Source organism: Pelodiscus sinensis, chromosome 3 (genome assembly GCF_052426305.1).
Source record: "Pelodiscus sinensis isolate ZL-2025 chromosome 3, ASM5242630v1, whole genome shotgun sequence".
In the NCBI taxonomy this organism is placed as follows: domain Eukaryota; kingdom Metazoa; phylum Chordata; order Testudines; family Trionychidae; genus Pelodiscus; species Pelodiscus sinensis.
The window spans coordinates 146,569,080-146,795,436 of NC_143054.1; the positions used below are offsets into that span (position 1 = coordinate 146,569,080).

Genomic DNA, 226,357 nt, shown 5'->3' on the forward strand with positions numbered 1-226,357 from the left:
CTTCCAAAGTTTCACTTGTATTGGCTTTTGCTAACTATATTGTTTGTTTTGTTCTGGCATTTCATATATATATATATATATATATATATATATATATATATATACACACACACACTCTTAAAAATAATCCCTGCTTGTCATAGTTGGTAGTCAACAGAGGACTTTAGAGAGAGAGAGAGTTTAAAAACAACAACACTATCCTGTAGTTAAGTATCAGAGGGGTAGCTGTGTTAGTCTGAATCTGCAAACGTGACAAGGAGTCCTGTGGCACCTTATAGACTAACAGATATTTTAGAGCATAAGCTTTCCTGGGCAAAGATCCACTTTGCTTATCATGTACTTGGAAGTAAACCTTTAGTGGTAACAAGAAGAAAGTGTTTGTTGTCTCCAAAGTTACTCTTTAAACACTCTGCAAGCAAACATGCTTAATTATGAGCATGTGAGTTATTCCTGTTTACTCAGGTCCTGACCTTACAATGCCTTCAACTACTTATGTCTTAGCTTCAATAACAAACACTTGTTAGCTATCCCAAGTGTAAGCAAATAGCTAGTGAACACTAGAAGGCTGAAAGTGAATTTGTTCAAGTGAACAACTGTAGATTGCATAGGCTTCAGGAAATATTCTAAAATAAATTTGAATTCAGATGAGGGTTTTTTTTCTTTTGGTGTGTTTCAGGTTTAGCATAACACAGTGGTAAAATGTAACTTAATGTCTGCATCTGACAAGATGCCATCCATTGAGCAGTATGTTGTGGCCTGTACCATTTTGTTGCCTTGAGAAATGGTCAACAAATTAGCATATCTTATCCTCTTGCCTGAAAAGAGCATTCAAACTCCACCCTTTCCACAGAGAGGTGAGAAATAAATCACATTAAAGGAGTTGAGCAATAGCATAATTTTCTCTTTTGAGAACAGAGTAGGTTATAATTATTTGCAACAAAACTGCTAGTTTCAGACTGTATGGTCTAGTTTGCAGGATTTTACAAAACTTCCATCATGGTTGTAAGACGAGACTTTTTTAAAATGTTCTTTAAACAATCATTTGAATTACTCTTGATTTCATAATTACTTTGGTTCTGAAACTCAAATGAATGTACAAATATAACTTCTGCAAACTTGCAAGTCTTTAAGTACAATATTATTTTATAGATATTCTTCTAAATAACTTTGAAGAAGTGAGCTGTGCCCACAAAAACTCATGATACCATCTATGTTTTGTTAGTCTATAAAGTGCTACCAGACCATTTGTGTGTTTTCCTAATAGACCTAGCTGTAATATATGAAATCTTAGTGTCCCAGTGGACTATTTTAAATTCTTCACTACCAGTATTACTTTTAGTGCATAGGTTTTAAGTAGGACAAGACCAAACTCGCATTTGTGAAAAATGCATCACAGATCATGAAATCTGGTCTCTTGTGTGGTCCTATGCTGTACAGACTTCATGGGGGAGGGGAGACTAGCATTTCTCAAACTGGGGGGTTCTAACCCAAAAGGAAGTTTTTATAGGGGTCATAAGCTGTGGGGCAGCACAACTTCATAAGTGACTAATCGACCCCACCCAGTCAGAGGGTTAGGGCTTCTTGTAGGGAGCTTCATGGGTGGGGCTGACTAATCACCTGTGAAGCTGTGTTGCCAAGCAGCTTAGAGGGAAAACAGGTCACAAGGTTATTTTATGGGGGTCACAGCATTGCCAGCCTTACATTTTGCACTGCCTTCAGAGCTGGGTGGCCAGAAAGCAGTGGCTGTTGGCTGGGCATCAGTGTTCCGTGTTAAGTTATGTTAGTGCAGCCATTCAGATGCCCTCTAGCTGATTAGCAAAGCAGCCACAGTTAGGTTTTTTGTTTCTGCAGGTGGTGTACATTCACACATGCTTTAGTACACAATTATTCTGTATACTAAATCATTTGCGCAAGAGGGCCAGTATAGACAGCACAGTACTGTTTTGTGCAAAAAAGCCCAGATGGCTAAAATGGCGATCGGGGCTTTTTTGCGCAAAAGTGCATCTAGATTGGCACGGACGCTTTTCCAGGAAAAAATGCTTTTGTGGAAAAGCGTCCATGCCAATCTAGATGCTCTTTTCCGAAAATGCTTTTAATGGAAAACTTTTTTGTTAAAAGCATTTCCGGAAAATCATGCCAGTGTAGACGTAGCCAAAAGGTAATAACAAAATGTTTAAGTACATCAGAAGCAGGAAGCCTGCAAAACAACCAGTGGGGCCCCCCTGGACAATCTAGATACAAAAGTCATTGTAGAGAAACTAAATGAATTCTTTGCTTCAGTCTTCACGGCTGAGGATATTGCGGAGGTTCCCAAATCTGAGCCATCCTTTGTAGGTGACAAATCTGAGGAATTGTCACAGATTGAAGTGTCATTAGAGGAGGTTTTGGAATTAATTGATAAACTTAACAGTAACAAGACACCAGGACCAGATGGCATTCACCCAAGAGTTCTGAAAGAACTCAAATGTGAAATTGTGGAACTATTTACTATGGTTTATAGTCTATCCTTTAAATCAGCTTCTGTACCCAATGACTGAAAGATAGCTAATATAATGCCAATGTATAAAAAGGGCTCTAGAGGCAATCCCGGCAATTACAGGTAGGTAAGTTTAACATCCGTACCGGGTAAATTAGTTGAAACAATAGTAAACAATAAAATTGTTAGACACATAGAAGAACATTATGGCTATGTCTAGACTGCATCCCTTTTCCGTAAAAGGGATGCAAATTAGACACATCGCAATTGCAAATGAAGCGGGGATTTAAATCCCCCTCCCGCTTCATTTGCATAAACATGGCTGCCGCTTTTTTCCGGCTCGGAGCTTTGCCGGAAAAAAGCGCCAGTCTAGACGGGGATCTTTCGGAAAATAAAGCCTTTTCCAAAAGATCCCTTATTCCTTTAAGAGGAATCTTTAAGGGATCTTTCGGAAAAGGCTTTATTTTCCGAAAGATCCCCATCTAGACTGGCGCTTTTTTCCGGCAAAGCTCTGAGACGGAAGAGTGGCAGCCATGTTTATGCAAATGAAGCAGGGGGGGGATTTAAATCCCCACTTCATTTGCAATTGCGATGTGTCTAATTTGCATCCCTTTTACGGAAAAGGGATGCAGTCTAGATACAGCCAACTTGTTGGGCAAAAGTCAATGTCGTTTCTGCAAAGGGAAATCATGCCTTATTAATCTATTAGAGATCTCTAAAGGGGTCAACAAACATGTGGACACGGGGGATCCTATACATATAGTGTACTTAGATTTCCAGAAAGCCTTTGACAAGGTCTCTCACCAAAAGCTCTTAGGTAAATTAAGTTGTCATGGGATAAGAGGGAAGATCCTTTCATGGACTGAGAACTGGTTAAACAGGAAACAAAGGGTAGGAATAAATGGTGAATTTTCAGAATGGAGAGGGGTAACTAGTGGTGTTCCCCAGGGTCCTAGGACCTATTCAACATATTCATAAATAATCTGGAGAAAGGGGTAAATAGTGAGGTGGCAAAGTTTGCAGACAGTACTAAACTGCTCATAGTAGTTAAGACCAAAGCAGACTGTGAAGGACTTAAAAAGATTTCACCAAACTAAGTGATTGGGCAACAAAATGGCAAATGAAATGTAATGTGGATAAATGTAAAATAATGCACATTGGGGAAAAAATAGCCCCAACTATACATACGATATGATGAAGGCTAATTTAGCTACAACTAATCAGGAAAGAGATCTTGGAGTCATCGTGGATAGTTCTCTGACGATGTCCACGCAGTGTGCAGCAGCAGTCAAAAAAGCAAACAGGATGTTAGGAGGCATTTAAAAAGGGATAGTCGGTCTTATTTTCTATCTTATTGCCCTTATATAAATGCATAGTATGCCCACATCTTGAATACTGCGTAGAGATGTGGTCTCCTCATTTCAAAAAAGATATACTGGCATTAGAAAAAGTTCAGAGAAGGGCAACTAAAATGATTAGAGGTTTGGAACAGGTCCCATATGAAGAGAGATTAAAGAAACTAGGACTTTTCAGTTTGGAAAAGAGGAGACTAAGGGGAGATATGATAGAAGTCTATAAAATCATGAGTGGTGTGGAGAAAGTGAATAAGGAAAAGTTATTTACTTGTTCCCATAATATAAGAACTAGGGGTTATCAAATGAAACTAAGGGGCAGCAGGTTTAAAACAAACAAAAGGAAGTTCTTCACACAGCGCACAGTCAACCTGTGGAACTCCTTGCCTGAGGAGGTTGTGAAGGCTAGGACTATAACAGGGTTTAAAAGAGAACTAGATAAATTCATGGAGATTAAGTCCATTAATGGCTATTAGCCAGTATAGGTAAGGAATGGTGTCCCTAGCCTCTGTCAGAGGGTGGAGATGGATGGCAGGGAAAGATCGCTTGATCATTACCTGTTCAGTTTACTCCCTCTGGGACATCTGGCTTGGCCACTATCAGCAGACAGGGTAATGGGCTGGATGGACCTTTAGTCTGACTCAGTATGGGTGTTTTTATGTGCACTTGCTGCAGTGCTAGAGCAATTGCTCAACGGTAACCCCTTCAGGTAACGGGGTAGTCAGTCTGCTCAATAGGGTGCCAGAGGCAGGAGCCTGGTTGCTTGCCTACCATTGAGAGACTGGCAATCTCCAGCCAAAGAAAGAGTCTGGTGCAGTCCTTAGTGGTGGAACAACAACCCTGTTTTCCCACAACCAGTAGTAGTTACTGGCATAGAGCATATTTGATCTTGGTCAAAATAACAGTAGTAGGGCTAAGGCAGTTGGATTCTTCAGACATACACACACACACCTGTCAATGACTTCTTGTTCATATGCTACACACATGACAGGTCAAGAAGGGAAAAGAGAAAAGACCTCCCTCCTGAGCATCTACGACAGTGACTTGTTATCCTGAGTTCCCTTTCTATGGTGGCTCCTGTTCCTGTGACATCTTCCTACCTTGCCTTGCATCCCCAAGAACATAGTGGCATGACCCCCTCTTTATTGTATTGGCCAAGTTTTGTTATTTATATTTTGGGTTCTGGCTCCATACCATTATTTTGTTTGTCACAATCAGATTTTGTGTTTTGTTCTCTATTCCAAGGTGTCCTATTAATTAGGTTTGGCATTGTTAGATAAAGCTGTTGGACCAAACACTCTGTTGTGTCCTTCATACTTGACTGATAATTGGTGATAGAGACATGGTATGGGTGACGAGCCAGAGAGCCAAATCTTGGGCCCTTCTGATCCAGAGGCCCTAGCGTAGCATTGATTAAAATCAAGTCCATGCCTATGTGACCAAGTGAGGATTGTATTCATTCTGCATGTGACGTCTACTGTTCTGTAGTAACCATGTGGGACTGCATAGGTTCCTGGATGGGGATGGAGATTTCAGGTGTGAATCTCACTGAGGGAAGGCTGCCAAGCTCAGTGTGTACAGAATGGGTGAGGCTTGCTGTAATCTGAGCCTGAGAGGGAGGTGCAGCCAGATGACACCTTTTGCCTGGGAAGCTGGACAAAGCGGGAGGTGGGGCTGCCTGCAATGCTGGGACCAGTTGCTGAGTGTGTGAGTTTTCCTAAGCCAGCTGAGACTACAGGGAGGGGGCCCAGAGCACTAGCTCTGCTCTCCCTCCTCCCCCAAAATGGATTGTACTGACTGCCTCTGGTTCCTGTGCTGACGCGCCTGTTCTGTGCTGTATCCCTGAAAACCGGGGGTGGGCAAAATATGGCCTGAGGACTGGATCCGGCCCATGGGTCAGCCATCAGAACCCTCAGGCACATAGATGCCATGGTTGAAAGTGCAGTCTCTGTGGCTGTCTACTCTGCAGGGAGAAAGGAGCTTCATGAGCTCCTCACAATCCTTAGCTCCTATAGGCTGGAAACAACCAGCCAATAAGAGCTGAGACATTAGCCAGGAGGATGGGGACAACACAAGCCTCTTCCCCTTTGTGTATCTGAGAGCTGCAGGCCAGGAGCTGGCTTAGGTAACCACCTCCCAGTCACAGCCTGCCTCTAGGACCCCTGCCCCTCTTGCATCATAGAATGATAGAACTGGAAGAGACCTCAGAAGGCCATCAAGTCCAGCCCCCTGCTCTAGGCAGGACCAATCCCAAAAAAATCAACCCACCCAGGGCCTTGTCAAGCCGAGACTTAAACATCTCTAGGGATGGAGACTCCACTACTTCCCTAGGTAACCCATTCCAGTACTTCACTACCCTCCTAGTGAAATAACTGGGACCTCTCCCACCACAACTTGAGATCACTGCTCCTTGTTCTGCCATCTGTCACTACTGAGAATAGCCTCTCTCCATCCTCTTTGGAACCTCCCTTCAGGAAATTGAAGGCTGCTATCAAATCCCCCCTCGCTCTTCACTTCTGCAGACTAAACAGACCAAGTCCCTCGGCCTCTCCTCATAGGTCATATGCTCCAGCCCCCTAATAATTTTGGTTGCCCTCCGCTGGACCCTCTCCAAAGCGTCTACATCCTTTTTGTAGTGAGGGGCCCAGAACTGGACACAATACTCCAGATGTGGCCTCACCAAAGCCGAATAAATGGGAATAATGAAATATCTGGATGTGCTGGCAATGCAACTCTTAATGCAACCTAATATGCCATTAGCCTTCTTGGCTACAAGGGCACACTGTTGACTCATATCCAGCTTCTCATCCACTGTAACCCTCAGGTCCTTTTCTGCAGAACTACTACTTAACTGGTTGGTCCCCAGCTTGTAACTATGCTTGGGATTCTTCCATCCCAAGTGCAGGACTCTACCCTGGTCCTTGTTGAACCTCGTCAGATTTCTTGTGGCCCAATCCTCTAATTTGTCTAAGTCACTCTGGACCCTATCTCTACCCTTAAGCGTATCTACCTCTCCTCCTAGCTTAGTGTCATCCGCAAACTTGCTGAGGGTGCAATCCATCCTCTCATCCAAGTCATTAATAAAGATATTAAACAAAACCGGTCCTAGAACCAAACCTTGGGGCACTCCGCTAGAAACTGACCGCCATCCTGACATCAAGCCGTTGATCACTACCCGCAGGGCCCGGCCTTCTAGCCATCTTTCTATCCATCTTACTGTCCATTTATCCAATCCACATTCACTTAACATGCTTGCAAGTATATTGTGGGAAACCGTATCAAAAGCCTTGCTAAAGTCAAGGAATATAACATCCACTGACTTTCCCATGTCCACCGAGCCAGTTACCTTATCATAGAAGCTAATCAGATTGGCCAGGCACGACTTGCCCTTTGTGAATCCATGCTGACGATTCCTAATCACTTTTCTCTCTTGCAAGTGCCTGAAAATGGATTCCTTAAGGATCCCTTCCATGATGTTTCCGGGAACCAAGGTAAGACTGACCGGCCTATAGTTCCCTGAATCGTCCTTCTTCCTTTTTTTGAAGATGGGCACTACATTTGCCTTTTTCCAATCATCCGGGATTTCTCCCGATCTCCACGACTTTTCAAAGATAATGGCTAAAGGCTCCTCAATGACATTTGCTAACTCCCTCAGTACCCTCGGATGCATTAAGTCCGGACCCATGGATTTGTGTACGTTTAGCTTTTCTAAATAGTTCCTAACCTGTTCTTTACCCACCACGGGCTGTCCATCTTCATCCCATCTTGCGTCACTTAGCACAGAAATCCAGGAGCTGACCTTGTCCGTGAATACAGAGGCAAAAAAGCATTGAGTATTTCAGCTTTCCCCACATCATTTGTCACTAGGTTACCTCCTTCATCCATTAGGGGCTGCACACCCTCTCTGATCACCTTCTTGTTAACATGCCTGTAGAAACCTTTCTTGTTATCCTTCACATCCTTTGCCAGTCGCAATTCTATTTGCGCTTTCGCCTTCCTGATAGCCCCCCGGCATTCTTGAGCTATACATTTAAAGCCCTCCCTGATCATTTGTCCAAGTTTCCACTTTTTGTATGCTTCCTTTTTGTGCTTAAGTTCACCAAGGATTTCCCCTGTAAGCCAATCCGGTCTCCTACCATGTTTGCCTCTCTTGCTACGCATCGGGATGGTTTCTTTCTGTGCCTTCAATGAGGCTTCTTTAAAATACTGCCAGCTGTCCTGGACTCCTTTCCCCTTCATGTTAGCATCCCAGGGGATTCTGCCCATCAGATCTCTGAGGGAGTCAAAATCTGCTTTTTTGAAGTCCAAGGTGTGTATTTTACTACTCTCTTTTCTTCCTTTGGTCAGGATCCTGAAATCTACCATCTCATGATCACTGCTTCCCAGGTTGTCACCCACCTCCACTTCCCCTATTAGTTCTTCCCTGTTTGTGAGCAGAAGGTCAAGCTTTGCACGGCCCCTGGTCAGATCCTTTAGCACTTGTGTCAAGAAGGTATCCCCAACATTCTCCAAAAACTTCCTGGATTGCCTGTGTACTGCCATATTGGTTTCCCAACAGATGTCAGGGTGATTAAAGTCCCCCACGAGAACCAGAGCCTGTGATCTGGAAGCTTCGCTCAGTTGTCCAAAGAAAGCCCCATCTACCTCATCCACCTGATGCAGTGGCCTGTAGCAGACACCAACCACAACATCACTGCTGTTGTTTGCTCCTTTAAACTTAACCCATAGACTCTCAATAGGTTTTTCTCCCTCTTTATACTGGAGTTCCGAGCAATCGTAGTGATCTCTTACATATAGTGCAACTCCTCCTCCTTTTCTCCCCTGCCTGTTGTTCCTGAACAGTCTATACCCTTCCATGACAGTGCTCCAGTCATGCAAGTCATCCCACCAAGTCTCTGTTATCCCAATTAAATCATATTTCTTGGACTGGGCCAGGGCCTCCAGTTCTTCCTGTTTGTTACCCAGGCTTCTCTCATTAGTATATAAACACTTCAGGTAACCAGTTGATCATCCTATTTTCTCCATTCGAAACAGGGGTCCTCCTTTCTTGCTCCTTCCTCTCTGCATTTCTTCCCGGTATCTGACTTTCCCACTCCCCTCAGGGTTTTGGTCACCGTCCCCCGACGAACCTAGTTTAAAGCCCTCCTCACTAGGTTTGCAAGCCTGCCCGCAAAGATGTTCCTTCCTCTCTTCGTTAGGTGGATCCCATCTCTTCCGAACAATCCTTGTGCCCGGAACAGAGTCCCATGGTCGAAGAAACCAAAGCCCTCTCTGCGACACCACCTGCGCAACCACGCATTTACATCCTCAATTCGACGATCCCTGCCCAGTCCTTTCCCTTCAACAGGGAGGATGGACGAAAACACCGCTTGCACTCCAAATTCTTGGATCCTTTTTCCCCAGCGCTACATAATCCGCAGTAACACGCTCAAGGTCATTCTTGGTCGTATCATTAGTTCCCACGTGGAGAAGCAGGAAGGGGTAGCAATCCGAAGGTTTGATCAGCTTGTTAAGCCTCTCAGTCACATCCTGAATACGAGATCCCAGTAAGCAGCACACCTCTTTAGATTCCAGGTCCAGACGGAAGAGGGATGGCTCAGTCCCTCTTAGGAGGAAGTCCCCGACCACCACCATCGTTTTTCTTTTGGGGTTGGTGGCCATGGAACCCCCATCCCTAGGACTATGCATCCCATGCCTTCCAGTAGATGGTGTTCCCTTCCAGTTTCTTCCATGTGAGGTCACTTCCAAAGCATTCAGCACTGCAGAGCCTGTGGCGAGAGCTTGAAAGCGATTACTTACCTCTATAGCATTGGGGGATTCCCATGGTAGCCTTTTTTCCCTTCTAGAAGTTACATGCTGCCAGTTCTCTTCTTGGTCATGTACTGCCCTCTCTGGCTCCTCTGCCTACTGTGCTTGAAGGATTAAACACTGCCTTCTATCAAGGAAGTCTTCATCCTCTCTGATCGAGCATAGGGTCGACACTTGGGCCTCCAGTCCTCTAATTTTTTCTTCCAAAATGTCGACCAGCTTGCACTTCGTGCAGATGAAATCCATTCCTTCTTCCTGGAGGAAGACAAACATGGCACTCGCTGTGCAGGTAACAACAGCAGACCCATCACCATCCATCGCTGCTGTCCTGGAGAAGGGATTTAAAAAGAAAGGCAAGAGAACCTCGCCCCCTTCCCAACTCCCTCTCTAAACTCCCTGTTAGCACTCACCTGTTTGCAAGCTCCTTGGTCACTTGCCCACTGCATCCCAACTCCCTCTCCAGGTCACCATCCAAACCCTCTGCATCCCCTTGCCCCAGATCACAACTCCCTCCCAGACCCCTGTACTCCTTCCTACAATCTTCCCCTGCCCCCAAACATCCTCCCAGACCCTGCACCCTAATCCCCTGCCCCAGGTCATACCCAAACCCTCTGCAGTCTGCACCCCCTTTTCCCCTTCTCCCAGGTAACAGTTCCATCCCTGGCTACATCTAGACAACAGGCTTTTTTGGAAGAGATCTTGTAAAAAAACTTCTTCCAAAAGAGAGCATCCACGCTGTAAAAGTGGATCAAAAAAGCCATCTGCTTTTAAAAAAGAGAGTGTCCAGACTGAATGGACTCTCTCGCATGCAAACTTTGATTGCTATGGATGGAGTGGCCACCAGGGCACCTGTGCTTTTTCCTCTTTCCTCTTCTTTCAACAGATCTCCCTCTTCCTCGTCCACACGCACCTTTTTCTGAAAGACCTCTTTCACAAAAAGGCTTCTTCCTTGTAGAATGAGGATTACCAATGCTGGAAGAACCCCTCTGTTCTTCCACAAGAAAAATCAAAAGAACACAATTGCTCGAGTTTTGTTGGAAAAATGGCTGTTTTTCTGACACAACTCCTGGGATGCGTCTAGATTGGCAAGATTTTGTGCAAAAGCGCCTGCTTTTGTGCAAAAACTTGCCAGCTGTCTACACTGGCTGCTTGAATTTGTGCAAGAGCACTGACTTTGTAATGTACAAAATCAGAGCTTCTTGTGCAAATACTTTGACGCTCCTGCTCAGGGATAAGCCCTCTTGCGCAAGAGGGCCAGTGTAGACAGGCACCTTAATTTTTTGAGCAAGAAAGCCCAATGGCTAAAATGGCCATTGGAGCTTTCTTGCGCAAAAGCGTGTCTATACTGGGCACAGATGCTTTTGCGCAAAAAGTGCTTTTGCACAAAAGCATCAAGCACTTTTTGTGCAAAAGCATCCGTGCCCATCTAGATGCTCTTTTGCGGAAATACTTTTAACGGAAGAACTTTTCCGTTAAAAGTATTTCCCCAAAATCATGCCAGTCTAGATGCAGCCCTGTAGTTTGCACCTCTTCCTAGAGCTTCAGGCCAAAATCCTCTCCTGCACCCTCCTGTCTAGTGCAGGAGCTAGTTCCATCCTTGGGGTGGCCTGTGTTGGCAGTGCAGCCACTTCCCGGATGGGGAAAGGACTCAAACCCAGAAGCCTGCCTTCCCCCAGTAAATGCCCTATCCCACAAGCCATGCCGGAACCCTCCTGATCTCCAGCAGGTCCTTTATGCTACCTGCTGCTTCCCGAGGGGGCAGGAATCAAACCCCCATGCTGTGCTCCTTAGGCAAATGTCCTATCCCCTAAGCCACACCAGAACTTCCCTGAACTTACACCCCAAACCCCTGACCCAGGTCACAATCCCCTCCTTCACCCAAACTCCCTCTCAGACCTTACACCATCTCCTGCACCCCGGTCCCTTACCCCATGCAACCTTCTGCACCCAACCTCCACCCTAGATCCCACATATCTTCCACAGAAAAGTGTAGCCCTTGACCACTTTCCAAAATCTTGGAGCGTCCCTCCTCTCCTCCCCCCCAAAAAACTACCTACCCTGCTGTAAACTAATAAGCCTTCTGCTCTACATGCTGGCTGAGTCGCATCTGGCTGCGAATGGGAGTGCAGGGCCTGGCAATTCCCCACACCTTCGTGACAGCCTAACACTAGATCAGGTGTTTACAGTTCTGCTAGTACGTGAGTGCACTCTGACAATAGAATCAATCAATGGTGCAATTTTCTACTGCTCTCTAGTCTGGACACTGGATACTTTTTATACATAAGTATCATAGGGGTGGTCATGTTAGGCTGTATGTGCAAAAACAGGTTGTTCTGTGGCACCTTAAAGATCAAACTACACTAAAAGACTAACTGAGGCTATGTCTACACTACCAGGTTATTTCAAAGTAAATTATTTTGAAATAACTACCCAGTGTAGACATGCCCAGATTTTTATTAGGGCTGTCAAGTGATTAAAAAACTGAATTGCGATTAATTGCGTGTGTCTCCCCCTCGAAACGCCGCCTCAGCGTTTCAATGGGGCAGCGCTGCATGGAGCCCGGGATCAGCTGGAGTCCCCATCTGACCCTGGGCTCCATGCAGAGTCACCTCTTGGAAGCGCTGTGGCGGTGTTTCCAAGGGGCAGCGCATTAGGAGCCTGGGATCAGCGGGGCATTCCAGCTGATCCCCACCTCTGCTTGTGCTGCCCCTTTGAAGCACTGGAGTGGCATTGAGAGGGGCAGCACAGCATTAACACCTGTGCTTAATGCGTTAATTTTTTTAACGCGTTAATCCTATCCTGCGTTAATCACAGACATTAACGCAGGTCAATTGACAGCCCTAATTTTTATACATGGGTACAAGCATGTTACACATCACTTCAGATGTATCAGGTTGCCACCTTCTGACATACCTAGATACCACCTAGCAACGCATTGCTTTCTATCATGCTGTCATCCTAGACTCTATCCTGAACCTAGATCCATTATATCTGGGGAGTGTGTTGGTGTCAAGATGTCTCCTAACCAGGTGTTCCATTAACGTCCCTCTGGAATGTGTTTATGGCCTGTGCTTAGTACCTCCTATTTAGGAGTGTGTCTGTAATATCAGCCCTGTTCTTGCCAAACTGTGTGAGCAGGGCCTGTCTCTTGCTCAAAGCTCAATTATATTAGCAGTCTTGATATATAAGACTGCGCCCACAAAAGCTCATGTTACCATCTACATGTTTTGTTAGTCTTTAAGGTGCTACTAGACTATTTGTTGTTTAAGTTTAAACATTAAGGCTGTGTCTACACTGGCATGAATTTCTGGAAGTGCTTAAAACGGAATACTATTCCATTTTCAGTTTTTCCGGAAAAGGAACATCTACATTGGCAGGCTGCTTTTCCGGAAAAGCCCTTTTTCTGGAAAAGCATCTGTGGCCAATGTAGATGCGCTTTTCCGGAAAAGAGCCCCGATCGCCATTTTCGTGATCAGGACATTTTTCCGGAAAAGACTACTGGGCTGTCTACACTGGCCCTTTTCTGGAACAGTGTTCTGGAATAAGGACTTATGCCTGAGCGGGAGCAGAATAGTTTTTCCAGAATAGCGGCTGATTTTGTACAGTAGAGCGTCGTTGCTTTTCTGGAAATTCAAGGGCCAGTGTAGACAGCTCGCAGCTTATTCCGGAAAAGCGGCTGATTTTCTGGAATAAGTGGCCCAGTGTAGACACAGCCTAAGAGTTAGGGCCACAAAACTGGTAATTCAGCTTTTTCGTCTCCTAACTTAAAGCAAGGTCAGGATTTGGTTGTGCCAGGAGAATCAGAAGCCCTAGGAAAAGCCTCACCTCAGTCCCTGAAAAATCATGGAGGGAATCCTCAACGAATCCATCATTTAGCCCTTGGAAGAGAGGAAAGTGATTAGGAATAAGTCAATCAATGTTGACAAGGGCAAGTCATGCCTGCCCAACCTGATTGCCTTCTATGACAAGGTAACTGGCTCTGTGGATACGGGGAAGGCAGTGGACATGATATACCTTGACTCTAGCAAAACTTGTGATGCAGACTCTCTCAGTATTCTTACCAGCAAGTAAAGGACGAATGAATTGGATAAATGGACTCTAAGGTGGATAGAAAGCGGTCTAGATTGTTGGGCTCATTGGGTAGTAATCAACAGCTCAATGTCTGGTTGGTGGTCGGTATCAAGCAGAGTGCCCCAAAGGTCGGTCCTGGGGCTGAAGTTGTTCAACATCTTTATTAATGACCAGGATGAGGGGATAGAATACACCCTCAGCAAGTTTTCAGATGAGACAGAGCTGGGGGAGAGAGACACATGTTGGAGGGTAGGGCTAGGGTCCAGAGTGACCTAGACAAATTGGAGGATTGGGCCAAAAGAAATCTGAAGAGGTTCAACACGGACAAGTGTAGAGTCCTTTACTTGGGGTGGAAAAATCCCAAGCATTCTTACAGACTGGGGACTAAGTGGCTAAGTAGCAGTTCTGCAGAAAAGGACCTGGGGATTACAGTGGATGAGAAGCTGGATATGAGTCAACAGTGTGCCCTTGTAACCAAGAAGGGCAATAGCATGTTAGGGTGCATTAGGAGGAGCATTGCCAGCAGATCTAGAGAAGTGATTATTCCCCTTTATTCAGCTCTGGTGAGGCCACATCTGGAATATTGTGTCCAGTTCCACCCCCCTATCCCCCCCCCCCCATTCCAGAAAGGATGTGGACACATTGGAGAAACTCCAGCAGAGGACAACAAAAATGATTAGGGGCTGGAGCACTTGATTTACAAGGAGAGGTTGAGGGATTTGGGCTTATTTAGTCTACAGAAGAGTGGGGGGGGGGGGGGATTTGATAGCAGCCTTCAACTTACTGAACGGAGGTTCCAAAGAGGATGGAGAAAGGCTGTTCACAGTAGTGACGGATGGCAGAACAAGGAGCAATGGGCTCAAGTTACAGTGGGGAATGTCTAGGTTGGATATTAGGAAAAACTGTTTCACTGGGGGGGGTGAAGCACTGGGATGGGTTACCTAGGGAGGGGGTGGAATCTCCATCTCTAGAGGTTTTTAAGTCTTGGCTTTACAAAGCTCTGGCTGGGTTGATTTAGTTGTGGTTGGTCCTGCCTTGGGCAGGAGGCTGGACTCAGTGACTCCTGAGGTGTCTCCCAGCCCTGTGATTCTATGAAAAAGACAGGGTTTTTTTTCCTTAAAGAGCTAAGGGAGGGGCTACCATTCAGAGTAACATGATATAAGAGTGGCCTCTGGGGGGCAGCAAGCCCACGGGGGAGAGCACTCCTGCAGAGTGTCCAGGGCGGGGGGCAGCCACATTATGGAGGGAGTGGCCAGCAGGGCTTGAACTCTGCCGTCTTTCCTACCTGCACATGGATAAGTCTCCCCCTGCTCGAAACCCCCCCCCCCCCCCCCCAGCCCTTGGGCACAGCCCCAGAGGGGTGGGAAGAGAACAGGCCCCTGGTGACTGGGAGGGGTTGGAAGTGGTGAGAACAGGCCCCTGGCAACTGTTCATATGGAAATGAATGACAGGAGTGGGATCACGTGAACTGGAGGAATCTGCAGGGGGAAAGATCAGGCCCCTGGAAGCTACAGCAAGCTCGGGGTGGGGGAGAAAAACAGGTGGCTGGGGCTCTTTTGCTATGACTATTTACAGTAGCTGGATTTGAACTGGTGATGTATCAATCCTTGTGCAGTGTTTTCTTCACTTGTGGCAGTGCTGTCTTTCTAAGTTGCTGGGGGTGCTTGATCCCACCCCTATTCCACCCCATTCTGCCCCCTTCCTTGAGTATGACCTGCCCTTGCTCCTCCCTTTCCCCACCAATGCCTCCTGAACACCATTGAACAGATGGGAGCTGATGGGGGAGAAGCTGATGGGGGTGGGAGGGAAGCTGCCACTAAGCATGCTTTTTTCTGTGAGCGCTTCAGTACATCCAGAGTTGGCTCCTATGATTAGTTGCTCTCATAGTGGCTTACATAGGTGATGAGTATCATCATCTCCATGTCACAAGTGAGGAAATGAGGAGAGACAGAGTTGAAATGACTCTCAATAACCCAGTGGCAAAGCCAGGAATAGAATTCAGCTCTCCTGAGTCCCAGTCCAGTCGTCTATTCCTGAAGTCATACTGCCAAAGATTCTGTCATTTCCAACGTTGTTCTGAGCCATTCAGTCATTTTTTACAGGCAATCTTTGATCAAGAAGATCTTCTGGCAGTGTGAACATGGACTATTACGATCTCAAGTAACCCTTTCCACTCCTGCCAATATCTTTTTTAGTTTATTATTCCTGTAACTTACCTGAAAACCTGTCTCTGTTCTTAAATTTTTGCAAGTCAGTTTTTTCCTGATGTTGGTGAGTAGTCTTTTGCAGCACCATGAGACTAGCTATACTGAGGCTACGTCTACACAGCATCCCTCTTCTGCAAAAGCCTATGCAAGTGAAGCACAGATTTGCATAATTAATTATGGGCCGTTTTTGCGCAATACCCCCCTCTTGCACATGAGCTGTTCTTCCTGAAAAAATGAGGAAGAACGGCTCTTGTGCAAGAGGGGGTTTTTGTGCAAAAATGGCTCCTAATTATGCAAATGAAGCATGGCAATATGCTAATCTGCTTCATTGTATAGGCTTTTGCGGAAAAGTGAAGTTGTGTAGATGTAGCCTGAGTCAGACTACGGCTTTGTCTATACTGCCGGCTTTCGCTGGCAGAGTATGCAAATGAAGTGCTGATTAGCATATTGTCACACTTCATTTGCATAATCTATTTGAGGCTTTTTTTGCACGAAAACAAGCAGTGTGGATGTTTCCTTTTTGCACAAAAAACCCTTTTTGCGCAAGATCCTTATGGCTCTCCAGAAGGGATCTTGTGCAAAAAGACGGTTTTGCGCAAAAAGGAAACATCCACACTGCTTGTTTTTGCACAAAACCAGCTCAAATAGATTATGCAAATGAAGCACGACAATATGCTAATCAGTGCTTCATTTGCATACTCTGCCAGCAAAAGCCGTCAGTGTAGACATAGCCTACAGGTCCAGCCCAGTATTCTCCCTTCTGCCAGTGGCTAGTGTCTGTCAGGGATGATTTAGATGGAGCTTTGTCCCGCATGGGACTGGACTTGATGACCTCCTGAGGTCCCTTCCAGTTCTAGTGTTCTATTATACTTAGGTATACAAGCCAGTCTTCTCAGGTTGCAGGGGGAAACAAGTCAACAATCCAGATCATTCCTGTCCATGAAGGAGTGCAAAAGGGCCCTGAGAAGATAGTGTTCCCCTTTACAGGTTTTCTGTTAGCTATTGCTGCTTATTAATACAACCCAGAATGTGGGTTTTTTTGTTTGTTTGTTTTTTGCAACAGTGTCACACTCATTCGTATATACCTTGTGGGCCTCTGTGGTCCCTAGATCCTTTTTCTGTGTAATCCTTACTTACCAGCTTCTCCATTAGTCACCATTTTGAGGGAAGTAGAGAGGTAGAATCTAAATATGTCTGCTATTAAAACATAGCGCTGCTTACACAGAGGAAGCTAGGCTTGGATGGTTTAAACTTTAGGGGTAGGGTACCTAAAGCCCGGGGACTGGATGTGACCCCCCAGCTTGCCTGGATCCATCTCCTGAGACTCCACCGTGAGTTGGGGGCCATAACAGGGAGGTTTGTTGTGCTTCTTACTTGTGTATGGCCATCAAATGATTTTCCTGTGCGTCAGCAGCCCCCAACACAAAAAAAGTTCCGCACCCCTGAAACTACAAGTGAACTTTGTAAACTACAGTAAAACTCCATTGGTCCGGCATCCAATGCTCTGGCACTCCTGATGGTCTGGCACCATCGGGAATCCATAAGTGCTCCAGGCAGCCAGACACTTGGAGCTGCTCTGCACTCGGCTTCCCCGATTCAGCTGCTGCTGAAACTGACCAGCAGCTGAATCGGGGAAGCCGGGGGCAGAGCAGCTGGGGTGCTGCCGGGTTGGTCCCGTAGCGCTGCCCCTCGGGCACCTCACCCCAGACCCCTCATAGCCCCCCCTTCCAATAATCTGGCACCCCCTGGGTCCTAAAGGTGCCGGATTATCGGAAGTTTACTGTACTACAATGTTCAGTGTAAGGTTCAAGAGCAAAGGGATGATCTTGTGATTACCTGCAGAATCCACTGAGTGGCCTTTCATTTGATGTCTCAGGTAGACAGAATCACTTTTTAAAAGAAGTCTGATTTTTGTATCTGTTTCTTACATATTTGGTCCTAGGTTCTGTAAAATATCTTCACTCCAGAGAAGCTGAGATAAGAAACATACCACGCAACAGGTTTTTTTTAATCTTTGTTCCACCATCCCATTGTTTCCTCAACAAAGAACTAGTTTTGAATGGCTATCCTTCATTGTTTGTTAAAATGTCAGTGTGTGTCAGGCTTAAATTTGCCAGTTGATCTGTGCAGGCAGACTGTTCTGAAAGATCAACTGAAGGATCAGGGCCAAGGAGTGTGTGCTACTTAGGGGAAAGTTCTGGCTGTGCACATGCAAACTTCGTGCACACTTTTTCTATTTTCTTAACAAAATTTTCAGTTGGAAAGTTTATTTGCAGTTCTGCCTTTTGCCCACCAGAGGGTGGTGTGGTGCTGAACAGAGCAGCCACTCCTGGCTAGCACTGGCTACATTTAAGAAAGAGGAAGAGCCTGGCAGTGCCTCCTTCACCGCTCCTGTCAAGCCAGGGCAGGTGAGGTGGAGAGACAGATGGCATGGTGCACAGGAGGTGGCTGGAGGGATCATGCACTGGGGTACATAAGGGCTAGGGTGGGAGGATAGGCAGAGGCTGAATGGGAGTGGAGGTACAGGGCCACAGGGGAGAAAGGGGGGGTCACTGAGTGGGGACAGATACTTGGGAATGGGGGCAGAGAACTACCTAGGGGTTCAGGGCAATGGGGGAGAAGCTGCAGGGCTGGTGGGAGTGAATGTCCAAATGGGGATGGAGTGACACTTGGACAGAGGGGAGGGGCAGTCAGGGACATCCTTAGTATTGACGGGGCCCTATGCAGTACTATTACACTGGTACCCCTATGCCCAATGGCAGCACAGGGGGGGATATTTTTAGAGATGCTTTTTTATTATCTTCAGGAACACACTAATGATATTTTAAACTGAGGCACTATAGACTAACACAGTACATTCAGAAAAGTATATACACGTAGGGTTGGCCTATTAAATGGCTTCATTACCACTTGAATAGCTCTCTCAGGATCAGTGTTCTGCTATCAGCTCCTGCAATTTTTTCTTTCACTTTTAAGATCATCTCCAGAGGAAGCAGAGTTGCAGAACAGGGTTAGGAAGAGGCAGGTGAATGGATGCTAAGACCCAGTGGTTCCCCACATTTTGGGTGCCTTGTGCAGCTGCATACTCTGTGTATGGGTAAGAACAGCCCTAGGTCAGAGACACGTGTCAGGGCAGATATGCATGACTGGATGGAAGAGGGTAGGGGGCCACCAGGGACCACACAGAGGAAGCTCCCTAACAATACCTTCCTGTTTTCCCTTCCCTCTCTTGTTCTGTACTTTTTAAAATTCTTACCTATATACACAACAACCCTCCAAGGCCACACCCAGACTCCTTCCCAGCAATTACTGCCTCTCCCTCAACTTCTCCAGAAGTTATAACTCCTCCCCCTCTACCCCAGCCTCAAGAAATATGGTTCTGTATTCTAGTTTAAATGAATTATTCAGAATTCTGTACTAGTGTACCTAGGAAGAAATCTGTCAAAAAACATTTCCTGAATTTTTGTTGTTGTCTGTATTGTTAGACTTACAGATATTTTGAAATCAGTTTCAATTACTTTGGTAACTTGTGTGATTATACTGTTGCTGACAAATAAAATGTGCAGAATTTTTAATATTATGGTGCAGAATTTCCCCGGGGTAATATTCTCAGGTAATCCCAACTGATAAAGCAGCCCATTCCTTTGCCCTTAAAAAAGCAAAATATCCTATTAGGAAATTTTTTTTAAAGATGTAAAACAAAAGAACTTATCTTTGGTTAATGGTCTTATTTGTATTCAAATCTCATTGCTCTGGTTTAAATCAGCTTGGGACTTTTTTACTTAAGATAATTCCTTATTTGCACTCAAGAATTTGATCTGTTCTCATCTTACAAAAGATAAAGACAAGACTACTAAAATAAGGAAGTCTGAATGAAGATTTTAATGCTATCAGCGATGCAAATGTATTGTCTGTTAGGGAAGATTCTTTCAATGTCCTGGGGTGAAACAAAAATGCACTATCCATAATCTGCTTTGCATGTGTGCAGAGACTATATGAAAGCCATGTGAAGACACCAGTCACCATTCTGTCAGGAATCCCCATTTCACTATGGGTATGTCTACACTAGCCCCCTAGTTCGAACTAGGGAGGCTAATGAGGGCGACCGAAATTGCTAATGAAGCACGGGATTTAAATATCCCATGCTTGATTAGCATATTCTCGGACAGTTGCCATTTTAAAAACTGACTAGCCTTACGTAACTGCCCATGTCTATATGCGGCAGAGAAGCGGGATTCCAAGATAAACCCCTTAGTTTGAATTAACTGTTACTTCTCGTGGAATGAGGTTTAATACTTAATTCGAACTAAGGGGTTTATCTCGGAATCCTGCTTCTCTGCCACATGTAGACGCGAGCAGTTACATAAGGCTAGTCAGTTTCTAAAATGGCAACTGGCCAGGAATGTGCTAATCAAGAGCGGGATATTTAAATTCCATGCTTCATTAGCAATTTCGGTCTAGGGGGCTATTGTAGCCGTACCCTATCTTTTTAGGAAAAACAGTTGAGATTGTGTATCAAAGATAAAAATGCAAAACCAAAACTGTATTTGTAAGCTAAAAACACTGGAAAGTGATTTTTTTGTTTGTGCGTGGTTGGTTTATTTTTTGAGGCACCCTTTCCCCCAAGATCCTTTCCTGAGCAATGTGATCCGGGGGATTGCTGAGGTAGGGGGAGGGGAGAGTGTCACCAGCAGCAGCTGTCAGTCCTGCCCCACACTCATTGCAGTGGTTGGAAAGGGAATGACTCAGTCCCCCAGTTGAAAGTGCTCTGCACTCCAAGTAGTAGCATTGGAGAATGAAGAGAGCTGAGGTGAACTAATCTGCCAGGGAGATGGCTGAGCAGAGCAGGCTGGTGCTGGGTTGCTGCCGCTGGTGGGTGTGGGGGGCAGGCCAGACCTGTGCTACCAGCTGCAGGCCCTCTGGTAATCCGCTGCCAACGGGAATCTCTTTATTGATGTTATTGGGAGTTGGATTAGGCCTATGGCCTCTGAAGTCAATGAAGATACTCCTGTGGACTGGGAAGGGAGTTGGATCAGTCCTGCACTAATTGCTGGTTTAAAAGGATGCAATTCCCTGGCTGTGCACATAGTCACAGATGCTGAAAAAAACTTTTATATACTCTCTGGTCAATAATGATTATTCATTAATGAGTCTGGATTCAGCTCAGCTTCCATCTTTCCTTCCACTCACATCAGGTTCCTTCCTGCCCTTGCCACACTGCCCCTCTCACACTGAGATCTGCACCTTTAAGTACAGATGGTTGTTTGATAGCAACTGAGTAGTCTTTTAGGCAGTTGTACACATCACTTTCTACATTTTGCATACAGAATTAGCTAGTCTGCAACCCATTAACTGGGTCCTGTCACCCTTACTTCCAAACATCTCCCCAGAAGTGCTCCTGTCCCCTTTACTGAATTTCTTCCTTCAGCAAGCACCCCCAAATCTATTTTCCTGATATCCTCACTCCTTACTATTACAAACACTTGTTACACTGCTGAGTTAGAAGAAAGTGGGGAAGTAAAGGTAAGAGGATCCCATGGGACTGTCACCTGATGTGCTGAGACACCACTGTGCCTGCTTCCCCTGATAGCCCAGGCACCCTGTAACCCTTCTTGTTGTTCTTAGCTCTCCAGCCTGCTTCAACTGAGACACAGGCACAGGGCTGCAGCCACAGATGTGAGACCTTTTCCCAGCACTCAAGTACACAGCTCCTCTGGGAGGCGAACCCTAGATAAATCTATCTTATCCATTATAGGCTATGTCTACACTGCCGGGTTCTTGTGCAAGAACAGCCGTTCTTCCGCAGAGCATCCACACTGCCCACCTGCTCTTGCGCAAGAAGATTTACAGTACGGCGTGGTAAGAGAGGGCTTCGTGTGCAAGAGCTATGCTCTTTTTGAACAGGTGTAAGCTCTCTTGCGCAAGAGGGCTGTGTGGACGCGTCACGTTAAAGGCTGCAGGAGAATCTGATGGAGAGGCGGGGCCATCGACCTTGGACCATGTAAGGTGTCCCTTATCAATTCCCTGCCTCCCCCGTTCCACCCAGGTGACTTTTGGTGTGTTGGACTCTCTACCAAGAGACTCTTGGGCTATGCCTACACTTGTGACGTCTTGCGCAAGTATGGTCGTTGTTGCGCAAGAATCCGCAGAGCGTCCACACTGCCTGCCCGCTCTTGCACAAGAAAATTTACAGTACGGCGTGGTAAGAGAGGGCTTCTTGCGCAACAGCTACGCTCTTTTTTAACAGGTGTAAGCCCTCTTGCACAGGAGCTCTTGCGCAAGAGGGCAGTGTGGACGCTCTGCAGGGATTTCTTACGCAAGAAGGCCCTATGGCTAAAATGGCCATCAGAGCTTTCTTGTGCAAGAGAGCGTCCACACTGCCATGGATGCTCTTGCTCAAAAGCACAGCTCCCACATGGCAGTGTGTACATTTTCTTGCGCAAGACTTCTTGCAGAAGAACCCTTGTGCAAGATGTTCTTGCACAAGAAGCCGCCAGTGTAGACATAGCCTTGGGGTATTGGACTTTTGGGGACTTCAGGTGATTCTGGACAGGGGTGGGTCTTTGCTCATGGTTTGATCTATGAATCCTAGTTGTGGTGTTTTCCCAATTTAATGCTGATGTCATGTTATTAAAGATTTGTTGCTATACCGAGGCTCTGTGCTTGCAAGAGGGGAAGAATTGCCTTTTTGAGGTGCCCAGAGGTGTGTGTAAGATTTCCCAGGTCACTGGGTCGGGGCTCAAGCCAGTGTTGCATTACATTGTTGGGAGGGGACCCCTAGGTACTGAACCCAGCCCTTGCTGCTATTAACTCAGCCTAGCAGAAGGGTTACACTTAGACTGGGTTTATTACTAAGCAAAAGTGATTGTAGTAAGTATAAAAAGGTAGGCTACGTCTACACTGGCCCCTTTTCCGGAAGGGGCATGTAAATTTCAGCAGTCGTCGTAGGGAAATCCGCGGGGGATTTAAATATCCCCCGCGGCATTTAAATAAAAATGTCCGCCGCTTTTTTCCGGCTTTTAAAAAAGCCGGAAAAGAGCGTCTAGACTGGCCCCGATCCTCCGGAAAAAGTGCCCTTTTCCGGAGGCTCTTATTCTTACTTCAAAGTTATAAAACTTCAAAGTAAGAATAAGAGCCTCCGGAAAAGGGCACTTTTTCCGGAGGATCGGGGCCAGTCTAGACGCTCTTTTCCGGCTTTTTTAAAAGCCGGAAAAAAGCGGCGGACATTTTTATTTAAATGCCGCGGGGGATATTTAAATCCCCCGCGGATTTCCCTACGACGACTGCTGAAATTTACATGCCCCTTCCGGAAAAGGGGCCAGTGTAGACGTAGCCCTGGAGTATTACATCCAGTTCTGGGCCCCCAATTACAGAAAGATGTGGATGCATTGGAGAAAGTCCATCAGAAGACAACAAAGATAATTAGGGGGCTGGAGCACATGATTTACAAAGAGAGGCTGAGTGATTTGGGCTTGTTTAGTCTATAGAAGAGTGAGGAGGGATTTGATAGCAGCCTTCAACCACCTGAACTGGGGATTCCAAAGAGGATGGAGAGAGGTTGTTCTCAGTAGTGACAGATGACAGAATGAGGAGCAATGGTCTCAGGTTGCAGTGGGGGAGGTCTAGGTTGGATATTAGGAAAAACTATTTCCCTAGGAGGGTGGTGAAGCACTGGGATGGGTTACCTAGGGAGGTGGTAGAATCTCCATCCCTAGAGGTTTTTAAGTCCTAGTTCGACAAAGATCTGGCTGGGATGGGTTTGTTGGGGTTGGCCCTGCTTTTAGCAGGGGGATGGGCTCTATGAGCTCCTGATGTCTCTTCTAACCCTAGGATTCTAGGGTTGCATGTCTCTGTACTGTTCTTCATGGGCTGGTCTACACATTCCCAGGAAGTTTCAACTCTTTCACAGTTCATTGTCTCTTGCTGATGAGCTATCAGCACTGTAGCTTCTTTCATTATTGTACTGGAAATGTCTGCAGTCGGTGCAACCTAATGCAAGTACAGCTACATAGGTCAATATTCCTAATTTAGCCTATACAAATAATACATTTATACAAATGAAATAATTAGTAAATTGTAATTTTTCATAAATTGGAAAATGTTACATAAACCATCTTGCATCAAGCATATCTGAATTGTGACATTCATATCATAAGCCTGTTTTCACAAAACATATGGGATTTCCTGTTGCAGTCCAATAAGCCTCCATAACGGATCTTCCTGACACAGTCACTCCCTGCCACATAAACATTTCTGTTGTCGTTACTTCCCTACTTTCCTCCAACACAGTGGTTCTCAAACTGTGGGTTGGGACCCCCAAATGGGCTGCAACCTGGTTTTTATGGTGTTGCCAGAGCTGGTTTAGACTTCCCAGGGCTAAAGTTGAAGTCCGAGCCTGCCTGTCTAGGGCAGAAACTGATGCCTTCAGGCTTCAGCCCTGGATGGGAGGAGGCTTGGTTACAGGTCCCCTACCTGGGACTGAAGCCCTTTGGGGTTTGGCTCTGGCCTCACTCTCTAAGGGTATGTCTACACTAGCCCCATAGTTCAAACTAGGGTGGCTAATGTAGGCATTCAAACTTGCAAATGAAGCCCAGGATTTAAATATCCCAGGCTTCATTTGCATGTTCCCGGTGCCATTTTAAAATCCCCTTAGTTCGAACTAAGGGGATTTAAAAATGGCGACTGCCCAGGAACGTGCAAATGAAGCCCGGGATATTTAAATCCTGGGCTTCATTTGCAAGTTCAAATGCCTACATTAGCCACCCTAGTTTGAACGAGGGGGCTAGTGTAGACATATCCTAGGGTAATGGGTCTCAGGCTTTGGCATTTGGGCGTAGGAGGCTTTGTTCCCCACTTTTGTGGTTGTGTAGTGATTTCTGTTGCCAGAAGGGCGTTCTGGTATAACGAAGTTTGAGAGCCCCTGCTCTGCCTCCATTCGTGCAGTTTCTGAAGTGTACCTTATTCTGCCTATCTCTGAGGTGTCAGCATGGGGGTGTCAAACCTGTGTAGTAGGGCAGTGTCCCTAGGTCCTGGTGTCCAGGAGTAGGGCTCAGTTACCACTGTGGAGGAGGAACCCCTTGCCACATCTCAGCTCATGGGGGTTGGGGAAGGGACTCAGAACTTCCTCACAATTTAGCTCGTGTGAGGAGGCAGGGAGGACCAGTCAGATCATCACAGATGGCTTGAGAGCCCCTGGAGGTGGTTACACATATGGGGGCCAGGCAGGGAGTGGGCCTCAGGGACCTTCCCAATCCCACCTCACATAGGGGAAATGGGACAAAGGAATCCCCCATGAATAGTGATCCCTCCAGAAACTGGCTCGCATGGTGGAACGGGATGAGGGTTACACCCCTGTAGATGAACTGGAATGGCAGATCATGACACAAATAGAAAGGAAATGTGGGACTGACGAGTACCCTGACACTGTTCTCCCGTAGGCATCCATCATTCAGCCTCACATCCCTCATCCCATCCCTGTGTAAGACCTGGGCCGGAGTAAAGATCTGCAAATCACTGTGGAAATGGTATGAAGGCTTCTAAATACACTAAGGTGCTTTTGAAAACTAAAGTCTGGAAAAAAGATACAAGTGGACGTATAGCAGAAGGACAAGAAAGTGGGGATTTTTTTTCCCACAGCTGACTTCAGTTTGCGCACATTGGTCTTTTTTTTTTTTTTTTGCACAACAGAAGAGTGAGGAATGGGAGGACTTAAAATGGAATAGTTCCCACAAGCATTAACGATGCTAGTGCAGAATCAACATACACCTGGGTGACTTATAGTGGGATTGCCCTCTACACGTAAATACTGACAACTCAATTCCTTGGTAAGAATTGATGAACATGAGGGTTTTGTAAAATAATAATTAAATACTAATATTAAATAATGATTACATAATTAAATAATAATTTAATAATCATTAAATTCACTTCAGATTGGGGACCAGAAATGACATTTAGATATAAGTTTATAGATGGGAAATTATGAAAAGTCCTACACTTTGCCCTAATATGTCAGTCAGGGTATGTCTACACTACCCCGCTAGTTCGAACTAGCGGGGTAATGTAGGCATACCGCACTTGCTAATGAAGCCCGGGATTTGAATTTCCCGGGCTTCATTAGCATAAGCGGGGAGCCGCCATTTTTAAATCCCCGCTGCTTCGAACCTCGTTTCACGAGGAGTAACGGTAGTTCGGAATAGGCACCCTAGTCCGAACTACCTAGTTCGAGCCCCGTGTAGCCGCGCTACACGGGGTTCCACGGGGCTCGAACTAGGTAGTTCGGACTAGGGTGCCTATTCCGAACTACCGTTACTCCTCGTGAAACGAGGAGTACCGGTAGTTCGGAATAGGCACCCTAGTCCGAACTACCTAGTTCGAGCCCCGTGTAGCCGCGCTACACGGGGTTCGAAGCAGCGGGGATTTAAAAATGGCGGCTCCCCGCTTATGCTAATGAAGCCCGGGAAATTCAAATCCCGGGCTTCATTAGCAAGTGCGGTATGCCTACATTACCCTCCTAGTTCGAACTAGGAGGGTAGTGTAGACATACCCTCAGAGAAATTATTCCAATGACTTAGAATTTCTGAATTAATGAAGATTTTGTCTTAAAGGGATCAATGTGTTAGATGAATTTAATGTGACTGTTACATATGTGGTGCTAGAGCTTTCTTGAATTACTGCACTAATGTTATTGTTTGAGAAAAACATTTGCTGATTACAGATTCCTGGAATGTGGAAATTAGTTGGTGAGTCTGGTTGTTCTATTCCAATTATGTTATAAAACATTAAACAAAACATTATTTAAGAAAGCTCTTGCAATAATACAGATTCTTAACATGACCATTCAACCCCTATAGGTTTGAAGCTAACATGGCCTCTCATGGATTAGTTTCTTGGCATGGATGGAGAATGCATGCAAGCTCATCACTGAAGATTTTAAATAATTCATTTGAGATATTCCTGCTGAAGTCGGATCTAGGGATGTAAGCAACTTATCAGATACTCAGCTAGTCATCTCCTGCCCTTTGCTGCCTCTATCAGAGAGAGGCAGCAAGGGGGGGAGGGGAAGGGAGCAGGAGCCAGTTCCCCCCCAGCACCATCTCCAGAAGGGAGGCAGAGGTGTACAGGTTTATAGCAGGGCTGCCCTGTACATGCTGTAATTCCCAGCTCGCACCTGGTCCCCCCACTAGCTCTTAATACATTTAAAAGGCAGAGTAGCAGCAGGGTTGGCTCCCAGAGCCGGGAGCTCACCACACTGCAGCTCTGCAGTTTTTCCCCCCTTATTGACTGTTGATGGAAATTACATCAACTAGTCAATTAATTGATTAAACACCATTTAACATCCTAGTCAGAACCTAAAAATATCAATCTTTTGAAACATTTCAATTTTGCATTTGTTTTTAAGTTCCACATTTTGCAAAAGTTGGAGGACAGAAGGATGGTATTGTGGTTGTGACAGTGAAATAGAGCTAAAGAGATGTATGTCACATTCTTGGCTTTGTCATGGACTTTGAGTGACCCTGGGCAAGGCCTTTTACTGGAAGTTGTAGGAGCAGAGACACTCTAGGACCTTTAGGTGCTCCTACAAACAGTAAGGAGAGAAGAACATTGGCCTAGTGATTAAGACATCAGCCTAAAACTTGGGAGACAAGGATTTCTGGCCCTGCCCCTCTACATACTTGTGTGTTGGTTTAGGCAAGTCAGTTAGCAGCTTTATATCTCAGTTTACATTTGTTAAATGAGGATAATAGTACTTCCCTTAGGAACTATATGAGTACCTGTAACAGGGCTAGGCCCTAAGTCCGAAAGAGCCATAGAGTAGTCCTCCAAGTGGCTAGAGTGGCTAGGAAGAAACCAGCCAATCAGAGACTAGGAGGGACTACATGAGAAGCTGCAGGACTAGTGGCAACTCAATTGCAGCCCAGACCTGAAAGGGAGAAGGTCAGGGGTGGCTGGCTGACAGAATCAAGAACAGTTCAGAGTGGAGACCTGTTTAGAACGTTGTCTTCAGGAGGAGAAGCCCTGGAGGTACCACTATCGAAGGCTACGTCTACATTGGCATGATCTTGTGCAAATACTCTTTAACGCAAGAACTCTTGCGTTAAAGTATTTGCACAAGAGAGCGTCTACACTGGCATGTGCCTTTGCGCAAGAGATGTGCTTTTGCACAAGAGCATCCGTGCCAGTGTAGATGCTCTCTTGTGCAAGAAAGCTCCGATGGCCATTTTAACAATTGGGCTTTCCTGTGCAAGAAAATCTACACTGGCATCTTGCGCAAGAACAGTTGCTCAAGAGGGCTTATTCCTGAGTGGGAGCATCATAGTTCTCAAGAAGCAAGAAGCACTGATTTCACACATTAGAACATCAGTGTTCTTGCGCAAGAACTCGCAGCCAGTGTAGACAGGCAGCATGTTTTTGTGCGAAAGCAGCCGCTTTGGCACAAGATCGCACAATGTAGACACAGCCATAATGAATGGGGAAACAGACTAAGAAAATGGACTACAGGAGGTACTTGGATGGGCCCCTGGTAAAGTATATACCTCGGAAGGGGGTTATGATGGCACATAAGGCTGTGTAACTTGGCCAGAGGGCTGAGTAGCTGCAAGGTTTTGGAAAGACAGAGAGTGCAGGCACACATGCTCAATCAAACGGGGGTGCTCACTTGAGATATCAGCCTCGTTGCAGTACCCTAGAAAATATATATCTTTTTTGAGATGAGGCAACCACATTGGTACATGATATTCAAGCAGGGCTGAACTCGAAATAAGCTACATCAGTTGTATAGCTTATTTTGAAACTGGGAGCATCTACACAGCACTTATTTCAAAATAGAGCACTCTGCCTCCAGCTTCCCTTACTCTTCGTACAATGAGGGTTAAAGGTCCCCAGTAAGAAGTCTTCCAGCTTGACCGTATTTTGAAATAACTACCTGCTGTGTAGATGCAAACTAAGTTATTCTGAAATAATGTTGCTGTACCCTCACTGATTAAAATTGTTCTTCTGTCTCCCTAGGTCTCCAGTTTACCTCCCTCTGTTGAAGCTTGGAGAAAAAGAGCTGGCTAACTACCGAACACTTGTAACCCAACAAATACGTTAAGGAAACAATCCAAAATGGACTGTGAAATTGTTTATTAGTAATATAAGGAATTAATTTGTTTATAAACTGGAGTCTGAAGAAATGGGTAAACAAATCCTACTTAGGGTCCCATAACTCAGTCATCGTTTTATATCACTCAACACAAGTTTTTGCACTCTAAAGTCTCTGTAGAAATCCCTTGTAAATTTGAAAGCCTTTTTTGCTTGATAGAACTTACAATTTATAGCTATATAGAACTATGTGTAATGCTGAACAATGTAATTGTATAGTTCCTGAGATTAGGCCTATATACAACCGGTTATTATATTATTAGCACTACATCTTAGTCCTGGTTATAATAAATTATTTTGCCTACAAATATTTTAACATGATTAAGCAAAACAAAAGCAACTCAAACCCTCCCTGACATACACATGCTTGCTATTTTAAATAGAAATAAAAGAGAAAAGTATGACACTATGTTACCCTGTTCTGGCAGGAGCTTCTTGTGCTCTGGATATTTTACTACAGAAACAACAGAGTACTGATATCCCTGTGAAAATATTTGTAGTCAGGTAGTAGACATTAGTAGCTCTGCCCAGCCCGTATACATTCTGAGAGAGAGCAAGAAAATCTTTTGACTGTGAATCCTGAGTGAAGCCATTAATGGATTAGAAGGCAGAATTTCTAAATTTTAAAGCACAAGATGCAGTAAAGAAATGTCATCTGAAAGCAGCAATTACAAGTAAAGGGATATCTAGCCAGAGCCTCTGTAAATGGTCCTCACATGTGGCAGTTTTTCCATCCTATACAAGTGAAACCAAAGCTGTTTTTTCTGACTTGGAGTTTAGCTAAAGCCTTTTATGGATTGCACTTTCAGAAAACTTTCTCATCAGCATAATCAAACAGCATAGACCTCCTCAGAAAGCACATAATCTCTAGACAGTGGCAGGCAGCGAGAAGAAAAACTAACAGGTCTATTATCAGAGGGGTAGCCGTGTTAAAGTGGCGAGGAATCCTGTGGCACCTTATAGTTAACTAACCTTCAGTTAGTCTATAAGGTGCCACAGGACTCCTCGCTGCTTCAACAGGTCTATGGCATTTCTGCAAAGCTTGGACAGGAACCAATTGGGGAGTGGATGGTAGGGCAACATATGGCTATGACGAGATGCTCAATTATTCTGTTAGGGAGAGGAAACTTTAAGGAGAGCGAGATGTTGAGATTTGAGTTAATTGTTTGGACAAGAAATAGTTTGGAGAGAAACTATCATTAATATTGACCTAGCAGAATTTGGGGACTATCATGAAGATAAGACTTTTGGGGGATTAAGTGAAATTTTTTGCTTGAAACAATGCTTGCTGAAGGCAATGTCTTTCTGTAACCAGATAAAGAATTAGCTATACCATGCATCAATATAAGCTGCACAGTTTTCTCAGGTTTTATTGACATCAAGTGCATTTCTGGCCTTTGCCCCTTTGAGGACTTTGATTACCCCAGCCACGACACCCTTTTCATTCCTTCCTTTGCCACCCGGCCCAAGAACAAATGGTCTGATGTGCAGAATAATGGCACAAACTTTCCTTGATGCAAGCCTATTGATGGGGAGCAAAGGGGGCAACTGCCATGGGGCTCTGATTCAAAGGGGCCCTGGGCCCTTTAAATCATGGCCAGAGCCCCCTGTGCCAAGCTGCAGAGCCCCAGGCAGGGCAGTCCAGTCAGCACTGCAGGGGGAGGAAGGGCAGTGCAGTCTGGGTGCTGCTGAGGGCCCTTCCACCTAAGGTCCTACCCTTTCTGGGAGCACGGCGCTGGGCTCCCCCACTTCATCCAGGAGCTCCGTGAGTCTGTCGGCACCCCTGCCATGACCAAGCTTAGAAAAGCATACACATTTTAATGAATAAATGGTGCATACCTCTTGCAACTTATCTACTATAAAGTGTTAACTAATACTACTACTGCAAGTTATTGAATTCCAAGTCCATCACATATTGATTATTGCAAACTGAATTCTTTATAAAATACAGATTTTTCTATATTTGAAATACTAACCTTATGACAGTTTTAAAAAACAGATTAATATGATTAGAAATTACATTTAATTGGTAAATTACAAACAGTTGCAAGTCAGCCATTTATATTTTATTTTTAAAATACAGCTTTTGGTGCAAACTGCATCTCTGATCTCTACTTTCATTTTATTCAGGCATAGAATCATAGACTTGGAAGAGACCTCAGGAGCTCATAGAGTCCATCCCCCTACTAACTCATTCCAACCAGGGCTTTGTCAAACTGGAACTTGAAAACCTCTAAGGATGGAGATTCCACCACCTCTCTAGGTAACTCATTCCAGTGCTTCACCACCCTCCTAGGGAAATAGTTTTTCCAAATAGGTTGCTAGGAATTATTAGGAAAGGGATAGAAAATAAGACACAGAATATCTTACTGCCCCTGTATAAAACTATGGTACGCCCACATCTTGAATACTGTGTACAGATGTGGTCTCCTCACCTCAAAAAAGATATTTTGGCCTTGGAAAGGGTTCAGAAAAGGGCAACCAAAATGATTAGAGGTTTGGAACAGGTCCCATATGAAGAGAGGTTAAAGAGACTGGGACTTTTCAGTTTAGAAAAGAGGAGACTGAGGGGGGATATGATAGAGGTATATAAAATCATGAGTGTTGTGGAGAGGGCGAATAAAGAAAAGTTATTTATTAATTCCCATAATAAAAGAACTAGAGGGCACTAAATGAATTTAATGGGTAGCAGGTTTAAAACTAATAAAAGAAAGTTCTTCTTCACACAGCGTGTAGTCAACCTGTGGAACTCCTTGCCAGAGGAGGCTGTGAAGACTAGGACTATAACAGAGTTTAAAGAGAAGCTAGATAATTTCATGGATGTTAGGTCCATAAAAGCTATTAGCCAGGGGATAGAAATGGTGTCCCTGGCCTCTGTTTGTCAGAGGCTGGAGAAGGATGGGAGGAGACAAATCGCTTGATCGTTGTCTTCGGTCCACCCTCTCTGGCACCTAGTGCTGGCCACTGTCGGCAGACAGGCTACTGGGCTCGATGGACCTTTGATCTGACCCAGTACGGCCATTCTTATGTTCTTATGTAATATCCAACCTAGACCTCCCCCATTACTACTTGAGCCCATTGCTCCTTGTTCAGCCATCCATCGCTACTGAGAACAGCCTCTCTCCATTCTCTTTGGAATCCCCAGTTCAGATGGTTGAAGGCTGCTATGAAATCCCTTCTCACTCTTCTCTTCGGTTGAATAAATAAGTCCAAACCCCTCAGCCTCTCTTTATAAGTCAAGTGCTCCAGCCCCCTAATCGTTTGTTGTCCTTCGCTGGACTTTCTCCAATGCATCCACATCTTTCTGTAATTGGGGGCCCAGAATTGGATGCAGTACAGCAGATGTGGCTTCACCAGAGCTGAATAAAGAGAAATAATCACTTCCCTAGATCTGCTGGCAATGCTCCTCCTAATGCACCCTAATATGCCATTAGCCTTCTTGGTTACAAGGGCACACTTGACTCAAATCCAGCTTCTCATCCACTGTAATCCCCAGGTCCTTTTCTGCTGAACTGCTGTTTATCTAGTCGATCCCTGGCCTGTAACAATTCTTGGGATTCTTCTGTCCCAAGTGCAGAACTCTACACTTCTCCTTGTTGAACCGTATCAGATTTCTTTTGGCCCAATCCTCCAATTTTTCCAGGTCACTCTGAACCCTATCCCCTCATCTAGGTCATTAATAAAGATGTTGAGCAAAACAGGCCCCAGAACCAAGCTATAGGGCACTCAGCTTGATTCCATCCTCCAACCAGACATTGAGCCGTTGATTCCAACAATCTTGCCAGTGATCCTGACAATCTAGCCAACTTTCTATCCACTTTACGGTCCATTTATCCAATCCATACTCCCTTAACTTACTGGCAAGAATACTGTGATAGACTGTATCAAAAGTTTTGCTAAAGTCATGGAGTATCACATCCACCAAATTCCCCATGTCCACAGAGCCAGTTACCTTCTCATAGAAGCTAATCAGGTTGGTCAGGCATGACTTGCCCTTTGTGAATCCATGTTGACTATTCCTGATTACTTTCCCCTCTTCCAAGTGCTTCAAAATGGATTCTTTGAGGATCCCCCCCTCTATGATTTTTCTGGGGAATGAGGTGAGGCCGACTGGTCTGTAGTTCCCTGGATTGTCCTTTTCCCTTTTTTAAAGATGGGCACCACATTTTCCTTTGTCCAATCAATGGGGAGCTCCCCGAATCACCATGAGTTTTCAAACATAATGGCCAATGGCTCTAATGACATCAGCCAACTCCCTTAGTATCCTCAGATGCATTAAATCTGGACCCATGGATTTGTGTATGTCCAGTTTTTCTAAATAGTTTTTAACCTGTTTTCTCCACTGAGGGCTGTACACCTCCTTCCCATACTGCATTGCCTAGTGCAGTAGTCTGGAAGCTGACCTTATCTGTGAAGACAGGGGCAAAAAAAGCATTGAATAATTTCAGTTTTTCCCACATTATCTGTCACTAGGTTACCTTCCTCATCCAGTAAGGGCCCCACATCCTCTCTGATCACCCTCTTATTGCTAACATGCCTGTAGAAACCTTTCTTGTTACCCTTCACATCTCTTGCTAGCTGCAATTCCAATTGTGCTTTCCCCCTCCTGATTACACCCCTGCATGCTTGAGCAATATACACACACACACATGCACACTCTTTCCTAATCATCTGTCCCAGTTTCCACTTCTTCTAAACTTCCTTTTTGTGTTTAAGCTCACCAAAGATTTCACTGTTAAGCCAATCTGATCGCCTACCATATTTGCTTTTCTTACTGCGCATTGGGATGGTTTCTTCCTGTGCCTTCAATAAGGCTTCTTTAAAACACTGCCAGCTCTCCTGGACTCTTTTTCCCTTCCTGTTAGCATCCCAGGGAATCCTGCCCATCAGTTCTCTGAGGGAGTCCAAGTTTGCTTTTCTGAAAAGTCCAGGGTGTGTGTTTTGCTGTTCTCCTTTCTTCCTTTGGTCAGGATCCTGAACTCAACCATCCCATGATCATTGCTGCCCAAGTTGCCACCCACATCTACTTCTCCTAATTTCTCCCTGTTTGTGAGCAGCATGTCACACTGAACATGGTCTCTGGTTGGTTTCTTCAGCAGTTGTACCAAGAACATTCTCCAAAACTTGTCTGTGTACTGCTGAATTGGTCTCCCAACAAATGTCAAGGTGATTAAAGTCCCCATGAGAACCAGGGCCTGTGATCTGGAAGCTTCTGTTAGCTGTCTGAAGAAAGTCTCGTCTACCTCATCCACCTGATCTGGTGGTTTATAGCAGACACCAACCATGACATCACTCTTGTTGCTCCTGTCTCTAAACTTAATCCAAAGACTCTCAACAGGCTTCTCTTCTGTTTATACTGGAGCTCTGAGCAAACAGTGCAACTCCTCCTCCTTTTCTCCCTTGTGCTTCCTGAACAGGTTATCCCCTTCTAGGACAGTGCTCTGATGCTGTGCGTCATCCCACCTAGTCTCTGTTATTCCCATCAAATCATAGTTCTTTGACTGGGCCAGCTTCCTGCTTGTTTCCCAGGCTTCGTGTGTTCATGTACAGACTCCTTAAATAATTAGTTGATTGTCCTACTTTCAGTAGGGGAATCAGGGGTCCTCCTTTGTTGCACTTTCCTCCACATAAGTGGGTGTCAGGGCTGTTTCCCACTCTCGCACTCCAGGTACAGAAGGTGAGGGCCTGCAAAGCTCAAAAAGAAAAGAAAAAAAACTTTGCCTCTACAGACAGTGGTTACAAAAATCACAATACACAGATTTTGGTGAATTGCTGCCACCATCAAGTGATTTTTATTCCTAAAAAACAGAGGGGTTTTTCCAGTGTCGGTATTCCTCATTTTACGAGGAATAACTCCTTTTTGCGAAAGAGTTATTTCGCAAAAATGTGTGAGTGGACAGGCAAAAGGGGTTTTTTTGTGAAAGAAGAGGGAAGAGGAAAAAGCACAGGTCCTGGTGGCCATTCTGTGCATAGCACTCGCAGGCAGTCTGGATGCGGATGCTCTCTTTCGCAAAAGCGCATTGCTTTTTCGGTGCACTTTTGCAGTATGGATGCTGTCTTGCGCAAAAAGTTTTTGCGGAAGATCTCTTCTTGCGCAAGAAGCCTCCAATCTAAACATAGCCTAGTAGCTGACCTCTCGGTTTGAGGCATGCAGAGACACTCAGACAGGCCTTTCAGGACACAAGAATCAAATCACCTTACAACACATAAGATAAACTTGATAAAGCATACTTGGTTGCTAGATGTTAGAGAACAACTAAGGAAAACAAATTAAAACACAGAGAAAAGTCTCTGGGCACAGTGCTAGATGGTAAATGGGGAGGGGAGGCATAGATTCACACAGAGCAGTTCAGACTAAACCACACAATAAAGAAAAATTACCCCGAATGCAACTTTTCCCTTTATTTACTTCAAGTTTTCTCTTTGTTCAGTCCACTCCCATGCCCCAAATTCCTTGGAGACATGGTAGTCCAGTCTGGGTTTAAATCATTCTGTGTCTCAACTCCCAGTTTTTCTCTCCCACACGAAGAAAGCAGGCAAAGAATCTATATCCAATTCAAATTTCATCCCTCTATCTCAATTGGTTCTCCCTGCCAACACCTTTGCTAGCTACCTGAGTTTAACCCCTTACTCACCGGGTGCTGGTCAGCACTCCTTCTGTCCATTGCAGTGGGATATTAGGAAGAAACACACCAGAGCTTAGATCTCTGTCCCCTGACAAACCCAGTTTAAAGCTTGGTTTGCAAGCCTGCTTGTGAAGTTGTTCTTCCCTTTCTTTGCATATGTGCCATTTTTCTAACTCCAACATTTAGGAAAGCAAGGCAAAGCTGCTTTTCTCTTTTTAGATTACACAGGCCTCTATTCCCTCTTCCTATTGTGAAAATATGAAAAAGTCTCATTGTGTACTTTGGAAACTGCTGGGTTTGGGTTTTGCTCAGTATTGCTCGGCAGTACTGGATAAAAATATTTTGATATTGTTGCTCATGGTCAGTGAGAAGTATGTGCTCTAGAAATAGTTCTGCTGTTCTGCTTTGCATCTAGTTTAATTGCTTTTGCTACCATAACCACATTGAATATTGTATTTCACAGCCATCATGAGGAAGAGTGCCAGAATTTGGCCCATTATTTATAGCAGAGCTCTTTTGATTACTTATTAAAATTAATTTCCTATAAGATATGGAGGGTGCTTCTAGTAGTTTTTTAGATCAGTGGGCTTCAGCAACTTCTTTACCAGCCCCCTCAAAGTAAAGTATGTTTTACTGCCAGTACTTGTGAGTCTTCTTTAGCTTATTTAATCTGTTCAAAGTATCCCTGAGTCTGCTTCCATATGGCCTGTTCTAAAGACTCATGTGGGGCTCAGAGGTAGATCTCCCAGGCATGAGACCAGTAGCTGGCTGGGACCCCAGTGCTAAGTAGGGGGAGCGGGAGCTGATAGCCTAATGGGGTATTGTGAGGCTGCCTGTGGGGCTGAATGAGGGGTTGGTGGCAGGGCCAAGTGGGAGGCCAATAGTAGAGCTACCAGGCTGCAGCCAGCCTAGGCAGCAGTGGCATAGAGATGGGATGCCCAATACCATGCACTCCTACTTCCCATGCATATGATAGGACTTGATTCTCTATTGCTTTGCCCCGTGTGTAGTTATATCTGAGCAAAGTGAGGGAAGTATGTATAAAATGCTTCCCAAAAAGAATGCCAGGGGTTTACTTCTACGTTGTGCAGATCTAAATGATGAGATGAGGTGCAGGACAACAGAGATTCAGGTAAGCTGGGTGAAATCCTGGCCACATGGAAACCAGGAATTTTTCCATTGACTTCCCTGAGGTCATGGCCCGCCCACTCTTTTTTGCCTTTAGCAAATATGGCAGTCCATATCCAGATTTCTCATTCTTTTCACCTTTATTCGCATTCTAAGTGTTTCAGTAAAAAAAAAAAAAAAAGTATTATCTTGCGTTTATGTTCAACAACTACAAAACATCCTTTAAATTCATTTGGCCTCTCTTGTAACTGAAGTTCTTCCAGTAAAAGTGAGGCAGATTTTACCAAAGTTCAGTGATTGTTTCAATAACTGTAGGCTATTCTTCTAAATAATTCATTTCCCCTGGTTATGTGATGAGTTGTGATGATTATGATGGGTACAGTTGATCAAAGTTTTTCCATTGATTTTTTTAAATGAAAAATCAGGTTTTCAAAAAACAGAAAGCTTTTATGGTAAGTATTTTCTTTCCTAGAAAAAGGTTCTTTTAAAAAAAAAAAAAAAAATTTACTTAGGAAAACAAACTTTTCAGCAGAAAAGCAAAAAATTGTTTGGCTTTCACAGTATTTTGCTAAAAAAATTAATTTTCATTGGTGTATACGAAGGATCTTAAAATGCAATTATCTGGCTAATTGTATAGTTGATACACTTTGTATCATCTATATATGCTTGAGCAGCCCCTGTTCACAGCCTGCCCTGGCCGCCATGAACAGGGGTTGCTTGGCGGCAACAGCCACTGTTCGTGGAGGGGGGGCAGCTCCCCACTGGGAACCTTGCAGACAAGAGCTGCTTTGCAGCTGCATCCCTTTTCCCCCCTGCTGCCTCTGATAGAGATGGGGGGGGAGGGAAGATGGTGCTGGGGGGAACCAGCTTTTAAGCCGGCTCCCCCCAGCACTGGGTCCTGTCCCCACCTTCCTGCTCACAGTTTACCGTTGTTGGAAAAAGCCCTTCGTTATTTCAACTTTCTGTCAAAATAACACAATTGCAGTGTGGACAGAACTATTCTTTTTCCAGAATAACAGCCATTATTCTGGAAAAACTCTGCAGTATAGACGTACCCTGACGGGCAGGGGGAGGGGGGGTGTCTTTTCCAACCCAAATCTTCTATGACAGGGAAATTCCCTGGTAGTTGCATATTGCCATAGCAGCTGCATTTGAAAAACACTGGTAATCTCTCAGACCAGAGCAGTCTGCTCAGATATCTAGTCCCTCAAAATACACATCCTTCAAAGCTGTAATTGTTTTGATCACTTAAATGAAACAAGGTACTGACTCCTGTTTGTTATGGTGAAAATTAACTCAGGGCAACTTGAGGGCATTGCCTTTGGCTGCTGTGTCACCTGTTTTACATGTGGCTGACTCCATCTGTAGCTGGATACACATCACTCCCTGAACCACGGTGTCCACTGCAGAAACTCCATTCTCCCCCCTTTTAGGGGAATCAGCCATCTATCTGAAATCTCTGCCCTTGCCTCCATAGCCAACTACAGCCCCAATTTCCAGTCCCTTGCCTCAGGGACAAAGTGCAGGCTATTGGCCACACTCCAATGTGGCATGGTGCATTGCAAGGGGGAAACCTAAGCCTGGGGGTCCTGATCCAGGAACTCCATTGTAGTAGCCATATTCTGCCCTCCTTCACTCCTCTTGACTACCAGTGTTCCATGGGCCACTTCCCCACTTTATAAGCTCCCATATCAAGGCCTCAGCCTGGCAGGTATCAAGCTGGAGCTTCCTCTCACTGCTCCCCTGAGCCTGCTCATCACTGCTCTATTTAAAGAGCATCTCCCTTGCTTGCCAGGACATGACATAGTTCTCCTCAGCCCAGCAGCCTTTTATAGGTTCAAGCCTGGCCCTGATTGGCTAAGTTTATGCAGGCTCTCCCTTGCCTGCTTTTAACCCTTTCCCTGATGGAGTGGGGCTGCCACCCCAATACAAAGTATATTTGTTGAATAAATTAAGACAACATATATGCCTAATGGCAAAGGTTAATAATTTCATAATCAGGCACCATCAAGATAACATGACTGCATTTTTTAAAAACCAGTGGTCCTGTGGCACTTTAGAGACTGACCAAAATATATAGACTCATGAGCTTTCATGGGTAAAACCCACGTCATCAGATGAATTGGGGTGGAAATAACAGAAGCCAAGAGATATATTTAACAGCAGAAGTACAGAAGCCACACAACACACCTCAGACACACTCACCCAGGAACTTACAGCTTCAACAAATCCCATTGCCAACTCTGTCCACATAGCTCTACAAGCAACACCATCACAGGACCTAACCATATATGCCACAACATCAGGGGCTCATACAACTGCACATCCAGTCTAAGATTATATGTCATTAAGTGCCAGCAATGCTCCTCTGCCATTGACCAAACCACAAGGTCTCTACAACAAAGGACAAATAGACACAAATCAGGCATCAGAAATGGGAACACGTTACAGTCGCTCTCTGAGTTACGGACAAGTTACGGACCAAACAGTTGGCCATAACTCAATCCTCCAAGATTTGTAACTCGGACCCCATTGAGTTACACTCGACCACGCTGCTTGTAAGTGCGGGTCACGTTCGTAACTCGGGGACCGCCTTTATGACCGCTCCATGGGAGCTTTGGTCGTAAGTGCGAATGGTCGTAACTCGACCGTTCGCAACTTGGGAAGAGGCTGCATGTCAAAGCTGTGGCCGTGTCCTGTGGGTCTTGTGCTACTGGCGGATAATATTATCCTCAGAGACATGGTTTACAAGAGACAGGGTCCTCAGTTTACTGAGCCATACTCATCACAGGCTAGTTCATGATTTGGGTGTACCCCTGTGATAGTTCTGCTCTTCCCTCTTCGGGCAGTCTCTAAGTTAGCAGGAGGAAGGTTTGGGGGGAACCCAGGCCTGCCCACTACTCAGGGTTCCAGCTCAGGGACACTAAGGCTATGTCTACACTGCAGCATTATTTCAGAATAATGTCAGTTACTCCAAAATAACATAACGTGCATCTACACAGCAAAATAAATTCAAAATAACAGGCTTCTTACTCTGACTCCTATAACCTTCATTGTACAAGGAGTAAGGGAAGTCAGAGGAAGAGTGCTCTACTTTGAAATAACTGCTATGAAGACAGCACAGAAAGTAGAAATAAGCTATTTAGACTTATGCTACGCAATTAGTGTAGCTCAAGTTGCATAGCTCATTTCGAGTTTAGCCCTGCTGTGTAGATGTGCCCTAAGGTAGTAGCAACAGTCATGGTTGTTTTTCCTTTTGAAGTGAGAGCTTTTTCCCTGGGCCACTTCCCCAAACAACTCCTCGAAGCATCTCCCTCTGGTACCTGCTAACCACCCCTCAGCTCACACACAGCCTCGTCTTATTCTACCCTTTCTCCTTCCAGTCCATCACTCTTTGTCTTTCCCCTCTCCTTAACTGGGGGAAGTCTTTTAAAGCAGCCTCACTGCCTTTAATTGGCTGCAGGTATTGATTTGCCTGAGGAAGCAAGCTAATTAACTAGTCCCAGGGGTCTGCAGGGCCCATAGGGAGGTCTGGATGGAAGACGTTCTGGGGCCTGAGGCCCTGGCGCCCAACACACAGAGGCACGAGATGTGCAGTTTCTTGGAGGACATTCGTGGCTCCAAGAACAAAGTGGATCTCGCCCTTCAGCACTGGGGAGATTTCCATCTCGTCCTCCAGACCCGTAAGGGCCATTTTGGGGGAGAATAAAGGGATTGGGTGGCGGGGGGCTGCAGACTACCAGTGGTCCCATGCCTTCCATGATGCCCAGCTCACCTTTGGGTACGGTCACTGTTTGCTGCGGGGCCCAATGGGTGCTGCCAGCACTCCTGCCAGCAAGGATCTTCCCCAGCCCTCTCGATGCTGCCGATCATCCTTGCCACTCTAAAGACCCAGGGCTGCAGGCTGGGTCTCTGCAGGTGTCAGGTTCTCTCCTTCCCTTGGGAAGGGAGTTCTCTGTCATCTTCCTGCAGGAGACCCTCACCGCTCGGGCCGCTGAAGCTATCTGGTGCCTGGAATGGGGGGACAGAGTCTGCGTCAGCCACTTGTCAACCCGTCAAGCTGGGGTGGTGACCCTGTTCTCCCCGAACCTACAGCCCGAGATGATGGGGACTGCCGAGGTTGTGCAGGGTCACCTGCTGCACCTCCGGGTTTGGGTGGAGGGGCTGACATTAAATCTTATTAACATCTACGCCCCGACGTCTGGCCTGGTGAGGCTCCGCTTCTACCGGCAGGCGTCTGCTTTCCTCGGCTCTCTGGATCCTCACAAGTGACTGGTTCTGGGTGGGGATTTCAACTGCACCCTCAAGGAACGGGACCAGACAGGGTCCAAGCAGCGCCAGGTCACCACGGACGTCTTCAGGGAGATATAGTAGACCAACACTCCCTGGTGGACGTCTGGTGCGACAACCACCTGGATGAAAACACGGCATTTGCCTTTGTCTGGGTGGAGGGTCAAGGGTCATTTCACTCCCGGTCGGACCGCCTTTATCTCTCCCGTCGTCATCTTTCTCAGACCCACTCCTCCAGCATTTGGCCAGCCCCATTCTCAGACCACCACTTGGTGGCCATGACGGCCTCTCTTTTCTCAGAGAGGCCAGGGCTGGTCTACTGGCATTTCTACAACAACCTGCTGGAGGACGTGGGCTTTGTGGCATCCTTCTGGGAGTTCATGGGCAGTGGTGCGCCTTTCCCTCAGCACAGCAGTAGTGGGATGTGGGGAAGGTGCACACGTGGCTCTTTGGTCGCGACTATACGCAGGGGGTCAGCTGGCGGCGGGATGTGGTGGTAGAGCAGTTGGAACAGGAGGTTTTAGAGCTAGAGAGGCAGCTGGCCACCAGCCCCAGAGATCCATTCCTATGTGGAACGTAGCAGGAAAAGTGGGAGGAACTCTGGGCCCTCAACAACCTTCAGGCCTGGGGTGCCTTTGTTCATTCTTGCATCCATCTCCTTTGGGAGATGGATCGCTGCTCCCACTTCTTTTACATCTTGGAGAAAAATAGGTGGGCTAAAAAGCACGTCATCTGCCTTCTGGCAGAGGATGGCACCCCCCCTCACGGATCCGGTGGAGATGCTCAAGAAGGCTTGAGCCTTCTACACCTCCCTTTTCTCCCCAGATCCAGCCGATGATAGCAGATTTCTCTGGAATGAGCTCCCGATGATCAGCACGGACGACTGGGACTGGCTAAAGCTGCCTCTTTCTCTGGTCAAGTTCTCGGAAGCCCTCCTTCTCATGCCCACCAAGAAGTCCCCAGGCATGGATGGGCTGACCATGGAGTTCTGCCATGTCTTCTGGGACGTCAGCTCAGACCTTACCAGCATCTGGGTCGAGTCCTTAGAGAGCAGGGTTCTCCCTGTATTGTGCAGCTTGCCTTGCTGCCTAAGAAAGGGGACCTCCACAGTCTGAGGATTTGGCGTCCCATCTCGCTCCTCAGCACGGACTATAAAATCATCACCAAAGCCATCTCCCTGAGACTGAGGTCTGTGCTGGCAGATGTGGTCCATCCAGACCAAACCTGTGTCATCCCGTGTTGCACCATCTTTGATAACCTTTATCTGGTGCAGATCTCTTAGAGCTAGGGTGTAGGGATGGTCTGTCATTTGCCTTCCTGTCCTTGGATCAGGAGAAGGCATCGACCGGATGTACAGTGGTACCTCCTGGGCACTCTGCAGGGCTTCAGCTTCTGGCCCTGCTTTGTGGGGTTTCTCCAGGTGCTGTACGCCTTCGCAGAGTGTTTGGTCAAGCTCAACTGGACCCTGACTGCACGGGTCAGCTTTGGGCGGGGAGTATGTCAGGGGCATCCGCTGTCAGGCCATTGAGCCCTTCCTCCATCTTCTTTGCAAGAGGTTGATGGGGTTGGTGCTCTGTGAGCCAGAGATGCAGCTGGTCCTGACAGCATATGCTGATGATGTGCTCCTCGTGGGCCAAGACCCTGGAGACCTGGCACAGATGGTGCCCTGCCAAGCTATTTACTTGGCGATCTCCTCTGTCCGGGTCAACTGGGTTAAGAGGTCTGGCCTGGTGGTCAGGGTCGGATGGCAGGCTGCCTCCCTCCCACCCGTGCTTCCGGCCACCTGATGGAGTGCAGGTCCACTGCTCTATCTTGGCATTTTCCTTTCTGACACGCATCCCTCCCTGCCGGAGAACTGGCAAGGGTGGCTAAGCGGTTGTAGAGATGGACAGGACTGCTCTGGTGCCTCTCCCTACATGGGAGGGCACTGGTGCTGAACCAACTGGTCCTATCTATGGTCTGGGGCACTGTCTCAACACCTTGGTCCTGACCCCGGGTTTCCTGGCCCACATACAGCAGCACTCCCATGGGTTTCTGCAGGGGTTCTCCATCTTCCCTTGGAGGAGGGAGGACAGAGATTGATGTGTTTGCACATGGGGGTTCCTGTCCTCTACCTTCAGGCCTTCCAGAGGCTTCTATATGATGCAGGTAGTCCTGCATTGAGCACACTGGCTCATGATTCCAAGGGCTCCTGTGTGACTGGCAGCTCCTTTCCTTGAGAGGTCTTCCATGAGACCTCTCCGAGCTGCTGACCTTCTACCAGGACTGTCTTCACACCTGGAAGCTACTTATGGTGACCAGGTCATTGGGAGCCACCGTGGGAGCAGACCTCCTTGCAGAGCCCCTGCTATACAACCCCCATATTTGTGTGCAGGTGGTGGAGTCCCCTTCGGTGCACCAGAGGTTGACCCTGGCAGAAGTCACCAGGATTGGAGACCTCCTGGATTACAACCTGGGAGACTGGCTGGATCCTCTAGCACTCGCCCAGCACATGGGGCTCTCCACCCTTTGTGCTCCCCAGCATGTACTTCAGGAGGTGAGGGACACTTTGTCACCTCCTGCTCGGGTTTATCTCCACAGGTTTCTGTGAGAGGGTGCACAATTCACCCCTGGTCCTCCTGATCTGTTCATAGACTCCCAGCCCCGCATGCCTTTCCAACCTTGTTCCCATCATCACCTGAGCCAGCAGCATGTGTTGCAGCCAGTCCCCTTTCAAACTGCACCAAAGAGTGATCTGTACATGCTCGTGCTTCACACTCTTCACTTCCCCACCCTCGTCTCCTGCCCAGATACCAAGTGGTGGGACCTCTTACCACCAACAGAGGGTGGGGAGCCCCGTGGGGCTAGTCTTTACTCCACCTTAGTTCTATGGCCCACCGGGAACATTGGCTGGAGAATCTCCATGGCACGGGTGTGTACTTGGCATGGTTCACCCCTGTTCCTGACACTTGCCCCGTCTGTGGTGTGAGGGAGACCCTGGCGCATGTTTACCTCAAGGGCCCCAGGTTACAGCCCTGTTTTTGGGTCCTCCAGAACCTCCTGTTGAGGTTCTGGCTGCACTTCTCCTTTCACCTATTAATTTATTCACACCCCTTCCATGGCCCCACAATGTCATGGCACCTCCTCGTCAACCTTCTCCTGGCTATGGCCAAGATGGCCATTTAAAAGACCAGGGAGCAAAGGTTGGCTAAGGGAGGGGTCTCTGGCTGTAGGGCCTATTTCTGCTCCTGTATCTGTTCGCACATCTGGACAGAGTTCCACTGGGCGGCGGCTGCTGGCTCTCTCAAGGCCTTCAAGGGGCTGTTTTATTAAACTTTCCAAAAACATCACCTTCTGGCAGAGAATAAGCTCGGGAAAATTCAAAGGATCTTTTCACAAAGTTTTAAGAAAGTAGAAAGGGTATTTTGGTGTGACTGTCTATGCAACTTCCTTTAAACATGAACGCTCTAAATACTTTAAAACATACATTTAATTAGTTGCTTTGGAGACCTAATGTGTGTCTCACTTCGAGACAAAAGTCTCTTGCAGAGATGACTTCAAGGTAGGAGAAGACAAACATATGTTGCCTCTCAGTGCTACTCTATTTTCAATTCAGAGCCAAGACAACACTGTATTTTCAGAAGTAATCTAGATGGAACATAGCTCTTCCTATGTGCTTGTCCCTGAGCATTTTGCTAGCCTTAAAACTGCTGCTTGTAAGAGGCAGTATGCAATCTAGACAGTACACTCAAAAAAGGCACCTCAGAAATAGCTAATGTGCAATATGGATTTTTTTTAATGATAGATGCATTATATACAGTGACATGGCTAACATTACAGAGTGTATCGTGCATTTAGGACAGATAAGTGCCATATTATCCATTATGGAACAGAAGTTCAATATAAAACATTTAACAACACTGATTTTAGTCAGACACTGTGCTGTGGAAACCATAGCAGGTGTCTGACTAGAGCAAATTCCTAGAGCTGATTAGGAATTTGACAATGTTTTTAAACTGGAAAATGCCAATTCATCAAAACAGTTCATTAGTATTCTGGGATTTCCAGTTGGCATATTCATTAGAGCAGAGCCTTGACCCTGATTCACATGCCAAGTGGGAATCATAATCACTAGCCTAGACAATGCGTCACTTTCTCCAGTCCAATGTTTATTCAAAGTGGAACAATTCCAATGGGAGAGAGACCAACCACATTTCAAAAAAACCAGCTGCCCGGAGGATTAGACACTTATCTGGGATGTGGGAGATGCAGGACCAAATCCTTGCTGTGCCTGGTTTGGAGCAGAGACTTGAACCCAGGTTTCCCTCTGCTCACACAAATGCTCTAACAACCACAGCATCGGACGTTCTAGGGCATGGCTGGCCTCATTTATCAAAAGGTTTCAGTTTCTTCTCAATGCTAACTCATGGTAATAGTTAAGGGATTGGAAAATCATTTCATGCCCACCTCTCTACCTGTGGCATCAGACTGTGCTGAAAATCTTATGAGATTATTTACAGCCTTCCTAAATAAATCACAATGAGTAAACAAGTAGAAAACATTTTTAGAGTAAGCTCATTAAGGAGTCTTCTTCATAATGCCATAAAATGTCTTAACAGCTTTGCAAATTCAGTGTTTAAAACATCAATGAATTAACTTCTAGAGAGTAGTAGATCAATTTACTCTGTTAACAGCTGTAACATTGCTGAGATTGGACTTTTATTTAAAGATCTTTGTTCCTTTTCAACATTTTATGCTCACTTTTTGCTCTAAATGTTAGAAGCAAATTTTTATACCAGCACATTTTAAAATACAAAACACTTTGCAGTTCACTGAGCAATTCTTGAGTAAGCTACTTGTCCTCTTCAGTTCAAAACCCATGGTCCCCAAGTAAGAGAAACCAAAGTTTCTAATATTGCAAATACCCCACTCAAGACTGAGCCAGTACACTTTAAGTTTGAATATACTGACATCAATTTCCCTAAGCAACCATCCCAACTAATTCGGAAGATATCAGAGCTGGAGGAAATAATCTTGCAATAACTGCAACTTACATGGCCAAAAAAATTACATTTTCAAATGAATCTGGAGACAACTTTTTAAGAAGAGCAAGGAATGGAATGTATGAATGTTGACTGTTTAAACACAAAACTGTATAGATGACAATTGAAAATTTGAATTTGAAAAGACACATCATTTTTATTAGATTACATAAAACCTAATTTCAAAATGTGCACAGTAAAAACAACCTAAGGGATTTTTGATGCAGGTTAACCATGGAGTTTGTTTTACTGCCAACATTAAGTTCTGTCTGCTTTACTGATTACAAGTTCTAAATGTGTGAAAGCCATATACAGCACCAAATAACTTATAAGTGGGTCAACACCAAACCACCTCTGTTCCTTTAAAGAGCTAGCTCAAGAGGGTGACATTGAATTTTCATCATCCGCAATTCCGTGTAGCCGCAGTAGCAGCATCTGAAAGACTGTTGTTTGACCATAAACTACCGACTTTTGTTCTTCTTGGAATTTCCCTGTAGTAACAGAAAAACAATACACAGAACATAATTAATATCAAAATAATGTGTACCAGTCAAACAGGAGCACGAGATGCCTCAATCACTGCCTATACAGAGGGAAAAAAACATTACAAAAGAAAAAAACATAGCGGAAAAGCCATTACATTTCAAAGGGAAAGAAGAAAGTTTCTGTATTTAAAATGTAGTGTCTATTCTATACATTCCCATTAGATTTGTTATAACTAGAGGAAGAAAGGAGGACAACTTTCACTGTCACCAAAACCACAAATTTTAGTCTTATTAAAAGTTAGAAGAAAGGCACTGGAGTTGTGTCCATGTTTTCAGGATTATACCTTCATATATACTAACACTACCTCAAAAATTACTACAAAACATGCTTTTACAAAATCTACACAGTAGGTCTAGATAGATACGACAGTAATTCTTTTCACATACAAGAAATTAAATATTAAAGAAACATTGTCTGTAAGATTAATTCAAAAATATTCAAAGCCAGCAATCTGAAAAACTGGTGTTCTGTATACAGGGAGAAGATTTCACAATTATTCACATTTTATCTGAAAGTAAATTACGATTTCAAATGCAAGTTACTCCCCTTGCATAGTCACGTAAATTCTTAGAGATTGTGTCCTGTAGGTGCTCCACTTTTTCAGCTGTTGCGCCCTTGCACTCATAGCCAGAGATTTACAGTATCAGTGCCCAGTTGGTCCCCACATATCTTGTGCTGCCTCAGGCAGTTAACCAATGCTGTGCAGCCCAACCTACTTCCCTTCCTTCTCTGCTACAGAGTGCGTACAGAACAGAAGTTGGAAACAGAGGGGGAGAGGGAAAGTACTGGGGTACCCATGAGGACACACGTCTCAAAGTATGTCCATTACTGCACTTGTGCCTCTGGGTGACTGCAGAACAGTGCTCTCTGAAGGAAGGAGGGGGCTTCGGAGTTGAAGTTGTAATGGATAAAGACACTATGGGAGCCCACAGGAAAAATGCATGTTGTATCAATGCAGAGTATTGTTTAAAAGTGTGTGGTGAATCCAGTTTGTGGTCTGCAAATTTCCATCAGGATGTTGAGAAAGGCTACTGATGTAGAGAGACTCCCAGTAGAATGCATGCGGATCCCTGCAGGGGGTTGTTGCTCAGTGGAGATAGCAAAGTTAGAACAGACGGATAGCCATTTGAACAGGCACTGTTTAGAAATAGCTAAATCAGTTTAGAAATCAGTGGTGGAAAGAAATAGTTCTGGAGACTTGCGAGAGCCCTGGACATCCAGAGTGTGTAACTCTGTTAGTGGCTTTGGGAAAAATGTGGGTAAACAGTGTTTGAGATGAAAGGAAGAGAGCAATTCAAGTACTAATTTAGGATATGATCTGACACACCTTACTTTTTTTAAAAGTGGACCAGGGCAGGTCAGCCATAAGAGCTGCTAGTTCTCCCACTGTATGGCTGATATAATGGCCACTAGAAATGCAACCTTCATAGACGGGTGTAATATGGAACTTCTAGTTAATGGCTTGAAGAGAGATCCAGTGAGGGCATGGAGGGCTAGATTTGAAGTCTGATGGTGGAGCTGGTCTTTGCACATCTACATAGGAGTTTGAGAGGCCCTTTAAAAAGGGTTTGGCGATGGACAGGTGAAAATAGAGAATTCATTGATTTTATGATGAGAAGCCGTAATAGCTGGCAGGTAGATGTGGACTGAAGGTATAGAAAGCCTAGTTACAGTTCAAGTAAGTAGTCTAGAATGAGTGGGAGAGCGGCTGGCACAGTCTGTTTCTGTTGGCACCATGATTACAAGTGTTTCCGTGTGTGCGTGCGTGCGGGGTAGCATCCCTTCAGGCGTTTAACAAGATGCTCTGTACTTCTGTGGAATGTGTCATTGCGGATCTCAAAAGCTATGATGTAGCCATGATTTGAGTTGAAATTTGTGAGGATCTGGATGAATGATGCAGCCTACAGGCTGCAATAGGATTTGAGGCAGAGGTGGATCCCGTGCAGTAGACAGACTGCCGTGGAAGAAGCTATGGATAACAGGTTTGTTGGGTCATGTGGGTGCTGATAGGATCATGCTAGCTGAGGGATGGGCAAGAAACAGCCCACCAAGCCTTTTAATCCAGCCACCCACCCTGGCAGCATGGAGCAGCACTGCTCAGAAAGCTAGCACAGGAGTGGGCAAAGGGGCCTCCACGGGCTGAATCTGGTCTGTCAAGCAGGTTGATCTGGCCCACGGCCACCCTGCTGCTCCCCCGCCCCCAGGCCAATCGAGACCTGGGGACAGGGGAGTGCACGAAGTCTCCCTCGCCAGGGAACTAGAGGGAACCACATGCCCCTGGCAGGGGGAGCATACGAAATACTCTCAGGGCCTGGGGATGAGGGAGCATGTGAAGTCTCTTGCTACCTGCCCCACCCTGCCAGGAGGAAACTGCGTGCCCCTGGCGGCTGGAGGAGCCAGAGACTATGTCCACTCCCCTGCCCCTTCCCAGCAGCTAGGAGGCACAGCGAGGCCAGGGGAGGCAAGGCGCTGCACCTCCCAAACTAAGGGGAAAGCCTCCTTTCAGCCCCTCTCCTGATGCTGCTGAGTCCATCCATCCTTCCTCTTTTGGTGTGGGGGAGGCGAGGGGGTGTGCACTCCCTGGTTGGCCTGGGGGCGGAGGGAGCGCGGTGGGGTGTGGAGACTTCCCAGGGGCACGCAGTGCTTAGAGGAAACCGCAAGCTGTTCAGGCTGACAGCCAGCTGTTCTCTAGGCAGTAGGCACCCCTATCAGTGCAGAGGAGAAAGACCTCACACGCTCCTCTACCCCCAGGCCAATCAGGATCTGAGGATGGAGGACCACTCAAAGTTTCCTGGGCCCAGCCCTTTTACCTAAGGTGCCTTCTGAGGCAGCCCGTGACCACTTCAGAAATTTATAAAGTGGCCCCCTTTCCAAAAAAAATTATTGCCCACCACTGGGCTAGCTGCTCTCTGTGGCTCTCTGTGCTCCAGGGGGGAGCCTTCACTGCCCCCATTCCTAGCAAAATCTCTCAGTTCCTATTAGCTGGAAACCTGCCAATAGGAACTGAGAGATTTTGCTGGGCCCGGGGGGCAGTACAGTACAATTTCTCAGCTCCCACTGGCCAATTTCCAGCCAAGGACCTGAGACATTTTTCTGGGGGGTGAGGGTAATAGATGAAGTCTACACCTCCCTCGTAGAGCACAGAGGCATATGAAACAGACAGTCGGAGACTGCTGGCAGGCAGGAAAGCCTGCTTGAGAGTGCTGCTGGCCAGAAGCTGCTAGGTAAGCACCTCCTGAACAGAGCCTGCCTCTGGCACCTCATACCATCCCACATCCAACTCCCTCCAACACCCTACACCCTATCTTATACTCTTCCCCGAGGACAGAATCCTCTCCTGCACCCATATCCACTCCTGGACTTTGCACCCCAATCTCCTGACCCAGACCACAGCCCTCTCCTTCAGATGCCACCCCCTACCCTGATATCCCTTCTGCACCCAGCCTTCATCCCAGACCCCACAGCCTCTGCACAGAAAAGTGTGGCCCTTGACCACTTTCCAAAATCTTGGAGTGGCCACTTATCAAAAATTATTGCCCGCCTCTGCTCTAGCCCTTTCCTGTTTTATATTGTAGAGTACTTGCGGTATGATTGGGGGGGGGAGGGGAAGGAGAAGAGTCATATAGTAAGAGGGTTTTCCACCTGATGAGGAAGGCATCACTCAGAGTGATGGCTTGAGTCCTGCCGTGAAGCAGAATTGGGGCATTTGGAGGTTTTTGAAGTTGCCGAGGTGCCCTCCACAATTAGGAAATATCTGGAATGACATGTTTTCAACTCCCATTTGTTTTCTTGATAGAGCTCCCACTCAGAGCATCTGCCTCGTTGTTCTGGCAGCCAGGTCAGTACATAGCTATCACATGGACATTGTGTTTGATTCATCATTGCCAGAGATGGATGGCTTCAATGCATAGGGAATGTGATCTGCATAAACAGACAGTGGGGAGCACAAACACACTTGTGACAGTGTCTGTGAGAATCTGTATTGTTTTGTTTCAGATCAATGGCAGGAAGTGTGAGCAGACACTGCAAACCACATAAAGTTCCAGTACACTCATAGAATTCTAGGGCTGCAAGAGACCTCAGGAGGTCATCGAGTCCAACCCCCTGCCCAAAGCAGGACCAACCCTAACTAATCAACCCAGCCAAGGCTTTGTCAAGCCGAGACTTAAAAACCTCTAGGGATGGAGATTCCACCCCCTCCCTAGGTAACCCATCCCAGTGCTTCACCACCCTCCTAGGGAAATAGTTTTACCTAATATCCAACCTAGACCTCCCCCACTGCAACTTGAGACCATTGCTCCTTGTTCTGCCATCCGTCACTACTGTGAACAGCCTCTCTCCATCCTCTTTGGAACCTCCCTTCAGGAAGTTGAAGGCTGCTATCAAATCCCCCCCTCACTCTTCTCTTCTGCAGACTAAACAAGCCCAAATCCTTCAGTCTCGGCTCGTTAGGGATGTTAAGACTAGTTGATTGTCCAATAAGTATTTTCTTATTGAATACTCTTTTGACTAGTCAACATCCTCCCCCCCCCCCCCCCGCTGCCTCTATGAGATAGAGGCAGTAATGGGGGGAGGGGTACTTCAAAGTGGCAGCGCAATTCAAAGGTGCAACCGTGAAGCCCAGGGTCAGCTGGGGACTCTTGTGCATTTCAAAGCAGGCATGCTGTGTGCAGCCCGGCATCAGCGGGATTTCCCACTGGCCCTGGGCTGCACGCGGAGTTCCACATTCTTCCTTTGAAATGTACAAGTGCCCCAGAAAGAGCTCTTGTACATTTCAAAAGAGGAATATGGAAGTGCTTATCGACTAGTCGATGGACGTTCTGTCGACTAATCAATTAACCACATTTTAACATCCTTACTCCTTGTAGGTCATGTGCTCCAATCCTCTAATCATTTTGGTTGCCCTCCACTGGACCCTCTTCAATACAGCCACATCCTTTCTGTAGTGGGGGGCCCAGAATTGGACACAATACTCCAGATGTGGCCTCACCAGAGCCGAATAAAGGGGAATAATCACTTCTCTAGATCTGCTGGCAATGCTCCTCCTAATGCACCCTAATATGCCATTAGCCTTCTTGGCTACAAGGGCACACTGTTGACTCATATCCAGCTTCTCATTCACTGTAATCCCCAGGTCCTTTTCTGTAGAACTGCTACTTAGCCTGTCGGTCCTCAGCCTGTAACAATGCTTGGGATTATTCCGTCCCAAGTGCAGGACTCTACACTTGTCCTTGTTGAGCCTCACCACTTTTCTTTTGGCCCAAACTTCCAATTCGGTTAGGTCACTCTGGACCCTATCCCTGCCCTCTAACGTATCCACCTCTCCTTCTAGCTTAGTGTCATCCGCAAACTTGCTTAGGGTGTAATCCATCCCCTCATCCAGATCTGTTGGGGGTTGTAAAAATCAATAGGTTTGGAATGGACTTTTGCATTAGTGGCCAGGGTCAGCCACAGCATTTCCCTTATACATGCTTTTTCCTTTTGTTTTGTAGTTCAGTTGAGACCAGCATTATCTTTGATATATAAACTTGCTCTCTCTCTCTCTCTATTCTGTAGCCTAGTAAACTAGATAAGTATGGAGTTGTTCTACTTTGTTGTTCTCTTGCTTATCCTCATTGGCTCTGCATAACATCTTCAGGGTTGAATTCTTTGTAATCTCTGTAACCTGCTAGTTTGTAGCATAGGAATGTGTTAATCAGAAATTTCGTAAATAGTAATAAGGGGTGAGCATAATTGTATTCATTATTTGCTTATTAATATTCAATTTTATGGGAGTTAACATTACTAAATAAGCTTTAGGAAAAGTAGTGATAGACATGTGAATTAACATACTAAAATAAGTAAAAGGGTGTGATTAACACCAGGTTGTGGCCGCTCGGACATTGTGTTGAATGTTTGAGGTAAATATGTGTAGGCAATAAAGCTGTCCCTTTTACCCCATTCACTCCTGGGTTGTCTGTTTCCTCTCTAACACTATCCCTGCCCTCCAACATATCTACTTCTCCCCCTAGCTTAGTGTTATCCGCAAACTTGCTGAAGGTGCAATCTATCCCCTTATCCAGGTCATTAATAAAGATACTTTGGAGGCAGCCAAGTTAGTCTGTACAGGATAAACTTAAAACACAACCAAGTCTATAAAGTGCTACCAGACTAACAAAACATGTAGATGGTAGGTATCACGAGCTTTTGTGGGCACAGACCACTTCTTCATCTAAAAGCTCATGATACCACCTACATGTTGTTAGTCTATAAAGCGCTACCAGACTATTTGTTGTTTAAGTTTATTAATAAAGATATTGAACAAAACTGGCCTTAGAACTGATCTTTGGGGCACTCTGCTAGAAATCAAACACCAACTGGACGTCAAGCCATTGATCATAACCCGTTGGGCCCAACAATCTAGCCAGCTTTCTATCTACCTTGTAGTCCATTTATCCAATCCATACTTCCTCAACTTGCTGTTAAGAATATTGTGGGAAAGCGTATCAAAAGCTTTGCTAAGTCAAGGTATATCACATCCACTGACTTTTAGATAAAGGAAATGCAGTGGATGACACAAAGTTGGGAGGTATTGCCAATTCAGAAAAGGATCGGGATCTCATACAGGAAGATCTGGATGATCTTGTAAATTGGAGTGATAGCAATAGGATGAAATTTAATAGTGAGAAGTGTAAGGTTATGCATTTAGGGATTAATAACAAGAATTTTAGTTATAAGCTGGGGACACATCAGTTGGAAGAAATGGAGGAGGAGAAGGACCTCGGAGTCCTGGTTGATCATAGGATGACTATGAACCGCCATTGTGACATGGTTGTGAAAAAGGCTAATACGGTCTTGGGATGTATTAGGCGAGGAATTTCCAGTAGGGATAAGGAGGTGTTAGTACCATTATACAAGGCATTGGTGAGACCCCATTTGGAATACTGTGTGCAGTTCTGGTCTCCCATGTTTAAGAAGGATGAATTTAAACTGGAACAGGTACAAAGAAGGGCCGAGGAATGGAAAACCTGTCTTATGAAAGGAGACTCAGGGAGCTTGACTTGTTTACCTTAACCAAAAGAAGGCGGAGAGGGGACATGATTGCACTCTTTAAATATATTAGAGGGATAAATGCCAGGGAGGGAGAGGAATTATTTAAGCTTAATACCAATGTGGACACAAGAACAAATGGATATAAGCTGGCTAGTAGGAAGTTTAGACTTGAGATTAGACGAAGATTTCTAACCATTAGAGGAGTGAGATTCTGGAACGGCCTTCCAAGGGAAGTAGTGGGGGCAAAAGATCTATCTGGCTTCAAGATTGAACTAGCTGGGTTTATGAAGGGGATGGTTTGACGAGATAACATGATCTTGGTAACCAATTGACCATTCATTATCAGTGGTAAATAGGTCAATGGACGGATGATAGGAGTTACTATAGAGAACTTTCTGGGTGTCTGGCTGATGAGTCTTGCCCACATGCTCAGGGTTTAGCTGATCGCCATATTTGGGGTCAGGAAGGAATTTTCCTCCAGGGTAGATTGGCAGAGGCCCTGGAAGTTTTTCGCCTTCCTCTGTAGCATGGGGTACAGATCACAGCTGGAGGATTCTCTGCATCCATGGGGTCTTCAAAGTATTTGAAGGCTTCAATATCTGAGATATAGGTGAAAGGATTATTCTAGGAGGGGGTCGGTGAGATTCTGTGGCCTGCACTGTGCAGGGGGTCAGACTAGATGATCATAATGGTCCCTTCTGACCTTAAAGTCTATGGCTGTGTCTACACTGGCATGAATTTCCGGAAATGCTTAAAACGGAATACTATTCCATTTTCAATTTTTCCGGAAAAGGAGTGTCTATATTGGCAGGCTGCTTTTCCGGAAAAGCCCTTTTTCTGGAAAAGCGTCTGTGGCCAATGTAGACGCGCTTTTCCGGAAAAGAGCCCCGATCGCCATTTTCGTGATTGGGGCTTTTTTCCGGAAAAGACTACTGGGCTGTCTACACTGGCCCTTTTTCGGAACAGTGTTCTGGAATAAGGACTTATGCCCGAGCGGGAGCAGAATAGTTTTTCCGGAATAGCGGCTGATTTTGTACAGTAGAGCATCGTTGCTTTTCTGGAAATTCAAGGGCCAGTGTAGACAGCTCGCAGCTTATTCCGGAAAAGCGGCTGATTTTCCGGAATAAGTGGCCCAGTGTAGACACAGCCTATGAGTCTATGAGACTTTCCCATATCCACAGAGCCAGTTACCTCATTATAGAAGCTAATCAGACTGGTCAGGCACAACTTGCCCTTCATGAATCCATGTTGACTATTCCTGATCATTTTCCTCTCTTCCAAGTGCTTCAAAATGGATTCCTTGAGGATCCTTTCTGTGATTTTTCTGGGGACTGAGGTTCGGCTGACTGGTCTGTAGTTCCCTGGATTGTCCTTCCCCCCCCCCCCCTTTTTTTTTTTTTTTTAAAGGATGGGCACTACATTAGCCTTTTTCCAATCATCTGGGACTTCTCCTAATCTCCATGAGTTTTCAACGCTAAAGGCTCTTCAATGACATTTGCTAACTCCCTCAGTACCCTCAGATACATTAAATACAGACCCAGAGATTTGTGGAGGAAGAACGGTCAGGGCTTGTCCAGGATATGAACCCAGAATCTCTTGCATCCTAAGCGAGGATCATAGCCCTAGACCAACAAGCCAGACGTGGAGTCCAGCAAGCCAGTAGATTTATATCAAGGTGGAACTCCACTGTAGACCAGCAAGCCTGCATGGAACGTGTCTGTAGGTATGTCCCCAGCTTAAGAGGGATGGATCTGTAGTAATGGTAAGGATAGGCAGATTTTGTATGAAGGGCATGCCAGATGATATCTGGTTGGTCCACCATTACAAGGATTACTTGACTGCACTGGATATGGTGAGGAGTCAGTACATTTCTCATAGGCACAATTTGCTCAGTGTCTGTGGCCAAGCTTGAAGAGAGCACAAGTAAAACGCTGGATGAAAAGAGTGGCCTAAAAGCTATAGGTGACAAAAAGTGGCCTAGAAACTATATACACACACATCTTGGCAGAAACCTGCAGAGTTAGGATATTTGGAAGTAAGGGAGATGGAGTAACCTGCTTTGATGATTTCCAATACCTATCTGTCCTTGATGATGGAATGCCAGATGGGATAAAATGGGATTAAGCGATCACCAAAACGTTGCCATTGGGTGATGGTGCCAGCATTGAGAATGATGGGGTTCTTGAGCCTTCGACCAAGACTTCAAATCTGCTGTTTGGAGGTTGAGGACTGGGAAGCAGTAGTTAAGGAGACAGATTCCCTTCTCCTGGGGTTTTTCTGTCTGTGGCTCTGCCAGTTGTAAAACACTTTACATAAGAACGGCCATACTGAGTCAGACCAACGGTCCATCCAGCCCAGTATCCTATCTGCTGACAGTGTCCAATAGCAGATGCCCCAGAAGGAGGGAACACAACAGATAATCCTCACATGTTCCCTCCCCTGTCACGCACCTCCAGAGAAACAGAGGCTAGGGACACCATTCCCTCTTTTTTGAATCCTGTTAAAGTTCTAGCTGTCACTGCATCCTCTGACAAGGAGTTCCACAGGTTGACTGTGCACTGAGTGAAGAAAAATTCCCTTAGCATATAACAGTCACTATCACTGTCATGATCAAGTGGTTAATATATCCCTACTGCTCTATTCTTACTATTGGAGCATGGAATTACTATTACTAATGTTCTATGGAACATTTTGGCTCATTTAAGATTTTTACTTCATTTGACTCTATATTTTCTTTCACTTACAGTGCCACTCCCCCACCAGCATGATCTGTTCTATCCTTCCAATATATTTTGTACCCTGATATGACTGGGTCCCATTCATTCCACCAAGTTTCCATGATGCCTATTATATCAATAGCCTCCTTTAAAACTTAGCATTTTATTATTTAGACTTCTAGCATTTGTGAATAAGCACTTTAAAAAATTGTCACTATTTATCTGTCTGCCATTTCCTGATGTGTTAGACTTTATTTGATTGTGCCTCATCTGATCTGACCCATACTTCTATCCCCTCCTCCTGACTAGAACATAGAGAATCTCTATTAATAGACCCTCCTCTAAGAGATGCCTCAGTCTGATCCATGTGGTCCTCCGCACCTGTCAGCTTTTTACCCAGCCCTTAGTTTAAAAACGGCTCTACAACCTTTTTAATGTTAAGTGCCAGCACTTTTCCTGAGTTTAAGAGGGTATTCAGAATCACAGCTGAGTTTGATAAGTGGTCTGTATGTTGTTTTGAGGTGTATGACAACCTAGGGATTGTAAAGTAGTCTGAGAGTTTTTCCAGTGTGTGTAATGACTTGTCTGGTCTTCTCTGCAAAGAGCTTGGCATCTTCAAATGTCAAGTCCTCCTCAGCAGACAGGCTTTGGAAAGCCAGACAGGTGAAACCAGGAAACTCTCCTCTCAACCACCTCACTGTAGAATCAGCAGAGTTGAGCATGGCTTGAAGCACTGGTCTAGTAATGAGGTTACCCTCAATAATGATGGCATTGTACTGTTCTCATTTGTCTTCAGGAATAAAGTTTGTAAACTAAGACAGGTTTGCATAGATATTAGGACTGTATTTCGCCAGTAGGACCACATCATTGAAGATTCTCAATTTAATGTTGCAGTTGAGTATGCTTTGCAACTATTCTTTGTCATATGGGGTATACCTGTAGTACTGTTTCTTTCCTCTTTCATTTATTGCCTCGATAAGCAAGGAATTTGGCATTGGATGTAAGAATAGAAATTCAGTGCCTTTGGTTGGTACATAATATTTCTTATTGGGTCTTTTACAGGAATGTGGAATCATAGCTGGGGTTTGCCAGAGTAATCTGGCAGGGTCCATAATTGCCTCAGTAATGGGAAGGCGATTTTGGATGAAGTGGAGGTAGTATGTCCTCTCTCTTATGGCACAATTCCTGGACCTCTTCCAGAGAAGCTGCCACTCTCTTGAAGAGTTCCTGAAACTGCTTGAAATTCTCTATCATGGTGAAGGTGGAAGTATAATTGCTACACCTGGGGAGGAACAGGAAAGATAAGTGACAGTTACATCCAAGAATTCCTCCTGTCTGGAGGCACCAGTGGGTGCTTGTAAGGGAAGCAACTGCAGGCAGAGTGTTGGGGGCATGGTTGCCAGAATGGCCATTGTGACTGGAATGGCACAGGAAGCATCCATGATTGGCTGAACCAGGGTTAGGTTGCAAAGTTTCTGGAAAAGCCAGTGGCTAGTGATGCCTGCATGGCAGGATTAATGACAGGAGAAGACTGCTGAGGCAAGCCTATCATGTCCTCTTCTCTCTCATCCTCCCTACTATAGTGGTATATTGACAACCGTGGAGAGCCGGGCTGTGCAAAAGCCCTGTGTATGGAGGCACCATCAGGACTGAGGCAGGGAGACAGGTATTGGGGACAGATAAGTCTCTGTGGTGCAAGAGTTGATGTGATGTGGCTGAGCTTGGTACTGGTGCGACAGAACAGCATGGTACAGTGTGCTGCAACGTGCGCATGGGCATCTGGCTGGAGTTCATAGTGCCAACAGTAGGTGGCAGCAGGAGTGCAGATATGCTCAGTGCCAAGGGTTTACTGGCTATTTTAGATGCTGAGGCACAGGGTTTCACTTTCTTAGCTCTTGTGACAGACTCACTCTATGCTTTTCAGTATCATGGTACCGGAGGGACCTGGTGCATCAGCTGTTGTTTATACAGCAGTTGCTGTGGGTACTGGGAGTGTTTGGCCAGTATCAGTGTGCTTTTTCTTAGAGGACTCCAAGATTAGGGATATAATCTCTTGCCTCTGCTGCCTTCCTGGCAGTTTGGTCAGGCTACTTTGCCCTTAGAGGTACCTTTGTCTGATACGGCCATAGGCAATTTCTGGCCAGGAGGGGTTTATACCGCTGGCTCAGACACTGGGAAAAAAGATTTCTCCATGAGGAGAAGTTGCAGATGTGAATCTCTTGCTTTTCTAATGTGTGCTCTGAAGTTGTGACAGTGTTTTGTGTTTTGGCACTTTTGTTGTACAAGTCCCTCAAAGAGACACTTGATGCACTGCAAGTGGCTGTCAGAGGGGTATTGAATAGCTGGTAGGTGTTTAAAGCTGGGGGAGGGAAGCATGCCCAGAAGGAGAGTACTCTCAGTTGTGTGGAGAGAGATTCGGTTGTGCAGCTGCTGCAGTTTTGGGATAAATGAGACAATCCTTATAAGGAAAGATGGTTGCGGGTTTTTTTGGGAGACCAGGAAAGGGACACTATTTCAATGAGGACTACTAACTACAGGTAAACAAGGGGGAGGGGGGCAAGAAGAATAGAAGTAGCTGCAAGGTGCTACTGAATACTTCAACTGGGGCAAAGGGCAATAGAGAAGGAAGTGTGTGTGGGGGGGAGGCTGTACAGTGTCAATTAATCACCTGAGACAGCATGATACATGGTGTACAGCCCAATTGGGCACTGCCACCTTAAATCTCTGGCTATGAGCTCAGGAGCACACCACCACCTAAAGTGGAGCATCCACTATGACATCACTCTAAGATGACCCCTTAGTTCTCAAGATAACGTTCCAGGAGTTCCACAAATATCGTAAGTGGTCTCCGTTAATTCTATACTTTAAATGCTAAAATTAACTGGCTGATATAGCCAAAGGCAAGGTCTCCACAGCACCAATGATGCATCTCTGGGATCAATCACCAACTGCTCTGTGTAGCAAGATGAAGGCTTAAAACATAAGCCCATGCAGCAAAGACCTGGTCTGAGGCCTGAGGTCTAGCTAACAATGGACAAAACATGGCTAACAAAGCAAAGCTAAACTATGAGCAAGACGCAGGCCCCAGCTCACAGAACCTGGCATAAACAGGGCTGAGTGTGCAAAACACTAACTGGTGCTAGGTATTGACTGCAGAGCAATAATTGGTACTGGTCATAAGTTGAAATCACATGGTACCACCAGATCATTAAAAAAGACCTTGGTGTACACTCCCCACAGATACAGACCCAAGTTCAAGAAGGGGTCTAAAATGACAGCATGATGGATAGAGATGATCTAATCAAACCACGAGGTACAGAGTAATGGGTGGTATCTAAGTAGCATCAGAGGGTGGTAACTTGACAACGTCAGCGGTTAGGTGTGACTTGTTTGTACCTGTATATATAAAGTGGTGTCTTGGAGGGACAGTCTTCGGATGACCTAGGGGGCAGTGGAAATTTCCCACTGATTGAGTCATTCCATTGCTACGGGGTACACATACATAATGGTTCAGTAGAGTCTACTGACAACTTCACTTAGCAATAAGCCTGGCTTGGCACCTTCAATCCTTATCTGGTTTGTGGTCTTTGGGGGGGCTCTCTTGGGGTCTGCTGTGGAGACTAAGTGTACAAGTCAACATGGCACACATCACTGAGTACACATTCAAACCACCTTCTGGTTATCATCATCATCATCATCATCAATGATGTGGATGCCATAGGACACCTCGGCAGTAAATCCCGACCACTCCCTGAATAACTACACTCTGAATAGGGAATGTATTTTTTAATCTGCATTGCTAAAAAAAACAAAGTGGGTCAGGAGGAGATTAATTCCACTGATAAATAAGTAAAGACTTCTTGCATTGCTATACTAACTGACTTCCATCTAACACTACGTTTGCATGGAGTTTTAGTGACTGAAAGAAAACATTCCGAGAACTTTATATGGAAATGCAAGAAACTGTCTTCTGAGTTTCATTTGGAAGAAATATAATGTGTGAAATGAATGCCATACAAGAGCAGCTAACTTTCCTGCTGGATCATTGGAATGAGAGAAAGAAAAGAAGCTTTGAACACAATATATTGAAGTGATCATAAAGAATATCCACCAAAGAATACTGAGTGCAGGGTTGGCCAACTAGTTAGACATAGACACTAAGAGCCAAAAGAGCTGTGGATAGTAGTGCAAAGAGCCACACATCCCTCCCTCAGAGCCAGGCACCCCCAGTCCCTCCCCACTCTAACCCAATGCTCTCCCCCTCCCCCAGAGCCAGGTACCTCCAGCCCCCACACTCTTACCCCAATGCCAATGCCCTCCCCCTTCCCCAGAACCAGGCAACCCCAGGCCCCTCTCATTCTAACCCAATTCCTGTCTCACTGGAGCTGCAACAGCCACAGCCACAGCCACACACTTCTCCCTCTAGGCACTGGGGCATGTGCACAAACAGGCATTCGGCTCCGAACGAGCTGCAACCCTAAGAGCCACATTTCTGTGAGCAAAGAGCTGCATGTGGCTCAAGAGCCACAGGTTGGCCACCCCTGACTTAGGGTACTTCTAGACTACATGCCTCTGTCAACAGAGGCATGTAGATTAGGCTACCCGGCCTAGGAAAATGAAGCGGCAATTTAAATTTAAATGGCTGCCACACTGAGCCGATCAGCTGTTTGTCGGCTCAGCGCGGTAGTCTGGACGCTCCGCAGTCGACATCAAAGGCATTTGTCGACCTCCCAGGTAAACCTCATCCCAGGAGGCATACCTGGGAGGTCGACAAATGCCTTTGATGTCGACTGCGGAGCGTCCAGACTACCGCGCTGAGCCAACAAACAGCTGATCAGCTCAGCGCAGCAGCCGTTTAAATTTAAATGAAGTGGCGATTATTTAAATCGCCATTTCATTTTCCTATGCCGGATAGCCTAATCTACCCTGACGTACCCTGAGTGTATGACTCTTCAAGCTCCTTCACCTTCCTGACCATCCCTCTTCATGCATTTTCTAGCAGTATGCTTTATTTTTAGGTAGCTGAAAAAATAGCACTGCTCTTATAACAAGCTCCATTTGAAAGTCTCATCTGGTATGGGGAGGATACAAGTTCTCTATAGTTAGAGTCAGGGAAAGACATAGACATAGGACATGATCACTGGTCATTTCCAGATTCCAAGTTAGGTTCCAAAACTCTCACTTACCTGGACCAGTAAGGATGGGGCTTGAGGTTTTCATGCCAATTGGCTGAGAATAAAAACGAGCTAGTAAGTTTGCACTCTACTTGCCACTGTTTGGAGCACTGCAGTTTGCAAAAACCCAAGACCATGCCCAAAGTAAATACAGTGTTTGGTAACCTACCTTACTCATTTTCAGTGTATCAATTTCTTCCCTTTGTTTAGATAAGGTTTCATTCATGCTGCACAGATGGTCACTCATCATGCTTAGCTGATCTTCATAGCTTCTTTTGGTAGTTGTCAATTCATCCTATGAAGTGAAAGAACATTTGTCCAATAGCACAGTAGTGCACAGGCAGACATGCAATTATGCAAAAGTGTTAGACTGCTGAAGAGCCCACATTTGGTCAATTTCATTATGGAAAAAAGCAAGTATACGAAAATTTAAAAGGCAGAAAGTCTCGGTAGCTTTCTTGTATCTTTAAAACTTCATCCCCTCTGCTCCCCCACTATAACCTCCCAAAATTATTTATTTTAATACACTATTTTATAGAACACTGCCTAATTAAGGGATTAATAACATGGGACAAAAAAACCCACTGAGTTTTCAGTCCAGGTGATATTGATTTATTTACCAAGTTCCATTTGACTTTCAGAGTTATATGTTTATAAATAACTGTACCAGGCAGTGTGCTTTAAAAAAGCCCCAAACAACATAATTAGATGATTGTGAATGATTAGTCAGACTTTTTTTGGTGAGATATAAGGATCTTTACATACGTACTAAGAGTGCACTGTTTTAGAAGGAATTCAGTTTTATGTCTATTTCCCACCGCTACCAGAAAAATTGTTAAGTTTCATCTTACAACAAAGATCTTGAAAAAATACCATGCATAGAAATCCCAATAAGCTTAATGGAGGTTTGGGTCCTCCCTAAGTTAGTGCTGGCTTGAACTCACTAAATACAGACACTAGTCACAAAGTAAAACCTCTCTAAAGTTTCTGAATCATAAAATACTACAACTGGAAAGCATCTTGAGAGGTCATTGAGTCCAGTCCCCTGCCCCCATTGCAAGACCAAGAACCATCTACCATCTTTGACAGGTGTCTGTCTAATCTGCTCTTAAATATCTCCAGTGATGGAGATTCTACCATCCCCCAGGCAATTTATTCCAGTTTTTAAACCACCCTGACAGTTAGGAAGTTTTTCCTAATGTCCAACCTAAACCTCCCTTCCTTCAATTTAAGCCCAATGCTTCTTGTCCCATCATTAGAGGTTAAGGAGAACAATTTTTCTCCCTCCTTCTTGTTATACCCTTTCAGATACTTGCAAACAGCTATCATGTTTCCCCTCAGTCTTCCCTTTTCTAAACTAAACAAGCCCAGTTCTTTCAGCCTTCCCTCATGGGTCATGTTCTCTAGACATTTATTCTGAAATAACTACGTGAGCATCTACACAGCAATAATGTTATTTCAAAATAATTTTGAAATAACGGGCGGCTTATTTTGGCATTGGTAAACCTCATTCTATGAGGAATAATGCCTCCTCTGAAATAACTCTTTGGAAATAGGGGCTGTGTAGATAGGGCGGCTGCAGTTATTTTGAAATAAGGGGCCTCCAGCCCTTCCCATGGTGCCCTACTGGCCGCTCTGTCCACACACGGCCAAACTCTGTAGTCCTCCCTTCCCCTGGAGCCCTTAAAGCTGTAGCCTCAGGGGAAAGGGCTTGTGGCAGACAGGAGGCCCTGACAGCACTGAGCCAAACAGCAGCTGCCACTGCCTTGATTTTTTGAAAAATGAGCCAATCTGCTGCTCCCAGCTTGTCTTCCACTGCTCCCAAGGAGTAGTCAGGCAGCTCTCAGGAGCCTGCCAGGACCCAAAAAAGGCATGCACCTTCCTGGTCTGGTGCAGAGACCCTGGACCTCACTGAGGTCTGGAGTAAGGAAGCAAACCCCCAGGATCTCTGCACCAGATGCAGGAACACAGATGTCTATGCCCAGATGGTCAAGAACCTGTTCACCAAAGGATGCAGCTGCACCCAGAAGCAGGTGCGGATGAAAGTCAAAGAGCTCTGCCAGGCTATCACTCCAGGGCAGAAGCCCACACCTGCCCCTATTATGATGACCTGGACTGCATCCTGGGGGGCAGGGAACTCCCTTCACTTCCCTCCCTCTCCTGGTAGTGGATGTGGAACTTTAGATGCCTGTCGTCATCCTCCCGGGGGACAGAGACAAGGAGGAGGAGGAAGAGGAGGAGAAAAAGACGGATGAGACCAGCACAACACCCTCCCCCTGATCCTTAAGCTGGTCCCCCACACTCTGGACATGCCCCAGGCACTGCCCGAAGCTGGGGAATCCACATTAGGTGAGTGTCATCACATTCCCTACACACACAGGGCGCAGGAGGCGGGAGGCTGGGGCATGCTCCTTGCTCGGCCTTTGTGGCCTGGGGATCGTGCAGTAACCTGTGCGCATGCAGTGACAGTGCAGGGCGCACAGCCCTAGCAGGCTGCACCAGAGGACCCTTGTGCTATTGGCCACAGGGTGTCCGGAGAGGCCTGCCATGCTCATGATAGCAGGGAGGGGGGACACCCTTCTTCGACAAGCCACCACAGGGAGACATGGACACTCCTCCCCTTCTCCCCAGCAGTCCCGCAGATGGCACACAGGCATTCCCACAATCTCAGGGCAGCATCCGCTCCTGGGGACAGTGTGATGAGGTGCAGAAGTATCTGCCGCTCTCACACACCTCCCCCACCACCACCAACCTGTCCCCAGCAGCAGGGATACAAATCCTCTCCCTGCGGGACGCCAACACTACCAGACCTGGTGTGTGCATGCCAGTGAGATTCTGGTCTGGAAGGCATCTTCCCATGTCTGCTTGTCCCCACGACTGGGGGGGGGGGGGGGGGAAGGGGGAGGAGGAGGGTAGTGAGGCTCCCTGCTTCTCTGGGACATCTGAGCCTCTGCAAGTAAGGGCCCACTGGCTAGAGTGCACATGGCCTTGCTCCAGGCACATCGCCTTCATCTGAGCCAGGAACTGTCGCTCTTGGAGGAGGGCAGGGCTTCAGGCACAGTGTCCCCTGGGTTGACTGTCTGTCTCTCTTTATTCTCCACAGCCGGACCAGCTGCAAGAGAGGCGCAGTTGACACCACCCGGAGCAGCTTCCTGAACCCAATTCTACTTGTTTGTTCTGCAATTCTACCTGCATGCCATGACAAATTTTCACATTTAGCACATCAAACTGCTTAGCTAACATTTCACTTGCCTGTAATCTACTGATGCTTTGAGTAGCTAATTTCATTTCCTCCACCAGTGATTCCTTAGACCTTTCAGCTAATGATAATCTTTTGGCAAGTGCCCGGCACTATGAAAAGAGAAAAAAAGTTAGTTCCAGCAGAGCATTGTACACAGCAAATTATTTGAGACAGGGTTTTTCAAAATCTGAATGGGCTTTTCAAAATGCAGTTTTTGGTTTAGAGAAAGTGTGTTACAGAAATAAGTTTTTATACAGAATTTCACAGGCTAAGACAGTGGTTTACCATTATAAAACAAAAATCTAAACTTTCAGGCTTCATTTATTGTACAGAAGAGCACCATACATTTTTAGACTCCACTGCTAGAAAATAATAGCTGAGATCAGAAGTATCTTTATATTTCCTTTAAACAAAATGAAAAAAATCCCAAAAATGAGATCTCAAGATGCCTTGCACATGCATGTACTGTTTAAATTTCAGTGCAGAAGAATGGTTATTTTACATTGTCTCATTATTTGCCATGCCAACAACAGTTGAGCACATTAAGGCTGACAAAGCAATCTAACAAATATGAACCATGTTCTACATATGTTTCTGGCAACACTGATCATCCTAATGAGGAGCATTTATCTGATTCTGAAATTAAACAAATACTTGATAACAGTTCTCAGCTTGCAAAGTAGTAAAGCAAGCCACACTGTACAACATTCTTCAATTTCTACGTGAGAGGTGGGTTACAGCGCTTCATGATCAAATTGCTAAATTTGAAATAATTGTAGTTTCCCATGTTAATTCAGAACAGTGGAACTACATGGAGGGCTAGCATCCTTAAAATAGAAATATTGTGTTAATTCTATAAGTAGGAACAGAGCCCGAAACATAAGGCTGTGTACCAGAGACCTGGTATAAGGCCTGGACTAAAGTCATAGTCAAAACTTGCTAAAATAAAGCGAAGTCAAGTTACAAGGAAGAGGCAGGCTCTGTTCACAAAATCTGGCAGATCAGGGCTAGTCTATCAGAAACACATATACTTAAGAGGGACAAGTCATGAAAATTCATTCCAGGATAGTACCAGCACACTCCCCAGAGATAAGAATATACTGACCCATTCTCAGGAACAGGTTAGAATGACAACATGATCGATAAGGATGTTCTGATTGAATAAACAGGTATAAGGTAATGGGCAGCACCCAGATACCTCAGAGGATGGCATCTAGATGCACCAGGAATAACACAACTTGTTTGTATCTGTGTATAAAAATGCATCTCAGGAAAAGCTATCTTTGTTTGATAGAGATGTCAAACGTGTAGTCTACTATATGATAAACCTAGGCTTATCGGTTAATTGGTTAATCTTGTTGACTCCTTCCTCCCCCTCCCCCCTTGCTGCCTCTATATCAGAGGCAACAAGGGAGGGAGGAGCAGGAGCTGATGCTGGGGGGGAGCCAGCTTAAAAGCTGCCCCCTCCCCTGGCGCTGCTGCCTCTATTAGAGGCAGTGGAGGGAGGGGAAACCAGGGGAGTGCCTGTGGCCATGGTGGGCCTGAGGCCATGGTGGGCCTGAGCTCTCTGTGGACAGACGCTTCTACACCTCCCATGGAGCAGCTTCTTTCTGGGACCAGCCTGGTCCCTGGCAGACTCGCCTGCCCCTTCCCCTCTCCTGGGAGCAGCCTCTGTCCATGTGGAGCTCGGACCACCGCAGATGGGGGCTGCTGCCACACCACGCTGCCGCTCTGTATCAGAGGCAGCAGCACGGGGCAGCAGGCAGCCAGTCTGCAAGGGGAGCTGGTTTTTCAACTGGCTCTCCTTGTTAACTGGCTCCCACCTGGCACTCTGTGTATGACAAGGAGGAGGAGGCTTGTGAGAGCAGGACCCAGAGGAGCTAGAGTGGTTATAGCAGGACATGGATAGGGCTGTGGAGCAGCTGCCAGAGTGCCTGGCACTAGGTTGGGGAGTGGGACCCAGAGGGGATAGGGGGAGAGCAGCTGGATCCCAGGCTCAGGTAGGAACCTTATTCCCAGCCTGGGATCCAGCTGCTCTCCCCCTCTTGCCCAAGTCTCAATAGCTCCCCTTACCTCACCATGCATTAAGCCAACAACTAAGTGAATTCTATAGTCTTGCAGCTAAAGCCAGCAGCAAAATAGATTTATAACAATAACCAACCTATATGTAGGCCAAAACAATGTGCTTTCTTTTTACCAAACACAACCGATTAACAAGCGAGGTTGAATATGCAATTATTTAAAATTTAGAAATTGATGCAACACAGAAAGTACAGGCTTTTGTAAATGTGACCTCAAAACCAAGGAATTAATTAACAAATTATCTGATAGACCTATGGTGTTTTGGGAGGTGCCTGTAGTTCATAACATTGATCTACAAGAAGTTTAGAAAGGACTTAGTGTTTTCAGTACAGGAAATCGACTGGATGCTCACCTCAGCATGAAAATGTACTGACTTGCTGTCGGACAGCTGTAGGAGAGATGTAAGTTCTACTATCCTTGTCATGTAGTAATTTTTTATCAACTCTTCACGGGACTTGGCATCTGGAACCTGAAGAGCGAGAGCACATGTGATCAAACAATTAAAAAGATTGTGTCTTTGCTAGAACTAAAGCCATAACTTACAATTTCTGTTTAGAAAAAATAAGTTGTTTATTTAAAAAGTTGTAGGTCATCCAAATGGGATAAACTCTTTATAAAGAATGTAAAATTTGATTGAGCTTGGTGCTTCTGAAAGCAGACATGCTTATCAAATAAAAGCAGTCTTAGCAGTGTTGCACAATATCTAATAACTTGAGTCTACTGAAAAACAATGATAAAACTCAAGATTATATTTTATGTAGAGTTGAACAAAGAACAGAATATAAAATAGAGTCACAATTTAAATTAAAGAATTTATGGTAAGGATGCAAATCTGAGGACAACCAACAGTCCCCTTCTAACCATCTTCAATTCGCTAGCAAAGAAAGCAATGACATTAGTAACTGGTGGACATTAGGAGCCATATTTTCGGAACAGTATGTACATTTTCAGATGTTTTTAGTCAAACATCTGATTTTAAATGTTTATAAAAGTGTCACATTTTCCATAGAGAAGTTCAAGGCAACTTTCACATGCCTGAATTCAAGTTTTGAGGTTCACACTTGACAGCGAGACATAAGAACAGCCATAATGGATCAAACTAAAGGTCCATTTAGACAAGTATACAATACCAGGTGCCCCAGAGGGAATGAATAGAACAGGTAAATCAAGTGATCCCTGTCCTGTCATCCATTCCCAGCCTCTGACAGACAGAAGCTAGGGACACCATTTCTACCCACGCTGGCTAATAAGTTTTAATGACTTATTTTAAATAATTTGTATATTGCTAAGTCACATGGCTTATCATATCTTTTATAAAGAAGCTCTTAGTGCACTTAAACCCCAGTCTCATCTTGCAAAACCTTTTAGAGTAACCTTAATGTCAACATAGCTGCTCTCTGCAGGATCTCAGAGGAAAACACTGCATCTTGGAACAATGTTCATGCTGTAATAAAAATGCTATTTCTTTATAACCACTACAACATAACAATTGGTGTGATTGCTAGTCATGTTGTATTTGGTCTAAACCTGTTTAAATAAAGAATAGTATATTTTAGGACACTTAAAATGCATACTAAAGGGCTGCGTCTAGACTGGCAAGTTTTTCCGAAAACTTGCCAGCTGTCTACACTGGCCGCTTGAAATTGCGCAAAAACACTGATGATCTAATGTAAGATTGTCAGTGTTCTTGCGCAAATACTATGATGCTCCCGTTCGGGGAAAAAGCCCTCTTGCGCAAATGTATTTGCGCAAGAGGGCCAGTGTAGACAGCTAAAAACTGTTTTGCGCAAAAAAGCCCCAATGGCGAAAATGGCGAATGGGGCTTTCTTGCGCAAAACCGCATCTAGATTGGCACAGACGCTTTTCCGCAAAAAGTGCTTTTGCGCAAAAGCATCTGTGCCAATCTAGACGCTCTTCTCCGCAAATACTTTTAACGGAAAAACTTTCCGTTAAAAGCATTTGTGGAAAATCATGCCAGTCTAGACACAGCCAAGCAGTAAAGAAGAGTTTATCCAGGTAAACTTTCCACAGGCTACAACTAAAAGACAAATGAAATAGGAAAAGGAAGGAGATAGAGTCTTAAATTATGCAATTTTTGCTGCTTTAACCCTCCTTTTATTATCAATCTGAGGTTTATAATCCAGCTCATGTCACTGAAGTACAAATACAGAGCTACATTTTCTAAAGCTACAGAGAATTTGATACATTTAAGAGAGCTTTAGGAATGTATAATCTGTTTAATTGGTTAAACATTATGTTTAACTGACCAACTAAATTTAAGGGGACACCCTCGGGGAGGAGGATTCCAGCCACGAACTGAGGCTGGGCTGGAGTGGCCCCCATCAACTGCAGGGGCTACTCCATACTCCAGAGCAGCCTCTTCCTGCAGGATGCCTGTGCCCACTGTGAACAGGGGTTGCTGCAGCAGGTGGGGAACTGCTCCTGTCCCTATCAGTTAACTCTTAACCTTAGCTAATGATTATCACCCATTAAGGGTGATGCTTACTGGTTAAGTGGTTAACCTTTCACATCCCTAGAGAGTTCAGCTCACATCTTGTTAAATTCCATCTGAACAAGTCTGTTGAATAAAATATATGAGCCAGAGCTACAAGCTATTTTCACAGTTAGATCAAACTGGAGACAGAAGTATGGATTACTAATTAGTAGGAAACCATGAGTTTCTGATATTCTTCGGGAAAAGTTATTTTGCAAGAATTCATTCTTACCCCCAATCCAATTGTACTAAATTACTCCAGAGGTCTCCAAATAACTGATGCAGTAAGTTGATCACGCACAAGTTTTAGCACTGTCAAATACATATTACATTTAATAAAGACTTATACTGGTATGTATCAGAATAATCATAAAATACCTCTTTGTTTTCAGTAGTCATGGTCAACATTCCAATCTAGAACAAGGGAGAAAATAAAATGAAGTCAGAACAATAGAACAGTCTATTCCAATTAGATAACTCTGACACCTAGTTATTAAAAAAGCAGTCAGATGATTAAAACTCTTCATTCAAAGTAAACTGATATAGGTTACCAGGCTTTGCACATACATGAGCTACTAGTGAGAATGCAACAGTAAACTGCAATTTTAAGTAAAGTTTGCTAATTAAATTAGACCACATTACTAAATGTACGGTGTTTACTAATATTTGACAGCGAGAATTTAAAAAGTTACTCATAGAATCATAAAGCTGCAAGAGACCTCAGGAAGTAATCAAATCTAGCCCCCTGACAAAGGCAGGACCAATCCCAACTAAATCAACCCAGCCAGGGCTTTGTCAAGCTGAGACTTAAAAACCCGCAGGGATGGAGATTCCACCACCTCCCTAGGTAACCCATTCCAGTGCTTCACCACCCTCCTAGTGAAATACTGTAGTTTTTTTCTAATATCCAACCTAGACCTCCCCCACAGTAATTTGAGACCTTTGCTCCTTGTTCTGCCTTCCATCATACTGAGAACAGCCTCTCTCCATCCTCTTTGGAACCTCCCTTCAGGAAGCTGAAGGCTGCTATCAAATCCCCCCTCACTCTTCTCTTCTGCAGACTAAACATTGACCAAACAATATTACTAAGAAGTTGCTATTTCCAAGTGTAAAAGATCTTTCCTCTGGCACACTGAGAAATAAAAATCTGAGGGGGAAAAAAAAAATCTCACTTACCCCATTCATTCTATTAACAGGCTCCCTGGAAGTCTTTTCTATGGCTTCTTCCTTTTCTTGTTCGGCTGTATTCAGCAGAAGAGAATTTCCTGGGGTAGGTTCGATCAACTGTCCACTAAACGAGCTCCTTAGTTTCTGGTCTTCTAACTTAATTTTGGCTAGCTGGGCCTCAAGCATCCAATGTTCCTTTTCTTGCTCCAGTTTTGCAATTTTCTCCAGACTTCGCTGAACCTTAAGAAAGAAAAGTTAAAGTTTCAACTGTAGAATCAAGTGTTGGAAATTAAAGGTAGAATTACTCAGAGACATATGGTCTAAGTAGGTGAAGAAGATAAGACAATTTAGCAGGTTAATGCCTCCAGTCCCAAAGTTCTAAGTTTAATATGCTTAGGTCACAAGTAAAAGAAGTTTAATCATTTCCATTTGTCCCTAGTGGATATCTGCTCATATTGCCAATTTTGCTATCTTCTATTAAGGCGGATCTAGGCTGATAAGTTAGATATCAGAACAGTTGTAGGTCAAGATTAGAAAAACTGTGTGTAGATCTTTGAACAGCAGCATGCCATTCCATAGCTTTAAGATTTAAGAACTGATACGTGGTACAAAATAAATGCAATATGCACAATTAAATTTATGCAGTTCAATCCCTCACAAACACCACAGAAACATATTTAATTCATGAAAATTTTACACACATTTCATTTACACTCCTCTTTCCTAGTACACTTTAAACAAGATTTTTTCCATTTATTACAAACTCATTAATAACCATTGATTTCTCTGCCCTGATCAGGAAGTTAGCCTCTGTTTTAGCCTGGCCCCAGTTTATCAAAACTAGCTGCTAATCTAATTCCTGAAGTTTGACATATACTAAGCATACGGATCTCAAAATAAACTGCAACTCCAAAGCTTATACAGCCTCTACAATACTTTGTAATTCATTTTTAACTCCTAGTGACTATTTAAGATTACTTGGAAGTTAAAGTATGCATTCTGATAATCAAATAGCAGATACATTTTTATACTAAAAATCCCTTCAATTAAATATAGTCCTGCATAATCCTACCTATTGAGTGCAGGAATACAATAAGAATGGCAATGCCACATCTAGTGCATCATAAAACTTGAGAATAAGAGCTAAACACACATTTGTGAAATGGAGGACATGGATAATTCAACAGTAAAGTTATGAGAAATAGTGCTTAGTCCAAGCGATCATTTCTTTAAAAAACAGGCAGAAAACAATAAACAAATTGAACAGTAAATGCTAAATAATGCATATCAGACTGCATACATTTTGCATTCCTTGCTAAATTAAGTATTCTGTAAAAATAATCTTTACAATGGAAAATTAGCATATTGCTGTTGTTGAAAATAGCCTATACTAGAGCATTATTATGGGAAAGCAAAACTCAGTTATTTCAGGATATTATTGTTTGCTTATAATACAGAAAGCTAGTTTTTACTGTAAAGGGAACAAATGGGAAATCTACAGTCTAATTTGAAGTCCCAAATTGAAGGGGGCCTTTTGTTTTATAAATTAACAACCCCTTTGATAATTTTTTGCATTAAAAATGAAGTATATCATTGTGAGGAATGACATTCATCCTGAATCACAGTATTGTACAACCCTTTATTTGCTTTGTCAAATGGGTTTGAACATTTAGTGGTGTGCTGATAACATTCTAGTTAAACATGTAAATTCACGTCACCCATAATTAGGTTGTTTTATCAGTTCTTCCTTCTTAGAAGTGCCTCAGGGTATGTCTAGACTGCAGGCTTTTTTTTTTTTTTTAAGTGGCCTTTTTTTGGAAAAAAAAATTCCCCTGCGTCTAGACTGCCGCCATGTTCTGGTGACAGTAAATCAAAAACACAGCAGTTTTGTCAACTGTGGTAAACCTCGTTTTACGAAGAATAACGCCTTTTTTGACAGAGATCTGTCGAAAATAGGTGTGTGTGGATGCCGGGGAGCCAGTTCTGCTGAAAAACAAAACAAAAAAAAAAGAGCCTCCAGGAAGAAGCCCTGGTGGACAGTCCATCTACATGCTTGGCACTTCTATTGTTCCTGTCTGCAGTCTCTTAAAGGCACAGGCTCCCAAACAGGCATTGCTGTCAGGAAGCCAGCCACAGCACCCATGCCAGTCGTGCTAGCCATGTCCTAGGTTCAAGGCCTCCCCTGGCCCTTCTCGGTAGAGTGAAGAGGACCCATCCAGGGGCACCAAAAGGCAGGCACCAGCCGGGTCAGGGCCTGAAATAAAAAAAATCACCTGGAGCTCTGGTCTCAGGAGGAACCCCTGCAGGCCCTGCAGTTGTGCCGCAGGAACGCAAACATATATAAGCACATGGCCCAGGGACTGGCCAAGAAAGGGCATCACCCCCACACCATGGACCAAGTGAGGGCCAAGGTAAAAGAACTGCGGCAGGGGTATGCAAAGGCCCAAGACCAGCGCTCCTGCTCTGGAGCAGCCTCACACAGCTGCTCATATTATGCAGACCTGGAGCAGATTCCGGGTAGTGGGGAAGCCCAGACTCTGCTGCGTCTTGTGGAGTTGTGGTTACCCCTCCATATTGCGGACCAACCCCTGAGGGAGGACAAGCAAGAAGGTGGGACAGGAGAGGTACACCAGGAGGAGGTAGAGACAGCAGCCACCCTAGGAGACCAGGAGCCAGTCCTCCAGACCCTAGAAGCCTCCCAGGCGTTCTCGGACATCGGGGAGGGAACATCAGGTCACTGCTTTGAGGGGTCACCACACACGGGAGGGTTGGCAGTGAGGGGGCCATCTCTTCCCATTGCCACTGTGGGGCCCCTGTGATGCTCAGACTGCTGCCCAGCTCACACACGGTGTCATATGTGTAACCTCTGAGTCTCCTGTCCGAAGGAGAGCCCCTGACAGCGACAGCATGCCCTCGGGGACAGTGGGTGCACACATACATGATTGTCTCTTCCTCTTCTCCTCCACAGCTGGACCCCCCATGCAAGGGAGTAGCACCACACCCACCCCACCACCATCCCGGATACGTGGCACCCGCAGGCACTGGCGTGTCTACACAGACCTGCTGAAAGAGCACGTAGTGGCCCTGCAGGACCTCAACAGGACGCTTCAGCAGAGGACAGAGGGAGAGGCCGATTGGCGCAACAGGCTGCTGGATAAGCTCGTCCAGCAGCGCATTTCAATCTGTGCCACTATGCAGGAGGACATAGCCTGGCCTGCCCCTGTCACAGGCACCATTCCTCCTGCATGCCAGGACCCTGCCCCCCCAAGACTCCTTTCCCCCCCGTCACCCCGTTCTCCCCCAGCCCTCACAGACCCAACAGCTGCCCCATCACCCTCCTGTCCAGCACACAACTGTTTCTCACTCCACCCGATCCCAAGGCCATGATGGTGCCAGGAAGCAAGGTGGCAGGACCCTGAGGATCAGGAAAGCAGCAGCCCTACTTGAGCCCTCCTCCCCACTCCAGGTTTTCAGACCCCCTCCCCCCTCCAGATTTTCAGCCCCCCTATGATCCCAGTAAAAGAACATTTCAGTTATTTAACAAAATATTTATGAGTGAAAGATTTAGCTTGTATATAAACATGTGAACAGTAACAAGAGATATTTTTTTAAAAACAGTTAGCACATTTTCCTTACAGATACTGTTTCTAATAACAAAAACAATTTCTGTTTACAAAGAAAACTGGGTGTTTATATATTTGTTATGGAAAGAGGGTCAGGGTGAAGGTTGTGAAGGGAAAGGTAGGGTGGACCAGACCAAACCCCCCATGGGGGAGGTCCTGGGGAAAGTCAGTGGGCTCCTTCAGAGAATCTCACACTCAGGGCCTCCCGGATGCGAAGATTGAACTGGTGAGCCTGGCGGATGGCAACTGTCTGGAGCTGCTCGAATTGCCTCCCCTCACCATCAGCATCAGTCCCCCACACCGGAAGGAAGGCCTTCCCTTTTCTCTCCACAAGGTTATGGAGCACACAACATGCAGCCACTACCTCGGGGATGTTGCGTTCGTCCATCTCCAGCCATGTGAGGAGGCAATAAAACCTGCCTTTCAAGCGGCCGAATGTGCATTCCACCTGCATGCGAGCCTGGCTAAGACATGTGTTAAACAGCTCCTTGCTCGCATCCAGGTGGTCGGTATAGGCTTCATAAGCCATGGCATCAGTGCGTCGGCCACAATGCACACCGGCATCCGCATGTCCCCAAGCGCAAGATCCCACTGTAGGAAAAATGTTCCTGCCTACCACGTGCGGTACAGGTACGAGTTGCAGAAGATGCGGGCATCATGTGCCCACTCTGACCACCTGACACAAATGTCCATAAACTGTCCCCAGTGGTCGACCAGCGCCTGTAGCACCATATAAAAGTAGCCCTTGTGATTAATAAATTGGGCTGCTCGATGAGGCGGTGCGTGGATTGGGATGTGTGTCCCATCGAGGGCTCCTCCGCAGTTATGGAAGCCAAGCCCAGCAAAGCCAGCAACGACGGGTATCCAGGTCTCCCAGACGGAAGAGCCTCTTCAGCAGCTCCAAATTGATGGCCCTCGTCACCTGCAGAAAGAGACATAGACAGACAGAATCCAGAGATTTAGACATGGTACCTAAGACCTTGGGAGGAGAACCCTCCCATCCCTCCACCCACCCCAGCATTCCCCTTGTCAGGATGCCCCCCTCCCCTACATCAGTCCATGGTTGGCCGAAGAGCTGCCTCCCACTGCCACTCCATCCCCCACTCTCTCCTTGCCATTGATTAGCAGTCCCCCTTTTTCAGCCCCCCACTCAGCAGGGCCTGTCCCCCAAAAGTGACTTACCTCCATCAAAACAGCCCCGACGGTAGACCTCCCCGTGCCAAACTGGTGTCCCACAGAGCAGTAGCTGTCGGAGGTGGCCAGCTTCCAGAGGGCAATAATGACCCGCTTCTGCAGGGGGATGGCGGGCCGCAGGTGGGTGTCCTGGCGCTGTAGAGCATGGGCGAGTCAGGCACATAGCTCCTGCAATGTGGGCTTCCGCATCTGCAAGTTGCGGAGCCACTGCTCGTTGTCCCAGAGCTCCATGACGAGCCAGTTCCACCAGTCCGAACTCGTTTCATGCTCCAAAACCGCCTGTCCCGAAAAATTTCGGAGGCAAAGGCCTTGCTTCTGCATCCCAGACAAATGTTTCGTAGCTCTGGTCCGGGTCCATATGGGGCAGGAGCATCATGACGGTGTCATGAAACTGCAGCAGAAGCTGCAGCATGGCTGTGTGGGGCCATCGCCTGCCCAGGGGCAGCTCTGGCTCCATGGCCCAAAAAAACCCGACAACAAAAAAAAGCAGAAAAACCAACCAAAAAGCAAACTGCTGTGGTGTCCCAGAAAGGAGGGCAACTAGAGCAAGCACTGCAGCAGCTATGCTGTCCCTCTAGGAGGTAGGCAAGCCAGAAGCAGCAGCAGAGCAACAGCTGTCCGGGTGGACCCTTTAAGCACGCGTCTCTGCAAAGGGCATGCAGCAGCACCAGGAAGTAAATGCTGCCCCCATTCCCTGTCAGAAGCGGTTCCGAGTGCCTTTGCTTTTTGAAAGAGCGTCCACGCAGTCTGGACGCTCTGTTTCGAAAAAGCAGATCACTTTTTCAATCCGCGTAATGCAATCTAGACGCGTTTTTTCGAAAGAAGCTTTTTTGAAAGAATCTTTCGAAAAAGCTTTTCGAAAAAAAGCACGAAGTCTAGACGTAGCCTCAGTTTAGTGACTGGGCACAGTTTTTATCTTTATAGATTGTGGTAGGCTCAAATCAAATAAATTTCCCTTCTCCATCCCAAATCTATATTCCACACTTCGCTTCACTAAGAGGGTATGATTAATTTTGCTATTACAGAAACATAACTAGACATTCAAATGAAGATGGCTCAAGACAAGTTCTCCCTAACAACACATTTTATAGATCAGCTTGCAATTTGGAATGGTAAACTAAGTATAATCCATCAGTGTTCACAGATACCAACTTGAAATTCTAGAGCTTTATAACTTTCACTACCTTGGAGTTACTCTCTTTGACCTTTGGACAGAACACTTTTTTCTAATAAAAACAATGTGCATTCACACACATTTTTCAAAATATACATAAGAATACCTGTTGTGCAAGACTCTCTCTATTTTCTGCCGAACTCAGAAGAATTCTGCGATTGGCCAAAGCCTCTTCATAAGGCACTGAATCTGAACAGGACTGTAAAGAAAGAGAGAGCAAAGTTTTTACAGTAAATCAGGCTCTGTATTTCCCATGTTCTTCTCCCTGCCTCCGCACTGTCCTTGCTAAAGTAAGGTGAAGAGTTCTGCTTTGCATGTTTAAAATTCCTTTAATTTAGTTTCCTATCTGCTAATGCCTTGCTTGGAGATTTCGCTGGCATGTAAGATGAATTAGTACAGTGCATATGCCACTTAGGACATTCTTGATTAGAAAGTTTGCTTAAGGAGGATATCCTCTAAATGGTCAATTTAAGCTTCTGGGGGAGATTTAGTGGTGCTTAAATCTTTTCGTTTAGCTGGGCTCACTATTTGCAAAACATGTTTTCATCCTCATTTAAAAATGTTGTATTTCCACTTTATTTTGATTGTCATTTTTTCACTTTACCAGATTTCTAGTTGTCTTGTTGCTGACCCCTCTGGTAAAAATGGGCAAACAGTAAGATTGGACCCTGGGCTCAACCTAGCAGGCTCTACCTCTAGAGTCCCTCAGGAAACAGCATTAAGTAGAACCTTAGAGTTATGAACCCCCAAGGAAAAGAGGCGGTTTCTAACTGAAATGTTTGTAACTCTGAACTAAACATTACGGTTGCGCTCTTTCAAAAGTTTACAATGAAACATTAAGAGATCTGAAACTTTACTATGCAGAAGAAAAATGCTTTTCCCTTTCCGCCCCCCACAAGACATTTACATTTAACACAATACTGTATTGTATTTGCTTTTTTATTGGGGACAGGAGGGAGTCAGTTTCTGCTTGATTGTGTACTTGATTGGTTCCATGTGAAGTGTGTGAATGGTCACTTTGTAACTCTGGTGTTTGTAACTCTGAGCTACTATTTAAACGATTCTGATAACCATTAATCGACAGGATAACAAGTTTTGTGGATAAGGGGGAAGCAGTAGATGCGACATACCTAGACTTTAGTGAAGCATTTGAAATCGTTTCACATGACCTTCTTATCAATAAACTAGGGAAATACAACCTGGATGGGGCTACTATAAGGTAGGTGCATAACTGGATGGATAACCAGTTTCAGATAGTAATAGTAGTACAGGCAGTCCCCGGGTTACATACAAGATAGGGACTGTAGGTTTGTTCTTAAGTTGAATCTGTATGTAAGTCGGAACTGGCGTCCAGATTCAGCCACTGCTGAAACTGACCGCCAGTTCTGACTTACATACAGATTCAACTTAAGAACCCCAAGTCAGCTGCTGCTGAAACTGATCAGCCGCTGATTCCAGGAAGCCCGAGGCAGAGCAACTCTGCCTGGGGCTTCCTGTAGTCAGCGCTGGTCAGTTTCAGCAACGGCTGACTTGGGGACGGCTGGGGCAGAGCAGCTGGGGTGATGCTGGGTTGCTCCAGTAGCGCGGCTCCTTGGTGCTACTGGACCAACCCAGCAGCACCCCAGCTGCTCTGCCCCACGCGTCCTGATTCAGCCGCTGCTGAAACTGACCAGCAGCAGCTGAATCAGGACGCCTGGGGCAGAGGGCTGGGGTGCTGCCGGGTTGGTCCAGTAGTGCCCAGAGCGGCGCTGCGGGACCAACCGGCAGCGCCCCAGCTGCTCTGCTCCAGGGTCCACAACAAAAGCCTGGTCTGCTGGGGGGGGCACACTAGCTGCCCCCCTCCCCCCCAGCAGACCAGGGACACGGGGAGCAAAGCCGCAGTGGCGGGGTGCCTCGCCTCTGAGGCTTTGCTCTGGTGCGGGACCCGCTTTGCTCCTGGTGTCCCTGGTCTGCTGGAGACGGTCCCCAGCAGACCAGGGGCACCGCGAGCAAAGCCGCAGCCGTGGCGGGGTCCCGCGCTTCTGAGGCTTTGCTCTGGCAAAGCCTCAGAAGCGCGGGAATCCGCCGCTGCTGCGGGTTTGCTCGCGGTGCCCCTGGTCTGCTGGGGACCGTCTCCAGCAGACCAGGGGCACCCCGAGCAAACCCGCCGGGGCTGCTGCTTTGCTCCCGATGCCCCTGGTCTGCTGGAGACGGTCCCCAGCAGACCAGGGGCACCGGGAGCAGCTTTTCTTGCCCCGGAGGTCCAGGTGGCTAACCGCTGCCTGTGAGCTCCGGGGCGAGAAAGCCCTGTTCGTAAGTGCGGATCCGACATAAGTCAGATCCGCGTAAGTCGGGGACTGCCTGTACTAATCACAGTCATGTTGGAAGGGCATAACAAGTGAAGTTCCTCGGGTCAGTTTTGGGACCAGTTCTGTTCAATAACTTCATTGATGATTTAGACGATGGCATAGAGAGTATGCTGGTAAAGCTTGCAGATAATACCAAGTGGGGAAGGATTGCAAGTGCTTTGGAGGACAGAATTCAAAATGATCTGGACAAACTCAAGAAATGATCTGAGAGACAGGATGAAGGGTAGTAAGGACAAATGCAAAGCACTCCACTTAGGAAGGAACAATCAATTTCACACAGAATGGGAAGTGACCGTCTAGGAAGGAGTACTGCAGAAAGGGATCTAAGGGTTATAGTGGACTACAAGCTAAATATGAGTCAGTGTGACACTGTTGGGGGAAAAAACAAACAAGATTCTGGCATGCATTAACAGGAGTATTGTGAGACACACGAGAAGTAATTTTTCCACTCTACTCAAATTGAGGCCTAATTATCACAGTGTGTCCAGTTTTGGGTACCATGTTTCAAGAAAGATGTCAAAATGGGGAGAAATTGGAGAAGGTACAGAGAAGAGCAACAAAAATAATTAAAGATCTTTTTTTTAAAAAAAAGCCACATGACCTATGATGGAAAACTAAAACAATTGGGCTTGTTTAGTTTGGAAAAGAGAAGACTGAAAGGGGACATGATAACAGTTTTCAAGTACCTAAAAGGGTGTTACAAAGAGGAGGGAGAACAACTGTTCTCCTTGACCTCTGATGATAGGACAAGAAGCAATGAGCTTAAATTGCAGCAAGGGAGGTTTAGGTTGGACATTAGGCAAAACTTCCTAAACATCAGGGTGGTTAAACACTGGAGTAAATTGCCTAGGGAAGTTGTGGAATCTTAAGTTAAATAAACATCCATTAGGGATAATCTAGATCATGCTTGGTCCTGCCATGAGGGCAGGACTTGATGACCTCTCGAGGTCCCTTCCAGGTTTAGTATTATATGAATTCTTATTTCATGGGAGAGAAAAGTCTATTCCATACTGTATCTTGAATTAAGAGGATTCTGTTGTCTAAGGTAATTGAATTATATACTAACTATCCTTTGCTTTGTCTATTGAATGTAAATGTTAACTGAACACACACCTTCTTTAAAGATTTCATGTAGGCAACTGCTTTCTTCTTGTACTGGAGCATACATTCAGCTGATAGAGGGCTGATGAACTGTGCTCCTTCCTTAGGTCCATAGCTCAATGCAGCCACGAAGTGGTCTAAGTTGTTACTAAAGAATGAGGCAATCTAGATAGGTCAAAAAAGATTTTTATTTTAAATAGAAAAAAGTGGCAGAAACAACAAAAGAGCTACTTCAGAAGAGAAAGAAGTGTCAGTGGAACCGAAGTTCATAGCAAGACTGCAAGTACAAATTTATTAGAGGTTTTACACAGCCATGAACTAAACAAAGATCATTCCCAATTGTACCTGCTCTTCTATTAAACAAGTAACTTTGGCAGTAATGCAATGCATCACAACAATAGTGAACTAATATGCAAATAGATCTGGAGACCTTAAAACAAATCTTCGCATATTTTGTGATATCCTGAAAGAGTTGTATATTAGTTTAATCTTTGAGAAAAAGACAGCGCTTAAAGGTTAATTTAGATTGACACCACTAGATTTTGGCTAAAAAAAAAAAAAATTACCTTGCCTGCTCCATTTGTTAAAGCCACTACTGAGGACAAGATGCAGTCATTTGTTGTTATAAGTTTCTGTGTGGCTGTTGGAAGCTCATGTTCTAAGGCAGCTTTCTGACTATAGTGCTTGGAAATTTCTAAATGAAAATAAATTACATTGTGTTAATTATCTACGTACTACATTATATTCTTTCCTATACCCAACCCTTAATTGCTGTCAACTAAAAGCTAGTGGATGCTGGGCACTTCTGAAAATCTGACACTAAATGAACTGATCAAGGTTGCAGCAGCTGTGTAGATGCAACTCTATTGTGTAATTGTTTTCCATAGCATAGACTTATTGCAGCTTTTATAGTCCCTCACAAGCAACAAAAAGAGGGACTATAAAAGCTACGGTAAGTCTATGCTATGGAAAAAAATTACACACTAGAGGTGTATCTACACAGCAACCTAAAGTCAAAATAAGAAGCAATTTGCACTATTCTATTTTGAAATAGCTTATTTTGAAATTTGGCGCATCTACATGGTGCCAAATTTCAAAACAACACCCTATTTTGAGACATCAAATGTGGAATAAGGGTTACAGGAATGCCAAAACAGCGCGCCCGTTATTTCAAAAAATATTTCAAAATTCCGGGCAGCTTGTTCCGCAGATAGCACAGTGGAGACGTACCCTAGAAAAGATTTTATCTGGTTTAGACACCAGGCTACTTTTTATAAACTACGATATGAAAGAAGAAGAAACCCAAAACATCTAAGCAGCTTTTCACCTTCCCATGCAACAATTTATCCTCTTTTTGTGGTTGTTTTCATTCAACAAGGAATCTTCATGTTAGCCTCTTTCAATAACATTTCCGGTGCTTCCAAGTAAATCTATAGTGACTGTCATTGCTTTAATGACAATTTGTCCATTTTGTAAGGGTATATTGAAAACAAAAATGAAACTAAGATTAAACTAATCATCTCCAGAACAACTAACTTTTAAAAACAAACTGCAGTATGTAGTAATAAACTGCAGTAACATTACTAGCAAAGCGAACAATGGAAATACCTCATTGACAACTAAAGAATACTGATATTTATACAGTTAATTACAATTATCAATATAAAAAGAAGTCAACTAAATTTACCTTTCTTTCCACCAAAAATTCTCAGTAGTCTTGGTTTTAGAAAGAGCTCCAACATGTTTCATATTTTGTAAAGGTATTTTAAAATATTTGTAATTAATCCTCTCCCTATTAGTAACCAACTAGCATTAATAAAAAGTCAAATACAATACAATTTGTTTGTACTATATAGCAATGTCTGCTATACATAATTAAATTATACTTGGAGAAAAAGTTAGAGTTACAGTATCAAAGATGAACAGTTCAATTTTTCTCATTTATTATACATACTAGCCAATTAGCCCATCATAAGACGTGATTTTCAGGTCTCTCCTCAACATCAGTCTTCTCTCCTGAGCCGTCTGTCTGTCTGTCTCTCTCTCTGTCTCTTCTCCTCCCCCTCCTGCCTCTCACTCGGGGCACCACGGAGCCCAAATGGCCGTTTGGGCGCTGCATTCCCTGTGCTGCATGAGGGGTCGCTTGTGCCACTTGCTCCCATGCAGCGGCCTGGCTCAGCAGCGCAGAAGTCTGCTGAGCGCCATGGCGGGAGACGAAGGGCGGTGACGTTCACAGTCAGAGGGCAGGGCCTGGAGCCGCTGTCACGCCGCACGTCACCGCCCCACCCCCCTTCGCCTCCCGCAGTGGTGCTCGGCTGACTTCTGTGCTGCTCAGCCGGGCCACCGCAGGGGAGCAAGCGACTGTTTGGGCCCCGCACTCCCCATGCAGCACGGGCTGCCCAGAGGGAACAGCCAGCATTTCAGCATTACAGACTCACAGACACTAGGCTACTATTATAGGCTGTGTCCAGACTCAGGGGGTTTTTCGGAAAAAGTAGCCTTTTTTCAAAAAAACTTCACCTGCGTCTAGACTACAGCCGCGTTCTTTCGAAATTAAATCGAAAGAACGCGGCTTTTCTTTCGACGGTGGTAAACCTCATTTCACGAGGAAGAACGCCTTTTTTCGAAAGTGCTCTTTCGAAAAAAGGCGTTCTTGAATGCCAACAGGGCTTTTCAGAAAGAGAGCATCCAGACTCACTCACTGCTTTCTTTCGAAAAAGCGGCTTGCTTTTTCGAAAGTTCCGCTTGCAGTCTAGATGCTCTTTTTCGAAAGAGGCTTTTTCTAAAGTATCTTTTGAAAAAGCCTCTTTCGAAAGAGGCTTGCAGTCTAGACATAGCCATACATATTCTAGTTCAGAGAAAATCCTCAGCCCCACCCTACAATAAGAAAATACAACTATAAAACAGCTGAGATTTTCAAATCAGCTGTGATGTTTATGAATGTGGGCATATACATGTACGTTTGCTTATATGAAGTGCATTTCAGTGACCTTCCATGCTACAGGTTAGTTTCATTTGAGAAAGCAGAACACTAACACAGAAGAATCCTACTCTCTGAAGCAACCAGCGAAGTATTATTGTTTATTTTAATACTGTCTAAGCACAAGAATGAAGGCAACAGCCAGACTAGCGGAAGTACCACAAAAGGCATTCACAAACCTGCAAACTAAAGTTATGTTGGGTGTCTAATTTTAGGTCTTTCAGACTTTAACACAACCCTTTACAAACTAAATTACTCGATGTAGAGGTAGTAAGTCTTACTTTCAAAACCAAGCATCCAACACAATTAAGATATAGTCCATTTTAAATTGCTTACCCTTTATTTAGTCTCACCTTTCATAACATCATGAAATCCATGAAGACATGCAGCAATATGTGTGAATAGTGAACTGTAATTTGTCCGAAGCAGCCCTTCTGGTTTTATACCTAAAAGCCATTAAGCAAGTTGACAATGATCATTTAAGAAAAAAAAAAAAAAAAAAAAAACGAACCACCAAACCCTGAAAGTACTCTGGTTTCTGAATGCTGGAAATATTTGCAGGTTTTATCTTTAGCACCACAGAAGCAAGTCTTTCGTTAACTGAACTAAACCCATAATTATTAAAATCTTCCTTAAGAAATGAATTTTGCTAACATAACCAAGTCAAAAAAAAAAAAAAAAAAAAAAAAAAAAAAGCAGCAGACATGTAGCACTTTAAAGACTAACAAGATAAGCAAATGAGACTTCTATGCTTTTTCCCAATTTTGCTCAGACACTATAATTACACTAGAATATTTTGATTTGGAAAAAAAAAATCAATTAAATATGTAGTGTGAAACAATTGTTGCAATAACCATTATCTTAGAGAGAGAGAGAGATCTCCCTCTCCCCCCCTGCACCCTCCTCTCCTTGTGGGTGGGCCGGAGTTATGTGCCCTCCCCCTCACACGGGTTTCCTCCCCCTCCACAGGACACAAACACTGGTGCTCCAATTTCGGGGGGGGGGGGAGAAGCAGCATGAGGCTGGAGCACCAAACAGGCAACAGCCCAAGTGCCTGCCCGAAGACTGCCGCCACCCCTTGGTGTGGCCCCGGCCCTCCTCTGGTGGCAGAGAGTCTGGGGTGCGGCCAGGGGGAGGGAAGCCCTGAAAGCTGGGGAGGCAAGAGACCGAGGCCTTGGGGCTGGGGTGGCCCTCTGGCATCCCAGCAACCAGAGCAGAGCCCCAAGAGGCTGGTGCGGCCCTGGTCCTACCCAGTGCCTGGGGGGAGGGAGGGAAAGCTAGGCCTGCCTACCCCCAGAAACAGGAGGGTTAGCGAGCACAGAAAGCAAGGGGTACACCCCTTAGCGATCATTTCCACTCCATTCCTCATTTGGACACTTCATTTACTATGCTAGTATACATTTTAGTATACAGGCAGTCCCCGGGTTACGTACAAGATAGGGACTGTAGGTTTGTTCTTAAGTTGAATCTGTATGTAAGTCGGAACTGGCCAGTTCTGACTTACATACAGAATCAACTTAAGAACCCCAGGCGTCCCCAAGTCAGCTGCTGCTGAAACTGATCAGCAGCTGATTCCAGGAAGCCCGGGGCAGAGCAACTCTGCCTGGGGCTTCCTGTAGTCAGCGCTGGTCAGTTTCAGCAGAAGCTGACTTGGGGACGCCTGGGGCAGAGCAGCTGGGGTGCTACTGGACCAACCCAGCAGCACCCCATCTGCTCTGCCCCAGACGTCCTGATTCAGCCGCTGCTGAAACTGACCAGCAGCGGCTGAATCAGGACCTGGGGCAGAGCAGCTGGGGTGCTGCCGGGTTGGTCCAGTAGTGCCCACGGGCGCTGCAGGACCAATCGGCAGCGCCCCAGCTGCTCTGCCCCAGAGTCCAAAACAAAAGCCTGGTCTGCTGGGGGGGGGGGGAGCACACTAGCTGCGTCCCCTCCCCCCAGCAGACCAGGGACACGGGGAGCAGAGCCGCAGCGAGGCGCGGGACCCCCCCGCGGCTGCGGCTTCAGTCCGGGTGCCTGTGGTCTGCTGGGGACCGTCCCCAGCAGACCACAGGCACCGGGTCTCATGCGGCAGCAGCGGGGGTTCCCGCGCTTCTGAGGCTTTGCTCTGGCAAAGCCTCAGAAGCGCAGGAACCCGCCCGCTGCTGCCGCTTGGGTCCCGGTGCCTGTGGTCTGCTGGGGACGGTCCCCAGCAGACCACAGGCACCGGCACCCAAGTGGCAGCAGCAGCGGTTCCCGCGCTTCCGAGGCTTTGCTCTGGCAAAGCCTCAGAAGCGCGGGAACCCGCCCGGTGCCCCTGGTCTGCTGGAGACCGTCTCCAGCAGACCAGGGGCACCGGAGCAGCTTACGAACGGGGCTTTCTCGCCCCGACTTCCGGGACGAGAAAGCTCCGTTCGTAAGTGCGGATCCGACGTAAGTCGGATCCGCGTAAGTCGGGGACTGCCTGTACACCGCATTTCAAGAAAAATGTGGGAAAATTGGAGAGGGTCCAGAGAAGAGCAACAAGAATGATTAAAGGTCTAGAGAACATGACCTATGAGGGAAGGCTGAAAGAATTGGGTTTGTTTAGTTTAGAAAAGAGAAGATTGAAGGGGGACATGATAGTTTTCAGATATCTAGAAGGGTGTCATAAGGAAGAGGGAGAAAACTTGTTCATCTTGGCCTCTGAGGATAGAACAAGAAGCCATGGGCTTAACCTGCAGCAAGGGAGGTTTAGATTGGACATTAGGAAAAAGTTCCTAACTGTCAGGGTAGTTAAACACTGGAATAAATTGGCCAGGGAGGTTATGGAATCCCCATCTCTGGAGATATTTAAGAGCAGGTTAGATAAATGTCTATCAGGGATGGTCTCTCTCGAGGTCCCTTCCAGTCCTAGTATTCTATGATTTTCGTATTATTTTATAGCACTGAATTGACATTTAAGTGATTTTTGTGTGTTTCTCTTACGTACGACTGTAGTTAGAAAGATAGCTTTTACTGAACAACTCAAACTTAAGAGCTGACTTATCCAACCCTGTTCAAACGGGAAAATTCTATACACCAGAATTTCTGATCTTTAAAAGTCTGGTTGGTGAAGGGCCAGGAAGCTCCCTACCTGGCTTCCTGGAAGTGGTAACATGGCACTGCTGCTCCTTGGTGGAGAACAACCACAGGGCCCAATGGGTAGTGAGCAATGGCTTGATGTCTGGCTGGTGGTCGGTTTCAACCAGAGTGCCCCAAAGATGGGTTCTTGGGCCGGTTTTGTTCAACATCTTTATTAATGATATGGATGAGGGGATGGATTGCACCCTCAGCAAGTTTGCAGATCACACTAAGTTAGGGGGAGAGGGATAGGATTCAGAGTGACCTAGAGAAATTGGAGATTTGGGCCAAAAGAAATCTGATGAGGTTCAACAAGGACAAGTGCAGAGTGCTGCACTTGGGACAGAATAATCCCAAGCATTGTTACAGGCTAGGAACCAACTGGCTAAGTAGCAGTTCAGCAGAAAAGGACTTGGGGATTACAGTGGATGAGAAGCTGGATATGAGTCAACAGTGTGCCCTTGTAGCCAAGAAGGCTAATGGCATATTAGGTTGCATTGGGAGGAGCATTGCCAGAGAATTATTATTTCCCTTTATTTGGCACTGGTGAGGCCACATCCGGAGTACTGTATACAGTTCTGGGCTCCCCACTACAGAAAGGATGTTGACGCATTGGAGAGAGTCCAGCAGAGGACAACCAAAATGATTAGGCGGCTGGAGCACATACGAGAAGAGGCTGAGGAATTTGGGCTTGTTAAGTCTGCAGAAGAGAAGAGTGAGGGGGGGATTTGATAGCAGCCTTCAACTTCCTGAAGGGAGGTTCCAAAGAGGATGGAGAGAGGCTGTTCTCAGTATGACAGATGGCAGAACAAGGAGCAATGGTCTCAAGTTGCAGTGAGGGAGGGGACTAGGTTGGATATAAGGAAAAACTATTTCCCTAGGAGGGTGATGAAGCACTGGAATGGGTTACTTAGGGAGGTGGTGGAATCTCCATCCCTAGAGGTTTTTAAATCCTGGCTTGACAAAGCCCTGGCTGGGTTGATTAGTTAGGGTTGGTCCTACTTTGGGCAGGGGGGTGGACTTGATGACCTCCTGAGATCTCTGCCAGCCCTAGGATTCTATGATTCTAGGGGCTCTGTGCCCTGTACCAAGCACTGGGTCCAGAGCAACCATTGGCTCATCAAGTTAGCAAACGTGGGTGGAAGACAATAGTAGAATCACATTTTAGGAATAATGAAGGATATTTGCAGAAGCCATATTTGTTTTTATAAGTGCAATATTGCGGTTTTGGGAGAGTTGTTCTTTGGGAGGAAAATTCTGATACTTGAAAAAGGCCCACGGAGAAGGTTGACTGCTAATCAGAGTTGGAAGAAGTGAACAAAAAGATAAGGGATTATAAATGTTCACTTCTAGTGTCTCATAATTGAGACTTAAGGCAAATGGAGTTAAGGTAATAATGATCTTTTAAAAGACCTAGGAATTGAGAATGGTAAGAATTTTAAAGCAGATCTTTGCAGTTTGGGTTATATACCACCATTGATAGGCTTGCCATGTTCAGTGAAAAGTCAGCAAGCCAGATTTCCATTCTGCATATCTTACTATTATTTATTCTTTTATTTCTCCATATTTCAATTTTAATGGATCATTGGTTGTCAGTACCTCTGTATCCACTGGCTACACAGTCACCTGTCCCTTGCTATGTTGTGGTTTTAATTCATGATCGCTTATTAACATCCTGTTTTAAATTATTTTTTACTGGACTTGGATGTGAACTGGCTGTGCATAGTTACTAGGAAAGGGCAGATAGAAATGCCTGTACAAATGTAGTCATTCATTTCACAATTTATTTGAGAGAATTAAACTGATGTTTAACTGACTGCTTGTATATCACTTACATACTACTATAATTAAAAAGGTAAGTTTGAGCTGTACAGCGAAAGCGGAGTTATCTGACCCTGTACCAACTGAAAAGCTCTAAAACTGGCATTTCTGATCTTCAATCAAAGTCCAGTTTACAGGCAGGGAATCTACTGGTCCCACATGGCTCCCTGGAAATACACACGTCCCTGCTGTTCCTAAGCATGTAGGCTCCAAGCACTGCCCCCGACTTGTAGCTCCTGTTGGCTGATAAAAAGTTATCAAACTTGGGTGGAAGACAGTAGTGGAACTGTCTATGGACAGAGGCAGAGCTACCTAGCTGTATGTGTCTAGGAGCAGCAGTGACTTATTGCTGCTTTCAGGGAGCCACTGGACTCAGATCCAGAACCCCAAAATTCCTCCTATACCCTTCCCCCTCTACCTCATGCTTCCTTCTGCACCCAACCCTCCCCCGCAGCCTGCAAGCTCTGATCTCCACCTAAATCTCAGCCCATACCCTCACCTTCCATCCCAGAGCCCTCATCCCCAGTCACCCTATTGTCTTAGCCTCAATCCCTCTCTGGCAGCCTGAATCAACCCTGCAGCCTGCACTCCCAGCCGAGAGCTCAGTACCCTCTCCCAGATCCCATCCCCATGCCTCAAACCAGAAACCCCTCATGCATCTCGAATTGCTAGTTAACAAAAATATTTAACTAACTGGAACCACTGTTCCTGCAATATGCTGGATAGCAAAGCTTTTTCTGTATTTTGTTGAGGGGAAAGAAAGGCAAACAGTTTGTTTTTTGGTGGTAAGGAAGCATAGAAAGTTCTGACCTAATAATTAAAGACGGAATGCTCTCATACTGGCTTAAAAAGTCTACAGAAGATATGAAGGCATAAATTATATTTATACTACCAAAGTTCATAGATCTTTTCCTTTTTTTAAAAAAAATCAGCATTTAACACCTTTAGGTTAGCCAGTGTATTATGATGTTCTGTGAAGGTCTATTTTGTGTTTCATATTTGCATATCGTCGGTTCAAAACCAGGAAGTATGGCATCCTTCTTATGTCAATAGATTGGAGCCAAAACGGACACTTACTTGGTAAGACAAGAAGACTAGTGTATATGTGTAACTTCTCAAACGCTGCTGTCATCTTCTTCATATCATTGTGGAGCTTCTGATTCTTGGCTCTTAAAGCAGCTGTGCAAAGAGAAGATTCGCACTCTTCTTCCAAACTAGGAATATATACATTTATTTTTAAAGAATTAAGTATCTTGCCAAACAACTGCATAATTTCCAAAATTGATCTGATAAACACCTTTGCTGCTGGTTAAATTCTGAGTTAGATAAGCAGTGAGAGAAGAGGGGCTGCAAATTTTATTTCTCCCTCTATATATAACATTTTTTTTTTTTCCTGTGGGATGACAGAGTGGCCTCCCTGAGGCCCTGGCCCCACCAACTCCCAGCCTGGCCCACCTCTTCCCTTCCCAGCAGCCAAGGGAAGAGCCATAGCTGTGAGGCTTTGGCCCAGCCCTCCCTGGTGTCAGGAGGGGTGGCAAGGCAGTGAAAGAGACTGAGCCTGGCGTGGCCTTGGCTCAGCCCCCCTTACTGGAAGCCGGCCTTCCCCATCCCCCCAAGAGCCCAGGCTGGGCCTTCCCCAGCATCCAGGAGAGGAGGTGGGGAGAGCCAGGGCTAGGGTGGCCTCAGTAACAGGCCCTCCCCAGTTGAGAGGGGGGTTTGCAAGCATAGCGCACATAGGGCACAGCCCCCCAAACCTTTATAACATAAAGAGTCATAGTGGGTCAGATCAATGGTCCACCAAACCTAGTGCCTGTCTTCCTACTGTGGCAAATGCCACAGTCTTCAGAGGAAATTAATTTAAGAGGGCAATTAAGTGATCTAGTCCCTCTCATCCAGTGCCAGCTTCTAGGAATCAAAGGTTTAGGGACACAGAGCCTGGGATTGTGTCCCTGATCATCTTGGCCAACAACCATTGATGGATCTATCCTCCATGAACTTACCTAATTCTTTTTTTGAATCCAGTTATACTTTTGACCTCACGAACATCCTCTGGCAAAAAGTTCCACTAGTTGACTGTGTTGCGTGGAGAAGTACTTCTTTTTTGGGTGGGGCTTTAAACCTACTGCCTATCAATTTCTTTCGGTGACCCTTAGTTCTTGTGTTATGTGAAGGGATAAACATGACCCTGTTCATTTTTTCCATACCATTCATTATTTTATCACTCTCTATTATATCCTGCTCTTCACCGACTCTTTAAGCTGACCAGTCCTGGCCTTTTTAAAAATCTCTCTTCATATGAAATCTGTTCCATACCCTAAATCGTTTCTGTTCCCCTTCTCTACATCTTTTCTAACTCCAATATATTTTTTGTGATGGGGTGATCGGGACTGCAGGCATAAGCAAGTCATGAATTTACACAGTATCATTATATTTTCTGATAGCGTTCCTAATGGTCCCTAACATTGTTAGTTTTGAAGGGAGGAGATTACTGCTGCTGCACATTGAGCTGATGTTTTCTGAGAGCTACCTATAATGATTGCAAGATTTCTTTCCTGAGTGTTTTATATACATGGTTGTGTTTTCCAATGTGCATTACTTTGCATTTATCAACACTGAATTTCATCTGCCATACTGTCATCTCCCTTTATTACTCTTTATAGTTAGCATTGGACTTATCTAGAGAAATGTTGTATCATCTCCAAATTTCACCACCACAGTTTCCAGGTATTAATTATTAATATGTTGAATAGCACAGTTCCCCATACAGATCCTTGGTGAACCCCACTATTTCTCTCTCTCCATTATAAAAAGTGACCATTTATTTCTACCCCTTGTTTCTTATAGTCACTGATCCACAAGAGGACCTTCACTCTTATAATAGGATTGCATACTTTTATCAAGAGCTGTTGGTATGAGACCTTATCAAAATGCTTTCTGAAAGTCCCAGTACCAGATATCAACTGGATCATTCTTGTCCCCATGCTTTCTGACATCCTCAAAGAATCCCAATAGATTGATGAGGCATAACTTCCCTTTACAAAGGTTGTATTGACTCTTTCCCAGCAGATGGATCAACTAGGAGTACATAGCTTATTCATAACCTAGATGTTTTTCCACTTCCAATACAGGTGCTTCATTTTCTTTGCAGTTAACAACTATTTATTATTTGTAATATCCTAGCATTTATTAACCTCAGGCATGGACCAGGATCCCACTGAGCTAGGCAATATGCAAACAGAATTGACACTGTCCTGCCCCGAAGAGCTTATAATCTAAGTATAAAACAAGAGACAACAGATGGGAGAATACATTTTCACATTTTTTCCTTGTGTTCTTGAGAAGGAACAAGTTACAGAACTATCAGTGTGAAGAAGACTGTCCTATCAAGCTGAAGATAATCCATCTTTCCATTCCTCTACCCTACAAAGTGATCAAGATTATTTTGGGAGGCAGGGGGTAGGACAGCAAGACCTCCTTCTTTCTACACCTCCCAGCCCAGATCCCAATTTTAAGTATTATTTTGAAGGCACAATTTATCTCCTTTCCAACCCACCCAATGGAGCAAGATATAAGATCTGCATAAGAAAAAACAGAGAAAGAGGACAACCAACCAAGGGGACAGGTGTGTAGCCTTTTTTTTACAGGTGCTAGTTAGAAAATGCCATAAGCATTTCATGACAAATGTCCGAGCATAGTGTAGACCCAGATAGGCTATTATTTCAGTAAACAACCTTACTGTGATTCCACAGTTGTAAAATTTCATGGATTTACTACAAAAAAAAAAAAAAAATCACAATATGTGTTATTTTTCTCAAACTCACAGCTGCTGCAATCACTAGCTTTCTTTTTTTAAATGAAAGTTTCTTGGCCTCATGGTTACAGGAAAATCCTTTCAAGTATGCTGCCTACTGCCTCAAAAGCCAGAAAGCACAGAATCTTCCCTCACTTTTTAAAGAAAACCATGCTTTTTAAACCAATTGCATAGTGTTTTGGTGTGGATTGATGATTTCTGAGTAATTGAAATTGGTAATATAAGATAGAACTCAGCAGATTTCAAAAGGAAAATACCTTTTTAACTGATAAGGAAGAATCTTCTTGAGAAAACAGGTGTAGGAAGTTAAATGTTCAGAGAAGGCCTTCAATTTCACAGTTGTTTCCTAAAGAAAAGATAACTGGACTTTAAGAGATTTTCCCAGTAATTGATTTTTCATTAGAAAAAAAAAATCTACCCGTAATCAAAAAATATTACCAGCACAGTCACAGTATCTTCTGTAATACTCTCGAACAAATGAAGCATTCCTTCCTCCAGAGGGCGTACATAGGATGCATTTTCATGGAGATACTGTGAGAACTGAATACAAAGAGGTTTAAGTGGCACTTGTTAGTGCAGATTACAAACTGCTCAAAGCTGATAGTTGAATATCACAGTAATACAGCACCTTTCATTTTGAAAGATCCCAAAGTGCTTCACAAAAGGCATACACTCCTACTGATGTACAGCCATCTCTGAAAGGCAGGATACCCTGCACTATTTTGTGGAGGAAAATGATACTGGAAGCAAATTCTGGTCAGGGATACTGGGACAAAACAGAAAAGGGGGATGGAATTTTTAGTGGCTATACACATCTGTCAGAACCTCTACCTACCTAAAGCTCACCCATAAAAAAACCTAATGAGCTACCTTAAAAAGAAAAGCTTCATTAAGAAACCTTTAAAAAAGTTTCAGGGGGTAGCCGAGTTAGTCTGTACAGAAAAAAAACAACAACAAATGGTCTGGTAGCACTTTAAAGACTAACAAAACATGTAGACGGTATCATAAGCTTTCGTGTGCACAGCCTACTTCCTCAGACGACCAGAGTTTGAGTTTGGGGCCTAAACTGAGGCAAAAATTGAAAGATATAAGTGCTAGACTAAGGGGATGTCTCTGAGGAGAGAGATAGCTAAGGACTCTGTCTGCAACAGAGGGCAGTAAGAGAGGAACTGAGGGGGAGTGGGAGGGGAAGGGCCACGTGTGAGGCAGCTGTCCAACCGCCAATGGCTTGAACCGTCTCCTGCACATCAGCAGCCCGATGGTAAACTGCTAGGGGAAAAGCTCCGAACTGCAGCTGTGGGGATGACCTGTCACCAACAGCGGAGCACTCACAGGGACATCACCCAAAGAACTTCAGTCATCTCTGGCCCTTCCCCCACTATGGGTTGGAGCACCAGGAGTGAGGTGTTTGTGTTGAGGAGGGTCACATCAGTGATAGTTAGGGGTTTCCGGAGGGGTTTTATTTTGCTTCTCACTTGTGTGGTCCCCAACTGATTTTTCTATAGGTCAGTGGTCCCTAATCCAGAAAGGTTCCTCGCTCCTGCCATAAATCAAGACAATGTTGAAACCTTATGTGTTGGACATAATATTTTACTTTAATTAAAAATGAAGTGTGGCCAACAAGCCCCCACTGGGGCCCAGCCCCCATCTGGCTGCAGCATCATAACACACCTGTACTGCTGCACACACCAACCATGAATCCATCGTACACCTTAACACCTTGACCTGAGGCCCTTGTACCCCCACATCCCCAGACTCCAGCACCCGCATATCCCCAGTCCTCGGCCATAACACGTCTGCACTCCCCACACACCCCATCCTTGTGCCTTGAGTCCATCATACACCCAATCTCGTGCCCTGAACCCCTCATATGCCCAAACCCAGACTCTTGCACCCCCACATCACCAGCCCCCTACCATAAGATTGACAGAAGACAGCCTGACTGTGTGCATGAAGATGGATTTGACCAGTTATGATGTAAACTGCAAAGGAATGCGTGAATAGATGCAGCAGAAGTCCCCTTAAATAAAGTCTATGAGTCCTATGTTCCATTTGTGCTATTATTAATCATTATGTCAATTATCAAAAATATTATGTTGTATATTGTCATTCATTCAAATGGGCATTCTTATAGGGCTCTTTGTTGACCACTTGGTCTGAATTTTGATGTAGTTTGGTTTGAAAAGGTTGCCAACTCCTGATCTAGTCCTGATCTTCAATGTGTTAGAATAGGTGTGACTGGAATGTCAACAATTCTTGGGATGCAAAAGACCAAATATACACAGCTTAGACACACTCAGCTATGTTAAATCTGCAGTGCTACAAGGATTTCTAAAAAAGAAGAACTTGTCACTTAAGTCAGTAGATATGGCACTGAACATAGAAAGGGACCAGATCAGCTATGTAAGATTTTGCTGTTACTATGCAGAATACAACTGCATTTTGGAAGTTACATAGAGAAATGCAAGTAAATCATGTCTGTTTTTTTAACTCACTCACTGTTTCACTCCTGAAAAGAAGCAATTGCTAAAAGGCTAATTCTTGTAGCTCTAAGTACAGAGCTATTTAAGTAATACTAATAGCAACAACAGTACTAGCGATCTTGCAAATAGAGAAGTGGATAACTTTTAGCTTAGCATTCAAGTTTATTTGAAACTTACTACAAGGCTAAAGAATGGAAAAACCTCCCACAGTTTGGATTACAGTTGGCAAAAGTAAACTGGGTTCTCCAATCATTTAAGTGCTATTCTGGACTCTGAAATTCTAGGTCCTACATTTAAGAGCAGTGAGAGATCTGGGTTACAACAAAGTGTGGGTAGACATCTTTTCTGAGGCTTGTCCCAGAGAAAGAAACAGACAATCACGTGGAATACAGTAATTCCTCATTTAATACGTGCCCCGCTTAACACGTTTTCACGATAGCACAATTTTTTTTTTTTGAGGGAACGTTTTTTGAATTACACAACCATCCCTGGAATAACACGATTTCCCCAGCAAGCCTGTTGCTGGTGGCTGCGCAGGGCTTCCCCCATCCCCCTGCAAAGCGGTGGAGGGTTCGCCGCTCACCGCGATGTTCCCCGCTGACTCCACCCCTTGCCGGACGCCTTGCCCCCTTCTCCTCCGCCCCCACTTGCAGGCCGGCGGCTGGGTTTTCCCAGCCCTCCCGTTGCTGGTGGCTGCGCAGGGCTTCCCCTGCCTCCCTGCATAGTGGCAGAGGGTTCGCCGCTCGCCGCACCATTTCCCGGCAACCCCCCTTGCGAGACACAGTGCAGGTCCCAGCAGACCCATCACAGGGGCATACGCTCAACCCAATTCCTCTCCCCTCTCTTCCCCTTCCCTTCCCCAGAGCCAAACACCTCCCCTCCCTGCTGTAACCCAGTCCCCTTTCCCCCCCAACCTTATGTCCCGGTCCCAATAGACAACACTGCTTGAAACGCAACCCCCACCTTTTCCATTATTTTCAATGGGAAAATTCACCCCGCATAAGACATTTTCACTTAACACGATCATTTTCTGAAACATTTCTATAGTGTTAAATGAGGAATTATTGTACGCTCAACAATTCTGGACAATGTATTATGCTCTAGAAAAAGATTTCATTATAGGTAGTAGTAGCTTTTTCTGTATAACCCTTTCCATACCCTCTTCCATTTAAGATAGTTCAAAGCACTGCAGGGACATAAAGCTTTACAATTACTCTAGAATATGAGGATGCTTAAAAGAGACAGATAGCCCAAGATCAGACAGTAAGATAATGAAGGACTTGGGAAAGAGACCAAAAAGAGTTCATTTTATGCAAACCATAACATTGCCACTTCTAATATTTAAAAAATCTATTTCCTTTTAGTAATAGAAATGTAGCTGTTTTAGTCTGGTCTATCTGAAACAAAAAACAAGACTATGTAGCACTTTAAAGACTAACAAGATGGTTTAATTAGGTGATGGCCCACGAAAGCTCATCACCTAATAAACCATCTTGTAAGTCTTTAAAGTGCTACATAGTCCTGTGTTTTGTATTTCCTTTTAGTTTCCTATTACAGAGATGTAACAGTATACAATTAACTAGGCCTCTCTCTGTCTTCACATGTGACTTATCTTCATGCTACTCAAAATATTCTTATGACAGCTATTAAAAGGAAAGGGCAGTTCTCAGGTAATGTAATACAGGGCATCCCCGCTATAAGCTGCCCCAGTATACGTTGGTTTCACACTCAAGTGATTGACACTTGTGGGAACTGATGCGCTATAAGCCCTCCATTCCCCACTCTTAAGTCATGCAAAAACAACCCCCAAAACCCGATTTGCGCAAATAGCCACAGGAAAAAAAATTCCCCATTTTAAGTTGTTTTACTATAAGGCCAAGTTTTTTGGAACATATCTTAGACTTATGGCGAGGATGGCCTATACTTAGATGTCTGAAGGTAATCCACTGGCTCATTTAATAAGTGCAGTTTAGACTTCTGTGCTTTTAGCAGAGCCTTATTTTGATTATTGTATTGCTCATAGAATAAAAGGCACAGGGAAGGAGAAACAGGATTCTCTACAGCCATTCCCTCTCCCATATCCAAAGGATTCCTGTCCCAGCAGTGACCCTCTGAAGAAGACAGACTTCTCCAGAAATTGTTAATGCTGGTCCAATAAAGATATAATAAGGTGTTTCTCATGAAAGGGATTAGAGAAGATGTGCTATGAACAGGAACAGGCCAAAGTACAACGTAATCAAGCTTCTGTACAATATTAACTGAAAAATCAAATTTACCTTCTGGTTTAATGGCGATATAGTATCAATGGCAGAATCTATGGGAAAAATCTGGACTCTCTGCTCCATGTAAGTATGAAAGTTCAGAAGAGCTGTCACAAGATCCTGAACGAAAACCAAAGCCTGACCAGCAATGTCTCGCAACTTCAGCTTTAACACAAAGATTTACAATTGGCATATTGCAGTTACAACAAATATAATTTTAAAATTGAGACCTTGAATCAACACTGCTTATAATTAGATGCAATAAGAACAGTTATTGTCTACAACGCCTATCATGTTTGACCCCTTACTGTGATTTAGATCTTTCTGCCTAAAGGCCAGGACAGCAGGATTGTATCCAGAGATTAGCTGTACATGGTTTGGCATGTGTAAAGGGTTAGAACTATGCTTTAAAATGCTGCTCTTAACATGTTTTATGGTGGGACAACAAAACCATCTGAAATTGCAAAATGCCATTCTATGAAAGATAAAAGGACCAAGTTTACAAAGGAGTTTAGATGCTCAACTGTATTTAAAAAAAAAAAAAAAAAAAAAAAAGCTTTAGTGAGAGTTCAGTACCTAAAGATGTAGATGGGCACTGAGTGGGATTTAATAGAGCACCTATGAGTCAGGAACCTAACCTGCAATTCAAAACTTGCTTAGGTGCTTTACTAATTTATCTATACCTTTTAGAGGCCAAAATAGTTCCTGGAACAGATTCACAAAGGTACCTTCTTAACCAACCCATGCCTATTACTACAAATTTGCACACAGTAACACTAGAATATCTTCCCATAATATGTTCCTTTTCATGTAACCTAGTAGCCTGGTGGTGCTTTGCTATAAATATGTCTTGTTATCCTACTTTTCCTCATTATCAACTACCCCATGCTAAGGATGTTAAATATCGACTGACTAATTCAATAGTTGATGCATTTTTTGCATTGACTATTTGATTAGTCAATAGAGTGATTCCGCCTTTGAAGTGTAACAACAGCCCTAGGGTGAAAGCACCACGTGGAGCCCGGGATCAGCTGAGGTCTCCAGCTGACACCGGGCTCCACACATCGCTGCCACTTTGAAACACCCCATACAGCCTAGGGATACCCCAGCTGGCCCCAGGCTGCACATGGCATTTCAAAGCGGCAGCAACGCATGTAGCCTGGGGTCTGGCCCATCCCCATGCCTCAAACCAGAAACCCCTCATGCATCTCGAATTGCTAGTTAACAAAAATATTTAACTAACTGGCACCACTGTTCCTGCAATATGCTGGATAGCAAAGCTTTTTCCTGTATTTTGTTGAGGGGAGAGAAAGGAAAAGTTTGTTTTTTGGTGGTAAGGAAGCACAGAAAGTTCTTTTGCATTTGCTTATCGGATAGTCAACTGGTCCTTCACATCCCTACTCCATGCTTTTTTCTTATTCAATAATGTCTCACCAAAGTTTATGGTTAAAATCTTCACTGCTTAAGTCTCCCCAGATATAGTATCTTACACATTTCTTTTTACTATGCATTTCTCTAACTTACCCCAAATACTCCATTCTCTGCCTCCTATTTTGGTGTCTGTGTATTTCAACCAATGCAGTTACAGTAGAACCTCATTAATCCAAGCAAAACCACAGATTTTTAAGACTGTAGACTAGTGAGCAACCAGTATGTATCTACTTCTGTACCACAGACAAGAACAGAGATTGATTGAAGCTATATTCCCATAGGCCGAAAAGGATGGCCACTTCAAGTACTGGTTTAGTCAGGTGCTACCACTCAGCAGTTATCTGAACTAAACTATCTCCATCATAAAACAGGCCAGTAAGTCATTTATTCACTGCCAACTTGGCTACGGCAACAGAGTCCATTCTCTTCAGGGATGCTCCTGAAGAACAAAGGGCAGTCATGATAATCTTTCTAAAAAGGAATCCTTGGCATGCAATCTTTGGCAATCAGGAACCTTCATTCTGCATCTAGTGATTGCTTTTCCCTTCCATGATGCTAGCAGAGCCACAAATCAGTGTCAGACTACATCCTCAATAAAGCACCAGCTAGATAGAACAAGAGCAGCATAAGCACTGGCAAACTGCACTTGATCTGATCCAAAACTGTACTGACACACAGGGGTGGGATCTCTGGGTAACATAGCACTCCTCAACTGAGCTGGCACATAGGCCAGCAGCGGAACCTGGATGACCTATGCTTTTATAAAACACACAGGATTTGAGAGGGGAACTGCATTGATGTATTATAAGAAAAGCAATAAGTAGACATAGCTTTCTAACTTATTGTCCAGTGTCAAGATCAATAAACTATTTACATTTTTGTCTTAAACATTCATAATACATTTATTTAAAAAAACAGACTTACAGGCATGTAAGGTTATTACTTACCTGACATCTTCTATTGTGTAATGGTACATTCAGAGCATTATATGGACTAGATCCTACAAGCCAAAAATTGACAATTATACATACATTACAAATAACTGAGTCATTTTTACGTTAAATTATTATGACAGTAACAAAATTTGCTAAATTTAATGTTTAGTTTGTCACTGAGTTTAAAATAAATTTTACATATTTGACACAGAAATGAAGCAGATACTAGACAGTATACACCATGTATACCACTAGTATAGCCCTAACCACACCTCTAGCCCTGCCCCTTCTACTAGGCCCTGGGAGACGGGGCAGCGCGCCACACATGCATACTCCCCATTTCCAACCACGGGGGTGGGGAGGAAGAGGAAGGCAGCGCTCATCGCAGCCTCCCCAGCCCCGGTGGAAGGCATACCACCCTGAGTGGCCTGGCCAAACCCAGTCCAGCCTCTTGAGAACCGGGAGAGGCAGGGCATGCTGCGCCATGCGGTCCAACCTGGGCTCTCCAGCCCCAGAGTACCAGAGGAGGGCATGCCATGCGCTCCAAAGCACTGGGAGGGCGGGTGCTGGGGGCACCAACACTCCTCCGCCAGAACACCTACAGTAGGTGTTCTGGGAGCAGAGTATGGGCGGGGCTATGCCTGGCGGTTTGGAAAGGCAGAACCTTCCCCCACCCTACATACCCGAAGCCCATGCGTATATACCTGAACAAAAACTCATTTGATTTTAGAAGTAATCACAATGACTGTACACATATTAGCACCATTATTGTGACACATAGCCGTAATGTCACTTCCATTCTAAAATCTGTGTTTTTTTAAAAAAACATAAAAACCAAACATTTGGAGCTAAAATTCACAAGAAATAGTAAAAGACTCAAAAAATTTATCAAGCAAGAGGTGGAGTCAGGGGAAGCAGAATAGAAAGAATATTCTACCACTAAAGAGTTTTCAGACTTTTTTAAAAAATATTTTCTGATAATTCTAGATGGCCTTTTATTAAAGCAACAGATTTGGTATGTAAAGCAATGTATTCCTTAATACTCTACATCTGACAATTTTTGTGTTTGTAAATCAAGAGAAAACTAAAATGGGCATAAACAAGTTAAATCATTTTTAATGAAATTTTTCATAGTAGTACATGGTCTCAGAGTGGTAGCTGTGCTAGTCTGTATATGCAAAAACCACGAGTTCTGTGGCACCTTAAAGACTAACAGATTTATCAGGACAGATTTATCAGATTAAAGCTTTCATGGGTAAAACCCAATTCATCATACGAATTGGAGTGCAAGTTACAGAAGCAGGGTTATATATAAAAAGAAGTTTCTTGTGTTAATAAAGCTAATCAAGAAAAAATGGTTATTTACCTTCGTAACTGTTGTTCTTCGAGACGTGTTGCTCATGTCCAATTCCATGTAGGTGTGTGCGTGCTGCATGTGCACCTCATCGGAAGATTTTCCCTTAGCAGCATCCATTGGGCCAGCAGGAAGCCCCCTGGAGTTGCACCGATATATCAGCTAATATATACCCCTGCTGGCCCTCCAACCTCCTCGGTTCCTTCTTACCGGATTACTCTGAAGAAGGGGAGCCGGGCAGGATTTGGAATGGATACGAGCAACACATCTTGAGTGATTGCTCATATCCATGTCATGTAGGTCACTCCAAAGCAGAAACCCCAAGAGGCGGGGTCAGAGTTCTAGCCTTCAACTGAGTGGAGGACAGCCCTACCCAGGGCTGCATCCTCCCTAGCCTGGTGGGCCAGCACATAGTGATTGGCAAAAGTGTGGACTGAAGACCATGTGGCAGTCCTGCAGATGTCCAGGATCAGGACCTGAGCCACAAAGGCCGTAGAGGAGTTCTGGGACCTAACGGTCTGGGCCATAGAGGAGGTCTAGGGCCGTGAGGGGAAGAGATGGCACTCCGGCCAGCCCATAAAACTCCCTGGTACAGGACGTAATCCACGAGGAGATGCTCTGCGCAGAGACCAGCTGCCCCTTCAGCCTCTCCGCAATTGGTACAAAGAGCTGTGGGGTCTTACGAAAGGGCTTTGTCCTTTCAAATAAAGGACTAGAGCTCTCCTAACATCTACAGTGTGTCATGACTGTTTCTTATCTGAAGCATGGAGCCAGAGGTAGAAAACTGGGAGAAACATGAAAGTGTTTCTTGTGTTTCATGTGTCTCATATTGAGACACATGAAAGTGAGACACCACCTTTGGAAGAAAGTCAGGGTGGGGGCATAACATGACTTTATCCTTGAAGAAAACTGCATACAGGGGGTCCGAAGTGGGGGCTCTCAGTTTGGACACACACCTGGCAGACGTGATAGACACCAAGAAAGACACCTTCCAAGAAAGGTGCAGCAGTGAGCATGTTGCCAGGGGCTCAAAGGGAGGCCCCATGAGTTTGGAAAGGACCAGGTTGAGGTCCCACTGATGGATGGGCTGACAGACATGTGGATAAAATCTGCCCAACCCTTTCAAAAACCTGTTTACCATGAGATCCGCAAAGAGGGTCTTGCCCTGGAAGCCCAGGTGAAAAGCGGAGAGGGCTGCCAGGTGTATCCTCACTGAGGAAGAGGATAACCCCTGTAATCTAAGCTCCAGGAAACAGTTCAAAACCAGCAGGATCTGGGCATCCATGGATGATACCTTCTTCTGGATAGCCCTGATAGAGAAGTGCCTCCACTTGGCCAGGTAAGTGGTCCTAGTGGAAGGTTTCCTGCTTCCCAGCAGGACCTCCCACACACTGTCTGAGCACTGCAGCTCTGTCACGGTCAGCCACAAGATGCCATTAGATGCAGGATCGCAGGTTTGGGTGACAGAGCCTGCCAAAGTCCTAGTTAATGAAGTCTGGGTCCAGTGGGAGGGCGATCAAGTAGCTTGCAGGACAGGCTCCGAAGGGACGTGTACCAGTGCTGCCTGGGCCACACTGGTGCAATGAGAATCAGGGATGCCCTGAACTCCTGAATCCACAGGAGCACCGTGTGAATCAGCAGGCAAGGCAAGAATATGTAAAGTAGACCCTCAGGCCAGGGAACGATGAGTGCATCTCCCAGGGAGCCTGCCCCAACCCCATGAGGGAGCAGAACCTCGGGCACTTCCTATTCTGCCAGGTGGCAAACAGGTACAGAAGGGGAAACCCCTTCCACCTATGGAAAATCTGGAGGACCGTGTCCCCTCAGAGACCACTTGTGGCTGAGGAAGGACCTGTTCAGCTGATCTGCCAAAGAGTTCTGGGACCCTGGAAGATAAGAGGAAATTGGATGAATATCCGCCCCGATGTATAGCTCCCAGAGCTGACGGGCTTCCTGATACAGGGGAGGGAAGTGGGCTCCTCCCTGCCTGGTGATCTAGGAGACTGCTGACGTATTGTCAGAAAGAATGAGAATCGTTCTGCCCAAGCCAAGGGAGAAAGGCCACACAGGTGAGGCAAACTGCCCTCAGCTCCCTGACACTGATATGCAGGGAGAGTTTGTCCCTTGACCTTGAGACCACACATCTCTAAGTTGAGCTCCCCAACCAGTTTATGTCCGTCGCCAACTGAAGGGTCGGCAGAGACCTGGAAAATGGGGCTCCAGCATGGACCACCTCCTCCTGGGTCCACCAGTCCAGAGAGCACAGGATGTTGGGTGGAAGCGTCACGACTGTCCCAAGACTAGAGGAACAGGTTGTGAGCCCAAGTGAGCCACATCTGTAGTGGGTGTATGCAAAGCCTGGCATGTTGAATGACGTAGATTCATGTGGCCATCAGTTCCAGGATGCACATGCAAGACCTGGCCATGGTCATCAGGAACACCTGTATGCCCTGGACAGTTGCTTTGATCACCAGGAAACAGGACCTGGTAAGAGAAGTGTGACGGGGCAGCACCGCCATGCACTCAAGCCCAGGGAATTCACCTGGCCCAGGTGGCTGAGAGGGCCCCACCCCCACAGCCTTGCTAGGCAAGTTCCCAGTACAGCCCAGGTAGAAAGGGCTGCAGAACTGCTCAGCTGGGGCTGACCTCCAAAGGAGAAGGAGCTAGTGCAAAACCTCCCGAGCCACAGCCACTGTAGCCCGAGAGAGGCGCGGCAGGCCGGCTGATCTTGCCGCTGCCAGGCCCAGGCCAGGCCCGACTCCAATGTTGGAGCCACCGTACAGCCTCCCTGAACACAGGCGCTGCACCTGCCGCTGCTGCACCGGACACCGGGTGGGGACCACCGCCAGCCGGGGGTAGGGGGAAGGAAGTGACCCATGGCGGGGAGCTGGAAAAGCCCCAGCGGACTCGGCGAGTTTCTGGAAAGACTCCCTGTCGAGCCAGTGGTGGGAGCCACCTGCCACTGATAGGGCCCTGGGTTGGCGCCCGGTGGAGAGGGAGGACCTGGGCCCCCCTACCCAGACCCTCGTCGAGTGGGGGATCATGTAAAGGACTAGGCCGCAGAGCCTATGTATAAAGGACTTGGCCAGTGGGCCATATTTCCCCTAAGATAGGGACAGTCTAATTTGGAGACCAGACCAGGGAGGCCTAAAGTATGCCCCAGACCTGGGCGGCACACCCCGGAATGGGGGCCACCCCTCGACAGAAGGCTATAGCCAACAGAGTCCAGCTGAGCACCCACAAAAATCTATAACCTGGGTGGTGACTAGGGTCAACTTAGCCACATTCAGGAGCAGCCCCAGCGCCCAAAAAAGTTCTTGTACTAGAGCAATGTGGGCCAGCATCTTGTCCAAAGAAGAGCCTTGGAGAAGCCAGTTGTCCGAGTAAGGGAACACCTGGACAACCTACTCTCTCAGGGCTGTGGCAACGACAGCCATGCACTTTGTGAACACTTGTGGGGACGCAGAAAGGCCAAAAGGGAGGGCCATAAACTGACAGTGATCTTATTCCACCGTAAAGTGGAGGAACCATCTCTGGTGTGGTGCAATAGAAATGTGTAAGTTGGCATCTTTGAAATCAAGGGCAGTGTACCAGTCTCCAGGACTCCTGGTTCTTATGACAGACGCCAGAGTCACCATCTTGAATTTGGCTTTGGCGATGAAGGTGTTGAGTTCCTGCCCTTACGGTTAGGAGCTGCTGAATCTCTTCCTGGAGGAGATGCTTGCGAGAGGCATCTCTGAAGAGGGATGGGCCAGAGGGGTGGGAGGGAGGGATTAAAAGGAAGAGGACGATGTATCCCCTTCCTACCATTTCCAGAACCCAATGTTCTGAGGTAATAGATTCCCAGACTCAGCAGAAAGGGAATAGGTAGTCCGTGAATGGAAGAGGTGAGACTGGTAAGCAGTCCTCAGGCGTACCCTCAAAACCTTGGTGAGGCCGTGAGGGCTTATTGGATGGGCCCTGACCCAGGTCTGGGGCCAGTCAGGACCGGTATCTGCCATTCCTCCCATTACTATTTCTCCTTCTACAGCAGGAGAAGTCAGGGCAGGTGCCCTGTTGAGAGGGCCTATGCGCATTCCTGCCTGACAGGGAACAGCATTGGGTATGGATCCCCAGGGACTTTAAGGTGACCCGGGTATCCTTGAGACCAAGCAGGCAATGGTCGATCTGCTCTGAAAAAAAAGGATAGACCCTCAAACAGGAAGTACTGAATAGTGGTCTGAAGCTCACGGGGTGCTCCAGACACCTGCAGTCAAAAGCTGCGACACAAAGCCAGCCCCGTGGCCTTAGTGAAGGTACCTTCCGGGCCACTGCGTCCTAAGTGGCTCAGAAGGTGGCCCAAGAGATCACCCTGCCTTCTTCCACGAGGGCTCCAAACTCAGACCAAGAGTCCCTAGGAACCAGCTCAGTGCATTTGTCCATGGCCGCCTAACTGTTATATGCATAGCAGCTTAGCAAAACCTGCTGGTTCGCTATGCAAAGTTGGAGGCCCCTGGATGCACAGGCCTTTGTGGTCAAGAGGTCCATTTTCTTGGCATCCCTGCTCTTACGGGTAGCGCCAGGCTGGCCCTGCCTCTCCCTCTGGTTCACCATCTGAACAACCAGGAATCCTGGAAGCAGGTGGGATTTGTTCCCCTCATGTGACACGAAGTAACGCCACTTGACTTTTTTCTGTTGGCAGGATAAACGGTGGGATTTGCCAGAGTGTCTTTGTAATTTTGGTCACAGTCTTATTGATTGGTAAGGCCACTCTGGTAGGGGTGTCGGGTTGCAGGATGTTGACAGTAGGGTCTGAATCTTTTGACACCCTCTGTCTGTACTCCCAGCCTGAGCCAGGTGGCGAAGGAGTTCCTGATGGGACCTTGAGTCCATGGATGGCACTGAAGGAAGAAAGCCACCAAGTACCTCATCTGGTGAGGAGGACGAGGACCCTTCCATGCCCCACTGCCTCCGGATCATGGGCTTGCAAGGGGGCCTGTGAGGCCGCAGAAGAGGCCACGGCAGAGGGCTGAGTGATGGGGGAGGAGCCTTGTTTCTGACGGGGATCTGGAAAAGTCTGGCCTGGGGGAAGACACGGGCCCAACGCTGGAGAGTGGGTTAGTAGGGTTGCCGAAGGAAGAGCCCTTGGCCCTGAGAAAACTAACTCCAGTCTTGAGGGGCCCACACCCTGGCTCTGGTGGTAGACCCAGGGGGTCCAGAAAGGCTAATGAATTGGGGCCTGCATTTGTGGTGGCCATAGCTGCTATAACATCAGTACTGGTGTAGGCTGAGGCCATTGCTGCTGCTGGTGATGCATCGAGGTGCTGCAGTGCCACGAATAACGGCGAGAATATGACCGATGCCTGGATCGAGACCTGGAACCCCCGGATGACCAGATCGATTTCACCTCGGAGTCTGTCAAATACTCCAATGTCAACCATGGTGCTGCAGTGGCAGTCGCAGCTGGTGACCTCCCGGTTGGAGTGTTCATTGACTCCATTTCCCCCAGTGCCAAGGAGGGGGGGGGGGCATGGCCGGTGGCAGTGTGCCTGATGGAGAATGGCCGGCAGTCGCAGGACCTGATGCTGTAGTCGGTGCCAACCAAGGGCCTTGTGCCAGTGCCAACTTCAGGATTGGTGCTGGTGCATGAGAGGAGGTGGGTCCTGCAGCTGGAGCTGAGGCTAGGAAGCAGTGACCCAGGACCAGGGCCAAAGCTGCTGGTACCAGGGCAGGGCGGTGAAGCTCTCTTGCTTCCAGAGCCGGGGCGCTAGATGCCGATACCGTGGGGTGGTGCTGTCTGTACCCACGCTCCTTGGCTGGATCTGGTATTGAGGCCAGGGAAGAGGTCAGCATGATCAAGTCTCTTGCTGCCTCAAAGGTATCTGGAGTGGAGGTCTCCAGGAAGACCCCTGCCGGGCTGGTGTCTCGGCACAGACTAGAGTGCCACGTGCCCCACTTGAGCGTGCACAGAGGGCACGTGCCTCAAGAGAGAGACCGGCCCCTGCCAGGGACTGTGACCGATGCGGAGGAGGAACATGAGTGGCTGTGGCCACTTGCTTGGTGCGTGGCTTGAAGGCCACTTCAAGGCACTTAAGGCAGGCTGCATGAGGGTTTCTGCAGGGCATAAGCTTCTGGCACTTCTCCCAGGGCTTGAAGCCTTGGGGCCCGGGGAAGGCCCCACGGGATGCACCAGGGATGGAAAGTAAGCCCCTCGCCTGGGTCCTTAACACAAAGTATAACACTTAATAGCTACTAAAAACCTAGATACGAACAATCAACTGTAAAACTTTAACTACTAGAACAAGGAGAGAGAACTGGTAAGAGGCACTTTCAAAGCATGTTCCAAAGAACAGTCACAAGCAGTAAGAAGGAACTGAGGGGGCGGAGGACCAGCAGAGGTATAATTAGTTAATATACCAGCACCACTCCAGGGGGCTTTCCTGCTGGCCCAACAAGAACTGCCAAGGGAAAGTCTTTTGATGACACGTGCGTGCAGCACGCACACACTTACATAGAATGGACATGAGCAATTACTCAAAGAAGGAGGATCCTTCTTCTACAAAAGAATTTCAAAACCAGTTACAAAGGGAGACATCTTAACTGGAATTCATTTGCAAATTCAAGACTACCAACTTAATGACTGAATAAGGATCTCAACTGGTTAATACATTACAAAGGCAATTCCCCCTTGATTAGCTTAATTTACACAAGCAACCTCTTCCTTATATATAACGCTGCTTCTATAACTTCCACTCCAATTCATCTGATGAAGTGGGTTTTACCCACAAAAGCTTATGTCCTAATAAATCTGTTAGTTTTAAGGTGCCAGAGGACCTGTCTTTGTTTTTATGGTAGTACATGCTATTCTAGATAAGATGATCACTAAATTGCAAGTGTGCCTCAATCTGGTTTGGGTTCACTTCTTCAGGAATAATAGTATTTTAAGCTAGAAAACATCTTACATTTTAGACAGATTTGGCCATGTACTAGCATTTTAAATCTACATTCATTTTAGGTTAGTTGACGAGATCCATACTTTTAGGTTAATTGGAAAGAATAATGTGTTTCAAATCAACTTACACACTTTTTAATATCATTTATACTTGACAAACTTGTTCATTTTTTGCTGATGATAAATAGGAGGAACTGTCATGCAGGGTATTTAGGTCACATTTGTTTGTTTTGAAGAGCAAGAATTGAATCTAAAATTACTGCACTCCTAATCTCATGAAAAGAGAGAAATAATCTAAGCTCCCCTTGGAGGCTTACTGTCACATTTAGGCAGCCCAACCAGCAAAAATCTCTCAGAACACAGAAAAAAAGAACATGCATGTGTTGGAGAACTGCATGACAAACGTATCTCTCATCCAAACATTAAAAGACAGCAACAACTGATTTCAGCTTAGACAACACTGACATAGGAAAGCAAGGACAGAACTGTTTTTGAAGAGCAATGAGATGGTGAAAAAGCAATAAAGGGGGCAGAAAAGTAAATATTGCCTCAAAAAAAAAATGTGTGAGGTTCTGGAAAAATATTTCCCTAAAATCAGGCTAAAAAGGCCAAAAACTTTGAAATATTTTGCGGGAAATTATTTTTTGTAAAATATTTCTTTACAGAAACACCAAAATGTCCCTGCTGAGGGAATGCTTCGGTATTTCCAAAGCAAACTATGTTCCCTGACAAGTTCAGGGGATCCTGGAAGCAAGGACTCCCATCTTCAAGTACCCCACTCAACAGTGGCAGCTCAAACACAGCTGTAGGGGAGCCAGGTCACCATTCCTCAGCAAATCTTCCACAAGGTTGGCCCAGAGCCCGAGAGCCTGGATTCTAAATATCCTGACTTCACAAGTTGCCAAGCTAACTTTACTAAATCCATTACTTGTTCCATCATGGATGATAGTTCAAAAGGCAGGCAAAAGTCCTTCAATGCATTTCCGTTACTGCTGCTGCTTCTCCTTCTTAGTCTTTTCAACCACATCAAAATCTGCTGCCTACTCAAGGCAGGGTCTCCTGCTGCCTTCTCAAGTAGTACTTTGTGAATTAGGCCATATGTGACCTTGGGTGGGATGACAATCTTCAAAAACATTGTAGGACAATTCTGACTTCTGATTGCTTGGGCTCTGTCACTTCTGCTGGGAAGCCTAGCAAAAGCATGCCAACTGCCCTTTAGCATGAAGCTACAGGAGAGATGCAGAAGCTAAGCAAAGCACTTTCTGAACCTCACCCTGTCCTTTTTCTTTTTGGTCACTGCAGCAGCTGGGCAGAAGGGAAGAGAATGGGCAAGCCAACTCAGATCAAATTCCATGTAAAAATTCCAAAATATTTTTTCTGTAGAGAGACAGGCTAAATATCTGGACATGAAGGGATAAAAGGTCTAGTTGTGAAGCCATCTTAAAAGGAAAAAGGCTCTGCCACAAACTGAGGTCTGCTTCCTACTATTTGCTCCACTGGAGGCAGAAAAGTTTGGGTAGTTTCAAGAGAGTAATGTAATCCTAAAGCTGTCCTGTCCAGGTTCAGTTGGCATAACTGTTTCCACCCTCATGTGGGCAAGGAAGAAACCCACTCCTGGAAATGCTAGAGACTCTGAGGAATCTTATTTGCAATAAGCAGAATTCAGTTTACAACTACATTTACAACTGCTGCTTCTGTAAAAAATAACAAATAGTCTTGCTATTAAACTAACAAAACATGAAGATGGTATCATGAGCTTTCGTGGGCACAACCCACTTCTTCAGATGACAGGAGTGTTGGAAGTCCAGATCCAAGAATAAATAAGGGAAGGAGGAGGAGGGGAGAGGGAGAAAGGGGGGGGGGAGGGGAAAGGGAAGGAAGAAAAAAAAATGACAGTGAGTAGACAAGCTTCAGAGGGGTAGCCGAGTTAATCTGTAACAGGAAAAACTTAAACAAATAGTCTAGTAGCATCTTAAAGACTAAATAGTTACAAGAGGCTGATAAGCACCATTAGTTTGTACCATTAGTCCTGTTACAAACTAATTCGGCTACCCCTCTGAAGCTTTTGTTACTTCTGTGTATTTCACTTATTCTGTTATTAAGGACTGGCATGTTAGTTTTGGAAAAGAGGTTGCTTAGCATGATCGTTGTGAGTGATGGATGCTGAGAAACTGCCCACTACCACTGCATTGAGCTGCTATGTGGGATCCTTGAGCCAGGACATTTGAGAAACTTGGCACTGACATTTTTTTCCAGGTAGTACTCCTCCCATCTAAGAAATAACCCATGTTAACAACTGTATTCTCCTTGCCAGAGAGAATCCTCTTAGATAATTTACCAACGCGTTCCCATAGACAACAGAATTATCCAACAGAATTAGCCTGTCTTTTTCTATTATTCTGCTCAAATTAAGTATCAGAGGGATAGCCGTGTTAGTCTGAATCTGCAAAAGTGACGAGGAGTCCTGTGGCACCTTACAGACTAACTGAAGCGTAGGAGCATAAGCTTTCGTGGGCAAAGACCCACTTCGTCAGATGCATGTAGTGGAAATTTCCAGCATGAGGTTGATAGATTTCCACTCCATACGGCTAAACGCAGTGCCTTGCATGGTGTCAAGTATCAGAGGGATAGCCATGTTAGTCTGAATCTGCAAAAGCGACGAGGAGTCCTGTGGCACCTTCAGACTAACACGGCTATCCCTCTGATACTTGACACCATGCAAGGCACTGCATTTAGCCGTATGGAGTGGAAATCTATCAACCTCATGCTGGAAATTTCCACTACATGCATCTGACGAAGTGGGTCTTTGCCCACGAAAGCTTATGCTCCTACGCTTCAGTTAGTCTATAAGGTGCCACAGGACTCCTTGTCGCTTTTGTTCAAATTAAGTTGATCAGATGGTAGGTTACAGGAGAATTTAAGACACCGTCTATAGCAGGAGTCAGCAACCTTTTCAAACCAAAGAGCTAAACTACATCAAAATTCAGACCAAGTGGTCAACAAAGAGACCTATAAGAATGCCCATTTGCATGACCGAAAATATGCATCTTAATATTACTGGTAATTGACAGAATGATTAATAATAGCATAAATGAAACATCGTACTCAAGGACTTTAAGAACAGCCATACTGGGTTAGACCAAAGGTCCATCCAGTCCAGTACCCTGTCTGCCAACAGTGGCCAATGCCAGGTGCCCCAGAGGGAGTGAATTGAATCAAGCCATCTCTCTCCTGCCATCCATCTCCACCCTCTGACAAACAGGCTGGGGACACCATTCTTTACCCATACTGGCTAATAGCCATTTATGGACTTAACCTTCATGAATTTATCTAGTTCTCTTTTAAACCCTGTTATAGTCCTAGCCTTCACAGCCTCTTCAGGCAAGGAGTTCCACAGGTTGACTGTGCACTTTATTTAATGAGACTTCTGCTGCTGCATGTTTTTGCACATTTTTTTGAAGTTTACACCATAACTGGTCAAATCCAACTTCACGCACACATTCAGGCTGTCTTCTGTCAATCTTATGGCAAGGGGCTGGGTATGTGGGGGTGCAGGGTTGGGATGTATGAGGGACTTAGAGCAGGGATTTGGGGTATATAGTGGTGCAGGAGTGCTGTGGCAAAGGACTGGAGATGTGGGGGTGCAGGAGGTTAAGGTATATGACAAGCTCAGGGCTGGTGCATGGGGGATGCTGTAGTCAGATGGGGGCTGGACCCCAATTGGGGACTTGTTGGCCTGGCTTTATTTTTAAATAAAGTAAAATATGATGTCTAACACAAAAGGTTTTAACATTGTCTTTATTTATGGAAGGAATGGGGAATAGAAAAATCAGTGGGGGACCACACAAGTGGGAAGCAAAAAAAACTACCCTTCCAAAACTCCCCAACCCTCACTGATGTGGCCCCATCTGAGACACCTCACTTCTCTGGCACTCCAGCCCCATGGGGGGAGGGAGAGAGGAGGACTGAGATTCAAGGCCTCAGGCCAGATTAACTCCTGTGGGCCACCCTTAGGCTCTGGGGTGGAGCAAAAAATGGGGGATCCAGTGTGCGGAACAGGGCTGCTAGTGAGTGGCATAAGGATGGGGGTGCAGAATCTGAGTGGGAGGTAGGGTACAGGAGCAAGCTAGGGTAAGTGTCTGGCTGCGGGGGAGGAGGCAGGAGCAAGCTGGGGATGTGTCAGGAGCAAGGGGGCAGGAACAGGCTGTGGGTGGGTGTCTGGCCAAAGGAGAGGGGGCAGGAGCAGCTCCGCAAGTACCCGCTGGTCACCTGGCATGAGTATCTCTTGAGCAGTATTTGCAGGCAGTGCTGGAAGAAGCACATCTACCACTCCTTTAGGAAATCCAGCGGCTCCTCGTCCTCAAAGACCATTTTAGCCGCCCTGCCCCCCCCCAGTGCTCAATGTGCATCACCACCATATCCTGTGCAGCCAAGTACACTTTCTCTGGTGATCACCAGGCAGAGGGAGGCCATGTAGCTCCCGTGTCCCACCTCCCTGGAGCACGGGGGAAGGTAAGGTGGATAAGGAAGCACGTGAGTTGCTGTGGGGAGAGGAGGGGAGGAGCAGCACATGCTTCCCTGCAAGCTGGATCCAGCACAGAACCTTCGGGCTTCCTTCCTCCACCCAAAAGAAGCTGGTACTGGCTCCAATCTTGAGAGGGGCATGATGCTGGATTGCCAGTGCGGGCTCTCCGTTGCGGGGGGGTGGCAGCCTTGAGTGACAGGAGGCTGAGCTCGAGCCACAAGCCATATATGGCTCACATTGCCAACCCATGCTCTACAGAGTTTTAAGTTGTATTTATCATGCAACTAGTGACATATATATTTAAAGACCACTGTGCTAGAACAGAAGTGTTAACTAATCATTACATTGATGAGCATCATTAATGCGCCACTATAAATAGCTATAACGAGAGACAGTTCAGCTGCCTGTGTTTTTTGTGCCTAATATCTGTTAGTTTACAAGGGGAGGGGGTCACTTTTACTTTCTACACATGAATGTTCAAATTAAGACTGAATATTACGGGGGAAAATATCAATGAAATACCTACTTGTGTCATTGAAAGGTACTTTTTCATTGATTATGGATAAAGAGTCATCCAATCGTCTACCCAAATCTTCATGAAGGTTCTTTAACTGCTGCTGGCTGGATAGGAAAACCAAGATAGCATTTACAAACCTTGTTTAAGTAAATCAATAACATCTCAATTATACTATAACCTGCAGTCAGCAAATACTGACCACATTTTTGTTAAACAGTTGCTGTGGGGAGAGAGGGGGAAGGAGAGGGGGGAAGGGAGAGGGAGAGAGAGAGAGAGAGCGCAATACGAGTAAGGAGATACAGGAGAAGGCAGAGTAGGACTTTGACATTTATAGCCATTAGAATTTTCAAGCTGTTTATTTTCCTCTCCCAATACAATGAGAAGCACAAAGAAAGCCAAAGGGCTGAATACCACATTGCTTTCTAAGGGTCAATTCATTGTCAAAGAAATCTTTAAAATTATTTTTAAGCTATTCATTACATACACCTTTATAAAAGCAAGGCAGTAAGGATCAGAGTTTATCTTGTAGATACTATACAGTAAAAGACTCTCAGACATTGCACACACCCGACACCAATAACTTACTTCAGTTAAATTATTTTCATGCGTTAATTGCAACTATGAGTTACAACATTTTCAGGTAAGTGTCTCTTCTAAGATTACAATACCCTACTAAAATAACACTTCCACAAATTTTCACAAGTATGTAACAGTCTTGCCTACAAAAGAATACCAAACCTAAAGAGCTTGGCCTAACAGGATTTTAACATGTACAAAAGCTGCTGCCTTGTCAGATACTAATGGGAGATAAAGAGATCTCCACGAGAACACAGTAGCTGATCAACATGTAGAGATGAGATCAAATTTATTTCCTTTTGCTAGATAAAATGAAAGTGGCCTTGATACTACTGTTGAATGTACTACTGTTAGGAATTTACCAGAATGAGTTTATATGGCTGCATAAGATTGCTCTGCATACCTAAAGCCGTCATTCTCCGGTTAGTTTATTTTAAGAAAAATAAACATATTTTAATCATATAAGAACTTACCATTCTTCTGCTCGAAATCTACATTCCTTGGCCTCTCTTGCTAGTGTCTGAGACTTGATCTTTATGCAAAAAGAACAGAACCCTACAACGTAAGTACTAATTCATGCAAAAATGTTTTATTTCCAAAACTTTGTAGGCATTTTACTAAGTACAATAGTAAAACTTACTTCTAATTTGGTTTTATCATTCTGCAGTTTTTCTATGGTATCGATGTATTTCCGGGTTAAATCATCCACCACTGCTTGATGCTGGGCAGCGTCTGTTTCCAAAACCTGAAGTCTATTTGTCAGCTCAGCTTCCAAACGTTTGTGCTGCTCATCTGCTTCAAAGAACTACAAATGAGAGAAAGAATTGTCTCATTTGAAATGCTCCTTTTAATCCAATACCATAATTATGTCTATTCATATGGATACCATAGATTCCTACTAGTGAAGGCAAACTTTTACAAGCTATCGGTTCCCATCTGCTTTATTTTATGCAGTTATTTAGTATGCTCACCAACATAGTATCAGATTGCCTCATGAGGAGTACTATAAATCTTGGAGCAAAATGCAGGACAATGTAGCACTTTAAAGACTATCAAGATGGTTTATTAGATGATGAGCTTTCGTGGGCCAGACCCACTTCTTCAGATCAAATAGTGGAAGAAAATAGTCACAACCATATATACCAAAGGATACAATTTAAAAAAATGAACACATATGAAAAGGACAAATCACATTTCAGAACAGAAGGGGGATGCGGGGGGGGGGGGGGAGGAGGAAGGAAGGTAAATGTCTGTGAATTGACGATATTAGAGGTGGGGATCAAGAACACATATTCCTGCGCATCCAGAAATATAATCTATGCTATCATGTGCCGAAAGTGTCCGTCTGCTATGTACATTGGACAAACATCTCAGACACTTCGCCAAAGGATTAATGCCCACAAAACAGATATCAGACAAGATCACAAAGAAAAAACAGTTTCTTGCCATTTTAACCAGAAAGGACACTCTCTCAATGACTTAACCACCTGCATTCTGCTACAAAGACCTTTTACATCTGCACTTGAAAGGGAATCCTCTGAACTGTCATTCATGTTAAAATTCACTCTCCAAAGAGGATTGAACAAATACTTGAACTATCTTACACATTATCAAGATAGCTTTCCCAATTATCACCTCTAATACCATTAACTCACAAACATCCCACTCTCCCCACCTCTAATATCGTCAATTCACAGACACTTACCTTCCTTCCTCCTCCACCCCCCCTGCATCCCGCTGTGTTCATTTTTTTTAATTGTATCCTTTGGTATATATGGTTGTGACTATTTTCTTCCACTATTTGATCTGAGGAAGTGGGTATGGCCCACGAAAGCTCATCATCTAATAAACCATCTTGTTAGTCTTTAAAGTGCTACATTGTCCTGCATTTTGCTTCAGCTACCCCAGACTAACACGGCTACATTTCTATCACTATAAATCTTGGAACACTGTCATATTGTAACTAGGGATGTTAAAAGTCATTTAATAAGGTAACCGTGTAACTCCTAAAAATCTTATCAATTACACATGCTGCAGGCTCTGCTGTATAAAGCTTAAATAAGTTTCATACTGCAGTCTTCAGCGAAGCCACCCTGGGAGAGGGGCAGAGTTTAACAAATAACATTAACTGATAACATTAAGCGACAAGCACCAGCTTATGCATTAACTGGTTAATCGGCTAAACTCCTAACATCCCTAACTGTAACACTATTAAGAATGCAGCAGCTTCAAATACTCATGGAGGAATTCTATACCAAAAAAAATAAAATAAAAAATAAAAAATTAAAATTCTGCAAAATTCTCCATTTATCAAACTAACACTACATAATCACACCAGTTTCAATTATTTTGGTAATTTATTTAAAAATACCAAAAACCGGCTCTCGTCTACTGCCCCCATCCGCTGGGGGACCCAAGCTCCCCACAGATAGGGGCTGTTCTGGCATCCCACAGAGCAGCCCCCGTCCACAAGGAGTGTGATTTTTAAACCGGCTCCCCTCACAGACCAGCTCTGATACAGAGGCAGCAGCGTGGGGTGGAAGAAAGCTCCCTGGGAGTGGAGCTATCAGTGCACTGGCTGCTGGCTCCACACCTGGGAGGTGTATTTTAATAACCATGTAACTGCTAAAAAACTGTTGCGGCTACATGATTACTAAGAAAAATATCTAACCTCCCTATTAAAAATGTCAATTTAATCCACCTATTTGCACAAGCCACTTCTGAAATTTGAGTTAGCACATAGACAGGTTTAGGATGCTCTGCTCCTCTTTTTCTCCATTGCACTTCACACATAGCCAGCTTTCTAACCTATGTACAAACATTATTTGAGAATTACTCACTTGTATATGTAATCGTTCATTCTCCTCTATCTTCTTTTGAAGATCTTCATCAAAAACACTCTTCTGCTCTTGAGTCAACTGAGATGAAGATTCTCCATTTTTCTGATTAAAAAAATATTTCCATTTATCGAATGAAGTTTTACAGGATACCAATTCCCAATATCAGAGGGGTAGCTGTATTACTCTGTATCCACAAAAACAACAAGGGGTCCTGTGGCACCTTAAAAGAACAACAGATTTATTTGGGCATAAGCTTTCATGGGGAAAAAACCCACTTCAGCAGATGCAACTGACAAAGTGGATTTTTCTGTCCACAAACATAAGAACAGCCACACTGGGTCAGACCAATGGTCCATCCAGCCCGGTATCCCGTCTGGGGCCAATACCAGCCCCAAAGGAAGGGAATACAATAGGTCAGGGCTACTCAACACATGGCCCGTGGGCCACATGGGACCTGTTTGTTTGCGGCCCGCAGTGCAGTTTAAGTTTACGCAGGACTTAACACATGGCCCACGGGTGGGATCCTTTGAACATGGCCTCCACAGGGAACACACTGCACAATGGTGGGTCATCTCCTAGGCAGGGTGAGCAATGAAAGACACAAACGGACAGGCTGGCTGGAACAGATGGGTACAGGGTGTTGGCGTTTCTAGCCCCCCAAGAGAAGGTGCTAAGAGCGTCGGGGCACTGTGGGAAGTGCTGGCTGCTTAGCCTTGTGGGCAGAGCCTGAGAGGTGCTGACTGGCTCACAACGGCTACATTTGGGGCCGACGCCACAGTTTAAGGCTTAACCTTTGTATTCATGTCCGCCGGTATGAAAGAAGCTATTTGCTTTTATACTTGCATATACATGCAACCAAACTTAAGTTGCAGCCCTCGGCATGTGCTGGGAGTATCATCATGGCCCCCTGGGCTTCCAAAGTTGAGTAGCCGTGCAACAGGTAATCCTCACGTGATCCCTCCTGTTACCCACCTCCAGAGAAACAGAGGCTAGAGACATCATTCCTACCCATCCTAGCTAATAGCAATTGGTGGACCTAACCTCCATGAATCTATCTAGCTCTTTTGTGAACTCTGTTAAAGTTCTAGCCTTCACCACATCCTCTGGCAAGGAGTTCCACAGGTTGACTGTGCACTGAGTGAAGAAAAACTTCCGTTTGTTTTAAATCTACTGCCTATTCATTTCATTTGGTGACCCGTAGTTCTTATATTGTGGGAATAAGTAAATAACTTTTCCATATTCGCTTTTTCCATACCAGTCATGATTTTATAGACCTCTATCATATCTCCTTTTAGTCCCCTCTTTTCTAAGCTGAAAAGTCCAAGTCTTTTTAATATCCCTTCATATGGCACCCATTCCAAACCCCTAATCATTTTTCTTCCCCTTTTCTGAACTTTTTCCAATGACAATATACCATTCTTGAGATGAAGAGAGCACATCTGTACACAGTATTAAAGATGTGGGCATACCAGCTGTGTCTAGACTACACCTCTCTGTTGACAGAGAGATGTAGATTAGGTACATCGGAATTGCTAATGAAGCAGGGATTTAAATATCCCGTGCTTCATTAGCATAAACATGGCTGCCGCTTTTTTTTTTAAACAGAGCTTTTTTGAAAAACAGCAGTCTAGACGCGGATCGATCAAAAATAAATCCTTTTTCGACAGATCCTGTAAACCTTGATTTTCATCCGTCTGTCGACAGAGGGATGCAATCTAGATGTAGACACCATGGTTTTATATAGAAGCAATAAGATATTTTCTGTCTTATTCTCTATCCCTTTTTAAAAGATTCCTAACATTCTATTTGCTTTTTTGACTGATGCTGCACACTGAGTGGATTTTTTCTGAGAACTATCCACAATGACTCCAAGATCTCTCTCCTGAGTAGTTGTAGCCAAATCAGTTACGGTTAACTTTTTCAATTTGTTCCAAAACCACCTTTAATGACACCTGAATCTGGGACAATTCTTCAGAGTTCTCACCTAAAAAGAATGTCTCAGGTTTGGGAATCTCCCCAATATCCTCAGCCGTGAAGACTGAAGCAAATAATTCATTTATCTTCTCCACAATGACTATCACCTGTGAATGCTCCTTTAGCATCTCCATCATCCAAGAGCCCCTCTGGTTGTTTAGCTGGCTTCCTGTTTCTGATGTACTTAAAAAACATTTTGCTGTTACTTTTTGAGTTTTTGGCTAGCTGTTCTTCAAATGCCTTTTTGGCTTTTCTTATTACATTTTTACACTAAATTTGACAAAATTTATGCTCCTTTCTATTTTCCTCAATAGGATTTGACATCCACTTTCTAAAAAGATGTCTTTATCTGTCACTGCCTTTTTTACTTAGTTGTTAAAGCCATGGTGGCACTTCTTTGGTTCTCTTACTGTGTTTTTTTTAATTTGGGGCATACATTTAAGTTGGGCCTCTATTATGGTGTGTCTGAAAAGTGTCCATGCAGCTTGCAGAGATTTTACTTTTGTCACTGTACCTTTTAATTCCTGTTTAATTAACTTCCTCATTTTTGTATAGTTCCCCTTTCTAAAATTAAATGCTACAGTGTTGGGCTGCTAAGGTGTTTTTCCCACCACAGGTATGTTAAATTTTATTACATTAGGGTCACTATTTCCAAGTGGTCCAGTTATAATTACCTCTTGAACCAGATCCTGCGCTTAGGACTAAATCAAGAATTTCCTCTCCCGTTGTGGGCTCCAGAACCAGCTGCTTCATGAAGCAGTCATTTAAGGTATCAAGAAAATTTTATCGCTGCATCCCATCCTGAGGTGATGTGTACCCAGTCAATATGGGAATAGCTGAAATCTCCCAGTTGAAATCCCCCACTTTTACTGAGTTTATTTTGATAGTCTCTCTAATCTGCTGTAGCATTTCATAGTCTCTATCATTGTCCTGATCAGGTGGTCGATAATATATCCCTACTGCTCTATTCTTATTATTGAAGCATGAAACTACTGCCCATAGAGATTCTATGGAACATTTTAGCTCATTTAAGATCTTTACTTCATTTGATTCTACATTTTCTTTCACGTATATTGTCACTCCCCCACGAGCATGACCTGTTCTATCCTTCCAATATATGTTGTACCCTGGTATGACTGTGTCCTATTGATTGTCCTCATTCTACCAAGTTTCCGTGATGCCTATTATATCAATATCCTCCTTAAAACTAGGCACTCTAGTTCACCCATTTTATTATTTAGACTTCTAGCATTTGTGTATAAGCACTTTAAAAATTTATCACTGTTTATCTGTCTGCCATTTCCTGATATGTTAGACACTTTTTCATTTGATTGTGTGTGTGTCTTATCTGATCTGACCCATATTTCTATCCTCTCCTCCTGACTAGAACATAGAGTCTCGTTGATAGACCCTCTTCTCAGAGATGTCTCTGACCGATCCATGTGCTCCTCTACACCCATTGGCTTTACCCCAGTCCTTAGTTTAGAAACTGCCCTACAACCATTTTAATATTAAGTTCCAAGTCTGGTTCCATTTTGGTTTAGGTGGAGCCCATCCTTCCTGTATAGATCCTGACTTGTCATGACATTTAAAAAGTGATATTGGGTGTAAAAGGTTGGACACCACTGCTGTATAGGCTCCCTCTATCCCAAGTTTCCCCAGTTCCTAATAAATCTAAACCCCTCCTCTGTACACAACTGTCTCACCCACACATTGAAACTCTGAAACTCTGCCTACCTACTTGGCCCTGAACATGGAACTGGAAGCAATTCAGAGAATGCTACCATTGAAATCCAGGACCTCTATCTGTTTCCTCGCAGGCTAAATTTGGCCTTCATAACCTCTCTCCTACCCTTCCCTATGTCATTGGTACTTACATGTACCACATGTATGCCGGCTCCTCCGCAGTACTACACATAAGTCTATCTAGATGTCTCCAGAGATCCGCAACTTTCACACCAGGCAGGCAAGTCACCATACAGTTCTCCCGATCATCACAAACTCATCTGTCTATGTTTCTAATTATCGAATCCCCCATCACTAACCTGCTTTTCCCTAATGACTGGAGTTATCTCCCCTAGAGATATATCCTCAGTGCGAGAGGATACTGTAACACCCTCTGGGAGGAGGGTCCCAACTACGGGCGCATTTCCCTCTGCTCCAGTTGACTGTTCTTCCCTGAGCCTTTCATTCTCCTTAACACCTATTCAAACAGAAGTTCAAAGACTGCATCAGATCTCAACTTAAACTGCCACAATGGCATTCAAACATTACACTATTAGTACTGGTTAGAAAATGCCAAACAAATTAGTCATTGCTCTAAAAATCCAGTCACAACATTTGTAAAACTATATACACTTAATCAGAGAATGTTTCAGGTAATAGTTTCTTAACACTAAATGTGTGCTCTAGTCATTCCAAGAAGCAATTAAGGTAAAGTGACTCTTGACACAGAAGCTAACCCGAACAGTGATAGTAGCTGTACTATTAGGTGACAGTGATGACACAAGTAAGTGCTATCTAGGTTACCAGAAAGTGTCAGTGACAATGAACTTAGAAAGGAAGATTTCAATACAATATAATTAGTCAAAGTGGCTTTAAAGAGAAAAGGGATGCAACTTAACTGAACAATAATTGAGTGTCAACATTCCTGTTGAACAGAAGGGAAACATGGAAGGCAACATAAATGGCAACGCCTGAGAGGCTACTAAAGCCAAACTGCAACCCTTTACAATTCGGAAGTCTAAACTGATTAAAGCATAAATAGTAGCTGGCAATAAGGAAAATGAAAAGGGCCAAAATGAATTTTAAGGAGCAAATAAACTATGCAAAAATTGATTCTTTAAGGGTATCAGAAGCACAAAGCTTATCAAAGAAAGAGAAGACTTATCTGGTGTTGCTTGAGTCATTCCGGGCAGGAGGGCTGGTGGCATGGGGGACGCAGAAATCAGGGCTGGGGATTGAGGAGGGGCTCATGGCAAGAGATTGGGGTTCAGGAGTCACGGCAGAAGGTTGGGAGAAGGAGGGGGAGCTTAGGGGAGTTGGTGCAGGTGGCTGCTAGCATCTCCCCAAAGGCCAGCCCAAGACAACAGGGGCCGTGCACCCTGGCCACCAGCTTGTCTCCGTGGCCAGCCTGGGCTGGGGAGGGGAGTGCAACCTATTTGCCAACTTCTCCCCAGGGCGGGCCTGGGGAAGACAGGCCAGCCCAAGCTGGACACGCTGGACAGCTCTGGAGGTTCGAGGGTGGGGGTGGAAGAGGCCACAGCAGTGGGGCTTCCCACTGCCCCAACCCAGTCTGGCACTGTGGCTGAGCGCTGGGGAAAGATAGGGTTTGGGGCAGGAGAGCCACTTCCCTGGGCTTGTAGCTGGCAAAATGGCAAACCCCAGTCCCAGCTGCCATTCTCTTCCTTGTGCAGCTGCACCCTTGTGGTCACTCTGCACTAACGGTGTCCCCCCTACACTCACTGGCCCCAGTGATCAAGACAGAGCATAAATGTCCTCCAACCTTGCCCCCCCCCCTTCTCCTTCCAGGTACATTCCATTGTCTACCACAACCAAATATTACCTTGCTTTAAGTTAGGATAAGAAAGGACTACCAAATTTGGTAACTCTTACTGTTTAGAAGGGGTTCTTGAACGAATGGGCTCACAGCCAGCTTGAACAAATGGACTCACAAACAGACATACCTGGACACACGGACACACACACACACACACACACACACACACACACACACACACAAACTCTAAGCCCATTACTACACTGAGATAATGATTTGGCCTTATGGTTGATATCTGGTCACCCACTCTTGCAAAGTTGAAGGTCTGTGTCTTCACTGCAGGGAAGATTTCAGTGTACGCCGAAGTAATGCATCCCCATTACGGAGCCTATCATCAGCATTGAGAGCGATGCACTATGGGTAGCTCTCCCACAGTGCCTGAGCCACTTTGCACTTCGGGTTATGCTCCCGATGCACACTGGAAGCAGAACTGTGCAGCAGATGGTTATGGGTTCATGTTGTCAGCATCCCATAATGTTCTCATATAGTCCTTCCCTGCTCCCTATTTGCTTGAAATCAACAGGAAACAATCTTTTTGCACCTTTTTGGCCTTTGCTTGCGCAGTTGCTGTAGCAGCATGAGCACGGACCCCATTTTGCATCAGACCATTGTGACATCGATGTCTGACTTGGTGTGCCTAATGGCGCAGTATTTTGAGAGCGTACGCATGTCACTGCTCCAGGAAGAGGACAAATCTCTGGATCACATGGACTCGCAATTCATGCAAGCCCTTGCCCTGATGCAAATGCAGCTGCCATGTCAATCCTGTGGATACAGTGCAATGCCAGTTCTGGTACCATGAGACAAGCACAGACTGGTGGGACTACATAGTGATGCAGATATGGGACAATCAGCAGTGGCTGCAAAATTTCTGAATGCACAAATCCACTTTTGTGAATGCTTTCCCCTGTACTGAAGTGCAAGAATACTGAATGAAACAATCTCTGACCATGGAGAAGCATGTGGCAATAGCCCTATGGAAGCTTGCAACGCCAGACAGCTATCAGTCAGGTGGGAATCCATTTGGAGTGGAGAAATCTATAGTGCAGGCTGTTGTTATACAAGTAGTCAAAGTGATCAATAGTCTACTATGGAGAGCTGTTCAGAAATCATGCTTTTTTATTTAGGGAATACAGCCCGGGGGGAAGGGAGGGAGTTCATCGTGGGAACCTAAAGGGGATGGGGGCGCTGAGAAATGCAAGAAGGGACAGACTTTTGCCTCCCAAGATCCTGGAGGTTAAGTTTGCCTTTGAATTCTATAAAAAATAGAACAGAATGAAAAGGCCAGGAACAGAATGAAAAGTTTGAAGAACATGTGCTTGTTGACCTCCTCAAAGAATTCTAGTAGATTGGTGAGGCATGATTGCCCTTTACAAAAAACATTGACTTTTCCTCCAGCAAATTATATTCATTATGTGACTGCCAATTCTGTTCTTTACTATAGTTTCAACTAATTTGCCAGTATTGATGTTGGTCTTACCAGTCTGTGATTACCAGGATCACCTTTAGAGTGCTTTTGAAAGATTGACATCATATTAGCTATCATGAAGTCATTTGGTACAGAAGCTGATTTAAAGGTTAGGTTACAAACCACAGTTAATAGTTCTGCAATTTCACATTTGAGTTCTTTCAGAACTCTTGGGTGAATGCCATCTGGTCCCGGTGATCTGTTGCTGTTTAGTTAATCAGTTTGTTCCAAAATCTCCTCTAATGACACCTCAATTTAAGACAATTCCTCAGATTTGTCACCAAAAAAGAATGACTCACATTTGGGAATCTCCCTAGCATCCTCAGCCATGAAGACCAATGCAAAGCATTAATTTAGTTCCTCTTCAATGATCTTATCGAGTGTTCCTTTAGCACCAACCCGTCGATTGCGATTGACTGGTTGATCGTGAGGCCTCGACCAGTCGATCGCGAGGCGTTCAGGCACCCCCACCCCCTATTTTCCCCCCCCCCACCTCCCCCACCTATCTCTAGTGTAGCGCTGGCTTACCGCGGGGTGGACGGAAGTCCTATCTGAAGCCCGCGTCACTTCTGGGGGTTCCAGAAGTGTGCGGGCTGCTCCTCTTCCACAGCTCTGTTGCATGCTGGGGGAGGGGGCATTGGCCCTGGAGGAGGAGTGCGGTGGCTTCCCTGTACCGCCAGCGCCAGAGGGGTGAGTTGAGCGCAGGGGTTTCCCTGCGCTGCGGGAGTGGGGGTTGGCCTTGGGGTCGGCCGTGTCATGGGAGGAGGGTTTGGCCCCTGGGCAGGCACCCACGGGGGTTAGCCGTGCTGTGGGAAGGGAGGGGAAGAGCGGGGGTTGGCCAGGCCGGGCTGAGCCGTGCCATGGGAGGGGGGTTTGACCTCAGGGCAGGCGCCCGCGGGGCTTGGCCATGCTGCAGGAGGGGGTTGGCCGGGCTGTGCCGCGGGGGGGGGGGGGGGGGGGAGGAGGGGGGTGTTGCCCCCAGGGCAAACTCCCGCGAGGGTTTGGGCCGCCGCGGGTGGGGGGGGGGGGGGTTGGCCCCAGAGCAGGCACGCACGGGGTTTCCCTGTGCCGCAGAGGGGGCGGGGGGGGGGGGGGGGGGAGTCAGGCCCAGAGGAGACATGTACTGGCCTTCCTCTGGGGGGGGGGGGGGGAATCCTGGGAGGAGGCAGATGCAGGGGACTCTTTGCTGCCACTGGCACCCCGCCCCCTGTCCGCACTCCCCGCTCCCGTCCCCAGCTACAGAGCTCTGTCCCCACTCCCGTCCCCAGCTACAGAGCTCTGTCCCCATTCCCGTCCCCACTCCCTGAACTCTATCCCCACTGGCGCACTGTCCTCTGCTGCAGAACCCTGTCCTCTGCCCTCCCAGCACCCTGTTCCCTCTCCCCTGCCCCCAGCCGCAGAACTCTGTCCCAACAAAATGTATAATTATAAATGCTTCATTTTAGATTTAAATAGCATGAATAAAAAACAGACCATTTATTTCATAACTATAAACACATGATTTTAATTTTATATATCGCATAATTTAAAAATAAACTGTTTATCAGAGTGTGTAAGTAAGGACTGGGGATAGCAAGTGATGGACAGGAGGAAAATAGAGAGGGCGGGGCTTCAAGGAAGGGGCGGGGCGGTAGATCTTCACCTGTTCTTAGATTTAGAAAGTGATCTTTGGTGTAAAAAGGTTGGAGACCACTGCTTTAGCATCTCAGTCATTCAGTGGCCCCACTGGTTGTTTAGCAGCGTTCCTGCTTCTGATTACTTAAAATTTTTACTATTAACCAAACATTAAAAAAGTATCTGGTCTTCAAATTCCTTTTTGGTCCTCATAATTATATTTTTACACTTTATTTGACAGAGTTAATGCTTTCTATTTTCCTCGCTAGGATTTAACTTCTCCTTTTTAAATGATGACTTTATCTCCTACTGTTTCTTTTACTTGGTTAAGCCAAGCCACTGTGGCACTTTTTTGGTTCTCTGTAAGGACACTGATGCGTCTTTATCATCCATAATGTGTCCTAAGTGATTTCTCTGCATGCGTTTTCACCACTGAGAAGAAACTTTTCCCAGATCTGCTCTTTTCTTATAAAGATCAGCTGCCCTCAAATTCAAGTTTAAGAGGCAGCAACAGTGCAGCAAACTAATAATTTTGAAAGCAATAATCCAACAGGCACTGAATGTATACATCCAAGAGTTCAAAAGGCCCTTAAGGATGAAATTAGTATTCTGCTATTAAAAAACAGCCACTGTTCCAGAGAACTGGAGGATAGCAAATGTTCAACCTATATTTTTAAAAGTCTCTTGGAGTACTCTTGATGAACTTGAGATCAGTAAAGCCTTAGAACTGTACCTGGCCAATCGGCTGAAGTTATAATTAAAAGCAGAACAGAATGCCTTTAGGTTTATGGTATGATAGGTCTGGGCAGTACAGTTTTAGCAAAGAAAATCATGTCTCAAACGTTAGAATTCATTGAAGGTGCCCAAAAAGAAATGAAGGAAGGAAAATTAGCTGACAGTATATTTAGATTTATTATAGCCTAAATTTATTATAGTCTACTAAATAGTATATAAATTAAATAAACTTGTATGTTTGCTGTGCAGATTTACAGGTAATCAAACATTGAACTGCTGGGTTAAGCACCTGGAAACAGAGTTTGCTGAGGTGCTAAACCAGCTTTTGACATCAACTGCCTTTTCTGCAAGTGCAAAGATAATATTTTTTCACTTCAGTTTATTTAACTAGTTCAGTTCAAATGACTAGTTTGGTCAGCGTTAAGAAATCAACTGAAAGTTGAAAAAGCAGGAAAACTTATTTTCCTCTTTTAATCTATGAATAGAGCTGTTTGTGAGAGGATGAGATCTACTAGCTGTACAATTTTGAAAGACATGGTGACCAGAAACAACCACTGCAATTCGTTACAGATATTTCCTTTTAAATAAAGGTTAATTTTAATTACAAAGCATGTTTTTAAAAAGCAATCTTATGTTTTCTGCATTTATGTAGTTTTATTCACTATAAAAATTAAAATGCTGGTTTTGTGCATTTCTAATTACAGTAAAACTCCAATTGTCCGGCATCCAGTGGTCTGGCACCAATTGGAACCCAGAAGTGCTCCGGCCAGCTGGACAACTGGAGCTGCTCTGCCCCCGGCTTCCCCATGTCTGCCGCTGGTCAGTTTCAGCAGCGGTGGACTTGGGGACGCCTGGGGCAGAGCACCCCAGCTGCTCTGCCCCCAGCTTCCCCAAGTCTGCTGCTGCTGAAACTGACCAGCAGCTAACTTGGGGAAGCCGGGGGAGAGCAGCTGGGGTGCTGCCAGTTTGGTCCCACAGCACTGCCCTCTCCCACGCTGCGCAGTTCCCCGCCGACCTCCCCCACCCCAGGCCCCTCGTAGTCCCCCTTCCAGTACTCCAGCATATCTGATAATCCGGCACCCCCTCGGTCCTAAAGGTGCCGAATCATCGGAAGTTTACTGTATATGGAAATTCAGATTCAAACTGACTTGGGACTTAAGTCAAAGCCTAACAAGAATCATCTAGTAAATAAGAAATACATCACAGTTTTTTAAAAATGTAAAAGTTAACACTGAATAAATGCAAGCTAAAATATACTGTGCATAATCATTTAAGAAATGACATGGCTAGTAAAAAGAAGCCCCAAATTTAGTGAAAAGGATGTATGGGGGGCCACAGCAACCTACAGCACACGTGCCATAAGTAGCATGCAAGCATGGGCAGTCGGTAACATAGGCAAGGGAAGGCAAGGCCTTCCCAAATTACCTACATGACTGACTGCCTAAGACTGGGGGCACCGCTGGGACGGCTGGGGCTGTAGCACAGCAGCCTAGCTTTACCTGCCCACTGCTGCAGGACAGCCCAGTTTTCCCTCCTGCTGGGGAGGCATCAGGGCTCTGTGTGGCAGAGTGGCTTCCCCACTGGCCACCAGGGAGGGATGGGGGCCACAGCTCGGCAGCCCAGGGCCAAGGAGAGTTGGGCCAGGGAGCTACCAAGGAGAACTGGGCCGGGGCCACAGCACAGCAGCCGGGGCTCTCTATGTGGCCCAGAAGGATTGGGCTGGAAGTAGGGGTGGCCTCAGCAGAAGGGATGGAGCTGGGGCTTGACTTCCTCAGCTGGCCTTTCACCTGACACCCATACCAATTTTGAGCAGCACACAGGGAGCTCAGCCACCACACCTTTTTAGCCCACACTGCTGCTTAAGTCATCCACTTTACCCAGCAGCTGGTTAGACTGCACCATGCCCAGCAGTAGTGGAAGGAGACAGGGCTGTGGCTGAGGCAGCAGCTCCTCAGTGGCACCTCCGGCCTCCAGGGACAGCCCAGGACTGGACAGCCGCGGCAGCAGCTCCTCCAGGGCTGGTGCAGGACTGCATCAACTGAAGATACCACCTTAGAAATTCGTGATATCCATACGGAATTATCAATTACTGATAAAAGTTTTGGAAAGGGTATTTACCTCATAATTCAGGAATGAACTTATTCTGTACTACAGATCAGTCAGATTTATCCTGCAGGAGGAAGACACATTTACCTATTTCAGGGTGCTTATACTTTCCTCTGAAGCATCTAGTATCGGCCAATGTCAAGGACAGGTTACTGGACCAGATGGACTCAAGTTTGATCGAATATAAAATCCCTATATTCCTACTTATCAATCATAGGAAACCATGGTCCACAGTTTACAGATTTGCACAGAATCACAGAGTAAGAAGGGACCAGTTTTGCAAGCTGTATGCATGAGCACACTGGCACAAGTCTGTAGAAGGAGGAGAAGTGAGACAGAGAAGAAAAAAAAATAGGTATTTGGCTTCAGACCTCAACCATTTTTTAAGAGAATTATGTGTTCTGTGATACAATAGATTATAATATCAAGGTGTAATTCTTTGAGGAAGACAGTGACTGCTTATAGAAGATAACCAGGTTAGTGCCAGATTTTTCTTCAACATAAGGCCAACTGTATTCCATAACATTAGTACAAATTGACAGACAAAAGTCTGTTCGCTTATACAGGTAGACATTAGGTTTGTAATATATACATAGTAAACACAGGGCATTCGTTACTGCTTGTATTACAATATATGTTCATTTTTTTAAAATTAAGTGTCTTTATTATTAGATACTATCAAATGATGAATCAATACTCTACCAAATCTATTACTGCTATAAAGTTTCCATACAAAAATATGCACGGTGATTAGGGATGTAATGGCCACTTAAAGAGAATAGGTTAAGCGATTAAAATGTATATAGTTTAACAGATTAACCGTGGTCCAGATAGTCATCCCACAGCAGGCTGAGATGCTCCAGCTGGGCAGGGATCCTGCTACGCCATGGGTAGCAGAGCTGCTCCAGCCAGTCAGAGTAGGATGGCGGCTGTGCCCCCCCTGCCAGTTAACCAGTTACCAGATAAGCACACCGGTAAGGCTTATGCTTACCAGGTAACTGGTTAACTTTACATATCCCTAATGGGGATAGAAAGATTTTTAAAAAAGAGTTAAAGGTATTGTTTTACGTTTCTCACTGCATAGTCATTTCAAGATAACGAGCATTATTTCGAAATAACAATGCAAGCGTCTACACAGCCATTCTGTTATTTCAAAATAATTTCGAAATAATGGATGGCTTATTCCAAAATCTGTAAAACTCATTCTACAAGGAATAACAGCTATTCTGAAACAGCTATTTTGAAATAAGGTGTGGGGAGACGTTTCAGCAGGGCCATTCTAAGTTATTCCTCCCCAGTGCCTCCTGGGGCTTTAAATTGAGATAGTACGTCTAAGTTAGGGAAGCCTGCCTCAGACTAATTTTGAGGCTTCCCTGCAGTGTAGACAAGCTCTTTCAGAATAGGCTATTTTGGAATAGCTTATTTCAAAATAAGCGTGCAGTATAGACATACCCTAAGATGCCGATGGTAATACGATCAGTTATGGAAAGCCAGGATATTATTCTTTAAGTAAATTGTTTTCATGTGAAACCTACCTTGCTCTTCTTGCCCTTGGCTTCACTTAAGACAAGTTCATCCTGAAGCAGTTCCACCCTCTTAGCAAGCTGCTGATTTCGAAATGTCAGACTATCCATTTCTTGTTGCAGTTTTCTCAACGATTGGTCCTTCATCTTCAGTTGCTCCTATATTAGCACAGAAGTTTAATCAGTCCACTGCAATTTCAGCACAGTCTTTATAAAAATGTGATTTTAATATTCACAAAAAGAAGTCCAAAGGAATGACAGTAATTATACAAATTCAACACAAATTGCTTTGTTTTGTAGACAACCTAAAAAAGGAAGGCACGTAAGTCTACACAAAGTATGCTGCAAGTATGCACACGCAGATGGACACTTCCTGATGACTATCATAAATGCCCTCTTTTACCATCAGATCAACTAAATAGAAGACTTTTTAACGTGTACCTTCAGAGAAGCAGAATGTGCTTGCTCATCCACAACACCTTTTTTCAGTACCTGATTCTGAGCTCGAAGCTGAAAACAAAAAGGTGCAAATTAATCAATCGATCCAAGAATCAAACATACAAAGTGTTCATTAACAACCTCCAAACGTATGTACTTTCATTTGGGAAAATAGGAAATACGTGGATCTGTAAGCAGGCCATATTAGTTCTGTTACAAATATACTATTGTAAAAATATTGAAAAAAGTATAATACTAGCATAACCTAATTCTATTGTTTAACATTTTGGAAAACAATTCTCATCTTCTATGAACTTCACTCTCAACCGAGCTGTTCTTAAAACAACAAATATACATCTTAAGGTGACAGGACAACATTAAAGTGTGGTTATGGTCTGAAGAGCAACTATGCAAAAATATCGCCTTTTTACTAAAGGAACCTACTCCCAGTATGTACTTCTTTTCAGAAAAAAAATAAATTTGCTTTTTTTTTAAAAAACAACTTTGCATTTTTGTTCACAATACAGAACCAACACAGCTAGTCATCAGGATTCTGTGCCACTTCACGTTTCCACAGAACTGTTAACTGTGTTCTGATTACAAAGTCTGTGATACAGGAATAAGCCAGAGAGAGCGCAGATTGACCTAACATCTCAAGATGGGTTTGTAGACCACTCAAAAAATCTTCCCCATTCTTTTTTAACATTATGAGCTTGGCTAGTTTGAGTTGGAAATCACTGTCATAACCTACACACTTTACATAGGTGAAACAAACTTACATCGACACAGGGCTAGCACACTCTATAAACAAGGCCTTGTCCATACTACAGGGTTTTGCCATTGACAAAACAACAGAGGTGAACACACTATAAATCTCCTTCCAGGAACACAGAATTCTCCTGCTTTGCTGGCAAAGCTTTATTGACAAAACGTCAGTGGAGACACTGTGCTTGATCATGCCACTTTAAATGGCCTTTAGGAAACGTCCTACAATGCCCATCCTCATCACTTTGATCAAGGGTTCAAACTGTACTATTCTGCATCAAGATACACATGCATCTGCCCTTCCCCCTTAAAAAACAAACAAAAAAAACCCGAGAAATTTTTGAAATTCCACTTCCTGTTTGCTCAGCATGGGCAGCTCACGTGACATCTTCCCAGCTGATGAGAGCACAACACGTACTCTCCTACTTGGAGCACATAGGAACTGTTGGATCTGCTAGCACTGTGGGGAGAGGGGCATGTGTAGTTGACAAGATTACATGATTGACCCAATAGCCTCATCTTATCAGTTAGTCGACTATACATCGACATCCCTAGTTAATGCATATCAAGGTTTCAAGGAATCCGCCTAAGAGATATTTAGGAAACTTTCCTGGAAGTACTTGCCAACTCTCTGTGGAAAGTTCCTTGATGAAAGCAGCTTTGTTCCTTCTCCCATTATAAAAGCGACGAGGAGTCCTGTGGCACCTTATAGACTAACTGAAGTGTAGGAGCATAAGCTTTCTGGGCAAAGACCCACTTCGTCAGATGCAGGTGGGTCTTTGCCCACGAAAGCTTATGCCCCACTTCAGTTAGTCTATAAGGTGCCACAGGACTCCTCGTCGCTTTTGCAGATTCAGACTAACACGGCTACCCCTCTGATACTCTCCCATTATAGGAGACTTTCCCCCACCAATCCACAATCACTTGTGCAGGGACCAAAGCAACACACAGGTGAGCAGCATAGGTACCAGGTTTAAAGCCAAACACAGGCAGAAGATGCACCCTTGCACACCCTCAGGAGTGAGATACTGGTTTCACCAACCCTCTCTGTGGACAATAGTGGCAGATCTTAAAATACTGTCCCAGTCACCTGAACTGATCCTCTTTAAAAAAAAAAAAAAAAAAAACTGATCCTTGGGTAGATGGACCTCTGATCTGACCCAATATGGCTGGTCTTATGTTCTTCCCCCTTCCCATGGGCCAAACACACCACATTTAGAGTGTTCACTGAGCTGTGTGCTTGCCAAGGGACAGTGAGAAGCTAATTTGCATTTAAAAGAGGTGCATCTTACTATAATGATTCAATGCTGTGCATGCACTAACAATCCTGCTTCTGCTTCATGTGCTTCTGCTGAGGTGGCCTTGAGGGAAATGCTCTACACATTGGCACAGTACCCCCTCCATATAAGGAAGCAACCAAGGAGGACCCGTTTTGAGAGATGCTCCACTTCTCAAAGACCAAAAAGCAAGAATGCAGAGTGCAGACAAAGACTTTAAATATAAAAAATAGAACAGAATAGAATTCTCCACATTCCTTCAAACTTCTTAGGCCATTTCAGTGCCTTATTCATTCCATCCTTTCACACAGTTTCCAAAATGATAGCTGGACTTACATGCAGCTATTTAGAACGCACACTGCCCTTAACTGTTATCTTCCTTCTCACCAAGTCTTGTGTGTGTGTGTGTTGTTAATTGGTATTTAGTTTAAAAAAAACAAAAAACACTCTCTGAAACAAACCTCCAGCTTTTATTTGTCTCTTATACTCAGTGGCTGCCGTTGAAATTCATACACATTGGCAATTTGATAATTTTGCATGGTCAGGAATCATCAACATTTTAATACAATGCAGCAAGTTAAAAGCATGTCTGAATTCTGTATCGAAAGACACATTACCGATGCTTGTTGTCAAAATAGTGCCTCAAAAGACACTCAGATTCCAAAGTCCCCTGTTGTGCCCCTCTAACAATCGTGGAATCTGACTGCTTAAAATCAGCCACCAGATTATTTGCATTCCAGCTGTAGCATCTCTATCCAAGGCAAGCCAGGATGTCAGAGCAGCCCCTGCTTGTGGGGTGCCCTGGTGCTAGGGTATCCTGGCTGATGTAACCCTTGCCTGCGGCAGCAGGAGAAAAGGGACTCTCAAGCCTAGGTGAAGTGACACCCCTCTTTCCCCTCACTCCCAGCCCTGCCCTTAATCAGTCAACTGGTTAAACCTATTAAAAGGGATTTTACATCCCTACTTCACAAGCCAATGAGATTGAGTGGTACATTGCACCTCCCAGGATCCCCATGGACATTTCAACTCTCCCTACTGGAATCTTCTGATCTGGAAAGAAAGCTGCTGCTTGCAACATTCTGTACTGACCAGTGTTCCCAAAAATGCATGCATCATGCACCTTCCTGGACCACCCCATGGTGAATTCACAGGGGTTACAATTTCCACCCCACCATCGACCTCAGCCTGGATCAGTCCACATGAGAGATCCACTTCCTTGACACTACAGTACAATTAAATGATGGGCAAATTTCCACCACCTTATACCGGAAACCGGCCGAACACTACACTTACCTTTATGCCTCCAGCTTCCATCCCAGACACATTTCCCAATCTATTGTATACAGCCAAGCCCTAAAATACAATCGGATTTGCTCCATTCCCACAGACAGAGACAAACACCTACAGGATCTATATAGAGCATTCTTAAAACTGAAATACCCACCAGGAGAAGTGAAAAAAGATTGACAGAGCCAAAAGAGTACCCAGACATGAACTACTTCAAGACAGACCCAAAAGAGAAAAACAACAGAATTCCACTTATCACCTACAGCCCACAACTCAAACCCCTCCAACACATTACCAACAATCTACAACCTATCCTGAGAAATGACCCCTCACTTTCAGAGGCCTTAGGAGAAAGGCCAGTCCTCGCCGACAGACAACCCCCGAACCTCAAACAAATTCTTTCCAGTAACCAAGCAACACACCTCCATCATAATTAGGGCTCGCCACGCGGCAGCGAGCCCTGCTCGCCAGCTTCGCAGTTTCATGCAGTTCTGCGCTCTGTGCATGTGCAGATTGTTCTGCGCATGCGCAGATCGCTCTGCGCCGGCTCTTCCAGGTTGTAATCTACTCACCACAGGCGAGTAGTTTACATTATTTGTCGAGCCCTGATCTTAATCATCCAGAAATCCACCCCTGAAATCAGCCTTGGTGCCAACCCTGTCCACACATCTACACTAGCAATTTCATCACTGGACCCAACCACATCAGCAACCAGATCAGAGGCTTGTTTAATTGCATATCCACTAATGTGACCTATGCCATCAAATGCCAACAACGCCCCAAACTGGACAGTCTCTATGAGACAGAATTAATGGACACAAATTAGATATCCTAAAAGGCAATACACAAAAACCTGTTGGAGAACACTTTAATCTGCCTGGACACTCATTAATGGATCTCCAAGTCATAAGCCAAATACACAGAGAAGGATTGGAACTTAACTTCATTTACAAGTTTAATTCTTATGCAAATGGTATGAACAGGGACATCAACTGGCTCCCACACTACCTTCCACATCCTAATGACTTAAACAAACAATGGGGGTGCTAATTGTTCTTATCAGCCTGTTTTAACTATTTGAACCATCTACTCACTGTCTCTCTCGCTCTTTTTTCCCCCCTCTCCCTTTCCTTTTTATCCCCCCCCCACACCTTTTCCTTCCTCCTCCCCACGCCCCACCACTTTTCCCTTATTTATTCTTGGATCTGGACTTCTAATACTCCAGTCATCTGAAGAAATGGGTTGCGCCCACAAAAGCCCATGACACCATCTACACGTTTTGTTAGTCTTTAAGGTGCTACTAGTCTATTTGCTGAATTTTAAGTTTTTCTTGTTACAGACTAACTCAGCCACCTCTCTGATGCTTTTTATCATAGAGAAGTATCTTTCTCTATTAACATCCTTTGTTGCAAGATAGTCCAGGGCCAAAACTGAAAATTATGTGTCATCTATTGCTCTGCCATAGTTAGAAAATCCTACTGCCATAAAGCCATTCACTATTGCACACATACCGCCAAAAGTCTCAGTCCTTTTTAGTAGCACACTGAGATAGCTTACCCACAGTGCACTGCTGTCTCTGTTGATGCTAAAGAACCAACTGTGGATGCACTCCAACAGAATGAGTATTGTGCAAACATGCACAAGAGATATAATTATACTGTTTTTTGATTATTGGTGTAGAACTCTGTATGTAGAAAAGGTCCAAATTGCCCCTGGACAAGGGATGTGTACTTGGCTCTTCCACATCCTAAGCGAATGTCCTAATTATCACAGTAAAATTATAATGAATTGTCACTATGAATGACAGTGAATAGTCACTGGACCTGAGAAGGTTAGAAAAGTTATAAGAACAGTACCTCTTCCTTCTCCTCTTGACATTTTGTGAATGGCATCTAAGTCTCAAAGAAAAAAAGGCAAAAAACTATTCAACACACGTCAAATTTTCAAGTATTTTCTGTTAAATAGTTTATTTGCTAAAATATGCAGTATTAGCCCAAAAAGAAAAAAACCTTTTTTCTTTTTGGGCTAATAGTTTACTCTAGTCACAATTAGGGATGTTAAATATTGATTAATTAGCTAACTGAATAGTCAATGGGATTTCCATCGACTATTCGATTAGTTGATAAGGTCTAGGAAGCCTTCCACCTTTGAAACATACAAGATTGAAATGCCCAGCAGGCTCCACGTGGGCGCTTCTGCTTTGAAATGTACAAGAGCCCCAACAGGGCAATGATATCTAATGGAGTTCCTTCTGGCTATTAAGAACAGTAGAGGTGAAAAGGTGAAAAGAGGTAATAGAAGATAGCCACATGAGGATCAATGGGGGAAAAAACCTACACCACCACCTCCACTGCCACCACCAAGGGTGGGATGAAGATGGTGAACACCTTTCACTGCCAACCAGAGCAGAATGGATGCAATCCATCCAACGAGGGATAAGTATAGGTGACAAACACACTTTCATCAAATAAATACCTATGACAGGTGAATGGATGGGGAGCAGGAAAGCAAAGAGTGCTACAACCAGTTTTGTTGCCAGTGAACCAGCAGCCTGGGCTTAGCACTACTAGTCCCTTTTGTTCCAGAAGGCTCCCTAGCTTGCAAAATTGTAGAAACCAAGAGAAAACAGGACTGGTGCCTACCAATCTTTTCCTCTCTTTCAAAGGATGCACTCACACGTGCATGCTAAGCGAGAAACTCCACAACACAGCAATGAACGTTTCAATCTCCGACTCTCCCCTGTGCTCCAAAGAGCCAGGCGTAACCTGGGCCAGGCTGGAGCACGAGGCACAGCTTCAGTCGCGAGAGGCGTGACACGATACCACGGAGCTGTCACACCGCACTTTCCGATCAGCAGCGCTGCACAAGAGCAGGGGGAAGCAACCAGCGCGCCCCGACACAGAATGCCGGGGGAGTCGTGAGCACCTTCGGCGGCCTGTTCGCCGGGGAGCCTCAAGGAGCTCAGCCAGCCCTGGGAGGCGGCAGAGGCGGTACCGGGCAGGTGGGGAGGCAAACGGACACGCCGCGGAGCGGTGCGGGAGGTGGCAGGACGGGCAGGGAGCGCGTGTCATCGCCAGGCTCTCGCGCCAGGCGCACCGCTGCGGGACTCCCGCTACCGCCGTGCGCGGGGCAGCGGGAGGAGGAATAAAAGGTCTCACAATCGACGGGCAAGTGGCCGGGGAAGCAGCCTCGGCCTCCCCACTCGCCCCTAGTATCGGGATCGGCACCGATCTCGGGAGAATATCGCGACAGGGCAAGTCTCCTCATCCCGGTGTCCACGCTCGTACCTTCGAATACTCCTGGGCCAGTTTCTGGTACTTCCCCTGCAGCTCCGCACCAGCCGCCGCCATCGCCTCGGGAGCCTCCACAAGCCCTGGCGGGAAACCCGCTGCCTGAGCCACGGCGGCTCAAGCTCACACCCCGTCCCTACCGACCGACTTCCGTGTTCAGACGCTAAACGCGCTGACGTCACCAGCAATGTCACGCTAGGCTCCGGAGTGGCACCACCATCTTGACGCAAAATCCAAGATGGCGAAGCGAGCGGTGCTGCCCTCGCCAAGGCCATAACGGAGAAGCCGGAATGTGGATCACATGACACGGGAAGGGGTGAGCGTGCCGTTGTTGCTACGGTAACAGACTCATTCGTGTTACTGGGATACGGGGCCCGGCTGGGGCCAATAGAGCCGCGCACGTTGAGAGAGTTCGTGGGGGGTCGGTATGCTCCGCGGGAGCCAGGTGCCATTGATAAAGCTGGTGGGGGGCGGTCACCGGGGACAGGCAAGGCCTGGGCAACGAACGGGCCAGCGGCGCGGCTCCTCAGTGCTGCGTGCTCAGGCCCCCGGCGCGGCCGCCGAAAGAGGGGTGAGTCGCCCGGTGGCTAAGAGGCCGGCGGGGAGTAACTGGGCCTCGGCGCTGCCCGGATCCGCCCCGGGGTGCAGGAGGCGGCGCGGAGCCCGCTAGCTAGGCCCGTATGGAAAATGTCCCGAGCCAGGATGGGCAGCCGGGCTCGTTCTCTCCTCTGCGTGCATGGCCGGGGCTGGAGACAAGAGTTTCTGGCTCTGCGCAGCCGGCCCTCGCCTGTGGCGAGCATTAAAAGCGGCCCGTTTGCCTGCAGAGAGCCAGCCCTTCCTTGCCTCGTCTGCATGGAGTGGGCAAGCAGGAACACCTGTTGGAAAAATCAAGCATTCGTTTTCACCGTGCTCAGGGATAAGCCCTAGCTGTAACGAATCAGTGGGGAGGATGCATATGAAACCGTCAGCACCATATCCTAAGTTCGTTATGTTTAATTACAAAAAAAGCTGTGTGTCCCGTTCAGTCTCTAATAAAATTAATGTATTATGTAAAGCCTTAGTCAAAAATTTGTGGCAAGGCAATAAAAATGCAGGGGAGGAACCACCTAAATTAAAACAGGTATTTTGTCCTATATATTGTAAAATCCATGTTTAGATTAACACACTAGGAGGAGCCTGTTACTTAAGCTTGGCAACTTGGTTTTCAGAGTCAGAGAACAAAATATACAAGCCTTTAAGTGGATGGTTCAACCAGTTCCACTATAGCAGAGGTGAGGAACCTTTTTTGGGACAGAGCCTGCAGACCCACAGAAAAATCAGTCTTGGGCCACGCACAAGTGACAAGCAACAAAACAAAAACAACAAAAAACCTTCACCGATGTGGCCCCTGACTGAGAAGGAGAAAGATACTCCCCACATTCTCCTCCCATACCAGAGCGTAGGGGGGCCCAGTACATTTTAGCTGTGTCTACATTGGCAAGATTTTGTGCAAAAGCAGTCACTTTTGTGCAAAATCTTGCCTCCTGTTTACACTGGCCACGAGTTTTTGCACAAGTACACTGATGTTGTATTGTACAAAATCAGTGCTTCTTGCACAAATACTCTGATGCTCCCACTCAGGGATAAGTCCTCTTATCAACATCAATTTCTTGCCCAAGAAAGCCCAATGGCTAAAATGACCATCGGAGCTTTCTTGCGCAAGAGAGTGTCTACGCTGGCATGGATGCTTTTGCGCAAAAGCAAATCTTTTGTGCAAAGGCACATGCCGGTATAGATGCTCTCTTGTGCAAATACTTTTAACGGAAAAACTCTTCTGTTAAAAGTATTTGTGCAAAATCATGCCAGTGTAGACGCAGCCTTTGTGTGCATCTGGGGAGGTGGCAAGGGATAGAGCGCCAACATGGACTTCTCAGTACTGAGCGGGGAGCTCTAACCCTGGGGGATGGATCCAGCCAAGATGGTGGCTGCGTTCAGCCCTGGAGCCTTAGGTTCCCCACCCCTGCACTATAGCAATAGCAGCCATTTACAGAAATCATGGGTAAATTAATTTATTCTACACTCAGGTCTCCAGATTTCAAACAAAGTGGCTATGTCTACATTGGCATGATCTTGCGCAAATACTCTTTAACGCAAGAACTCTTGCGTTAAAGTATTTGCGCAAGAGAATGTTTACACTGGCATGTGCCTTTGCACAAGAGATGTGCTTTTGCGCAACAGCATCCGTGCCAGTGTAGATGCTCTCTTGCACGAGAAAGCTCCGATGGCCATTTTAACCATCGGGCTTTCTTGCGCAAGAAATTTATGTTGCCTGTTTACACTGGCCTCTTGCTCAAGAACAGTTGCGTAAAAGGGCTTATTCCTGAGCGGGAGCATCATAGTTCTTGCACAAGAAGCACTGATTTCACACATTAGAACGTCAGTGTTCTTGCGCAAGAACTCCCCGCCAGTGCAGACAGGCAGCATGTTTTTGCACAAGAGTGGCAGCTTTTGTGCAAAATCATGCCAATGTAGACATAGCCAGTAGGTAATGCAAGTTAGTAGTTATGGAAAACTACTTGCTGGTTGTCTGTGCTTTCATAAAGCTAGATGTAGGTTTCAGTACTACTTTCCACAAGCAACCTGCTATCTATGATGTCAGTTGCATATATGTGGAAGTTTTCCCATAATCTCTATCTATTGGGACAGGCTGTTGTGGCTGTATCTATCCAAAAAGGCCAATTGCAGACAGCTGAACAAGCCCAGGCCTGAAGGGATAATGGAAGCAGCTATTGGCCTTATTAGCCAGAGGGATATATAAGGCAGCTAGAGGGGAAATGAAAGGAGAGGAGCCAGGGTGTGGCTGAGTGTATGCCCAAGCCAGAAAAAGAGGCTGGCTGAGTTAGTTGCTGGAAAACCAAAGCTCTGTAACTAGAAGGTGGTGGGAAATTAGCACTGACAATAAAAGTCACAGATGACTGCACCAGAAAGGATCTCCAGTTAGTTTGTGACCCAAGAAAGGGTCCCAATGCAAGGGGCCTGAGCGAGGACCTTGCCATAATGTATCTATCTATAAAAAAAATTCCCGGTGGATAACAGAGTGATGTCATCACATGGACAAGGGAGATCCATAGGTTACAATGCACTTAGATTTCCAGAAAGTCTTTAAGAAGGTCCCTCACCAAAGGCTCTTAAGTTGGTGATAGACTGTGTTAGCCAAACGGGCTCGTTTCCCCTTGGAGCTAGTCAATTACCCCAAGGAGGCATGGAAGACAAAAGGATAAACGCCAAGCCCTTTATTTGTCGGTCAGCTGATCGGGTGCTCCCCTCGACTTATGCCAGAGGGAGAGGCACACCAAATTAAGCATACAGCACATTTTTATACCACGAAGTAAATGGCTTAGTTTTGCACTACAAGCAGTCTGATTACACAACCAGGATACATCTGCCTAGCTTCCTCTTATTGCGCACTTTGAGCACATGCAGCAAGCAGCAATGTGACTCGACCTTTTAACCTAATAATCCTTGACAGTATTTTATGGCTTCCCACCAAGTAGAAATGTGCAAGCCAAACTATATATTTTTATCTTGCGAAAGCGGCTGCAGGGAAAATGGGAGAGCAGGATTGTCTGTGAGCTAGGGGTCCTAAGGAAGTTCAGTCTCTCCATACCTCCCCGGCCTTTTTCCCTTTGAGGCCCCCTATTCTTCTAACAACTGATAACTGGCTAAAAGAAAAGAAAGAAAGGGTCAGTTTGCAGAATGGAGAGAGATAATTAGTGGTGTCCTGCAAGGACCTCTACCAGTGTTCCCTCTAGAACCTGACTGGGCAGGGCTGATTAATCACCTGTGATTATATAATTCCTTACAAAAAGGGAAATAAGAACAACCCAAGAAACTACAGGCCAGTCAGTTTAACTTCTGTGCCAGGAAAGATAATGGAACAAGTAATTAAGAAATTCATCTGCAAACACCTGGAAGATAAGGTAATAGGTAACAGCCGGCATGAATTTGTAAAGAACAAATCACGTCAAATCAATCTGATAGCTTTCTTGGATAGGATAATGAGTCTTGTGGATAATGGAGAAGCGGTGGATGTAGTATACTACGTCTACACTGGTGTGATCTTGTGCAAAAACTCTTTAGCGCAAGAGTTCTTGCATTAAAGTAGTTGCACAAGAGAGCGTCTACACTGGCATGTGCTTTTGCACAACAGCATCCGTGCCAGTGTAGACGCTCTCTTGCGCAAGAAGTGGTTTTTTTCGGAAGAAGAGGCTTCCAGAAAATAGCACAGGTGCCCTTCCAAAGTAACCAGGTCTCTATAGTTCCTGTCTCTTGGCCCGTCTTAAAGTTGCAGGAACTCTGGACAAGACTTGTGGCAAGAAGCTGGCCTGAGAGTAGCACCTCACTATGCGGCTCTCCCTGCCACAGGCCTTGCCACCCATGGCAGAGCCTCAAGCCCACCCTCCCTCACACACACAACCCCCCTGGCCCTCGCAGGGAGCAGCCCCAGAAGTCCCAGGACCCACCTAGGGGGACCAAGAGGCGCGCAACCTCCTGGTCTGGAGTGGAGATCCTGTCCCTCCTCGAACTGTGGGGTGAGGAGGACACCTTGCAGGATCTCCGCTCCAAGCGCCGAAACGCAGAAATATTCAAGCACATGGCTGAGTCCCTGGCGGAGCGTGGACACCCACCCCAGGCCTTGGAACACGTCCCAGGTAAGGTGAAAGAGCTCCGTCAGGGATATGTCCAGGCCAGAGAGCGCAGCTTGCACTCAGGGGCAGGACTCCACACCAGCCCCTATTATCAGGAGCTGCACCAAATCCTGGGCGATGGGGAAACATCTTCCCCACCCATCATCATTGACTCTGGCCTCGAGACCCCCGTCATCACCCAGCCAGAGGTCACAGAGGAGGGGAGCCGGTAAGATAGGAAGTCTCCCAGGCCTCATCAGATACTGGGAAGGGATCTTCAAGTGAGTGCTCTCAGTTTATGACACTCACAGGGGAGGAGGGGAGGCAGGCACACAGAGGGAAGGGTGTGAGTGTCACTCAGGCTGCACATCGTGCTGCCGTCCGTGCACATAGAATCACGTGCAGCGTTAGTCTGTGGTACACGGATGCAGCAGGCAGCCCCTGAGCTTGGGTGGGAGCCTGCTGCCAGGCTCAGGAGAGGCCACACACGTCCAGCCGGGGTGGGGTGGGGTGTTTGGGAAGTGAGTAGCACAGTCCCCATGGCACCTCAGGGCCCCTGTAAGGCATGACCCATTATGCAGGCCACACATGAACTTGTTCGCGGGACATCCCCCTTCTTTGTCCTGAGGACTGTTGGTTGCTGCTCACAGAGGACAGTGTCTGCATGGATGACTGACCACCTCTCCCTCTTCGTGTTCTCCACAGCCAGGGCTGAGGGGCGAGCTACACCACCCATGATAACTGCCACAGCCCAGGGGACCCAAAGGCGCACCAGGGTCCAGGAAGACCTGATGCAGCAGCATGTCAGCGTCCTGCGCAACATGCAACAGACCATGGTGCAGAAGGTCCGTGAGGATGCTGAGTGGCAGAACTGCGCATGAAGCCAGCTCATGCAGCGGTGTGATACCATGTCACGCATGATGGTGCAACCACTTGCTGTCACTCCTCCTGGCTTCCATCCTCCTGCCCACCCTGCTATACCCATTCCCCCTCTGCCTGCCTCTCGTGCAATGCCTCTGCTCCCTCTCCAGGTGATCATAGAATCTTAGAGCTGCTATCTATCTGATAGAGGCAGCAAGGGTGGGGGAGCAACTAGTCAACTATCCTGTCAACTATACAATAAGCTATACAATAAGTCCAAACTTCTCCCAGAGGTATACCCCAAGTTCATTTACTACCAGAGAAACTTGGGGCAGGGAGAGAAAACAAACTGCAATCTTGGGTAGCTGACCTTTCAGTCTTAGGCATGCATACACAGACCTCCTATTACCTTCCAGGACACAAGGATCAAATCATCACTTTAAAAAGGTGATTTTATTAACAAAACAAAAAGATATACTTGATAAAACATACTTGTCTGCTAGGTGTTTTAAAGCAACTGAGAAAAGAACAATTTAAAAACATACAAATTCCATCCCTGGGATACAGTTTATAGTAAAGTGTATGGCGAGGCACATGGACTTTGCTCAGAGGAGTTTAACTAAACAAAACGAAGAAAATAATCTGATGGTGTCTAAATAGACATTTCATTCCCTATCTACTCATATATCCGTCCTTCAAAGTTCAGTCCATTTCCATGCTCAGTATTCTTTGTAGGCATGGTAGTTCTGCCTTGTTCAGTTCATCTTGTTCCCCCAGCTCCCAGCTTAAAACTCACACGAAGGAAAAGCAAGCAGGCTTTCTTCTTTGGGTGATGTCCCCGTGGGCACTCCACTGTTGATGACAAGTCATTCCCTGAGCCGCAGTTTGGAGCTTTTCTTAGCAGTTATCAGTCGGACCGTGCATGCATTGAAGGCAGCCATTTTGTCCATGCAACCTGGTTCCCCCACTCAGTTCCTCGTTAACCACCCTTGTTCACAGACAGAGCTCCTTTCTCGCCTCAGGCGTTCACTCACTTCAAACAGTTGTGACTGTTACTATTTCAGTTTGTTTGTTACTGTTTCTACTTAGAAGTATTTTTTCCTGTCTACGAAAAAAAAAAAAAAAGAAGAAAGAAGAACCACCAAATTGCTACAGTGCCCGGTTCTCAGGGCTTTAAGAAGTGCAGTCAGTGTAATGACTCCATGCCGGCATCTGACAGGCACGATGTCTCACAACAAGGGCTAAAAAGGACCAGGAGCTTCGGCTCCACATGATTTTTTTTTGGGGGGGAGGCAAGCTCTGCAGCCCTCAGAGGAGCCTCAGCCCTTTTTGACCAAACACGGATCAGTGTCTCCCTCACCTCACTAATATCGCAAGGCAAGCGTCTCCCCGACGAGGTCACTGCCCCTCAACCGCTCCCAGTGAGGACATGCCAGGCACCACATACATTTTGGTGCTGAGGGCTCTAGTAAGTGCAGCTACAATGGCACCCCGACCTCACTAAGAACTGATGTCTCATCGTCCGCGCCAGAGAGATCACGCTAGCAAACCTCAGTACTGCTGCAAGCGATATTGCAGTGCCCAGCACCAGAAAGAAGCGGAGAACCACCCTCAAAATGGCCTCACAAGTCTTCAGCACAGCCTGCTGATGTGCCGACATCAGCGTGAATGCCTCCCCCGCTGGACTCTGCAGCACAGACACAGTTTCCTAACAACACTGGCCAAGCTGAGGGCAGTCACGCATTATCAGCTGATGCTGAGAAAAATCAGCCTTTGCAGCAGCTCTCCCGCTCCAGCTCCTGGCTACGTTAAGTCTCCGTTGTTACAAGGAATCACAGGAGTAGCTGACTATATGATCAGAGAAGCACTTTCTCCTCACAACACTCCTCTCTTATTACATCTCGTCATTGTCATCATTACCAAGAGGCACCATACCACCCACAGTGGTACCCTGATTGGCATTTTCCGCCCCATTACATTTCCCATTACATGCTCCAATAGGCCCCATGGGAGTATTGGAGACCCCACAGAAGCCACTCTATAGGCCCATCTCCATCACCAAAGAGGCTTCTATCAGCCTCCCCATCCCACACCGTTCTGAATACCGCAGAATCAGAAGACAAAGAGGAGGGTCAAATCCTCGATAAGCACTGTGACACTCAAGCCCTGGAGCCTTCCTCGGGGAACAGTTTTCCTTATCTTCCAGTGAAGCAATAATACCCAAAGAAACCCATTACACTGATGACCTGAAACAATTTCAGGTGTTTTTTAAAAGAGTGGCCACTACTCAAGAAGTTCACCTCCAGGAGGTGAAGGAGAAACAGAACTATCTCCTAAAGAATATCCATTCCTCCTCTCAGGGAAGATCAATTGACGAAGCAATAATGGAAGTATCAGACGTTATTTGGTAGACACCTGCCTTCACCCAGTCAATTTGCAAAAAGACTGACAGGAAATATTTCGTCCCTCCTAAGGACTTGATCTTTCTATTGTCCCACCCCCAGCCAAACTCTTTGGTGGTGGATGCAGCGAATCAAAGCTTGAAAGCTCCTCAATTCAGGTCAGCAACCAATGACAAAGAATATAAAAAACTAAACCTATTTGGCAAAAAAGTATATTCCTTGACCACCTACAGCTCAGAATTGCGAACTACTGTGCGTTGCTATTCAACCATGACTTAGATAATTACTCCAAGCTTGCCAAATTGATGGAGCATCTGCCCGACTCTCAGAGGCCCATCCTCCAGGCAATAATTTATGAGGGGCACACCATCGCCCACACAGTACTACTATCAGCTATAGACATAGCCGACATAGTGGCAAGAGCCATGGCACAGCAGTGGTGATGAGGAGAGCCTCCTGGCTGCACGCAGCAGATATGCCCAGGGAGTTTCAAACAAAGGTGGAGAATCTCCCTTTTAATAAAAACTATTTGCTGCTAACACAGATGAGGTCCTGCATAACAGTAAAAACTCTCGCACCACTCTTCACATCCTCGGCATGTACACGCCTCCTTATCAGCGAAAGAGATATACTCTATACAAGAGGAGCAAAGACATACTACAACTGAAGGCAGCACAGACCATATAACTACAATAAACTCAGGCAGCAGCCTCAGAGGAAGTGACCAACCCAATCGCGCCCTTCCAGCTCACAGTCCTCCAAACAGCAAATTTGAAAATTTGGTCAAGGTTCTGCCTGACTGCCGCAACCATCCAGTGATAATAAGCAAGAAGCACTTGTTTGCCCACAGATTATGTCACTTTTTCCACCATTGGGATGTTGTAACATTGGCCCAGTGGATACTAGAAATCATCCATACGGGTTACACTATCCCCTTCACTTTGCATCCCCCCACAACTCCCCTTTCCTCATCCCTCTTCAGGGATCCCTCTCATGAGATCCTGCTCAAGCAGAAAATCGATTGGCTCCTCCAACTAGGAGCAATAGAGAAGGTCCCCGAGCCATACTGGGGAAGAGGGTTTTATTTGACTTATTTCCTCATCCAACGTGTACAGGGGGATGGAGACTGATTTTGGATCTCCAGAAGCTAAACAAATTCCTACGCAAACAGTGCTTCAAAATGGTCTCACACCCTTCAGTTATTTTTGCACTGGACAAAAGGAACTGGTTTGCAGCCCTGAACCTGCAAGATTCATACTTCTATGTCACAATACATCCATCCCACAGGTGTTACTTTCACTTCATCGTGGGGGAGCACCATTTTCAATATGCAGTCCTTCATTTCAGCCTATCCTCTGCCCCTTGAGTCTATTCCAAGGTCCTCACGGTAATAACAGCCTATCTTCGTCAACGGGGAGTCATCATTTTCCCATACCTTGATGACTGCCTCATGAAAAGCCACTCATGGGCAGAGACTTCCGATTTGGTCTAAAAAACTAGGCAGCTATTCGATTGCCTAGGTCTCCTTATAAACAAACAGAAGTCAACTCCAGATCCTTTTCAAGACATCAAATTCATTGGTGCTCGCCTCGACTCTATATTGACTGGAGTTTACCGACCCCATCAATGATTCACTGGGCAACAACTCTCTCCACTAACCCCTCTACTACTGTTCATACCTGCTTCTAACTGCTAGCCCACATGACCGCTACAACATATGTAGTCCAATATGCGTGCCTTCATTTCCGTGCAATGCAGCATTGGCTAGCCTCGGTTTATATACCATCTCAACATCCCATCCAGAAACCAGTCACTGTCTCCAAGCATGTACTGGACTCACTCCAATGGTGGACTTCCCCCTGCAACCACCTCATGGGGGTTCCATTTCTTCAATCTGAACCATCAGTACAAATCACCACTGATGCATCATTGATAGGCTGGGACACACACCTTCACCACCACACAGTGCAGGGCAAATGGTTACCACACAAGGTATGTGCACTTTGCACATTCTGACAGGCAACACAACCCCCATGTTCTATATAAACAGGCAGTGTGGCGATCATTCCCAATCACTATGTGCAGAGGCCATCCATCTCAGAAACTGGTGTATCCATCTCAGAATTACCCTGAAGACATCATACCTACCTGGAATCAACAACGTCACAGCAGACGCTCTGAGTCACAATTTTCACACAGACCACGAGTGGGAGCTGCACCCAACGGTGGCAGAATCCATCTTCCACAAATGAGGCTACCCCGTAATAGATCTCTTTGCAACCACGAACAATACCAAGTGTTGCCAATTTTGCTCTTGAGCAGGACTGGGGTGAGGGGTCCACGGGCGATGCATTCCTAATTGCCTGGACCAAACCACTCTATTACGCCTTTCCCCCAGTACCACTGATCCCCAGGATCCTGTGGAAGGTTCAGTGGGACATGGTTCAAGTCATCCTGATAGCCCTGTCTTGGCTCAGACAGGCCTGGTTCCCATGTCTCCAGCGAATGTCTGTAGAACCTCCTTACCAACTCCCACGTCGGCATGATCTCCTTTCTCAGAATGGGGGCAAATTGCTTCATCCTCAATCTCACACTCTCCACCTTTACACCTGTCTCCTCTCTGGTTCTACAGGGCTGAATCCTACTGTTTGTAACAAGTAAGAACCATCCTCCTCCACAGCAGAAGGCCATCTACCTGAAACACTTATCTGCACAAATGGAAATGCTTTACATCCTGGGGTCAACAGCTGGGTGTCCTTCTGTCAGCCGACGGTCAGGGCAGTGAGTGGTGTGTGTGTGTGTGTGTACTATACACCAGAGACTTCAACTGCTGAGACCGGGGTCCCTTGCAGTGGGCAACCTGGAAGAGGTTGATGGGCGCCCCAATAAGTGTACAGGAAGAGCTTATTACACTTCAGATTTTAGCTGCTAGAATCTGTGATTCCTTTGCAGCGGGTAGCCTCGGGGAGGCTGAGAAGTGCCCCAACGGATTTTGCCACCTGGGTGTGACACAAATCCAAACGCCCAAGCTCTCCCTGTATCTGTCCCTAATGACCGGCTAAAGTTCTTTTTAAATTGTGCCTGGTTCTGTTACAGCAACTGAAGGAGTCAGGTTAAAACTTAAACATTTACAGGTTTATTGAGGAAGCTTATAAATCATATGGTTGCAATGGCTATTGTTCTATTTCTTAACTGCTGACAAATATATATATGTAGAAAAAAATGGTTACAAAGAAGATAAAGATAGGAAATAGAAAATAATGGTACCAAATGACAGCTTAATCTTTAAAGAGCTCTATTCTATGCATGCACTATAACAAAAGGACACATAGAGGTACAATTTTTACCCCCTTCTGCATCACTCGATCCCAGCGTGTCAGGCCAGGATCGGTCCCTCAATTCCTCAGAAAGATGAAAATACGAGGTGGGCGTCCCCGTGGAACCTCAGGAGGTCAAACACCTAACCCGACCAGCAGGTAGAGGGCAGATTGACACTCAAAAGTGAGTGCGCTGCTGTACCCACTTATATACCCGTTGGGTCACGTATTTTCTCTTTCTTATCTGTAATGCCAAATGGTGCTGGTCTGTCTTTTGTGAGACCAGCTCTTACAAGGGAGTTGTGAACTTAATTTACACTTGTAAGAGAGAGTTGAGAGGATTAAATTGGAAGTACTGGACATTCTTTTTCTCAGTGGGAAATTCCTCTTCCAGGGACTGTGTGTGTTCGAATCAACATGGGTGCCAGCCGGGCACTTCTTGCAGCCTCGAGCTCAGTTTATTTCCTTAATCGTTACTCAGAGTCAGAGAAACTCGCATATCCTGGTCTCGCATCAAAGCAGATCAAAGCTTAATGGCTATGCTGATTTTCTTATTGTTCCTTCTTTGCCCTGTATACAGACATCTCAGAGGGCAAGCAAGATTGTTTGAGATGGGGGGGGGGGGCTGTCTGGCCACATCTTCCTCATAAAGCGCCTCTCCACTTGATCCTCGAGTATATGTACTACCTAAAGAACAGCGGCATATCCATCTCATCTGTCAAAGTGGACTTGGTGGCGATTACGGCCTTCCATGAGGAAATCGAAGGGTCATCTGCTTTTGCCTATCGGGTCACCAGGAGATTCCTCAAAGGCCTTCACAATCTGTATCCCCCTCACAGGATACCAGTCCCTGTTTGGGACCTAAACTTAGTCCTAGACAGTCTCATGAGACCTCCCTTTGATCCAACGGCCCCTTGTCCACTTCAGCTCCTGACTATGAAGGTGTTTTTAATGGCCATTACCTCTGCGAGATGAGTTAGTGAGATAGGGGCCCTGATGGTGGACCCACCATACACCATATTTGACAAGGACAGAGTTACTTTAAGACCTCACCCATCATTTACGCCTAAGGTCAGCACCTTTTTTCATCTCAACGAGCCCATAGTCTTGCCTACATTCCTCCCATAGAGATGTGATGCTCCACACCTTGGACGTTCAATGGGCCCTAGCCTTTTATATTGACAGAACACAGGTGAGCCACGCTTCTTCGTGTCTGTTGCCTACTACTCGAAGGGCACTCCTATTTTTTCACAGCGAATTTTCAAGCTAATATCAGCCTGCATACTACATTGCTATTCTCTTCGCAATAAGCATTTGCCTGCCCTGCCTAAAGCACACTCTACGCATGCTGTGGCAACACCCATGGCTTTCCTAAGTAGTATCCCTCTGAAAGACACATTCAGGGTGATCATGTGGTCATCGGACCATACTTTGGCCAAACATTATGCTATCATGCCTCAAAGAGCAGCTGACACTGACACATCAGTGGCTACAGCGTTATTATCCTCTGCCACAAAGTAGTAACTCCGAGTCCCACCATCCTAATGGAGTGCTGCTGTATAGTCACCAACAGTGGAGCACCCATGGGGACATCACCCAAAGAAGAAAAGGAAGTTACTCACCCTGTGCAGTAATGACTGTTCTTCAAGGTGCATGTCCCCGTAGGTGCTCCACTACCCTCCCTTCCTCCCCTCTGCTTGGAGTCTTTGTGACTCGGGTGTAGTCGAGGAACAGAGTGGGGGAGCCAGGTCACATGGGCATGGCGGCAAACTGTTAATAGTGCAAGCGCCCTTCAACACATGTGTGGCCTGGCTCATAACAGCTAAGAAAAGCTCCAAACTGCAGCTAAGAAAAACTCCTCCCAGTCCTGATCCCCCCTCCCAGTCCTGACAGCCCCTTGCCAGTTCAGACAGCCCTCTCCCCCTACCCACCCTCGTTTATGTTTAATAAAGAAAGAGTTGTTTTGCTGTAAAACCAAATGGATGTGTTTATTGGGAGATATGGGTTGGAGCAAGGAAAGGGGATGAATGGGGAAAGGGAGAGAGAAGGAAGGCTGAAGCCCCTGTTGTGGAGGCCCTGGGGAGAATTACTGTGGTTCCTGAGAGAACCTCTCCCTCAGGGCCTCCCAGATGCGTACCCTGGCCTGATGGGCCTGGCGGGTTCCAGCTGTCGAGGGCTGCTCATAGCCCCAGCCCTCAGAGGTGGCCTTCTGCCACCCACTCTGGGAGGAAAGCCTCCCCTTGCAGGCCACCATTACCTCAGGGATATTGTGCTCCCCAACATCCAGGCGAGTGAGGAGGCAGGAGAACCATCCTTTTGGATGCCCAGAGGCGCACTCCACCTGGAGTTGGGCTCTGTTCAGGTGAGCATTAAGAATTTCCCTGCTTCGATCCAGTTGGCTGGTGTAGGGGCACATTAGCCAGCTCATGAATGGGTATGCCGCGCCTCCCATTATGCACATTGGCATAGTCTGGTTACCCACCAGAAACTCCTGGGTCAGGGGTGGAGGGAAGGTGCCTGCCTCCAGCTGGGCACACAAGCTGGAGTTCCTGAAAATGCGGGCATCGTGAGCCCCGCCCAATGACCTCATGTAGATATTTGTGAAGTGGCCCCGGTGATCCACCAGGGCCTACAGGACTACAGAGAAGTAGCCCTTGTGGTTCACGAACTGGACCGCTTGATGTTACGGGGCTCGTATGGGGATGTGAGTGCTGGCAATTGCTCCCATGCAGTTGGGGAACCCCAGCACAGCAAAGTCGCCCATGATGGTGTCCAGGTTGTGTATCCGGACAACTCTGCGCAATAGCAGGGAGCTGATGGCCCGGATGACCTGCAGAAGGAGAGAAAGAAACACACAAAACAGAGAATGAGAGAGGGGTTGTGTGCTCCCAGTGGGACATGGCTGCCCTTCCTCCTGGGACTCCCACCCTGAAGGAGCCCCCCCACCCGTCCGTGAGCCTGTGTGCCCGCCTCCCCTTAGACCAGGCCATTGTGAAGGCGAGAAGGCACCAGGCCTTTTCCCCCACCCTCAGTTTACCGCATACAGTCCCCAATCCGCCTGTCCTGAGTGTCCCCCTTATGCAACACCCTCCCTCATGCAGGGGCTGCAGCCCATGATCTCCTTACCTGAATCAGGATGGCCCTGACGGTGGACTTCTCCACAACAACAGCCATAGCTGTTGGGAGTGGCCAGCTTCTGCAGAACGATGGCGACCCGCTTCTGGAGAAGGATAGCGGGCCGCAGGTGGGTGTCGTGTCATTGGAGGGCAGGGGCGAGCCAAGCACAGATCTCCTGGAAGGTGGCCTTCTGCATGTAGAAGTTTTACACCCATTGCTGGTCGTTCCACCGCTCCAGGACCAGCCAGTTCCACTTGTCCGAGCTGGTCTCCAGCCTCCAGAATCTTCTGGATATGGTGGGCTGAGGCAGCCAAAGTGCAGCACCCGCAGCCAGACAGACGCTGATAAGGAGGATCTCGGGGTCTGGGTCCAGCTCCAGCTGGAACAGGACCGCTGCTTGAAGCAGGCACTGCAGGGAGAGCAGCGTGGCCCTGGGGGTCCGTCGCATGCTCAGGGGCAGCTCCGGCTCCATAGCACATAGGGCAGAGTAGGCAAAAGCTGTATTGTATTTTATATATGATTGTTTTTTCACCTTCGCTAATTAGGCCATATAAGGAATACTCTTGTCAGCTAACAGATAACAACTGATACTGCAGCTCAACAAGCATTATTGACACTGGTATATAGTGTAACTTGTGATTGAGAGTCTCAACGTCTCTGTTGGCTTACTAGGTTAAAATAAAATTGACATTGATTTCATATTACTTCTTAGAATACTTTATTCTGATATTTTAAAGAGACGGCAGAGCTTTAACTTCATTTGTGGGATTTAATAAATTACATACTGGTAGAAAATTAGAAAACAGAAAAATATTGTTTGCAAGAGAAAAAAAACATCTTTAAGTTCTGGCACTCCTGACATTTATTTCAATGGAATCCATGATCCAACCCTAAAAACTCAGAAGGTCATCAGACTTTTAATTATAACATTTAAATCAACTCACCAACACCAGATTCTACAAGCTTCTCTCCTCTGATCCCACTAAAGAATACCAAAAAAACTCATAAAACAACTGCTCATGAAGCTCCCTAATACTGCTCAGGACTGAATTTACACAAACACCCCTCTAATCCCCAAACAGGAGTTTTCTGTCTGCTATCCAAGATACACAAACCTGGAGGTCCCGGACGACCCACCATCTCAAGCATTGGCATACTTACAACAGGATTATCTGGCTATATTGACTCTCTCCTCAGATCCTATGCTGCCAGCACACCTCGCTATCTTTGAGACACCACCGACTTCCTGAGGAAACTACAGAACATCAATAATCTTCCTGAAAACACCATCCTGGCTACCATGAATGTAGAAGTTCTTTACACCAACATTCCACATCAAGACAGATTACAGGCTATCAGGAACACCATCCCTGATGACACCACTGCACACCTAATCACAGAACTCTATCCTCACTGTGGGGGGTTCAGGGTGCGATCACTGCCTCCCAGCTCGAGAGGGGGGTTCGGCGGACCCCTGTGCCCCCTTCGGTTTGTCTCACCGCCGGGCCCCTCCCTGGAAGGAGGGGGGGTCTGCGGACCCCATAATTGTTACCCGTCCCTGTGGGGGGGGCTCACGCTCCTTAGCCCGACCCCCTTTCCCGGGGGTGCAGAGCTCGGTTCAATCGTCTGCCTACGCCGGCGTTGCTTGGAGCTGGATGCTCCTCTGGTGGAGGGAGGGGGACCCGCTCCCACCCTCTCTCCGGGTCCCAGCCCAGGACCCTAAGTGTCAGGGCTTGCGAGCACCCCAACGCGGTAGACGGGGGTCACTCCGCCTGTAACCCGTCTACCCACGGGCGCCAGAAGGCTTCCACCCCGGGCTGCTTCCTCCCTTCACCCCACCCCCTCGGACGATCCGTCCACTGGCCCGGCTTACCGTGCCTCAGTTGGTGGGGTCGGGTGTTGGTCCGTGCCGAACCCGGGAGCCAATTGTCCGCCCCATCTTCTCACCCGACCAAGCTATCTTGGTAATGGGTAAGATAGTTTGAGTATTTGTTCATTCCTTCCCGGAGAGTGTCGAATTTTAACGTTCGACACTCTCCGGGAAGGAATGAACAAATACTCAAATACTCAAACTATCTTACCCATTACCAAGATAGCTTACCCAATTATCACCTCTAATACCATTAGCTCAAAGACATCCCACTCTCCCCACCTCTAATATCATCAATTCACAGACACTTTCCTACCTTCCTTCCTCCCTTCCCCCCCCCCCGCATGCCCCTCCTGTTCTGAAATGTGATTTGTCCTTTTCATATCTGTTCATTTTTTTAAATTGTATCCTTTGGTATATATGGTTGTGACTATTTTCTTCCACTATTTGATCTGAGGAAGTGGGTCTGGCCCACAAAAGCTCATCATCTAATAAACCATCTTGTTAGTCTTTAAAGTGCTACATTGTCCTGCATTTTGCTTCAGCTACCCCAGACTAACACGGCTACATTTCTATCACCTTTCTCTCAGGCTGTCTTAGTAAGAATTAACTTGTGGAGAAAAAGCAGGTGCAACAGGGTTTGGGAAAGCTGGAGGGGGGAAGAGGCAACAAGGGGTGTGGAGATGATCGGTTCGGGCACTCATTTCTTTAATGACCCTCCTGGCTACAGTAATGACATGCTGTACTCTTTAGCTGGGGAGGGCATGAGGATACTCTTCCTCTCTTCCGTGCTCCACCCCGTGCTCTTCCCCCCCTTTCTCTATAGGTCTGTAACCGTAAAGCTATATGTTTTGATTCAGCATTTTCCTTCTTCTGCTCTAAGCAAGCTGCACAATGATTTGTAACTACTACCAATTCAGAAAGGGGCTTGGCTTGCTAGCCAATGCAAATTGTCTTTAGCTGTTGCTGAACCTTTGGCAAAAGTCTCTGTACAAAAGCGGCCCCTACTGCCTCTTTGGCATTATCAGCTGGTTGGGTGATCCCTGAATGTTGCTCAAATACCTTGTTAGGTTATCTAAATAATCGGCAGGGAGTTCGCCTTTGTCTTGCTTACAGCCACTGATTTTTGTCTAATCAGTTTTCTTCGGGCAAACCTCTGAAATGGCGTCTAACAGACGGCCTTTAGCATCAGTCAGGGGTTGCCCGTTTCCAGGGTTGGCATTTGGCCAGTTAGCCTGAGCTGTGAGCCACTTTTGGGCTTCAGGTGGCAATATGACTCGTAAGAGCTGGTTAACGTCAGCCCATGAAGGATCATAACACTGAAATACTATCTCGAGTTCCTCTTTAAATTTTCTAGGTTCTTCCTTGAACTTTGGAAATCCTTTAGCTAAATTTTTAAGGTGCCCTGGTGTCCGGAATCAACCCCTCCCGGTTTGCTGACTACTAGGCAGTGCTGGTGAAGAAGAACTCTCTCCAGAAAGATTAATCTGTGGGGGTGAAGCCTGTGCTGATGAGTTTGATGCTACAGCCAGCTACTCAGGAGACACAGCTTGCCAAGGGGAAGAGAAAGTTGGAGGGGGATGGAACGGCGGCGGCGGCCTTGGAGCAATGCTAAAAAAATCCACTACATCTTCGTCTGTCTCTTCCTCGCTCTCAGCCTTAATTAACTGGGGATACAAAGGAGCCGAGGGAGCTAAGGAGGTGGATTGGATGGGAAGACATCTAGATGCCTTACATTTTAATTTCAAATCTTGTACTTGTGTTTTTAGTTTTTCCTGACAGTCCCTTAGACTCCACATTCGGGACTCATGGAGTCTCTTTGTGGCTTCCTCCTACCAATAGACAAATGGTCTCCACTGCACATCCAGGATTTTTGGTGAACTAAGGGTTTCTCTGAGGTATAGAATCTTATCATAATCAAAGGTACCCTGCTGTGGAAACTGTTTAGATGGATTACCACTTGTGAAAAGATTCTAATCTTTCACGTACTTGCAGGTGTTTGGATTGTAATGCACGTGCATATAATGTGCAGGGGTGCCTTTCAGAGGCGAGGAACATGTTTAGACTGACCTCCCCCTATCTTAGTACTTAAGAATTAGACCTTAGCAGCAGTTCATGAAATAAGGAGAGTCGTCACTCTCTCATATACCTGCTCAGTCTCGAGGTTGGGCTGACTTCCCTTGCTTTCAGAACTCCCTCGTAGGAGAGCTTTGGGGCGGATAGAATCAGCTTACTTCTCAGAGACCTGGGCAGCGGCATTCATACTCATTACATTTACACTCAGCATGCTTTTCACACAGACATTTTCTCTAACATTTAGATGCATCATTCTCTATGGACCTCGTCCATATTTGGGGCGGCAAACAACACGTTTCCCCCCAGAACCACAACAGTTCCCAGCACTGCATAAACCTAGGTGCCTTATGTCCGGACGCAATACAATTTCCTCTTGTACCCGGGGTGGCACCACTAATACCACAGCAGTTCCCAGCACTGCATAAACATAAGCCTACTTGGGGGTAACAAAACAACCTCCCTGTAACCAATTTGCGTCTGACTTTGTTGCAGATTCAAGACGTTCGGATGGCGTGAGCTCAACGAGGTAGACGGCGCGACGGGCAGTCCTCCCTCTGACCCCCTCAGAGATTTCAAAAGGTCTCTTACCTCTCGCAAGGCGCCTTGGGTTAGCAGGGGAGACGGCCCGCAGCAGCTGCCGCTGCCCTCACCCGGGCGTTGCCATCCGAGTCACGGCACCAAATTGTGGAAGAAAACAAGCCTTCACTCTGCATTGTGTTTAAGCAACAAGTAGCCAGAGGCAGTTTATTCGAGCAATATTGCAAGGGAAGACATCTATAAGCGGATCTTCAAATACAAAACAATTAAAAGCCAATATACATACCTTTCTGTTACATATAACATTAAACAATTAAATCCCTGTCCATTCAGTTCCTATCGGACACTGTCTTATCTCAAGGTTCTCACTGAGGTAAGCATTCTACTCTTATCAATGTGAGAGAGACAGAAAGGCGAACACAGCGTCTCTTCTGGCTCTCGCGTTAGCAGGAGTCAGAGTGACCCAGACTCTTGCTCTGCTAATGACAAACCCTGAAATGGCCACCCAAATCCCCTTTCCCTTAGTTCTGCTGCCACACTACTATTGAGGATCTGTTGGACCTCATCTGTGCATTCTGCTTCTAGTGAGTGAGCCATTGAGGAGCTAGGCCTGAAGGTTCAGGGTGTGGAGATGGGGATGCTGTAGGCGACCACGACATTGAGTGAGGAGATGTGGGAGCTGTGGGAGATGCCATGGGCGATTGGCTGACATTTGCAGTAGGGAGGCATACCAAGTTTGTCTCAGCCAGTGTGGCACTATCAGTATGACATTGGTGTTGTCTAAGCGCACCTTTGTGACTACTTGATGGACAAGCAGTGGGGGGGGGGGGGGGGGGGGGGGGGGGGGGGGGGGGGGGGGGGGGGGGGAGAAGCGTGTAGTCTTATTCTCTATCTCTTTTTTTAATGACTCCTAACATTCAATTTGCTTTTTTGACTGCTGCTGCTGTACACTGAGTGGATATTTTCAGAGAACTATCCACACTGACTCCAAGATCTCTCTCTTGAGTAGTTGTAGCCAAATTAGTCCCCATCATATTGTATGTATAGTTGGGATTATGTTTTCCAATGTGCATTATTTTACATTTCTCAACATTAAATTTCATTTGCTATTTTGTTGCCCAATCACTTAGTTTGGTGAGATCTTTCTAAAGCTCATCATAGTCTGTTTTGGTTTTAAGTATGTTGAGCAGTTTGGTATCATCTGCAAATTTTGCCACCTCACTATTTACCCTTTCTCTAGATCATTTATGAATAGGTTGAATAGGATGGGTCCTCGGACTGACCCTTGGGGGATCCCACTAGTTAACTCTCTCCACGTGGAAAATTTATCATTTATTCCTACCCTTGTTTCCTGTCTTTTAACCAGTTATCAATCCACGAAAGGACCTTCCCTCTTTTCTCATTACAACTTACTTTACTTAAGAGCCTTTGGTGAGGGACCTTGTCAAAGGCTTTCTGGAAATCTAAGTATACTATATCTACTGGATCCCCCTTATGCTCATATTGGTTGACCCCCTCAAAGAACTCTAGCTGATTATGTTCATCCGTGTGTCTGACAATTTTATTCTTTACTATAGTTTCAACTAATTTGCCCAATATTAACATTAGACTTACCGGTCGGTAATTGCCAGGAGTTGCAAACCACAGTTAATAGTTCTGCAATTTCCCATTTGAGTTCTTTCACTTGTGGGTGAATGCCGGTGACTTGTTACTGTTAAATGTATCAATTTGTTCCAAAACCTCTTCTAATGATATGTCACTCTGGGACAATTCCTCAGATTTGTTACCTAAAAAGAATGGCTCAGGTTTGGGAATCTCCCCAATATCCACAGCTGTGAAGACTGAAGCAAAGAATTCATTTAGCTTCTCCTGCTATGACTTTATCATCTTTGAGGGCTCCTTTAGCATCTCAATTGTCCAAGGGCCCCACTGGTTGTTTAGCCGGCTTCCTGCTTCTGATGTATTAAAAAAAACTTTTTAGTAAGAAACCAAAGACTAAAGGAGTAAACTCGTGCTGGTGGCTGGTGAGGAAAGAAGAAAAGGAGTGAATTACTGCATATTATCTTACACAGTTTCCCGTGGAAAGTAGGGTATGCGAGAGTTTGAACATCATCATATTGAAAGAAAAATTAGATAAAGCTGTAAAAGTAACCAAAAAAATCACAAACCCAGAGGGGGATGTAATTCAGTGCAGGTTTTCTGTGAGCCATGGTTTTATTAAGCAATAATGTCTTCTTCAACGGATGATACTCAGTTATTTCATAACTGTGCGGATCATTTGATTAAGATTAAGTACAAATTTGAAACAAATACCATTTGCTTTTGTAGATAAGATACACCACATGAGCAAGGCATAGCAGGGTAAGGAATGAAGTGCTACTCAAACATTCCAGTGACCACAAACTATTCTGAAATTCCAAAATTTAGAGATGAAATTCTGGCCTGAAAGTCAAATAGCAATAGCCTCATCAAATTCAATGGGGCCAAGATTTTACCCCAAGAGTGAATTCTTACATTTTATGAATATCGGGGGAAAATAGAGGATGTGTGGTTCAAGATGTTGTGGTGTTAAGTCATGGCATCTCTATCTATAGTTCACAGAGTGGTCCAATTATCAAGGAAGAGTTAGTCTGCCGATGTTTTGATGTATTGACAGGGTTCACTTGTGGCACAACTTATTTTCATAAAAGAGTGGCTTTCATAACTAGAAACCTAGATTGAATTACACGTTTTTGTATGTGCCAGTTCTGCGAGGCAGTGACTTGAATGGGAGTCAGTGTCACTCAGCCTCTCATGAGAACAGGCCCTTGATCTTTCTGTGGAAAAATAGATACTACTGGGCTGCTTCCGTTTCTTAATGCTGTTTATCTGTATATAAGCTTCTTCATCACATACTTGAACTGTAGAAAACGATTAGTCAGAAATGTTATAAAAAAGTTTATTCTGCAATGTTTCATCATATTGCATTGCATCTCTTTGGTAAAAATAAACTTTATAAACATTTTAATTAACAGAGGTTAGCATACAAAAAACTAAACATCTAAATTGTCTTTAAAATGTGTAAAGGACGGAACAGAGTTTGGTCATCTATTGGCAGAGTTATTCTAAATAAACCCAAGACCTACAACTCCAGTTACTTTGATCAGGAAAACATTCTTACAATTTCATTTCTGAATAAATTATAGTTACAATGATGGCAACATAATACTTTAAATTATACACTTTTTAATTTCTTCAAACTAGAAGAAATGTACATTTATAATACAGTATCGGTAATGGCATTGGCAGTTATATGTGAAGACTGTGCTTTAAAATAATGTCAGGTGCAATGTTTAAAATACTCTTTCAATAAATATTTTGACTACACCATTGCTTTAACCATTTTTGTTAAACTTCCGTTTATACAGTTGCATATGCTATGATTTTCACTGAACCAATAATTTAGTACTGGAATATGAAACACTGATATTGTTACAGTCATCACATCAGTATTTAACAGGTCTTATACACTTCTTCATTTTAATTAAGAATTGCAAGTGACGTTAACACTTTTTCTACCCTTTTAATAGCTGCTATAATATAGTTAAACTGACTGTTTGGTATAACTCTTTACATAATGTCACTGAAAAAGCAGTTTAAACACTCTTCAATGCATACTATATACAACATAGTCTCCCCCTCAGACCGCAAGGTGTATAAATGAAAGGTTATGAAACTATCTAATTGAACAGTTAGGGTGACATTCACATGCCCTACAGCTGGAGATGTTGAGATCTGAGAAGCAAGAGATTGCAGGAGGGCCCTATAGCCCTTCTGTCTGCTGGAACAGAGCAATAAAATTAATACTGGAACACAGGTGAGACAAGTGAGGACAGATCCATTCGCCTTTAACCTTCAGGGCAGTACCACACAGACTGTAGAAACGGGTGCAAACCGGTAATATAGTGTCCTGTGCCTGCTACCACTTGCCCAGAAAGGAGGATTCCCATCCCCTATTATCTCCCAGTTTGTTCATTTAGGCTTTATGTAAAAGGTATAAATAGCACTCCTAGCTTTTTGTTAATTACAGAATGATTTTATTGCACTGGGTTTTCATCTGGAGACTAAAATACATAAACTGATCTCCCACTTCTGACACCCTCACTCATGCTAAGTAGCATAACTGATTCCAGTGTAAAAGTGGAAGTCGGGCCCCTACTTAGCATGGAGTCTTTTTATTTTCTGAAAAAAAATATTTTGTTAGGAAATGAAGAATAAGATTTGAACAGATTAACATTCTTAACAGCAAGAAGATGGGTATGAATACAATTTCCTGCATGTGAATATTTAGGGTAAGAGTGGGCAATAATTTTTGATAGGTGGCTACTTCAAGAATTTGGTATGTGGTCAAGGACCGCACTTTTCCATGATATTAATGGAAGTATGGGGTGTGGGATGGAGGTTGGGTGCAGAAGGAGCTTGGGGCAAGGGTTTGAAGTGCAGAAGAGGGTGTGGATCTGGGAGGGAACTGGGTGAACGAGGTGGTTGTGATTTGGAGCAGGGACTGTGGTGCAGGAGAGAGTTCAGGGGTTTGGGATATGACCTAGGACTAGAGGGGGTTGTGACTTAGGAGAGGGAATTGGAGTTGTGGGTCTGGAAGGGGTTATGGGGTGGGAGGCAGAGGGCTGAGATGTGGGACAGGGGGCAGAGGGTTGGGGAGAGGGAAGGGCTGGGGTGCCAGAGGGAAGCTCTGGCTGGGAGACACTTACCTGGGTAATTCCTGGGCAGTAGCCCAGCAGGTTTTATAGCTAGGCTCATTGCCTTCCATACCCTGCAAACCACTCAGAACTGCTAGCTACAGGGCCACATGCATCTCTGAACAGCTGCAAGCCCCAGGGAAGTGGGGAGGAATACTTCACATGCTGTCTGTTCTTTAAAAAGAGACAGCTCCCATTGGCCACTGTCTGGCCAATGGGAACTGTGAGATTGTGCTGGGAGGGGAAGCAGCACGCAAAGCCTCTCCCATCCTCACCCCAGGCTCACAGCTTTTCACAAACAGGGCTTTTTTGATTGGCGTGCAGGGGCAGGGCAGGCACAGTGCCTGGCTAGGGCTCCTGTTGCACCCACGGGCTGGTTCCAGTGGCTTGGTGGGCTGGATTTGGCCCACAGGCCATATTTTGCTCAGCCCAGATTTAGGGCATGGTCTAGCTTCCTTTAAGGTTAAAAGGAATGTTGTGATTAGCTTTAGCAGGAGCTTAATACCACACTTATTCTATCAGACTGAATTTAAATAATTTGAGATACAGAAAACAAATTTCAAAGGGCTATTAATAATACTTCTCCTTAGTTGAATCGTTATTTTTATATTGCTATATTTATTTATTTAAAATATTTTTACCCTGCTTCTCTATTTAAAATATTCGAGGCAGCTTGCAGAATTTTAAAACACAATATATACAAGAAGTAAAATATTGAACACATTTTGCATCAAACACTATAAAACAAGTATGTTGGCAAACACTAATGAAAGCAGTGTCAAGCATCAACACATACAACTCAGTGTTAAGAAATCCCATGAACTACCCAGTTTGTAATTACATTTAATGAGCCTTTTCATTTGTTTGTTTCTTTGTTCATATGGCCAGCTAATTCACTGCTTAGGATATCTAAGAGAGATGCAGATGAGATGCAAAATGGAGCACACTGGGGTATACCATTTTTTCCTCAGTAGAGCTGGACTGGTGGGTGTATACACTCAATCACAGTGCCAGAGATACAGATTTCTCTCTTTTTTAAAAACTTTTATGCTTAAAACTAGAAGTGTAGCCCCCTTAAAGCCATTGGATGATTGAATATCTTGGGGCCTGATCCAAAGCCCATTAAGTCAATAGGATTATCTCCATTATCCTCAACAGGCACTGAAGAAGAACCTTAAAACAATGGGAATTCAGCAACATTGCTGTATGAATACTGAACATGGAAGGGATAATTATACGAGCAGGATACTGAAGAAATCGACAAATAAGAAAACACCAAACTCCAAGAGCCTTGTATCCAAATAGCCAGAAAAACGTTATCCCATTAGTAGCAATTTAACTTCATTTCTTTTTGTTGGAGCCAGCAACCAAAACCTGGACAGGGTTTCATTTATGGGAATACAGTATATGATTCTAATTCTAAGCCATCTTGTCCAACACTTAGAAGCAGCAGTTTAACATATGAGCTAATCAGACTAATGGCACATCACACTGCTTCTCAAATACAGGCAAAATGACCTCTGTTAAGTTTTATGCTATGCTGGAACCTACTTAAGGCATTCTTATACTTACAGTGCAGTTAAAGTTATTCTAATGTGTCAGACCCTTCCTTTTGCACAAAATCCTAAAATATTGCCACCATCTGCATTAAGATCTAAGCAATCAACATTGAGCTTTTTTAAAATATCCATTACACTTGATTACTATAAATAACATTCTTGTCTGCAGGATGTCTGGGTTATAAAGATTATTATTACTGCAAACATGATGAATTTTAAGGAACTTCACCATCAAATATGAAGAGAGCACCATGATTCATGGTGTATGCCCTGAGAATGCCATGCTGTTGGACATACACTGTACTTCAAAGGAGACTAAAATGGTATAGACATGGTGAAGCCAAAGCTCAGTAATCAGTAGCCTGAGACCAAAGTAGCAGATATTAAAATGCATATAGTGTATTTAGAAATTAATGTCATTAACTCTGTTTTTCTAATCTTTAAGGAAACCATTATATTATGCTTTTCGTAAACTTGGCCCAGTGTTCTTGACCCAGTCATTTACAATTTAACCATCTAGAATCTTCATTTGTGAATTAAAACAGCATTACCTTTGTGTTTATTAACAGGTATTTTTTACACATGACAAACAAATACATCAGCAAAAATCTTTGCTGCTGTGTATTCAATAATTGGGGAAAATGGTAAGTGGCACACTTAAAATGGCAATTTCTCAGTGTTTGCTACACCAGTGAAAGTTATTTGTGTCTTGGGGAGGGAAAGCGGGAAACTGTCTCCCCTCATATAGGATGAAATTCACTCCTTTGTGAACTTATGCATCCCCCTGGAAATCACTGGTCATCAAAAAGTATACAGGCAGGTTTTCACATGTCAAACATCTCTTCTAATCTGAAAAGATTAAAGAAAACCTTATCTAAGCAACAATTACAAATAAAAGGCTAAACTATAATTTAGCATAAATATAAAAAACAAGCAAGTCCTCTTATGGCTTTGATCTTCCTTGTGAAGGGTAAAAGTAGAAGAGTATTGTATTGCCACCCTTAAAAAAAATATAGGAATATATTCACACTAACAAACATTACTATTTTTTCTGCTGCTTTTGACTTTGGGTCCTTGCAGTACTTATTAGAGAACCCAAACATGTGCTGATGCCAGCAAGGTGGAGCAAAGATCCAGCTGCCTCTTTCAGCTCCTCATCAATTTCTTGACACAATTCCTTGAGTGCTTCCTTGCTAGGCTGACTTTTGTCAAAGGTATCTACACAAGGTTGTGATGCATAACCACTGTCTCCAAGAGGATCATCCTCATAGTCAATGTCTGTATCCACTTCACTATGAAATCCTTCACTGCCATCACTTCCTGCATGGCTGGTCTTGGAGATAAATTCATATAGCTCATCAACAGAGGACAAGGAAGACACACTGGACCTAGATGCACAACGTTGTGAAGCCATGCTGATAGCGCTGTAATTGTGATCCTCCTTTGGGTCAATATTAGTGGCTGCAGAATCATTTTCTTGCAGATGTATGGAACTGTGATGATTAAATGCACTGCCATAACTCCTCTTGTTGGGCCTCTTAAGAGGTTGGGCCATCTCACCTATTGAAAGCAAAGATGTGTAAGTAAACAAAATAGAAGAAACTAAGATCTTACATCCCAGTACATAATCTGACTAATGTGCAAAGGTAAGATTTTTAAACTAAATACTTAGTTTATATAAGGTGTGATGGATCTGTCATTTAATGATCACTGAATACTAGAATAGTGATAGAAATGTAGCCGTGTTAGTCTGGGGTAGCTGAAGCAAAATGCAGGACAATGTAACACTTTAAAGACTAACAAGATGGTTTATTAGATGATGAGCTTTCGTGGGCCAGACCCACTTCCTCAGATCAAATAGTGGAAGAAAACAGTTACCTACATGCTTCCAGCTCCCATCCAGAACACACCACACGATCCATCGTCTATAGCCAAGCCCTTCGATACAACCGCATCTGCTCTAATCCCACTGACAGAGACCAGAAGCTTCAGGATCTCTACCAAGCATTTATAAACCTCAACTACCCACCTGGAGAAATAAAAAAGCAAATTGAAAGAACCAGACGAATACCTAGAAACCATCTACTTCAAGACAGACCCAAGAAAACCAACAATAGAACACCACTTGTCATCACCTACAACCCCCAACTTAAACCTGTCCAACACATTATCAATAAACTACAGCCTATACTGGAACAGGATACCATACTCCAAGAGGCTCTGGGAGACAGACCCATAGTCTCCTATAGACAACCACCTAACCTCAAGATGATTCTTACCAACAACCACAGGACATACCACACTAATACCAACCCTGGTACCTTCCCTTGCAACAAACCCCGTTGCCAGCTTTGTCCACATATTCATTCTGCTGATACCATTATTGGACCTAACCAAGTGAGTTATAAGATCAAGAACACATATTTCTGCGCATCCAGAAATATAATCTATGCTGTCATGTGCCGAAAGTGTCCGTCTGCTATGTACATTGGACAAACATTTCAGACACTTCGCCAAAGGATTAATGCCCACAAAACAGATATCAGACAAGATCACAAAGAAAAAACAGTTTCTTGCCATTTTAACCAGAAAGGACACTCTCTCAATGACTTAACCACCTGCATTCTGCTACAAAGACCTTTTACATCTGCACTTGAAAGGGAATCCTCTGAACTGTCATTCATGTTAAAATTCGACACTCTCCAAAAAGGAATGAACAAACACTCAAGCTATCTTACCCATTACCAAGATAGCTTCCCCAATTATCACCTCTAATACCATTAACTCACAAACATCCCACTCTCCCCACCCCTAATATCATCAATTCACAGACACTTACCTTCCTTCCTTCCCTCCCCCCCCCCCGCACCCCGCTCCTGTTCTGAAATGTGATTTGTCCTTTTCATATGTGTTCATTTTTTTAAATTGTATCCTTTGGTATCTATGGTTGTGACTATTTTCTTCCACTATTTGATCTGAGGAAGTGGGTCTGGCCCACGAAAGCTCATCATCTAATAAACCATCTTGTTAGTCTTTAAAGTGCTACATTGTCCTGCATTTTGCTTCTGAATACTAGAAGATCTTGATATTCAGTAAATCATGAATATGAATATGAACAAGCTGGGGACCAACCGGTTAAGTAGCAGTTCTGCACAAAAGGACCTGGGGGTTACAGTGGATGAGAAGCTAGATATGAGTCAACAGTGTGCCCTTGTAGCCAAGAAGGCTAATGGCATATTAGGTTGCATTAAGAGGAGTATTGCCAGCAGATCCAGAGATGTCATCATTCCCCTTTCTTCGGCTTTGGTGAGGCTGCATCTGGAGTATTGTGTCCAGTTCTGGGCCCCCCACTACAAAAAGGATGTGGACGCATTGGAGAGGGTCCAGCGGAGGGCAACTAAAATGATTAGGGGGCTGGAGCATATGACTTATGAGGAGAGGCTGAGGGACTTGGGTCTGTTTAGTCTGCAGAAGCGAAGAGAGAGGGGGGATTTGATAGCAGCCTTCAACTTCCTGAAGGGAGGTTCCAAAGAGGCCGGAGAAAGGCTGTTCTCAGTGGTGACAAATGGCAGAACAAGGAGCAATGGTCTCAAGTTGTGGTGGGAGAGGTCCAGGTTGGATATTAGGAAAAATTATTTCACTAGGAGGGTGGTGAAGCACTGGAATGGGTTACCTAGGGAAGTAGTGGAGTCTCCATCCCTAGAGGTGTTTAAGTCTCGGCTTGATTTAGTTGGAATTGGTCCTGCCTAGAGCAGGGGGCTGGACTTGATGACCTTCTGAGGTCTCTTCCAGTTCTATGATTCTATGAATAGCAGAGTTAGAGAACCAGGCTAGTAGTCTCCAACTATGGAGTGTCAGAAGGAAACCAGATTATGATGCTGAATATGCAGGATGACCATCCTACTGCCTCCCCACTATTTATAAGTTAGCTACAGTATCTCTCAATAACCAGTCTGTGGATTGGCACTGGTCCCTGAGATATCCCTGACACAATTTAGGAAGGCAGCAAGCCAGTCTTTGCTCTCAAAAAGGTTGAGAATCACTGAGCTAAAGTGTACCTCATTTCTGAACATTTCAGCTATTTTTAGCTCTCAGTGAAGGAAAAAGCAATGTGTAAAACTATTTATGCTTACAGTCTAAAATTCCTTGTTCAATGGAAGTATTTAACAGCATCATTGTAGCAGCAGCATCAATATCAGATTCTGTAAAGGAGAGGAAACAAAATATTAGGTTTCTTTTTGGGATAGGATGAAGAACAAAGAATCTTGCTAAAAAATAACAGCAGCAACAAGAATATGCATTTATAGTTGGGGACACAAGAAATTGGAATCACGTGTGAAAGAATCCCAAAGAAGTATGACTACTGTATGCTTCAAAAATAGCTCAGGAGCACTAGTGAATGTGTAGAGCCCTGTGTGAATACCAAATTTGTATCCATATTTGCAAAAATGAGCTGCAGATAGCCCCATCCCCATCCGTGAATGCAGGTATCTGTGTATATAAAGTGGGTATCTGCAGACTTGCAGGGCTCTACGAATGTGACTTTATTAGAACAACCATTGCAGAACAAATCACAGTGTATTTTAGTAGGGATACAAACATTATAATGTAAATTTCTAATGTATGTTAGAGCTGAAATCAAGGAAGGCTTCACGTTAGACCATTTTGTATACGTACGATCATGCTGCAATGTTATATTTTTTCTAACGAATAGCTGCTATTCATACCAATACAAAGAAGATTAGCCATCTGCCATATTTTGCCCAGGCCTGGATTAATGAAAAGGACATTGAACACTGAAATGCAAACTTGCTCTTTGCCTTGTGACCCAAATGAAAAAGTGTGCAAGGATTTTCAAAAAAGGTGCATCTGCAAATTTCAGACTACAACTTATTCTGAATATGAATAGCATTGTGGGAGGGCAAAACATACAAAAAATTAATGCCATAATTACCTTTGAGAGACTGGCCATGATTCTGCTTAAGTACAGAGGTTAAATAATGAGGACAGGATGACCTACTGAAAAGAAAAAATAAATTAACTAAAGCCACAAATAGTACTAAATTTAAAATACTATGACTAGGAGGAAGTGAAGAAATTTCTATACCATAAAAAGTTAAAAGAAAAAATCATTAAAATAGGTGAGGAAAGCCAAGGAAGCTGCACAATTTCTACTATTTTTGGTAGCTAGATGGTAAGCAAGCCAGTCTGATTACTCTAATGTTTAGATTTATAATCAGGACTGAAAAAAAGCCCATCCACTTTGGGGTGATTAGGAAATTTTACATGGCCAGTCATCAACTTCTGCAGATTCTAAATGCTCATTACATTTTTTTAAAAGAGCTCTAGCCTTTCTGGTTGTGAAGAAATCTTTCTAAATGTTACCTGAACGTAAATCAGCACATTGACGTCCAGAACCCAGGTGCTATGTATTTTGATAGGCTACAGATAAATGAAGACTATCAAGAATCCTGTCAGTTTCACTGATGATAATCAAAATGCTGTGGTGAATGAGGAATTAAATCAATCTCACTCTGCAGCTGCTAGAGCAAGCTCTGAGTAGAAGTAGAAGCAGGCAGTGGAACTTACTGAGAAGGATTCAAAATCTGAGGCTAAGGGAACAGTAAAGCAACACAGGCCTCTTCCCTTCATAGCAGCCAGGAGTCTTGGAAGTGGGACAAAGTAAAGGAGTCCCAGCCAGATGTCTAGAGTGGAAGAAAGGAACAAAGAAATGGGGGCAGAGGAGAGGGCCTTCAAATGTAATCAAATACGTAAGCCCCCCCAGGCGGGATCCAGGGACAGATGAGGGGCGGTTGGCTTGTCTCTGAGATATTGCCCCTCCCGCATATTCATAGAATCATAGAACCATAGAGCTGGAAGAGACTTTAGAAGGCCATCAAGTCCAGCCCTCAGACCAAGGCAGGACCAATCCCAACTAAATCAACCCGGCCAGGGCTTTGTCAAGCCAAGACTTAAAAACCTCTAGGGATGGAGACTCCACTACTTCCCTAGGTAACCCATTCCAGTGCTTCACTACCCTCCTTGTGAAATAATTTTCCTAATATCCAACCTGGACCTCTCCCACTGTAACTTGAGACCATTGTTCCTTGTTCTGCCATCTGTTACTACTGTGAACAGCCTTTCTCCAGCCTGATTGGAACCTCCCATAGGGAAGTTAAAGGCTGCTATCAAATCCCCCCTCGCTCTTCTCTTCTGCAGGCTAAATACACCCAACTCCCTCAGCTTCTCCTCGTAAACTTTGCTCTCTGAGAAACGGAAGACAATGTAGGAAGCAATACACTGTAATATTACAGAACAGACAAAAATGGGAGAAAAACCAAGAAAGAAAAGGCAGTATGGGGGAGGGGGAGAGGGAAGTGAATGCTACTTAAAACAGGACTTGACTCACACATTAACTGATAAATTTCACTAGTATTTGTCAAAATTATTTGACAGATTTTTGTTGTATTATTTGACCAGCTCTATAGCTAGCCATATACTATTCTGTGAATACGTTATTTAACACATACAAGTCAAATGAATGAAATAGTATATTCAAAAAATATTTTGTTACTCAACCAGCTCTTATAGTGTGTAACATTTAGTTTAAAATGCATACAAAATAATTTTGATTAGCAATATGTAGCAATTAAATATAGCATACAACAAACATTACACAACTGTTTTGTCTCTTCAAATGACGTGAAGCATAGGTCTTTCTTACCATTACAGGGTCAGACCTCAGGTAAGTATGCAAGGATGGATTCTTCAAGCCCAGTCTATCATAAGGCTGGGGCCACAACTGGGGACAGCTGGGGAGCCCCCATGCACAGGGCCAATAGTTAGGGCCCCAGGGCCAGCAGCAGAGCCACTGGAACTCCAGGTGACAATGGACGGTGGCTGGGAATCCTTGGAGCTGGAAACCCTGTGGGCAGAGGAAGTCCCACCCCTCCAAAATGGACATGGTCCAAATGCTGGAGCCGTATAAAAGGGAGTAGCTCAGCTTAGTCTGGGCTGGACACTGGAGGAGAAGGACTTCCTGCAGAAATGATCCAACCAGAGACTCAGATGATGGGATTCAGAGACTGCCTTGAGCTGCTAGTGCTGGAGGAGCCCTGGGAAAAGGCTGTTGTTCAGGACCGGAGGACCTGCAGACTGCACAGGACGTCACTGCACCAGTTCTGGTAGGAAGTGACCCAGGGCGGGTGTGGGAGTGCTATCTCCCACGCAAGGGAGCTCAGCATGTTGCGGTTGGATTCCCCGCTGAAAGAGTGCAGAACAATTTGCCACTCACAGGGCCCTGGGCTGGGGTCCAGTGGTGTAGGATGGGACTGGGCCCCTAGCAGGGCAGTTGCCACATATTACTGACTCAGCCATTGGGCTGTGCTGCCCTGAACCAAGGGCTATTCTTATTGATTCTAGCCATTAGGCTAGGGCTGGGCAAAATACAGCCCACAGACGGGATCTGGCCCTCCAGGCCACTGGATCCGGCCCACAGATGCAGGGGAGAGCCCCAGGCAGGCTCCCTGCTTGCCTCACCCCATCTGCACACCACTCAGAAAAGCAGCTGCCAGGCTGTTTCTCTTTCACAACTGTGAGCCTGAAGGGGAGGAGAGGGAAGGCTTTACGAGCTGCCCCCACCCCAGCACAATCCCATTAGCTACTTACTGGCCAGTGGGAGCTGGCTGTTTGAAAAACAGGCAGCACACAAAGCACCAGTCCCCATTCCCCTCAGGCTCATAGTTATTCACACACGCACTTGACTCCTGCAGCCTGTGCAGGGTTGGAGCAGGCAGGGGGGCTGCTTCAGAAATGTTCTGGGCTGCTGGCCGGGAGTAACCCAGGTAAGTCTCCTAGCCCGAGCTTGCCTCTGGCACCCAGCCCCTTCACCCCCCAACCCTCTGCCCCCTTCCTGTGCCACTACCCCACATAACCTAAATACTCTGCCCCCTCCTGCACTCATCCTGCCCTCCCAGAATCTGCACCTTAATTCTCTGCCCCAAGTCACAACCCCATCCTTCCCTAGTTCACAACCCAAACCCCTGCCCTCCAGTCCACAACTGCCTCCTTCACCCAAACTCCCTCGCAGACCTCACACTCTCCTGAACCCTAAACCCTTACCCCGAGCTTCCTTCTGCACTCAACCTCCATCCCAGATCCCGCACCTCCTTCATTAATACCATGGAAGAGTGCGGCCCTCGACCACTTTCCAAAATCTTAGAGTGGAACTCATTGAAAATTATTGCCTACCCCTGCATTAAGCTGTGCTGTCCTGAACCAAGGGCTACCCATATTGACCCTTGTTACTATGGACTATATCCATTAGGCTGTGCTGCCCTGAACCAAGGGTTATTTTTATTGACTCTTGCCATTCGATTGTACTGCCCTGGACTGAGGACTTTTGGTACAGACTGATAGAGATTGCTTATGATCCAGCAGCCGACGAGGTGGTGTCCACATTCCTGGATACCCGCACCTCAAGGGAGGGAGTGTGCAAATGCCGTGACAGCAAATTACTGTTTTCAAAAAGTCACTATTTTCTCTAGCTCATTTTTTAAATAATTCCACTGAAACTAGGATTGTGTGCCAGTTACATAAAACCCAGGGCACCTGCTCACTCAGAATTGCCTGTTCTCCAAAGCAATGTACAATATCGCTACCCACAGATGCACAGACAGCTACTCACTTCCCATCAAGTTGTTAAGAGACAAAAAGTCCACTCCCACCAAACCTGAACATAGCTGAAAGGTTGCACAAAGATCTAGAGTAGCAGCTTCTCTCTGTGCTCCTAGCTATGGCCCCAGTAGAGTCAGATTTGGAAGAAAGAATAAGGATTAGAGAACATGGAAAGAATAGGGAGAGTAAAGAGAGAACAGGATGCACATAAAGGGGAAAAGAACCAACAGAAGACAAGCAATAAAAACAAACGCAAATGAAAGCCAAGAAGATTAAGAACCCAGGACACAGAGACAGAGGGAATCATAGAACCATAGGGCTGGAAAACACCTCAGGAGGTCATCGAGTCCAGCCCCCTGCCCAAAACAGGACCAGTCCCAACTAAATCAAGCCAGCCAGGGCTTTGTCAAGCTGAGACTTAAAAACCTCTAGGAATGGAGATTCCACCACCTCCTTAGGTAACCCATTCGAGTGCTTCACCACCCTCCTAATGAAATAGTTTTTCCTAATATCCAACCTAGACCTCTCCCACTGTAACTTGAGACCATTGCTCCTTGTTCTGCCATCTGTCACTACTGAGAACAGCCTTTCTTCATCCTCTTTAGAACCCTCCTTGAAGAAGTTGAAGGCTGCTATCAAATCCCCCCTCACTCTTCTCTTCTGCAGACTAAAAAATCCCAAATCCCTCAGCCTCTCCTCACAGGTCATGTGCTCCAGCCCCCTAATCATTTTGGTTGCTCTCCACTGGACCCTCATCAATGCAGTCACATCCTTTCTGTAGTGGGGGGCCCAGAACTGGACACAATACTCCAGATGTTGAATAAAGGGGAATAATCACTTATCTAGATCTGCTGGCAATGCTCCTCCTAATGCAACCTAATATTCCATTCACCTTCACAAGGGTACACTGTTGACTCATATCCAGCTTCTCATCCACTGTAATCCCCAGGTCCTTTTCTGCCAAACTGCTACATAACCAGTCAGTCCCCAGCCTGTAAAAATGCTTGGGATTCTTCCGTCTCCAATTCAGAACCCTGCACTTATCCTTGTTGAACCTCATCAGATTTCTTTTGGTCCAATCCTCTCATTTGTGTAGATCACTCTGGACCCTATCCCTGCCCTCCAACATATCTACCTCTCCCCCTAGCTTAGTGTAATCCACAAACTTGCTGAGGGTGCAATCCATCCCCTCATGCAGGTCATTAATAAAGATGCTGACCAAAACCGGTCCTAGAACCAATCCTTGGAGCACTCTGCTTGAAACCGACCGCCAACCTGATATCGAGCTGTTGATCACTACCCGTTGGGCCCAACAATCTAGCCAGCTTTCTATCAACCTCACAGTCCATTTATCTAACCCATACTTTCTTAACTTGCTGGCAAGAATACTGTGGGAGACCGTATCCAAAGCTTTGCTAAAGTCAAGGTATATCACATCCACTGATTTCCCCATGTCCACAGAGCCAGTTACCTTATCATAGAAGCTAATCAGATTGGTCAGGCATGACTTGCCCTTGGTGAATCCATGTTGACTTTTCCTGATCACTTTCCCCTCTTCCAAGTGCTTCAAAATGGATTCCTTGAGGATCCCCTCCATGATTTTTCCAGGGACTGAGGAGAGGCTGAACCATCTGTACTTTCCTGGATTGTTCTTCTTCCCTTTTTTAAAGATGGGTACCTCAATTGCCTTTTTCAAGTCATCCGGGATCTCTCCCAATCTCCACAAGAGTGGAGCAAAAAATAAGTTATGGATGAGCAGGAGGCAAACAACCAACCAATGCTTGCACTCTTCTTCTCATTCACTTAGCCCTCAAAAAGATGGCGGGCTTGTAAGAATGGGATAAAAAACATAGCTATGAGTTGAGTTTAGTGGAGAACAGAATACACGTTAAAATGGTTTGCACTAATCCTGTCTTTTAAAGTTGTCCCAGTTTTTCTGTAAGGGGGAGAGTGAGCCCATCTTCCTGCTCACTTGCTTCTTAAGCTTTCAGTCTTTCTCTGCAGATATCAAATGCTTCTCACGACATAGTGTCCTGTCGTGCTGGCCTGAAAATCTAGACTTTTTAGTTTCTCATGTCTGTCTCCTTTCTGCCCACTTCACTTCCTGAGCCCCTTTCAGTTCCTTCTCTTCACTGGCTATTCTCAATCTATTATCCGCCTTTCCCAACCTTCTACCTCCATTCCTTTCCACTCCCATGTTAGGAAACAATAGAATTTGAAGGGAATGACTGGTCATCTCACTCTTTTCAAATCATGGCTTCCTTTGTGTCATAGGTTGCCCAGTTTATTATGTCCTTTGAGATTTAATCAACTGGGAAAGATTGTCATAACTTAACAATATACTTGCAATGGAAAATCTGCCTACCTTGTTGGTGGTACTGGTGGGGTATAAAATGCAAATGCTGAAGGAAAAGGTTGCTTTTTCAGAGCTTGTATAAGATTTGGCTTATATTCCGGATCAATGCACCATAATGAACCTTTTCCATTCACCTGGAGGGGGGGAAACATAGTTGTGTGAATTACAATATTTAGGAGAAATTAGTAAACAAGCCATCAAAGAGACCATTGTTACAATACTAATATTAAATGAACAACAAGTGTACTACAACACTGACTATAGGCTGAGAAACTTCCATTTTAAACCCCTTTTTTCCTCACAATTTTCTCAGGTAGAAATTGTAATGTTTTATTTAACTCCATGCTAAATACTTTTGTGAGTTTAGAGAAAGTTTGTTCAACCATTTGAGGGGCAGAGATATGGGCCTCCTTTCTACTACCTCTCTAGAAATAAGGTCCCAAAATTGGGATTCTCTCCTTTCTCCCCTACACTCTAGGGATGTAGGGAGTTGTGTGAAATGAGCCCAGGCAGTTATGTCAGCTGAAGCTGTGCAATGGGATGAGCAAATGTACATGTGCACATTAGGAGTCATATTAACAAAAATTGCAAGATGAGCATCTTAAAAGGACTGGTGTTTAAAATGTTTGTAACTTTCTTCATTCTATCTGAAGTATTTTCAAATCCATGCAAGTCCCATGGTGTTAATGAGGACTAAATGCATGTTGGAAGTTGTAAAAATAAGTCATGTTTGATTTATCACATGAAAAAAGGGAGAATGAATTCTGAAAAACAAATGTGAATGAAGAGCTTCATAACTCAGAAAACTTTTCACTTCTCTTCTATCTAAACAAAATAATCTTTTGGTTGAGACTAGATACAAAGGTAGTCAGCATCCCAGGAATGTGTATGAAAGCAAAGGCTGGTTTACACACATCTTTTGTACTGCTACCCTGGTTTAGAAACACAATTTATAAAACAGTACAATTCCCTAATTATAGGGGATGTAGTTACAGAAATATAAAAGGTGCTTATATCAGAATAGTATATTCTCAAGTTATGCCTATGCTTGCATAGAACCCTACTGTCAGACACAATTGACACCCACAGAAAAAAGTTACCTACTTTTTATAACTGTCAACAGTGGCACCCTCCTGAGTGCCAAACTTATGGGTCAATATATTCTTTCTTGCTGACAACTCCTAAAGAGAGCTAGGAGGGCAGGTAATGGAATGGACATGAGAAACATCTCTCAAAGAAAAACAGTTATGAAAGATAAGTAACCAGTTTTAGTTTTTCAAGGGTTTCCTTAGGTCAATTTCATTTTAGGTGGACTCACAAGCAGTATCCTCAGAGGTGGTCTTAAGAGTCACAGTTTGGCAATTTGTAGTAGCGCTCTACCAAAGCCAGCATCATCCCAGGCCTACTGGGTAAGTGCATAACAGGACATGAAGCTATGGACAGACAACCAGGTGGTAGTCCTATTGGTGTTCAGGATAGGCACTTGGGCCAGAAAGGCTGCCGAAGTGGCCTGTGCCTTGGTTGACTGGGTGGTTGGCACCTTTGTCTGATCATACCAGCAATGAATGCAAGAGATGGTCCAAGAAGAAATTCTCTGAGCAATCTTTCAACCTGTTGATCACCACAACAAACAATTGCGTCGACTTAAAGACTTGGTGCTTTCCACGTAGAAGGCTAATGCCCTTCTGACGTCTAGGGAATGCAGCCTATGCTCCTCCTCAGGTTTATGTAGCTTTAAAAACTGACACACCAAATTGGTAAGGAAAAGCAGAAGTGGTCTCATCTGGATCTTGTCTTTGTAAAAGACCACATAGGGCAGTTTAATCATTCTAATCTGAGAGACCCAGCGGGTAGATGTTCCTGGTTGTAGTAACACAGGAACTTCCAAAGCAGAAGGAGAGAGCGAGAAACCAGAAACTATGAATTGCTGGTGGTGGCCTGGGCATATTACTTCTAGTACCCATCGGTCTGAGATTAGCCAAAATCAGGCCAAATGGAAGGGATGGAGGATGGATCCAGTGAAGTGGCTGGGGCACTGTTCTCAAGTGCATCATCATAATGACTGTTTTGGCCCCTTTAGATCTTGGGAGGGTCTCTCTCTGGCCTTTCTCTGGTAGCAACCTGATTGGGGAGTTTTCCAGAACCTAGGGTGAGCAGAGGATGGAATGACTTGGAATCAGAATTCTAGGGCTGGAAGATACCTCAGAAGTCATCGAGTCCAGTCCCCTGCCCAAAGCAGGACCAACCCCAATTAAATCATCCCAGCCAGGGCTTTGTGAAGCCTGGACTTAAAAACATCTAAAGATGGAGATTCCATCACCTCCCTAGGTAACCCTTTCCAGTGCTTCACCACCCTCCTAGGGAAATAGTTTTTCCTAAAATCCATCCTAGACCTCCCCACTATAACTTAAGACCATTGCTCCTTGTTCTGCCATCTGTCACTACTGAGAACAGCCTCACTCCATCCTCTTTGGAGCTCCCCTTCAGGTACTTGAAGGTTGCTGTCAAATGCCCCCTCTCTCTTCTTTTCTGTACACTAAATAAACCCAAATCCCTCAGCCTCTCCTCATAGGACATGTGCTCCAGTCCCCTAATCACTTTGGTTGCCCTCTATTGGACCCGCTCCAATGAGTCCTCATCCCTTATGTGCCAAGAACTGGACACAATACTCCAGATGTCACCTCACCAATGCCAAATAAAGGGGAATAATCGCTCCTCCTAATGCAACCTAATATGCCATTAGCCTTCTTCGCTACAAGGGTACCCTATTCACTCATATCCAGTTTCTCATCCACTGTAATTCCCAGGTCTTTTTCTGCAGACCTGCTACTTGGCCATTCGGTTCCCAGCCTGTAACAATGCTTGGGATTCTTCCGTCCCAAGTGCAGGACTCTGCATTTATCCTTGTTGAACCTCATCAGATTTCTTTTGGGCCAAACCTCCCATATGTCTAGGTCACTCTGAACCCTATCCCTACCCTCCAACGTATCTACCTCTCCCCCTTAGTGTCATCCACAAACTTGCTGAGTGTACAATCCTCACCCAAGTCATTAATAAAGATGTTGGAGATAATGACTGTTAGGCTCACTACCTGTTAAGCCTGACAATCAAGCCAGCTTTCTATCCACTTTACAGTCCATGTATCCAATCCATTCTTCCTTAACTTGCTGGCAAGAATACTGTGGGAGACCATATCAAAAGCCTTTCTAGAGTCAAGATATATCACGTTCACCTCCTTACCCATCTTCACAGAGCCAGTTACCTTGTCATAGAAGGCAATCAGGTTGGTCAGGCATGACTTGCCCTTGGTGAATCCATGTTGACTTTTCCTGATCACATTCCCCTCTTTCCAAGTGCTTCAAAATGGATTCCTTGAGGATCCCTTCCATGATTTTTCCAGGGACTGAGCTGAAGCTGACCAGTCTACAGTTCCCTGAACTGTCCTTCTTTCCCAGTCCCCCCCGTTTTTTTTTAGAGATGGGGCACTACATTTGCCTTTTTCCAGTTGTCTGGGACCTCCCTTGATTGCTACGAGTTTTCAGACTTCCAAGTCTGCTGAGGAGTGTGAAGGCCCAAGGGGGGCCGACGAGTCTTTAGGCCATGGGGTTTTGAGTTTGTGAGCTTGAAAAATACTCTGACCCCCCTCAAACAGGAGGTCCTGAATGGTGGCCTTCTTCTCCTGGGAATATTTGGAGGACCACAACCAGGAGCTGCAGTTCATGGCCACTGTGGAAGTGGCTGTCCTGGCTGCTGAGTCTGTAGCATCCCAGGCCATTTGGAGGGCCCCACTAGCCATCACTGTCCCCTCATCCACTAAGGCAATGAACTCCTGGTGCAGGGCCTTTCTGAATTTAAGAGAATCCCACAGGTTAAAACTGTACCAGCCTAAGAGGTCCTGGTGCTTACACACCCTGAATTGTAGGCTAGCCATTGAACAAATATTTCTGTCAAATAAATCAAGTCTCTTTGCATTTTTGTTCTTTGTTGTGCCATTAATGTGGCCCTGGCCATCCCTTTCATTCACAGAAACACAACCAGTGATCCCACTGGAGGTTGCATGTAAAGATATTTGAACTTTTTTACAGGGACACAATCCTATTTTTCTGCCTTCTCAGAAGTTGGTGGAATGGAAGAAGCAGTCTGACATGGTGATTTGGCAATTTTAAAGGCCCTGGGTGTATGAGTAGCACAACCTCAGCCAGGGTGGAGGAGGATATAATGTTAAAGAGATCAGACTCTTCTGCAACCTCCTCCATTGGTAAGTTCAAGCATCCACACTTTAAGAGGGGCCTGGTACTCCTTGAAGTCATTGTGGGGACTGCTCATTTGGAAATTGTCCACCACTTCACTGTGTCCAGGGACAATGATGATAACTGCACAACCTATGGAGAAACAGGTTCCCCCCTCCTTCTCCAGGGATGGCTCCTTAGGTGCTGGAGACTGGTGCACTATCCCCACATAAGATTCAAACCCCAGGCTCTGGTATCAGAATGTGGTGCTAGGACCAGTTTGTCCAAGGGGGCAAGAGACAGCTGGTGGGAACATGGCAATAACATTGTTGACATATCTCACAGGTTCCAATATGTCCATTGAGCAGCCCACTATGTCGTTGCACCAGTCTCATGAATCCATGGCAAATCACCCCTTCTTGGTGAGGAGCTGAACTCCTGATCCAACTCAGACCACTGCCCTTCCAGTGAACAAGGCACCTGAGTACATCAAAGGATTCTGGTTGACAAGGCAAGAGTGAGGAATGGCACCTACATAACTAACAGTACTGGAAGAAAAGGGACTGGTGCCATAACAAGGAGAGGCCCTACCCGTGCAGGTACCAGTGTCTTGGGAGATCATCTGGGCAAAGTTGCCATCTTTGATGGCAAGCTCACCTGTACTGGTGGCACAGGGACCTGCATCTGAACTCCGGAGTCCCATCTCTTGTACACAGAGAGCACATCGAGGACCTGGGTATTCTGATCAGAGAACTAAGATACAGTGCTGGAGTGTGAGGCTATACAGAGATAATACAATCATAGAAGACTAGAGTTGGAAGAGACTACAGGAGGACATCCAGTTGAACTCCCCACTCAAAGCAGGACCAATCCCAACTAAATCATCCTAGCCAGGGCTTTGTCAACTCTGGCCATAAAACCTCTAGGGATGGAGATTCCACCACCTCCCTAGGTAACCCATTTCAGTACTTCACCACCCTCCTAGAGAAATAGTTTTTCCTAATATCCAACCTAAACCTCCCTCACTGTAACACGAGAACATTGCTTCTTGTTCTGTCAGTTGCCACCAATGAAAAAAACCTGGCTCCATGCACTTTTGGAACCCTCCTTCAGGTAGTTGAAGGCTGGTACCAATTCCCCCCTCATTCTTCTCTTCTCCAGACTAAGTAAGCTAAGTTCCCTCAGCCTCTCCTCATAAGTCGTGTGCTTCAACCCCCTAATAATTTTTGTTGTCCTCTGCTGAACTCTCTCTAATTTGTCCACATTCTTTCTGTAGTGGGGGGCCTAAAACAGGACATAATACTCCGGATGTGGCCTTACCAGTGCCGATAAGAGAGGAATAATCACTTCTCTAGATCTGCTGGCAGTGCTCCTACTAATGCAGCCCTATTATGCCACTAGCCTTCTTAGTAACAAGGGTGTACTGTTGATTCATATCCAGCTTCTTGTCCACTGTAATTCCCAGGTCCTTTTCAGCAGAACTGCTGCTTAGTCAGTTCTCAGCTTGTAGTAATACGTGGGATTCTTCCATCCTAAGTGAAGGATTCTATACTTATCTTTGTTGAACCTCATCATATTTCTTTTGGCCCAGTCCTCCAATTTGTCTAGGTCACTCTGGACCCAACCTCTATCCTCCAGCATATCTATCTCTCCCCTCAACTTAGTGTCATCTGCAAGTTGATGAGGGTACAATCCATCCCATCATCAAGATCATTAATGAAAATGTTGAACAAAACCAGCCTCAGGACTAACCCCTAAGGCACTCCACTTGTTACCAGCTGCCAACTAGACATCAAGCCTATTTAAGTCAATGACCTAGCCAGCTTTCTACCCACCTTATAGTCCATTCATCCAAGCCATACTTCTGTAACTTGTTGGTAAAAATACCATGGGAGAACATATCAAAAACTTTGCTAAGGTCAAGATATATACCATCCACCACTTTCCCCATATCCACAAAGAAAATTGTCTCTTCATAGAAGACAATTAGGTTGGTCAGGCATAACTTACCTTTGGTGAATCCATGCTGATTGTTTCTGATTACCTTCATAGAACCATAGATTTGGAAGAGACTGCAGAAGGTCATTGAGTCCACCCCCCTTGCTAAAAGCAGAACTAACCCCAACTAACTCAACTTCTTCCCCTCCAAGTGTTTAAAAATGGATTCCTTGAAGACCTCCTCCATGATTTTTCCAGGGACTAAGGTGAGATTGACCAGTCTTTAGTTCCCCAGATTCTCCTTCTTTCCTTTTTAAAAGATGGGCACTACCTTTGCCTTTTTCCAGTCATCTGGGACCTCCCCTGATTTCCATGAGTTTTCAAAGGTTTTCACTATTTACATCAGCCAACTCTCTCAGGGTATATCAAGACTGCTTTCCTCTTCCAAAAGAGGAAATGCAAATGAAGTGCTGATTAGCATAGTCTCACATTTCATTTGCATATCTTCTTCCTACCCTTTTTGCAGAAGAGTTTTTTTTCACCAAAAAATGCAGTCTAGACATGGCTTTTTCACAAAAAAACCCCAAAACTTTTTGAAAGAACCCATATGCCTCAAAAAATGAGGTTTACAGGTTCTTTCAAAAAAGCTGCGTCTAGACTGCATTTTTTAGCAAAAAACACTCTTCCACAATTGGTGACTGTGTAGCAGTGCCCATTTGAATAGACGGGGGGCTTCGGTTAATTTCTACTGTGGAGAGAACTGCAGTGGCTACTGCAGTATCTGTTGTGGAGCATGGTGGAATAGCATAATGCTGTATGAAGGTGTGATTAGACGACCATGTCGGTGTTCTGCATATTTCCTGGAGTGAGATTCCCTTTAGGAAAGTAGCTGATGTCGCCATGGCTCCAGTAGAGTGGGCCCTGGGAGTCATTGGTAATGCCCTGTTCTGGAGCAAGTAGCAGGTAGTAATGCATGATGTTATCAGCTTTGATATGCAATGAGAAAACAGTGGTTTTCCCTTGGACCTTTCAGCCAGGGATACCAGCAATCTCTGGGATGATCGAAAAGGACTAAGTCCTATCAAGATAGAAGGCACTTGCCCTTCTAATGTCCAGGGTATGTAATATGGCTTCTTCTCTGGAATGGTGCAGCTTTGGATAGAAAGTGGGAAGGATTATTGGTTCATTGATATGGAATTCCTAGCTCACTTTGGGTAAGGACAAGTGTGGCTGCAGAATGACCTTATGCTTGTGAAAGGTTGTATATGGAGGCAAAGCCATGAGACCTGTGAGTTTGCTGACCCACCTTCCAGAAGTGATTGCCAGAAGGAACAACGTTTTCATGGTAAGAAAGGTAAGTGGTGAAGTTACCATTGGTTCAAAGGATGGTCTTGTGAGCAAATGTAAGTCCCACGTGTGGGGAATGAGTTTTCGAGGTGGGTGAAGGTTCTGTATACCCTTCCAGAATCCTTTTAGAGATAGAGTGTGCAAATATGGAGAACCCATCAATTGGAGGGTGGAAGGCCGTAATGGCAGCCATGTGCACCCAGAGTGATGAAATTGATAAATTTTGTTTCAGTGCATGATGTATTCCAGTACTTGGTGGAGTGGCGCCCTGGATGGTTCGACTGCCCTGTGTGCGCAGCAGTGTGTAAACCGGTGCCGTTTGTATAGGTAAGTCTTGCGTGTCATTTGTCTCCTGCTATGTAGCAGGACATTTTCACTGGTTGGGAGCATAGATAGGTACCATGCTGTCAGGCGTAGCGTTTGCCATTGGGGATGAAGTATTGATCCCTGGTTCTGGGAGAGCAGATCTCGATGGTTCAGAAGCGGGCAGGAAGGTCATAGAGACATGTGAACCATGTCTGTCAGGGCCAGGCTGGCACAATCAGGTTCATGCGGGCCCCATCCGTCTGCATCTTCCAAAGGACTTTGGGAATGAGAGGAGTGGGTGGCACGGCATATAATAGGTGCCTATCCCAAGTGAGAAGCATCACATCACCAAGGGAGCTATGCCTGCTCTTGAGCAGTACTGGGGACATTTGGAGTTCTGTCTGGTGGCAAAGAGATCTATCTGCGGTCATTCCCAGTGGTGGAACAGCTCATGGATGGTCCAGTTGTGTAGCTCCCACTCATGTTCTATGAGGAAGTTGCGGCTGAGGGCATCGGCCATAATGTTCTTGTCTCCAGGCAGGTACTCTGCCAAGATAATAATGTTGTGGTGGATGCACCAATTTCAAAGCCTGATCACCTCTGCATATAGCGACTGGGATCTCACACTCCCTTGGTGGTTGATGTAAAACATAGTTGGCATATTGTCGATGAGGACACACACCGAAGAGTCTTGGATGTATGGGAGGAAGTGCTTGACCGCATTGTGGACTGCTCGAAGCTCAAGCTTTGGACTCATCTTTGGGCCATTTCCCTTGTGCAAACTGTTGTTGGAAGTGTGCACCCCATCCTATCAATGAGGAGTCCATAGTAATTTGTTTGGACGGCTGGTCCCGGTGGAAAGACATCCCCTTACAGAGGTTCTATGCCTGGGTCCACCATTGTAGGGACTTTTGGGGAAGGCGAAATGTGTCTATGGATCTCATAGCTGGCTAGTGTGTACATTGAAGAGATCCAGGGTTGGAAACACCAGAAGTGCAGCCTGGCATGAGGGACCACAAATGTGATAGCTGCCATGTGCCCCATAAGTTTGAGGCAAGTTATGATGGGTACCGTTGGCCTGGAGGTAATGATCATAACGAGGTTTCTTATATTGTCGAAACTGTGGTTGGGGAAGATAGGCTTGAGCTGTTGTGGAATCTATACGAGCCCTGGGAACTCCAGAGATTGTGTGGGACATAGTATGGATTTCTGCTCAAAATATCCTTCCTCTACATCTGTGCCCTCAGATGGGGAATGCGATGTACCCTACTTTCAAGTAGGAATAAGGGATCTTCCAGAAAAGGGCTTATTTTCCGCAAGATCCCGTCTAGACTGGCGCTTTTTTCCGGCAAAACCCCGAGCCGGAAAAAAGCGGCAGCCATGTTCATGCAAATGCCGCGGGGGATATTTAAATCCCCCACGGAATTTGCAATTCCGAAGTGTCTCATTAGCATCCCTTTTCCGGAAAAGGGTGCCAGTGTAGACACAGCCCAATAGTTTGACAAAAAGTGATCTTTTGTCTGAAACATCAGGAGTGAAGGCATAACAGGTGGTGAATAGGAATGCTATGGAAGAAAATACAAGGGGAGGTACCAAATGTGTCATTGAGTAAGGGTATGTCTACACTACAAAGTTAGTTCAAACTAACGGATGTTAGTTCGAACTAACTTTAATAGGCGCTATACTGGCGCTCCGCTAGTTCGAATTTAAATCAAACTAGCAGAGCACTTAGTTCGAACTAGGAAAACTTCATTTTACGAGGATTAAGCCTAGTTCGAACTAGCTAGTTTGAATTAAGGGGTGTGTAGCCCCTTAATTTGAACTAGTGGGAGGCTAGCCCTCCCCAGGTTTCCCTGGTGGCCACTCTGGCCAACACCAGGGAAACTCGTCTGCCCCCCCCCCCCCCCGACCCCGGACCCCTTAAAGGGGCACGGGCTGGCTACAGTGCCCGTGCCAGGTGCAAGCCTGCCAGAACCCAGCCAGCAGACGCTGCACCTGGCATGGATCGAGCCACCCACCCGATGCCCCCCAGCCCTCCCCCTCTTCCCGGGACCAGGCTGGCGGCTCCCGGGAGCTTGCCCGGGACCGCAAGAGGCGGGCACCCGCCTGGGCTAGTGCGGACATCGTGGACCTCGTCCACGACCTCCGCACTAGGCACAGGAAAGTGGCTGGCTAGGGCAGGAGAGCTGCTAGCTTGGCCACCCAGGAGCAGGTGTGCATGAAAATCAAGGTGGTCCACTGAGACCCCCGACCCTGAGCCCTGAGCTTACAATGGCCATCCTGGGTCAGACGAAAGGTCCATCTAGCCCAGTAGCCTGTCTGCCGACAGCGGCCAGCCCTAGGGACCCTGGAGGGGATGGACCAAAGACAGTGACCAAGCCATTTGTCTCGTGCCATCCCTCTCCAGCCTGCCACAAACCTTGGGCAGGGACACCACTCCTACCCCCTGGCTAATAGCACTCCATGGACCCAACCTCCATGACTTGATCTCACTTCCCTTTAAACTCTGTTCTAGTTGTAGCCTTAACAGCCTCCTGCAGCAAGGAGTTCCACAGGTTGACTCTTTGCTTTGTGAAGAACAACTTTCTGTTACTAGTTTGAAGCCTGCTACCCATTCCTTTCCTTTGGTGTCCTCTAGTCCTTCTTTATGGGAACTAATGAAGAACTTTTCTGTATGCACCCTCTCCACCCAACTCCTGCTTTTAGAGACCTCTATCCTGTCCCTCCTCCGTCTCCTCTTTTCTAAGCTGAAAAGTCCCAGTCTCTTTAGCCTCTCTTCATATGGGACCTGTTTCCAACCCCTGATCATTTTAGTTGCCCTCTCCTCTCCCAGTCTCTCTCTTCCCCTCTCTCACCTCCTTTTCCCAGTCTCTCCCAGTTTTGTTCAATAAAGACAGATTCCATTTTTGAACACAATTGTCCTTTATTTTGTTCATCAAGAAGAGGGGCTAGGGAAGGGTAAGTGGAAGGAGGTGAGGGAGGAATGGGGCACAAGCCCCCGATGGGGAGGACTGGGCTGGCTCTGCGGGCTTCTGGGGGTGGAAGCTCTCCTGCAGCCCCCCAATTGCCCCCTCTCCCCAGATGGCAGCCTGCGGCAAGTGCAGCCGGTCTGATGGCTGAGTGCTGTGATGTGCCCAGTTTGGGTACTCCGGGCAATCCAAGCCAGGACTTCTTTGCAAGCGGGACACCCCTGAGAACTGTCTGTCCGGGGTGGTGGTCGGGACCCTTTAAGCACAGCCCTTGGCTAGCCTGAGACAGCATCTCCACGCTCTAAGTCCTCCTCTGATGCCCTGCTGGCACTGCTTCCGGCCATCCTTAAGCCTGGTTCAGGGTCCACTTAATGTGGACATGCTAGTTCGAATTAGCAAAACGCTAATTCAAACTAGTTTTTAGTTCTAGATGCGTTAGTTCGAATTAGCTTAGTTCGAATTAACTAATTCGAACGAAGTTAGTTCGAATTAGCGCTGTAGTGTAGACATACCCTAAGATGATATGTGTGTATTACCTTCCTCTCCATGTAAGACTGTCTCAGTCTATAAATGTTGGGGTACCTCGACTTAACTCTTTGTCCATCCTAGGGGGCAAGAGTGAAATTCATACCATTGACTGAGCTGTGTCCATTGTTGTGGGTACATAGGCATAGCGGTTTGGTGGCTGTCTGACTACTGACAACTATTACTGTAGTTAGTTCAACAATATACCTGACTCAGGTGCCTTTGTATCTTATCTGAATCTATGGTCTTTGGGGTCTCTCTTGAAGTCCATTATGCACAGAGCTAGCATGATATATGGAGGGGGCATATGAAAATGCACGCAGCCGAACATCTATCATCACTGTGGGAGCAGGTGACTTGTCAGGATGCTACACCAGTAAATCCTGAATTTACTGTATCGCTGTCCTGACCTATGACACCTACAACCACTGCAACCTCCCCAGAGTCTGGCAGGAAAATAAGAATGCCAGGAGGTTAGAAACACAAACACTTTCAGACTGACTCCAGGTCCCATTCCTATTTTTATTTTAATAACTGCTTCTGTACTGATGTTCCAATTCTGAAGGCTCTTGCATCTCTTAGGACTCGAGTAACACACTGATTGCATTGTGGTCTCATCTTTCCCCATCATTGCTTTTTTGGTTGGAATGGCATTTTACAATAAATCAAAAATATGAAGTTTCTTCTGAATTGAACTCCATGGCCTTGTCTAAACTGGAGAAACAATTTTTTTTCAGTCAAATGGAACTTTGCTTGAATGAATCCCCTATTAAATACCAATACAAGCACAATTTAGATTTTAGCTGATCAAATTAGACTATAATTCAACTATCTGAAATCACTAAAGGGGTTCAACGTTGTACAACAGATTTTCTCCCTAGCTTGTGGCCACCCACTGATGGGCTCCCAAATCAGGTATACAAGACAGAAGTGTTTTATTTAGCTTTGAACCACTTGGGGGAGGGAGGTGGAAGAGGCAACACCAGCAGCAGTCTTTCCCAGCAATGACTAGCTGGTAGTCCTCCATCAGACCTGCTGTCTTCCTTCAGAGAAACTCTATCTGGCAGCAAACTCAAGCAGTTCCTGACCCCAGCACGCTTCTCATTAGAGTGAGACCTAGAGGTCAGCTCCTCACAGCCAGTTCCCAAATGAGTTGGACTCTACCCTGTTAACCTCTGCCACCAAAACTAACACCTATAGCATGCTTGGGTTGATTGAGCACACAGCAGCTTGTTAACCCTTACCTTTTGGGAGGTGGAGGGCCTATCACACTGAGTCTATGCTGATGTTAATGCAACTGAGTTCATAGAATCATAGACTATGTCTACACTGCAGGGAAAAGTTGGAAAAAGATATGCAAATTGCAAATTGCAATTTGCATATCTTTTTCCGTTTTTCTTTTGAAAGAGGCTTTTCTGAATTTTGGCCCATCTACACAGGGTCAAATGTTGGGAAAAAACCCTCTTTCAGAACATCCCTTCTTCCTCATAGAATGAGGTTTACAGGGATGCCAAAAAAAGTGTCTGCTTTTCCTAATTCTTTTTCAGAAAAGCAGACATGTTTCTTGGATGCGACAGAGCTTTTCCGGGATACCTCTGCAGTGCAGACAGACATAGAATCATAGGGTTGGAAGAGACCTCAGGAGTTAAACTAGCTTGATTGAACTTGACTGAAAAAATACCTTTTCCCTTCGTTCAGAAAAGGTCAGTGACTCCCTGTGGCTTACTGTTTAGTGATAAAGTTCTAGTAACCACCTATTAAGTGGATTATTGTGGTCACCTTTTTCCAAAACCTGAAATCCTGACAAATTGGTGTATCCTACTTGGCAGTATCCATAAGGATTGCAATGTTATCACTATTTTGCTACACATTCCAGGAGGGTGGATATGATTTAAACCAAATTGATTTAAGTCATGATTTAAATTACTAGTCAGGAAGACTGAATTTAATCATGGTTTTCAACATAAAAGTGCATTCTTCTTGGTTGTTATAACCTTAATACATATTCTTCACAACTCAGAGATAGATATAGATTTCATTTGTAAAAAGAGATTTATTCTGAAAACTTCAGATTAGTTTTACAGCTATATCAGAAAATAAATGATTGTTTGGTTTCGTTTACCAAAGGTAACTGAAGCAGATGTTTATGAAATAATTGGAAGTGAACTATCTCCAATTCAACAGCTTAATCATTAACATTTGGAGGTTTTCCTTGCCATGCTGCATTAGGAGAACATCACCAGAGTAGGGATGTAAGTGACTAGTCGACTATCTGATGAGCAAATGCTTACTAGATAGTCGACTCGACTAGTTGCTTCCTCCTCCCCGCCCCCCACCCGCTGCCTCTATCAGAGAGAGGCAGCAAGGGGGGAACAGGAGCTGGTGCTGGGGGGAGCCAGCTTAAAAGCCCAGCCTCCAGCACTGTCTCTGTTGGGGGCGGGCAGGGGCACAGTGGCTGCGGGATCAGGGGATGAGCAGGGGATTCAAGCAGTCCCCCACTGGCCCCATGCTCCCCACATGTGTTTTGCTTTTGAGATGTACAAGAGTCCCCTCCAGGACTCTAGTACATTTCAAAAGCAGGGAGCACAGGGCCAGTGCTCCCCGTGATGCTTCCCTGGCAGGGCTTTTGCTACATTTCAAAAGCGGAGGTGCCCTTATCAACTAATCAAATAGTCAATGTAAACTGCATCAAATATTCGATTAGCTGATAAATCTAAATTTAACATCCTTACACCAGAGAGACATTTACATTGTTTTATTTAACTAAAACAACATTATGTACTCTGGATTTTTTCTTCAACAGCAAACATAATATTTTTACCAAACTAGCATATGAATTTTTTAATTTAAACATTCAAGTTTTTTTAAATCAGGTTCTTTTTTGTTAAAAATAATTTTAACTAAAATAACTAAATGATATATTTTAAAAAACCCTAAAATTAAATCAAATATGTCAGCCAGGTCAACATGACAAACTTAAAATATTGGCTTCTGCAGCTAACTTAATCTTCATCTTCATTTTCCTGTTTATTCATAATCTTGCAAAGAAAAATAAGCTTTCCTGTTTTTTCAGGTCCCAAATGATTTCTCAATTTGGAATGAATTAATCCAAAGGAAGAAAATAATCTTTTTACATAGGCAGAAGAAGCTACTGCTCTTACAAGTGAGATTATCATTCAACAGTCTCTGAATCCAAGTGTTTAAAAGTGACTTTTACCAGTTCACTGGAGTGACTTTCTTTAAAACATCATCAGCAAGCATATCTCTTGAATGGTTCATCCTTAGTTCTGAAATTTATTATAGCTGACATTGTGGAGGGATGATTGCTGGATGCCCGTGTCATAGCTAATTCATCTTCTTCACCAGTTAAAGTTTGACCCTATTACCGAGTATTGAGAATATTTGCAAGAAAATGAGCTGGAGATAGTGCTTGTCCCATTCTTTTTTAATGCTTATAATTTAACTCTGTTGTTGCACATTTCTCTTTTTAAGATCTCACTCAGTTCCTTCCAAATTTCAATGGCATCAGAAATAAGACAGATATTTCCCTGCATTTTGTTCAAGGCTACAGAAATACACTTCAGGGTACTTAGCATGTGTTCAACATTTATTTTAAGCCCAATGTTGAGAACTTTGACTAAGACATCTATTTTTTCATGATTTGTTCACAAAGGGCTCGTCTACACAGCAGGGCTAAACTCGAAATAAGTTACAGAACTCGAGCTACGCTAATAGCTTGTTTTGACTTTTGACACTATCTACACAGCAGTTATTTCGAGACAGACCACTCTTCCCCCAACCTCCCTTACTCCTCAGAAAATAAAGGCTACAGGAATTGGAGTAGGCAGTCCTCCAGCTAAACATTATTTTGACATTATGTCAAAATAACTATTCATGTGTAGACATGGACTGTTATTTCGGAATAACGTTAGTTATTCCAAAATAACGCTGCAGTGTAGACATAGCCAAACTGTCATCAGATTAGACCAATTCTTGATATATGGCTCAAAACAGTCCACTACTGAGTTCCATAACATTTTTTATGAAAGAATTAGCTTGGTTCCTCCCACTTTTTTCAGAGTAGCTGCTACAAAGTGGTTGTTACAGAATTCTTTTGTAATTTCAACAATACTAGCTTTTATTTCTGGAATATTGACATCTTTGGCTAGGAGATGCATCAAATGAGCACTGCAACCATATCTTACTAGACATTTGAATTTTGGTCCCACGATTTGTTATAGCTTTTACTGATTTACCCAGCGATATGCATACACCATCTGCTCTATTGAGTAGATTGTATTCTGGTCTTAATGAATTAACCATGTTAATGAAGTGGAGGTTCTCAATCATACAGAAAGGAGTTTGTTGCATAAACAAACCAGGCAGTATTTTTCATGAATTACCTCTTTTAGTATCTGCTGGTTCTTATCACAAACTTATCAAAGATTGTTTCTGGATGATGGAGATTTTGTTTTCTTTTTGCTAAAGGTGATATTATGTGGTTATGTGACATACATGGCTTGACTGAAAGTCTATCATTAGCAGATAATTCTGAACCAATAGAAAATTATGGTGATCTCGAAGCTGGATAATCTTCAGAATCCTGTATGTTGAGGATGTATTCTCCTAAACAAAAAAAGTCAATGCAATTATTTAATTATTATTACCATACATCTCATTTAGTATTACTCATTGCATTCACTGACACTTAGTACTACTTTAATGGTGAAATTGTAAAAGGAAGATCTGCCAATTTTGGCTATTTTTTTTTATCACAACTGCATAAAAAATGATAGTACCGTAGAGTAACAACTATATTTTTTGCTCAAACATGAGAAATCAAGAATAGTCCAGAAGGAAGATGGACAGTCCTTAAGAAAGAACAATGAATGGTCCTGAATAGCGCAAATTGCATATCTTATTTTGATTTTGTTTTAAAATAGCTTATTTTTAAATTTGGCACATCCACACGGCACCAGATTTTGAAATAAAGTGTTATTTTGAGCCATCCCTTATCACTCATGCAATGAGGGTTACCGGTGAAATAGTGCACCCGTATTTCGCACCTCCGGTATCCTGAAATAGCTATGCAGTGTAGACGTACCCTAACAAAGATAGGATCATGAGCTTTCATGGGTAAAACCCAATTCATAGAAATATGAAATAAAAAAATTTACTAACCTGAAGATCTTGTATGTTCAGACATATTCTTTTCATCCTTTTCAGTGCAACTTCCTTCTGAGAAGGAACACTTCTCATGCTGTTGTTTCATTCGGGTGACAAGGCCTTGTATTTCTTTGTTGCAGTTTGCATGCATGCCTGTCTTACCCATAGATAGAGGAACTTCATTAAAATATTCCCAAACTTGGTTTCTTTTACTGCCTGCTGCCATTATAGGTCTTCCCTTCTAGTAAGACAATGGTATGGCATATCTCAAATCAATTAAGGCTACATTCAGAAAGACCTTAAGACTTCTGGAATATGTTGCTCAAAATATTTTCACTTTTGTTTCTACTGCTTGTCCCGCCCTTTTCACATTTATCTCCAGAATTTTCCTTGTCCAGATCTATTCTGCCCTCAACAATTTATTAAACTTTTTGAAACTTTGCACTTTTGAAGAGAGGTAAGGGATTAATCGGTGTACACAAATTTGCAGAGGCCCAACAGAGTTGAGGTGTGTTATTTCTCACCTCTATACATTTATTTTAAAACATTTTTTTTATTAACAAGCATGTTCTCTCTGGAGACACAAATCCACAGTTTGAGAATTGAAAAACTAAGCATTTCTGATTATATCTTTTAGACTGAGCACTGAGTTCCATTGGGTAGAAAGAAAGGTGAAACTAAATAATCTATGCAGAAACCTCTAGAGCCCCATAAGATTGGGTCCCTAATCCATAAACTATTGCAACTCATTTACAAAACTTTTCTTAAACATTACATGAATATATTGTCTCATACTATAGAATTTGAATTTATAATCCCTATTCCATGATGAGATATCTTTGAGTTATGAGGTATCTTAATTACAACTATCTTTAGATAGGTTTTTTTCTCAAAAAGCATTTTATAAAAAAAATCTATTTTAAATTAAAAAAATTATGATTTAAATAAAAATATTTTTAAATTTTTAAAATCATTGATTTTTATCACTCTGCATTTCAGGTTATTCAAATTGTCATATACAAAAACTAAGCAGGAAAGAATATGCTCTACTCCTCCCAAAACTAGTTTGTCCACTCATTGTATCTCGGGGAAAATTATTAGCCTGGCTTCCTGTAATACAGAAGAAGCAAATCACACAGTGAGCGTAAAAGCAACCCTATCTCTGTAAGTTATCATGTCACAACTTACATATTGTAAGAGACGTGATGTCAAGTTTTGCTGTTGAGAAATCTAACAGAATCTTACAAAAGTCACTAATGTAGATAGATAGATAGATAGATAGATAGATAGATAGATAGATAGATAGAACAAATATAAATGATTCTGTGAAATGGAGAACAGAAAATGAATATTACAAAACCACCATTCTAGGGCATAATATTTGCACTAGACCAGCTCTAGACCCCTGGCTGTGATCTCCTTCTGGCTGCTCATAATTAATGGCTAGGTGCTGTACCTTGATCTTATAGATACTATGGAGCACACACCAGGCTGCCACAACAATGCAAATGTTGCTTTAGCTGAGGTCTAACCTAGTCAGTAAACAGCAGAACATTCCCTTTAAATGCCTATTCTGCCATCATTTTGCAATTGCTCAGCCCCTTACTGGGGTCCAGATTGCCTGTGAGCCACAGGAGGAAGGGGTAGGCTGGGTCTCCAAGAATCACTATTGGCATTTCAATGCCTCTGATGTTAATTTTCCAGTCTGGGAAAAAAGCTCCAGCTTACAGCTTTTTAAAGAGGCAGGAGTTCCTAAAGATGTGGTGTCATGCACCTTTCCTGACTATCCCATGCTGATATTGGTGAAACAGCCCTTATAATCCACCAGCACCTAAGTATCCCTTGCAGTTTATGTACTCTTTGGCAAGGTGGTTGCGTGCCAAGCTAGAGAAGTGCATTCCCCACCACAGTTAAGAAACCCCATCCCAGCAAAGCCCTCCACTATGTCCTGAACATTTCCCAGAGTCACTGCCTTCCGTAAGAGGCAGGTATTGATTGCCTTTGCTAGTTGGATCACAACAGCTGTATTTTGCCTTTGTAAAAGACTGTATAGGGTAGTTCTAAGGTGAACACCCTAATCTCAGAGTCCTGGCAGGCAGATGTAACCAGGAATACAACCTTCCAGGACAGGACACAACCTCCCAGGACAGGAGAAGGAAAGAGTAGGAAGTCAGAGGCTCAAATGGGGGACCCATTAGCCATGACAGCATCAGATTCAGGTCCCAAGGAAAAAGGGTCCTTGACATGCAGGTAAAGGCACTCAAGGCTTTTGAGGAGCTTGACACTCTTGTCCTGAGTGCAAAATTGACCTAGCCTTGAGCAGCAGATGGAAAGCTGAGAGAGCCGCCAAGTGGACCTTGAAAAATGCCTTGCAGCTTGAGCTGCAGAAGGTAGTCCGGGCTTAACTGCAGCAATGCTTGCTCAGGTTGAACATTTTTATCTGAGGTCCATCAGGCAAACCACTTCCATTTGGCCATGTAGGTTACTCTGGTGGAGGGCTTTCTACTGCCCAGCAGGACATACTGAACATCTGCCAAGCACTGTCAAGCCTGCATATTCAACCATGCAGCAGCCAACCTATCGTGTGCAACACCTCCAGGTTCAGATGCAGGAGACCACTGTGATTCTGGGACAGTCAGTCTGATAGAGCAGCTGCTGTAACTGAGCAACTATGGAGGGGTTCACCAATCTTCTGAACCAGTGCTAGCGTGAGCAAGCCAGTGTTATGAGGATCATCTTCACTGCAACCTGCTTGATCTTTATGAGGACTCTGAATTAATGGAACTGGGAGGAAGGCATAAAATAGAGCCTGCAACCATGGGAGCTGAAAGGTGTCTGACAGGGAGCCTTTGTCGATCACCCAAATCAAGCAGAAAACATGACATTTCTTGTCCTGTTTGGATCCACCTGGAGTGTTTCCACTTGCCTAAGATGTTGCTGAACACTTCTAGATGGAGGGACTACTCATGGAAAGATGAGAAGGTCCTGATGAGGTGATCTGCCAAAGTGTTCTTGGCCCCAGGGAGGTAAGTAGTCATTAAATGGACATTGCACTACAGGCAGAGGTCCCGGAGCATGAGGGCTTTCTAGTAAAAGGCAGACAATCTGGCCCCACCCTGATTGATGATGTAGTTGCTATGTAATCCATTAATTCTTACACCACTGGCAGACCAGGCAATGTCTGAGTTCCCCAACGTGGATATGGATTGTGATTGAATCAACAACCTTGAGTGCTATGATTGCCCAGAGGGGGTCCCCCACAGAGGTCTGATGCATTGGAGACAAGTGTCACCTCAGGAGAAGGAGCCATGAAAGGGACTCCTGCCAGAATGGCTATAGGGTCCTGACACCAGGTGAGTAATAGTATGCAGAATCTGGACCACCTGGTCCATGATGCATCTATTGCAGACATAAACCAACATCAGCCATGCCTCCCATGGCCTTAAGTGGAGCTGCACATGCCAGACCATGTAAATGCAAGCCACCTTGTCCCAACAGCTGCAGGCATGTGTCCTAGAATCCATCCTCAATGAGGAAAGCTCTGGCTCAAGTAGAGTCTAAAGCTGCTCCACTGAAGTTTGTGCTGCACTTTGGTTGACTTTGTCTTGTTTATCAACCATCCCAGGTAACGATAGGTGGAAAAGACCAGACCGAGATACCACCACACCTGATCCTGGAATTGGCCTTTTATTAACCAGATGTTGAGGTGCAGGTAAATTTACCCTGATGTCAGAGATAAGCAGCCACTGGTGCTCTGCATTTTGTTGAGGTGTGTAAAAATTAATAGGTCTGAAATGGCCTTTGTATTAGTTGTTCAGGAGTTCAGCCACAGTAGGCATTACTCTTGGACATGCTCTTTCCCTTCATTTTTGTAGCCTAGAAAAATAGATAACCATGCAGCTGCTCTACTTTGTTCTGTCTTTTGCTTATTCTCATTGGCTCTGCAGAACACATTTTCAGGGTCAAATTCCTTGTAATCTCTGTAACTTGTTAGTTTATAGTATAAGAAAGTGTTAATTCAATTAGAAATTATATAAATAGTAATTAGGGGAGGGTATAATTATATTCAGTATTTGCTTATTAATATTGTATGGGAGTTAATATCACTAAATAAGGTTTTAGGAAAAGTAGCCGTGTTAGTCTGGGGTAGCTGAAGCAAAATGCAGGACAATGTAGCACTTTAAAGACTAACAAGATGGTTTATTAGATGATGAGCTTTCGTGGGCCAGATACTTAAGCACTTAAGCATATACTTAAGCATTTCCTCAGATCAAATAGATCAAAATAGGTTTTTTTTAATTGTATCCTTTGGTATATATGGTTGTGACTATTTTCTTCCACTATTTGATCTGAGGAAGTGGGTCTGGCCCACAAAAGCTCATCATCTAATAAACCATCTTGTTAGTCTTTAAAGTGCTACATTGTCCTGCATTTTGCTTTAGGAAAAGTAGTGATAGACGTGTGAATTAACATACTAAAATAGATAAACGCATCTGACTAATGCCAATTTGTTGCCACTCAGACATTGTGTTGAATGTCTGAGGTAAACGTGCATGGGTAATAAAGCAGTTCTTTTTACCCCATCCGCTCCTGGGTTGCCTGTTTCTTTCCTAATACATTTTGTAAATGCTCTCCAGGCCAATGCTATGAATTGGAAATGACATTGGCCTAGCATAAAATGAAGGAAGTGCCTGTGCTCTGGAAAAATGGAAATACACATCCTTCAGCCTTAAGGACAGCTTTCCAGTCTCCTGGGTCGAAGGAAGGGATGATGGAGGCCAAGAAGACCATGTGAAACTTCATCTTCTTGAGAGATTTGTTGAGACAACACAGGTCTGGGATGGGTCTGATGCCCCCATTAGCTTTTGGGACGATTAGGAAGTAGTGGGAGAATAACTCTTTTCCTGTCATGTCCTAAAAGACCTACTCTATTGCCCCCAGGAGGCTGCTGACATCTGGGACAAGTAGTTGCTCATGAGAAAGGTCCCTGAAGAGGACAGAGGAAAGGAGGTGGGAGAACGAGTCAGCCATGAATTGAAGGGCGCAGCCCGAAGAAATTGTGTTGAGTACCCAATTGTCTAAGGAAAAACTTAAAAACAACAAATAGACTAGTAGCACCTTACAGGCTAACAAAACATGTAGATGGCACCATGAGCTTTCATGGGTGCAACCCAGCCCACGAAAGCTCATGATACCATCTACATGTTTTGTTAGTCTTTAAGGTACTACTAGTCTATGGGTTTTTTTAAGATTTTCCTGTTACAGACTAACTTGGCTACTCCTTTGAAGTAATTATCTAAAGTTACCCAAAACCAGGCCAATAGGAAGGAGCAGATACATTTGAGGAATAGAGGAAGGATGGATCCAGAGAAATGACAGGAGTATCATCCCCAAGCACAATCTCAGAAAGACTGTCCTCGACCCCTAGATGAGCGGAAAGACAAAAGGTGTCACCACTTAGACCCCATGTCTCTGTCTTTTCTCCTGTAGGCATTCAATTCAGAAGTTCTCCTGGATCTAGACCAGGGTGGATTGATTTAAATCAAGGCAATTTAAATGACAATTTAAATCACCAAGAAAAAAATAATTTATTTAAATCAAGTGTCCCACTGATACTTCTTCACATATTTCTTAAACAATGGTGCGAATCTGATCACTGAAACATACTAACTTACAACTCAGTACAGCATTTTACAACTAAAAGGTTATACTCTGTGTAATTGTTTTTAGATAACTTGATTTTTAATAATTTAGTGAACAGTACATAATATTCATTACCTTTGTCAAGCTGCAGATGCAGGAGCAGTATATTAAGAAAGGTAAGAACTAAATGACACACGCAAACACAACAGCACTTACATTTTATTAGAATAATTGTAAATATTACACAAATGTTTCACATTTGCAATTGCAACAATCTCCTGGGTTGCCAGCTGAAAACTGTCCTTAAACTCTTTTTTTAATTTTCAAATTTTACTAACTCTTAACAGACAGGTCCTCAGATCACTAAATGCAAAATGTCCTTAAAACTTCTACAACTAGCTCTCCTCTTCCCCAAATACTCTCATTTTAATTCATAGATTGAAGCAGAAATATGAATGTTCCTACTTTTTCAACTCCCAGTTGATTTCTTAGCTTTGAGTAAATACTAAATAATGAAAATATTCTCTGTACCTGCAGAGGAAACTACTGCTGTGAAGAGTTGGTTTAGCAACTGAAGATGCCTGGCTAATGATTTCTACCAATTCAGGGAGTGATTTGTTCAAACAGCACCAGTACTGATTAAATGGTTTCACTACACCCCTGAAATTTATTAGGACTGGCATAACTGAGGCGTGATTTTAAGGACTCCATGCCATTGTAGCATTGTCATCTTCAGTATTTAAGCATATACCTTTATATCTGGGGTTAAGAATGTTCACAAATAAATTAGGTGGACTTAGTGTTAAGAATGTTGATCAGCTTGTGGGTGTGTGTGTGTGTGCAAACATGTAACTGTAAAAAATTTCAGCAGCTTACAGATAGTGGGGGAGGTGGCTCCGTGGCCTGTCCCCTCCATGGTGCTACATCTGTATCAGTCTGCCTGCTTCCCTCCTCCACGCTGCTGCCTCTGATACAGAGGCGGAACCAGTGGGGTGAGGTAGGATTTACATGTAACCATTTAAATGTATACTTTATCAGATCCCTAATTAGTATTTGATTCATTCAGTGACTTACTGCCTGCAGTTCAACTTTCTGTTGTGGTATCAATGTGTTGATGTCTTGGCAGTCTGTATCAAGCAGAGTGCCCCACAGGTTGATTCTGGAGCCGGTTTTGTTCAACATCTTTATTAATGACCTCAATGAGGGGATGGATTGCACCCTTAACAAGTTCGCAGATGACACTAAGTTAGTGGGTGAGATAGACACACTGGAGGGCAGGGCTAGGGTCCATAGTAACCTAGACAAATTGGAGGATTGGGCCAAAAGAAATCTGATGAGGTTCAACAAGGACAAGTGTAGAGTTCTGGGACAGAAGAATCCCAAGCATGTTACAGACTGGGGACTGACTGGCTAAGTAGCAGTTCATCAGAAAAGGACCTGGGGATTACAGTGGATGAGAAACTGGATATGAGTCAACAGTGTGCCCTTGTAGCCAAGAGGGATAATGGCATATTATGGTGCATTAATAGTAGCATTGCCAGCTGATGTGGAGAAGTGATTATTCCCTTTTATTTGTCACAGGTGAGGCCACATCTAGAGTATTGTGTCCAATTCTGCCCTCCCCCCCCCAATTACAGAAAGGATGTGGATACATTGGAGGAAATCCAGTGGAGGGACAGAAAATGATTAGGAGGGTAGAGCACATGACTTACAAGGAGAGGCTGAGGGATTTGGACTTATTTAGTCAGCAGAAGAGAAGAGTGAGGGGGGATTCGATAGCAGCTTTCAACTACCTGAAGGGGGGATTTCAAAGAAGATGGAAAGAAGCCATCTGGTGACAGATGACAGAATAAGGAGCAATGGTCTCAAGTTGCAGTGGAGGAGGTCTAGCTTGGATTTTAGAAAATACTATTTCCTTAGGAGAATGGTGAAGCATTGGAATGGGTTATCTAGGAAGGTGATGGAATCTCCATCCATAGAGGTTTAAGTCCCGGTTTGACAAAGCCCTGGCTGGGAGATTTAGTTGTGATTGGTCCTGCTTTTAGCAGAGGGTTGGACTTGATGACCTCTTGAAGTCTCTACAACACTAAGGTTGTGTCTACATTGGCATCCCTTTCCGGAAAAAGGATGCTAATGAGACACTTCGGAATTGCAAATCCACGGGGGATTTAAATATCCCCCGCGGCATTTGCATTTACATGGCTGCCGCTTATTTCCGGCTTGGGGTTTTTGCCGGAGAAAAGCACCAATCTAGACGCGATTTTCCGGAAAATAAGCCCTTTTCCAGAGGATCCCTTCTTCCTATTTCATAAGGGATCCTCCGGAAAAGGGCTTATTTTCCGGAAAATCGCATCTAGACTGGCGCTTTTCTCCGGCAAAAACCCCGAGCCAGAAAAAAGCGGCAGCCATGTAAATGCAAATTCCGCAGGGGATATTTAAATCCCCCGCAGATTTGCAATTCCGAAGTGTCTCATTAGCATCCCTTTTCCGGAAAGGGATGCCAATGTAGACACAGCCTAAAATTCTATTATTTTATTTTATTTTTTTCCGGCAAGGATGCAGATCTGATTCCAAAATACAAAACAAACTATGACTGACTTCACTTAGAATGCAATTAATTTATGAGTTAGCTCCATTGAACTCACTGGTTCTTCCATTTTTTGAGAAAACAAGTATAGGATGGGGTTCTCTTGGGAAAACCGAATTAATGCTAAAGTAAAATAGGGAATAGACTTATGACATCCCCATTATGGTCTGTGGCCATGATGTTCTAAAATAAGGGACATTTATTATGTAATATAAAATTGAAAAAATTACACTCAGTGGTAACTGGCAACTGTAGATTTCTCTTGTTGCAGCTTTCTGTATCGTATACTTGGGTGACAGATTCTAAATCTAGCTATCTAATTAAACAAACCATAAGCATTAGTTCAGCTGAATTTTTTTTTCCTAGCAATATCCAACATAGAAAACAGCTTGGGAATTTAATTGTTAAATCACACTTATACTAAAAGGCATAGAGAGAGTCTTGAAAAATGATGCATTGCAAAGTGAATTATTTAAATTAGTAGCCAGTTGATCCACATCATTCTTCAGGAACTGCCTATTCCTTTCATTCACAGTGAACGTAACCAGTGACACCCCTAAAGGGTAGGTGTAAAGATATTCAAACTCTTTTGAATTATTTCTTTTCTGCCCTTCTTAAAAGTCAGTGGAATGGAAGAGTGGCTTTGCCACAACAATTTGGCAAATTTAAGGGCCTCTGGCTGGACAGGCAGCACAATCCAGACCAGGGTGGTGGAGAATATCATACTGAAGAGGTAGTCAGATACCTCTGAAACCTCCTTAGTTTAGCAGACATCCTTTTGAGGAGGGGCTGGTGATCGCTGAAGTTGCCAGTTGGGATGAATCTGCCATCACTTTGTCTGGGCACAACAACGATGACCTGTGAAGGAGCAGGTCCTCCCTTCTTCTTAGGGGACGGCTTCTCAGGCACTGGGGTTCACTGTTCCCCCACACTGGATTCAGCACCATGCTCCGACTTCAGCACCAGCAGCTCTTGCATAGGTTCATCCAATGTGATCAGGGAGGGCTGTTGAGAAAATGGGATCAGCATTACTGGCACACCCCACAGGTTCCACTGAATGGGCTTGCTGCCAGTTACTGTGGATACCCTCTTGGTGAGAGGCTGAGCTCTCATTTCAACTCTCACCACTGCCCTTCCAGGATGCAGCCTGAGTCTGCTGACTGATTTTGGCCACTGACAGCGAGGAACAATACCTGACCAACAAATGGAACCACTTAAGGGGACTGTTGCCTTGATGTTCATACCAATGTCTTGGAGGCCATGTGGGAAAAGGCAACCTGGGTCGTGGTGATTTGTGTTGGGAAGCTTGCTAGTACCAGTCATATGGGAACCCGGGCCTTGACTCTGGTGTCTCACGTCTTATAGATGGAGAACGTGTTGAGGATCTGGGCCTTCTAGCTGAAGACCAATACTACAGTGCTCGTGTCCGAGGTCATGGAGATGGAGATGAAGATCTGCTCCAGTGTGTGCTCCACTGCTCTGTGGTTTGGTTCCATGATCAGCTTGCCCTTAAGTGTTAGGGTCTTAGCTGAGTCTGCCGCCTGATGTGGTGCCTGTAGTGTCAGTCAGCCGACTTGTTCTTTAGCCTCTGGAGCCACTTCAGGCAATGAGGGCCCTGGGAGAGACCAGGGACCCCTCCCACTCTCTGAAATTGAAAATGGATTCCTAGTCAGTCTGGGGGCTCCAAGCCTCACAGTAACCCCATGAAGTGCTGAGGGAGCACATGCCCTGACATTCTTCCTTTTCCCAAGGCCTCTTTTCCTCATGATGTCAAGGAACTCTTCTTCTTTCCCCACTTCTTAGGCACCAGTGAAGGGGACCAGCGCTTGAGAGCAGCAGTACACTCCACACCCAAACCAAAGTGCTCAGTGGGAGAGCTCTGAGGCAAGTCAAAGCGCATCCTTTATGAGGAGGATCTCTAGTGGACATCCTACACCTTTTCACAGAGTCAGCACTTGTTCTATCAGATTCCTCCAGAACACTTCAAGCAGCTGTTGTGGGAATCACTGATAGGCATTGGCCTGCGGCATGTCAAACGTGATTCTATCCACCAACTAACCTAATGCTTAACTTAATGCAAGGGTCAGAAACCAAACATGTCTCGCAGCTCGAGCTCAGCCCCCCCCCTACTCTTCCCCCAAAACGGGCAGCCTGCACTGGCGCTCCAGCCTTGTGCCTCCCACAAGAGTGAAGCCAGCACTGACTTCGTGGCGAGGAGAGAAGGGAGCGGAGAGAAAGCCCCAAGCCTCTCTATGGGTATGTCTACACTAGCCCTCTAGTTCAAACTAGGGAGGCTAATGTAGGCATTTGAAATTGCAAATGAAGCCCAAGATTTAAATATCCTGGGCTTTATTTGCATGTTCCCATCTGGTCGCCATTTTGAAATTCCACTAACCTGAAGTAACTGCCCACGGCTACACACGGCAGTGAAACAGTAATTCGAACTAAGTTCTTAGTTCGAATTAACTGATACACCTCATTCCAGGAGGAGTAACAGTTAATTCGAACTAAGGACTTAGTTCGAATTACCGTTTCACTACCGCGTGTAGCCGCGGGCAACTACTTCGGGCTAGTGGAATTTCAAAATGGCGACCGGACGGGAACATGCAAATAAAGCCCGGGATATTTAAATCCCGGGCTTCATTTGCAATTTCGAATGCCTACATTAGCCTCCCTTGTTCGAACTAGGGGGCTAGTGTAGACATACCCTATGTGACTGGGGAAGAAGCGACACTGCCACTTCCCTTCCCCCAGCTGGGGAAACAGCAACACAGGGATGTGCTGCCTGGAGGTTTTGCCCTTGGTTCCCATTGGCCGGAATCCGGCCAATGACTGGGACAGGGAGTCTGAGAGCAATGTGGGGCACAAAAGCAAGAAAGTGCTGCCAAGACTCTGAGCCCCCAACTCCTCACGCTTCCTGCCCACCCACATTCCAAGACCCCTCAGCCCAAACTGCTCCCGCACCCTCCCCCCTGGCCAGACACCCGCCCACCCTCTGCTCCTGCACCCTCCCCCCTGGCCAGAGACCCCAACCCAGCCTGCTCCTGCTCCTTCCCCACCTATGCTTCTACCCTGTGCTCCCAGGCAGAGACCCTACCTCCTGCCTGTTTCTGCCCTCTCCCCTATTGCCAGACACCCTATTCCCAGCCTGGTCCTGCATCCACCCCCTGGCCAGACACCCACCTCCAGCTTGCTCCTGCACCCTCTGCCTGGCGAGACACCCTACGCCCAGCCTGCCTCTGAACACTACCTCCCACCCAGATCTTGTACCTTCACCCACTTCTGCACCCCACCTCTCACCCAGATCCTGCATCCCTATCCCACTCACTAGCAGCTCTGTCCCAAACACTGAACCTCTCATTTTTTACCCCAACCCAAAGCCTAGGGGGGTCCCATAAAATCCACTAACCCTGGAACCCCAGAAGAGTCCATCAGTCCTGAGCCTTTCAACCTCAATCCTCCCTGGCCCCTTCCCCCCATGGGGCTGGAGCACCAGAGGCATGAGATGTCTCAGTGGGTGGGGGCTACATCAGTGAGAGTTGGGACTTTTGGGTGGGAGGTTTTTTTTTTTTTGCTTCTCACTTGTGTGGTCCCTGATTTATTTTTCTGTGGGTCATAAAAGGTTCCCCACCCCTGCCATAAATAAAGACAATGTTGAAACCTTTTCTTTGTGCAGGACATAATATTTTACTTTATTTAAAATGAAGTTTGGTAAACTAATATGAGGAAATAAAAGTGCCCAGCCCCACTCTGTCTGCAGTGTCCTGTCCCTGGCCCCAATCCTGGGACAGATCCCCTGGTATGGCCCCCATCTGGTCACAGCACGGGCTGGCAGCAGCAGCTCCCTGTCCTGCTGCAGCACAGAAAGGAAGGGAGGCCACAATCCGGCTGTGGTGATCCTGGCCTGGCCCCTCATCCAGCCACTGCTGCCCAGCCCTGGCCTGGTAAGGAAATCCAGCCCCAGCCCCCTCCCATACTGTACTTCCCACCCCCAGCGCCTTGTCCTGCCTCCTGAACTGCACCCCCACACACCCCAGTCTCCTCCCCTGAGCCCCTCATACATCCCAAACTTGACTCTTGCACCCCCACATCCACAAACTGCACCCCAGCAGCAGCAGAAGTCCCATGAAATAAAGTCTGTAAGAACAATGTTTCATTTATGTGATTAATAATCATCTTGCCAATTTTCAATAATATTAAGTTGTATATTTTCAGTCATGCAAATGGGCATTATTATAGGGCTCTTCGCTGACCACTTGTTTTGAATTTTGATGTAGTTTGGCTCTTTGGTTTGAAAAGGACCCCTGACTTAATGGCTAACTAAGTACCTACAAACTATGTACAAAGATGATAACAAAGGCTGTAAAGAACTGCTAATGCCCTTGGGATTTGCAAGACAAGATACTCCAACCCTCTTGGAAGGCAAGAAGGAACTGAGAGGTTATAGTGTCAGCAGTGTCTAATATACTGACACATAAGTGCAGTGATCCTATGGATACCTTTAAGGCAAAAGTCTCTGACAAACTGTGAAACTGGACCTGCCCACACCTGGAATGGAAATCAACATGAGCAAGCACTTGAAGAACACGTTTTTTTTCTCTCCAGAAACTTATCACTCAGGTAGGTCTTTGTGGATTTTCACAAAGACAGCAAAACTCATGTTTCCAGCACCAAGGGAGACAGTTTAAAGATTCTAGTTCAAAGATTCCAGAGTGTAAAGATTCCAAAGCACGCAAACATTAAGAATTTCAAGAATTTTTTGACATAGGAAAAAAAAACATTTTTCCATGCCTAACTTTCAGAAATAACTGAGTTATCTTTGCTGAAAATTTTTAAAAATATTAAAACTCTTGAGTCCAAAATTCCAGCCCAAATATGTATGGCAAAGTTATAGCCTACTGAATACATAGCCTTCTAATGGAAAGTTCTACTCAACTTTAACTATAGATGTCTCTGCAAGCTTTGCTTAGAATATTGCTAAATAAAACTACTGTATGAAATCACAAGCGGCATCTGTGAACCATTTGAAATTGCAACAAAATGCTATAAATGTAAAATATTTCAATATTCAAGTATATCCAATGTTAGTACTATACAGTACATCCAAAATTATTTCCTTAAAACGAACTAAACAGTTTTTTTCAATTTGTTAAAAACTTGTTTCCCCATATATATATATATATATATATATAATCTCACCTTCTCATGGCTTCTCTCTACCTTTTGGAAACATTTATTCAAGGAAAGATTGTGGCGAATAGAGTTCTTCCACCCTGTGGGTGCTGTGGCAAAGTATGGAAAGTGCTCCAGAATCCAGCTGTAGATTTCTTTGACTAGCAAACTTTTATTAGGAGAATGCTCAATAGCCATGTAAATGAGAAGGCTAAAGGAATAAGGAGGTTTGGAAGTGGCTGATTTTTTTTCCAGATTCTGGTAGCAGGATGGTGAGAAGGATGGTACGTTATCACTCGCAATGTCATATAAAGGATTAACAATTGGAAGACCCTCACTTCCAAGGCTGAAGTTTGTTAGAAGATTAGTACTTTCATGAAGCCAGTTCAAATTTGTGAGCTCATCATCTGCCGATTTGCTCTCCACTACTGTGGCCTTTGATCTAGCAACATCAACTGCTTCAGGCAAGCTTCCAGTTCTGTTAATCTGTTTTAATTTTGCAGCCTTTTCTGTTCCAGGCACTTCAGATTTCTTATCTGGAGTCATTCCAGTTATTGGACCCATTTAATTTTATTGGTCTATAACAAAGAAAACAATCATAAATCAATATAAGTCTTAACAATCTTATCCAATTGTAATCACTAAGCTTAAACCAAAGGAAATTCATTATTATATCTCCTCTATCCTGCTCAGTAACTATAATTATAACCGTTAGGATATGGCTATCCAAGCCAGGGACCTTCTAAACCTTTACGAATTTGTCTTAACTGAATGTTAACTCCCACTGAATAGGACTGGTCCCAGTACAGACCCCTGCAGAATACCACTAGTTACATCCCTCCATTGTAAAAACTGACCATTTATTCCTATACTTTGTTTCCTATCTTTTAACCAGTTATCATTCCATGATCCCCTCTTATCCCATGACAGTTTACTTTGCTTAAGAGGGGCCTTGTCAAAGGCTTTTTGAAAATCACAATACAGCACATCCACTAGATCCCCGTTGTCCACATGAATGTTGACTTCTCCCCCCCTAAATAATTCTAGTAGATTAGTGATGCATGATTTCCCTTTACAGAAACCATGCTGATTTTTCCCCAACAAATTATGTTCATCTATGTCAGAGGTGGGCAATAAGTTTTGATGGGGGTGGCACTATAAAATTTTGGTAAGAGGTCAAGAGCCACACTTTTCTATAGAGAGGCTACAAGGTCTTGGACAGAGGTGGGATGCAGAAGGGAGCTTGGGGAAGGCAGATAGGATGCAGGAGAGGATGTGGAGTCTGAAAGGGAGTTTGGGTGAAGGAGTGGGTTGTGACATGGGGCAGGGGATTGGGTGTAAGAGGGGATATAGGTGCAGGAGAGGATTATGGCCTGCAGGAGGGTTTAGGAGGGAGTGTAGAGTCTGGGAGGGAATTGAGGAGTTGGGGGAAAGAAGGGGCTGGGGTGCCAGAGACAGGCTCTAGCAAGGAGGTGCTTACCTAAGCAGCTCCCAACCAGCAGCATGTTCAGGCAGGGCCAATAAGAACTGAGAACGTTTGCTGGGGGTGGGGACAGTGTGCCGAAGGCTCTCCCTTCTTCCCACCTCCTCACAGTGCAAAGCGCCACAGAGAGCTAGCCACTTTGATCAGTGCTACTTTGATCATATTAGAGGCATCAAGGAGGGTTGGGAAGCAGGAACCAGTGCTGGGGAAGCAGGCTTAAAAGCCAGCTCCCCCAGCACCATCCCTGCAGTGCCACTTGTCCTCCCTACCACCATGCTGCTGCCTCTATCAGTGCAGGGAGGCCAGGGGAGGCTACTCCAGCAGCAGCCCCTGTCAGCAGGGGGGTCCTAATTCCCTGCTGGGACCCCCCGTAGACAGGGGCTGCTGCTGGAACAGCCTCTGTTCACAGCCAGCCCTGGCAGCCACAAACAGAGACTGTTCCAGCATCAGCCACTGTCCACGGTGGCCCAGGCAGGCTGCAAAGAGAGGCTGCTCTGCAGCCGCCCCTGTCCACGGCAGGTACCAGCTCCCCTCTGAGACCACCTGCAGACAGGGGCTGCTGGACCCGATGTGAACCAGAACTAAGCAAGCCCCGCTCAGTCCTGGCTCGCACTGGGTCTAGGAGCTACTCCCGCTGCAGCCCTGCAGTTTAAATGTAGTAGGAGCCAGGCTGCCTACTATATTTAAACTGCAGAGCTGTAGTAGGGGTAGCACCTTCCCTTATCGACTAATCGTGTAGTCGATACAAATGGTATTGATTACACGATTACCTAATTACCCCCTCTTAACATCCTTAACAGGGATGTTAAACTTAATTATATTATGGTCACTAATATGATTAGTGAAGGTGCAAAAAAAGTGTTTGCCACTATATATTATAGAAAAATCTGATCCGATATTTCATATCTCAGATGCTAGCACAGGGCAATAAGATTGTAAATGATTTTAAAGATCATTCTGAACCACATGGCACATAGGGTTCTGGAATTGTACTAATCCAGACTCCACCAATTGTGCAGCATTTATTTGGTTGTTCTCTGCCCCTTATGTAACACTACTGTGTTCTACAACCTCAAATCTTACTGTCCCGAGGATGTTTGGAACGGAGCATACTAGTATTGTTTAATGAATTAACATAGGATGACCTTGAAAATTCCATTATGCCAGAATTTTCAAGAATTCCAGTTTGCAAGATGCAACACAAAGGAAATGTTTTAACCCCCATATTAGGGATGTCATCATGTAGATGACTGCACGATTAACTGATAAGTTTGGGCTTATCGGTTAATTTTGTAACTACATGATATGTGGGAGCTCGTACCCATGAGAAGCTGGCTTAAAAGCTGGCTCTCCACGAGCACAAGATCCACCTGCCCCCAACCCGTCGCTGTGGCCTCTGATAGAGAGGCAGCAGCATGGAAGGTGAGGGGCCAACTTTCCTAGAGAGGCAGCAGATGGGGGTGCAGGTAGGAGCTCATACTGGGGAGAGCTGACTTAAAAGCCAGTTCCTCCCAGGACCAGCTCCCCAGTGCCACCTGCCCCCTCCCAGCCTTCCTGGTGCAACCTTCCCCCACCTATCAGAGGCACCAGCACGCGTGGGGAGTGGGGTGGCAGCAGAGGAGACTGCCATGAAGCAGCCTCTGTTCATGGCAGGCCAAGTTCCTCACAGACAGAGGTTGCTCCACATCCCATGAAGCAGCCTCTGTCTGCAGTGAGTCTGGGCCCTACACTGACAGAGGCTGCGCAGCAGCAGCAACTCCTATCTGTGTTAGAGCCAAGTTCCCCACAAACAGAGGCTACTTCTGTGGAGCAGCCTATGTCCTCAATAAGCCCAAAAGTGCCGGATTATCAGAAGTCTACTGTATATTATAATGCTGGCTACAACAGTCTTATGTGAATGCCTGTTTTCACTTCAGATGATATTGTAAACAAGAAACAGGAAAAATTATATCTAACAAATGTAAACAAACTTCTCTGAGCAACTGCTTGAACAAGAAGTAGGATTTAGTAGACTTGTAGACTAAAAAATTTTACATCAGTGGTTAGCAACCTGCAACTCGAGAGCTACATGTGGCCCATTGGGGTTCCACGTGTGGGCCCACAAGTTTACTGTTGCCCACATACAGGGTTACCAGATTCAATTGGTTTCCATCCCTATAGGTTTTCCCCTACCAATATTACTATAATGACATGAACATAAAACAAGGGCACATGATGTGAGAGTATGTAGTGATTGCTAACTGCGCTTGTGTACCTAGAATTTGCAGCATTTGCTGATTAAACCAGAGCAGTACTTCGACTGAATGCAGAGGAAGTGGAGGGCTCTCACAGTCAGTGTTGTGAGCAAACTATCCTATCAGGGGAGACCATCTTGGTTACAACAATATTGTGGTCCACTGAGATGAAGGAGGGCCACTCCTGTGGCCCATTCTTTAGCCTCGGTTGCCCATTCCTGTTTTACATTATTTTATTTTTGAATGCAGTGTTTTGTACGTAATTCTACATTTGTAATTTCAACTCTCACAATTAAGAGACTGTAAAGATAGTACTTGTAATGGGAAAATTGAATACTATTTTTTTGTTTTTTACAGTACAAGTATTTGTAATGGGGAAATTGAATACTTTTTTGGTTGTTTTTTTTTTTACAGTACAAGTATTTATAATAGAAAATTATATAAATTGAGCACTGTATGCTTTGCATTGTGTTGTAATTCAAATCAATATATTTGAAAATGTAGAAAACATCAAAAATATTTAAATAAATGGTACTCTATTACTAACAGCTTGATTAATTGCAATTAATTTTTAATCAATTGACAGCCCTCCTGAAAACAAAACAGAACGCTACACAATCCAATTTCACCAGTTAAATGTGAAAAACTAAGGCAGATTTTTATCAAATATAGAATTATTCCACTAGAGATGAAAAATGGAAATGAAGATCTGTGTACTCAATGCAACAAAAAAGAAACAGAACACGACATATTTTCCATTCCAATGTCCACAATAATGGAGAGTTTAAAAATGTCATTTCCTCCAACTATTGGAAATTATAAGACTCTCCTTTAAAAAAAAACATTGAAAAAAATGGTGTGTGACACTAACAGAAAAGAAAAATAAGGTAGAAATAACATTACATTATATAGCAACCTGCTACCAAATAAGGAACAGACAATAACGTCAAAGGATCATAAAAGGTTTTATTTTGGTTAGGATGCTATTTTACTTAGTTTACAAAGTGATTCAATTGTAGGGTAGACATTTAGGGTACGTCTATACTGCGGAGGAAGATTGAAGCTGATGATGTCAATCTTCCAGGGTTCAAATTAGCCATCTACTTAAGACAGCTAATTTGAAGTGAGAGGGGCAATCTTGTTGATGCTGGTAACCCTGCTTTCATGAGGAGTAAGCGAAGTCAAAGGAAAAGTATTCTTCCTTCAACTTCCTGCAGCGTAGACAATGCCAAAACTGGAGTTAAGCTACTTTGACTTCAGCTATGCAATTAACGTAGCTGAAGTTGCGTATCTTAATTCAACTCTGTCCTGTAGTGTGGATGTGCCCTTAGAGGAAAAGCAGAGGGCTTGCTATGAATTGTTAATAATCGGGAGAAATAACTGGAGAAATCTTTTTGCTGACAAACTGAAAAGCTAGAATATGGTGTTTAGAACTCAAAGGTCAAGTTACACAAAATATATTTTGTTTTTGCAATTCTTTATACATTTATGAACCTCAAGGACATTCCCTTAGAAGACTTACTAAGATTGAACTGAGAAATGGATCCAGCTCCCAGGATTTCCGATCCAAAGTTATGTGAAATGAAAAGGAATTTTAAAAATAGTTGTCGCTATTTCATGATTTCTGTTCAGCAACTGAAGCTCTTTTTGCACTGTAAAAGTACTTCCCAGCAGAAAACGTATATAATCAAAATTAGGACACAGAATCAGATTTCCCCTTTGAAAGCACTGGAAACTTTCAAAGAAGTTTCATACTAAATTTTAGAAATCCAAGGCATTTGTTTTTAAAAGTAACTGTGACAATTTTCCAAAAGTTCTAACAGAAACACTCTCCCTGTGGAACAAAAACTTAATTCATCTCAACATCTACTTTGTAAAGAAGGCTAGTAAATGGACCAATAATGAGAGAATTTCAGGAGTTGGAACTCAGAGCAATTGTGGGAGAAAAGGTCAAAGAAAGCTTGCAAGATCTCCCAGAAGTCTCTGTTTCAGGAAGCTGTGCTTATTTTGCTGTATCAGTTACTCGAAGGGCAGTAATACAGTATAAGTATGGACATGGGCCAAAACTACAACTGAACTATCCCTCCCATCTGGCAAGTCCATCAGTGCATTTGGGAGGCCTTCAGGGAGAGTTTCTCACATCCACCGACTTCCCCTAGTCAACAGAACCAGTTACCTCATCATAGAAGCTAATCAGATTGGCTGGGCATGACTTGCCCTTCATGAATCCAAGTTGACTATTCCTGATCACTTTCCCCTCTTCCAAGAGCTTCAAAATGAATTCCTTGAGGATCCCCTCCCTGATTTTTCTGGGGACTGAAGTAAGGCTGATCGATTTATAGTTCCCTGGATTGTCCTTCTTCCCTTTTTTAAAGATGGGCACCATATTTGCCTTTTTCCAGTCATCTGGGACCTCTCCCGATCTCCATGGCTGTGTCTACACTGCACCCCTTTTCCGGAAAAGGGATGCAGATTAGACACATCGGAATAGCAAAATCCGCGGGGGATTTAAATATCCCCCACGGTATTTGCATTAACATGGCTGCCGCTTTTTTCCGGCTTGGGGATAAGCCGGAGAAAAGCGCCAGTCTAGACGTGATTCTCCGGAAAATAAGCCCTTTCCCGGAGGATCTTTTATTCCTACTTGAAAGCCCTTTTCCGGAGAATCACGTCTAGACTGGCGCTTTTCTCCGGCTTATCCCCAAGCCGGAAAAAAGCGGCAGCCATGTTAATGCAAATACTGCGGGGGATATTTAAATCCTCCGCGGATTTTGCTATTCCGATGTGTCTAATCTGCATCCCTTTTCCGGAAAAGGGGTGCAGTGTAGACACAGCCCATGAGTTTTCAACAATAATGGCCAAAGGCTCTGCAATGACATTTGCCAACTCCCTCACAACCCTCGGATGCATCAAATCAGGACCCATGGATCTGTGTACGTCTAGCTTTTCTAAATGGTTCTTAACTTGTTCTTTCTCCACCGAGGACTGTCCACCACCTCCTCATACTGCGCTGCCTAGTGTAGTAGTCTGGGAGCTGACCTTGTCTGTGAAGACAGAGGCAAAAAAATCCTTGAGTACTTAGCTTTTCCCATGTCATCTATTACTAGGTTACCTCCCTCATCCAGTAAGGGCCCCACACCCTCTCTGATCACTCTCTTATTGCTAACATGCCTGTAGAAACCTTTCTTCTTACCCTTCAGATGCCTTGCTAGCTGCAATTCCAATTGTGCTTTCACCTTCCTGATTACTCCCCTGCATTCTCGAGCAATATATTTATACTCCTCCCTAGTCATCTGCCCAAGTTTCTACTTCTTCTAGGCTTCCTTTTTGTGTTTAAGCTCACCAAGGATTTCTCCAGTAAGCCAATCTTGTCACCTAACATATTTGCTTTTCTTACTGCGCATCAGGATGGTTTGTTCCTGTATCTTCAATAAGACTTCTTTAAAATACTGACAGTTCTCCTGGACTCCTTTCCCCTTTATGTTAGCATCCCAGGTGATTCTGCCCACCAGTTCTCTGGGGGAGTTGAAATCTGCTTTTCTGAAGAGTAGGATGTGTATTTTGCCGCACTCCTTTCTTCCTTTTGTCAGGATCCTGAAATCTACCATCTCATGATCACGACTACCCAGGTTGTCACCCACCTGTACTTCCCCTACTAGTTCCTCTCTGTTTGTGAGCAGCAGGTCAAGCTGCTCATGGCCCCTGGTCGGTTCCTTCAGCACTTGTACCAGGAAGTTATCCTCAACATTCTCCAAAAACTTCCTGCATTGTCTGTGAACTGCTGTATTGGTCTCCCAACAGATATCAGGGTGATTAAAGTCCCCCATGAGAACCAAGGCCTGTGATCTGGAAGCTTCTCTTAGTTCTCTGCAGAAAGCCTCATTTACTTCATCCACCTGATCTCATGGTCTATAGTAGACACCAACCACAACATCACCACCATTGCTCCCACGTCTAAACTTAATACAAAGACTCTCAACAGGCTTTTCTCCCTCTATATACTGGAGCTCTGAGCAATCATACTGCTCTCTTACATACAGTACAACTTCTCCTCCTTTCCTCCCCTGCCTGTTCTTCCTGAACAGTTTATATCCTTTCATGACAGTGCTCCAGTCATGTGAGCACCTAGTCATCCCACCAAGTCTCCGTTATTCCAATCAAATCATAGTTCTTTGACTGGGTGGGGCTTCTAATTCTTCCTGTTTGTTTCCCAGGCTTCTTGCATTCATGTACAAACACCTTAGATAACTAGTTGATTGCCCTACCTTCTCCATTCGAATCAGGGATCCTCCTTTGTTGCTCCTTCCTCCTTGTGTTTCTTCCCAGTATCCCACTTCCCCTCTTACCTCAGGGCTTAGGTCACCATCCCCCAGCGAAAATGTTTTAAAGCCCTCCTCACTAGGTTTGCAAGCCTGCCCGTGAAAATGCTCTTTCCTCTCTTGCTTAGGTGGATCCCCTCTCTTCCAAGCATAGGAGTATGCAAAGTGTCAAAAATAATCAATTTGACCTCTGGATTAAAAACGAGCAAAAACCACATCTACACCATTGCTATAGCTGGAAACCCACGTTTCATTTCTATTCATATGCAGTAATTGGGATTATTAACTTAATCAGTCACTTGATAATCTTGCAACCCTACTTGGTACTGCAGGTCAAAAATAACTAATGAAAAACTAAATAAAATCTCCTTCTTCACAATCAAAAAGCCCACAAATCTCATGGCAGATTTATGTAAATAGTAAGTATACTGCTGAGGACAGATTTAAACATACTTCAGAAAAATAAAAACTTTATATATCTATTATTTCAATGTCACGGGATGAACCAGCCACACACTGGTGTGGGAAAGGTTAAGGAAGAACTCTTAGCTGTGGAAGCCCTGCCCTCCCAACACTGCTGGGCATGTTCCTACTGCCATAATATAAAAGGGTGTAGCCCTGCTCAGTCTGGGTGGACTGCCAAGGAGGATGTGCTGCATCAGCTGTGGATGAGCCTGGAACCTAAATCCCGTGAAATGGAGACATCAGTCACCGCAAGCCTCCAGGCACCCATGGAAGCCCTAAGGAGAGCACCTCTGATACCTAAGGAACTCTGAAACCCTAAAGACACTCCATCTGCAAAAGACATGGTAGGACATAACCCAGGAAGGGGTTTCAAGGCGAGTGGCAACTCCCACCTGAGTGAGTCAGTATGTTTCTATGAGATTCCTTGCTGACCCAGTGCTTGATCACTCCACCTTTGCTAGGTTCGTGGGTTGGTGCCCGGTGGGAGAGGGTGAGCCCAGGCCCCCCATCCAGGCTGCCATTCTTGCAGTGGTGACCACCCTGTCCCAGAGTATTGGCCATGGGGCCACACTGCCCTGCAATGAGGGGTTGCTATGTATTGACTCTGGCCATTGGACTATGCTTTTCTGAAGCCCAGAGAAGTCCTACTGACTACGGCTTCTAGGCTACGTGACCGGGTTGCATGATCTGACCAGAGTGATATAAACCCTGAAAGGCAACCAATATTTCCTTTCTGCAGTAAAGGCTTGCAGTGCTGCAGAGCCCACTATTTTTATAAGAACGGCCATGCTGGGTCAGACCAAAGGTCCATCTAGCTCAGTATCCTGTCTTCCAACAGTGGCCAATGCCAGATGCCTCAGAGGGAGTGAGCAGAACACGGAATCCTCAAGCAATCCCTCTCCCATCACCCATTCCCAGTCTCTAACAGAGGCTAGGGACACCATTCTTACCCATCTTGGCTAATAGCCATTGATGGACCTAGCTTCCATTAATTTATCTAGTTATTTCTTTAATCCCGTTAAAGTCCTGGTCTTCACAACTGCCTCTGGCAAGGAGTTCCACAGGCTGACTGTACACTATGTGAAGGAAAAATTTTTTTTGTTTGTTTTAAACCTGCTACCTATTAATCTCATTTGGTGACTCCTAAGGTATGTCTAAACTACATGCCTCTGCCGACAGAGGCATGTAAATTAGACATACCGAAATAGTCAATGAAGCGGTTTACAGGATCGGTTGACAAAGGCTTTCCTTGGTGATCGATCCCCGTCTTGACTGCCGGTTTGTGCCGACAAACAGCTGAGCCAACACAACGCAGCGGCTATTTTTATTCTAATGAAGCAGGGGATATTTAAATCCCAGCTTAATTGACTATGTCGGTATGTCTAATTTACATGCCTGTCGGCAGAGGCATATAGTCTAGACATACCCCTAGTTCTTATGTTATGGGAACAAGTAAATAAAGAGAAGTTACTCATTCTGTGCGGTAACAATGGTTTTCAAGATATGTGTCCCTCTGGGTGCTCCACTATAGGTGTTGGGCTCATCCCAGCACCCCGTATTGGAGACACTTACAGCAGTGTCCAATCAGGCTGTGCATGAGCGAGAGGTGTGTGGTGTTTCTGCCTTTGATATTAGTGCACACAGCCTGTCTCTTCTCGGTTTCTTCTTTGACGCCCTCCTGGCAAGTTGTTAATGCCCGAAGAAACAGGCAAGAGGGTGGGTAGTGGAGCACCCAGGGGAACACACTTCTTGAAGAACCATTGTTATTGCACAAAGTGAGTAACTTATCTTTCTTCTTTGAGTGATGTCCCTATGGGTGCCCCACTGTTGGTGACTGTGTAGCAGTACCCAGCCAGATGGTAAGTGGGCTTCAGCTAGTTGTTGCAGGCTGTGAAGAGGACCGCAGTAGCTATCGCAGTGTCCATTGTCGAGCATGGTGGAATTGCATAATGCTTCATAAACATGTGGTTAGACGACCATGTGGCTGCTTGACATATCTCACAGAGCGACACTCCCCTGAGGAAGGCAGTTGGTGTTGCCATTGCTCTGGTGAAATGAGCTTTGGGAGTTGTTGGTAATGCTCTATTCTGGAGTGTGTGGCAGGGGATAATATAGGATATTATCAATTTTGATATGCACTGGGAAGAAAGTGGTTTTCCATTAGACCTTCTGGCTGTAGATACGAGCAGTCTCTGTGATAGTCGAAAAGACTGCATCCTGTCTTAGTAGAAGGCAATAGCCCTTCTCACATCTATAGTGTGCAATATGGCTTTGTCCCTGGAATTCTGCAGTTTCGGGTAAAAGGTGGGAAGGACTATTGGTTCATTGATATGAAATTCAGAACAAACTTTGGGTAAGAAGAGGGGTGGGATTGTAGAATAACTTTGTGAAAGGTCTATAAAATCATGAGTGGTGTGGAGAGGGCTGATAAAGAAAAGTTATTTATTAGTTCCCTAAATAGAAGAACTAGAGGACACCAAATGAAATTAATGGGGAGCAGGTTTAAAACTAATAAAAGAAAGTTCTTCTTCACACAGCATGTAGTCAACCTGTGGAACTCCTTGCCAGAGGAGGCTGTGAAGGCTAGGACTACAATAGAGTTTAAAGAGAAGCTAGATAATTTCATGGAGGTTAGGTCCATAAAAGGCTATTAGCCAGGGGATAAAATGGTGTCCTTGGCCTCTGTTTGTCAGAGGCTGAAGAGAGATAGCAGGAGACAAATCGCTTGATCATTGTCTTCGGTCCACTCTCTCTAGTGAGAGTGGTGCTGGCCACTGTCGGCAGACAGGATACTGGGCTAGAAGGACCTTTGGTCTGACCCAGTACAGCCGTTCTTATGTTCTTATGTCATGTATGAGGGGTGAGGCTGTGAAAACTGCAAGTTCAATAACCCTCTTTGCAGATGCGATTGGCAGCAGGAACAGCATTTTCAAGTGAAGTTGCCATAGGCTCAATGGGTGGTTTTGTGAGGGAGTGGAGGACCAGTTCTAAATCCCACATGGGAGGTACATTTGTATGTGGTGGGTGAAGGTTCTGTAGGTCTTTCAAAAACCTCTTAGAGATGGGGTGGGCAAATATGGAGAATCCATCTATCTTGCAAGTTTTACTTGTGATGGAGGTGGCATAAGCCTTCATATTCTGGAAGATGTTTTAAGTCATCTGAAGAAGTGGGCTGTGCCCACAAAAGCCCATGGTACCATCCACATGTTTTGTTAGTCTTTAAAGTGCTACCATACTATTTGTTGTTTTAAGTGAGATGTTTTGACAACAGCAACTGCTGCTTTCTTTTGTTCACAGGCAGCTATAGGTTGGACTGCTTTTCCCAGCAGGTTGCACAGACAGAGAGTGTGCCAGTAAAAAACTTCTCTTTCTCTTGGTTGTGTTTGTGATGCCATTAAAGTATTCCTGTACTGCAATAAAAAACCTGCAGCATGGATCTGGCTGGGCCTGGGAAAAGGGTCATTAGGTGGCTGTCCAGCTGCTCCCAGAGAGGAGTCACTGCCCTGCGTGCAGGAGTTGGAGTTGCAGTGCAGCTTCTCCTGGGGTTAGGGCCGGCATGAGGCTGTCCCCACTAGGTTTTGGTATTTTAGTTTTGTTGCTATTTTTTAGCTTATTCAAATTTACATTCCTGAAACACTGTTATGATTTTGGGAAATGTGATATAATGGTTAGGGCATGAACCACCATAAACTGGTGTCTATGCTGAATTAATAGGATGGTCTTAAAGAAGATCTAATTTTAATACTAGTGTTTATATTTGAAGGACATTCTCTTCAGATGATACCAGAGGCATTAAAGTTAAAACTCAAAGCCTGTATCTCAGAGGTTGGCAACCTTTTCAAACTAAAGAGCCAACCTACATCAAAATTCAGAACCCCCCCCCCCCCAACAACCCTGAGCCCATCACACATCTGAGCCCCCCTTATACCGCTATGCTTAGGCAGCAGCATGGGGCGGCAGTAGCCACTGTCCACCCGGGAGACTGGCTCAACTTATGAGGAGAGGCTGAGGGAAATGGTCTAATTTAGTCTGCAAAAGAGAAGAATGAAGGGGCATTTGACAGCAGCCTTCAACACCTGAAGGGGGATCCATAGAAGGATGGAGCTAGACTATTTGCAGTGGTGGCAAATGACAGAACAAGAAACAATGGTCTCAGGTTACACTGGGGGAGGTCTAGGCTATTTCACTAGGAGGCTGGTGAACCTAGGGATGGGTTACCTAGGGAGGTGGTGGAATCTCCATCCCTACAGGTTTTTAAGGTGAGGATTGACAAAGCCCTGGCTGGGATGATTTAGTTAGGGTTGGTCCTGCTTTGAGTGGGGGGAGCGGGGGTTGGAACAAGATGACCTCCTTAAGTCTCTTCCAACACTATAATCTAGGATTCTAAATCAAAGGTAAGCAATTTGCAGCCTGTGGCCTTATGCAGCCCATTGGGGATCTACGTGTGGCCTGCAAGACATTTTGTTTACTGTTGGCCATGCACAGGTCTGCCAGATTCCGCTGGTTTCTATCCATATATCTTTTTTCCTATCTATATTACTAAAGTGACATGCATGGTAAAGCAAGGCTACATGAAGTGAGGCGCATACTGGTTGTACACAACATTGAATGGAAGAGCCATGCACTCCCTCCGCATCCAGACAAAGTATGGTTAAATCAGCACACCCCATAAATTCTAGGAATGCAAGCACAGTTAAGGAAAACTATCCTATCCCGGGAGCCCATCTTGGTTACAATAATACTACGGCGCATGAGATGACGGAGGACCACTCATGTGGCCCTATCACTAGTCTAGGTTGCCCATCTCTGTTCTAAGCCCTCATAGGAATAAGGGAAACTACTCACAATGTCTATTCCTGGAAATGCATGCAAATTGCAGAGGACAAACTGCAATACTGTAATATCTTCTTTCATTACAAATGGACAAATCATAGTTCTGCCAAAGAAATCTCAGCATAGCTATGCAAAACATTATTTTTTAAAGTTGCAAAACAATGCATTTATCTGATCAAAGTATTTTAAGGACCCAACACTGAGGTGCAGCATTATTTATTGAATTAAATTGATTTCCTCCTCCCCTCGTCCTTTTTCTTTGTCTGAGACTATTTTACACAATATATTATCCATCTCATAAGAGCTGCTATTCAGGCTTTAGATCAGATTTAAATCCCAAAGGCACTGCAGATTGCCTGTATTTGATTACAATGCTATGTGATGTCATGTATCCAAGACAACTAAGGCATTGTGTCTCCTAGGGAAAAAACTTCCTCTTGGTCTTAGATTTAAGCAACCCAGCATGTGAATGATCTGTTGTCTCCAGAAGAAATATGTAGGCAGCTTCAGTCTTCAGCAAAATACTTAACAAAAACCAAACGTTGAGATAATTACCTTAATTGGACAGCATACAGAGACAAAATAGCTTCTTTTTAGATAAAAAGGTTTATCGGATGAAGAATCTTTGGTATCTACTTTGGGGGGTGAGGAGTCTTGAAGTTTTCTCTCTTACTGGACAAAACCTTTGCAATATTCATTTCTGACTCACATATGTTGGAGCAACTCCTCCCACGTTTTATTGGATATTATATAAAATAAAGCTTTCCATTTATTTATTGAAATATTTTCAAATGTATCTCATTGTTATTGTCTCTTCTCAGTCTTGCCATTCCTGGATGTAAAATTAAAATTAAACTGAAAGGAGAAACAATATCAGGAGAGAGGTGTGAAATGATTACGAAGTTCTGTATCAGAGACCTTACAGGGACCCAGGCAACTCAAATTTAGCCCAAGATTTAGGTTTTGTAAGCTTACTTTTATGAAATCAAAAGAAAATATAAATGTTTCCATTATTTTAAAAGCAAAACAAAAATGCCCATGAAAATAAACATCCACTGGCAAAGTTTTAGCTGCACACACTGGCCCAATCCTGTAATTTGTTGTGTGCAGGTCAGCACCGCAGTGAAGCAGCACATGAATTGCAGGATCAAAGTCATTTCTTTTAAGCAGCCTACAGCCTTATTCAAAATAGGGATATTAAAATGCATTTAATTAAGTAAACGTGTGTAACCGCTAAAAAATTTCAGCAGCTACACAGTTACATGCAGGTGTCTCCCAGAGAGCCAGTGCACACAGAGAGCCAGATTTTAAGCCGCCTCCCTGTGTGCACCAGCTCCTGCCTGCCCTCTCTCTCCCCCTGCTGCTACCTCTGATACAGAAGCAGCAGTGCAGGGGGACAAGTGGTTCCTCACACGTATAGGGAGCCTGCATGTAACCGTGAAGATTAACTGATGTACACAGTTACTAGGGGTGCCAGGTGTCTGGTTTTCGCCTGGACAGTCCATTATTTCTGGCCAGAAAAGACTGGACATTGTTCCCCTTCATCCCCTGCCGCGTCTGGTGGGAGTGGGGGGAGCGAGGAGCGCGGGGATTCTTAAAGGAGCAGCAACCTTTTTCTTGTTCTCCGTTTTTTTGCTCAACAAGTTTTTTCCTGCCATGTTTGGGATTTTTGGTGAAAGCATCTGGCAAGCCTAACAGTTATACTTTCATGTCCCTAATTCAAAACCTACTGAAGTCAACAGGAACCTTTCGACAGATTTCAGTTAGTTTTGGATCAGGTTCCATATTCATTAGAACCTGAAAATGTAACTGATTGGAATAAAAAGTGATATGAGCTATCAGATTGAACAGTGAAACGAAAAAGGTGAAAAGTAAGCAAGCATTGTAAACAGATAGCAATTAAAATTAAATGACAACAACAACATAATTTTGGGTGTTTTGTAACACCAAAAAAGAAGTGTTGTTTTTCAGTAATATGCTCTTTTCAAAAGATTATGATCAGATTTCTTATATTCTGCATATTCCCTGGTAAATGAATAAAACACAAAGAGAGGAGATATAGATATATATCCTGAGGACAGTACATTGAAAAAAATTCATTTCCAAGATATCCCTATTAAACACACTTCTCCAGGATAGCCTCGAAACCAAGGATGTTAGATATTGTGCATTTTAGTAATTATGTAGCTGCAACCATTTTTAGCGGTTACGCGGTTACTGTAAAATACTCCCCGGGAGTAGGGGTGGCAACCAGTGTACTCCTGGCTCCCAGCCCCATGCCCAGCCAGCAACCTGCCACCCTGCAATACTTCCTCTGAGTATGTCTACACATTAGTGTTTTTCTGGAAAAACAGACATTTTTCTGGAAAAACTACACTTACATCCACACTGCTATTGTGTTCTTTCGACAGAAAGTCAAAAGAACAGAGGGTTTTTTCCGACTGTGGTAAACCTCTTTCTACAAAGAAGAAGCCTCTTTCCAAAAGAGCTCTTTTGGAAAAAGGCATGTGTGAATGCGGAAGAGAGTGACTTCTAAAAAATTGTAGACCAGTGTTATTAGTTTGCGTTGGGTTTCTCCCCTGCTTTTCCCTTAATATTGTATAAAATCCCTAATACAGTTTCTTTTTGTTTTCCCCTTTAATTGGAGTCTGTTTTCCTTTGTCGGCCTAATTCACATGTGATAGACCCTGAAGGAGGGGGCGGATGTGTTTTCTTTTGCCTGTGGTTTCGCTATCAGGCCATATTTGAGTGTTATCCAGGCCCCAGGGGTAACAACAGGAACTGGTTTTTGCGGGGGAGCTGCCTTAAAAGCTGGCCCCTCATGAGCACTAGATCCTACCTCCCCCCCTTACTGCCTCTGCTACAGTAGTCGTTTGGATTAACCGATAAGCCCAAGTTTATCAGTTAATTGTGTAAACAGCAATAGACTAACATCCCTACTCTAAACAATACTGAATGTTTTTGATGACATTTCACCTGAAGTGTAGCAATAAAAATTGCCCCACATTACAAAATATAATACTTTCTCTTTTGCTGATTGTTTTTAAGTCTTTTTAAATGCAAAGATAACAGAACTCCATTTATCTCTTATGTGAAAACATGAAGTTTTAATTTTATTTGAAATTATCTTGCAGAGAGAGTAATTTTTTTTTAAATAGCACTTCAACGATATCAGAAGAAAATGACGGCACTACAAAGATAGCTTACTGAAGTCAAAGCTTGCACTGATTTCCATTTTTAAAAATTACTGGATAATTTTTCTTCCTATAGTTAAATTTTTGTCACAGCATTCCAAATTCTTCTGATTCCAAGAATATATGTGTGTTTAAATTTCTCTTTTACAAATTCTTTGAATAAAAATCTAAACTTCATTCAGTTTCAGACTGCACTATGACAGTTGCATAAACAGAAAACACAGACAAATAGCACTTACATGACTAGTATTGACACAACCGTAACTAAAATCCCCCTAAGCTGTGCAGCCACTCATCAGGCTATCAAGGGCTGTGCTTTCTTCTACTTGGCCTAGCCCAACTCAGCCCAAGCTGCTACAGCCAGGGAAAAGTGCCCCTCAGTAGCCCAGCCTAGCCAGGGCTGCAGCTGGAGAGAGGTACCCTTTCCCCTGACCTGGTGTAACCCATTCAGCCAGAACTGAACCTAGGACTTCTGGAGTTTAGTGCATGAGCTTCTACTGCTTGAGCTAAAAGCCAGCTTGCTCTCACCTAAGGCCATAGCACAAACTCATTCTTTCTCTCTCTAAGTGATCTAAGTGCCACTATATGGGACAGCGAACACACCCAGATGGTGTGTGGGTTACACTGGCCCAGCCCCACCACAGCTGCCATAATGAAGGAGAGGTGGCTCTCACCTGGCAGTGAGAGGGGGCTGGGGGTAGTTCTCTGTCCCTGCCATAGCCCCAGGACAGCCTGCACTCCAAATCCCTCCTCCCTGGCTCCACCTCACACTGGCCAGGGAAACCTTATTAGTATTTTTCTAACAGCAAGAACTAGGGATGTTAAAATATGTTAACTTGTGTAAATGTGTAATCCTGAATTTTTTAGTGGTTACACATTTACATACATAAGGAGCCAGCTGGAAGCCCTGTAAGCACCAGCTCTCGCCTGCCCTCCCCCTGCCGGCTGCGGCTTCCCAGCTGCTTCCAGGGCAGGGATGCGTGGTGGGTAGCTGCCTCATGTGCCAGAGCTGGGGAGTCAGGGGTGTAGTACAGCTGCTCCTGGGGCCAGAGCTGTGTGCTATTTTTAGTATCACATGCCTAGCTCCAGCCCCATCACATGGGGCAGCCACTGCTGGGTATCTGCCACACAACCCTGGCCTCAGCCTTTCCCCAGGGCTGGAGCTGTAACCAAGGCCATGTGGTTGCTATCTGGCTGCTTCCAGGGTGGGCTGCATGGTGGGCGGCTGCAGGGGCTAAAGCCAGGCTGCAGTGCGGCTCCTCCTGGGGCCAGAGATCCCTGCATACCTCCCACTCTTCCCCATTCCTTGCCCTCTAGGTTTCAGAGCCCCCTGCCACCTTCTGGCTCCCCTGCTCAGCTGCTCCACATGTCACTGCCCCACCCCAGCACTCGATTCCCTGCAAGCCCTGGGAACTGCTTCTCTCTGCCTCAGGCAAGGACTTGGGACAGCTGCTTCCCTGCACACAGGCTGCTTGGGGAGCAGCATTCACCTTCTCCCCACAAGGTGGGAGGCACTTCCTGGGAGAAGGGCTCAGGGTCCCAGCAAAGGGCATTGGGCTGGAGTCTCTGTGCTGGGAAAGTCTCTGGGACCTGTGCCCCTAGTGAGTGGGCACACATCCGAACAAGCACACAACTTCAATATAGATGCACAAGGCAAAACGCACTGTTCATGGATGGAAAATCTTAGCAGGAATACTGGTTAAGACTCTTTTTATTAAGTGGTGGCAGACGCCCACTGCCTCCCTAGAGGCAGCAACGTGGGGGCAGGAGGGGGCAGACAGGAGCCAGTATATGCGGGAAGCCAGATTTCAAGCTGGCTCCCACCATGTACCAGCTCCCATAGAGCCACCTGTCCCCTGTGCTGCTGCCTCTGTACCAGAAGCAGTAGCGGGATGGGGGGGGGGGGGGACAGGGCAGGCAGGAGCTAGTGCTCGCAGGTGGCCCCCCTCTGTGTAAATGTGTAACCACTACAAATTTTAACAGGTTAAAAATTACTTAGAAAAGTTAAATATCTTCAAGTCACCAGGGCCTGATGAAATGTAGAAAACCCAGGAAACTACACACCTGTCAGCTTAACTTCTGTGCCGGAAAAGATAAGGGAATAAATAATTAAGGAATCCACCTACAAACATCTGGAAGATAAGGTGATAATTAACAGTCGGAGAGGATTTGAAAAGAACAAATCATATCAAACCAATCTGATAAATTTCTTTGATAGGATAACTAGCTTTGTGAATAAGGAGGAAGCAGTGTATACCTAGATTGTATCAAATGTTTTACTAAAATCTCAAATTTGCTTCTTAGGGAAAGGAAATACAGCTAGGGAAAATATAACATATTTGGCTACTAAAAGGTTGGTGCATAACTGGTTTGATAACTACTCTGAGAATGTGAACCATGGATAAACAGTCATAATGGAAGGGCATAACAGGCGGGGTTCTGCAGAGGTCTGTTTTGGGACCAGTTCTGTTCAATATCATTATCAATGTTTTAGATAATGACAAGATCATGGCTTATAAAGTTTGCAGATATCAAGCTGGGAGCGGCTGCAAGCACTTTGGAGGACTGGGTTATAATTCAAAATGATCAAGACAAATTAGAGAAATGGTCTGAGGTTAATAGGATGAAGTTTAATAAGGATAAATGCAAAGTACTCCACAAAGGACGGAACAATCAGTTTCACACATACAGAATGGAAAATGACTGTCTAGGAATTGATCTCAGAGTCATAGAGGATCAAAAGCTAAATATGGCTATGTCTACACTGTGGATGTTTTGCGGAAGAAGAAATGCAAATGGACTTGCATATCAAGAAATGCACTTGCATATCATGCGCTCTTATTTGCATATCTTCTTCCGATCCTTTGTGCGGAAGAGGTTTTTGCGATAAAAAGCCCTGTGTAGATGGGGCCATTTGTCAGAAAAAAAACCCTTTTGCTCAAGAGCCCTTATTCCTCAAAAAATGAGGTTTACAGGTTCTTACGCAAAAGGGGTTTTTTCTGACAAATGGCCCCGTCTACACAAGGCTTTTTATTGCAAAAACCTCTTCCGCAAAAAGGATCGGAAGAAGATACGCAAATGAGAGCACAAGATATGCAAATGAGCGTTCCATTTGCATTCCCTCTTCCGCAAAACATCCGCAGTATAGATGTAGCCTGTGTGTCAACAGTGTGACACTGTTGCAAAAAAAGCAAACATGATTCCGGAATGCATTAACAGTAGTCATGTGAGCAAGACACGAAAAGTCATTCTCCCGCTCTATTCTGCGATGATTAGGCCTCACTTGGAGTATTGTGTCCAGTTCTGGGCACCATATTTCAAGAAAGATGTAGAGAAATTGGAGAGGGTCAAGAGAAGAGCAACAAAAATGATTAAAGGTCTAGAAAACATGAGCTATGAGTGAAGACTGAAAAAATTGGGTTTCTTTAGTTTGGAAAAGAGAAGACTGAGGGTGTGTCTAGACTACTGAGTTTTGTCGACAAAAGTGGACTTTTGTCGACAAAACTATACCAGCGTCTACACTACTGCTGAGTTCTGTCGACATAACGTCGACAGAACTCAGCAGTTTTGTCGACGCTGGTATACCTCATTTTACGAGGCATAACACCTTCTGTCGACAGAGTTCTGTCGACAGAAGGTGTTATTGCCTGTAGGGTTGCGTCTAGACTACAGGGTTCTGTCGACTAAGCAGCTTGCTTTGTCGACAGAACTCAATGTGTCTGGACGCTCTTTGTCGACAGAAGTTTTGTCGACAGATACTGTCGACAAAACTTCTGTCGACAAAACGCGGTAGTCTAGACGTACCCTGAGAGGGAACATGATAGCAGTTTTCAAGTATCTAAAAGGGTGTCTCAAGGAGGAGGGAGATTGTTCTCTTTGGCCTCGGAGGATAGGATAAAAAGCAATGGGCTTAAATTGTAGCAAGGGAGGTTTAGGCTAGACCAGTGGTCTCCAACCTTTTTACACCCAAGATCACTTTTTAAATGACAGACCAAGCCAAGATCTACCGCCCCGACCCTTCCTTGAAGCTCTGCCCCTTCCCTGAAGCCCCACCCTCTCTATTCTTCTCCTCTCCATCACTTGCTATTCCCCATCCTTATACTGCTGCTTTTTTTAAAAAGTTTTTCCAACATTTGGAAGAGGTTTTTCAACATTTGGAAGTGGTGCTCAGCCAGGGTGCACCACACTCCACGTGGGCTGGTGCAGAGAAGAAGCTGCCTGGCCAGCTGGCAGTGGCCTTCAGCCCGGCTGATCGGGCAGCTTCCCCTCTGCGCCTGCCCACATGGAGCTTGGTGCACCCTGGCTGAGCGCCATGGGCACCTGTCCAGGAAGCCGCTTTTCTTCACTCCCGCCCGGCTGCCCTGCACTCAGCACGGGAAGCTTGCTCCAGCACAGCTGGAGCTAGACGCAGCCTCCCTGGGCTGAGCACAGGGCAACTGGGCGGGAGCGAAGAGAAGTGGCTGCCTGGCCAGCTGCTCAGCCAGGGTGCATCAAGCTCCACGTGGGCAGACGCAGAGGAGAAGCCGCCGATCAGCTGGAGCGCAGGGCAGCCTCTTTCAGCTGAAAGCCACAGTCAGCTGGCTGGGGTGTTTGAGCCCTCCCGACCTCCCAGCTCTCACCATTCCTCGCAGCTACTCACCTGTGTTGTTGCTCGGTGAGTAGCTGCTCCTCAAATGAGGAAATCAGTTCAGAGAGGGCTCAAGAGCTACTCTTAGAGCCCCTGAGATCTACCGGTAGATCACAATCTACTGGTTGGTGACCACGGGGCTAGACATTTGGAAAAAAGTTCAGTCGGGTGGTTCAACACCTAGGGAGGTTGTGGAATCTCCATCACTGGAGAGATTTAAAAGCAGAATACATAGTCATTTCTTAGGGATGATCTAGATGGTGCTTGGCCCTGACGTGAGTGCAGGGACTGGACTTGATTACTTTTCAAGATCCCTTAAAGTTCTAATATTCTATGATTCTATGACCATTCAAAAATAAAAACTCATAATTTGTGAAGCCTGGTCACAACCAGAACAAAGATCACAGTTGCAATGCCACAGTTTTTCCTACACCATCAAAAATCACTCAGTGTAACATCTCAGACTCAAACACTGCCTACAATCACCAATACTGGTTCAGATGAGATGCTGAAGGTGTGTTCTTCCCATTTTTTATTTCTCCTATCTATGTCCTCTTCACTTCAGGACTATTGCATTTTTTCTCCTGGTTCCACTGCTTCTGTACCTTTAAAAACACACACACACACAACCCATAGCTGCACCATTGCCCATTCATTTCTGTCATTTTCCCATGCTCACCAACAAGCAGAAAATATCACAATGCTGTATGATGGTATTATACTTTTTAGGTTTGTTTTTAGTAAAACTCTTCGATTTAAAATAAAAAGTGTTAGATTTATTTCTGTTGAAAAACTGAGGATCAAGAATAACTGAAAACTTACTATTATTGTATTATTCATAATGTGCTAAAGGCATATCAAATGGGGTACAAAACACAGAAGAACATGCCTATCTGATCAATCGCCTGTAAGTTTTCATTTTCATTACAACCAATGCAAATATATTATCATTAACCCACACATGTGCATCATTTTGTACATAGCTATGCATACACAATACTGCTCCTAAAACTCTTTTATACATCTAAAATAGATTAAGAGAAACATCACAAAACCCAGATAAATGTCTCGTAAGAACAAGTAACATTGCAGAGCTCTCAGCAGTGAGCAGCCAAGTATTCCATCCGAAAGAGCAAGGAGAAGACACCCTGCATTAGGCACTAAACTGCAGTGCAGGAGTTGGTGGGCAGCAGCAGCGGCAACAGCAGACTGGAGTGCAGACTGCACTCTTTCTGGAGTACAAGGGACCCCCATGAAGCACTTCTGGCTCTTTGTCAGGTTTGTTGCAGACACATTGTCCCAGAAATGTGTATGATTCACTAGGGTGGACTCACTTCCTCTGGCTGGCATCTGTTACAATCCCAACCAAAATGTGGGGAGGAAAAAGCCCTATGAACTAAAAATACCTATGATGGGGAGGGGAGGGGAGAGTGAAATTCACCTTGCACAAGCCTTTACTAACAGAGCCACAGGTGGAACAGAGAGGCCAGACAAAAGATGTTAAATTTAGATTAATCAACTAATCAATTAATCGATGTAATTTGCATCAACTATTCTATTTGATTACTTGATAAGGGCCTTTGAAATGTAGCAAGAGCCCTGCCTGTTCCTGCTACATTTCAAAGGCAGAAGCACGCTGGGGAACACAGCCAGCAGGGGACTCAAACAGTCCCCCGCTACCCCCATACTCCTTGCTTTTGAAATGTACAAGCGCTCCGGGAGGGCTCTTGTACATTTCAAAAGCAAGCGCCACCAGAACTGTGGGCCAGCAGGCAACTGTTTGAGTCCCCTACCCTCCCGGGTCTCTTGTACATTTCAAAAGTAGGGAGCATGGGGCCAATGGTGGACTGTTTGAGTCACCAGCTTGTCCCTGGCTCCCCACAGCACTTCTGCTTTTGAAATGTAGCAAACACCCAACTACATTTCAAAGGCAGAAGTGCCAGTTCCCTGCTCACCCCTGTCTCTTTTCCCTGCAGAGGTAGTGCTGGGGGGGAACCGTTTTTAACCTGGTTCTCCCCCACCCAGGGGCAGCCTGCGACTATAGGCGGACTCTGCTGTCGCCTAGGGCGCCGCCTTCAATGGGGAGCCCCAGGGCACACAATGATGATGTCGCGGGGCACCCAGGATGCCCGATGATGACATCAGTCCACTGGCGGCCGTGCAAGCAGGGTTGCCGATCACGCATTCCGCCTGGGGCGCCAGCTGCTGCAGCCCGCCTCGGGCCGCTCCTGCCCGCACCCCACGTACTGAAGCCTGCTCCCTGCCTCTCTGTGGGGGGAGGGGAGCCACTAGTTGAGTCACTACTAGTCAACGCTCCGATAAGCATTTGTGCATCAGATAACCGACCAGTCGTCCAGCCCCTTCCATCCCTAGGCCAGAAGTGCTGCTGTGGCTGGGAAAGCTTGTGTCTTTGAGGGCAAGAGAACTGACCCACCCTCCCCTCAGGGCTAGCTCAGGCACCTCCAAGGAACTGGAGTGGGGCTGCACTTAGTGCACCACTGGCTCCCAGCCAGTCACGTGATGCTTAAAGCGCCCCCACAGGCATGGGGGGAAGGCAGAGTCACTTCGACGGGCGCGCCTCCTCCCTGAGGGGCGGGCTGCGAGCCCGGCGCCCCCGGCACGCGCAGAGCCTTAGGGCGGCCAGGGGCCGGCTGCAGCGCGCCTCACGCGGAGCGCCGACCTCGGCAGCTTCTCACTCGTTCGCACAAGCCCCTCCGCGACCTGCCCCGCGCCTGTGCGCGGCCCGTTCCCCGCCCCTGGCGGCGAAAACTAAACCCGGCGCCAGCCCCGGCAAGCTGCTTCCTCTCCCGCAGCAACAGCCGCGGCGGAAGCACAGACCGGCGGGCCCGATCCGCGCCCCGCTTCCCCGCCCTTGCCACTTCTGTTCCTTCCACAGCTCCCTTCCGCCCCACACAGCCCCGCGGCGCTACCGGGATCAGCCACCGGCTCCCAAAGAAACCCCGGCCGGGAACCGCTCTGCGGGGTGGAGGAACACTCCCCGCCCCACCTTCCATAGCGGGGTCCATACTCACAAGAGTCATGGAGCTGTGCAGCTGGGGAGAGCGGACACAATATGGCAGCAAGGGGATGTGCCATGGATCAGCAGAGGCAACACCCCTCTCGGTCTCCCCATAGCAACACAGCACTCAAGCCACTAGGCCCTCCTCCCTCTCCTATATTCACCACACAGCCTGCTCCTCCCTCTGTTCCCCCCACCCCAATCCTGCTGTCATGTACAGGAGACGAGTCCACTGCTGGGGAGGGGAGAGGGTTGATGGAGACTAGCTTGTGAGTAAAAACTTAAAAAACAGTCTTGCAGAACCTTAAAGACTAACAAAACATGTAGCCAGTATCATGAGCTTTCGTGGGCACAACCCACTTCTTCAGATGAAAGGAGTTATTAAAGGTCCAGTTTCTAAATAAATAGGGGGGGGGGAGGAAAAAAGGGTAAGAAATAGTCAATTAGAGTCTCCATGCTACATGAAGCTAATAGATAAGCTGCATGTTGTTCTTAAGTACCTATTGTTTGTTTTTTTATGTCATTAGGATGTG

At 45.2% G+C, this 226,357-nt stretch overlaps 2 protein-coding genes and 1 long non-coding RNA gene across 8 annotated transcripts; 1 reads left to right on the top strand and 2 right to left on the bottom strand.

Moving 5' to 3' along the window:
* Nucleotides 1-44,853: 44,853 nt before the first annotated feature.
* Nucleotides 44,854-135,732, bottom strand: PPP1R21 (protein phosphatase 1 regulatory subunit 21). 2 transcript variants are annotated; one of them, XM_006129256.5, is made up of 22 exons: nucleotides 135,592-135,732; nucleotides 128,979-129,047; nucleotides 128,550-128,696; nucleotides 115,559-115,660; nucleotides 113,359-113,523; nucleotides 113,192-113,250; nucleotides 112,152-112,246; nucleotides 98,828-98,880; nucleotides 96,465-96,614; nucleotides 92,144-92,245; nucleotides 91,963-92,051; nucleotides 88,972-89,108; nucleotides 83,349-83,441; nucleotides 80,582-80,709; nucleotides 80,028-80,180; nucleotides 76,673-76,765; nucleotides 70,585-70,815; nucleotides 69,787-69,822; nucleotides 67,267-67,383; nucleotides 64,844-64,942; nucleotides 61,761-61,886; nucleotides 44,854-46,613 (listed from the first exon to the last, which is right to left on the bottom strand). In XM_006129256.5, exons 1-22 carry the CDS (start codon nucleotides 135,652-135,654, stop codon nucleotides 46,584-46,586), a joined length of 2,337 nt encoding a protein of 778 aa, XP_006129318.1. In that variant the 5' UTR covers nucleotides 135,655-135,732; the 3' UTR covers nucleotides 44,854-46,583. The 2 variants fall into 2 exon arrangements, with proteins under 2 accessions (XP_006129318.1, XP_014432115.3); XM_014576629.4 differs by lacking the exons at nucleotides 44,854-46,613; nucleotides 61,761-61,886; nucleotides 64,844-64,942; ... (1 more) ...; nucleotides 69,787-69,822; nucleotides 70,585-70,815 and adding exons at nucleotides 74,098-75,120; nucleotides 75,381-75,527.
* A 28-nt stretch (nucleotides 135,733-135,760) lies between these two features.
* On the top strand, nucleotides 135,761-155,266 carry LOC142828010 (uncharacterized). 4 transcript variants are annotated; one of them, XR_012902885.2, is made up of 3 exons: nucleotides 135,761-135,910; nucleotides 140,967-141,292; nucleotides 154,397-155,266. It is a non-coding gene; the product is annotated as an uncharacterized LOC142828010 (long non-coding RNA). The 4 variants fall into 4 exon arrangements; XR_012902883.2 differs by lacking the exon at nucleotides 154,397-155,266 and having other exon boundaries at nucleotides 135,777-135,910; nucleotides 140,967-142,260; XR_012902884.2 differs by lacking the exon at nucleotides 154,397-155,266 and having other exon boundaries at nucleotides 135,802-135,933; nucleotides 140,967-142,260.
* A 66-nt stretch (nucleotides 155,267-155,332) lies between these two features.
* FOXN2 (forkhead box N2) lies at nucleotides 155,333-225,988 on the bottom strand. 2 transcript variants are annotated; one of them, XM_075925100.2, is made up of 6 exons: nucleotides 225,838-225,988; nucleotides 201,678-202,228; nucleotides 171,778-171,902; nucleotides 165,691-165,752; nucleotides 164,870-164,938; nucleotides 155,333-162,296 (listed from the first exon to the last, which is right to left on the bottom strand). In XM_075925100.2, exons 2-6 carry the CDS (start codon nucleotides 202,212-202,214, stop codon nucleotides 161,779-161,781), a joined length of 1,311 nt encoding a protein of 436 aa, XP_075781215.2. In that variant the 5' UTR covers nucleotides 202,215-202,228; nucleotides 225,838-225,988; the 3' UTR covers nucleotides 155,333-161,778. The 2 variants fall into 2 exon arrangements, with proteins under 2 accessions (XP_075781215.2, XP_075781214.2); XM_075925099.2 differs by having other exon boundaries at nucleotides 165,691-165,755.
* Nucleotides 225,989-226,357: the final 369 nt, after the last annotated feature.

Bases quoted from the DNA above. Each gene is read 5' to 3' on its own strand.
- PPP1R21 (XM_006129256.5), bottom strand. From the start codon at position 135,654: ATGGCGGCGGCTGGTGCGGAGCTGCAGGGGAAGTACCAGAAACTGGCC. The intron at 70,816-76,672 runs GTATTCTTATGT...TTCTTTCTTAAG, and splicing joins GAGAGAGTCTTGCACAACAG to GTTCAGCGAAGTCTGGAGAA. The intron at 61,887-64,843 runs GCAAGTGAAATG...TTCACTTCATAG, and splicing joins AAAGCATCAGTAGATTACAG to GATGAATTGACAACTACCAA.
- FOXN2 (XM_075925099.2), bottom strand. From the start codon at position 202,214: ATGGGTCCAATAACTGGAATGACTCCAGATAAGAAATCTGAAGTGCCT. The intron at 171,903-201,677 runs GTGAGATTATAT...CCCCCCCTCCAG, and splicing joins TAGAGAGAAGCCATGAGAAG to GTGAATGGAAAAGGTTCATT. The intron at 165,756-171,777 runs GTAGGCAGATTT...TTTTCTTTTCAG, and splicing joins CCACCAGTACCACCAACAAG to TAGGTCATCCTGTCCTCATT.